The sequence below is a fragment of the Stenella coeruleoalba genome (assembly GCF_951394435.1).
Source record: "Stenella coeruleoalba genome assembly, chromosome: 11".
Lineage (NCBI taxonomy): Eukaryota > Metazoa > Chordata > Mammalia > Artiodactyla > Delphinidae > Stenella > Stenella coeruleoalba.
Window position 1 is genome coordinate 47,030,797 of NC_137157.1, and position 288,358 is coordinate 47,319,154.

Below are 288,358 nucleotides of genomic sequence, written 5' to 3' on the forward strand. Positions count from 1 at the left end.
ATCAAACTCCTAATTTATCTTTATACCCTTTCAATGATTACTACAGTGCTCAATGTATGTAAAGTATAAATACACTACATCAAGATGTTCAAGAATGCATCTCTAGAATAAAATGTGATTGTCCTCTATTAATCACCATAATAAAGGGATTCTTAAAGTTACAGAGAACAGAATGAATAGAAGTAACTTTCTTTTCAGAAGAAATCTTTCTTTAAATAAAATGTTTTTTTCAATCCTAACATATAAAACAGACAAAAATAGAGTCATTGTAGGTGGGGGGGAAGGAAGCTGATCCTGTTCACTTACCCTTCTTGTCTTTTGCAGGCTGCTATGAAGTTTGAAAACTACAATTCAATATATTCAGCTGACCCTATATATCATGTCAGAGCTAGAAGAGAAAGCAAAAATACACTCAATCTAATATTTATTTATTTAGCTTTTTTTTTGCAACTATAAATTACAATCACTAGTACACCTGTAATTCTTTATAGTGTGTTCAACTAAATAAGCAAACACAGCATAGGTCAGTTTAAAAGAAATCATAGTACTTTTCAGTGTAATTTGCAAAAGAGGGAAAAAGTCTTGGACCCACTCCTTGAAAGGAAATAAATATCAAGTAACCATAAAAATATTCAGTCATTTTCCAGGTCTTCAGGGAGGTTCATGCATGGTCCCAGGCAGAGCATCACAGTTCCTCTTTGAAATATCCCAGCTTTGCCAATGACATCTCTTTTCTCAACTGCATAACTTCCCAAAACATTTGATCAACTATACAAACAGAAAAGAGAAACACATAAATCATAAACTATTATCTTAATTATTTTTAATCTGTTTCACTGAAAATTTAAGATTAGCTGAAATGCCAGTTGGGCATCTCCTAATGATGTACCTAATGCTTAGACATGCTATCACTGCTTCACACTAACTTCTCCATGTACTTGTGAGCATCCCAGTTTTATGAATAAATAAGCAGTATTTACCAATTTTGCTACAACGATTTGTTAGATACATCAATGACTGACTACCATTTTAGCCCAAAAGAAGGTAGGCATCTCAATGTCCTGAGTAACTGGCAATGCTGCTGCCTTCTTGAGTAACTACACTCAATGCTCAATTACACAAGAGTTGTTATCTAACTTATGCATCTTCTTGCTATAGTTTGCTGTATCTTGGCCATTTTTCCCTTTTCATTAAAACCAACAGAGTAAACAGGAAAAAAAAGGAAAACAAGAGACAGTCCAGAGAACTTAGTAACATTCTTTGTGAGTAATAATAGGGAAAGATTCTGTGTACGGCTCAATTAGAAATAAAAATAAATGCAGAGGATGAACTGTAAATTTCAATTATCTGTGCTTCTGAAAGTCCCTCTATAAGTGGGAAGAAATTTGCTCTATGTTTTAGATAATAAAAGGTCTCTCTCTGACATATGATCAGATTAGATTGATTTAGATCAGTGGTTCTCAACCTGGGAGAATGTGTCCCCAGGTGTGCATTTGGCAATGTCTGGATATATTTTTCATTACTAGCATCTAGTGAGTAAAGCCCAGGGATGCTATTAAACATCCTACAATGCACAAGACAGCCTCCCACAACAAAGAATTATCCAGTTTAAAATAATAATAGTACCAAGGCTGAGAAACCCTGCTTTATATTTAACTGCCTTAAATCCTTTTTAGCACAAGGCACAGATAATAAACAGATTGTAAAATTAACAATAATTTACTACAAACCCACTCAGTATACAATGTGTAACAAATGCTGTGAAGTGAAAGGGTAAGAGGAACCAGACAAGATATCACTTTTATCACCATCACCACAACCACTCATGATCCCTTCTTCCTGTTTTCACAAAGTAGAGTACCTTTCATTCTTCCCTACAAAAACTTCTTTTTTCTTTTCTTTTTTTTTATTCAAACAGAAAGTCACAAAAATTATAATCATCCTCATCAGTTCACTCAGTCCCATGTAATTTTTTTTTCCATCTTGACCTTTTGTTAGCACTTTGATGAATTCATCAGTTTTCCATTAGAGTTCTGAAAATGCTCATTCATTCAGTTCAGCAGTATAGTCAGTTACCAGAAACCTGTACTTGTCAGAGTCTTTTCCATGAATTCATTGAAGATGAAACCCTTTTATAGGAACATTTTTGCAAAAGCATCAGAGTACACCCAGAACTGTCTGTAAATGACAAAACACTTAAAAATGACCATGGTTAAAGATCTGATGAAAGTTCATAATAATGCAATTGACAAGGAAATTTAGTTGTTTCTGAGACATACATTTTAAAGTAATAACTAGAATTATGACTTATAACATTATAGCAGCACATATAAGATTTTTAGAAATTTCATGTAATGTCTGAAACATTTATATTAACATATTTCCATACAAATAACCCAAAGAAAGTTTAGTATTAGTTGTTTTTTTATACTGCAGGTTCTTATTAGTCATCAATATAATACACATCAGTATATACATGTCAATCCCAATCGCCCAATTCAGCACACCACCATCCCCACCCCACCGCGGTTTTCCCCCCTTGGTGTCCATACATTTGTTCTCTACATCTGTGTCTCAACTTATGCCCTGCAAACCAGTTCATCTGTACCATTCTTCTAGGTTCCACATCCATGTGTTAATATACGATATTTGTTTTTCTCTTTCTGACTTACTTCACTCTGTATGACAGTCTCTAGATCCATCCATGTCTCAACAAATGACTCAATTTTGTTCCTTTTTATGGCTGAGTAATATTCCATTATATATACGTACAACATCTTCTTTAACCATTCGTCTGTCGATGGGCATTTAGGTTGCTTCCATGACTTGGCTATTGTAAATAGTGCTGCAATGAACATTGGGGTGCATGTGTCTTTTTGAATTATGGTTTCCTCTAGGTATATGCCCAATAGTGGGATTGTTGGATCATATGGTAATTCTATTTTTAGTTTTTTAAGGAACCTCCATACTGTTCTCCATAGTGGCTGTACCAATTTACATTCCTACCAACAGTGCAAGAGGGTTCCCTTTTCTCCACACCCTCTCCAGCATCCGTTGTTTGTAGATTTTCTGATGATGCCCATTCTAAGTGGTGTGAGGTGATACCTCATTGTAGTTTTGATTTGCATTTCTCTAATGATTAATGATGTTGAGCATTCTTTCATGTGTTTGTTGGCAATCTGTATATCTTCTTTGGAGAAATGTCTATTTAGGTCTTCTACCCGTTTTTGGATTGGGTTGTTTGTTTCTTTAATATTGGGCTGCATGAGCTGTTTAAATATTTTGGAGATTAATCCTTTGTCTGTTGATTCGTTTGCAAATATTTTCTCCCATTCTGAGGGTTGTCTTTTCGTCTTGTTTATGGTTTCCTTTGCTGTGCAAAAGCTTTGAAGTTTCATTAGGTCCCATTTGTTTATTTTTGTTTTTATTTCCATTACTCTAGGAGGTGGATCATAAAAGATCCTGCTGTGGTTTATGTCGTAGAGTGTTCTTCCTATGTTTCCCTCTAAGAGTTTTATCGTGTCCAGTCTTACATTTAGGTCTCGAATCCATTTTGAGTTTATTTTTGTGTATGGTGTTAGGGAGTGCTCTAATTTCATTCTTTTACATAAAACTTTTTTTAACAAGGAGAAAAAATATGCTTGACAACTTAGCACAAATCATCTGTTCTTCAGCTTAAATCATATTATCTACCAATAGGTATTAAAAAAGATTTAAATTTTATTAAAGTCATAAAAAGTACTGTATAGTTTAAAGACTGCTTTTATGCTCTGTGGCCTTTTGAAATTCAACGTTAATTAGAGACAGGTTTCATCCCTTTTCTTTTATGCATTAAAACCTAATTATATGGGATTATAAATAAATGACTATTTTCAACGTACTAGAGCTTGAAAACGCTAAACTAAGTTTTTATCAACACGAATGATTTTTCCAAAGAATTAAGATTCACTGGTTTACATGACAGAAAGATAGTAGACATCTACTAGTTTTTAAGTATAAGAAAATTTTCAATGTTTAGAAAAATAAAAACAGGAAAATTTCCCACAACTTCAAATACAAAATTGGCATGGACTTGTCCCTAGCCTAGTATCTGCTATTTCTGTTTTAAAACAATGATACATATTTAAAGAAAAAACACAAAACAAAACACTGCTTTTGAGCTGTCAGGCCATATTAGTTTCTATGCCTGGTATTTAAGACATTCGGCTATAAAACCATAAGTAATCATGAAAGACTACATTAAAAATGCCATGAAAGACCACATTAAAAAATATCCAGCAGAGTCCTGGGCTGACTATCCTGGATATATCATCTGCATGTCTCAGCTGATTTAGAACACAGTCATCTTTATTCCACTCAGAATTATGCTCAGGACTGCTTTATTAACTTACACATGAAAGTAGAAAATACAGAAAAAAATTTATTGTTAGTGCCTTGTGGGTTCCAGTAATTAAAATAAATCTGGGGAATTCCCTGGTGGTCCAGTGGTTAGGACTCTGCACTTCCACTGCAGGGGACATGGGTTTGATCCCTGGTCAGGGAACTAAGATCCCACATGCCACGTGGCATGGCCAAAAATAAAAAATCTATTAAAAAATAAATAAAATAAAATAAAATAAATCTGACCATGTCTAGAGCTTGTTCATTTTTATTTCTTAAGGAGTAAATTCAATGGGCTTTATGCTCCTCTCACACTTACCATCTGGTTTATCATATACCCCTTAAAAGTTAAAACTGATCCTGCTTAAAATTAGAGTAAAATGAGGCAAATATAAGGATTAAATACAACATGTTTAAAAGATGCATTTGTTCCCAAATTCTTCACACATTTTATTAGACCTACAAAAGAGATTCAATATAAATGTACCAATGATAAAGCTGACTTGCGCTTACTATTATGTTCCATACTTTTTACTGAATTTCACGCAAATATTTTATAATGAATTAAGAACACTCACCATCCTGCTGTTTCACAAGTCCCTGTTGAATATATCGAATATACGTGAAAAAGTTACATACAGAAGTGATCTATGCCAAAAAGAAAAAAAAATGTTAAACAGTCAAATATCTCACATCAAAGCAAACTTTATTAAAACTTGTGGTTAATGAGGAGCAACTAAGCCCGTGCGCCACAACTACTGAGCCTGCGCTCTAGAGCCCTTGAGCCACAACTACTGAGCCCACGAGCAACAACTACTGCAGCCTGCGTGCCCAGAGCCCATGCTCTGCAACAAGAGAAGCCACCACAACTAGAAGCCCGCGCAGCACAACGAAGAGTAGCCCCCACTCGCCGCAACTAGAGAAAGCCCAGCAACAAAGACCCAATGCAGCCAAAAATAAATTAATTAATTAAACAAAGAAATTTGTGGTTAAATTACTTACCCTGTATCTGCAAAAAGGAGAAATATAATAATAATTGCTTGAGTCCCCTAATTTAATTCTGTGTTTACAGGACTTACTCTGACCTGTGAGAGCACATTTTCTGTAAAACAAGGATAAATTTTAGTTTTTTAAATTAAAAGCATTTTGCCCCTACCTTCTGGACAAGTTGTATATTCATTAAGACAACTAGTATCTGAGAACCGACCATGTACCAGGCACTTTGTGATGCTGGGCTATAATGATGAAAAAGACAAAAGCCCTGCCCTTTGGGGCTTACATTCTAGTATAAGCTTACAGGCATAGCTTTAACCATGGTTCTAGAAATAGAAGCTAAATGTGTTCATATATGTCCTGGGGCAAATTTACAAATGAGTAATCAGCTGCAGGGCAGCTCTCAGCTTTCCATTGTGACTTCAACTTCTCTCTCAGTTGAAAAAAACTTAAAAGTGACTGCTTAGGTCTCAAAACATGTTATTGACAGCTTTGCAGGAGAAGAGCTTCCAGATGGGATACTTTTTGGTGTGTTGGGTTGGTATATATGCATTTAACGTGGCACCTAGGCCTAAGAAGTACAAAGGAATAAGCTACCATACAAATACACTGTATCTTAACAATTACACAAAGGGTACACTACTTTTAGACATACCAACCTTTCTCTTTGCATACTACAACATGTAAAATTTGGTATGAGGGCTTTCTGGCTGCGATTAGGCTGAAAGCCTCTTTTTTTTTTTTTTTTTTTTTGCCACACCACTTGGCATGTGGAATCTCAGTTCCCTGACCAGGGACTGAACCTGCACTCCCTGCACTGGAAGTGCAGGGTCTTAACCACTGGACTGCCAGGGAAGTCCCCCTGAAAGCCTCTTGAGAACAGTAAATGTATTTTATTCATCTTTAAATGCCTGGCACCAAGCATGGCCTGGCACACAGCAGACATTCAATGACTGTTGGTTAACTGGCAGGCCACCCGTCACTCCACTGCTCAACAGGATCAGGCTGGACTCACAGCAGCCCAGGTGTCAACCTCCTAAATTAGAAGCTTGACTGAAGATGGCTATCATTCCTTGTCAATGCAAAATTAGTGTAGCTCTAAGTAAAATAAAGTGGCCAATAGCATTTTATACAACATTATAAATTATATAATAAAGAAAAATATATTAAATGAACGTTAATTTTCAGCTATACTTACCAGAAATATGATACAAATGTGCCTCCATATTAAGCAAACACACGGAGAATGTGCATTTAAAAGGGTAATTCTGGAAGTGGCCATTCAAATCACAAAAGAATTCTTACCTTTTCAAAGAGATTTAGCCTCATTGCTCCTTTATTAGAAAATTCCTTTAATGATCTATAACAATATTTAAAAGCACTAACTACTAGCTTGGGGAGGATAGACAATCAAGAAATTTAAGGCACAAGTGGTAAAAGTCTTTGGAACTATACTATTTTAAGCACAATTTACACAAGAGAAAAAAGTAACCATCAAACTGATAAAAATCACCTTTTGGAAGCAGACATACCTGTTTGTCTACTATTTTTCTAATTTTGAAAGGACTCAGGTAAAGTGGTTTTAAGTATCAACTTTTAAAATAATAAAAAAGTGTTTAAGTTATCTCATTTCTAAAGCCAGTATATTTTTATTTGAGCCAGGATTCAACACTAAGTCTTCTGACCTCTAATTCCAATGTTTTTTTTAACATGCCACACTACCTCAGTATCCCTTAACAGCTCTAGTCCCAAGATTTCAAATCCTTGCTTGCCATTTTCACTTAGGGATGTCAACGTGTCTAAATCTAGACCTATCATCTTGTTTCCAAAACCAGAGCCCTTCCTATTGATTTCCAAAAGCTCACAGTATCCCTCTAATCAGTCACCTCTAATTCCTTTTTTTCACATCTTCCCTCTCCATACACTCACCATCCTCTGAACACACTGTTTTCTTGTTCCTTTATTCAGTCATATGTACTGTTCCTTATCTCCCCAATTCCACCCATGCTTCAAAAGCCCAGATCAAATCAAATCCCAAGAACAGTCCCTGATCACCACCAGTAGAATGATCTTGCCTTCCACAAAATTCCCCGAGCACTGTGCCATTCGTTTAGTGTTTATCTTGATAACCTCATCCACAAGAGCCATACTTCACGCTTCATAAAAGAGGACAACGTCTTCTTTAGTATTCTCCACACAATATGCACCACAAACACCTTGGTTTCTGGCCCCATTCCCACAAGAACAACAATATTCTTAACGATGTAAATTATTCTCTAAACCTAATCTGTATAATTATTTTACTAAAATACTGTAAAAATCTAACTGAGACTCTGATTTGTTATCATTTGATATTTTCACATGTTTAATGTGTGATATATAATGCAAGTATAAATTTAAAATCCTACAGTAAAAACTGCTATATTTAAAATAAGGTATAACATAGAAACTAAAAGTACAAAAAGTATTAATGACCAGGATAAAAATACCCAGGTGTTTGTTGAAGGATAGAATTTAGGAATGCAAATCTCTTCCCCAAAATTCAGAGGCCACCATACTACAGGTGTGGCATGGGGGAGTGTCAAACAGGACATAACTCTAGGTAGACGTGTGGCTCACAGAGCAAATACAGGATTAAGTTACCCAAATACCAACACTGTGTGACGCTGCTGAGAATGTGACGTGCGTAACAGGAAACAAGAACTACACAACTCCTACGACTGGCTTTAACAGACCTAGTAGTTAATCTCAACCAGCTATTTCCTCCTCTGCCTTCAAAATGGCCTGATGGGATTCAATTATTGCCTGCTGTGAGCTCTCTCGGGCTCTTCGGTCCCCTATACCGATTAGTTCTTCACCACCAACTAAGCAGCTTCCTCAAAATCTTTTGAAGTCACTTTTTAAACAGCTGTGGCAAACGTTTTATGTACTGTTGGTTTCAGTCTTTCCTCCTCCCAGGACCAGTTGGAAGACAGCTTGCCCTGCTACGAAGTGTGGGAGTCACCCCTGAAGGTATAAAACTGCCAAATATCTCTCACATATGGGAGACAGAGCTGTTTACTTACCAAAGTGAGAAAGTTTTATAGCGAGAGTAGTAAAGGATAGGACTAACCAAGCCTTCTGGTACCCTGTTTTCATGCTTGGTAAGACTTGGTCTAATTCACTGTCTTCTCAAACTATTTTGATGGCAAGCCTCAAAAAGAAATAATTTACACAAAAGCCCAGAACACACAGCTGTACATATAAGTATAACAAACAAAAATTCTGCTTATGACCCACTAAAGAGATTTCATAATCAACTAATGGATTATACCATGCGGTTTTTAAAGAAGTTTCTAACACCTGATCTACCTGGATCCCACATATACGTTTGTAATTAAAAGGGCTCTCCACTGATGCTGAATTTGAAATCCCCACACTGCCCAGGGATTGGTCTTTGGGCTGCACAGACTTTAAATAGAAAACTGACAAGAGATTTAACATTTAAAACCAGAAAATATTAAATAACTACAACACATAAAATTTTAAAAGCTCAGTATCTTCCCTAAGACATGGTTTTGAAAACATACTTTGGTCCTCCACATTCAACTGCAGACGCTTTCACAAATCGAATAGGTTGTAGTCCCACTGGTTCAATGCTTAGAGTATTGTTTTCCACAGCCTCCAGAACAGCCGAAGCCAACTTCAAAAAAAACAAAGAAGTATTAGATGCTATGCTGGCAGGAAAATATAAAAATTCTATTCTATAATAAACTGGTTTTTAAAAATTATTTCTCCCAAGGTCCACTAGATTTGCCTTAGCTAATGAAAAACAAGGAACCCACATAATCTCGGTTTGCATTCTTTTATAATTCAAACATTGTTATGAAAGGCAATTCAGTTATAGCTAAATAACTTTTCTTATTATCTAGAAGGAGATTAAAGACATTAATTCCACGCCACCCCTTACCCACAATTAACATCCACTGGTTACGTCACTTCAAAATGAACATCCCAAGGCTTTATTTTGCTAACTTTATGCATTATTTTTTCCTATTGGTCATTCACAACACAGCAATATGTGCTCATTATAGCTATATATTTACTGATCATGTATTTATGTGCACAAGAGTCTACAAAAGTATTAACTGAGTTATCAAATATTAAATGCCCAGATGGAGACGGTAGTAACTGATAAACAATTGATGAAATAGACAAATTTCATTCTGGCAAGATTACTCATACTCAACAACAGCCCCAGAGCCACAATGACTGACATATCTACATATCAAAAGCATTTTCCTGTTCATCTTAACTTTTCCTTACAAGCAGTGTTATATAATTAAATCCTCTAAAGACTTAACAAAAGACTCTTAGGATTAACTTTCTTAAACACTGATTAACAGGATATTTGTAGACAAACTTTCCACATGTAAGAACAAATTAAAATTATGACCTTACATTTGTATACTGCCGTGTAGTATTTTTTAAAAAATTTTTCTATCTACTTAATTCACTTCATTTTTTCTTAACAATCCTGTGACACAGGCAAGGAAGGCATTTTTTTCCCGTTTTAAAGATGAAGAAACTAAATAGGACTTCTTTTTAATCACATACAGATAAACCCAACAAACACTTTAGAGTGTACATAACTTCCCTTGCACTGAACCTTGGACTAAAAATTAAGTCCTACCCCCTTACATATTTAATACTTCACTCCAATGCAACACACTGCAGCATAAGTGATCCTCTGCTCAAATAAGGAAAGGGGTTCAGTAAGTGAATGCCAAGAAATTATTACGATCCTAATATGGAATGGAGAAAATGGTAAAATATGACACTTTATAACTTATTTATGTAAGAGATATTAAAATATGTAACATGACTTAGTAAAAGGTATAGGAACAACTCTAATGCATTTCTGTTAAAATGTGTTTTTAATTACCTCACTTTTTGAGAAGGTTAAACATGGAAAAATATCTTCCTGATAGATTTTGTCTAAGAAAGGACATGTTCTGTCCATTATGGGCTCATCCTTCCAAGATCTGAATTCATTATACAGGGATAAGTCAGCCTGACAAAAGAAAACACAAAATCACTTTTTAAAAAGTACAAACATAAAATAACTTTATAAAACTGAAACCTAATTTAAATATTACTGAAAAAGAAATACTCTTTATTTAAAATAATAATTGAACCATTCTTGATTAGTTATAATACACAGTAGTAATTTTTCTTTTTTTTTAACTGAAGTATAGTTGATTTACAATATTGTGTTAATTTCAGGTATATAGCAAAGTGATTCAGTTATACATATATTTTTCAGATTCTTTTCTATTATAGGTTATTACAAGATACTGAATATAGCTATACAGTAAATTCTTGTTTATTTTATATATAGTAATATATATAATATATATATATAGCTATACAGTATAATATATATAGCTATACAGTATAATAATATATAGCTATACAGTAAATTCTTGTTGTTTATTTTATATATAGTAATGTATGTCTGCTAATCCCATACTCCTAGTTTATCCCTCCCCCGTCCTTTCCCCTTTGGTAACCATAAGTTTGTTTTCTACGTCTGTGAGTCTGTTTCTGTTTTGTAAATAAATTCATTTGCATCTTTTTTTTAGATTCCACATATAAGTGATATCATATTTGTCTTTCTCTTTCTAACTTACTTCACTTAGTATGATAATCTCTAGGTCCATCCATGTTGCTACAAATGGCAATAGTTCATTCTTTTTTATGGCTGAGTAATATTCCATTGCAGCAATTTTTCTTTTCTTCTTCTTTTTTTTTTTGCGGTACACGGGCCTCTCACTGTTGTGGCCTCTCCCGTTGCAGAGCACAGGCTCCGGACACGCAGGCTCAGCGGCCATGGCTCACGGGCCCAGCTGCTCCGCGGCATGTGGGATCCTCCCAGACCGGGGCACGAACCCGTGTCCCCTGCATCGGCAGGCGGACTCTCAACCACTGCGCCACCAGGGAAGCCCCGCAATTTTTCTTTTAAAAAAACTATCCAAACTCCCAAATGACTAGCTGGCGCTTTTCAATGTATCCACTATGGTGTCCAAGGACACTACTATTATCCACCTCGCCAAAAAAAAATAATAGTAATGTTGGAGCTCCCCTTAAGATACAAGTGCAGGGCTTCCCTGGTGGCGCAGTGGTTGAGAGTCCGCCTGCCGATGAAGGGGACACGGATTCACGCCCCGGGCCAGGAAGATCCCACATGCCGCGGAGCGACTGGGCCCGTGAGCCTTGGCTGCTGAGCCTGTGCTCCGCAACGGGAGAGGCCACAACAGTGAGAGGCCTGCGTACCGCAAAAAAAAAATTAAAAAAAAAAAAGATACAAGTGCACACTGTTCTGAATATAAAAGATGATAAGTCTTTTGTGAAAATAATCAAAAAGTAATTTGGAGACAAGTTAATTAAATAAAGTGTTTGAGGGGCTTCCCTGGTGGCACAGTGGTTAAGAATCCACCTGCCAATGCAGGGGACATGGGTTCAAGCCCTGGTCCGGGAAGATCCCACGTGCCGCGGAGCAACTAAGCCCGTGCGCCACAACTACTGAGCCTGTGCGCCTAGAGCCCATGCTTCGCAACGAGAAGCCACCGCAATGAGAAGCCTGCGTGCCACAACGAAGAGCAGCCTCCTCTCGCTACAACTCTAGAAAGCCCGCGCAGCAACCAAGACCCAACACACACAAAAATAAATTAATTAAATAATTTAAAAAAAAAAGAATTTAAAAATAACATGTTTGAATAAACAGAGACTGACTAAACCGTGAAACCTCGTTTGGGGTCAAAAGTGACACCAATTCTTCTGCTATTACCTTAAGGCATTTCCAAAAGAATTTCCAAAATATTTACTGTATAAGCTGCAAGACTAAAAGCAGCACACACATAGCCTCCTAAATAGACTATCTTAAAATATAACATTTATTTAGATTGTTTTGGCATTTCAACATCCAGTATCTACCATCTGAATTATCAGTAATAATCCAGGCTGGCACCCACCTTCCTATTCACTCTTCCAGTTGTCCTTTCTCTATCCATCCAATTTAATAAATTTTCCCAAGTATTCTTCTCTACAGATTCCCTCAGCCCAGCTCAACACTACCTGTCAACATACAAAGCTACATCCACCCACAGCCACCCAAACAGAGAGTAGTGTCTCTCACTCGCCTGGCACTCTAAGCCAGAAGCACTGGATACGCTATGAATGAAGCACTGACTGCAGCTATGGCCTCTAGCACAGCTCAATCAGATGTGCAGGGAGTCTACACGAAAGTAACAAAAGGCTGACTGTACCCCAGGTTTCCTACAGACTTTCCTTTAAGGTGTATAATGGCAATCTCAATGTGAATATTTTTCATCCCAATCCATAAATTCCTTGAATCAAAGCTAAAGGTGAAAGGATAAAAATATTAGCAGATAAGTAATACTTACATTTTCAAATTCACTTTCTTTGTAAAGTCTACCCTTTGATGGATATAAAGCTCAAAGTAGGTGAGTAGTGTTCTAAGGAAAGATTCTAGTTTAAAGGCAGTAATTAATTTATTAAGAGCTGACTCTGTCAGGAACTACGGTAAGCACTTCACAAACATTTAATCCTAAAAGCTGAGCAAGATAAATATTATAATCTCCATTTATTGATAAGGAGACTAGGGTTTAGAGAAATAAAATAACTTGACCAAGGTTACAGAGCAAGAAACCAGTAAAAGTTGACATCTGAGTGACGTGATCTCAAAGCCTTGCCTCATTACATGTGTGTGCATGCATGCACGTGTGTTTTAAATGCTTTCAGAAGATACGTTATGACCAAATGCCCCCATCACATTTTCTGCAGAAACATGGATATGTTTCATTTTCCTTCCAATTGTTAGACTGTTTTCTAAGACTTACACAAGTCAAATTTATGTGTTTCCGCTGTCTAATGAAACTATTTGACAAGTTTTTCACATGTATCAGAAAACAGGATGTATGTGGAAAGCAGAAAGTTATATGCTGCCTATTCATATTTTAAGGTATTTTGTAAATTAAAAACAAAACTTTAAAATTTTCCATGAGAAAATATTTAAATTTTCTTAGTGTAGACAATAGGGAAAAAAGGTACATAATTACACACACTGAGAAACCATAGCAAAAATACAAGTTGTACCAAGCAATGAAAAATGCTATCTAGGGCTTCCCTGGTGATGCAGTGGTTAAGAATCCGCCTGCCAATGCAGGGGACACAGGTTCAATCCCTGGTCTGGGAAGATCCCACATGCCGTGGAGCAACTAAGCCCGTGCACCACAACTACTGGGCCTGCGCTCTAGAGCCCACGAGCCACAACTACTGAGCCCACGTGCTACAACTACTGAAGCCCACACGCCTAGAGCCTGTGCTCCACAACAAGAGAAGCCACCACAATGAGAAGGCTGAGCACCACAATGAAAAGCAGCCCCTGCCTGCTGCAACTAGAGAAAGCCTGCGCACAGCAACGAAGACCCAACGCAGCCAAAAAAAAAATACTATCTAAATTGAAAGAAATCAGAATTAAAGTTATGACTAAAAAAGCTTCTTAAATATTTAATAGAAACCAATGTGAATTTCAGATTTTGTCACATTCAGATTTGACCAAGTACTGAACTTCTCTCTCACTAGCATCTTTTTTATTAATAACTAAAAATGCAGTTCAATTAAAATAAGTAACAACCTTGGTTATTCAATTTAATAAACTCCTGGCTTCCATGCAAAACTCTGAACAAGCACACACAGCTTCTTAATGAATAATGATGAAGCTGAATTCACAATGTAAAATATAGTTTTTAAGAAAAAAATGGGAGAAGGCTGCTCATTAATTAGTGATCAATCCCCTTGGAAATGTTTTCTCATCATATGTAAGTAAAAACTATTTTACTCAAAACACCTCAAAAAGGGGCTTCCCTGGTGGCGCAGTGGTTGAGAGTCCGCCTGCCGATGCAGGGGATGCGGGTTCGTGCCCCGGTCCGGGAAGATCCCGCATGCCACGGAGCGGCTGGGACCGTGAGCCATGGCCACTGGGCCTGCGTGTCCGGAGCCTGTGCTCCGCAATGGGAGAGACCACAACAGCCCGCATACCGCAAAAAAAAAAAAAAAAAAAAACCCTCAAAATATTTCCAGTTATTATCTCAGTTATCTTTATAACATACCTTTTAAAATGATACGGCTACCATTAGTTCTATTTTTTGTTGCTTAATTATCTGAACTCTAGGACTACCTTACTGATATAAAATTCTGCTTCTCCCAGAATTTAAGTAAAAGCAATGTGCCATTCTTCAAGAAAACCACCTAAACATTTTCACACATTCTTATATTCATATTTTGCTAGAGCACCCTAGCAATAAATTTTGACTAGTCATAGCATTAAAGCCACCCACTCTCCTTTATACAACACATGACAGTTTGCTCCCTAAATGAAATATCGAGATTAAGAAACTCACCAAGTTTCCAGCAGGTACTCCAAAGTCAGCCAGGTAGAGAAGGGAAATGAAGAATCCCTGAAAGCAGCCAGCTCTAGATAATGCCTCCCCCATCTAAATATTGAATATTTTGTACTAAAAATTTTGCTGGCAAAAATCATAACCAACACCTCAGTGATGAGAATTAATAAGTATCAACAGAGTCAGAGGGGACAGTCCTGGACGAGTTACCTCTTTGCAGTCTTTTACAATTGGCTGTATCACACTGAGGTCCTGATGACTGCCACTCATAGCACTGCTTGTACTTTTATTTCTTGTATGCCCCTTTTTAAAATGTGTCTTTCCACCTGGCAGAGGCTCTTGTGTAGGTGATGTTGGAGAACTGGACAATACAAGTGTCTTCAATGCAGCTACTTCAGCTTGAAGTACATCAATCTTGAAAAGAAATCAACACAGTCACATACACTGAATATGTTTTATGACAGATGCAGCTAAATGTTAGCAATTTGGTTACTTTCAAAGATGAAATATAAGTTTAATCTGTATTTCCTATGGATTAATAAAAGGAAAGTAAAACCAAATGGTTTTTTCTTAAAACCAAGTTTTTTGATGTTTCCATACAGTCTGGATTCAGCTGCTATTCACATCAGATGAAATTTTTTAAATTATCAAAATGTCTAACATTTCACTTATGTGAATTTTCAAAATCTTCAAAATATATTAAAAAATAGCTTATGATTAGTTGCTGTTCGTTCCTAAAATAGTAAAATCTAATAACACTTCAGTTGGCTTTTTTTTAGTGAATTAAGAAAATAAATATTAACTTTAAAATGTGATTATGTGGGCTTCCCCGGTGGCGCAGTGGTTGGGAATCTGCCTGCCAACACAGGGGACACGGGTTCGAGCCCTGGTCTGGGAAGATCCCACATGCCGCGGAGCAACTAAGCCCGTGAGCCACAACTACTGAGCCTGCGCGTCTGGAGCTTGGGCTCCGCAACAAGAGAGGCCGCGACAGTGAGAGGCCCGTGCACCGTGATGAAGAGTGGCCCGTGCTCACCGCAGCTGGAGAAAGCCCTCGCACAGAAACGAAGACCCAACACAGCCAAAATAAATTAATTAATTAAATTAAAAAAATAAAAATAAATGTTAAAAAAAGAAAAAAATGTGATTATGTAATCCTTTTGATAATACATGTGATTCACAAGGCTTTAACTCATTTGCTTCTAATATAAATGGACACCAAACATTCATTATTAATTATATATATGTAGTAGCTATTTTCTTCTTTATAGTTTCCTGTAGTTTTAAAAATCTTCTAAAGTAAGCACTGCTTTTATAATCAGAACAAATCCAATAAATGTTAAGGTATTTTTAAAATAGTAATCACTAATTTCTTTACATTTTATAGTATTAAAAGGAGCAGCAACTTACTTTCCCTTGTGCTTCTTTTAGCTGTTTTTCTGCTGTTGCCTGCTTGACATTTGCTTCTCTCACCATCTTATGAGCTTCCTGAAAAAGTTAACATCTCAAATTTTGGAAACAAAGTATTTAGCATTTGTTTTCAAAAATCTTTCAACATGTGTCTATGATTGAGGCAAAGATACACTAACAAAATTTTGCCTAAAATTAAGTATCCAGTGTAAAGTGCTGAAATAGCAGTTGTCATCAGCCAGACCAACTATTAGGAATAAGGAATAGGTACCTTCTTTTAGTATCTATTACCACTGAGGCAGCCAAGTTGAGTTTGATCATTCTGATCAATCCCTGTGTAAGGACTGCAAATGTGATGAAGGAAAACACATAACCCACATGTCAAATCCAACTTCTTGCAGTTAGGTTTTTATAATTTGGTATATACACACACACAGACACACACACACACACAATTCATTCATATTACTACCCACAGCAAAGGCATACAGAAGGGACAAGTAAAAATATTAACACATCAATAATGTTGCAGTTTATAGGAATAACAGTTCAGAAACCTTAGAGCTTCCAATGAAAGTATTCACAAAATGATATTAAATGACAATTTGGTGCAGAGCAATCTAAAAAGGCAAATCAGAGTTAACCCTTTAATAAGATCGTAACTTTTTAGTACCACAAATATGAAACTCTAGGTATTTAATTCCCCTTTATTCATATATCACTTATTCATCAAACACTTAGTCATGACACCTCTTCATGAGATACTGTTCCAGGTGCTGATAATACACTGGGAAAAGAGACAAGGTCCCTGCTCTTAAGGAGCTTACATTCTGATTACATTCTAATAATCAAATAAAATATGAGTACAAATTCTGGATTTTATTCTAAATCCACTATGAAGCCTTATGGTTTTTTAAGGAAGAGAGTGACATGATCTTACTTGTACTTTAAAAAGCTTACTCTCCTGTATGGAATAATCCCTATAAAGAATAAGAATAGACTGGAACAGTATACAGGGTGCTCAGGATAATCCCCCAGGATTTAAGAACATGTATTTTAGAACTTCAGTTTACAGTTCATGAGAAGGAAGGAAGTGAAGGAAGGAGGAAGGAAGGAAGGAAATCAGCTTCAAAGACATTTAATCGTTTGACAAAAGAACCCTCACTAGGTCTGTTGACTGTTCAGGGGAGAGTAGAAGTTCTCCACACCAGAATTCCACGGTGGCACTCCCATTTGTCCATTTGCTCTTAGAGTACTGTAATGAACTGCAGCTTGTATGTGCCCATGAATGTGAGTTTACAGATTATATTATTTTAAATAAGAGAAGCTTTACTATCAATGCTTTATAATGGGATTAACTGTGAGAATATGCCATGCACAATTATGCTGGTTATCTTGTGTCGAAGTCTGTAAGAGCTATCAAATTTAATAATGAGGTAAGCATTTTTCTTTTAAAAATAACAAATGTTTCAGCTGTGCTAGATTTTTCTGTGATGTCGCTGTCAATAAAACACTACTTGACAGGTAGTTTCAAAATAATAAACATTATCTATCTGACCCACCAAGATAAGTGACACTTAAACTATGAATGCAGAAGTAACTCGTGCTAAGGAGAGAATATTTGTTTAAATGTTTGGAAATGGACTCTGGTTTCATAAATAGCAGACTATGCAACTTGAAACAAACTTCCTACAGAGAACAATTTTTAAAAGTGGGACATTTTTTAAAAATATGTTTGAAGACATTAGAGAGCTAACAAAAGAGTGAAGAATCAGGGGACCAAGAGCCAGAAGAACAGGTAAATCCAGGAAAATGAGCTGGGATTTGGGGTGACTTGTCCCCTAGAGATATAAGGGATACATTGAAAAGGTATAACATACATGTTATTGGAGTCCAAAAAGGAAAGAGGAAAGAGCTAGAATGAGGCAGGAGCAGTATCTAAAATGATAATTCATAGGTTTTAGCAAATTGACAAAAGACATCAAAGGATATATTCAAAAAAGTTTGAAAACTTTTCTATCACTCTCACTCTGAAACTGAAAAATGATATAAGTATCATCTATATGAGAAGTCAGCAAACTTTCTAGAAAGGCCAGATAGTAAGTAGTTTGAGCTTTGTAAGCCATATGGTCTCTATTGTAACTACTCAACTCTGCTGCTGCAGTGTGAAAGCAGCCATAGACAGTAAAACAATGAGTGAGGCCATTCCAATAAAAATTCATGGGCACTGAAATATGAGCTTCATATAGTTTTCATATGTCACCAAATATTCCTCTTTTGATTTTTTTTCCCCACCTCTTACCATCTGGAAATGTAAAAACCAATCTTGTCTCATTAGGCTGTACAAAAGTATATATAGGCCAGTTTTGCCCTGCAGGCTGTAGGCTGCAGACCTCTGATCTATACAAATATTCATGTCTGTATACTTACAAACTTTGAAAACAGAATTTTTTTCCTATCTGGTTAGCAGTGATTCAAATGAAGGGGATTTTCTTCTCTTTTTTAAAAAAAGTGTTTATTCAACATCTTCTGATTAATTTGCAAAAACAATTTGTTGGTATTAGAGAAGACAAAAATTCACTAGAGAATGTTCTGGAAAAGCCTTCACATAACTGGCAATGGGACTGAAAATACAGTATAATGACTTATTACAGGAAAAGAAGTACTTGTTCCTTTTGGATCAGTGTATCTGTGAGTCAGCAGCAGCATTACATCTAAATTTTAAAAATGGAATTTAGACCAGACCTTCATCTGGATCATAAATTTAAAAGAAGATTTCAAAAACAAGGTAACATATTCAATCACACTGCTCTCACTAAATAAATATACACACACACAATATGTTTTAGTGAGAATAAAATATTTTTGTACTATTATAAAAAATTTAAGCATTTTTATTATCTCACTCTTTTTAAAACTTTTGTTTTATACTGTATGTAACATATTATATGTGTGTTAGTGTATGTGCATAATTTGTAAGTAAGTACATATGCTCTTAGAACAGTGTCTAGTACATGGGAAACTCTCAATAAATAGTAGGTATCTTTATCATAATGAAGGTCCATGCTCAAATTTGTCTCTGTGGCTTGAGACAAATGGAAGTTCCATTTATGACTTTCATAGCACTTAAAGCAAGATCAAGGTCATGAATCTGAGTCCCAACTTTGCTCCTTACTCTAATTATGCCTCATTTTCTTCACAGACAAAATAACAATTTATACTATATGTGCCATATGGCATTGTTGAGAGAAAACTAAGCATATCATAGACATTTATTAAAACTGGCTGAAAAAACATAAAAACATCTTAAGACTACATATCTTTTTTTTCCATGTTAAATGTAGACTACTTTGTAAAGCATTCTTTCAACCAACTTCATTTTATATTTTACATTATCTCAAAATCTAAAATACTAGAAGAAAAAAATATATATATACATATATACACACACATACATAAAATTTTAGAGTCCTGTATTTGATACATTTAAGACTCACGTTTGCTAAATACAAAGTATAATTATATTCAAGATTATTCATCATTCATAATAAATTCCTAATTTGAGTTTACAAGTTTACCAAAATTGTACAAATTGAGTTTATTCAGAAAAATCTTTTTTTTTTTTTTTTTTTGCGATACGCGGGCCTCTCACTGTTGTGGCCTCTCCCGTCGCGGAGCACAGGCTCCGGACGCGCAGGCTCAGCGGCCATGGCTCACGGGCCCAGCCGCTCCGCGGCACGCGGGATCTTCCCGGACCGGGGCACGAACCCGCGTCCTCTGCATCAGCAGGCGGACTCTCAACCACTGCGCCACCAGGGAAGCCCCAGAAAAATCTTTAATTCTTAAAAAAACTACAGACACATACACATAAAATGTAGGCAAAAAACATCTTTTCATAAGACAATGGTAAACTGAAATCATGAAGGCACAACTGAGACCACAGAAAAACGTTTTGCCCTTTTTTTCTAAATTCGTATTGGTTTGAATACAACTTTCTTCATTACTGAAATCATCTTTAATCAGTGTAGTTTCTTTCCCAGAAAGTATACACAGTTAAGGCTATTAGCTATTGTTAGGTTGGGGATAAGTTACGGATCCCAAAACTATGTTTTTTAGATAACTTTTTCATTCACTGCATGAACTGCATTTCTGGTACTTCACATCCTACTATAGAGAGGGAAAAGTTTGTTTGTTCTCCTCCTACTTCATCTAACAAAATGCACATGTAAGTGCAGATGGATGGAAATAAGCAGGGTTAAAATTAAGGGCAGGCAGATAGGAAATCAAAATTAACGTAAGTAGCATAATATATTTGTTTGCTTATCTACTATCCATATATTATAAACATTTCTAACCAGACATTGCTGGAAGAAAAGTCTTATGTTTCCGAGTCCTTCTACATATAAAAATGTAACAAGTTACACAGCTCCTGTTCCAGATCTTTAACTTCCCACTATCTCTATGCTTAAATTTATCTTCCTCTCATCTCTGATAACTAGCTAACTAAACAAGAAAATAAGTTAGTTTTTAAACGTCCATGAAAGCAAATGACACCCAAAAAGACAGGGGAGAGGGCAAAGGGTTGTGGAGCAGATGGGGCACGGAAAGCCCACGTTTGAAAATATCTTCTGCAATATTACTTGTAATGATAGAAACTGTGGAATGTACACCTGATAGATTATGATTATCATTACATTCACTATGTAGTAACATGAAAAGATGTTATTTAAAGTACAAAATATATTAGGATTACAACTAGGTAAGCAAATACATACAGCTAAAACTAAAAAAGACTCTGCATATACAAAAATAACAAAAGGTAAAGAAATTTTTCCTCCAAAATCTTTTTTTTTTTTTTCTTTTGCGGTACGCGGACCTCTCACTGTTGTGGCCTCTCTCGTTGCGGAGCACAGGCTCCAGACGCGCAGGCTCAGCGGCCATGGCTCACGGGCCCAGCCGCTCCGCGGCATGTGGGATTTTCCTGGACCGGGGCACGAACCCGTGTCCCCTGCATCGGCAGGCGGCAAAATCTTTTTTTACATTAAAATTTTTAAGAACAAATTTTTAGGGAAAAAAGGAAAATACTGGTAAAGTGATAATGACACTAGTCATTCTAGTAACACATCAATGTTTTTAATAAGGAACTTCTGAAGGCTAAAGGTCTTATAACCTAAAGGTAGTGGTTCTTAAACAAGAATAATACCCTCTCCCCATCCTCCACAAGGATATTTAAAAGCTGTCAAAATGATGAGGGAGTATTACTAGAATTTGGGTTAAGTGTGATGGTTAACTTTGTGTCCAACTTGACTGGGCCACAGGTGTCCACATACTTTAGTCAAACATTCTGGATGTTTCTGTGAAGATGCTTCTGGATGAGACTAACATCTGAATTGGTAAACTGAGTAAAGCAGACTGCCCTCCATAATGTGGGTGAGGCTCATCCAATCAGCTGAAGGCCTGTTAGAACAAAAAGGCTCATCCCCAAAGAGTAAGAGTATTCTTCCTGCCTTCAGACTCAAATTGAAACATTAGCTCTTCTTTGGTCTCAAGTCTGTCAGCCTTTGGACTCAAGACTGGAACTACACCATCATCTCTCCTGGGTCTCCAGCCTACCAACTCATCCTCCAGATTTTGGGACTTACCAACCTCCATAACTGCATGAGTCAATTCCTTACATAAGTCTCTTTCTACATACATGTAAATGTATATATGTATATGCACACATCCTATTGGTTCTGTTTCTTGGAAAACCCTAATACACCAAGGATTCTAAATGTCCAGCAAAGTCAATGGCCCCCCTACTGAGAAACACTGCTTGAACTGGGTAGGAATTTTGATCCTGTGGCAGGCTGGAAATAAAGATGTGTGCCTTCTAACTTTCCTCAAATCATCCCCTATCAGAAGACTACCTCAAGGGTTTGCCATCTTTGTTATGGAATCATATAAAGATACTCTAAAGCAGCCCCTAAATAGTTGGTAAAATCAAAATTAAAATTTACCTCCTTTCTTTCCACATACACATTTTTAAACCACCTGATTCTGGTAACCCACAGTGTTTTTTTCTTTTCATATCATTTTAAGTTGTAGACTTTACATTTCTTAAAGATTTTATCTTTTTAGAGGACTTATAAATATGCATGAAGCTAAGCATATCTTTTTCAAGATTCCCTCATAAAACAAATCTATCAATATATAAAAACCATGACGTTGCTCTTGGCCAAGATGTAAACAGACCAACCTCAAATAGACTAGCTGTGAGTTCCTCCAATTCCTGTCCAAGTTGATCTCGTACTTTAGAAAGCCTCTCACACTCTTCATCTTTTAACTTCAGTTCCTATGAGAAATTGATCATTTTATTTTTTATTTCCAAAGTTCGAAGTTAGATTCAGCAGACTATACAAATTTTACTAATAAAATTACAAAATATTAATACTGCCCCCACCTACAACATTCACACTGAAAGTGTTTATTTAGCACTTGCTATGTGGAAACAATCAGGCAAGTCTAAAATTACAAATAATTCTAACTCACATATTAAATTTTCATGTTTTTTCATAAAATATCCAAAGATTAAGTATAATTATTCATTACATGTGAAAATAAACAATTAAATAACTTCATTCTTTTTTCCTTAACTTTTCTCTGAACATATTTATTTCTATCAACCAAGGAATTTCTTCGATTATGCTGATTCATTTCAATAAATGTTCAGTGAAGTTTTTTCATGTTTACTTTAAAAATTGTTTACCTATAATTCCATGTACCATATTGCAATTAGTCTAAAATTTCCATTAGGAGACTACACCCATTTAACACTGCAACCAGAGGCAAACAATGTATATTACATTTAAAATTAAGAAGAATATTAATGACAAAAATCCTACATTTATACGTGACTCCTCAATAGGTCATAAATAGATGCTAAAAATTCCTTTATTAAGATGTTAAATATGCAATTTTATGTTACCCTAAATTTATCTTTCAAACTTAGAGATTAAAAAAAAATCCAAACTCTCTATATATCAGCCACAAATACAGTTATTCTGTAATTGTGGTGGCAGCATAGTTTTTGAATCCCCTGACAATTCCTGACAACCAAATATTCCAACTGGGATATCAGAAGAACCAAATGACTACATCTTCAACAAAACTAGGTAAAAGAAAATCCCAACATATCTTAGACCATGAGAAAATGTGGCTACACTGCCCAGACCACAGGATCAGTCACTGTGTGGAAGGGAGCAGCAGGAAGTGAAAGGGACTACAGAGATACTGTATAAAGCCTCAGAACCCAAAAATCATTACAAACGCCCCCAAAGCAGAGGACTATACCCTTGGTAAAAACTGGAAGAAAAAAATGTGAGAACAAATGGAGAAAAAGGGAAGGGTTTTCACAGGCTCCAAGTTAGAGATGAGTGTAAAAATCATACGCAGTACAGAGGCAGCTAACAGTACAGTGAAGCTCTAAACACTCAGGAATCTCAAAGCATCCAGCAAAGAGACCTTTCCAGAAGGACAGAGCCCCACCATAAGGGGAGAACTCTTGGAATATAAAACCAAATTGCAGGATGGGAATAATGGAGATAGCAAGAGAGAAGGTTCAGATACTAAAGGAGGAAGGAGTGGCAAGGTTCCAAAGGAAACAGATCACTGGAAGTATTATTAGAAAAAAAAATATCTTAGGATGTAATGCTAAGCACTGAGACACTAGGCTGATGGAGAAAACCTTTCACTTTCATGGGTTTTCTTGTTATTAATTAGTGCCTTTTCTTTTCAGCTTTAAAGAAGTCCTTTTACATTTCTTGTAAGGCTGGTATAATGGTGAACTCCTTTAGCTTTTACTTGTTTGGAAACCTGTTGATCTCTCCTTCAATTGTGAATGATAATCTTGCTGGGTAGAGTATTCTTGGCTGAAAGTTTTTTCCTTTCAGCACTTTGAATGTATCATGCCAGTCCCTCCTGGCCTGCAAAGTTTCTGCCAAAAAATCTGCTGATAAGTCTTTTGGGAGTTCCCTTGTATGTAACAAGCTGGTTTTCACTTGCTGATTTTGATATTCTCTTTAACTTTGGACATTTTGATTATAATATGTCTTGGTGTCTCTTTGAGTTCTTTTTTGGAACTCTCTGTGTTTCCTGGACCTGGATACCTGTTTCCTTCCCCAGGTTGAGGAAGTTTTCAGCCATTATTTCTTCAAAAAGTTCTCTGCCCCCTCCTGTCTCCCTTCTCCTCTGGGACCCCTATAAAGTGAATGTTGTTCCACTTGATAGTGTTCCACAGGCCCCTTAAGCTACCTTCACTTTTTTTCATTCTTTTTTCTTTTTGCTGCTCTATTTGGCTGAGTTCTACTGCCCTGTCTTCCAGATCACTGATGCTTTCTTCTTCTTCATCATCTATCCTCTTGTTGAACCCCTCTAGTGTATTTTTCAGTTCTATTATTAGATTCTTTGGCTCTGTGACCTGTGTTTGGTACTTTCTTATATTTTCTATCTCTCTGTTGAAGTTCCCACTATGTTCATCCATTCTTCTCCCAGGTTTGGTGAGACCATTATTTTGTTTTGTTTTGTTTTGTTTTTTTTTTTTGTGGTACGCGGGCCTCTCACTGTTGTGGCCTCTCCCATTGTGGAGCACAGGCTCCGGACGCGCAGGCTCAGCGGCCATGGCTCACGGGCCCAGTCACTCCGCGGCATGTGGGATCTTCCCAGACCGGGGCACGAACCCATGTCCCCTGCATCAGCAGGCGGACTCGCAACCACCGCGCCACCAGGGAAGCCCCGACCATTATTTTGAACTCTTTAGCAGGTAAATTACTTTTCTGTTTCATTAAGGCTATTTTCTGTGGTTTTACCTTGTTCTTTCATTTGGAATATATTTCTCTGTTTCCTAATTTTGACTCTCTGTGTTTGTTTCCATGTATTATGCAAAATAGCTCCCTTTCCCAGTCTTGGAGGAGTGGCCTCATTTAAAAAATGAACTTGGGCTTCCCTGGTGGCACAGTGGTTGAGAGTCCGCCTGCCGATGCAGGGGACACGGGTTCGTGCCCTGGTCCGGGAGGATCCCACATGCTGCAGAGCGGCTGGGCCCGTGGGCCATGGCTGCTGAGCCTGCGTGTCCAGAGCCTGTGCTCCACAACGGGAGAGGCCGCAACAGTGAGAGGCCTGCATACCGCAAAAATAAATAAATAAATAAAAAATGAACTTTATTGTTCAGGTCCTAGCTCTTGGTTGCCTCTTGAACCTTTGTGACTATCTAGGCAGCCTGATTTATACTTGACAGGTCCCAACTGTGAGGGTTTGCCAAGACCTGTCAGTGTTCCAAAGGGCGGGACCTTAATCAGCATCTAGTTTCAAGTTGATGAGAAGCCAGACCCTTAGGCAGCAGCTTTTAAAGTATGAAAATATATACAGTCCCACAGGACCACAATTGAAAACCTCGCCAGCCTCCAGACCAGGTAATCTTGAGGTGTCCCCTTGGCAACAGTTGCAAAAATCAGGGCTCCAGACAAGTGCTCAAGCTCCTTTCTGGGAGGTACCTGCGAGCTGTAGCAAGGCCAAGGGAGACAGCAAAGATGGCATCCCCTGGCTTACATTCCCTGAGAACATGTCACGCCCTTCAGAACAGGCTGAAGCTCCAGGACAAGTAAATAGGATTTTTCACAGGAAGACTGGGAGTGTGTTTCAGTCAGCTATCTATGCCATACCCTGGGGATGGCAGTCTGCCAAGAACTGTCTCTCCAACTGTTTCAGTCCCGTGGAGCCCCAAAAACACAAGCCCCCCTCTGGCCTCTAGAGCCAGGCATTCAAGGCTCTGTGTGGACTGTGTGCACCCACTGGCTTTAGCAGGGCTGCAGGAGAGCAAGGGGGTAGCGTGTGCCCACTGGCTTTCCTGAGGCTGTGGGAGAGCACAGGGATGGAGAACACAAGCAAGGTAGTGTGAGAGTGCAAAAATGGCACCTGCCAGTGCTTGCAAGATAGAGAATGCAAAAACAGAGCCTGCCAGCACTTCCATCCCCAGAGAGAGTCCCAATAAGCCCCTCCCGCTCTGGCAGATGCTTTAAGATTAGCAGATGAATCTCCTCACTTATGGTCTAGGCACTTTTCAAACTGCTGCTTTTGTGCTGGGTCCCAGGGTAAGAGAGTCTGCATGTGAGCCTTTAAGAGTGAAATCTCAGTTCCCTACAGCCTTTTGGGTCTCCTGGACATAAGCCCCATTGGTTTTCAAAGCCAAACATTTTGGGGGCTCATCTGTCCAGTGCAGGTCCCAAGGTGCCTGATGTGGGGCACAAATCCCTTGCTTCTCAGGGAGAAGCTCTGTGTTTGTGAGATCCCCCCTGACTGTGGGTCAGCCGCACCAGGGGTGGGATTCCTGGTGAGACTGCATGTCTGCCTCTCCTACCTGTCTCTATGTGGCCTTTTTATCCTTTGTGTGGAGAAGCTGTTCAACTAGTTCTTTTTCAGAGGGAATTATTCCATATGTGGCTGTAGATCTGGTGTGTCCATGGAAGGAGGTGGGTTCAGGATCTTCCAACACCATCATCTTGAACCACCTTCTCAAGAAAACCTTGAACAAGGCTTACCTCTGAGAGACAGAAGTGGCTACACAGATACACCACCAACAACAGAAGGGAAAGCCCTGGAACATGAGACTGAGAGAGCTATCCTGGTTTATCCTACTCCTTCACAGGAATCTCTTCCTAATAATCCTGGGAAATCCAATTCATTTAAACATGAAAAACAAACAAACAGAAGATATGTGAAGTTACCATAATAAAAAAGTTAAACATAAAGCCAAGTCAACTATTGATACAAGGGAAAGGAAATCAGATAGGTATCAAATTTCAACAGCATTTTATGCTAGAAAACAATGGAATCACATTTTTAAGATACTCAAGGGAAAAAACTGTGAGTTGAGGATTTTATATCCAGCCAAAGTATCCTTCAAATGTCAGACCAGAGACAGAAAATTATAAAACTGTAAAACTTTAGAAAATATATCCTCCATGAGCCTGGCTGAGTTATCAAGCAGCAAATGAGTTTCATGTAATCAAGAAAAAACTGGAAAAAACAAAACAAAACTGGAGAAGCTTTAACATTAAGAACTGGGCGTGAGAAGCAAATATATTTAACTGTAGAACTACAACTAGAAGACGGGAATACGCAAGAATGAATAGACAAGCCACAGACTGGGAGAAAATATTTGCAGAAGACATCTGATAAAGGACTGTTAACCAAAATATACAAAGAATTCTTAGTTAGAAAACAATCTGACTTAAAAATGTGCAAAAGATCTGAACAGACACCTCACCAAAGATATACAAATGGCAAATAAGCATATGAAAAGACATTCCATATTACGTGTCATCAGGGAAATGCAAACGAGGAGACGACGACGACAACAACAACGAGATACCACCATACACCTATCAGAATGGCCAAAAACCAAAACACTGAGAACAGTATATACTGACAAGGATGGAGAGCAACACGAATTCTCATGCATTGCTGGTGGGAATACAAAATGGTACAGCCACTTTGGAAGACAGCTTGCAATTTTTTACAAAACCAAACATACTCTTACCACACGATCCAGCAATCATACACCTTGGTATTTACCCAAAGGATATGAAAACTTGTATCTACACAAAAGCCTGCACATAGATGTTTACACATTCATAATTGCCAAAACTTGGAAGCAACCAAATATCCTTCAGTAAGTAAATGAATAATTAAACTTTTGTACATCCGAATAACGAACCATTACACAGCATTAAGTGGAAATGAGCTATCAAGCCATGAAAAGACATGGAGGAAAATAAATGCATGACTAAATAAAAGAATTCAATCTGAGAAGGCTACTTACTGTATGACTCCAACTACGTGACATTCTGAAAACGGGCAAACTATGGAGATGGTAAAAACATCAGTGGGCGGCCAGGGACTGAGGGGTAGGGAGGGATGAATAGGTAGAGAACAGAGGATTTTCAGGACAGTGAAACTGTTCCATATGATACTATAATGATAGATACACATTATTATATTTTTGTCAAAATCCACAGAATGTACAACACCAAGAGTGAACCCTAATGTAAACACTAAAGTAAATGGGGGATAATAACATGTCAATATAGGTTCAGCAACAATAACAAATGTACCATTCTGGGGTGAGATGTTGATAGTGGGAGTGGCTATGCACATGTGGGGAAAGGGGATATATAGCAACTCTGTACTTTCCTCTCAATTTCTGCTATGAGCTTAAAATTGCTCTCAAAAAAGTCTGTTTTTTTTTAATGGGGATGAAGTTGAGAAAACAGTTACATAAATGTTATAAGTTTTAGAAACGTAAAAATAACACACACAAAAAACAACAGGGCTTCCCTGGTGGCGCAGTGGTTGGGGGTCCGCCTGCCGATGCAGGGGATGCGGGTTCATGCCCCGGTCTGGGAGGATCCCGCGTGCCGTGGAGTGGCTGGGTCCGTGGGCCATGGCCGCTGAGCCTGCGCGTCCGGAGCCTGTGCTCCACAACGGGAGAGGCCGCAGCAGTGAGGGGCCCGCGTACAGAGAAAAAAAAAAAAAAAAAAAACCCAACAAAATAGGAGAAAGATGAAACTAAATTCACTAACTTCTTAAATATAAACTGGGAATAAAGGGATATAACTTGAGGCTCACAAATCAATTAGTATAAACCTAAACATATTTAACACCATAGAGATTAACATTAAGATAATACCTTTAACTGAAACTAAATGATAGAGGAGAAGGAAAGAAATAGTTACTAATTTTATGGTATTGCTTATAGTAGGGAACAAAGTCAGTACCTAAAGAAAGGCTAAGAGAAATTCTTTGATTAAAGGTAACAACTAGAATGGAAATCAAACCTTCCAAAATACCAAATAGGAAAAAAAGGAAGAGGGCACAAAGAAAACAGAGCACATAGTGAAAAGAATTGTATTCATAGAGTAGACATTTGAAAGCTATGTGACAGAAACAAGCCCCAATGCAGAATACTTATCAATAAATACAAACGTGTGCAACTCACTTATTAAAAGAAAATGATTTTTAGATCGGCTAAAAAAGCAAAATCCATCTCTGTTCTCTATACAAGAGACACACCTAAAACTAAGTGATTCAGACAGATTAAAAATAAAAGGATGGATAGAAGTGCACTAAAAAATATAATACAAATAAAAACAAAACAGAGACCTCAATATTGATATCAGACTAGGCAGGGCAAAAGTCAGTAAAGTAGATAAAGGAAACTTCATAATGCTAAAGACTACAACACAAAATGGAATACTCTCAAATACAAAATACAAAAGTAGACCTAAATAAATAGGAAGAAAGACATATTATGTTCTTGAATAGAAAGTCATCATAAAGATGCCAATTCTCCCTGAGTTAATTTATAACTCTGTAAATGCATACGTTTAATTCCAGATCCTTCTGAACTCTAACATGTCACAATTTTATAATTATATATGAAAAGTCAATTCATTCAACATTTCCTACTATGTAGGTACTACAGTAATCCCTCAGGATACAAAACCAAGTAAGATACTGTCCCCTTGAGAAGCTTCCAATCCTCAGAGCAACACATATGTCATTCACAAAGGCAAATTCTTGAATCATTCCCTACCATTTACCAAAGTAAACCTCACCCTGATACTAAAGACCCTCTACAATATGTGCTCAGTTTCCCTTTTCAGAGTTATTACCCTTGATCCATACTCTAAAACTAGAGTTAAACTGGTCTGATTCATTCCTGTTTCATTCCCCAATTTGATCTCATCCACCTGGACTGGGCATAAATCTCTGACTCTTTATGCTTCTAGGTCTAAATCAATCTACCCATATGAACTCAGATTTGTATTTCATGTGAATACTTTTTAGAATGTCATTTGCACTTTTCATTATCAGTACCTTATACTGTAAAATAGCTATTCGAAATTCACTCCTTCAACAAACATTAATTTCGTGCTAACAATGCATCAGGCATTCATCTAGGTGCTGGAAAAGAGAAAAGGAACGAGGCCCAGGCCATGCTTTTCACAAAGCCATAGCCTACTGAGGGCAGCAAATCTTTAAACAGATTCACAAGGAAAACTGATAAGGGCTATCGTAGTGATGTGCACATATTAGATAAAGTAGGAGCCTGCCAAATGTAAAGACTAAAACAGTGCATTCCACAGTGGCTAAAGACGGGGAGGGGTGGATGCCACAGATAATGTCAGAAAGTTAGGTTTATGGTGAGTCCTGAAAAGCCTTGGCTAAGAAAGTGGAACTTACTTCAAAGAAAAGGGGAAATCATCCCAAAGGCAATGGGAAGTCACTGAAGGATTTTAAACAGGACAGTGACAATTAGACTGCAATTCAAAACAGTACCTTGAACAGTGTGGTTAGGTTAAAAAGAAAAGACTGGAGACAGAGAAGACAGTTGATTACTGAAGTATTTCAGGCAAGAGACACAGACTTAAGAGTAGTAGTACTAGAGAAAAGAAATTTGAGGGATATTTCAAACACAGAAAATCAGGACTCTATGATCAAGTATATTCCATCAAATTGAAGACTCATTAATTTTACCATAAACATTTTATACATCAAGAAAGAAAAATGCTGGCAATGAAACTATGATCTGATGGGTTTTGGGTTTTTTTCACTTAGAATTTTCATTTTGTACTTATAGGAAGAACTCTTTTAAACTGATGGAGACACAAATTTTTATCGTATGTCATTCTCTTTTGTACCTTTCTCTTTGTTTTGATGTCCTATCATAGTGAGATCCTTTTAGGACATTTAACCCAGTAATTCAGCACCCAGCTCATATAATTCAACTGATTTAATAACAACATGTACGGCTACAGGCAAGTTAGCACGCAAGCTGGCAATGACAACTCTTATGACTGTTGCCTAGCTGGGAGCAATTTTAAAACTCATACTGATTTCAGAGATGTTAAAATGAGGGACAACGTACAACTAAGGATCAATGAAACATCACCACGCATACATGTCTTTTCTCCCCAACTAGTAAGCACCTTAAGAGTAGGGTGAAGTCTAATTTATTTTTCCCTCTACAGGGCCTAATACAAGCTGTGAGAACTTTGGTTACTCAAGAAATGTTTGTTCATAAAAGAACACAGTAAATGTTTATAAGCATCCTTGGTCACAGTTAGTAGGGCCATGCTTAACACGGATCTGTATGAGTACGTGTTTTGAATGACTTTCTCTGGCTGCAAGCTATTCCACTGGATTTTATTTTCTAAGTCATTTTCATTATCTTTTAAGGAAGAATAATTAAAAGTTGAAAGTAACACCTTATATCAGTAGGTCTCACACTTTAGTGAATATAAGAATCAATAGGGTGCTGTACACCAGAAACTAACACAACATTGTAAATCAATTATACTTCAATTAAAAAACAAAAAGGAGGGCCTCCCTGGTGGCACAGTGGTTAAGAATCCACCTGCCAATGCAGGGGACACGGGTTTGAGCCCTGGTCTGGGAAGATCCCACATGCCGTGGAGCAACTGAGCCCATGAGCCACAACTACTGAGTCTGCGTTCTAGAGTCTGCGAGCCACCACTACCGAGCCCACATGCCACAACTACTAAAGCCCGTGCACCTAGAGCCCATGCTCTGCAACAAGAGAAGCCACCACAATGGGAGGTTCACACACCGCAACAAAGAGTAGCCCCCACTCACTGCAACTAGAGAAAGCCCGCTAGCAGCAATGAAGACCCAACACAGCCAAAAATAAATAAATAAATTTATACATATTAAAAAAAGAATCAGTAGCGTAGTTTATTGAAAATGCATATCCTCAAGCCTCAATACAATAATTTTGTTTCAAGAGAATCTGGGGTAGATTCCAGGAATCTACATTTTAAAAGTGATGTACTAAAACCCAACTTCTGTCTCAGGATTCCACCAAAAGTTGTTCTTCAGCAATGACCTGCAGAAGGCCAAACAAGTGAAGGACTACATCACCACCTCTGGCATCCCTGCACCTGAAAATCAATAACCACATGGTTGCTCCCCCTACACACAGTATGGATTTGTTGCTGGTAAGTGGTTACTCCACCAAAGACTACATTTCCCAGCCCATCACACATTTAAGTATCAGCATGAAACTGGTTCACACCAATGGAATGTAAGTAAAAGTTATGTGTATCACTTCTAAGTCAAAGCTTTTTAGAACCAGGTGTGCTTTCTCCAAGTTTTCTTTTCCCTTCACTTCACTGGTTAGATATGATAAAACTCTAAAAGATTACAAAGATCCAAGACAGAAGAAACACAGATCCCCGAATTATTTCACAAAGAATTGCCTGTGAACTATGAACATTTGCTTTAAAGTGTTAAATGAATAAAAATGAACTTCTATTAAGTCACTAAAATTTAGGGGTAACTTACAAGAAGCTAGCACATCCCTAACTAATATATTATGCATGTGTGTCTACTTACACAACAGTGTAACTGCATACACATGTGTATATTAATTTAATCAACAGAATGTGTTGAGAAGCCATTATGTACTCAAGATATAATCATGAGCAAAAATACATGTAATCCTTATCTTCATGAAGCTCAAAATTATTGAAGTGTATGTTGAAGTGTAGACTTCTGTGTTGGGGTTAACTGGGATGGGGCAGAGCAAACAATACAAATAAAGAAATAGAACTTTCACTCTCAATCAAGATAGAGTACCAGGGATCATATTTACCACCCTGCCTGACAGAACTAAAAACAAAACCAGAAAAAAACTGTGAAATGATTTTTAAGACATTGGACATCAGGCAAAAAAGACAGTGATCCTCCAGAAACGGGAAACAATAAAGTGAGGCCTATGATCTGTTCCAGCATTTCACCTGAAGAGATAAAAGCAGTATTAGACAAGGATTAACTGTTATTAAACTGTATTTCATATGTTCAAGAAGCTAGAAGACAGACTAAACATGTTAAACAAAACAAATGAAATACTTAAAAGACCCAATTGAACTTTCAGGGATGAAGACTAACATGTCTGTGATAAAAAATACATTGTATAGAATTAACATATTAGATACTACAGGGGGAAAAAAGAAGAGTAGTGACATTGAAGACACAGCAACAGAAATTATACACAATGAAACAGAGAGAAAAAAGATTTTAAAAATAAATGAATAGAGCACCAGTGAGCTATGGGACAACTTTAAGCAGTTTAATGTACACATAATAGGAGTCCTGAAGGAGAGGAGAGATAGGGGAGGTAAGTAAATGTTTTTGAAGAAATAATGGCCCAAATTTCCCAATTTCTATGAAAACCAACAACCCACAAATTCAAGAAGCTCAACAAATTCCAAGTTCAAGAAACCCGAAGAGAACTGCTCAACAAATTCCAAGTTCAGGAAACCCGAAGAGAACTGCACCAAGGCACACCATAATCAAATAGCTTACAGCCAGTGATAAAGAGGAATATCACATCACATGCAGAAAAACAAAAGTAAGGATAACAGCTGACTTCTCGTGAGAGACAGTGCAAGCCAGAAGACACTAGAGCAACATCTTTAAAGTACTAAAAGAAAAAAACTATCAACCTAAAATTCTTTACCCAGTGAAACTATATTTCAAAAGCAAAGGTGAAAAAAAAACCTTTTAAAATACACAACAGCTGAAAATAATTTATCAGTAGCACACACATAACAAATATGTTAAAGGATGTCCTCCAAGCAGAAGGAAAATGGTATCAGATGGAAATCTGGATCCACATGAAGGAATGAAGAGCACTGGAAATAGTAACTATATGGGTAAATATGAGGATTCTTATATTTAAATCCCTTTAAAAAATAACCAGCTGTTTAATGAAAAAGTAATTTAAATGTATTGTGGAATTTAAATAAAACATATAAAGAAGTAAAATTATGGCAATCACAGCAAAAAAACTGAAAGGCGAAAACAAAAGTACAGTTGAGCCCTGAACAACATGTGTTTGAACTGCATGTGTCCAGTTATATGTGGATTTTTAAAAATAAACACATACTACAGTAGCACACAATCTGTGGTTGGCTGAATCCACAGATACAGAACCACATAAAGTCATATGCAGATTTTCAATTGCACAGGGGTCAATGCCCCTAACCCCACTTTGTCCAAGGGTCAACTGCATACTTTTGTAAAGTTCTTATACTGTGTGTGAGATAGTATAATAGTATCAGAACGTAGGGAGTGATAAGTTAAAGTTGTATACTACAAACCCTAAAGCAATCACTAAATTAGCAAAATGAAGATATACAGCCAATAAGCCAAAGGAGGTAAGATGAAATCACAAAAACATATGGAATTAATCCAAAAGAAGGCATAAAAGGAGAAAAAAGGGAAAAAGAAACAGAAGAGACAAACAGAAAACAAATAATAAGATGGCAGATTTAAACCAAACTGTATCACATTAAATGTAAATAGTCTAACATAAACACACCAATTAAAAGGCAGAGATTATCAGAAAGGATAAAAAAGCAAGATCTAATAATATGCTGCCTTCAAGAAAGCCCACTTTAAATAGGGAGACAAAAATAGGTTAAGAGTAAAAGGATGGAAAAATGGTAACTTTCTGGCCACTCTTAAAAGAATAATCAGAATAAACAGAATGATTATTGACATAATTTTGATTCACGAGTTGCCATTAATTCAGGAAGTATTTTCATATTCAACAGTCCTTTTCAAGTCCTGAGCTCTAAGTAAGTATTAATACTACCTTGTACTCTTCATAATAAAATTCACCATATGCATGTGTTCACACATCATTATCATTTCAATTACCTCGACAGTACTTCTAAATACAACAAACTAAAGATTTCAAAAGTAACTCCAAACTTGAGCTAAGAAATTAGCAATATATTCTGATCAATCAGTAACCACAATGTATTCCCAAAGATGGATATATATGTTCAATAGTTTACCTCTATATAAATTGTTATTTCACTTAATACTCTGTATTAAGATGAGAGTCTGAGCCAAATGACAGATGCCAAATATAGCCACATCTCACCACACCCCCTACCTTTGGGAAAAGATTAAAAAGGCTATTGATTTTTCTTTCTGATAAATATACATTCAACCAAAAATGTTTTAGCATATCTTCATGGATGTTTAACCATTAGCCATTCATTGAAGCATTATAAAGAGACATATATGCCAGGCATCGTTCTGTATTATTCTAGGCACTGGGGATACAAAAATCAATGTTATGCTCTTGAGAGAAAAGTCTGGTGGGGAGAAGATGGGAATATATGTTTGTAAAATGTCATAATATGCTGGAAATCATGTCATAGAATGTTTTCCCTATTGCTTCAATTTTCTAAATGTGCACTGGTCCATTTCACCTAAGTTGTGAAATTTATGTACGTAGAGTTGTTCGTATTATTCCTTTATTATACTTTCCATGTCTGCAGGGTCTATAGTGATACCCTCTGTTTCATTCCTGCTATTGATAATGTGTCTTATGTTCTTTTTTATCAGTCTTATTAGAGGTTTGTCAATTTTACTGATCTTTTTAAAGAACCAGCACTTTGTTTCATTCATTTTCTCCATCTTTTCTGTTGTCAATTTCATTGATTTCTGCTCTTTACTATTTCCTTCCTTCTGCTTGCTCCTGGTTTTATTTTGCTGTTCTTCTAGTTTCTTTAAGTGGGAGACTAGATTGTTGATTTGAAACTTTTCCTTTTTTCTAATGTATGAATATTTAGTGCTATATATTTCCCTTTAAAAATTTAATTACAGATGCAGAAAAAGAATGAGATATAGTCACAAATTTGGGAATAAATAGATATTTAAAAGATGACCAAGTGAGAAACAGAACAAATTACTAGGAGAAGAAATTCTCCAAGGTAAGGTACAGAAAATATTCATACCCAGCTGAATCGCAAGGCACCATTACTACAACAGTTCCGCAAAACATAATGACTTGGACTGAATGGCTTCAAGTAAATAATCACAAAGTCAATTACATACAGAGAGGAAAAAACCCACACATGGAACATAACTCACCAAATCTGCATTACGGATAATGCAAGACAGGGAACAGGCAATGTAGGCGGGGGGCACAAAAAGAATTTAAGAATCTTTTTTCTAGTTTGTACTCTTAGATGAGCTTCTTTCCTACTCAATTTCACAGATTCCTAAATGCTGCCCAACAGGAGCTGAGACTGTGCATATTCAAAAGATAAGTGTAGAACTGTAATGATTTCACTTGAGTTGCCCCCCCCATGGATAAATATTAATTTTGAATATAACATATGGAAGAATAAAATATCTTTTTGCTTACCCTCTGAGCTTTTGCAAGTTCTTCTTTTAATCTTTCATAGCCCTTTTCTCTAACTTCCAAAACAGATGGGCTTCGTAAGCGGGACAGACTATCAGTACTCAACCCAAAAATATCATCACTGCCATCACAGGCCTCTGTTATGGTAGCACCCTGTAAAAACTCCCTCTCTGCGTTACAGTTGTCCTTTCTTGTAGTTAATTTAGTTAACCCAGCTGTGACTCCAGAGGTAGAACAAGGTGCTGGGTCTGTAACATGGATGCTGTAAAGGAGAGTTCAAAAAACATCAGCATGTGCTTAAATATAACTGGCATAAACACACGTCTATAACTGCATTATCCAATCTGTTCACCACTATATCTAATTAATAGCTTGTCCTGAGCCAAAGCAACCACATTTCAAGTCCTTCATAGCCACATATGTCTAATGGCTATCATATTAAACAGCACAGAAACAGAACATTTTCATCATCCCAGAAAGTTCTATTGGATAGTGCTACTTTAGAACAGGGGTCTGCAAACTAAATGCAGGATAAATCCAGCCTGCCACCTGTTTTTTAAGGCCTACAAGCCAAGAATGATTTTTACATTTTCAATGGTTGAAAAAAAACAATAATATTTTGTGGCACAAGAAAATTACATAAAATTCAAAATTCAGTGTCTATATATAAAGTCTTATTGGAGCGTATTCATTTACATACTGTCTACGGCTGCTTGCACACTTTAACAGCAGAGTCCAACAGTTGCAACAGAGACTGTGTAGCCCACAAAGCCTAAAATATTTACTATTTGGCCCTTTACATAAAAAGTTTGTGACCCCTGCTCTTGAGCATTAACATGTATTGCTCTTCATGAACAACCTTGTATTATTCAAATTTTCTAAAACAATAAAACTTAAAATAAGTTAACCAAGCAAACTTCGTTTGTTTAATACAATACTCTAAAACAAGCATTTTGATGATCTCCTACCTGACACTAGATATTTCTGCACAATTTAAACGTCTGGGGGATGAATACACAGGTTGTGTAGGAAGGTCGGAAACATCTAAGGCATTAGCCTGGATAGGGGCGGAGCATAAAGCTGAAGGATGTGGCCTGTAGATGACACTTGGTGAGGTAGTCTGCTCTTGAGTTCCTGGTTCATACACACCAAGAAGGTCTGGAGAAGTAGGTGAAGCGAGGTTTACTTCATGGAAGCCTTCCAAGGGGTCATTAGCCATAGCAAATGCCTCATCATAGGATAACCTATGTTAAAAAAGCAGGAAATTATTTTGAGATAGTGACATTTAAAATTAAATTAAGATGTATATTTATAAAATGTGTTTAACAGTCCATTATAAACTATAAACTTACAACTTAAAGAGACAGCAAAGGAAAGAAACTACATTTAAAATTTATTAAGTGATCTCAGACAATAAACACTACAAAAGGCAAACAATCTGATTCAGAATAAACTTGAAAGTGATGGCTAACACTGTTACAGTGAGTAATTAACAAATATTTAACAATGAGGAAGGAATAAAAATTTGCTTGATTTTTTTTTTTTCTTTTGCGATACGCAGGCCTCTCACTGCTGTGGCCTCTCCTGTTGCGGAGCACAGGCTCCGGACGTGCAGGCTCAGCGGCCATGGCTCACGGGCCCAGCCGCTCCGCGGCATGTTGGATCTTCCCAGACCGGGGCATGAACCCGTGTCCCCTGCATCGGCAGGCAGACTCTCAACCACTGCGCCACCAGGGAAGCCCTGCTTGATACTTTTAACTTTGCTATCATATGTGACTTTGGTTAGAATAAGGAGAAGAGGCAGTAAAGATAGAGACACATGTGTGTAGTTCAACTAACTGTTCTGTTCTGCCTCATACTGGCTATGACTTTGGATGAGTCTGTGTTTTTTTTCTTTTATTCTGAAATAATTTCAAATTTACATAAGAGTTGCAGAGCTCCTGTACATATTTCACCCAGATTATGAAACTGTTAACATTTTCAAACCATTTGAGAATAGGTTTTAAGCATGATGCCCATTACCCCTTACTATCTCAGTGTATATATCCTAAGTAAACCATCACCAAAATCAGGATGTTAACACTGATCACTATTACCATCTAAACAACTGACCCCAATCAAAGTTCACTGATTATCCTAATAATGTTCTGGATAGGCCCAAGATCCAATCCAGGATAATGCATTACATTTCTCTAAGCCTTAAATTTCTCCTCTAATGGGATGAGAATGGGAATAATAATATTCCCTCCCTTCTCCAGGTTGCTGTGAGGATTAAGTCAGACACTCCACATAAAGTATTTAGTAGTGTACTATGTAACTGGCACAGAGTACAAATAAACATCTGTTACCAGTCAGCTGTTAGTAATAACATGTATGCTTCAGTTTCTCCATCAGTAAAAAATATTTCATGCAACTTCACAATTATATAAAAAATTTACATGAAAACTAAAAAGTGTACCACTCAAGTTTTTCACTTGAAAAATATACAGAAATCTTATAAACCTTTACTGATTTCCCACTGTCTATAGCATAAATTCCAAACTTGTTATCCGGAAAATCAAGGTCTTCTACGATCTGAATCCAATCTCTCTTCCCAATTTTTTTCTTTCCTACAGTAGTACTTTGATAATCATGACTAATACTTTCCCAGAACTTCAAAAAATTCCCAAACACAAGCACCAATATACCATATAATTTCATCATAAAATACAAAAAAACCCCACCTCATTCATTAAACTGAAAAATTTTACTCTCACACTCAATAAAAAAGGCATTGAAAATAAGAAAAGTAAAAGTAGTAAGCTACTTTTTATCTAAGAAAGGAGAAAATACAAATTTATTTATATATATATAATTATATATATACTTTTTCATATGTACTTATATTTTAGAAATGGAAGGATACACCAAAAACTAATTTAAAAAAAAAACTGTTACTTTTAGGAAAGGGCGAGAACAGGAAGAGGAGACAGGCATAAAAGCTATACTTTTCCAAATGTATCCTGCTTTGTAGATTTGAATTTGAACTTGGAACCACGTAAATGATAAAACAAAATTAGATTTTAAAAAAGAATATCTAAAAATAAAACAAATGAATCTAGCTGTGTACTAACATGGTAGTTTTAACCAACATCAAAAAGAACTATTTCAAATGATTTTAAAACATAGTAATAAAACTGTATATATCCCTAGTGGAATATACTCTAAGGTCAAAGGAAGTTAAAAAAATCATACACTATTTTCAGTAATCATATTAGTAAGTAATGTTGATACTGCTATTCTGAAACTATTATAAAAGATAAAACAAATTACATTAATATCATTCAGAACTAAGATTTTCAACATATGAGAAAAGAGATACAAATACAAAATCAAGGAATTTAAAACTCTGAAGTCCTAAATTTGAATCAGAAATATCAGGAAATTTTTTTTTTGGCGGTACGCGGGCCTCTCACTGTTGTGGCCTCTCCCGTTGCGGAGCACAGGCTCCGGATGTGCAGGCTCAGGGGCCATGGCTCACGGGCCGAGCGGTCCGCGCATGTGGGATCTTCCCGGACCGGGGCACGAACCCGCATCCCCTCATCGGCAGGCGGACTCTCAACCACTGCGCCACCAGGGAAGCCCACGGAATTTTTTTTATTTAAAAAGATGTCTACCTTTATCCACTGAAAAGGTATAACAACAGCAAGCAACTCAGGAGCAATGAGTACCCCCTGTACCCAGAGTAATACCATTTCCTATGAAAAAAGAACAAGGACTCCTCGGAGAAATGGCTGATTCCAAGCCCGCGGCAGTAATGTACAAAAAGTCCTTGCAACATCTTGTTTTACCAGGAAGCAAGAAAGCTATCAAAGACTACTGGAGTGGTATCAAAAGGACTCCCACTAACCAAAAATGGGACAATCTGAACATCAAAAAGGATAATACCTGTAAAGAACAAAAAATAATTCTAAACCCATGAGTTCATGATTATACTAAAAATAAGAAAAAACAAAAAACTCTCACTGGTCCTTTTTTTTTTTTTTTTTTTTTTACAGTACGCGGGCCTCTCACTGCTGTGGCCTCTCCCGTTGCGGAGCACAGGCTCTGGACGTGCAGGCTCAGCGGCCATGGCTCACGGGCCCAGCCGCTCCACGGCATGTGGGATCTGCCCGGACCAGGGCACGAACCCGTGTGCCCTGGATCGGCAGGCGGACTCCCAACCACTGCGCCACCAGGGAAGCCTCTCACTGGTCCCTTTTGATCAGTGCTATGGAACAAATTCACTATTTTGAAAACTGGTAAAATAAAGGAAAGAATTCAGTATTTAGCCTGACTTTCCCATACATTAAAGAACTAAATAGTTTATGAGGAAAAATCCTTCTTTTAAAAGAATCCCATTTAATAAATATAACTTTGCAATCCTAATGAAATAATGAGTCTAGGCAACACTTATCAATAACTATTAAAACTCTAAGGTAAAACCTGGGGTACTTTATAATTAATGGATCAGAATGACAGTACCTGAACTCACTGATGACATTATTATCACAAAAAGGGAGAAAATCAGACATTATGAGAATTATGTGGTAAAACAGGAAATGAACACTACCACCATCCATGAATCATTCTTGCCCCCCTAATAAGAAAAAAAAAAGATCCCAATCCAATCAAGCCTTTAGGTCTTTATCAGTTTATAGGAAAGAGGCTAGAGGAACATACTAAAAATAACATCTTCATCAGTTTATAGGAAATACAGAGCCTAGAGGAACATATTAAAAATAATACCATATGGGGCTTCCCTCGTGGCGCAGTGGTTGAGAGTCCACCTGCCGATGCAGGGGACATAGGTTCGTGTCCCGGTCTGGGAAGATCCCACATGCCGCGGAGCGGCTGGGCCCGTGAGCCATGGCCGCTGAGCCTGCACGTCCGGAGGCTGTGCTCCGCAATGGGAGAGGCCACAGCAGTGAGAGGCCCGTGTACCGAAAAATAAAAATAAAAAAAATAATAATAATACCATATGGACAAAAACAGCAAAATCTAAACCTTGGGAAACTCTTACAGGATAAACCACCTGGTTTTTTCAATAAATAAAAGTGGAAAAAGAGAGGGAATTTATAAAGAAACTTAAGAGACATAATGAAATATAATATATGGACCTTGTTTGAATTCTTATTTGAATTAGCCAACTGTAAAATCATATTATAAGACAATAAAGGGAACTTGAACACTGGATATTACTGATATTATTATGAATTTCTGTCCATTTTTAGAGATAATGGTTACATAAAAAAAAAAAATTCTTACCTTTTAGAGATACACACGAAAGTATTTATAGATGAAATAAAATTACCTGGATTTGCTTCAAAATAATCCAGGGGGAGAAGGAGGGTATGGGGAGCTGGGCCATCAAACTTCCAGTCCCCCCCCAGTCACACAGGATTATAGGGTGGTTTCTCTCATAATAACAGCTAATATTTACTGACCATTTACTAAATATCAGGTATAGTTCCAGCCCATGTACAGTTGAGGAAGCTGCAGCTTAGGGTAGCCAGTATTAAAACCTATGTCTGGGACTTCCCTGACGGTCCAGTGGTTGAGATTTTGCCTTCCAATGCAGGGGGTGCAGGTTCAATCCCTGGTCCAGAAGCTAAGATCCCACATGCCTCACAGCCAAAGAACCAAAACATAAAACAGAAGCAATATTGCAACAAATTCAATAAAAGACTTTAAAAATAAATAAATAAATAAAACCTATGTCTGTTGGACTCCAGAGTCCTAGCTCTTCACCACCACACCACACTACTACTACTAGAATGGCTTTGCCTTTCCACTGTTAGATGGTTCATGTAAATATGTTTCTCCTTAAGCTGAATTAAAATCCATCATCCCTGCAATATCCACCCTATTTTTCCTATAAACACTCAACTATTCTTTCAACAAATATTCATTGAGAGTCTACTATGTGCCAGGCTCTGGGGAAAGAAGATGATAAATCATCTCTGCTCCCAAATAGTATCAATATAGTAGGAGACACTGACGGTGGCAATGATAGTGTGATAAATGCTATAGAATATGCAGAGGCTACTAAGAGACCACACAGGAGGGGCAAATAAATCAGAAGGAAAGGACTCCCAGAAAAGTGAAGCCAAAGAAAAGACCCAAAGAAGAGTAGGAAATAATGAGAAAGATAAACCCCCTGGAAGGACTTTCCAGGTATGTCTAAGGTATGAAAGCAAAGTATTTATGGAAAATACAAATGTTGCATAAACTGGAGCACAGGCTAGGAACATAAGACCCAAACCTCAAAGAGAGGCAGGTCTGAATTCTGCTTCTATCAAGTTACTGGGCCAATGTGTGCCTAGGTTCTCTCATCTAGAAATCTGTAGCTCGGTTTTCTTCCTCACAGGGTGAGAATTAAAAGAGAAATGCAAGTAGTATTTCGTAGAGTAGAGCACCTCTGAGCAGTGCCTCTACCTACAACACATTGTTTAAATTCCAGTCACTCCCGAAAAGGAGATTATTTTAAGATTAAATGTAGTCCCTTTATCAAGCATGTGATATTTCCATAAAATGTTTAGCTTAGCTGGTAATGAGCTGCCAACTAGACTGAAAATCTTTTGCTCTTTCAAATAGTACATGGAAGCTTTAAGATTTATTTTGTATTCAGAGTTCTTATATGAATAACATAAACTATTTTTAAGCAGTAGTACTCTTTGCGTTAAGTAATAAGTAATTTAAACCTTTTTTTTTTTTTTTTGCGGTACGCGGGCCTCTCACTGCTGCGGCCCCTCCCGTTGCGGAGCACAGGCTCCAGACGCGCAGGCTCAGTGGCCATGGCTCACGGGCCCAGCTGCTCCGCGGCACGTGGGATCTTCCCGGACCGGGGCATGAACCCGTGTCCCCTGCATCGGCAGGCGGACTCTCAACCACTGCACCACCAGGGAAGCCCAGTAATAAGTAATTTAAAAAACTAATTTCAAGTGGAGATTATCCCAATTCATAAACTAAACTTGTCAAAGATCACTAAAAATGAGTAAAAAGGACAACAGCATTAAATTCTTATGGGTGAATTACCAACACAGCTTGGATGGCTTTATTATTACTCAGCTTTAGGTAATAAAGCTGATTTCCAATTTAAAAAAAGTTGATCAAAACCAGTTGCTTCTGATTTCTAGTACGCATCTCATGTTATTTCTTCTTTGCAGAAGTCAGCACTATCACAGCAAAAACAGCAGTCAATATTTACTGAAAGTTAACTATGAATCAGTTAACTATGTGTTGTTAAGAACTTCACGTGTATTAACTCATTTAACGAATGCCTAGAAAAAATCTTAATGATTTATATACTTATTAAATATATTTTATACATATATTATTTTAGTATAAAATAAGTGTACTTAATAATTTTTATCAATTATATTTTTTCTAGTTGGAATGAAAGATGTCTGCCAGCTTCAACTCCTCAGGGCACATGCTGGTACTAAGTTCTGAGAACACAGATATGAAAATGGACTAAAAAGAAGGTGCATAGTCTATCATGAGCCACTAAATGATTACCCTGTGGGTTGCGGGGGAGAGGAGGAAGAGAATGTTTCAAGGAGAAAAAAATATAAGTTAGATTTGAAATGCTGAATAAAGAGTCTGTAGGTGGGCTAGGCAAGGAAATACGACAGGACAGTCAAGGAATAAGGGTTTGGCACTGATGAAACTAACCAAAAAAAAAAGAGTGACAGAAAATCAGGCTGGAGAGGCAGATATGCGACAGATAATTAAAAGCTTCATTTAACATGGAAACTGCTGCTTGGAGTTTATCTAAGAGATTCTCAGATCTATGTTTTAGGAAGTATAGACATACTGTGATGTCATGAGAAAAATGACTCCCGAGGACTTTAACTAGAGAGAGGAGACTAGAGGCAATTGATTAAGAGGTTATTGCAACAGGCTAGGCAAGAGATTATGAAGGTCTGATCTAATGCCAAGATCACACATTGCAAATGAGGAGACGGAGGCATATTTATCTATATATATGAAAAACATTCAGAACAATTCATTTATATTTCTACATATACACACACATGCATTACGTTATTACATTCTATATGTGTGACACATACACATATACATTATGTACATTATTCTGTTATTCCTCACAGCATCCCTTTGAAATGATTCTTATGTCTGTTTTACAGGTATAGAAACTGAGGATCAGAGAGATTAAATTAATTTTGTCGAGGTCAAACAGTCAATAAACCACAGAGCTAGGATTCAAGCCCTGGTGCGTCTGACTCCAACACCTGACTCCACTACATCTAAGAATCACTTAAAAGGTAAAACTGATTGGAGGTCAGGGGTAAGACTCAGATAAAGGTTACATCAAGACAGAGGATCTCTAAGGCAGTCTTACCCAACCAACCGTAAGAAGAGAACAATCCAAATAGAAGAATCCTATTTAATCTCTGAACGCTTGTTTAATTTCAGAAAGAAAAAACTAAAGTTTCTCTAATGCACTGCTATTGAAATGAGCATTTGCTATTACTTTGTGTTCTTTCTGGGTTTTTTCCTATATTCTCTTTGCTATCATCATTTCCTTATCTATTCTGCTGCCCTGCTGGGGTTTAAAATAAATACTCACTCAGCCCCTTATAGTTCTTGATGGGGAGGGGAGGAATAGCATATAAATAAAAATCAACAGAAGCCTGATTTTACTATAGTGGCCTTATGTATTCAAAAACAGTGTGGATATTTGATACTAAGGAATTCGTGTTAATTTTTTAAAGTGTGTCATAGTATTGTAGCTAACTGCCCTTATCTTTTAGAGATACATACTGAAATATTTACAGATGAAATTATACAATTCCTGGAATTTGCTCAAAATAGTACATGAGGGGGAATAATACAGGGAAGTATATGGGGCAGGACTGACTGTTGCTGATGGGCTAGATGATGGGAAATTTGAGGTTCATCATACTTTTGCATCTACTTATTGTATTTTAAATTCTCAATAATTAGAAAGTTTTGAGATTTATTCAAATACTATATAAAGGAAGAAAAAACAAAACAAAAAGGTGTATATATAAAAAATAATTTTCTCATTAACTTTCCCTATAATTATAAAGTTGGTTTTCCAAACTAACATTTTGGTTGTAGCAAAAAAAAAAAATTTCACATTTACATTTTAGGAAGCAGTCTATGTTTATAAGTGTGAATTTAATTCATAACCCAAGGGAAATATTAGTCAGGTGGTCTGTCAAGCTCACAATCTTCCCACTCTTATTAAAACAGACCACAAATTAATTTCCATTTACTAATTCCACAGGATTTAAATGTACAACCTAACATACTGAGAGATGTTAGTTATTGCAGATTCTTAAAATTAAAGGTTTTCAGAAAATTCTCAGAACTTACTGGGTTACTAACACTGTATTTAATTACAAATTCTTGGAACAAAAATGTAAAAAATAATTGTTTTCCAGGTTTCTTCTTCTTAAAAGTGTAAGCCTCTTTATCTTATGTATGTAAGAATATATGTCAACTAAATATTCAATAGGCACTGAAGTATATATTGACTGGATAAATAAACAGTAAGACTCTTTAGAGAGGGAATAAATAGCAGAGCAGCAAAGAGTAGAGATAGTGACTCCCAGCCACCTTCAAAAATTAGAGATAAAACAGCAAGTACCCTGTAGCAAGATTGATGAAACTGAATTTTTAAAGTTTGGGGAAACCTGAGCATTTGATCAAACGAGCTTCAGAAAACCTTCTTTCTAGTTCAGATTCTGTTATTAACTGGCTGTGTGAACTTGGGCAAGTCACTTAATTTCTCTGAGCTTCAGTTTCAACATCTATAACAGTGGTGTTATCCCCCCTGCCTACATTTGAGGAAATCAAATGGCTTAACTGTCAATGTAAAAATGCTGTAAAGATTGTAAGGCATAACACAAATGTATAATATCTATAAAGACCTAAAAAGGAATAAATGATGGGGAAAATAACAAGAGCACAGAAAGGAGTCTGTCTTACAAAACAGAAGGGATCCTTGTTTATCCTAGATAAAGGAGAAGGAGGGGGAAAACAAGCCCTTCTGAGGTATAGTGTTCAAATGTAATTCTCTTCCCAACAGGAAATTAATTAATGCACATTTACTTACTCTTTTTCTAACTTACTTTAATTGTTCTTTTATACTTTATCCTGATCTGTCAATCAGATGCCCACAAACAAATACTCAATACTATTATCTGGACACATCAAATGACAATTCACTTATTTAATTGGTTCTAAGCTATCATCAGTATGCTCCTTTACAGGTGTTAACTATAAGCAACAAATCTCTCAAACTTGAACTATTTCAATAATTTCCATTCTTTTCCCTCTGATCTAAGTAATCTTAGCTTATGGTTATAGCTATGGAATTTCGTGTTGTTGATATCCTAAGATAAATCAATATTACTTTTTCACTTTTTTCTATATACAATTGAAGCTTATGAAACTACCTCATTTAGCTTTAAGTTGAAAGAGAAAGCAGAAGGGAAACAGAGCTGGCAAGTTAATGTTACCTGTTGTAAGTAACCCCTCCCCTTCCCTTAGTCCCCTCAATTCCCACTTTGTACACTCATTTCCATTTCTACTACTAGATCAATTTCAATACATCCTAACATTTTTTCTCACTGACCATCCATCACCAAACAGCACAGTATCTACTGGGTTCCAGGCCCAATGCTAAAGCTATAAAATGGGGTAAGATGAATTAAAGCCCTGCCTCCAAAGCATGTGTACACTAGAAAAAGACACCTCATTGTCAACGAACGTTTACAAACAATGTAAATATCAAAATAAATACCAAAATAGAGGCATATACTCCATGCTTTGGAAGCATAAAAGAAAAAAAAAGATACGTACTACACGGCAAAGGTAAGGGCAGTAGTACAGGAAAAAAAAAGAGAAACTAGCTAGAAAGGAGCTTTCAAAACCTCAGATATTTTATTTTAGGACATCAGGTGTATTTAGGTAATTCATTTAGTAACCAATTTACTATGCTTTGTTGAACTACACCTTGACTAGCACTATATAGGGCAAAGGTTTAGTTTGAAAAGGTGCACTCCCCTCAGAATATCCTCAAAGCTTTCCCTCAACACGCAAGTACCTCTACCAACTCATCCTTCCTTCCTCCCCACTCTCCAACTATTCTAGCACTGTGTCTTATCTGGCACTCATTAAAATTACAACAACAACATATGTGAAAGTGCTTTCTAAATTTTGAGGAACTTACAAAAGATATGGGAATGATTACACAGCCCACCTTCCAGATGCCTTAAAGTCTTTCCTTTAACCCCCGCTGTGACTTGCAGAGTAGATACTCAATGAATATTTGATTTAAAAATCTCCAGTGATACATTAAGAATTACTTATTACACCAATATTAAGTATCTCATAAAAGCTAAATTAAAACCAATTCTTCAGTATTACAACCTATGCATGAAGAGGTAGTAGAGTGTAGTGGTTAAGATCATGGACATCAAAGACAAACTACCAGACTCCTAATTTAGTGCCCTCACTTAATTAGCTTTGACCTTAAGCATCCATCACCTTAAGCTCCATAACCACTCAGTGCCTCAACCTTCCCAACTATAAAATGGGATGAAGTATTACCTAATTCCTAGGTCACTGTGAGAATAAATGAGTTGGCATAGTGTTTACACCAGAACCTGATACACCATAAGCTCTAGACTCCGTAGTAGTAGCAGCAGTGCTGGTTATCACCATCATCAGAAAACCTGGATATTTTTTAACCAGAAATACAAATAATAATAACACTTTTCATCTATGTGTCATCTTATAGTCACAAAGTTCTTTTACAGAAGGTGTAGTTCAGGAATGGAAGGAGCAAAACTGGTAGGAGTTCCATTTGGGGCAGTCACTCTCAGTGTTTAATCCTGGCTCTGCCATTAGGCAGCTATAGGACCACCGACAACTAAGTAACCAGAGGCAAGTTATTTCACTTCTCTGATCCTCAATTTCCTGGTTTGTAACATGCAACAACACCATCTATACTCCAGGAATCTGCTGAGGACTAGAGGAGTCAAGGTACTTGAAGTAACAAGCAAGATGCATGGCACACTGTTACGTTAACATCTGTTCCTCTCCTCCACCTCCCACGTGGAGTATCTCATTTAATTCTCATCCCACCATTATGAAGTTCATATTAGGTTGAGCCATATTAAAAACAGCTGAATACTGGCAAATTCATATGGTTCAACCTAACACTACATCCATTTACAAATGGAGAAAATAGGCTCAGAGGTTAAATGCTTTACTCAAGGTCATATGCACGGTAAGTAATGGAGCTAAAACTTTAAAAATAGACAGTTTTTCATTAAAATTGGTTCAGCGAGTCCTGCTCAGAAAGGGAGGGGGAAAAAGGTTAACTACAATAATACATGTGAAACTACTGTAACCTACCAGTTTTTGTTCTGCCATATCAAAAAACAAGATGATGATGTAGATTGTCTTCTAAGACTCTTTCAATTTAAAAAATTATTTGTAGAGTGTCTATGCATGTGTTGCAGAGGTTGAGGGTTTAGTGAAAATTAAAGGAAAATAATATCATCAAAGGAAGCACATGCATAACTACACCAATTCAAAAAGTACAGCTGGATCTAATTAGAAACTCCACGAATTAGCAAATTCACAAAGCAGCTGAACATCAAATATCCATCCTGGTGAAAAGTCAGAGGTATTCCATACCACAGATAGGTGTTCGCCAAACACACAAGGAAGAGTTATACTAAATGTATCCACTTTGGTTCACAAAGGTATGTACCAATATATAATATTACTGAAATGGAAAAAGAAAACAATGAAAAGGCTTTTCTTCTAATAGTAAGACATACACTACTGTAGTAAAACTGTATAACTGCTAAGTCTATTTCTATACATTCCACAAGGGCTTTAGGATTATATCACATAAACCATATTTAGGATACGTGTCTGTCCAAACATGAAGTGTCCTATCAAAATGCACGGCACTAGTAAATAAATAGCAAATGTTAACAGGACAAGGCCCCATAAAACTGGTGGAATATTTACCAGTATCAAATATTTACTATGATTGGTCTACAAATCTATTCTGCCTCTTTTCTCCTTGAAGCGCCATTCACCATTTTTTTTTTCTTTAAAAGGGCAAGAACAACAAAATACGAATGAGGATAATGAACAGAAACCAGGTCTTTCAACAGATTTACAATAGAACGGTTTTGTTTTTAATCCTCTTATCGGCCTCTCCTCCAATTATGTAATCATTCCACGGCAAAAGATTACATGGCTGTTTCCCTACCCTGCAAGGGATAAGTTGGAGGGGGAAACAGAAGAGTAGGAAACAGGTATCCTCGGAATATGCTACATTTCCACGAAACTAAACTGCCTCTTCGGAATTAGTATTAACTGAGCGCTCTTAATTTTCAAGACCTTACCCTTTAGTCATTACAGATTTTTTTTCTTTTTTAAATCCCATAACAACTGACAACTCTTCACGTGCTGCAGATTCCACCTACCACCATCACTTCCAGAGTCCATTAAGCTCTCTTTTCCCCGGGCGGTCGGAGCGAGTTATCCACGCTGGAAGGGCTGTGTAATTACAATTACGTCTGTGCAGCTCGCCTCAACTCCCCGAAACAAAAGTCAGGCTGAACTGAGCTGCCTCCTAAGGCGCGATCCCGGGTGCCGGCTCTTGCCCACCAGGTTTCGCCGAAACCTCCCGAGGGTGACCTCTACGCCTCGACTCGGTGCCCCGCTCGCCGTCTCCGGTCCACGCCTACTGCCTCGCCCCGTCCAGCGCCGGCCTCCAGACTTGTTCGCGAACTCTCCTTACAGCCCCCTCCGCAACCCCGGGGCCCCAGCTCCCGGCCGCGCGCGCCCAGCCGACAGGTAACCGGGCGCCGGGCTCCCAGCCTCAGCGCTCGGAACCGCGCAGTTAATGAGTAACGCGCCGGGGCCCGGAGGACAGGGGACGAGCCGCCGCCGCCGCCCGACGCCCACCAGCGGCCCCAGGGGGCGCCCAGATGCTCCGAAGCGCCGAACCCCCGCCGCCGCCGCCGCCGGGGTCCCGGAGCCCGCGAGCCCAGGCGGGGGAGCGCGCTCCCTGGGCCAGGACAGTCGGCCGGGTCTCCGCGCGCCGCGCCCTCACCTGCACCTGCCGCGGCCGCCCCTCCAGGCCGACTCGCGGGCGGCGGGCGCGCGGGCACCGAGGGGGGCGGTGCTCCGCGCCCCGGGCCTCTCCCTCCCGCGGGTGCACTCACCTGACTAACCCACCGCGGCCGCGGCCGGCGCTCAGGGGCGCGCGCAGAACCGCACACAACGCGCGCCGAAGGAGTCACAGGCGGAGGAGAACGGCGGGCCGACGCCGCTACACTCAGCCGCGGCGGGTGCACTACCGGGGGGCAGCCGCCGAGGGAGCGCGGGACTGCGCCTGCGCCGGCAGCGGAGCTGGGAGCCGGGAGCGGTCCGGCCCCGGGGAGGGAAGGCGGGGATGGGGGCGGGGCGGGCGTGGGGCCGGTGGGGCCGACGCGCTCCCGCGCCCCCTGGCGACAGCCGGGGCTTTCGCAGGTGCCCGGCGCGGGCCCCAGGTGCCTCAGCGGGCGGTTTCCTTGGGAACAGGGCGAGCTGGCGCTAAGCCTTGTTGCCCTGGGCTCGACAGGCGGTCTCGGGTTCACTTCGAGTGTGTTGGGCTTTCCAGGAGTCGGAAAATGAACCTTCGATGTGAGTTGAGGACAGCTAGAACCAACCTGACACACGGCGTGCATATGTACCTTACAACGTGTGTGGGTGTGGGTGTGGGTGCGCTCGTGCGTGTCTGTTGTCTCTGGGGGGATGGATGGGAGGAGGGGGAGTCTGATAGAACCTAGATTCCAGCATTCTAGCAGCTGCTAGAGCATTCGAAAATGTCGTTTCCGCACCTGCCTTCTCTCATCTTTTGTGTCAACTCTTTGATAACTTCCACCCCACTTTAGGTCCTCCAGAGAGGAAACGTGAAAATACAAACCAGGCTTCCGAAAATCTGATCCAAAAGAGGCAGTCACATCATAGTATGTGTCTCTATGTTTAGTAAAAGAGTTACATGCAATTTGTGTGATATATGTATTGAGTAGGACCCCTGCTCTGTATATTGATCACATTTATTAGAGGCAGTAAAGAAGAGTAGGTTATGTGGATGGCTATAGGAATCAGAATTCCTGGGTTTGAGCTTGGCACCTACTAGCTGTGTCAGTGACCTTGGGCTAGTTGATCTCTAATAGCTCCAGTAAATGGGGATAATAAGATTACCTACATAACTAAGTCGTTAAGAAATTAAATGGCTTAATATATGTGAAATACTTAGTGTACTTCATGACACAAAGTGCCTAATGAATATTAGCTATTATTAATAACATCATTATTATCATCCACCTATAATAAAAACAGAAACCTAGAAAGTCATTATTTACTCTTTTATACTCCATCTCCAATATATCAAGTCCTATCCATCCTATTTTGCAAATAATTCTTAAATCTACCCCATCTGTTATTCACTGGGACTAGACATGACCCTACTCATTAATGGACTTCTAACTATTCTCCCTTACACCATGTCGTTCATTCATCAAACATTTTTTATGCTCGATCTACGTGCCTACTGCTAGACATAGGAAGAGAGAAACCATTACACACAATCTCCATCATCCAAGCACTCAAACATAGTGAAGAAAACAAATGTGTCAATAACAACTAAGTGAAATAAATAAACTCATCATACAGCAAACTACTTGGGTTCTCCAGTCTTGCCATACTCCTTCGTACATGCTGTCTTTACATATGCTGCTCCTTTTTCTTGTTATGCCCTGGCCCTCCATCTTTTCCTTACCTAGCTTATTCTTGCTTATCCTTCATTATTCTGCCCAGGCATCAATTCCATTGTGAACCCTTCCCTGTTCCTTGCCACCCAGCCTTATCCCACCCCAGTGTGGGCTAGGTGCCCTTTACTGTACTCTTATAGCACTTTATCTCTTTCTAGCACTTATCACATAGAACGGTAATTGTAGTTTTGTCTATTTCCTTATGAACTTTTTGAGAACAGGAACAAAGCCTGACGTGTAGGAGGACTGGCTCAGAAAATGCAGAATGAGTTAATGATATACATGTAGATACACTGTCTTGGTATATAAATGTTTAGAGGACAGGCCCTATGCTGTGTTCTATATAGGACCTAAGATATCATGCATCTACAGGAAATAGTGAGCAGTAGCCATGGGCCCGAGTCCCATGTTGGCCCACCTGTCATCCACAAGGCTCTTAGGAATGGACTTAGAGGTGTTTCACCTGCTAACACAGTTTGAGAATGAGAAGAGCTATCTGAGTAGTTACCTGTAGTAGGACTTTAGTGTCCTTGCAGCACAGAGACCAAGATGCATTACAGAATGTTATACACTCAGAATCTCAGCCTGCAAAATACATAAAGCGTTGTAAGCATCCTAAGTTAGATTGCTCAGCCATATACTAAAGTAACAGACTCCTCACAAACTTTAAAAACATGATGATGGATTTTATAGTGTGCTCAGGTTTGCCTTCTTTTTCTTTCACTAAAATATAAGTTATATAATTAATGTCAAATAAAGTAATATTTTTTTTTAACCTTCAGACTTTCCCATCCATATCAAGGGCCAGAAAACAAAGGACTGCAAATATCTAAATATTTTAAATTGAACAAATCATTCTAAGGTTGCTATCCTTAGTTACAACTTTTATTGCTCGTTTGCCTCTGTTTTATTTTCAAAGTTCAGAAAGTGTTGTATGTTTACATGGTACTTTCTGGTTTCAAACTGACTTCAGATTAATTATCTCATAAGCCTTTTATAAAAAGCAATTTGATGTAGGTGTAAAGGTAGTTCATCTTTACAGATCGGGAGCTTGGACCACCAGAGTTAGGGCCCTGGTCTTCAGAACTCAGGGTAGAATCTACAAACAAATGAACTTTTTTAAAAACGCTTTTAAAAAACACACTGGGCTTCGTGTCCAGCTGTATGGCAGACGAGAGATTGGCTGATTCTCCCACCAAATGCTAGATTAAATATATAAAACATCTTATGAAACATATCAATAAGCTGACAAGAACATAAGAAGCCCTCAAGGGCAAAAACTAGGTAAAAGCAAGAACCTAGACAGTAAATAATAACAATGCAAAATGAAACAAACAAACAAACAAAAAAGCTGGTTAGGGAAAAAAATGTACCAAAAATAACCTCTCATTTCCTTGTCTAGCAAAATGCTTACTTGTGGACCAGTGCTTGTGTCACATAAAAATTTGCTTTTGCAACTCCTGTACAAAGCAGAGTTGTCTTTAATGTATCTTTCATGAGATCAGTTGTGCACAACTCTGCATTTCACTCCCTTTTTCTGATGTCAGAATAGGCAACTGAAAAAATCAGAGGGCTGAGAGAAAGGGCTGATAGAAGGGCTTAGACTCTAAAATGTATGATCCCCTACAAATGAGTCACTTTAACAAGCTACATATTTATAAGGAAATGTTTTGAGACTTGGCTTTGGATCCAGTTTATTTCACAGACACACAAATTGCCATCCATTAAACAAATATTTATTTACTGCTTCTCTACACCAGGTACATAAATAATCTGCAGTAAGAGGGAAGAGAAGGAGAGATGAGACACAACGAGAAGACCTCCTAGCTTCCCCACAATGTTTCAGTCCCAGGTTCAGGTCTATTCCTGAGTCTTCTTTCATCCCTGCCCATGGGTTCTGAAAACAATCCTATATCCTTAAAATAATTCCCCCATTCTTCTTTGAATGGATTCCTGTTATTGGCCACCAGAAAATTTTCCTAAGTAACATATTTTAATGGAAAGATTGGTTTCTGTTGCAGTTAAAAACTCAAAATAACACTAACTTAAACAAAATAAAGTGTATCCCTCTCATGTATGTGTAGGCAGTGTAGGGTTGATATGGTGGCTCTCTCATCATCATGGACACAGGCTCCTTCTATCTTGTGGCTTCACCATCCTGAAGATGCAGCTTCTACCATCAAGCAGGCTGCTCAAGCTCCAGCCATCACATCCTTATTCCAGGCAGCAGAAAGGTGATGGGGCAGAAGAGAACATCCCTCTATTTAGAAACACTTGCAGAAGTTGTATACATCACTGCACTTACACCACATTGGTCAACACTTAACTATAATTGATGTTGAAACATATAGTCTCTATTGAGTGGCCACGTGTCCAGCTAGAAATCAATGGTTCTAATACTAAAGAAAAAGGGGAGAACAGATATTGGAAACAACCTGCAGTATCTGGCTCATCATCTGATATCACACTTAGGATGGGAGAAATGGTGATAGGGTAGAACGTACAAATAGAGCAAAGGCATTGTAAGGAAAACATGATGGTGAACAGTGCACCTGGGACAAGCATAGGTAGATAGATAAGCCTGGAAATATGTGGGAGCCAGATTGTGGAAGATTTAAATGCCAGACTGAAGAATATGGAATCTAGTACAGTAGTCAGAAGAGAGTTCCTGAAAGATTTTGAGCCAGAGAGTGAAATGATCGAACCAGTGCTTTAGGAAGAATAACATGGTGGCAATGCCTAGAATGTACTTGGGATGGCGGGGGCAGGGGCAGGCGGGGGATGACTCAAGGCAAGGAAATTACTAGGAAGCTACTACGAGATAGTGAGTGTCTATACTGCAAAAAAAAAAAAAACAGGAAAGGGGAAACATTTCAAAGGATGAATTTGTCAAATGCAACAACTGAGTAGATCTCTTCCCCTCTTTCTTTCCCCGCACCCTCCTTCTCTAATGTTCAGCATCATTCTACCTTTTTGAGATCAGCGCAGTGATTTTATTTGGGGAAGTACCCTCCTACCATATTCAGTACATGTGACTCAAGTAGAACTGAATTCCCGCCACTTCAGGGGTGAGCATGTGACCCAGGCTTAACCAGTCAGAGAATCCTCCTGGTCTCTGTGATTAGTTCATGATAAGCAAATGACTCAAGCACGGCTGATAAAAATCAATTCTGGGACTTATGGGAAATTGTTGAGAAAAGTGAATCTCTCTTTCTATGAGGATTGCTGAGAAGATTAAATGTAAGCCTGAGGCTGCTGGCAGTGATCTTGCCACCCAATGAAGAACATGCCTGAGAATGGAACTAACAGGGAGAAGGCAGAACTGAGAGATAAGAAAACCAAGTGTGGGTCCTGAGGACGTTATTTCACTTCCTGGATCAAGCTGTGACTGAAGCTGGAGACGCTGAACTTTTTAGTTATATGAGCCAGTAATTATCTCTTAGCTTAAGCCAATTTGTGTTGCATTTTCTGCCACTTGCAAATGAATATACAGGAAATAAAGGCAAGCATGATAATTCCAAGCCTTAAAAACATTGCCATCTACATTTGTCTTATATAGTATTAAAACACTTGGTTCTGATAAATTTTATCTGTTCCAAAAAATCAAATCTACATTCAAAGAGAGGATGTTTGATATAGTTGGGAATGTTCACAATTATGCTGTGAAATCTCTAAAAGTACTTACAAAGTCATAAAATATTGGAGCTGGAGGAGACCTTTAAGTCATCTCACCTCATCACCTGTTTTCACAAATGAGGAAACTGAGACTCAGAAAGATGAGGTGATTTATTCAAAGTCACAGAGCTAATATGTGCTGGTCTTGAACCCAGGTCTTTGGAATACTAGTCTGTATATTTTCATTGTATCATTCTGACACTTCAGAACAGGACACCTAAAAAATGCTTTCAAATACATGTGAAACACATGTAATACAGCACAAACAACTTCCCATGAAGCAACATTTGAAAGCCTGGGAGTGCCAGCAATATTCACCACATTCTTGTGAGGATAGATGGTCTTTCTGCACAAGGTTGCCGAGACTCATGCCAGTATACAATTAAGAGAAACCAACCATGCTGTGTTGACCATTTATAACTGGACCTGTATAGTTACCTGAGCCAAAAGCAACCCTGTGTGTTTAGAATGGATATGAGGAAAGTCAACCTTCAACAACAGGGATCCACATCTGGGATCCTTCATTCTGTTGAATGAGATAAACCCAGTCAATTCCCTTCTCTTTGAAAATATGAATTTGAAAATAAGTGTACTCAGGGAGAGTGATTATTCAAGCTCAACTGGTAACCCAAAGCAGAATAAACTATCCTTTATGAGGCCTGTTAGTCATCCTCATTATAGGAATACTGGGAAGCCACATGTCCTGTAATATCTAAAAATCCTTATATCTTTGCAGTAATTCTTTTATGCATTCATTCCCTTATTTACTGAGTGTCCCTTACATGCCAAATGCTGATTTAGATGCTGGGAATATGACAGAGAATAAGACAATGTCCTGGCCTTTATGGCTCTTACATTCTAGTGCAGGAGACAGTCAATACAGGAATAGATATATAATAACATGATAGGTAATGAGGCACGCTATGAAGAAAAATAAAGGAGGACTCATTAGTTCATGAGAACTTGGTCACATGGCCAAACATGGCTATAAGGAAGGCTGGGAAATGTAGTCTTTACATTGAAAGTCATCTGCCCAGGAAAAATGGAGAACTAGCAGTCTGCCACAAAGAATACTGTGGGGGGAGGAAGAGGGGTGAAGTTACATGCACTGTATCTAACACGTCCACAAATTAACAGATAATCCACCATATGGTTAAGTTGACCCTAAGGGAGTACTTGCCTGATTGGTCACATAAACTATAGATAACTTGTATTTCTTGGGTCACTTTTGGGGAGTCTGAGACTTTCTACCTATTAAACTACGCCTTATTTTGATGTTGCCATTCATCAATATTTATTGCCTATAATTAGTGTGCTAAATACCACTCAACTGAATGGATCACATAATATTTCTGAGGTAGGAAAAAAAATGTTTCTCCATTCTCTAAAGAAAACATCCCTGCCTCAGTACTTCTCTAGCGCTACATATGTTATCTCAGCCAGTCTTATTTATAAAAACAGTATCTTTTCTACTACATATACCAAGAGTTCTCACGCAAATGCCCTTGTAATTCAGGCAGTTAATACTATTAAGCGGCCGCCTACAAGATGCGGTTGGTGAGCCACCAGCATCAGAATCACCTGAGGTGTGTGTTTAGCCCAGGCCCTATGAATCAGAATCTTTGAGGACTGGGCCTAATTACTGAAATTTTTAACAAACATTGGAAGCAATTCTTATAATGCTAAACTTTAAGAATCAACAGTGAGATAACATAATATATACATAAAACAGTGGCTTTTAAAATGTATTATGGAGAAACATCCAGAATTAAAATGGTGGAGTAAATACAGCATCTTCTACAAGTCCTTCTACTCTCAGAACTTACCCAGTAGCAAAGATAATGACACACAAAAATGCAAAATCCATTTTCACTGAAAACAGGAGACACCTGAAACCCTAAACTACAATATGTGCAGAGGTACAGTGAAGGACAGGAAGACTGATAAAAAATGTCAATGGCTACAGATCTCAGAAAACATCAACAAAATACACTTCAACAACTGACTTAACTTAGGGGCAAAACCAAAAATCCTTCATCTGAAACGAGGGAATCAAGTATGTGTATTGGCAGCAATGCCTCCTCTCAATTTGATTTATTATGAAAGAGGAGGAGGTAAGGCACAGTTGGAAGAGGAATCATTCAGACATGCCATATATGCAGGAAGCATTCTGTTGCTGAGGCAAGATGGACTCTGCAATGTGAGCAGCCCTGCAACCACCAGTTTCTCTTAGAAGTAGAAGCTGAAGGAACTCATCCACATAAACTTTGTGTCATAAGGAGAATTCCTATTGGGCTGGAACATGTTTGGGGAGGCCCCTCCTCAGCATAAACTTTTGGTAAGTTGCATATTTTGAAAAACTTTTCCTTCAAAGATGAGTAGTCAATCAAAAAGGAACCAGCATACAAAGATACCGTAAGAAAAAAAGAAGAGAATAGGAAACAAATGGCAAATTAAAATTCTCATTAAAAAATGTTGCCATTAAGCAAAAGAAAATTTTAACCAAATGTACAGCCACAAATTTTAAAAGTTAAGGGTGCAACTTGGAAGAGGATCTTTGAAATGAATTTCTGCTGTTTATGAGCTACCCATTCTATGGTATTTTGTTATAGCAACCCGAATGGGTTAAGACAGCAGGGTTATTTGTGGTGGCGGGGAGTTGGAAGCACTCTGGTAACTATCACCAGGAGAGTGAATAAGTAAAAAGTAGTAAATGCACATCATGGAGTTTTATGCCACATTAGAAGCAACTGATTAGAGGGCCACAAAGCAACATGGATGGATCTTAAAAACATAATGCTAAGTGAAAAATAAAGATATATGATCATTACCATGTATGTTCATTAAAAAAGTATATACATAAAAACAATACACATATAACAAAAACACATTGAAAGATGCACATTTAACATATGCGAATGATTGCCTATGGGGGTATAGGAATATGAATAAAAAGGAAGAAATAAATAAGGCTGAACTTGCATGAGTCAACTGTTAATGTAGCAAGTACTGACAATTATGATTAACTCAACTTTCCTAACTCTCTTCACTTGAAATTTTTTAAAATAAAGCAAAACCACAAAAGGAATTCAAATATGAATTAAAAGAAGTGGGAGGAAACAAAATTAAACTATCTCAAAAATGAAGGCAGACTTAGAAATAGCACAAAGGAAAATAAACACTTATTAAGGAAAACAACAAAAACAAAATAAAATATTTTTAGAGTCAGGGAATACCATATTGAGAAAAGCAAGTAAAATGAAATGGAAATAAACAGTTTTAAAGGATTAGAAAGAAAATTATGTAAATGTTAGAGAGACAAAAGAAAGTCAGTATATGCATAATTAAGAAAGAAAACCAAGAAAATAATCTAGATATTGAGACAGAAAAAAAAAGCTTACATAAATATTTTGAGTGACTTTCCAGAAATATAAGAGGACCTAAATTTATAGATAGAAGGGGCATATAGTATCCCAAAGAAAAAAAATGGCACAGAATAGTCAAACTAGACATAATCTAGTAAAGTTAACGGATTTCAAAGCTAATGAAAATCTTTTGGATAGCTAGTTAAAAATGATCAAGATCTCTATAAGGGGGGGAAAAATCAAAATCTGAACCAAAGGATTTTATATCCGAGAATTTGATACCAGAGAAACTTGTTCAAGTATAAATGTAATAGACAACATTTTTGAAAATGCAAGCAATATGGTTTTCATGTGCCCTTCTATAGGACATTAGTAGAGGATGAAATTTAGCCAACCATGAATTTAGAAAAAAATTTAAAAAGCTGGCAGTGATCCTCAAATCCACTTATCTGCAGAATTAAGTCTAAAGCAAATGTGAGAATTATGGTCAGAGAACAGAGAGTAAATTTTTTAAAATCCTGACAATATAGCAATGAAACAACCAACAGAAGATGAAAGAGAAAAGAAATAAGGTAAACATTACAAAGAAATGTATAGTTAGTGAATGGGGAGGGGAAGAACAGGAAATATACTGCTCTCTGCTTTGAATAATATCTAAAAATAGTAACAGTTATAAAGTTATTAAGCTATCCACTAGAGCAAAAATACATGCCTTTCAAGTTCAAAAAACATGCATATACAGAGAATATACAGGCCGTATACTGACAAAAAATTAAATGAGTTATATAAAACAAAATCATAACAAAAAATGACAAGTAGACTAAAATAAAACATAATTCTCATTTCAGTAACTATAAAAAGATTAAATTTACCAATTAATTGAAAACTTTTCCCAGATGGAATATCAAACCAAGCCCCAACTATGTGCTATATACGTAAGATAATGAAAACAAAGTGATTTAAAACAAAAATAAAATAGACAAAGGGATACCAAGCAAATGAAGCCAAGATCAAAATTATATCTCAAACAAAGCTTAATTCATGGAAAAAGCAATAAATGAGACGAAGACAAAGATTATTTGTTTATAACAATAAAGTGTGAGCTGAAAAATTAAGATGTCACACGTAGGAACATCCATGCACCAAATAACATAGCATTCAAATTCATAAAGCAAGAATTACAGGAAATTCAAGAAGAAATCCACAGAAACCATGACTAATCACATCATAAAAAATAACAAAATAAGTAAGGATAGAGAAGACTTAAGTAACATAATTAATATGGTAGGTTATATACATACATATATATGTATTTATATACATTTATATAAAGGTATAAATATATATATATGCAAATAATATATCTTCTCTTCATTTACCCAGGGACTAGTCACAAAAATTGACTATGCATCAAAATGGGCTTCAAACAGGCCTAGGGATTTTGTGTCTCAGCCCCCTTTTAGTACAACTGGCTTCTCTTTTATTTCCTTCACATATTGAACTTCCAGATGTATTAAACAAAAAAAAGTTTGAAAACCACTGTCACACACACACACACACACACACACACACACTTAAACAACAATGTAAAAATATTTATTTTATTTTAAATTTAAAATGTACAGTCCACGTGCCAAATGTATGGACTGGAATGCTATAAAGTAGGTGACCTAACTGACCCTGATTAGCTAGAACACAGACCTTTTCAAGGGCTGTCTCTGCCACTAAGGAATTTGAGAAGTCTGGTATAAACATGGATGTCTTTTATAGGTGGGGTACCTATAAATGAAAGAGGGGGTAGGGATGCTTTGATACTAATTCAAGACAAAGGAGAAGTCTGATGCTCCTTGCATCATTCATCAGGCAAATTTGTGACTTGAGCTGTACAAGAAATATTCTTTTCCTGGTGTAAAAAAGGAAGTTACCATGGTTGTCAATATGTTTTGTGCCTGTGTTCTTAACCATCACCAAACTGGACAAAGACAAAGCAGTGTGTACAGTTGGGGTTTATTTTAATGAAATCAGAAGGCTAGGTTATGGGAACTTGTTAAAGAGTTGTTTTGAGGTCAAGGACTTTGGTAAATGAAAGGGCTCTCAGAGGCCCAACTTGCTCAACATGCAGGGACCCAAGAGATTGTGCTTTCTTTCTGGTCTGATGAAACATCTGAATGTACTGAGCTTGAAACCACAGGGGAAAGGAATGGCTTTTGTTTCAGGAAGTGAAGATCTCTGGCTCAAACCAGCCATGTAAGTTGAGCTCATGGCAACTTCTCTGAGCTTAATGGAATTATAGATTTGAGGAGTTGCTGTACTATTTTGGTAGAAATAAAGTCCAAATTTCAGAATATACATATTTTGATGAATATGAACCATACTTTAAGTTTCTGCAGCTGCTTTTGATGTGCAAACCTCAAGATGTGTTTGGATTACCAAGCATCTCTCCTATCTGTGCAGCTTGGTTATAAAAGGAATTTAATTTCACAGACCCAAAAGGAAACTGTGTTATCAAAAAAGGCACAATTAGAATTTGAGAAGTGGCATATGAATCACAAAATTATCCTAAATTTCTGTCCACATAGCTTCCTTTCATGAAACTGCTGAAATTCAGGCTGATAGCAACTATCAGTAACATAAATTTGGAGTAGAAATTCAGGATATACTTATTGAATACAGTCCAGACATCTGAGGAATTGTTCAGCTGCATACATAACAGTATTGTCACTAACATAATCAAAATTAATCAACGAGTTTTTGCTTTAGGTAAATATCTTTCAGGACGAGAAATACTCTGACATCATTCCCATGTGAGATAAATGTTGCCAGACAGGCAGACACTTTTGGCTGCAAGGAATGGGCATCTGTCACCAATTGCTTGAGCCAGCAATGCCAGCTCAAGGCCCAGATGACTCAGATAATTATAGAATCTGACCTTGAGGCAATGATGTGGGAGCAGTGTAAGAAATATCTGAGTATTGCTTACCATAATACTTTATAAAGAGTAAATGAACAATATAAACTCTTAATTAGTCTGTGTCTTGGGGGTCTTGAAATTTCCATCATATTGTGATTATGAGGCTTTGAGTAAGGCCTAGCCAAAAGTTGTGAGTCATCCCTAGTTTTTGTAGGCTACATGTGCATTTTTATTAATAGTGACTAAATAATTTTGAAGGACTCTTTTTATATTATCCTAAAAAATCGGTAATTTTGAATATTACCAGGAGAGAATTCAGGCCACACTCATATGAGTGCCTCATTATCCATAAAATAGGAACATCACTATTCCAAAGAAATAAAGAGGACATCTGGTGAGAACCTACACAGATACACAAAAAACAAAAAGGAAGTTACTCAAGCATATTGCAAAAGAAAATCATCAATTCACAAGGGGAGAAACAAAAGGAAGAAATAACAGAGAAGAACTACAAAAACAACCAGAAAACAAGTAATAAAATGGCAATTAGTACATAACTATCAATAATTACTTTAAATGTTAATGGACTAATTGGTCCAATCAAAAGACATAGGATGGCTGATTGGATAAAAAAGACCCATCTGTATGCTGCCTCCAAGATACTCACTTCAGACTTAAAGACACACACAGACTGAAAGTGAAAGGATGGGAAAAGATATTTCACACAAATGGAAAAAACAAGAAAGCGGAAGTAGCAATACTCATATCAGACAAAATAGACTTTAAAACAAAGACTATACCAAAAGACAAAGAAGGGCATTACATAATGATAAAGCCATCAATAAAAGAAGAGGATATTACACTCATTAACATATATGCACCAAATACAGGAGCATCTAAATATATAAAGCAAATATTAACAGACATAAAGGGAGAAGCTGACAATAATAGGAGAGGACTTTAACACCCCACTTACAACAATGGATATATCCAGGCAGAAATTCAATAAGGCAACAGTGGTATTATATTAAATGACACAATAGACCAGTTAAACTTAGTAGATATCTACAGGACATTACATCCAAAACCAGCAGAATACACATTCCTTTCAGGTACACCTGGAACATTCTCCATGATGCATCACATACTAGGTCACAAAACAAGTCACAACGAATTTGAAAGGATAGAAATTATATAAGGCATTTTTTCACAACAGTATAAAACTAAATCAATTGCAGAAAGAAAAACGGGAAAAGCACAAACGTGGAAACTAAACAACATGCGAATAAAACCCAGTGGGTCAATGAAAAAGCAAAGAGGAAATCAAAAAATACCTTGAGACGAATGAAAATGGAAACACAACTTTCCAAAATCTGTGGAATGCAGTAAAAGCAGTTCTAAGAGGGAAGTTTATGGCAATACAGGCCTTCCTCAAGAAACATCTCAAATAAATAACTTAAACTACCACCTAAAGGAATTAGCAAAAGAAGAATTAACAAAGCCCAAAGTCTGCAGATGGAAGGAAATCATAAACATTAGAGAGGAAATAAATAAAATAGAGACGAAAATACAATAGAAAAGATACATGAAACCAAGAGCTGTTTTTTTAAAAAGATAAACAAAATTGATAAACCTTTAGCCAGGCTTACCAAGAAGAAAAGAGAGATGACCTGCATAAACAGAACAAGAAATGAAAGAGAAGTAACAACCAATAACACAGAGATACAAAAAATCATAAGAGAGCGGAGGTGCTACTATGGCTTCCAGTGGGGTTGGCCTGACCGCTGCAAGGCTCGGCAAATGAAGCTCCCAAAATTCCAGACAATGTGGGAGATCGGCTTCAGGGCGTCTACCACTTCGCTACCAATAGGAATGACTTTCGGAGGAACTTGATCCTCAATTTGGGACTCTTTGCTGCCAGAGTTTGGCTGGCCAGGAATTTGAGTGACATTGACCTCAGCCTGGGGTGTAGCCATAAAGACACATGGAACTCTTGTGCTGTACTCAAACCTTCCAAAAAACGAAGCCTCCAATCTGTGACCATCACAAGACTTGCCCTGATGGCAGCTGAAATTTGATTCAGATGGGCACCTTACCTTCCCTGCCTGATTTCCTTTTCTTTGCTGAGTCCACTCAGAACACCCTTCTCTGGTCAGCAGACAGGCTTCAGCTAAAGTGTTGTCCTCTGTCCTGTAAAATTCTGTACATAATTCCTAAGTTTCTGCAGAAGGTGGTCTTTGCTCTTGTCCTGAGGCATAATGTAATGGTATTTTAACAAATAAGGTCTGTACACAAAGAAAAAAATCACAAGAGAATACTATGTACAGTTAACAAATTGGGCAACTTAGAAGAAATGGACAAATTTCTAGAAACATACAAAGTGCCATGACTGAATCAAGAAGAAACAGACAATTTGAACAGACCGATCACTAGTAGTGAAATTGAATTTGTAATTTGAAAAAAAAAAAAAAAAACTCCTAGCAAACAAAATTTCAGGACTGGACAGTTTCACAGGGGAATTCTACCAAGCATATAAAAAAGAGCTAATACATATCTTTCTCAAACTATCCCAAAAAATTGAAGAGGATGGAACTCCAAAATTCATTCTACAAGAGTACTATTACCCTGATACCAAAGCCAGACAAAGACACTACAATAAAAGAAAATTACAGACCAATATCTTCTATGAATATAGATGCAAAAATCCTCAACAAAATATTGGCAAATCAAATCCAACAATATATAAAAAGGATCATACACCATGAATTATTCCAGGGATGCCAGGGTGGTTCAATATTCGCAAATCAATCAATGTGATACACCACATTAACTAAAGGAAGTATAAAAATCACATGATCATCTCAATAGATACAGAAGAAGCATTTGACAAAATTCAACACCGATTAATTATAAAAACTCTCATCAGAATTGGTATAGAGGGAACATATCTCAACATAACAAAGGCCACTTACAACAAACCCACAGCTTACCTCATAGTCAGCAGTGAAAAGTTGACAGTCTTCCTCTAAATTCAGGAAGAAGACAAGGATGCCCAATCTCACCACTTCTATTTAACATAGCATTGGAAGTCCTAGCCATAGCAATCTGACAAGAGAAAGAAATAAAAGGTATCCAAATTGGAAGGGAAGAAGTAAAACTGTCACTATTTGCAGATAACATGATACTACACATAGAAAACCCTAAAGTCTCCACCAAATAACTATTAGAAGTAATAAATTAATTCATTAAAGTTGCAGGATACAATATTAGTATACAGAAATCTATTGTTTTTGTATACACAAGAAATTATCAGAAAGAGAAAGCAAAAAAATTCCCATTTAAAATCACATCAAAAAGAATAAAATACCTAGGAATAAACTTAACCAAGGAGGTGTAAGACCTATACTCTGAAAACTATAAAACCTGATGTACAAAATTGAAGAGGATACAAAGAAATGGAAAGACACCCCACGCTCTTGGATTTGAAGAATTAATATTAAAATGGCCATACTACCCAAAGAAATTTATAGATTTAATGCAATCCCTATCAAAATACCCATGATATTGTTCACAGAACTAGAACAAATAATCCTAAAGTTTATATAGAACCACAAAGAGCCTGAATTGCCACAGAAATCTTGAGAAAAAAAGAACAAAGCTGGAGGTATCACCCTTCCTGACTTCAGACTATACTACAAAGCCACAGTAATCCTGACAGCATAGTGCTGGCACAAAAACAGACACATAGATCAATGGAACAAAATAGAGGGCCCAGAAATAAACCCATTCACTAAGGTCAATTAATATAACAAAGAGGGCAAGAATATACAATGGAGAAAAGACAGTCTCTTCAATAGATGGTGCTGGACAACTACGTGTAAAAGAATGAGATTAGAACATTTTGTCACACAATATACAAAAATAAACTAGAAATGTATTAAAGACCTAAATGTAAGACCCAAATGTAAGACCGCAAACCATAAAACTCCTAGAAGAACACTCTTTGACATAAATGATAGCCATATTTTTTTGGATCTGTTACCTAAGGCAAAAAAAAAATAAAAGTAAAAATAAAAGCAAAAATAAACAAATAGGACCTAATTAAACTTAAAAGCTTTTGTGCAGCAAAGGAAACCATCAACAAGATGAAAAGACAACCTACTGAATGGGAGAAATATTTGCAAATTCTATGACCAACAAGGGGTTAATATCCAAAATATATAAACAGCTCATACAACTCAATATAAAAAAACCAACCCTATCAGAAATTGGGCAAAAGACTTGAATAGACATATTCCAAAGGAGACATACAGAGGCTAACAGACACGTGGAAAGATGCTCAACATTACTAATTGTTAGAGAAATACAAATTAAAACAACAATGAGATATAACCTCACACCTGTAAGAATGGCTATCATCAAAAAGTCTACAAATAACAAATGTTGGCAAGGATGTGGAGAAAAGGGAACCCTTGTACACTGTTGGTAGGAATGTAAATTGGTGCAGCCACTCTGGAAAACAGGATGGAGGTTCCTCAAAAAACCAAAAATAGAACTACCATATGATCCAGCAACTCTACTCCTAAGTATATATCTGTAAAAAAATAAAAACACTAATTTGAAAAGATACAAGCACTCGTGTGTTCATAGAAGTGCTATTTACAATAGCCAAGATATGGAAGCAACTCAAGTATCCATCAACGGATGAATGGATAAAGATGTGTTACATATATACAATGGAATATTACTCAGCCATAAAAAAGAATGAAATTCTGCCATCTGCAGCAATGTGGATGGACCTAGAGAATATTATGTTTAGTGAAATAAGTCAGACAGAGAAAGTGATATCACTTATACATGTAATCTAAAAAATAATACAAACGAATGTATATAGCAAAACAGAAGCAGACTCACAGATATAGAAAACAAAACTAGTGGTTACCTGTGGGGAGAGGGAAGGGGAGGAGGAGCATGTAGGAGTACGGGATTAAGAGAAACAAACTACTATGTATAAAATAGATAAGCAACAAGGATATATTGTACTTCACAGGGAATTATAGCCATTATTTTGTAATAACCTTTAAAGCAGTATAATCTGTAAAAATACTGTATCAGTGTGCTGTATATCAGAAACGAATATAATATTCTATTATATTAAATCAACTATACATCAATAAAAAGATAATAAATAAATATTTAAAAATAATAATAATTTTGTCTTTCCTACTTTGTCTGATCAGTATTTTACATAGTTTCAGGCATATTTTGATTTTTATTTTACAGCAGGTCTATGTTATTAAGCTTCTCCGAGAAAGAAATCAAAAGTGCCCAAGAATAAAGAATATTTCATATTCTATAACACAATAAAATCTACTGTTTAAAGGTGTTAGCTGACTCTTAAAGTGATGTGCTTATTAAGGTCAAGAAAATTGAAGATTTCAGAAATGCCATAGTTAACCATTTAAGGGAAAGTGGGGGAAGGGTACCAGAGAGATCAGAAGCTATAGCAGTGCACTGGACAGTGAAGAGGATGAGCTGTCCTAGAAAAGAGGAGAAGCAGATGGAGTCCCTGTTGCTTCCCATAAGGGGTCATTACCTTCAAAACTGTCAAGATGTCAAAGCATTTACAAGATTAAAAATATACATATAAGGTAAAACAGTTTTCCTCTAAAACATACCTAAAACCCAAGGTGTTTTCTGATGTAGGAGACATGTAAAATTTCCCACGAGGTGGTGTTTTTCGTATCAATGAACACTTCAAGCCCAATGTTAGGGAATGCACAGTATCCTCCTCATGTTCTCACCCCTAGGCTATTGCCTGACTAGTTATATCTGCCTAAATAATAGAGGTAGGGAAACCCAGGCTGGGCAAAGTCAGAATGCATGGAATTTCATTTCTGTATTTATTCAAGACATTTATTCACTGACAAGATAACTCAGATGGAAAGGCTTTGTGCATATGCAAAAATGGAAAGTAATCTCCGCTCAGGGCTAGGAGTCACCTGTAGAGTAGCATGCCTTATCAGTGTTGTAGACCTCCATTTGAAAACCCAGCAGATCCCAGTCAGGGGCATAAGCCCAGAACTGCCAGACCCTGTGCAAAACGCAATGGGACATAATTAATGCAGCCGCAAGGATCAGATCAGTAAAGCTCCAGACAAGTGTGGAGACTGATTTCAAATAAGATCTTTCGTTTCAAATTACTTTTAACACTTTAGATTTGTCCTGCAGAAAGACTGTACATGCTCCTTAAAGATAATTACTATCATGTGGGAAACTGGGGACAGCTTGAATGTCCCTCATAAGGAAATGGCAAAATAAATTATGGCATATCCATTCTCTGGAATCTTAGGCATTTGTTTAAAAGAATGAGTTTCGTCTCAAAATCCTGGCAGGGAAAAATGGCTACTTTTTTTTAACAAAACAAATATCAGAACAATGTGTATACGATTCCATTTTTATAGATTTTCCATTTTTGCAACATTTCCATTTTGCAAAGCAAGTTACTGGATGCAATCTTTGTGCACCTTCTCAGATTTCCTCTACTGCCTCTTTTTTTCTGAAGGGAACCTCAACACCCTTATTACACCCTGACCACAATCATTGCCTTTGCTGAGCTCCCTGAGATGGCTGGAGTTCAAGTTGGAACTTTGGGCCTGCGTAGCCCTTGCTTCCCACACACTGAGTCCTATCAACATCAAGTCATCACTTGAAATGCCACACTGTGAAGCATAGGAATTGGCTTCCTGGGTGGCTGTCAAGGGCTGAAAATATGGAGAGTTACTCTGCTATGAGGTGAAACTTGGCTAATCGGAAGTGAAAGGCAGGAGGCATTTGAGCAGAAAAATTCCCTCCCCTCCCTCTCTGCAGTGGACCACTCTGAAGTGTGATTTCTTCTTGCAGCCCTTCCAGACACACCTTCTGCTCACCTGCTATGTCTTTACCAGGCCTATTGTGAAATGTGGCCAGAGCAGTGACACATCACATCACACTGCTTTGCATCTTTCTTACCTCACTTCCACTGTTTCCTCACCCTCACCATCTTCAGCTTGCATTTCCCAAGTAAAGAGGCCACATGTTAATCCTTGCCTCTGCTTCTCCAGTCTAGAGGACCCAAGCCAAAACCACGAGCAAACTAGATATTGAGGCTCTATATACATTTGTAGTGAATGTATTACACATGCGTAGACCTAACTCTTTGCTTGTAAATGCATAGAAATATGAGAAGGATACACCTCAGACCTTAAACAGTAGTTCGCCTTTGCTTACGTTTTTTAATAAATACGTATTACCTTTATGTATTTATCTAAACAGTAAGTTAATACCATAAGACCATGCCATATTAACAAGCCTAGCATATGCTCCCCTGCTTTACTCCTTTGCAGGCAATAAATCATTGTATTTCTCAGGCAAAATTAGTCTATAATATTCTTAAAATTTTTAATCTGTGTGACAGTTAATCACACACTTCCCCCACTCACACACAGCCACCCCCGACACACACAAATACACACACTTCCTCCCTGCTGGCAGACTACAGTTCTATTTGTATTCACCCTTCCAGTTGTTCCCCTTGTCACCTTGGGAGCATGAGGGACAAGCCAAAAAAAGTGCAGAAAAGCAGATCAGAGCCATGATATCATGAAGGTCGTGTATTAAGCAACAGTGAAGACTCCCACCCCCAAAATTCTTGGTTTGTGAGATAAAAAATGTGCTCAGGGCTTCCCTGGTGGCGCAGTGGTTGAGAATCTGCCTGCTAATGCAGGGGACACGGGTTCGAGCCCTGGTGTGGGAAGATCCCACATGCCGCAGAGCAACTGAGCCCGTGAGCCACAGCTACTGAGCCTGCGCGTCTGGAGCCTGTGCTCCGTGGCAAGAGAGGCCACGATAGTAAGAGGCCCATGCACTGCGATGAAGAGTGGCTCCCGCTCGCCACAACTAGAGAAAGCCCTCACACAGAAACGAAGACCCAACACAGCATAAATAAATAAATAAAAAAATTTATTAAAAAAAAAAAATGTGCTCAGTGTTTAAGACACTTTAAATTGTATATTCTGTTAGTTGCCTTCAAACCATCCTGGGGTGACTCTTTATATGTATATGTATGTGCGTGTGTGTATGTCTGACTTTATATACATAATAATATGTAATGTACTATATATATTACCATCAGATACAGGGTATCATGAGAAGTTATATTTGTCTTATTTACCTTCATGTTCTCAGCTCCTAACATGGCACCTACACATTGTAGGAGGTCAACAAACATTTCTTGAATTGAACTGACAAACTCCATTCACCTCAATCTGTAATTTACATATTATACATCCAGTGGGAGGTTATAAAATAACAGAGAAGGTAAGGTACACACAAGAAAATCCAAATCACTTCTCATCCAAAAAGCTTAAGGCTCTCAGTAAAGTTAACAATAATCACCAAGCTGCATTATTTAAATCATATTATATTGCACTGTCTACAGGGTAGCAGCAAACTGCAGTGAAAATTAAAAGATCAGACTCCTGTTTCCATATTTTTCTAGATATAACCAATTAAAAACAACTTTTAAAAGAATTCTGGTTTTGGTACAGTAATCATAGTAAATACTTGAAAAGAAGAGTATAAATAAGATATTAAGACAACGGAAATAGATGAGTCACAAACAAAGAGTTCAGGTGGGTGATGGAAGCAGCAGTTACCCCAAGTGAGAGCTATCATTTCGTGACCTAGATCAAGGCCCTTGTCCTAAACCCGGTCTGACAACCCTCCCCTTTAGTAGCTCCAGAACTGCAATAACAAAACTTAGTCAACTTTAACTTACAGACACAAGCGGGAAAAACGGTCGATACAGGCAAATGATATTCATATATGCAATTTTTATTATCCTGGTACAATGTGGCAGGAAATATTCTAAGTGCTTGAGATTCAGCAGTGAAGCAAAGGGACAAAAATCCCCACCCACATGGCGTTTATATTCTAGAACTGGGGGGGAGTGGGTTGGAAGGACAGTAACCAAAAATTTCAGAAATTCATTTTAGCCCTTAGTTTCTTAGCAAGGCTAGCTCTGAAAAAAACTTGTTAGCAGCAGAGTTCTGTTGTTTTCTCCCCCCATCACTCTCTAGCCCCGTCTGGCCCCTTTTGCACCATGCTTCGCAGCTTCCCCGCCCCAAAAGCCCAACTACTTACTTGGGGCTGTGTGTCTGGTCAGCTGAATCTCAAGGTCTTGTGATGGAGTCCGCTAATCTGTTGCTGTTTTGTTTTGTTTTGTTTCTAAAAAGCTCTCCAGATGGCTCAGATGATCAGCCAGCCTGCTCCAGTTCTCTCTCTCCTCCTTGTAACCACCCATCAGAATTTACCCAATTTGTGTCTTTTTCCCCAAAATATGCTTACTGCATTCCAAGGTGGTGCTATTAGCTCAAACTAATGTGTTACCTCATTTACTAAGTTCATAATACTAAGGGTCTCTGACATTTGCAGAGTGCTTTTGTCTTAACAGAGCATTTTCACATACAGTGACCATTTTGTTCACCCTACTACCTCCAGAGATAGGGCAGGGCAGGTTTTGTCTCCCTCTTTTTAGACTAAACCTCAGAAAAGTGAATTGTTTGCCCAGGGTCGTGCAGCTGGGAAGAGCAGATGGTATGGGAATCCTTCCAGCCCCTGAACCATGCTGCGTCCCTCTCCTTTGTGCTGTTCTCTCCAGATGAAAATTTGAATTATTTTGATAACATTTCATTACAACTCTAATGGTAGAAATGTCAGGCACCAGAGTGGGCTGATGGAAAAAGATTCTAAGGCACGTGTCTTTGCTATCTTAAATCAACTAGATAGATTTTCTGTTCCACCTTCAGGTAGAACCAATGCTGTCAGAATCAGTATCGAGTAATAGATATACGACTAATCAGACTAAGTAATACGGCCCGTGGGCCAGTGTTCATTGGCAACGGGCTACTTTCTGTCCCTTCGAGTACGGTTTCTGGCTCCTCCTGTGTGCTGGCTGTCGAGAGCCAGCTGTCCCTCTCCCACACACCCCTCCACTCCAAGAGTCAGCATCCAGACAGTACCACTCTTCCCTCCCCCCCATATCTGATATTACTAGGGTGACCATATAACTTATTGTCTAAACCAGAGCAATTTGGAGAGAAAAAGAGGGCACTGTGTATTAATAATTATGCCAGGACAACAGGTATAAACCAGGACCCTACTTATCACCCCCCAATAAAAGGTGAAAACTTTTTTTAAAAAAACAACTGACTGAATTAACGTTTGTTGTTCTTTCTTAGTCTGCATCTGATAAAGGTGCCAGTATCTACAAATGTATCCTATGTCACAGGAAAAGAAAATATTCCTGAGAAGTTGCATGCTATAGGATGCATAGGAAAGCTAGCGAGTTAGGGAAATTTGTGAATGCTTTGGAAATGTAAATAAAAACCCTTTCATGATGCACCTTCCCATCTCTTACGTAAAAGTGTAAAATTTAAATTTTCTAAAACAGTTTCTTACTAGATAGTAATCTACACCGGCCAGTTACATGTAGTAGAATATTTAAATCCCACACAAACCCCGTGGTGCAGCGTAATATAGATCACATCAGACAGGACTCTGCCTTGTCAGGCATCATCCTGGATTAGACACTGCTGCCCACCCTAGCAACGAAATTCTTACTCATATTTTAATATTGTAAAATAACATATACTCGTTGTGAAAAAAAGTGAAAATATAGAAAAGTTAGAAGCCGGAAAACAAATCACCCACAATCACCACCTCTCAAGTAGCTATGATTAGCATTCTGGTATATTTATTTCCAAATATTTATATCTATATGACTTTTTTTTACTTAGTTGTGATCATACTATTATACATATAAAACGTATCCTGATTTTCACTTAAATTATATTCCATGTATTTCCCGTGTCATTAAAAATTACTTATAAGCATAACTTTAAGCAACTGTACATTAATCTATTATGTGGAGAACATCTTGTTTCCTTAACTATTCCCAGCTTGTAGGGCATTTAGGTTGTTTCCAACTTCTTCTTATAAACAATGCCACAATGAACACTTTGTACTAAAAGATTTTTCTGTACTTCATGTTATTTCTTGAAGCTAGATTCCAGAAACTGAAATTATCTTAAAATATATGAACATATTTAAGATTCTTGTCACATATTTCAAAATGCTGTCCAACAGGTTTTTATCCAGCTTATAAATATTTATCCATATTCAAAAATGAATATGACCCTCAGCAGCACAGAATATTTTCATATGTAAAACATGATATATGTTTTGTGTTTTGCATTTCTTTGATTTCTAGAGAGGCTTAGCTGTTTCTCTTATCCTGGATAACTAATTGTATATTCTATTCCATGAATTGTTTGTTCACATCATTTGCTCACCAGAATTTTTACTAAAATCACAAATCAGAAATATGTATAGCATACCTTTAAAAACTTCTTTATGTTCAGACTTAATAAAAATAACAAAAAGATACACTAAGAATTATTTCATGGGTTATGGAATGAGAATAATATACAATTTTCTATATAGAAAATTTTAAACATAAGTATTTAAGCAACAAAATTGTGAAATTCAGTGAGATCTTGATATTAATTTCCAACCACATTGAGAATTGATAAAATTCTGACCCAGGGAGGCAGCTAAGGCACTGCTCTCAGCCCTGGTCAGTGTGTCATACTCTGTATTCACAGTCTTAGTTCCCTGATTGTTCTGTGTTTGAATATTTAATCCTTTCTGCCTGCTGCAATAGAAACTGAAGCAGACGTTATTGCCATCCTTGCAGATAAGAAAACAGGGGTTCAGACAGACAGGTAACTTGCTCAGGACCACACGACTGGTAAGGAGTCCAACCCTTTCTGATTCAGAACCTCATGTTCTTTCCATTAACGTGCCTTTAACCTGAAGTCACATGTTTAAAAGCATTCAGGAAAACAAGGAAGCCAAGGACCTAAAACATTTACTGAAATAGCATCTATCAAGTATTAGAGATGTCTTAGCCAGACTACACTGAACATCAGTAACAAAAATATTCACACGCTCTTCATTATCGTTTTCAATTTTTATAAAAATTCCTACCTATCTTCAGCCTAGTTCTTTTAGGTACTATTTTATCTGAAAGTTAGTATAGCACAGTGAATAAGAGTGCAGCCTCTGAAATCCATCTGCCTGCGTTTTACTCCCAGCTTTGCCATTTGCCACCTTGTAGCCTGGGAACATTACTCAAATACTCAGTGCTCTCAGTTTCCTCATGTGTTAAAAATAAAAGCAAAAAAACAGGGCTGTGATGACAATAGTACTTACCACCCAGAGTTGTGGGGAAGAGTAAATGAGGTAAGTGGTGCCTGGTACATGGAAGATATTTGAGTAATGGGAGTTGTTGCTGTCATTATATGTATTAATTTCATTTAAACTCATTAGAACCCTGTGACCTGTGACAACCCTACTGTGATCCCCCTTTTACTGATGAGAAAACAGAGACTTTATACAAATTACGAAAGCATAACATAAGATGCTGTTCAAACCTTAAAAGGATCCCTGGCTCTAGGTGTGAACCAGATTTGAAAAACACAATACAAAGTGTTTTCACATCAGTGAAATACAGAAAGTTAAGGGAAGTAAGTTATATTTTGCACCAAAAACAAAATTGAGTAACATTAGACACTAACATATAAAGATTTTTATGAACATTGAATGGGCAAGAAACATTGCAGAAATTTTTAAATAGTTTTCTTTTTACCATGAAATCTTGGAAAAGAGACGGTCACTAACCTACAGGATCGACAGAGATACTGACAGATGTTGCAGTCATCCTCCTTTGTGCTATTTAATTACCACTTAGCCCTATTCTCAATAGGCTTAATGCTTGATTCAGATGCCTGTGACTCCTATTTGTAAATAATAAATGTATGAAACACATATTTTGTGCATCAACATACACTTTCATTTTGAAAGAAAAGTGCACATGCACACAAACACTTTTTTTTAACAAATCAATCTTTATCCTGAGAACAACCATACATCAAAACCCTAGGCAAGGTCACTATAACTTCAATATTTTTATAAGCACTGTCCTTAATAAATATGACATTAAGGGAAACAATTACACTCATCTTCTTCCTCCTATTTCCCAAATGTAGGGGAAGACCTTAGCGGAGGGATGGTCTCCTGCCGGCTCCTAGGAATCCCGGCCTGACTCAGGGAGACAAGTAAGCAGGGACTGGAGATGGCTGCAAATGTGGAGATCTAGAAGAATTGCCAGTGAGTGGCAATCCACGTGTGAGAAGCCTAGAGAAAGAGGAGATGGTGGTCAGCGAGGAAAGAGGAAAAATACAGACATGGGGGGAAATGAGAGGAAGGGATATAGATAGAGGACTAAAATGGCATGAAAGCCAGCAGATAGGTAAGTTCACCTCAAAAGGAAATCAAGCTGCTAAGAGATCCCTGGGCTGTAGAGGAGACAAATGAAATAGTTTATTTCTAAGGGTACTGAACTGTTAAGTCTGAACTGAGAGGTATAAAGTATGGCTAAAAACACAAAAATAAGCTTCTTAGGTAGCCTGTTCCTTTGTGTTTACAATAAGTACACACTCCATTGGACAGCAAGCAATCGACTTATCTATATATGTAAACTTGACCTGTGGTTTCTCCAACTTTTCATCTGCTGGAGGGATTTAATTGCTAGGACATCTATATTTGCAAATTTGCTGAAGTGAATGTTATCATCAAACAGCCTGGATGTAACGTGAGTATTTCTTGTACCATTTGGCTTCCTAGATTCATTTCAGCCATCCTAGAGCTCACTGAGTTTCAAGTTAGTATTGAGTCTCCCTGAGAAGTAAAATAAATATTGTGTAGAGAAAAGGGAAGAAGATTCAGATGGGTGGGGCTGGAGAATGGGCCATGGGAAGGGATCAGGTTTGCTAATATACATCAGAGAGGACGGATCATTTCTCCTGACCGAGACCCTCTGAAAACTGACCCCCAAAGTTCCCTGGGTCTGTGCTATTTCACACTTTTGTATATATAGAATGTAATCTCTCCCTACCTGACAATGGCTTTTCTATATGTCTGTCTCCCCATCTAGACAGTGAATCCCTTAAAGGCAGAGATGGAGTCTTATTCATATTTGTATCCCTAGCTCCTAGCACCAAGCTCGGTGCATGGCTGCTACTCAATATCTACTTCTTGAATGAAGGAATCAAATACTCAGATACATTTTTTTCCCTTTTTTAACCTGTGAAACGTTTTTATTTATGAAACTTCCTTAAAGCCTATAAAATAAGGTGGAATGTGTTGTTTTGTGCTCAAAAGCCCTTTAGCCCCTATGGCAGTCAATGGAAATTTATGTGATCTGATTATTTATAATGTCACCAAACCTCCAGAGTTGGACATAGACTGGAGGGTGGACCCAATTAAAACAGACAGAGGGACACACAAGTACTTTGCACAGCAAGTGATACATTAATATAAATAAATTTAAAGGCTATTAAAAATTCACATCTTGGGATTAACCCTAAAGTAGGTATTCTTAACTTGGGGTCCATGGAGCCTTAGCAAGGCCAAGGATGGACTTCAGGGGGCTTATCTATGAACCACAAAAAAAAATCAAAGTCAAAATGAGGTATATGAATATGTGCATTTTGCGAGGGAGGTGACGCATAGCTCTCATTAGATTCTCAAAGGTCTTATGATCCAAAAATAATGCAAAGAACAATTTATAGAAACATGAAAAGAAATATGCACAAGGATGTTCATCACAGCACTGTTTGAAAGTAAAAAACTAGAAACGATCTAAATGGACTTCAGTAAGGGAGTGTCGACACATACATAAAACGTGTGATAGGCAACATACATGTCACAGCATATTGTTCAGTTAAAGAGCTGATTACCACACAGCACCATATAAGATCGTCTCACTTATGGAAAATAATATGCATGTGTGTTGAGACATGGAATGGCTCTGGAAAGACCAAATGTTAATGGTTATTGTTGATTGGTGGCATTTGGGATATTCTTGTCCTTCCTTTTTACACACTCTGAATTGTTTGAATTGTTATAGCAAGCATGCTGTCATCTTAACAAAACCATAATAGTATTTTCAGGAATTGGAGGAGTTATTTAGAGAAATGTAAGGAAGGCAGAATCACAATTGGCAACTAATAGAAATTTGGAAATTATTAACCGTAAAGTTGGCATCAAAGAGATCACTGATGCTCTCCAAGCAGACAACAGGATAAGATAAATCATAAGGCTGACCAAGCGTGGCAATTCCTGTGTCCAAGTTTAGGCGGATTCAAAGCAAGTGACAAGTGGTCTTGGAAGTTCCTGGTTCCATCTAGCTCACCATGAACTGGTTTTTCTGTGAAGACACAGAGCGCCATACAAGAATAAGACGATGGGGACTTCCCTGGTGGCACAATGATTAAGAACCGCCTGCCAATGCAGGGGACATGGGTTCGAGCTCCGGTCCCGGAAGACCCCACATGCCGCGGAGCAACTAAGCCCATGCGACACAACTACTGAGCCCGAGTGCCTCGACTACTGAAGCCCACGCGCCTAGAGCCCATGCTCTGCAACAAGAGAAGCCACCGCAATGAGAAGCCCGCGCACCACAATAAAGAGTAGCCCCCGCTCGCCGCAACTAGAGAAAGCCCGTGTGCAGCAACAAAGACCCAACGCAGCCAAAATAAATAAAATAAAATAAGAATGAGACGATGTGTGTAAGAGGTAGAGGTAATTGCATATTATCATCTGTGGTTGAACCAGTCAGCCTGGTATGTGGCACGACCAGTTCCTGGAAGAGCTCAAACTGCTCATCATTTGAGTAGGATTAGAATCTTCTTTCCTCCTTCAGGGACAAAGACCCACTTTCAACCTTATGTTTAAAATGTGAAACTTCATTTATGAGATTCAAACCCTTCTCAGAAAGACTATGTATGAATGCACATTTGCCAACAGTAAGGGCTGCCCCTTCGGTATTACTTCACTGAACCTCTCTGGTTTGCTGTCACAGGAATCTGCCTCAAAAGCTATGCATTTTCAAAATGTTGCTATGTTTGGTGACCCTGGATTTTCACATCCTGGAGTAGCGCACCACAGTAATATTTGAGATGGGTGAGAGGAAGACTTTTCTTTTGTCAAGCGAGAGGACTATTATGAAAGGGAAAGCAGGTAATTTTAGGAGAGAATATACATTAGGAAGTTGTGAGTCTGGAAAATGATTCACTTAAAACTATCCATGTCCCTTTACCCCCTGGAAACTCTCATGTGTGCTCAGGGATGTGTGTAGCCCAGTTTGAAGGCCAGTGCTTTAGTCCACCTCCTTTATTCATAGATATGTAAACTGCAGCCCAGTGCAGTGGCCAAATCAAGACTAGAACCTAGATCTTCCAAAATGCAGACTAATGGGGTTTCAGCTCTATCACATTGCCCTTTATAGTGATCTCGGATAAATCTTTTCCCTTGTCAAGGCTTATTTTAATCACCTACAAAATGAGAGGGCTAGACTAGCCGATCTCAGTGTTAGATACCTTTTCTTTTTTCCTCCCATTCTCTAAACTTCTCCACTCTGCTCTGGACCCCCGAGGTGGATATGTTTAAACTGCATCACTGGGCTCCCTTGACCTCTAGCTTCTGGTTGGGTGCAGCCAATGGGAGGCCCTGCCATGAGCTTGGAAGGCAGAATGGGAGTAAGATTGGACCATTTGTTAACCTGATTCCCCTGCTTGGTTACCATGGGTTGTTTGTATCTTGCCCCTGAAGGCCATAAATCGTAATATCAGGAGTTCCTTCAAATTGGTTCCTGTATCATTTTCATATACCCCATAATTTTTTAGTACTTCCTGACCTTCTGACACCATAAAATGTTCAGGGTCATCTTATATTTTCCTTGGAATCAATCATTTTGGCAAGAAGCCTATTACCTATTTGCTCAATCCTAGTACACACATCAAGTAGTTTCAGAATTCCTGACCCATATCACTGCAGGAAAATTTTTACTAACTAGAGTCTAATATTTGTGCACAGTTCTGTCTTTAGTCTTACAATGTAAGGTCAAAATACTGTTTTCCAAACTTAGTTGGATTTTCCGCAACTTCTTTAGTATGGTCATGATGTCCGTTGGTAATACAATTGTATCCATTTGTTACTCTTTGTATTCTAATTTGGGCTCCGCCCCCCATTCTGGTTGATTTTAATTATTTATTTGGGGGGTATTTCGGTTCTAAGAGTGAGAGCCATACAAAAAAAGAATATCAGGTAAATGTCACTCCCCCACCCCTACTACCCCATTCCCACTTCCTTACTCTTTCCACTGCACTCCCGTCCCATCCCTCAGTAAATAGTCTCATTAGGTTTAATCCTGCTTAGTTTCTTTTGCACAGATGAACAGATACATATATATTTTGTTACCTCTCCTTGTGTCTTTCATAAAAGGGGGCACGTTATAGCAACTCTTCTTTTGATGTTGTTATTGAAGTACAATTCTCATAATATGAAATAAATCATTTTAAAGTGTTAAATTCACTGGTATTTAGTATATTCACATGTTGTAAAACCACCATCTCTATTTTGTTCCACAACATTTCCATCACCCCAAAAGGAATCCCCATACCATTGAAAAGTTACTCCTCATTTCCCCCACCCCACGGTCCCCAGAAATGACTAATCTGCTTTCTGTCTCTAGGGATTTACCTATTCTGAATGCTTAACATAAATGCAATCATACAATATGTGTGACATTTTGTATCTGGCTTCTTTCACTTAGCATAATGTTTTTGAGGTTCATCCACATTGTAGCATGTATCAGTACTTCATTTCTTTTTATGGCTGAATAATATTCCATTATGTGGATATACCACATTTTCTTTATCTATCCATCAGTTGAGAACATTTCAGTTGTTTCCACCTTTTGGCTATTGTGAATAGTGCTACTGTGAATATTCATGGACAAGTATTTGAATATCTATTTTAATATGTTGGAATAGACACCTAGGAGTAGAATTGCTGGATTGTATGGTATTTTTAATTTTTTGAGGAACCACCAAACTATTTTCCACAGTAGCTGCATCACTTTACTTTCCCACCAGCAGTGGATGAGGGTTCCAAGCTCTCCACATGCCTACCAGCGTTTGTTATTGTATGTATTTGTTTGTTTTTTAAATTACAGCCATCCTAGTGGGTGTAATGTGGTATCTCATTGTGGTTTTGATTTACATTTTCCTAATGACTAATGATGTTGATCATCTTTCCATATGCTTAATTTGCCATAAATATGCTTTTGTATTTTGGTTTTTTTACCCAATACATGCTGGAAATCACTCCATATCAATTCACAAAGATTGTTATTTCTTTTGCACCTGCATAGTAGGTGAATTTTGTGGATCACCATGGTTTATTCAACCACTTGCTTAAGTATGGGCATTTAGGTTTTTTCCAACATTTTGCAATTTAAAATAATTCTGCATTTAATAACTTGGTACATATGTATTTTCATATTACTAGAGGCATTCTTCAGGGTGGATTCCTCATACTTCAGGTGGAAATGGGATTCCATGAGGTCTAGTAGAAGCTGAGTCCTGGGTGTGCTTTTATGCAACCCATTTTTGTGTTTTTTATTGTTTTTTTTTGGGGGGGGGATATGTGGGCCTCTCACTGTTGTGGCCTCTCCCATTGTGTAGCACAGGCTCCGGACGCGCCGGCCCAGCGGCCATGGCTCACAGGCCCAGCCGCTCCATGGCATGTGGGATCTTCCAGGACCAGGGCACGAACCTGTGTCCCCTGCATCGGCAGATGGACTCTCAACCACTGCGCCACCAGGGAAGCCCTTGTGTTTTTAATTTAATCTAATTTTGACTCTGTGTGAAAAACAGGATAAGAATCATGAGTCATCCCAAAACTATGAGGGTATGTAGGGGGTGGTAAGGAGTGAATAGAGAAGATACACTTAATTCTCAATTTACTTCCGTTTTTATGTCACAGAAATATTGAAATATATCAGAATGTTCCCTGAGATATCACTTTAACAGTGGATCTGAATATCCACATATCTCATGTACTACTGCTCTACCATTGGGATTTAGTCATGAAAATTCCACTAAAGGGCTTTTATAATTTAATCTTCACCAGGAATCATATCTCCTAGTCCAGAAGGATCTTCAAGGTCAAGAACCCCAAGGCACCTTATGAGCCACAAGAATGATATCACCACCAGCTAGATCATCATCAAAGAACATTTACTGTAGTCATCCTTTCATTTCACTGTTATCTTAAGGGGTGTTTAATGTATTTGTCACTAGCTAAGTTAGCATTCAGTCCATGCCTGGACCAGATGATGCTATGAAGTGGTCAACAGGAAGTAGAAGGAATCAAGTTATTGCTGCCTCTACCCTTATTGCTTTTTAGTGTGCAGTGGTATCCTCAACTGAATCTCCTTGAGGTCAGTTAAAAAAAAAAGAAGGTGAGAGGCACTGTTCCAAATGGGTCACATAGAAGATATCATTCTCATCCCTACTCTAAGTTCTGAGTAGTTAGCTAAGGATACAGAAACTCAGAAGACAGGTGACCACACAGAATGCAGAGAGGTAGCATTCCACAGTATAAAGAGAATGCAAAGTCAGTACTCAGGGGTCCCTAAATGAAATCTGTCTTTAGCATTCTGGAATACTGTAAAACCTATACCTCCGCAGGAAAAATATTGTCTTTTTTTAATTCTATAAAAACCATGTATATGAAAAATATGGGCTAAACATCTGAATAAAAATATATGTTCACTTATTCACTCCACAAATATTTATTAAGTGCCTACTAGATGCCAGACACTTTTCTGGACATTGGATATAAAGCAATTAACAAAAGAGTCATGGCAACCCACAGACTGGAGAAAATATTTGCAAATGATGTGACCAACAAGGGCTTAGTTTCCACAATATACCAACAGCTTGTACAACTCAATAACAAACAAAACAAAAACAAACAACCCAATCAAAAAATGGGCAGAACAACTGAATAGACATTTCTCCAAAGAAGACATACAGATGGCCAACAGGAACATGAAAAGATGCTCAACATCACAAATTGTTAGAGAAATGCAAATCAAAACTACAGTGAGGATCACCTCACACGGGTCAGAATGGCCATCATTAAAAAGTCTACAAATAACAAATGCTGGAGAGGGTGTGGAGAAAAGGGAACCCTCTTGCACTGTTGGTGGGAAAGTAAATTGGTGCAGCCACTATGGAAAACAGTATGGAGGTTCCTTAAAAAACTAAAAATAGGGTTGTCATATGATCCAGCAATCCCACTCCTGGACATATATCCAGAGAAAACTCTAATTCGAAAAGATACATGCTCCACAATGTTCAAAGCAGTGTCATTTACAATAGCCAAGACACGGAAGCAACCTAGATGTCCATTGACAAATGAATGGATAAAGAAGGTGTGGTATATATACACAATGGAATATTAGCCATAAAAAAGGATGAAATAGGAGAAACCTTCAAGATGGTGGAGGAGCAAGACGTGGAGATCACCTTCCTCCCCACAAATACATCAAAAATACATCTACATGTAGAACAACTCCTACAGATCACCTACTGAATGCTGGCAGAAGACCTCAGACTTCCCAAAAGGCAAGAAACTCCCCACATACCTGGGTAGGGCAAAAGGAAAAACAGAGACAAAAGAATAGGGACAGGACCTGCACCTCTGGGAGGGAACTGTGAGGGAGGAAAAGTTTCCATGCACTAGGAAGCCCCTTCGCAGGTAGAGACGGGGGGGTGGCTGCGGTGGAAGCTTCGGAGCCATGGAGAAGAGCGCAGCAACAGGGGTGCAGAGGGCAAAGCGGAGAGATTCCCACACAGAGGATTGGTGCCAACCAGCACTCACCAGCCCGAGAGGCTTGTCTGCTCACCTGGGCTCCGGCCTCAGAGGTCAGATCCCAGGGAGAGGACTGGGGTTGGCTCCGTGAACACAGCCTGAAGGGGGCTAGTGCACCACAGCTAGCCGGGAGGGAGTCCGGGAAAAACTCTGGACCTGCCTAAGAGGGAAGAGACTATTGTTTCGGGGTGAGCAAGGAGAGGGGATTCAGAGCACCACCTAAATGAGCTCCAGAGACAGGCGCAAGCCATAGCTATCACCTCGGACACCAGAGACAGGCATGAAACACTAACGCTGCTGCTGCAGCCACCAACAGTCCTGTGTGCGAGCACAGGTCACTATCCACACGTGACCCCTACCCCCCACCCCGGGAGCCTGTGCAGCCTGCCACTGCCACGGTCCTGTGATCCAGGGACAACTTCCCTGGGAGAATGCATGGCGTGCCGCAGGCTGTTGCAAGGTCAGGCTGGCCTCTGCCGCCACAGGCTCACCCCACATTCCATACCCCTCCCTCCCCACAGCCTGAGTGAGCGAGAGCCCCCTAATCAGCTGATGCTTTAACCCCATCCTGTCTGGGTGGGAACAGAAGCCTGAGGGCAACCTACAGGCCAGAGGTGGGGCAAAAACCAAAGCTGAACCCCAAGAGCTCTGTGAACAAAGAAGAGAAAGGAAAATTTCTCCATGCAGCCTCAGGAGTAGTGGATTAAATCCCCACAGGCAACTTGAGGTACCCTGCATCTGTGGAATACCTGAATAGACAACGAATCAACCCAAAATTGAGGCAGTGGATTTTGGGAGCAACTGTAGACGTGGGGTTTGCTGTCTGAGACTGACTTGTTTCTGATTTTTATGTTTATCTTAGTATAGATTTTAGCGCTTGTTATCATTGGTGGATTTGTTTATTGGTTGGGTTGCTCTCTTCTTTTTTTTAATTACTTTTTCATTTTATTTTATTTTAATAATTTTTAAAATTTTAATTATTTTATTTTATTTGTATTTATTTTCTTTCTTTTTTTTCTCCCTTTTCTTCTGAGCCATGTGGCTGACAGGGTCTTGGTGCTCCGGCCTGATGTCAGGCCTGAGCCCCTGAGGTGGGAGAGCAGAGTTCAGGACATTGGACCACCAGAGAACTCCCAGCCTGATCTATAACAATTGATGAGAGCTCTCCCAGAGATCTGCATCTCATTGCTAAGACCCAGCTCCACCCAATGGCCAGCAAGCTCCACTGCTGGACACCCCATGCCAAACAATTAGCAAGACAGGAACACAACCCCACCCATTAGGAGAGAGGCTGCTTAAAATCATACTAAGTTCACAGACCCCCCAAAACACACCACTGGATGCAGCCCTGCCCACCAAAGACAAGATCCAGCCCCACCCACCAGAACACAGGCACCAGTCCCCTCCACCAGGAAGCCTACACAAGCGGCTGAGCCAACCTTACCCACTGGGGGCAGACACCAAAAAAAATGGGAACTATGAACCTGCAGCCTGCGAAAAGGAGACCCCAAACACAGTAAGTTATGCAAAATGGGAAGACAGAGAAATATGCAGCAGATGAAGCAGCAAGGTTAAAACCCACGAGACCAAACAAATGAAGAGGAAATAGGCAGTCTACCTGAAAAAGAATTCAGAGTAATGATAGTAAAGATGATCCAAAATCTTGGAAATAGAATGGAGAAAATGCAAGAAACGTTTAACAAGGACCTAGAAGAACTAAAGAGCAAACATACAATGATGAACAACACAATAAATGAAATTAAAAATTCTCTGGAATGAATCAATAGCAGAATAACTGAGGTAGAAGAACGGATAAGTGACCTGGAAGATAAAATAGTGGAAATAACTACCACAGAGCAGAATAAAGAAAAAAGAATGAAAAGAATTGAGGACAGTCTCAGAGATGTCTGAGACAACATTAAACGCACCGACATTCGAATTATAGGGGTCCCAGAAGAAGAGGAAAAGAAAGGGTCTGAGAAAATATTTGAAGAGATTATAGTTGAAACCTTCCTTAACATGGGAAAGGAAATAGTCAATCAAGTCCGAGAAGCACAGAGAGTCCCATACAGGATAAATTCCAGGAGAAACATGCCAAGACACAGATTAATCAAACTATCAAAAATTAAATACAAAGAAAAAATATTAAAAGCAGCAAGGGAAAAGCAACAAATAACATACAACAGAATCCCCATAACGTTAACAGCTGATCTTTCAGCAGAAACTCTGCAAACCAGGAGGGAGTGGCAGGACATATTTAAAGTGATGAAAGGGAAAAACCTACAACCAAGATTACTCTACCCAGTAAGGAAGGATCTCATTCAGATTTGACAGAGAAATTAAAACCTTTACAGACAATCAAAAGTTAAGAGAATTCAGCACCACCAAACCAGCTTTACAACCAATGCTAAAGGAACTTCTCTAGGCAGGAAACACAAGAGAAGGAAAAGACCTACAAAAACAAACCCAAAACAATTAAGAAAATGGTAACAGGAACATGTGTATCAATAATTACCTTAAATGTAAATGGATTAAATGCACCAACCAAAAGACGTAGAATGGCTGAATGGATACAAAAACAAGACCCATATATATGCTGTCTACAAGAGACTTCAGACCTAGGGACACATACAGACTGAAAGTGAGGGGATGGAAAAAGATATTCCATGCAAATGGAAATCAAAAGAAAGCTGGAGTAGCAATTATTATATCAGACAAAATAGACTTTAAAATAAAGACTATTACAAGACACAAAGAAGGACACTACATAATGATCAAGGGATCAATCCAAGAAGGAGATATAACAATTATAAATATTTATGCACCCAACATAGGAGCACCTCAATACATAAGGCAAATGCTAACAGCCATAAAAGGGGAAATCGACAGTAATACAATCATAGTAGGGGGCTTTAACACCCCACTTTCACCAATGGACAGATCATCTAAAATGAAAATAAATAAGGAAACACAAGCTTTAAATGACACATTAAACAAGATGGACTTAATTAATATTTATAGGTCATTCCATACAAAAACAACAGAATACACATACTTCTCAAGTGCTCATGGAACATTCTCCAGGATAGATCATATCTTGGGTCACAAATCAAGCCTTGGTATATTTAAGAAAATTGAAATCGTATCAAGTATCTTTTCCGACCACAGCTCTATGAGACTAGATATCAATTACAGGAAAAAATCTGTGAAAAATACAAACACATGGAGGCTAAACAATACACTACTAAATAACCAAGAGATCACTGAAGAAATCAAAGAGGAAATCAAAAAATACCTAGAAACAAATGACAATGAAAACACGATGACCCAAAACCTATGGGATGCAGCAAAAGTAGTTCTAAGAGGGAAGTATATAGCAATATAATCCTACCTTGAGAAACAAGAAATCTCTCAAATAAACAACCTAACCTTAAACCTAAAGCAATTAGAGAAAGAAGAACAAAAAAAACCCAAAGTTAGCAGAAGGAAAGAAATCATAAAGATCAGATCAGAAATAAATGAAAAAGAAATGAAGGAAACGATAGCAAATATCAATAAAACTAAAAGCTGGTTTTTGAGAAGATAAACAAAATTGATAAACTATTAGCCAGAATCATGAAGAAAAAAGGGGAGAAGACTTAAATCAACAGAATTAGAAATGAAAAAGGAGAAGTAACAACTGACACTGCAGAAATACAAAGGATCATGAGAAATTACTACAAGCAAGTATATGCCAATAAAATGGACAACCTGGAAGAAATGGACAAATTCTTAGAAAAGCACAACCTTCTGAGACTGAACCAGGGAGAAATAGAAAATATAAACAGACCAGTCACAAGCACTGAAATTGAAACTGTGATTAAAAATCTTCCAAAAAAACAAAAGCCCAGGACCAGATGGCTTCACAGGCAAATTCTATCAAACATTTAGAGAAGAGATAACACCTATCCTTCTCAAACTCTTCCAAAATATAGTAGAGGGAGGAACACTCCCAAACTCATTCTATGAGGCCACCATCACCCTGATACCAAAACCAGACAAAGATGTCACAAAAAAGAAAACTACAGGCCAATATCACTGATGAACACAGATGAAAAAATCCTCAACAAAATACTAGCAAACAGAATCCAACAGCACAATAAAAGGATCATACACCATGATCAACTGGGGTTTATCCAAGAAATGCAAGGATTCTTCAATATACACAAATCAATCAATGTGATACACCATATTAACAAACTGAAGGATAAAAACCATATGATCATCTCAATAGATGCAGAAAAAGCTTTGGACAAAATTCAACACCCATTTATGATAAAAATCCTCCAGAAAGGAGGCACAGAGGAAACTTACCTCAACTTAATAAAGACCATATATGACAAACCCACAGCCAACATTGTTCACAATGGTGAAAAACTGAAACCATTTCCATTAAGATCAGGAACAAGACAAGGTTGCCCACTCTCACCCCTATTATTCAACATAGTTTTGGAAGCTTTAGCCACAGCAGTCAGAGAAGTAAAAGAAATAAAAGGAATCCAAATTGGAAAAGAAGTAAAGCTGCCACTGTTTGCAGATGACATGATACTATACATAGAGATTCCTAAAGATGCTACTAGAAAATTACTAGAGCTAATCAATGAATTTGGTAAAATAGCAGGATACAAAATTAATGCAGAGAAATCTCTTGCATTCCTATACACTAATGATGAAAAATCTGAAAGAGAAATTAAGGAAACACTCCCATTTACCATTGCAACAAAAAGAATAAAATACCTAGGAATAAACCTACCTAAGGAGGCAAAAGACCTGTATGCAGAAAACTATAAGACACTGATGAAAGAAATTAAAGATGATACAAACAGATGGAGAGATGTATCATGTTCTTGGATGGGAAGAATCAACATTATGAAAATGACTATAATACCCAAAGCAATCTACAGATTCAATGGAATCCCTATCAAACTATCAATGGCATTTTTCACAGAATTAGAACAAAAAATTTCACAATTTGTATGGAAACACAAAAGACGCCGAATAGCCAAAGCAATCTTGAGAAAGAAAAACAGAGCTGGAGGAATCAGGCTCCCTGACTTCAGACTATACTACAAAGCCACAGTAATCAAGACAGTATGATACTGGCACAAAAACAGAAATATAGATCAATGGAACAGAAGGGAAAACCCAGAGATAAACCCATGCACATATGGTCAACTTATCTTTGATAAAAGAGACAAGAATATACAATGGAGAAAAGACAGCCTCTTCAACAAGTGGTGCTGGGAAAACTGGACAGCTACATGTAAAAGAATGAAATTAGAACACTTCCTAATACCATACACAAAAATAAACTCAAAATGGATTAAAGACATAAATGTAAGGCCAGACAATATAAAACTCTTAGAGGAAAACATAGGAAGAACACTCTAAGACATAAATCACAGCAAGAACCTTTTTGACCCACCTCCTAGAGAAATGGAAATAAAAACAAAAATAAACAAATGGGACCTAATGAAACTTAAAAGCTTTTGCACAGCAAAGGAAACCATAAACAAGACGAAAAGACAACCCTCAGGATAGGAGAAAATATTTGCAAATGAAGCAACCGACAAAGGATTAATCTCCAAAATATATAAGCAGCACATGCAGCTCAATATCAAAGAAACAAACAACCTAATAAAAAAAATGGGCAGAAGACCTAAATAGACATTTCTCCAAAGAAGATATACAAATTGCCAGCAAACAAACAAAAGGATGCTCAACATCACTAATCAGTAGAGAAATGCAAATCAAAACTACAATGAGATATCACCTCACACCGGTCAGAACAGCCATCATCAAAAAGTCTACAGACAATAAATGCTGGAGAGGGTGTGGAGAAAAGGGAACCCTCTTGCACTGTTGGTGGGAATGTAAATTGATACAGCCACTGTGGAGAACAGTATGGAGGGTCCTTAAAAAACTAAAAATAGAACTACCATACGACCCAGCAATCCCACTACTGGGCATATACCCTGAGAAAACCATAATTCAAAAAGAGTCATGTACCACAATGTTCATTGCAGCTCTATTTACAATAGCCAGGACATGGAAACAGCCTAAGTGTCCATCAACAGATGAATGGATAAAGAAGATGTGGCACATATATACAATGGAATATTACTCAGCCATAGATAGAAATGAAATTGAGTTATTTGTAGTGAGGTGGATGGACCTTAAGTCAGTCATACAGAGTGAAGTAAGTCAGAAAGAGAAAAACAAATACCATATGCTAACACATATATATGGAATCTAAAAAAAAAAAAAGGAAAAATGGTTTGATGAACCTGGGGTAGGACAGAAATAAAGATGCAGATGTAGAGAATGGACTTGAGCACACAGGGAGGGGCAAGGGTAAGCTGGGACGAACTGAGAGAGTAGCATTGAAATATATACAGTACAAAATGTAAAACAGACAGCTAGTGGGAAGCGGCTGCATTCCACAGGGAGATCAGCTCGGTACTTTGTGACCTAGAGGGGTGGGATAACGGAGGGTGGGAGGGATACACAAGATGGAGGAGATATGGGGATATATGTATACATATTGCTGATTCACTTTGTTATACAGCAGAAACTAACACAACATTATAAAGCAATTATACTCCAATAAAGATGTTAAAAAAAATGAAATAATGCCATCTGCAGCAACATGGATGGACCTAGAGATTATCATATTAAGTGAAGTAAGTCAGAAAGAGAAAGACAAATATCATATGATATCACTTATATGTATAATCTAAAATATGATACAAATGAGCTTATTTACAAAACAGAAACAGATTCACAGACATAGAAAACAAACTTATGGTTAACAAAGGGGGAAAGGGATAAATTAGGAGTTTGCAATTAGCAGATACAAACTACTATATATAAAATAGATAAACAATAAGGTCCTACCCTATAGCACAGGGAACTATATCCAATAATAAACCATACTGGAGAATTATATATATATATATATATATATATATATATATATAACTGACACAACATTGTAAATTAACTATACGTCAATTAAAAAAAATTTTTTTAAATAGTCATGGAATCTGTCCTCATGACATTTACAATTGCGAGAAAAAGTGGAATACTGTCTAGCCTCTTTTTAAATTTATTCATTCAATAAATATTAATTGAACTAGGACTACTGGTGGCACTTTATTATCATCAGTAAATAATACAGCTTCATGCCCTCATGAAACCTTCGGTTTAGTAGGGATAGATAGACAATAAACACAATAAACGTGTGAATTATATGGTATAGTCAAGGGAGGTAAGTGGTGTGGATAAAAAGCAATAGTTGAGCAGGGTAAGAAGGGGGATCAGGAGGGAGGGAGGTGTGCAGGGCCAGGATGCAGCTTTTAGTAGAGAGATCAGCACCCTGAGACGATGTTTGACCAAAGACTTGGAAGAGGTGCGGGAGCCATTCCCTCAGATACCTGGAGGAAGACCAGCCGTGACTAAGGCTTTCAGGTGGGACCATGCCTGGTGTGTTCAAGGAAGGAGAGGAGGCAAGTGTGGCTGGAGAGGGTCCATAGGAGAGGTGAGAGTAATAGGAAACGAGATCAGAAAGCAAATGGGAGCAAGTCGTGACAGACCTTGGACTGCTTAAGAACTTGGGCTTTAAGCTGAGAGAAGGAGGGAGCCAGGGAGGGGTTTTAGCAGAGGTGTGACATGATTCACCTGACTTGCCTTTCACTCCACCTTTTTGTCAGAAGAGACTGAAGGGGGCAAATAGAGAGGCGAGGAGACCTCCTGCTAGAATAAGATGGGAGAAGGATCTGCTGCCCTGATGAGGTGAGAGGAGTGGAGACAGGGATGTGAGAGGAGAGAGTGAGGTGACAGATGCTGAGTAGTTTTGGAAGGTGCAGCCAACAGGACTTACTGACAGAGTGGACTATGGTATGAAGAAAGGGAGGAGCTGAGGACGACTCCAAGGCTTTTGACCTTTTGGAAGGAAGGAATTTTCACCAGCTGAGATAAAAGGTGGCAGGAGGAGCGTGTTTTAGGGAAAAAATGAGGAGGTCAGCTTTGGGCATGTTGGGCTTAAGATGTTTAGGAGAGTATCAAGAATAGGTCTGGAGCTGGGTGAAAATCTGGGCTGGAGGTATAAATTTGGAAGTGGCATCACATAAGATTTTTTATTGCATATGATTAAATATGAAAACATGGATGTTGTTCTAACAAGACAAAATTATGTGGAGCAAAAGCTGAGTTTCTCCTTCACTCTCTTACTCCAAATCTACGACCTTTTCTAGCAGTAACATTATTAAGGAGCTAGTATGTGTTAAGAAACGAAAAATGTCTTCAGAACGTACAATCTGCCATATCGGAGAACCAGAACCAACAGTTGTTTTTCAGTTTCACATGCATTTTATCACACAAGCAAAGGTGCTTTATAATTGTTCAAGCATTTATGCATAGTTTTTTCCCCATATCTCTACATCTTCCCTTTACTTACACAGTAATATAATTTCCAGAATGGCCATCTTCCACCATTATGGTGGCGAAGTAACAGAATTTCACAGCTGTTTGGAATAAACAATATACTTGGATTTGCATGCCTTTTCTTATGAAATTAAACTGATTTTTAATTGGTCTTATCTTGCAATTTTTTCTTTATCCATCTGGAATGTGCCTGAGCTAAGCGGTACCATCCATTTGAGAAATATCATTGATTATAAAGTACAGGATACACTTTGAGCACTGTAGTAACAATTCTCTAGACTCTAGGCTTTCATCCCTAAAATAGAACAGTTTCTGTACCTTCCATTAGGAAAAGATAACCTTCAGAATGTGAACTAATGCATTTCTGTTTTGTTGAGTTGGCAATTACTCTGTGTAAGGAAAGTAATGATGACTCCTAAAATAACCAGTGTATGAGTTTAGATCTTCATCTGTAATAAAACTCAATAGTCTTTCTAGTCTTAGGAGTTCACTGTTTCTTCCCTGAAATCAAAGAGAAAAAAATTAATTGAAAAAGAAAAACAAATCAAACCCACTTCAGTTTGATTTTTTGGCAGAGTTCTGTCTCCAAGAACATGTATCAGAAACCTCCGCACCTAGATTGACACATGGTTTATCCCAAGCAGCTGCCTGTTATGCAGCTATTGCATCCATCATGGTATCCAGTAAACAGGAAAAAAATAAGAAAGAGTAAGGCACGAGTTCTCAAGAAGCTCACAGTTCCACTAAGCCAATAAAAATTTAGTTTTAGGGAAAAAAATATCACTGTGAATGATTCTCAAGCCAACTGAACCAAGGTATTCTGCTGTTGAAAAAAACTGATGAATGAATGTTCTCAATTGAAAGCTTGCTCTATGAATTTTTCTTGAATCTTTAGCACTAACCACTGTCTTTTTCTAGACAGATCCAGCACATAGCAAAGTGAATAAGTACCAGAAGCAATAGCAGAAAAACTGAGGCTCAGCCAATCACATTCAATTCAACTTGATTTTTATAGACACATGAGCTCCTACTTGTGATTTTAGTTTCCATCCATTTTTGCTGATAAAAATGTTCTTATTTGCAAGATCAAACAAAACACATCAAAATTACATGGTGCCCTGCAAAGAACCATGTCACCTGAACAAATCTGAAATCATATTCTGTAGGTTTTGCTCTTCATGTACAAATGGGCTCAAAGGACAAAGCAAGAGTCATATCAGACTTCTCTTTCCTCCTCCTCCTCTCCCTCCCCCATCTCCCTCCTTTCCTTCTCCTCCAGTGGTAGTTTGCCTCTGGGTTCTCTCATACCATCCTTCCTCTGCATTCCACTTGCCAACCACCCCAGTTCATACCAGAACAACCATAATAACCTTCAAACTGATTCCCTTCCTATAATCCCCGCCCACTCAAATCCAGCACATTCCCATCTCATAGACTCACCTTTCTGCAACACAGATTTTTGTCAAGCCCTTTGCCTGTTCAAAAATGTTTACTGATTTCTTATTCCCCATTTAGTAATGTCCAAAAGTCTTAGAGTCAGAATCAAAGCCTCCAAAATAAAACAATTTCTAGCATTTGCTTACTATTTGAATGCAAAGTTTCACATACACAAGACTATCTTCAACCAAGTGCTCAAGAGAAATTTGGCAAAAGATTTTTCACATCAATGGAAATGAATAGCTGGCTCTCCTTTAGGAAGTGGTGTTGCCTACCTAAACTTGCTTTTTGTTTCCTTAAGGAACAAAGGGTGATTTATCTTGACATCTATGGATGAATATCAGCATTTCCATCACTTAGAAATGATCAGTTACTCTTTTTTGTGAATTGTCCTGTCACTGGAGGTTTACTGGAATCAAAGACAAATGTGTTTATCAGGGCTGTTGAAAATCATAGTGGCCAGGACTGGAAAACTTGATACTTGCTTTCAAAAGAAAATATGGCTGGTATAGTTATTTCATAGAGCCCTGACATTGCGTGTCTCTTATATTGTTTGATATTAATTATAGGATTTAAAATATCTTCTACAAAAGCCTAAAAAGATGAACTTTATGCTAAATGAGTATCACCTCTCTAGGGTGGCATGATAGAGTACCACTCTGTTCTTTATATGTTGTTTTACATTTTATTTTTTAATACACATTACCTTTAGAATCTGGGGAGAAAAAGATGTCTATTTTAAACAAGAAACTAAAGTTTTCTTCAAAAATTCATATGAACAGTTAACTTTGAAATTTGGTATTTGTCGGATACTTGAAATTGGCTGTACTGGCTTGTCCCCTCTAATGAATTAATTTCTGAATGGCATCTCAGTACCTATTAGAAATAGCCAACAGACTCAGAGCCCAGCAATGGGAGTTTGTTCATTCAATCCAATCATTATCGACTAATTTGCATTTTAGAATGCTAATTCAACTATTACTTAGTCATTCCTCAAAACTGTCCAATAGGAAAGATGAATGTAATTAACCCTGCTTAAAAGTGGGACCAGCCAACGGAGCCCCATAGAGGAAGCCGATTCCCCCAGGTATGCAGTCATAACTGCTGGGAATCATGCCACGTTTCAGGGCCACCACACATCCAGTAAGACACCCAAGAGCAAGATTGTTTTTAAATAGCTCCAACATTTCTATTTCATAAGCACTTGGGTTTAGATTTGCTCAAACTCTACAGCATTGATCAGCCTTGCAAACCTTTCTAAATGTAACATTGGGTCTATCCAGCCACTTCTCATGGCAACCCAAATATAAAACGTGCAGCAGTGTAGATACGCTTTTAAAATGTTCACAAACTCCCCCAAAGGTACTAACAGAAGTATCATAGTGACAAGGTGATAATCAGATGAGAAATAGATATTCAATATCCAGTATGCACAGGGCTCTGTGCTGGAGCTATGTACAGGGATAGGGGCAAGAAATCAGACACCGACAACTCTATTTTTGCTCTAAGGTACTTATAGTTTGATAAAGAAACCAGTCAAGTACATATAAAACTTAAGATACTACAGAAAAAATTTCAAATGTATTTACTTTCAATTTTAGAATAAGCATCTTTTTTCTTATTTTTAATAGTCACTTTATTTAAGCTTAAGGCACAGCACTTAGCGCACACGTTACTTTAGAAGGTTGGAAATCTTCTGGGAATTGACCCCGAAATTATTTACTGCATTATTTAAAGAATGCTGATGAACTCTCTCTTTCAAGAAGGAAAGCATGGAAACACAATAAAACTAAGAGAAAACGTTTTGAATAACTAAGCATGTTTCTAGCTGACTGTGGAAGGATGACACATGTAACGAATCAGTGTGTTATCAGTTTCCACTACTGTATGCCATCACATGTAGTAATTGTCTACGCTCTTCTTCACATACACACAAGCACGCACACACACACACCGCAATCAAACATACATGCTTTCTGCTGTTTTTTAACGTATTTATTGGAGTATAATTGCTTTACAATGGTGTGTTAGTTTCTGCTGTATCACAAAGTGAATCAGCTATACATATATGTATATCCCCATATCCCCTCCCTCTTGCATCTCCCTCCCACCAGCCCTATCCCATGCCTCTAGGTGCTTCCCACTAGCTATCTATTTTACATTTGGTAGTGTATATATGTCCTTACCACTCTCTCACTCCATCCCAGCTTACCCTTCCCCGTCCCCGTGTCCCCAAGTCCATTCTCTACGTCTGCATCTTTATTCCTGTCCAGTCCCTATGTTCTTCAGAACATTTTTTTTTGATTCCTTATATATGTGTTAGCATATGGTATTTGTTTTCCTCTTTCTGACTTACTTCACTCTGTATGACTGACTCGAGGTCCATCCACCTCACCACAAATAAATCAATTTCATTTCTCTATATGGCTGAGTAATATTCCATTGTATATATGTGCCACATCTTCTTTATCCATTCATCTGTCAAAGGACACTTAGGCTGCTTCCATCTCCTGGCTATTGTGAATACTGCTGCAAAGAACATTGTGATACATGACTCTTTTTGAATTATGGTTTTCTCAGGGTATATGCCTAGTAGTGAGATTGCTGGCTCATATGGTAGTTCTATTTTTAGTTTTTTAAGGAACTCCATACTGTTCTCCATAGTGGCTCTATCTATTTACATTCCCACCAACAGTGCAAGAGGGTTCCCTTATCTCCACACCCTCTCCAGCATTTATTGTCTGTAGACTTTTTGATGATGGCCATTCTGACCGGTGTGAGGTGATATCTCATTGTAGTTTTGATTTGCATTTCTCTACTGATTAGTGATGTCGAGCATCCTTTCATGTGTTTTTGGCAATCTGTATATCTTCTTTGGAGAAATGTCTATTTAGGTCTTCTGCCCATTTTTTTTATTAGGTTGTTTGTTTCTTTGATATTGAGCTGCATGTGCTGCTTATATATTTTGGAGATTAATCCTTTATCAGTTGCTTCATTTGCAAATATTTTTCCCATCTTGAGGGTTGTCTTTTCGTCTTGTTTATGGTTTCCTTTGCTGTGCAAAAGATTTTAAGTTTCATTAGGTCCCATTTGTTTATTTTTGTTTTTATTTCCATTTCCCTAGGAGGTGGGTCAAAAAGGATCTTGCTGTAATTTATGTCGTAGAGTGTTCTGCCTATGTTTTCCTCTAAGAGTTTTATATTGTGTGGCCTTACATTTATGTCTTTAATCCATTTTGAGTTTATTTTTATATATGGTATTAGGAAGTGTTCTAATTTCATTCTTTTACATGTAGCTGTCCAGTTTTCCCAGCACCACTTGTTGAAGAGGCTTTTGACTCTTCAACAAGTCCAGCACCACTTGTTGAAGAGTCTTTTCTCCATTGTATATTCTTGTCTCCTTTATCAAAGATAAGTTGACCATATGTGCATGGGTTTATCTCTGGGCTTTCTCTTCTGTTCCATTGATCTGTATTTCTGTTTTTGTGCCAGTACCATACTGTCTTGATTACTGTAGCTTTGTAGTATAGTCTGAAGTCAGAGAGCCTGATTCCTCCAGCTCTGTTTTTCTTTCTCAAGATTGCTTTGGCTATTCAGCGTCTTTTGTGTTTCCATACAAATTGTGAAATTTTTTGTTCTAATTCTGTGAAAAATGCCATTGGTAGTTTGATAGGGATTCCATTGAATCTGTAGACTGCTGCAGTCATTTTCACAGTGTTCATTCTTCCCATCCAAGAACATGGTATATCTCTCCATCTGTTTATATCATCTTTAATTTCTTTCATCAGTGTCTTATAGTTTTCTGCATACAGGTCTTTTGTCTCTTTAGGTAGGTTTATTCCTAGGTATTTTATTCTTTTTGTTGCAATGGTAAATGGGAGTGTTTCTTTAATTTCTCTTTCAGATTCTTCATCATTAGTGTATAGAAATGCAAGAGATTTCTGTGCATTAATTTTGTATCCTGCTACTTTACCAAATTCATTGATTAGCTCTAGTAGTTTTCTGGTAGCATCTCTAGGATTCTCTATGTATAATATCATGACATCTGCAAAGAGTGACAGTTTTACTTCTTCTTTTCCAATTTGGATTCCTTTTATTTCTTTTTCTTCTCTGACTGCTGTGGCTAAAGCTTCCAAAACTATGTTGAATAATAGGGGTGAGACTGGGCAACCTTGTCTTGTTCCTGATCTTAGTGGAAATGGTTTCAGTTTTTCACAACTGAGAACAATGTTGGCTGTGGGTTTGTCATATACGGCCTTTATTACGTTGAGGTAAGTTCCCTCTATGCCTCCTTTCTGGAGGATTTTTATCATAAATGGGTGTTGAATTTTGTCAAAAGTTTTTCCTGCATCTATTCAGAGGATCATATGGTTTTTATCCTTCAATTTGTTAATATGGTGTATCACACTGACTGATTTGCATATACTGAAGAATCCTTGCGTTCCTGGGATAAACCCTACTTGATCATGGTGTATGATCCTTTTATTGTGCTATTGGATTCTGTTTGCTAGTATTGTGTTGAGGATTTTTTCATCTGTGTTCATCAGTGATATTGGCTTGTAGTTTTCTTTTTTTGTGACACCTTTGTCTGGTTTTGGTATCAGGGTGATGGTGGCCTCATAGAATGAGTTTGGGAGTGTTCCTCCCTCTGTTATATTTTGGAAGACCTGGACTTGATTGACTATTTCCTGTTCCATATTAGGGAAGTTTTCAACTATAATCTCTTCAAATATTTTCTCAGTCCCTTTCTTTTACTCTTCTTCTTCTGAGACCCCTATAGTTTGAATGTTAGTGCATTTAATGTTGTCCCAGAGGTCTCTGAGACTGTCCTCAATTCTTTTCATTCTTTTTTCTTTATTCTGCTCTGTGGTAGTTATCTCCACTATTTTATCTTACAGGTCACTTATCCTTTCTTCTGCCTCAGTTATTCTGCTATTGATTCCTTCTAGAGAATTTTTAAATTTCATTTACTGTGTTGTTCATCACTGTTTGTTTGCTCTTTAGTTTTTCTAGGTCCTTGTTAAACATTTCTTGTATTTTCTCCATTCTATTTCCAAGATTTTGGATCATCTTTACTATCATTACTCTGAATTCTTTTTCAGGTAGACTGCCTATTTCCTCTTCATTTGTTTGGTCTGGTGGGTTTTAACCTTGCTGCTTCATCTGCTGCATATTTCTCTGTCTTCTCATTTTGCTTAACTTACTGTGTTTGGGGTTTCCTTTTCACAGGCTGCAGGTTTGTACTTCCCATTTTTTTTGGTGTCTGCCCCCAGTGGGTAAGGTTGGTTCAGTGGGTTGTGTAGGCTTCCTGTTGGAGGGGACTGGTGCCTGTTTTCTGATGGATGAGGCTGTATCTTGTCTTTCTGGTGGACAGGACCACGTCTAGTGGTGTGTTTTGGGGTGTCTGTGAACTTAGTATGATTTTAGGCACCCTCTCTGCTAATGAGTGGGGTTGTGTTCCTGTCTTGCTAGTTGTTTGGTATGGGGTGTCCAGCACTGGGGCTTGATGGCTGTTGAGTGGATCTGGGTCTTAGTGTTGAGATGGAGATCTCTGGGAGACCTCTTGCCATTTGATATTACATGGAGCCGGGAGGTCTCTGGTGGACCAGTGTCCTGAACTCGGCTCTCCCACCTCAGAGGCTCAGGCCTGACACCTGGCCAGAGCACCAAGACGCTGTCAGCCACTCGGACAGGTACATGGGGAGTTTCTTGCCTTTTGGGAAGTCTGAGGTCTTCTGCCAGCATTCAGTAGGAGTGTAGATGTATTTTTGATGTATTTGTGGGGAGGAAAGTGATCTCCATGTCTTACTCCTCTGTCATCTTCAGATGGATGAATCTCATTCAAAGATTCAATGCTTACAACTTTACGTCCTCCAAATCCAGCAAAAATCACTTTCAATGGAAACCCACTGCACAGTCGCTTAGGATTATTTTCTGTTGTCTGAAACTCTTCTTGTGCAAGTCTTCTGGGACTGCTGCACGAGCCTACTTCCATCTCAGCAGAAAGCCCATTCTAGACTCTCTTGTGACTCACATTGCAGGCCTCTAACTTCTCAGCCATCCTGGTTAATAAGGAGCCAATGAGGCAGAAACTGAGAAATGGTGAGTCCCTAGTGGTCAGCACTATGATGGCACTCTCCTGGCCTTAAGACTCTTCAGTGATCCTTTCTCTGGGTCCTTTCCAGTTGGGCCTGGGTTTTTTCTCACGCTTATTGTTTTTAATGGTAGAGCATTCTCAGTACCTCTCAAATGAATGAAAATCCTGTTTATGTTCTTGTCTGCCCCAGTTTAAGGCTTCACAAGAATTTATTCTTGTTTTAAGCACACACAGACTGTCTCAATTCCGTGTTTTTGGCTGGCGGAGCCTCTTCAGAGCACTTTAGGGGCAAATGGCTCTTTCTCCCTTGATCCCAGGGGAGAGTCAAAATGAAAATAACAGACTTAGGTGACCCAAGCTCCTTCACATTACCTCCGACTTCTCATTCAAAGTGGTGCTTTGGGCAACAGGTGGAGTTATAATTATAGATGAGAAAAAAACCACATCAGCAGCTGTTGCTCCTGTTTGTTCCCGGCTATCACCGTCACCAGTGGACAAATTGGCATAAACAGTTCTCCAGACTCCGCATGAGCGAAGGGTGAGCCGAGAGTACAACACCGACCCGAAGGCACCTCTGCAGGGGGAGCCTGGAGATTGTCTTTCCTGTCGGAGACTCCAAACCAAACAAATAGGTTAGTGCACAGAGTATACCTATGCGTTTTACCTCTGACCTCTACTCGATGTGATCTTGGTTTTTCTGACAGAGCTGTACCAGAAGGGTGAACTGTTAAAGGAAAGAGAGTTATTTAAGGACTGTTATTCAAAAGTCCAGTGCCCGTGAGAACAAATTATGAAATGGGTTTAATTTATTATGCTCCTCTCCCAGTTTTGGCTGTATTCACATTAGACAAAGAGACAAAGAGACAAAGTGAAAATGGAAAAATGAAACTGCTTTTGTGGCCTGAGTCCCAACCTTTCGTAATGATACCTACTTTTGCCAAAAATATCTCTGGTTTCTTTGTTAAAATCAGTAGTTGAAGCCTTAGGCTGGTGATTAGAAAAAAAAAATACCGCTCCAGAATATAGTTCCAAAGTTTCACTTTTTTTTCTTTTCTTTTTTTTTTTTTTTTTAGGGAAACTAGGCAAATGAGAATTGGGTTTTTCCTCTACCTCTAAATAAAGACAGAAAATGTCCTTGTTTATGATAAAATGTGTGCTGTAGGCTACTTTGTATAAGAAATCTGCTATAGGATTTATTACTTATGTTTAGTACAGTTCTACCTAAAAACTCGATCATTTCAGTCGAAGTAGCTCTATAAGACTCCTCATAGATCCTTTTGAAAGCAAAAGGTTTCAAAGAAATTTCATGTTCACTGTGTATGCTTTGTGTTAGAAAGCTGTGGAGCAGGATTTTCAAACAAAGATTAGCTTTGGGGCATCTTCTCAAAACCTGAATGTTTAGTGTCTTGGTGAAGAGCAATGGAATTCCAGAGAATCCACTAAAAACTAGGCTTTGGGGCCCAGTTCTCAACCCACCCACATCCACGGAACAGTCCAGGTGGAAAGAGTCCTAAATAATGGCCTCATTTTTTCAGCTCCAAACAGAAGGTGCCCCATCCCTAAGCATTTTATGTGGGACTTTTCAATGGGAAAATGCACCTTACTTAGTATCACTGTGGCCCGACGTTTTGTCTACCTTGTGAAGTGCACAGATTGCTAACTATGCACTCAGAGCTCCACTAGAGAGACAATTAAATTAAAACAACCAAAAGTAACCCATCAATTAAATTCCCACAAGGGGCTGGCTTCTCCTGATTTCTAAGAGAGCCATAACTTTCTTTTAGGAAATTTAAGGGTGAAGTAAATACCTCTTTACACATTTTAGCAAATAAAGCCCCAAACAATAAGTTTGACCACTGCTTTTGAAAAGGTCAATTAATATAGCATATCAATACCTTAGATCTTCCCATGGATTCAGAAAATATATGACAGATCATAATACACCATCTCTCATATATCTCGTTTAGTCATTCAAATATTTATTGAGTAATGGCTATATAATCTCAAAATATTTAGAAATGAAGGCAAGCTTAAGATTTCTAATATTTCTTTTTCCAGACACTCCTTTCTTCCCTTTTTCTACTAAAAGATTTAGCACTGAGTTGGTGGTTATCTCCAAATTCCAAATTGTTCAAGCTGAGAAAGGCAAAAAGTAGAGATGGTTGACTGGCTGCTGGTTAGGGTTTCTTTTGAGATACAGATTTATGCGCTGTCTTAAACATTGCTTTTTACTTGTGTGTTGTCTTCTTGCTCTTCTAGAAAAAAAAAGAAAAACTATCCAAGATGACTGTCACTTACTCCAGTAAAGTAGCAAATGCGACTTTTTTTGGATTTCATAGGTTACTCCTCAAGTGGAGAGGCAGCATCTACAAACTACTATACAGGGAATTTATTGTTTTTGCTGTACTTTACACAACAATAAGTTTTATGTACAGGTACTTTCCTTTGCATGTGTCCTTAAATGGCCATTAGATAGCATATATGAATACAGTCTCAAAAATCCAAGCCCTTTGGCTGCCGCTGACTTTTGCATTATGTAACCTCCTCCTTTGCATGATCCTCTGTTGCCTACTTCTCCCCAGGACTGGGTATTTTAATCCACACCTAACCATTTTTAGGGTGTTAAATAGACTCTAACCGTCATGTTCAGGTGGCTCTCATTCCAGCCCCACTTTAATTGGTCATGATGAGGTATTAGTTGTGCTTCAAGAATTTTGCCATAGGCATAAAATGAAAGATTTATACCTAGAACCTCACTAAGTGATGATTTTGAATGGCAAAGTCCACAGACAAATAATTATTTGTGCTTCTCTGAACTATGTTATTCATAGTTGGAGTTTCTGATTTGACAGCTTGCAGCGACTACTACCTACATAGTTAACATGTTCATGAATAGTGTGTATCAGGCAACTTTCCTTCCTCTTTCCTGGAATGACGAAATCTTATCCAAGTTGGTGCCCCCAACTTTACCAATATCTCAATTAAAGAAAAGGCCTGAAAACTAATTTATTTTCTTTATATCTTCTGAGTTCAGGGCACATTATATTCATAAAAGACGTTTATTCTTTATAACCTCACAAACTTTGCCTGTCAGATTGACAGGAAATATGAGTAACATCATGTCCAAGAAATACTTTTATAACTAAAAATTATAGTTTTAATAAAATTTTATCAGTATTATAAAAGGGAAGCTTTATTAGTTTTTAAAATTAATATTGATTGCATACATTTCTTCTCTGGGGAAAGTTAAAACTTAAAATAGAAAAGCTAAAGGTTTTTGAGGCTGTATTTCCACCTTTACTGTGTTCATCAGTTTGTTCTTTTTCTTCTGCATACAATGGATAAATTTGTGTATCATTGTTTTCACCTACATTCTTCCTTGCAGCAACAGGACACCATGTGAAGAAGAGGGACCTTAATTTGGCTATAGCTGATAATGACCAAAAGTAGAATAGGAAAAGTTACTTTGCTCCATATCAAAACTACAGTTCCAAACAAATGTATATATTGGTATACATTTTGGCAAAATATCTTTACAAGGAAAGTTTTATTAAAAACCTCTAATAATTTTTCAGATTTGTCTTCTAAATACGGTATTATTTTGATGATTTATTTATGTGTCACCTACTCCTTCAGAATATGAAATGGTGGAAGACACATGACGTTTCAGGATAATTAGTTTATTTTTACTAATGTGAATTTATTGCTGCTACTGCCTCTTAGAATAGAATAGCTCTTAGAACAGTTGCATTGCAGCCAGAAATGCTCCATGGGGCCTTAACTTTGACTCCAATATCTTATTTATACCCCACAAAATTGTATGCACATATGTTTTCTAGAGACCAAAGAGGGCTTACATTTATAACAATAATCATTAGTTCAAGCCATTTTTCATTTTTTAAAGTTCAAATGTAAAAGTTTTTTAAAATAGACCCTTATATGTTGATCAAAGCTCTACCAAGAACTACAGGTTGAATCTGTCGAGAAAGTCAGACATATCTGTAGACAAATACAGACATAGTTTCATTCTCATGTCTACTAATGATGCTAAGTTTTTTAATCCTGTTATAAGCAAATATTATACCTAGCAAAAAAATCATAAGACAGAACCAGAATTCACTAGTTTGATTATACCTCTTTTTTTTTTTTTTTTTTTTTTTTTTTGCGTTATGCGGGCCTCCCACTGCTGTGGCCTCCCCCACTGCGGAGCACAGGCTCCGGACGCGCAGGCCCAGCGGCCATGGCCCACGGGCCCAGCCGCTCCACATGTGGGATCCTCCCGGACCGGGGCATGAACCCGCGTCCCCCGCATCGGCAGGCGGACTCCCAACCACTGCGCCACCAGGGAAGCCCTATACCTCTTTTTATTTGGGGATGGATTTGACAAAATACTCGCTGTGGTACTTGCTAGCTAGTAAAATTTCTATGTGTCTATCAGCTAAATATTTTTTCCTTTGGCCAACTATTAATAGTAACAACCACTTTATTATTGATTAAGGGTGACAACATATGCTAAGTGGTTTTATATATCATATATTCTTTAATCCTCATAACATTCCTGATACATATCAATAGGTATTAATTATCCCCATTTACAAATGAGAAAACTGAGACTCAGAGAGATTTAAAAATATGCTCCAAATCCAAATCTGTTAAGTGGCAGATCTGGGTTTCAAACCTGGCTCTGTTAAACCCTACGGTCTGTGCTCTCCACGTTTAAATTCTCTCTGATCATTTTTATTTGAGTACCAGAAACCATTCTAGCTGTAACTTGTCATCAGCATGACCTTGATAGGCCTGTACACCAGGTGATGCCTCTCTTGTCAGCTTTTCTTGATTTCAGAATTTCTGACACCTCTTCCAAGCTGAGGCAGGAACTCCAAGCCCACCCTGCACCCACACACCTTCTTGGTCAGCACCAGCTCCCAGGTCTTCATCTGCAGTCTGGTCGGTGGCTCACTGTCACCTCATTATCTCTCTGTGTCCTTCTTCAAAGTTCTACTGACCCAAATAGGCCTCTGACACATGCTATGATGAGTGTTTTCAAGGGATTCCTTCCTTCCTTGGAAAAGCTGCATTCATTCATTTATTCAAATTGATCTGTGTTTTCTTTCTGGATTTTGATCATTATTATTAACCTGCCTTGAGATAGTTCTTCTGATTCTGAATCTCCTCCTTGCAACATAAATACCAATAATAGCTTCATTAAATGGATTTATGTTTAACAATACCAGAAAATGGGTTTGTGTCAGATCCATAATATAAATTTTTATATTTATATTATAGAAATAAAAACCCACCAAACATAATTATAAAAATTTCACTACTAATTGTTAAATCTGTGTTGTTTTATATTTTAAATGTATATTTTTAATTTTTTTATTTTGAAAATGTTTTCTAAGATTTTTTTTTTTGATGTGGACCATTTTTAAAGTCTTTATTGAATCTGTTACAATATTGCTTCTGTTTTATGTTTTGATGTTTTGGCCCCAAGGCATGTGGGATCTTAGCTCCCTGACCAGGGATCGACCCCATATCCCATGCATTACAAGGCAAAATCTCAACCACTTGACCACCAGGGAAGTCCCTTAAATAACTGTAGGCTTTAAAATAAACAGTTATAGGGCTTCCCTGGTGGCGCAGTGGTTGAGAGTCCGCCTGCCGATGCAGGGGACACGGGTTCATGCCCTGGTCCGGGAAGATCCCACATGCCGTGGAGCGGCTGGGCCCGTGAGCCATGGCCGCTGAGCCTGCTTGTCCAGAGCCTCTGCTCCACAACGGGAGGGGCCACAGCAGTGAGAGGCCCGCGTACCGCAAAAAAAACAAAAAAAAAAACAAAAAAAAAAAACAAAAAAAACAGTTATAACATCCCTTGAAGTACAACATGTATAATTAAGAATGTACTAAGTAGCATATTCATGAAAAAGTAAGATCAGGATGTCGAATCCAGGGTTATTATTCAATAATTACTTAATAAGTGTCATCCACTTAAGGCACTCTTTTTTTAAGTACATATGATGAATAATTGGAAAATGGACTCTTTTATGAAGTATTTTGCTCTAAATCCAATGCATTAATCATACAAAAAATTTTTAAATATGAAGTATTTAAAAATAAAATGGTTATTATGTCCCACTGTGTAATGACCAACAACATTTATGTACTAAAAACGTTAGTACTTAAAACATTCAGCAGTTAAAAAGGTTTTGAGATACATCAGCTTAGGTAGAAAAGAAAAAGTTATTGCTCCTTAAAAAAAAAAATTGAGGTTATTTTCGCTTAATTGTTTGCACTGAATGTCACTTGCAAAGCAGGTGCGGAAGTATAATATCATAAAGGGCTGTGCATTTTATTTTTGCTCCAGATTGTTACTTACAGGAGCCCAAAAACGTTACTTTGAAAAATTATCAATTTACTGTGACAGATATGCTGAACAAATTCCAGTAACCTTTGTGCTTGGTAAGTATAGGTCACATGCAGAATGCAGCCACACAGCTGTCTCAGTTAGGATGACACCAATGACTCTGCATGGGAGTGTTTCCAAGCTGAGAGGCATGCCTGAAAAGTCACTGCTTGCAATAGAACCAGAATCATCCATAAGGTTTACCTTCAAGGCTGCTTTCGCTAAATTAACCACCAACAAGTTTGAGGTAATAATCTGCTCTTGGACAATTCGGCTTTCTTTTCACTAACTCTCCATTTTTGCTGTCAATATTTGAGTTCTAATACCCACTTACTGGGTGCTGCAGCATTGCGAGGCACAAATTACATTTTTTTTCTGGAGGGCAAAATCATCAGATATGGATAACAACATATTTTTTACACCCCGATCCCTAAAAAAACTAAAATTCTGCTGAAAGCATCAGTGTCAACAATATGTCTACAGTAAGAAATTGCTTTACAATTTCCTGTTATTCTACAGGGTTTTATGTTACTCTGGTGGTGAACCGATGGTGGAACCAGTTTGTGAATCTGCCCTGGCCAGACAGGCTGATGTTCCTCATCTCCAGCAGTGTTCACGGAAGTGACGAGCATGGGCGCCTGCTCAGGAGGACACTGATGCGCTACGTCAACCTCACATCCCTGCTCATCTTCCGCTCGGTGAGCACGGCTGTGTACAAAAGGTTTCCGACGATGGACCATGTGGTTGAAGCAGGTATTGTAAATGACTTTTCCTTCCATACGTCTCCTCTTGACCTCGATCAGAACTTTCAAAGTTCCTTGGAAAATGCCTTTTATTTATTCATTCATTCAAGAAACATTTACTGATTACCTATCATGTGCCAGAAACAGTCTTAAGAGGTAAAAATGAATGTCATGGTTCCTGCCCTCAAGAAGTTTACTTGGGGGGCAGAGCAAAGGAAACAGCAGACAGTCAACCTCAAATTAAGTTGTAAACAGTCACATGGTCCATAATATAATAATTATCATATTTATTCAAACCTTCTGTAATATCACCTTACATTTTCTGGCACTTTACAGTTTATGCACTTGCATAAATATTATTTCATATGGACCTCAAAAAAACCATGAGAGATTCAGAGAGGTTATGACCTGTCCTGGATCACATAGCTCATTAGTGGGAGAGCCAAAATTTCAATTCAGGCTCAGAACTCCTAACTTAATCCTTCCCCCCGCACCTACCAAACACAGAAGATTCTGGTAGCAACCAGAAATGCGGCTTTTCATCTAGGCAGAGCCTGAGAGGTGGCAGTAAAAGGCTGCTTTAGTGGGGGTCTGTTGTCTCTCCTATTCCTCAGAGTAGATGCAGTTTTGTACCTGGGCTTCTGGACACAGGATGCTGAGAACAAATCACGTTTGAAGAATGGTGCTCTTTGGTGTGTTAATACTTAGCAAAGAAGCTGTTAAACCAGCCTTCAAGGGGATGAGGATTAAATGAGATCATGGTTGGCACGTACAGAATAAAAATGGGGTTTTGTGCTGGGTTGTCTTTGATCCATCTGAGAGTATGCTGGAATGTATAAATGAATATATAGTAGATATAGGAACCACGAGATGATTCTGCCTTTATATTGAGTAGTCTCGAATTAGGTTGCTTTATCCAGTCTCCTTTTCTGAAATGTCCTTGAAAATATATATATATATATTTAAGAGTAGCATGTTTTGTTTGTTTTGGGAGGTTTGGGGGCTTTTGTTTGATTTGGTTTTGTCTTCTCAGATGGCGACATAGAGAGTGACTCAGAACACAGAGTAAGAGTTCAAATCCTTCTCTATTGCGTACCGGCTACATGACCTTGTCTGAGTTACTTTACCTTTCTAATGCTTCAGTTCCCTCATTCATAGAGTGAGTTTAGAGTGATTTATAATACCTTTTACCTCATATACCTCATAGGCTTGTTGTGATGATTAAATAAGTTAATACTTGCAGTGTCTAGAGCAGTACCCGGCACATGGTGTGACATGAGTTCTTGCTATTAATAATGAAATCATCTAGTACAACAGCATAACATAGTCCTTTGGTCACTTTAGAAGACTCATTTGATATGACATCCTAGGTCTTCTTGATCCCCTATGACCAGGAGACTGTGAAAGGTAAGGTGGAAATAAGGAAGGAGGAGTGTAGAGGCCGTTGTTAGGGCTACAGAGCAAGATGTGAGAAAGTAATGGGGAGCAAGGAGTCGGTTACAGATTCAGATGAAGGGTACAAAAGGCTTGGCAAATGTACAGGTATATTATGATGTAAAACCAGTCGGAACTTAAGATAAAATTAACTGCCACCCTTCCTCCAAATTTAAAAGTGGAATACTGCATCAGAATGACCAAGTTTAAAATGCCACTTGATAACTTATTTTGCTTACCCTAATGTCTAAAGGATCAAATGTGATAAGCATTTCGACCTATGAAAAAAGTCATAAAAACAAACGAGAAACGTTTGGCCCATTCCAAATGGATGAGTGACAGCTAAAGTTTACTTGGATGAAGGAAGGTGACATTTCTGTAGTCCTGACACATTCTTGGAAAGAAGAAAGCGCATTCTGACAGCAATCAGACTCCAGGCCCAATTCTCAGAGCGAATCTATCCTCTCAGCATCACCATCATATTAAAAGCAGAGGGGGTGGCTGGTGACAGAGAGGCCTTTAGGGCCTCTGGTTAGACGTGAGCTCAGCAAGGCCTGAGTTGTGCTCAGGTCTGAGGGGCAAGTAGAAACGGCGAGATGAATGGGGGAATGATCTGAGTTCATTTCCTTTAGGTGCACTTTTCATAATACCGACACTCACTCCCTATCAAACTTACACAAACACCGGTCAGTACTTGCATCGACACTTCCCCCTTTCCAAGGCATTTGGAACACTCAAGTACTCCTCTCTCCCGTACCACCAGTACCCCCAACCACTCCAAGGGCGTAGGAGAATCATTTGCTCCTTGAGGTGCATTTACTTGAGTATGTATCAAGGTGTGATCCACAAACCCACGCGCCCTTTACATCTTGAATAACTTGAGTTGTTTATTTAAAATGCATACTCCTGGGACTTCCCTGGTGGCGCAGTGGTTAAGAATCTGCCTGTCAATGCAGGGGACATGGGTTCGAGCCCTGGTCCGGGAAGATCCCACATGCTGTGGAGCAACTAAGCCCATGCGCCACAACTACTGAGCCTGCACTCTGGAGCCCGCAAGCCACAACTACTGAAGCCCAAGTGCCTAGAGCCTAAGCCACCACAATGAGAAGCCAACGCACTGCAACAAAGAGTACCTCCGCTCACCACAACTAGAGAAAGCCCGTGCACAGCAGTGAACACCCAATGAAGCCAAAAATAAATAAATAAAATTTATTAATAAATAAATAAAATAAAATAAAATGCATACTCCTGAGCCCCACGTCAGACCTACTGAATCAGAACCATTGTATGTAAGGCCTGGAAAACCTGCATTTAAACATGCTCTTATGTTGCTCTTTTTATATACTGCAGTTTGAGAAGTAAGGAGTCTTTTCTGGGATGCTTATTTTTTTAACGCTTTTTCTCACCCCCGTGGTAAAAGGTTTTGGCATTCGTCAAATAATTCATTACTAATAACAAAACTGCAACAGTTAAGAAAAGGGTGAATTCAAGGTTTCGACCATGCTGGAGGCTCCAGAATTGCTCTGGATGGTAGCCTCTGAGCAGTCTGCTCAGAGACTACCATCTAGGGGACTTGAATTAGACCTGCCTGGACACAACGAGCATTGCTCTCACTTCAAGTTTGTGGTCAGTTTTTGTGCCGTGTCTGAAGGAGGAAGAGTACTGAGGGCGACAGGAGGGGGCTGAAGCCTTGGCAGGTGCCCTCTGGGGCCATCACTGATGACTGCAGTGTAAATGTCTCTACTACTCTCTTTCACCCCTAAGTGTTTTCTCGAAAGGCAGAAGAAGGGGTAGTGGACCAGCATGTGCCCAACAGGAACACAAGATTTGCATGCTAGGTGGTGGGACAAAGGTTCTGAGCCACTGCCTTCCAAGCTGGGGGCCATGATTCACAGGCAGGGTCCTTCCTGGTCTGCCTCATGGCCACCCACATGGATGAGCACAGACTCTCTGTCGGCTGGCCGCACAGACTTACCAGACTTCCCGCTCCCCAGCAGAGAAGGCTGATTCATTCTGCACGTGGGGTCAGTTTCCAAGCTCTCCCAACTGGGTACGTGTCTCCACCTCTCTCTGTCTGTCCTTGGCCTGTGCCAACGTTTCTGGGAAGAACAGGAAGTTCAGGGATGGCGGAAAATATTTGGCAGGTGCCCTGAGCCCAGAGCCAGGGCACCTGCTCTGCCTGAGGGCAGAGAGGGCTGGTGGTAAAGCACAGGGGCCCCAAAACTGTAGGGGCAAAGGCAGGAGGCAATGCTGAGGGCGCAAAAAAAACCTCTTGTCAGGTGACTCCCTACATAAACCCACCTGTCTGGGAAAGTACATGTTCTCAAACTTCAGTGCACTTTAGATAGTGTTAAAAACTCAATACTGCTAGGGGCTTCCCTGGTGGCGCAGTGGTTGAGAGTCCGCCTGCCGATGCAGGGGACACAGGTTCACGCCCCGGTCCGGGAAGATCCCACATGCCGCGGAGCGCCTGGGCCCGTGAGCCATGGCCGCTGAGCCTGCGCGTCCGGAGCCTGTGCTCCACAACGGGAGAGGCCACAACAGTGAGAGGCCCGCGTACCGCAAAAAAAAAAAAAAAAAAAATCAATACTGCTAAAAACGCAGATCCGAAGACACCACCCCCAGAGATTCTGATTCAGTAGGTCTAGGCTGGGGTCCAGGAATGAGTGTGTTTAACAAGCCCCTGGAGACTTTGAGGAAGGGGGTCCCTGGATCACACTCTGAGAAACAGGGGGCTTTAAGGCAATGGGAGTTGCCCTCCAAGCTCTTTGTATTGCTTCAGGGAGGGTCCCTGTCACAAAGATTCAGGACTAGCAGGACAAAAACAGTGAGAGGATGGAGAGAATGAAGGTCAGCACCTACTTCTGAAGCATCTGGCCATTGCTTGACTACAGCTGGTGAGCTAGGTCAGTTACCCGCCGGTCCCTGACATTCCTTGCTGTTAAGCTGGACACTCAAGTTACATTATTCTGGGAAATACATATGCTTTGATGTTACAGGTTACATTTCTCAAATTAAAATTTCTTTATTTATGCTCCCATGAAAATAGAAATGTAACAGCTAAATGCAAAATAATGTGTATTCTGCTGGAAATTCCCTGAACTGGTCTGTTATCAAACAGTTACTTCGCAGAGGAGCTGTAACCCAGGAGTCTCTGTTATTTTCCCTCTTGGCTACAAGCCTGCCCTGGAGAATGCCAGTCGTTTCAATCACCTGCCTTGGAAGATGTCACTCATTCTAAGTCAAGTCATGTGCACAATTCCAGATCTTTGCCAATTTAAGTGATGGCCTTAATTGGGTGCTTACGTTATGGTATGAGACTGAATCAAAACATTTTATCTGGGGTTTCACAGTGATCAGGAGAGAAAACATTTTCCTTCAAAATCCTTCACCAGAAGCACAAAAAAAGGAAATGGGAAATTATATGCATTCCTCTAAAAGAAACGTTACTAAATCTGTTACTAAATCTGTCATGCTTTTGCTCATTTAACAAAGATTTACTGAGTGTATACGGTACGCTAGGCATTGTGCTGAGCACTGGAGCACAGCTGAAAGCGAGGTCCCTGTCCTCGAGGATCAGTAAAGATTACTACAAGTGTTTCCTTCTATGAATCACTTTCAGAGACAAGCATAAATATATTTACAGCTGAACTTCACATCACTCCATTGCATTTCTATTTCTCTAAAATAGTTTCCTTCTGTGCCTGGTAGCCTGTAAGAGTGGTTAAAAGACAGTAAATTTTAAGGAAAGGACACTGTTTTGTTTTCTTAAAGGCCTGGAATCTTAACATGAAGTTCCTTGAGCTTCTGCCCTGACGAGAGAGAGCCTGTGGAGACCCCATCAGGATTCTTAGTGACATACAGTTAACAGGCATAAATACAACCGAACGAGCTCCCAATTGTCAAGTGACTGTTGAGATAAAAGTTCTAACTTTAGATGCACTGTCTGGAAGGCTAGCCCCACACTTAGATCATTTAATCTCTAATCTTCTCTCGCTAAGTAAAATCGAATGGATTTTGTATAATATTGACTTTCTGCCCTGTGATCTGCTGTTCACGTTTTTCCTGATGCATTCTGTGCTACTGGGGTTCCCTGGTCTCTGAAATCTCTCACTGCTCTGTGTTACAGGAGAGATGATCAAGGGGATGGTGGTATTCATGGCTGTGCCAGTTTTTCCTCTGTTGGCTGAACTTTTACAGGCTGAGTCAGTTACCCCTATAGTCTCACGTGATGAGCCCAGAACAGACTGAATGTCGTCTTGTGAGTGCAACTTGACTCACCTATGCGCGCTGGCTCTTCATGGGAGAGAAAGTACACACCTCCTTGCATTAGTGCCATGGATGGGCAGTCTCTGCCCACTGTTTGAAGGTTCACCACAGCTCTGTTTTAGGAGTTAAATCATGGCTTGCCAATCAACGCTTCTCAAAGGATGATCGTAGACCACCACATTCATTGAATTATCAGGGTGTTTATTTAAATTGCAGGTTCCCAGACAGCCTATGAAATCTGAATCTCTGGGGCGTGGGACCCAGAAATCCACTTCTACACAAGCTCCCCAGAAGCACTATGTTTGAGCCAGAACAAGGATGCTAAAATGGCCAGCTTGCTGTGTGACTCTGTACTAGGTGCAGTTGTTCCCAAACTTTGTTACAAGATGGAGTCGCTAGGGATCTTTTAAAAATACTGATGGTGGCTCCCACCCCCAGACATTAGGATTCAATAGGTGTACGGTGCAACCTGGGCATCAGGAGTTTTTAAGCTCCTCAGACCATCCTAATGTGCAGCAAAGTCTAGGAACCACTGCACCACAGTGCATCTATTAACTCCTCCAACTTTATCTGCAAATTGCCTCAGATCTATTTACCCAAAGCAAATGGAATTCTGGGCCACCTGGACAGGCCAGGAGTTAAGAGCACTGATTTTGTGAATGATATTTCCTGTGCGTCATGTGTAGAAGGCAGTGAACTACCAAACAGGATACTAATTTAGAGACAGGAATACGGCTGACTAGAGATGTTTCACTCGTGTTTGACTCATTAGGAAAATAGAGGAGTTTCTCTGTCTCCGTTCAGCATTGCTAACCCAGAAACTGATTTTAATCAACCATATCCTATTTCAAGCTTTTCAAACTGTGGGTTGTAACTTATTATTGGGCTCTTAAATCATTTTAATGGCTTTGAGCCAGCATTTTTTATGGAATGGAATGGAACAGAACAGAAAATATCAGAGAGCACCTCACACAGAAGAGCCAATAATTGTTTTGGGAACCACAAATATATCTTACTATAGTTCATGGTTAAAAAAAAATATATATATCTCAATACTGCCCTCCACAATGCCTTCACAGTGTGATTCCATCTCTCTCTGAATCCCATTTTGCCTCACTTTGATTTTCCCGGTTGACAGGGATTTCTAAATGTCTACCACTGAATTTAAAGAGTGGCTGCAGTTGAATCTGGTGGCTTCATTCCATTCATTTGGAAAGTACAGAGAGGAAAATGAGCCAGGCTTGTTGCAATGTGCCTGAAAAAGTCATCTCTGAGAAGGGCTCAGATGCTGAATGCACAACTTTCTCTTTCAGAAAGAACTGGCAATAAACCCATCCTGCCTAAAAGTTTTGAGAAGCAGAGCTTTTAGCTCTTCTCCTAACAGAGCCTCATGTACGCACTCTGCTTTAAAGGCAAAAGACATCTGCCTCAGTTTCAACTGAATCTGCGATTACCGGAATATTGTTTATTAATGGACTTAATTGGTCCTTCGGTTTGAAGGCAATAAAATTTTGCCTTAAAGTAGCAGATCCTACTCCATCAAGCCACAATTCAAGACACAAGTAAATACAAACATATATGTGTGTGTGTGTGTTTGTGTGTGTGTATATGTGTGTGTGTATATATATATATATATTTTTTTTTTTTAACTCTGATTTGAAATATTAGAAAGGGTTCTTCGGGATATGCAATATGAAAATTGCTGAGCAGAGCTGAACTAGCCAGAAAACCAGAAGGAAAAAAGATAGCAAGAGAAATTCAAGGCAAATGTAATGGCAAGATATTGAATAAAATAGCAACGTCAGGGTGTGGATAGGGTCTGAGGGAGCGTGGCATGAAGACAGACATGTGAAGGAGACAGGGTAGTGTGAGGACCAGCCAACTGATGGTGCAGCCAAACTGTAGCAAATCAATACCTGTGGTTAACATAGCCTTAGAGATGAGGATAATGACCACATTCTGAATATATCATCAGTCTCTGGTTAAAATGGCCTGAGGCGCTGATGAGGATAACATTCCATGTAATAACAAATGCTCTTTGAATTGATTTGATTAACAATCTAGACTTTTCTTTCAATGGACCAACAACTCAATTTCCAAAGATGGGGTTACTTTGGATAAGATGTGTAACCCTGCAGGAAATAACAAAAATTATTCTGCCTGTACACTCTTGGAGGATACAATAATGTCTAGTTCATCTTTCACAGCACCTAGTAAAGTACGCAATAAATTTGGGCTGAACATTTAAACCCCCCCCCCACCTGCTTTCCTAGCTCTACATGTCCCTTTCCAATCAGTGGGTGTGCTACACGGCAGGGACTGGGGGGAGGTTACCTAACTCTCGCTTTAGGGTTCGCATTAAATTAACCCTCACTCTGCATATTTGCTTTTTGCTAAGAAGCCAAGAAAGGACTTGCCAGCATAAGTTGATCCATATTCCTGAATAAAAAATAACCAGAGGTAAAGTTATTCTTTGGTCAAATGACAGAGATTGCAGCCAGTATATAAATGCAGGCATTTTTGGAAACTGCACTATGAATCCCAAGACTATAACCGTTAGACAATTGATATGAAATGTCTGAGAATAGTCTTCCAGGGAAAAGGTGAAGGGTTGCAAGTCTTCAAGCACAGAGCCAAGACAGGTCAAGTTCATCTATTAACTTCTTATCATCAGATTTAATCATACTCTGCAAGTCTTAAAAAAAAAACCAAACAGATTATCTAGATCATGCAACAACTTTGAAATGCACTGAGAAACAAGACAAGAATTCTCAGACTCATTCTTTGACCACCAGAGAGAGTCCAATTCCCCAGGCATGGGCAGACCCCTTCAAAGCTAGTATAAATAACCTGAGTTTTATCTAAAACTAGCCTCTTGTTGGTAAATATTGGCTCTGTAGTTGTTACTCTGTTTATTTCAAATACTGAATAAACAGAATCTTCATTCAGTGGGGCAGTGATTTTTGAACATTGCTGTAGGTCAGAATTTCCTGCAGAGCTTGGTAAACATGTAAATGCCTGGACCCAATTTCATTAAATTACCCAGGAAGGTTAAAAGGATGCTTACACCTGGACCTCACTCTAGACCAACTGAATCAGAATCTCAAGGGATAAGGTGAAGGCACTGGTATTTTCTAAAAGGCACTCAGGATAAGGCAAAGGTGCAACACTGGGTCAAGAATTCCTGCCCTATTGAGTCTGGTTTAGCAGGTGATGGTAGAGCCTAGCCCTCTCCATATATAATAGGTGTCACAAGTGATTCAGACACCCACGACCTGTGGACCATGTTCTCAAAGCACTGGCCTGGATCACATCAAGGATCTAGGTAACTCCAAAGCTCTATGGGTCAGTGACTTTCAAAATGGCATATCTCACTTCTCCTTTGAGTTCTTTTCTGTTATAGCAACACCTCTTAAATAAAACTCAGTCTGCATGGTAAGGAGGGAGGATTACTTTAAGCAGGAAAAACAGATTCATAAACCGATTACAGATGGTTAAGGATACAAACTGTGTCACATTAGGGCAAAAGTTGATTTTCATCTGAATGTGTTAGAATTTCATAAGCAAATGATTGCATTTCTCAATCAAAAGTAACTCAAAATTCATATCTAACAAAAATCAGTTTTAGAAACAAGCTTTAATTCAGAAAACATTTATACTAAATCATACTGAACATTTAAAAGTCCACTTAAAAAGTCAAGGTGGGGGGACTTCCCTGGTGGTCCAGTGGTTAAGAATCTGCCTTCCAATGCAGGGGATATGGGTCCGATTCCTGGTCAGGGAACTAAGATCTCACATGCCGTGGGGCAACTAAGCCCTCGCGCCGCAACTACAGAGCCTGTGTGCCACAATGAAAGATCCCGCGTGCCACAACTGACCCGATGAAGCCAATAAATAAATAAATAAAAGAAAATGATTCCTCATGCCCCTATATAATCCTTAAAAAAAAAAAAGTCAAGGTGGTAAGTACAAGGATAGTCACTGCAGCATTATTTTTAGTAGCAAGAAAATTAAAACAACTTAAAACTCTATTCAAAAGAGAACTACTTATATAAAATACTGTACACAGTTAACTAGAATGCAGCCATTAGAAAGAATGGGACTTGCCTGGTGGCCCAGTGGTTAAGAATCCGCCTGCCAATGCAAGAAACATGGGTTCGAGTCCTGGTCCAGGAAGATCCCACGTGCCACAGAGCAACTAAGCCCATGTGCCACAGCTACTGAGCCTGTGCTCTAGATCCTGCGAGCCACAACTACTGAAGCCCATGTGCCACAACTACTGAAGCTGGCGTGCATAGAGCCCGTGCTCCACAGCAAAAGAAGCCACCGCAATGAGAAGCCCGCGCACTGCAATGAAGAGTAGTCCCCGCTCACTGCAACTAGAGAAAGCCCGCGCACAGCAACAAAGACCCAATGCAGCCAAAAATAAAATAAATAATAAAATTTGTAAAAAGTATATGCGAAATGCTGTGGGGACTACGAAGATAATATGCTCTTTGCCCTTCCAAAGGGTCTTAGCAGGGGAAACATTTGTGTCTAACATTATCATAATACAAGGCAAGAGAAAGTGGTGGAGCTTTGAAGGGGAGAAATCCCTGGGGAAGGAGAAGGAAGGAATCAAGGAAGGCTTCAAAGAAGAGGTCCTGGTTAATTAGGAGTTTGAAAGGAGGGGCCAGGATGAAATGTTATGCGATTCACATGTTCGGCACTGTACTAAGTGCTTTGTATACATTATCACGTTTTATTCTTTTAATCCAAACAATTCTAAGTATTCTTGTTCCCAATTTTAGATGAATAAACCAAAACCTAAAGAAGAGACCTTCCCCAGATGTCCTAGTCCACATTTAATGTCACCTCACTTCCTACTGGCCGCCTCTGTTAGGGATTGCTCACATGCATTGCCTCCTATACCGATATATAACTTGTGTGTGTGTGTGCATGTGTGCACGCACGCTCGTGAGTACATATTCCTTATCTCTGATACAAGTAAAAACTACTTGAGACAGGAACCTTTATTTTATATTTCTTGAATATCCCCCATTATTTGCTCACATAGTAGACACTGAAATATATAGGGTAATATATTAGCGCTAAACCAAGTCTGTATAATCTAGCTATTTTTATTTTGTGTAAAGGTTTTATGACAGCAGATGAAAGAAAATTATTTGAACACCTCAAATCTCCTCATCTGAAATACTGGGTTCCATTCATCTGGTTTGGAAATCTTGCAGCTAAAGCCCGGAAGGAAGGTAGAATCAGAGACAGTGTTGATCTGCAATCATTGATGACTGTAAGTACATAGTAAACTGTCAGTAAAAGATGCTAATCAGAGACCAACAGGGACCTGGATGCAACAGGTTGGACCTGGACAAGTCCAATTTGTTCAATCCTGGTTCCAAAAGAACCAGAAAGACTGGGCTAGTATCAGAACCCTCAAATGCAGGAGGAGAATAGTACCCAGTTTAACTCAGATTGATTGCAGGTGGTTGCTTAGAGGCTCTGTTTTAAACAGAAGTAGGCTTTGTAATAGGCTCTGTAAGAAAATGTTCTTTGATTGATCAGCAATGTCTGCCAGGGCTCGGAAGGATCTGGCACCCTCAAGGCATATTTGCCATCCCTAGCTCCAGGATCCCAGACCAAATCTGGAGTAGAAATAACCCCCCCTAGTCAGTTCCCCAAAATAGGAATATCCCAAGGTTAACCCAGCTTTCCAGATGCTCCAGGAAACAAAACCACGTTTTCATTTAATGAAATAATCCTGAATTCATTTGAGAAACGAATTTATAGAAGGGCTAGAGAGATTTGTGTCATGACAGTCTCCTGCCTCGATTAGGCTAAAAGGAGTGAATGATTTAAAAATAGCTCCTGGGCTTCCCTGGTGGCGCAGTGGTTGAGAGTTCGCCTGCCGATGCAGGGGACACGGGTTCGTGTCCCGGTCTGGGAGGATCCCACATGCCATGGAGTGGCTGGGCCCGTGAGCCATGGCCGCTGAGCCTGCGCGTCCGGAACCTGTGCTCTGCAACGGGAGAGGCCACAACAGTGAGAGGCCCGCGTACCACAAAAAAAAAAAAAAAAAAAAGCTCCCAATTTAACGTATACTCTTTCTCCCAGTCTTAAATAATAACTTGTGTTCAATAGAGAAAAAAGAAATCAATGGATCCCAGTCCTTCCTGCTTTAAACAGGGATAGATTTTCTGTCAATAGAAGCATTCTAAAGTCTTCATTTGTTGGGGGAACGGTTTAGGATGTATTTAGTTCTTTTTTCTAAGATCTACAGTAAGCATGTTTTCAAAAGCAATCGAGGAAACAAAAAATAATCTGCTCTCCACATAAGTTAGAAATGATTTATTTAAAATATTAACCACTGCCTTCCTACCACCACTTGGGGCCAATATATATGTTGGAAATTATGAATTCAACAGAGTAGGGGATATTTCTATATAGTCCTGATTTATCTTAATCTTTTTTTAAATGTCCAACTATACTTAATCCCTTTTGCACATTGTTGAATTATGTTGATAGCTTGTCATTTTCAAAATTTTCCTTTTGGAGTGGATTTCAGAACCAGTTTCTAGCCTTTCAAAGTCTCTCTCATCATTTTACAGGTGTATTCCTAAAAGTCATGGCCATATTCTGAATCCCAGTAAATATTTATTACCACACCCATCACCTTAGTAAATCGTGTTTAATTTGTTTCTGGCTTAGGAAATGAACCGGTTTCGCTCCTGGTGCAGCCTCTTATTTGGTTATGACTGGGTTGGGATTCCGCTGGTCTACACTCAGGTATCAAATCCTTGGCATGTGATTTTTCTTTCTACTTGCCCACTTTGGCATGCTGTCTCTCTCGGGCAGCCAGCGCTGTGCTCTCACTTGGGTTTCTCTCTGTTTCAGGTTGTCACGCTAGCTGTCTATACCTTCTTCTTTGCGTGCCTGATTGGACGCCAGTTTTTGGATCCCACCAAAGGCTACTCAGGGCATGACTTAGATCTTTACATTCCGATCTTTACCCTCCTACAATTCTTCTTCTATGCAGGATGGCTCAAGGTAGCCAACAGTCTTAGTGCCTGAGACCTGCTCTGTAATCTCTGTCATGTTCCAGACTCTGCACACTGATCCCTTACTGAATCACTCATTCATGAGTGAGTCAAAGGTAGATTTAACACTTAATAGCTCGGAGATGTTATTACTTTTCAACCGGGCATTAAAGTGGCAGGGATGTGGTGAGTACTGTACTATAGGGGTCTGAAGCAGCTCATTTATGCAGACGCTACTCTTTTATGGCCACTGATTGTTTTAAGTCTTTGTGTGCTCGCATTAGGATTACAATAATTTAATTAAAGTAATAAGTGTACCTGCATTGATACTTTATACCACAACAAGCAACTAAGCAGAGTAAAAGAGAGTAAATAAGAAGCCTTGTATCTCAGACTTAAGCATTAATATTATATTATTATCTTGGTTCTGCTCAGCTCTGTAGATAGTTGCTTCTATCCCCTGAAATCCTACTAGCTGTGCCACGACATTAAATGCATTCCATTTTCAAAACCAGAACTGAGATTCAAAGGAATTCATCGGAATCAAAACCAGAAACCCCAGGATTAATGACAATATTTGGTTTGCCAGGAAATTAAAAACAGGTCAGAGCAGTGAAAACAACTAGTCCAATCATCAGTGTAGAATTTTATTTGTTCCCACTACCATCTTCCCCCAACCCCAGATGTATGTAAAAGTGTCAGAGGCCTGATTCTTCCATCTCTTTTGTATGTGACAGAAAAAGATCAAAGACAATGGCTTCATTAAGTTAACTGAAATCTAAAGACAGTTTGAAGATAATTTTAATAAAATAGAATTTCAAATGTTTGACCTTCCAAACTGCCACAGTGCATCGTCGAGGCCTTCCAGGTTGTGGAAGCATTTTCTCTGCAGATGCCTTTACTTTCATTGGTTTGAATTTTAACCAGGAAAAATAAATATGTTAGCACTTCAAGTTATCCTCCAAAGAGTAAAGGCATTTCCTTTACAAATGGCAAAAACAGTTTTAACCAGATGACAGTGACTCAATTATTTTTACCCATTTAAGACAGAGAAAGAGTAATAGAAACTAATAGCTCTCATTTCCCATTAGAGAAAAAAGTAGACTCTACTTCTATAAACACAAACTCACCACAATTGGCCCAAACACTCAATCACTCTGGTCTTCTATTGTCCTTTCCCCTGAGTTGTGCTGAGCTTTTTATTTTTCACTTTGTGTCCACATGAGATGTTTAGCCAGCCTGGAAGGAAGAGCCAGCAGTTCCTGCCTTCTGAAGTGCTCTCTAAAATATTAACAGTCTTTTCCTTTATAAAATATTTTGAAGGCAAAATATGAAAAGACAATCTTAGCCCTATTAAGAGACAGGTAACCCTAAGAGAAGGGAGTTTTCCCACCCAGTGGACTGGATCTCAGTTTCTGAACAGTTTTGTCTTGACAATTCTAATATTTATAAATCTTTTCAAAGTGTGAAAACCCATCTTAATCTTATGAATGGTGTATTACTCAGTTGTTTGCTGGAAATGGAGCCTCCAAGTGAGTAAAGGATACTTTTGTGACACAGTCAATTCAGAAACATGGATATCATTTTTGTAGTTAAATGTAGACTCTAATACTATATGCAGGATGGATCCCATAAAAGTGAAATTCTGGATGTAACAAAAATATTTTCAGGACCCATCCAGTGGCCCATTTAATTTAAGGAAAACCCCCGACAAGAAAGGTAGACAGCCCCTTGGAACTTGCAATGAAGGACTCTGACAATGGATATTGCTGTGACTGATCCAGGAGCATGGGCCCTGCCACAGGCTGTCCCTTAGAACAAAGGGATGTCCTTCTCTAAGTCAGTGGTTGTCAACAATGGCCACACATCAAAAACTCCTGGGAGCTCTACTCAATAATGATGCCTGGGCTCAACCTCACACCCATTAAATCAGAATCTCGGAGAGGGGTGGGGTGCGGACCCAGGCATCAATTTTCTTTAAAAGCTCTCCAGGTGATTTTGATGTAGTGGTTAGACTTAAATCCTAAAAAAAAGTAGGTAGATTTTCTACCAAATAGTCTCAGAATCTAGGAACTCAACTAATCAATGGCGCCTTTGTTTTATACACTTGTAAGTTTTTTACATCTAGGCCCAATGTAAAACCACACACACACACACACACACACACACACACACACACACACACACACACACACACACACACACACACGTCCAGGTAATAAAAATCAAAGGGAATTAATGAAAATAGAGACTAACAGGTGAGACATATTTGGCATATAAATCTCTCATCAAGAAAGGTATTCAGTTCAGGAACATGGTAAGAACATCTAATACTTACCAACTGTTAGAAGATATATGATAAGAAGTTACTTAACTTCAAAGTAACTTACTAGATAGCCATAAAGCCTTTAAGGTAAAACTAAGTAAGAAAAATTCCAGCTTTATGACTTACTAGCTCTGTGACTCATTCATTTAGCAGTTATGTCCAATAATTATGAAATCTCCTTGTATTATTTTGTGAAGTCTTTCTTTGCTCTTTAACCTTGCCCACATTTACATTTTATCTCATCACCTGGCCCTTTGTAAATTCTTTCAGAGCACAGGCTACGTACCCCTCAAAGTGCCTAGCATAGTGCCTATCACAATGCTTTTTTGATATTTGCTGGCTGATTTGTACCTGAGAATCAGTCATTTGGCTCCTAAACAGCCCATGGCTTCTCCTAGTTGGGGCCTGCATTGTTACCAGCTGAATAGACAGAGTCTTTGGAGAGCAGACTCTGCAGGTGCATGACTCACGGTCTGAGTCCATTCTCACTGGCTGATAAATATCTGCATCTGCAGAACAACCCACTCCGCTCTAGGCTTCCTATTATGAAAGGTGAACCATGAAAGCAGAGAGTGAAACAGGAATCCTCTTCAACCTTCACTCTTAGTCTTCACAGCATCACAGTGGACTTATTCTATGTTCTCAATTGCAGGTAGCCGAGCAACTTATCAATCCTTTTGGAGAAGATGATGATGACTTTGAAACTAACTGGTGCATTGACAGAAATCTGCAGGTTAGAGGAGTTTTTCTTTCCTTTACAAACATTAATAATCTAAACAGACTCTGAATGCCGGCCCCTGAACTTGAGTGCTTTAGCCACAAACAAAAGAGGTTTGGCTATTCAGTATGTTGTTTCGAGGTCACGGGTCCTGGATCTCAGTTCCAGTAAAATTTAGTCCTTTTTTTTTTTTTTTTTTTGCGGTACGTGGGCCTCTCACTGTTGTGGCCTCTCCCATTGCGGAGCACAGGCTCCGGACGCGCAGGCTCAGCGGTCATGGCTCATGGGCCTAGCCGCTCCGTGGCATGTGGGATCTTCCCGTACCGGGGCACGAACCCGTGTCCCCTGCATCGGCAGGCGGACTCTCACCAACTGCGCCACCAGGGAAGCCCAATTTAGTCCCTTTTAAATACAATTTCAAGCCAGTTTTCTTTGTAGGTTTCTTTACTAACTTTACATAGCCACTTCCATCTCAGTACAGACCAATATTTTAATTCATTCTTTAATCTATTTCCTATTGCCACCTAAAAAAATTAACAATGACATAAAGTGGCAGCCACACAGTTTTATGGCTCCACTTATCCCCATTGCCAAGTGCTCTTATGCAGTGAACGACACGTATAACTCTCTGTAGCAGCACTGGTTGAAGCAAATATGAACTAGAGACATTTGTATATTCACTCATTCACACTGTGTTCTATCCCATTCCAAACCCCAGTACCCACTAAACTTATTCTTTCTTTATAAATACAATTCACATCTGAATTATTCTAACACTATAATGATGATTTTTAGGTCTCCCTTTTAGCCGTGGATGAAATGCACATGAGCTTACCCAAAATGAAGAAGGACATTTACTGGGACGATTCTGCTGCTCGACCACCGTATACACTGGCAGCTGCTGACTACTGCATACCCTCATTTCTGGGGTCAACAGTTGAAATGGGGTAAGCGTATTTTTAAAAATCATCGATATTTAGAAGAGAAGTCACTGTTCTGATCTTTTTGTGATGTGGTCCTGAAGTTACTTTCATAAGAACTCTCAATTATTAATATCTTACAATGGTAGCCTTTTCAAATTTTCAGACATAATTAATATGTCCAAGAGAGTGAGAAATTAAAGAGACTGTAGTTTCTGATTTAAATATGGTGTGTGTGTATGTGTGTTTTGAGGTAATTTGCATTGTACCTTGCTTTTATACCACAGCAAATTTTCCAGTAGTTGTGAAACTATCCTCTGTCTTTCCTTCCAACTTGAAGAGTAGTTTACTATTTTAATTATACAGTTGTTTATTATTTAGTTATGACTATCATAATGAAATGCATCTTAACAAGTATTTGTTGAGTATATACCATGTGTAGGCACTGTGTTAGACTATTCTGAGACAAGCAAGCCTTAAGATAAATTTTATCAAAAGTGTTCTCTAAGATTATATTTTGATCAAACTGACTTGTTTAGTATACAAGCCAGTGTCTGTTCAGTTGTTTTAACATAACAATCTGTCCCTATGTACTATGAGCTTTAAATAAAGGGGCTGAGGCCTGCAGTAAATCATGCACAGTTCTTGAATAATTTTATTAAATCTGATAATGTATCTGATTTTGGAGAAATGTGTGAATGTGGGGGAAGTTCAAGTATATTTGCTGAAGGCAGATGCTACAGTTTCCAAGTAACTTAAAGAGAAGAGTATGGACAAATTTAGAAAAGTAAAAAGAGCCCCTCCAAAAATTTACAGAAAAAAGAAAAACTTCTACGGAGTTTTTCTTATAACTTTTCGGCAAAACTATGGTTCGTTCTTCCCTGAGGTCAGTTCTAAGCAGATTTGTGAAGTGAGATCGTGTCTAAAGTTGCCACCTGTGACCTTCTTTCTCTTCCCCCAATACAGTTCAGCCCTCCTCTTTCTCTACTGTTAAAAATCAAAATTCAACTGAGTAAATTTTAAAGATCTTACTGCTTTATTCAACAATTCATGAATTGGGCAGCATCCAATCTAGCAAAGAGAAAGGAGCTTCAAGGGGCCATACAAGCGAAAGACTTGTGTAGGCAGAAGGGGGCAGGAAAAAGGCTGTTATACCAGGCAAAAAAGTGGGTTGGTTATTACAAGGTCACTTTCCTATAGGAGATGGCAGGGGTCTAGAAGGCAAACTACCTAAGCAGTGCTGATCAGGCAAATCCTGATTGATTGGTTTAAGATTCCATTTCTGGAAGAACCGAAACCATGTCTCCATTTGGTGACATGGGGCTTAGCATAAGTGACTCTATTTTGGGCCTGTTGTCTTGTTTTTAATACTAGTATGAGAATATCTAGCTTCAAACTTATCCCTATAAGGCTTTATTTTTAGCTCAATGTCTCCTAATCCTCAAAAATAATGGTTTGGGGTGCTCCTCCAAAATAACCTCTGAGGCTGAAACCTCTTCAAGACCCAAAGAAAAAGATGACTGAAAGTGGAATCTCAGGAATTGTGGCAAATAATGAGATGATGCAGGAGCCGGGACACTCACCTTGCTGCCCTCAAAGCACAGCTTGGTGAAGGTTGCCTACTCCTTGCTTCGGCTTCTAGATGTCTGCTAAGCCTGGGCCCTCCCGTCCAGGACCTCCTCCAGACCAAGGTACTCATCCCTACCCCAGCAGACTGCTCAGTCTCCATAAACAGTAATTTCCTGCTGTGCACTTCTCAGCCTTTTGTAATATTGGGTTGGCAAAAACGTTCTCAGCCTTTTGTAATATTGGGTTGGCAAAAACGTTCGTTCGGTTTTTTCCGTAAGATGGCTCTAGTAGCGCTTAGTTGTCTTTAGTCCTCATTCAAAACAATTTTGTTAGGTTGTATTGTGACAGCTGTCATATCAGTGTGCATTTAAAAAATACCGAAATTGGTGAAATTTTGTGTAGCCATTTTAATATTGAAGATGGAAGGAAAAAAGCAGCATTTTCGGCATATTATGCTTTATTATTTCAAGAAAGGCAAAAACGTAACTGAAACGCAAAAAAAGATTTGTGCAGTGTATGGAGAAGGTGCTGTGACTGATCAAACGTGTCAAAAGTGGTTTGCGAAGTTTCGTGCTGGAGATTTCTCGCTGGACGATGCTCCACAGTCGGGTAAACCAGTTGAAGTTGATAGCGATCAAATCGAGACACTAACTGAGAGCAATCGATGTTATACCACGCGGGAGATAGCCCACATACTCAAAATATCCAAATCAAGCGTTGAAAATCATTTGCACCAGCTTGGTTGTTAATCGCTTTGATGTTTGGGTCCCACATAAGTTAAGCGAAAAAAACCTCTTGACCGTATTTCCGTGTGTGATTCTCTACTTAAATGTAACGAAAATGTTCCATTTTTAAAACAAATTGTGACGGGCGATGAAAAATGGATACTGTACAATAATGTGGAACAGAAGACATCGTGGGGCAGGTGAAATGAACCACCAACAACCACACCAAAGGCCGGTCTTCATCCCAAGAAGGTGACGCTGTGTATATGGTGGGATTGGGGAGGGAGCCCTCTATTATAAGCTCCTTCCGGAAAACCAAATGATTAATTCCAACAAGTACTGCTCCCAATTAGACCAATTGAAAGTGGCACTCGACAAAAAGCATCAGGAATTAGTCAACAGAAAACGCATAATCTTCCATCAGGATAATGCAAGACCGCATGTTTCTTTGATGACCAGGCAAAAACTGTTACAGCTGGGCTGGGAAGTTCTGATTCGTCCACCGTATTCACCAGACATTGCACCTTCGGATTTCCATTTATTTTGGTCTTTACAAAATTCTCTTAATGGAAAAAATTTCAATACCCTGGAAGACTGTAAAAGGCACCCGGAACAGTTCTATGCTCAAAAAGATAAAAAGTTTGGGGAAGATGGAATTATGAAGTTACGTGAAAAATGGCAGAAGGTAGCGGAATAAAAGGGTAAATACGTTGTCCAATAAAGATCTTGGTGAAAATGAAAAATGTGTCTTTTATTTTTACTTAAAAACCAAAGGAACTTTTTGACCAACCCAATATATTCTGCAGTGGCAGTTTCATGGATATCTGGCAACCCTCTCAATTTTGAAAATTAATAGGAGAGGTTTTTCTGTGAGTTTGGTTTTAGATCACTGAGTAAGCTTTAAACTTCCCCTCCACTCATGTCATTAATTAATGCAAAGTATCTGAAGATCTGCCTTGTAAAAGAAAAGAGACCAGCACCATTGATAGGGCCGGGGAATCATCATAATGACTCTATTTGGACTGCAAGTACCACTTGTTCTCCATTTCTAATGTCCATGGAATTGTTTTTGCATGATGGTTAAAATGATAATTTATTTTGGTCCTCAAGATTTTTATCTTGATCTACATATTCATCCTAATCATCATAATTTTACATTCCTTTGCAAGTGTCCATGTTCTTTAGAAAGAATTAAAATACATATTTCTCCTATTTCTAAATACAGAAACATGCATTAGGAATTTACAAGACCTTGGAGAAAATATATAACCCAAATGATTACTGGGAAGATTAAACTAGATGGTAAGCATAAAAACACTCTAGATATAAATGTAGAACATTATTATCAACTAGTACAGATTTCTTATTTGTGGATGTCAAACTGAGGCACAGAAAGATTAAACAAATCTAAGCTATTTTTCATATTAAACTAACCTTGGAAATTTGGGAAAGAAAATAAAATGCTTGAGAGGAAACCAGGAGGTAGGGTGTTTAAGAATGGAGCAAAAGGGACTTCCCTGGTGGGCCAGTGGTTGAGACTCCACGTTTCCAATGCAGGGGGCACGGGTTTGATCCCCGGTCAGGGAACCAGGATCCCACATGCGCACGGCACGGCCTAAAAAATAAAAATTATTTAAAAAGAAAGAAGGGACTTCCCTGGTGGCACAGTGGTTAAGAATCCTCCTGCTAATGTAGGGGACACAGGTTCTAGCCCTGGTCCGGAAAGATCCCACATGTTGCGGAGCAACTAAGCCCGCGTGCCACAACTACTGAGCCTGAGCTCTAGAGCCCACGAGCCACAACTCCTGAGCCTGCGTGCCACAACTACTGAAGCCTGCACGCCTAGAGCCTGTACTCTGCAACAAGAGAAGCCACTGCAATGAAAAGCCCGCGCACTGCAACGAAGACCCAACGCAGCCAAAATAAATAAATAAATAAATTTTTAAAAAAGAAGTAAATGTTCTAGTTCTAGAGTCACAAAATGTTAGTGAAAATAAACAGGTCTATGATTTTTAAAAATAAATAAAGACTCATCACCTACTTTAAAAAAAAAAAAGAATGGAGCAAAAAGTTACCAGTTGTCAGAGAGAATCCTGTAGTTAAGATGGCCTATTTACTAGCAGGACGGACCAGGCACAGGCAAAGGCCAGGGTCTATTAGGCGAGGCTTTTCTGAGACGTTTAACTGGACTCTGCTAGAACCAATTGATCAAAGAAACAACTAGGCAAAAGCTCACTTGATCTTGACTTTCTGCATGAATGAGGACCCTAAAGGGGAGCCTCACAGTCCAGGAAAGGTCACTGCAGGAATTCAGGCTTTTGGAAGCCAGCATTCACAGGAATGCCCTCTGATCCATCAGTGTCGATTCTTTCAATGATTGTGCTATTAGACAAGATGTTTCTGGTTGCCTATGACAGAAAACCAACTCAAGCTAACTTAAGCAACAAGGGGTTTCTTGAGTCACATTCAGAAAGTAGTCTAGCTTTGGGTGTGACTGGATCCAGAGGCTCAGATATGTCACCAAGACCCGCATTGCCCTCCCTGTCCCTCAGTTCTACTTTTCTCTCCACTGGCTCAGGTTTCAGGAGGCTCTCCCCTCCTGACAGCAGAAAGGCAAGATGGCAGCCAGCAGCTCCAGATGTCCAACCTATCTTCTCAGCAAATCCTATGGAAAGAGCACACCTCCTTTCTAACTCTTAAAACTAAAGTACTGGATTTATTATGATTGGCTGGGCTTGGCTAACATGCCCATTCCTGAACTAATAACTATCAACAGGAAGACACAATATTTTGATTAGCTAAGGTTGGTTTGTGCATCCATCTTTGGACCAAGGAGTGTGGTCAGCCCCAACCAGCCATACGGAGTAAATGATACCTTAAGAAATATGACGGTGCTTTTACCAGGAGAAGGGTGAATGGTTTTCTGGGCTGGCAGAAACAATAGATGTCCTCTAAAATCTTAAAAGCTAATTCCCTAAGCATTGAATTGTTCACTCAAATACGACATCAATACCAAGTAAACAATCTGAAAGAGGCTCAGGGAAAAGGGAAGGTAGAAGTAAGGATTACTGTAGCACAGGTGGTTGACGATGACTGAGCCAATGAGTTCTTTGCATTAGGATGAAGACTAGGTGTCAACATGGTATGGATGCAAACATTTCAGTGTTTGCTGCTTGATGCACATGAAAAATCCTTTCCTGGATGAGTTTTTTTATTTTCTTATTCTATTTAGAACATATGTTCCCAGCATATTTAATTCAGAAATCAGATTTGCCTCATCTTTTCATATCAATGTTTCAGGTTTGTAATCACAATTCCCATGACCCAGAAATTCCAAAACCGAGGCAATGCCCTTCAATAACTGAGCAAAAGTACTATCCAAGGGCAACCTGAGAAATTACGCTGCCTCCTACATTCTTTCACATTCAGCACACTACTCATTTCCATATAAAAAGGGAATTCCTTGGAGACAATTCTTTTGTTCTCTATATTCAGGAACATGGCCAAAATATTGCCCTATTTTCTATACATTTACCAAATATACATTACTGAAATAAAGTAATTCCCCCCTCTCATTTTTATCTCAAGTGCAAATTTAAATTATCACGTTTTTCCTTGTATCTTCACATGTGGAACGTACTCATTCATTTATTCAGGCAATATTTTCTTTTAGGGCCTAGTATATGGTAGGTTCTATGCCAGATGCTACAGACAGGCAAAAACAAACAAACAAAAAAACACGCCTTTTAAGCTCACAGACATAATGAGGAGACAAGTCACAATACAATGTGGTAAACGCAGCAATAGAGAAACGCTGAGAGTCTTATGGGAACACAGTGAAGGTACACTTCACAGGGTCTGGTGAATCAAAGAAGGCCCTTAGAGTTGGGGAGTCTAATGTGCATCTTTAAGAATGAATTTAGGGGCTTCCCTGGTGGCGCAGTGGTTGAGAGTCCACCTGTCGATGCAGGGGACACGGGTTCCTGCCCCGGTCCAGGAAGATACTGCATGCCGCGGAGCGGCTGGGCCTGTGAGCCACGGCCGCTGAGCCTGCACGTCCGGAGCCTGTGCTCCGCGACGGGAGAGGCCACAGCAGTGAGAGGTCCGCGTACCGCAAAAAAAAAGAATGAATTTAGAGCTAGCACACAAGAGTGAGGGGATTCAGCAGAAGGTACATTCCAGGCCATATGAGCAAAGACAGAAAGGAATGATAGTGTATTCAAAGTGACAATTTTTAAAATTTTCAGCTTTTTTGAGGTATAGTTGACATATAAAATTATAAGATAATTAAAGTACACATTGTGGTGATTTGATATATGTATACATTGTGAAAGGATTCCCCCATCTAGTTAATTAACACATCCATCACCTTACATATTTATCTTTTTTTTTTTTTTGGTGAGAACATTTAAGTTCTCTTTTAGCAAATTCCAATTATGCAATAGTGTTATCAACTACAATCACCATGTTTTAATTAGTTTCTCAAACCCTATTCATCTTATAGCTGAAAGTTTGTACCTTTTTACCTATTTTCTCCCTATTTCCCCCAACCTCCTAGCCCCTGGCAACTGTCTTTCTACTCTGTGCTTCTATTAGAGTAACAATTTGATATGCAAGCAGAAAAGCCAAGAAATGAATCTGGAGGGGGAGGTAAGGGGGGATTATGGGGGACTTTATAGCCTGAGTAAAGAGTTTCAGCCTTTTTCCAAAACTATTAAATGACATGGTCACATTTGTGTTTTAGGCAGGTTGTCCTAGCAGCTGGCTAAAAGATGGATGCCTGGGGATAAGACCAGAGCCAGAGAGCCAGTGAGCAGGCCCCTAGTATAGTTTAGACGGGAGAGGATAAGGGCCAGACTAGGGTGGCGCTTCCAGGGATGCGGACAGTGGAGATGGCAGAAGGGACAGATTCGAGAAAGGAGAAGGAGTGAAGTATGATGGGGTGGTTGGTAATGAACCAAGGATGATAGGGAGTAGCAAGGAGGAGCTGCTGAAAGGGAAAGATGATGAGCTTCCTTTTGCGTGGGTTGCCTTTGAGCCATCTGTGGGCAATTCACATGGAGGTGGCCAGCGGGCAGGGTGCACAGAGACAAAGTCTAGGCAGGGGGATGCATTTGACTGCTATCAGTAAATGGGTGTGTTACAACCTAAAGAGTGGGTGCGGGCTTCCCTGGTGGCGCAGTGGTTGAGAGTCCGCCTGCCGATGCAGGGGACATGGGTTCGTGCCCCGGTCTGGGAGGATCCCACATGCCGCGGAGCGGCTGGGCCCATGAGCCATGGCCGCTGAGCCTGCGCGTCTGGAGCCTGTGCTCCACAACGGGAGAGGCCACGACAGTGAGAGGCCCGCGTACCGCAAAAAAAAGAGTGGGTGGGAGCACCCAGGAACTGTGTCAAGTGAGTAGGACAAAATACAAAGGGTAGAACACTGTCACTTAAAGGGTGGTAGAGGAAAAGGAGTCCTTGAGAGAGAGCAGGAATGATCACTACAGGTGCAGGAGAATAACCCAGAGAATGCCCTGTCATAGAGACCGAGGGTGGAAGTTTCAACATAAAGTCTGTAAAACACCATAGGAGTTTGCATTTTAAGGTCATTGTAGACTTAAGTGAGAGTGCTGAGCAGAAGCTAAATTGGGAGGCAAGGAGATCAAGATTGCCAACAAAAACTGTTTTCAAAATAATTTTATAATGGAAAAATTCAAACATATACAGAAGTAGAGGACAAACTATAATGAATCTCACGTAGCCATCACCCACTTTCAACTATCAAGTCATGGCCAACCTGGTGTCACCCATCTTCCCACCCACCTTTACAGTACCCACCACTGAACCATTGTGAAGCAAATATAAGCACAATACCATTTTCATGCCTAAAAAAAAAAAAAAAGACCAAAAAGTCACAATAATTCCTTAACTCATTAACTATCCATGTACTATTTTTTTGAGAAGTCTGGACTGGGGGGAAGAGATAGACCAGACAGTATCCAATGAGACACAGTCGAGGGTAATGTCATATTTTTTATTTGTTTTATAACCTTTTAGGATGGGAACACCTTAAGCATGTTTAGAGGGAAAGAGGAACCTGCCCTCCCCACCCTACCACCAATCCTTGGAATTACTTTAACCATCTCTACTGAATTTCACTTTACCGTTATGCCCCGGTCTTGTCTGGACAGACCCATTAAGACTCCCTGTGGTATTTACTGTAGTTCTGTCCACTGTATGACTTAGCATCCCTTTTATCAGAGGTCCTACGGGGGAAAATTTATCTCAGACATCTGTGGGAAAAAAGAAAGTTTTGCCTCTTCTGGGTAACTCTTACACTATTTCTCTTACAGACTGTGAATTTTATAATTGAGGAGGGTCTTTTCATTTTGGCTGCTGAAAGCTGAAAACCCAAGTTGTAGACCACCTTTAGTCAGTCTGTGAGATTTTTTAGCATGTTTCTTTTGGTCTCATCTTGTTAGTGTTCCTTATTCTAGCTCTATCATCTTAGCCTAACTTTATATATTATTGCATTGTGTTTATTTGTATAAGCTACCTCAAATCCTTTATAAGATGAAGCAAGATGTAATAAAGAAATAAATTGATAACTCTTGTTGCTCTGAGAAAGGAACAAAAAAGGACAGGCAGAGTGAAAGGAGCTTCCTGGAGGAGAGGGAAGACACAGGAGCCAGAGGAATTGACAGAGAAGGGCCTAAAGAAGACATGGGGCGGGGGTGGCAGGGAGAGAGGAGGCCTCAGAGCCTGAGCTGGAGGGAGGGAGCTGAAGATGGATGTTGTAAAGGGCGATGGGGAGATGGTGCCTGTTCAGCTAGTGAAGCAGGAACCAATGTTCTCACCACACCCAAGCATCATCATGTCTTAATCCGAAGGAAGTTATAACTAACAAAGCCCATCTTTCTCTGTTGAATCTAAGACCAAAAGCTTCTGTTTTAAAACAGCATTTTATCATTTCTAACACCAAACCAATGCTGAAGTTCCATCTCCCAATCTTTGTATGTGGCATGTTAAAAATCAACTTCAGGGAATTCCCTGGCGGTCCAGTGGTTAGGACTTCGTCCTTCCACTTCAGCTGGCATGGGTTCAATCCCTGATGGGGGAACTAAGATCCCACGTGCCACATGGTGTGGCCAAAGTAAATAAATAAAAAGCACTCAATTAGACAAAATCAGCTTCAGAATGACCACTTTGAATGAAAAAAGGCCAGTTGAAAATCTGAACTGAGCACCCAGAATAGAAATGCTTTCATAGATATACTCGTCTTAAGCATTTAATAAACCATGTTAATTATTGTAATAAACTACTAATCTCCATTTAATAACCATCCTATGAATTAACTGAACAATGAAAAGGAATCTTTCCTATTTGAACTCTGTTCCCATTACCACACCTGAGATAATTTCAGTTGAAGCTCTTTAGTTTGTTCTTTGTCATAATATAGAATGCTTTCTGATCTGCTATTTTAATTAAGGAATCTTTTCATTAGCTTAACCATGGAGACACTAGTAACCAAGATTAAGAAAACACTCATAAGCAGCCAGAAGAAGAGTTGTCCAGAAGTTGCCTATCAGGAAAACATGCACAAGCCCTAAAATGAAAAAGGTCTTCTTTGGGAAACGGTGGACACTTATGCTTGATAAACCTCACTTAACCAAAACAAACCTAGAATGCTCAAATGCAAGCCAACATTGCTGAAAATAAATTTTTTTTAAATGAGGTCCCGGCCCAGCCTACCACAGCTAGCTTGAGGTAGAATGCTTGTCTTCACATTATAATATCATGAGTTCTCTCCAAAATTCTTATTATTTTTTAAATACTTGGGATTATCCATTAGCACAGATTTTTAAGGCTCTGAGGAATGGAACACATGGAAATTAAAGACCTGAAGTCTCATAACTCCCTTTAAATCCTGTCTTGGAAATCCAAACAGCAATAATTCCTTAAAGGCATAGGAAAAACCCTAACGAAATATCCATCCATAACAGCTAAAGGATTCGAAATTCTGGAGGAGAGAGTCTGCAGCTGCTTATGAAATAGATCACTTGAGTGTGTCATGAGGGGTGTCTTCGTGGGACTGTGCTCACTCTGCCCTGCTAATCTAAAGGCAGGCTCTCAGCCTGGCAACCTAAACTGCTGACTGCAGTCCAGTTCATAAAACACTGTTGTATTATTGGCCTTTCTGCCATGGTTCAAATATGTCAAAATTTCCTCACGTTGGTAGTGATCTTAAGGAATGGGTATGTGAATTAAGGATCCACTTAACAAAGAGGAGTAATATTCAAATTTTTGTAAGAGTTCCTCCTGGTTAGGGGTTGAGGAAGTTAAGATTTATTTGGTTCTGTGAAACTACAACCACATACCCAGAAATAATGACTTTTACGTATCTATCTTCATTCCCACGGTCCTAAGAATATGTAGAAATAGTACAGTACTTTTTTTGCAGTGAAACGTACATGTATTTAATGTGCACAAAGCATTTAGGAGTTTACAGTACAGTCAGAAGTATTCTTAGTGATATAATACTTCAAATATATCAAAATACATTTTCAAGCAAGCAAAGAATTTATTAAAGTGTGGTTAAATATATTTCTAGATGGATGTTTTATTCAGTAATCCCTTCTTAGCCAACTATATTCAAATATTTTAACTTTACAAGAAAAAACATAGTCTGATTATATATACACACACACACAAACACACACACACACACACACACACACACACTATTGCATGCTTGTGCCATAAACAGCCAAAAATATCTCAAATTCTGAATCACTAACTTCTACAAAAACGTATTCTTGGAACATTGATTTTCACTTAATGTACCAGAAGGGAAAGGAGAGATGGAAACTCCCAAGGAGATGAATGTGCATTAAGTTCATAATTTTAGAACTTGCTCAGGGATTCTTTCATTTACCGGCATGGGGTCACCACTGGTGCTTAGTTTTCACCTTCTAAGTGGTATGAGAGGTATAGATGGCTTACTTTACTTTTCTAACAAAACTCTCATAGGATACAAGAGTACGGAAAGGTGGGGACTTTAACTTTGGGCCACAATTTCTTTTTGTGACAGCCAATGGAGGCCAGGTGAGATTAATGGTAATGTGAGGCTAGATATGCTTGTTCTTTAACCAGATTTGCCATAATCCTTGGTCCAAACTATCAGAAAGGCAACAGAGAGGCAGCGGGTAGGTGGTGTCCAGCTCTCTGGCCTCAACAACCTCCACTGATGCTCCACAGCTTGAAACTCTTTCCTAGCCGGTGGGGCAGGGCGCTGGGGGAAGGGGCTCGGCGGGGAGTGTTGCTGGGTGGATACAACGTTCTGTCCACTGGAGTTTTCTCACAACACTCAGCCCGCCCCTCCCAGCTTAGCATGAGGGTAATTTACTCATTTTATAAATCCCTGGCTACAGCTTTGACGGTGATTCTGTAGTGCAGAAGGTTAAAAATTACAGTGTGTGCCTCTAATGGGTTTGAAGAGTACATTTTGCTTTGTCCATGAATAAAGGCTCCTGCACGTGTGCCTCTGCCCCGACGGATTTTCTGGCAATTACTGGCTTCCTCCAAGGCAGCCGCCTGACTTTGAGTACACAAACAATTTGAAAACAATAAATCTGATGTGAGAAGTAGAATTCATCGTATTAAGTATCATTTTCCTAAATTCCTCATTTCAGTTCTGTTAAAATGACCTATCATTGGAATTTAAATTGTCAAAATTCCACTTTAAAAGTGGCCACAGAGAAGGAAAGACAAGGATCATCTAGTTTTATTCTTCAGTCTTTGAAGCTCTATAGTTACTTGATCACACTAATGAGAAGGGGTTTCCTTTGCAAAAAGCTTGCTTTGAAAAAAATACATTACAGCCATCTTCCACAGTCCTGTGTCCTGCCTCTTTGTTATGGTAACAGGAGGTGACAAGTATTCTTCTGCACCCCTGAGCATCCAAGCATCTTTTCAAGAGGCCTTAATTAAATCACAGCTGCTGGAGCCCTCAGACATTAGTCATTGGCAAGGGAGACTGAGGGGCTGACGGTTTGTAGGTGCTCAATAGGCATCTTGAAAATTGGGGGTCTTTTTTTAACACTTGAGATTGAAATCAGAACACATCCCAATCCTGACATCGATTTGACCTGTAGAAATAATGCATGCTCTGCCTCCTTCCAGACTCAACTAGAACCAACTAGCCCGCCGAGCTTAACGTGATCTATTCTCTCTCCCGCCACGTACACTTCTCCTCCCTTTCACAAATAGCCCAATACGTGCCACAACCTTTCTCATTCTCACTTTTTCTGCATTGATGATGTATATTGTGCCACCACCTGACTGGTCTTATCTTCTTTCTCTCAAAAAACCCAGCTTCCTCCCATCCTATATTTCCCCTCCACCTACTCAGTACCCTAGTCTCATCAATAAACAACTGTTGGAGTCATCCCTTCCAACATGTTAATTGTTAGGTGGCAGCTTCGAGGTGTAGCAGCATTTTTAAAGGACACGCTTGAAGGAGAAAAGGGAGAGACTTTTGGACAGACACTATTATTTCCTCTAACCGTGCGTAGTCGATGATGATTTGGAAACCATCTCTGAAAGTGTGCCAGTCATTGACAGAGTCCTTTTTATATCGTCTACTTTTCAAAGCGTTTCCATGTATATTATTCCTTTTGAACTTCCAAACACCCTTGCAAAGCAGGTAAAGTAAGTATTGTTGTACTCAAGTATGATGCTAAGCCACAGGGAGGTTAAGTGACTCTCCGAAGGTCATACAGCTGGGGTCAGCCTAGGCAGCAGTAAACCTGGCTCTGCAAGCCCCCGAAATAAATCATTCTCCTCACCACAGAGGCAATTCTCAAATTCCACCTGCTGGACACTAATGGCTGCATGGCACTTTCCATGCACATCCTCCGGTCTCTAATTACCTGCCTATCTCAGTCTGAGTGAATTCCAGAACATCAGACCTAGGTTTTTCAGCTGATCTTCTCTAAAATATAGCAATATAATGAGGGTGCTTACATTCTATCATACAATGTTTCTGCTATAATTGTTTTGGGGCATTTTAAGTGGTGTTATATTTGGACCTCAGGATTGTACTAATTCTATACTAAAGGTCTTTAAAAATCAAATAAGGGGCTTCCCTGGTGGCACAGTGGTTAAGAACCCACCTGCCAATGCAGAGGACACGGGTTCAATCCCTGGCCCGGGAAGATCCCACATGCCACAGAGCAACTAAGCCCGTGCACAACTACTGAGCCCTCGTGTCACAACTACTAAAGCCCGCGCGCCTAGAGCCCGTGCTCCGCAACAAGAGAAGCCACTGCAATGAGAAGCCCGCACACCACAACCAAGAGTGGCCCCTGCTTGCTGCAACTAGAGAAGCCCATGTGCAGCAATGAAGACCCAACGCAGCCAAAAATAAATAAATAAAAATAATAAAGTTCCCTTTAAAATATAATAAAATAAAATAGAAATCAAATAAGGAGGAGCAGAAAGTCTCAAAGGACCTAAAAGGTACATCCTTTCAACTGGGGAAAAAATAATCTTTAATGTATTCTATTCTGCATGTTTTCAGCCTTAAACCATTTTGTCCTCAAACCTCAGTTTCTGCTGTCATATTGGGAACCAGAGAAAGGAGATGGGTCTTGTGTGTTGGCAGTGAAACCTCCATCACAGAAACATTTGGAAGAAAGGTCATTAGGTCTGTCACGCTGGGGAGTTTCACTTCTGCACTTTGATAGCGTGAAGAGCTGGAGGACTTCCTTCATCACTCCAGCATGAGATTCAGAAAACTGCCCCCCCAGATCACAGACCATCAAGTGTTCTTCCAAAGACCCACTAATGGGTCTTTCTGACTAATGGTGTGGAAAGTTCCCAAGTCATTGAGATTACCTCCCCTTTTTCCCCTTTAAAAACTTTCATGGCCAAGCAGAATCTCCAGAGCTGGTTCTGGGACTCACGTTCGCCTTCTCCCAGGTTGCTAGCCCCCTGATTTTTGTTTTGTTTTGTTTTTTTGCCGTGCCACACGTCATGTGGGATGTGGGATGCGGGATCCCGACCAAGGATTGAGCCCATGCCCCCTGCAGTGGAACAGCGGAGTCTTGGCCACTGGACCGCCAGGGAAGTCCTTCTCTCCTCTCATTTTCCTCTTTGCTTCATTCCTATCAATATTCATTTTATTTGCCTTATTTCTTAATAACCCTTTAAAAATGTTCACCCTGCCAAGACCTGTCTCTTGTCTCTTAATTCTCTCCTTTGCCTTTCCCAGTTTTCTTGTTTTTTTTTTAAATAAATAAATTTATTTATTTATTTATTTAAAAAAAAGAAAGAAAGAAAGTTCCCAAGTCATGTTTCTTATCCAAAGCATTTCTGGATGAGAACATTCAACAGTGTTGCTTTCCATGTAGCTTTTCCCACTTGGACACGACTACCAAATGACACAATTCTAGTTATGCCCTCCACTCGCAAAGACAACCCACAGCTGCCCACTGCCTCTGGGGGAAAGCCCTAATCCCTCTACCTGGTATATAAGACTCTTCATGACGCAGTCCAAGGCTACCAGTTTTATGCCTGACACTATTCTGTACACTAATCCAAGTATTTCCCATTCCTCACAAACACCTGAAGTTCCCTGCTGTCTAATTTTCTCAAGTCACTTCTTCCACCTGCAATATTCTGTCCCTTCTCTGCTTATCTGTTTCCTTTGCAGTGTCAAAGACCAGCTCAACAACTTACTTTGCCCCCAATTTAGCTATTTATATACATGCCTTCTTCCTCCTTCTAAACTATGTTATACAGAACTTAATGCAACAAATGTGTTCATGGCAGATGCTCAATGCATTTAGCTGGCTATGTGGATAAATCTCACGCGTCCACACCACAGTCTCAGAGGCAGGAAGGTGCAATAGGACCTCATGGGCAGTCCTGCCCGACGTCGGTGGGTGAATCAGTAGAACATCAGCAAGAGCACTGGCCTGTTTGCTCTCTGCAACTGGTTTGTTTTTCTCCAGTGTGTGACCCAAGGCCTTAATCCTTTGCCTCAGTTGAGTGTACATATCCACTACATCAGTGCATAGTTAGAAAGTTTTTTCCTTAGGGTTCACAAAGTTTTGAAGTAACCGTAATACAAACATTTTTTTCCTAGAAGATTTTGTCATTCTGACAAGGTTGTGTGGCTTAAAGAGTAATTAAGGAAGGCAAATCCCAAATAAAAAGTGAAGATCCCAAATGGAGGACAGAGGCCTGTCCTATAAAGAGACACTGCCAGCTCCACCTCGGATTCCCAGAGCACATCCGGCACAGCAATCTTAGTGACCAACTGCTCTGGTGTCCTCCGTAACGAAATGGGTTCCTGAAGTGTGACTGGAGATCTGACCTAATGAAATGCAACAAGCAGCGTCACCAAGGCTGCTGAAGCATGAGTCTGCGTTTCTCAAGTCAATGTAACAGAATCCGAGCCGTGAACAGTGGAAGGTGGGCCAGAAGGCTATCTGGTAGCCAAGGGCACTGCCGAGGCTTTAGAATAACAGCACAAGGTTGTAACCGAATGCTATCCCGGGACATTTAGCCAGTTAATCATCTCAATCATCCATCTTTTATTCATACACATGGAGGAACAACGTTTTCTTTGGCTGCTCACTTTGCCCTTTCAGGTTACACCAATATTATGCTGTTCCAAGTTTTCCCTTTATGTCCCATAAAATGCACCTGGTTAAAGCATCTTGTCACCATGGATGTCAGTGCGAACACTGGACTAGGCTGGCCTGATCACGGGCAGGGCTTTAAGCATTTTCTCTTGGAACTTCGTTAAGACTGTATATCCACAGAGATGTGAGACAAATAACCACAGAATCTGAGGCAGGAGCCTGCCTTACTAACCAACATCCCTTACTGTTTTCTCAGTTATCCTTTTATCTCAGCCTTGAATGAGAAGATTAAAAATGGGAGGATTGGGGCTTCCCTGGTGGCGCAGTGGTTGAGAGTCTGCCTGCTGATGTGGGGGACACGGGTTCGTGCCCCGGTCCAGGAGGATCCCACATGCCGCGGAGCGGCTGGACCCGTGAGCCATGGCCGCTGGGCCTGCGCGTCCGGAGCCTGTGCTCCGCAGCGGGGGAGGCCACAGCAGTGAGAGGCCCGCGTACCGCAAAAAAAAAAAAAAAAAGGGAGGATTATTTGTTTTATGTCTGAAATGTTAAAAATTCAGCAGGATATTCTTAGCAATAACAAATCCATCAGACTTAATCACCAGCGGAGCCCAAGTGCATTGCGAGTCCACACCACCTTCATGGATGTACTCTTTCCCACAAGTACAGAAGTGCAAAGCATGGACCAGGAATGTCAGCAAATGACCTCTGGGCAAGGACTGTATTTTACACATTATTTTGCCCCCGGGCTCTACCTCATCTCTTGACACCTACGTAGCAGACTTTATATAGAAGAGATTAAGAACAAAGGCTCTGGAATCAGACTTCTGGGTTTAGCCCTCACTAGCTATATGGCCTTAATGAATCTCTCAGGGCCTCAGTTTCCTCACCTGCAGAATGTGAATAATAATGATACTAACATACACGATTACTGTGATAATTGAATGAATTAATACATGGAAGGTGCATAGTCGGTAAATGTTAGCTGTTGTTTGGACTGTCTTGAATTTAGCTGTGATCCATTGTTTTGGGGGGTTATATGGGTCCTGGGAAAACATGACTTTAGTTCACCTGTAACAAGGGAGAAAGAACACATACTATATCTTTTTTTTTTTTTTAACGTCTAAGTCTCTAGATCAGTGATTCTCAAAATATGGGCTGGGGACCTCTGGAAATCCCCAAGAACCAAGACCCCAAGACCCAAGTCCTTCAGGTCAAAACGATTTTCATAATAACATGAAACTTATCTGCCTTTTTCACTCTTGTCCTTTCGTGAGGGTACGGTAGAATTTTCCAGAGGCTATGTAGTGATGTCATCACTTAGTTAATGGAATGAGTGCTTGCACATTCTTGCGCTTTTTCATATTCCTCAGTCATCATTTCTCACACAGTAAATAGCAATAGCTATAACCACATAAACAAATCTCGCCAGGGTACTCAGTAATTTTTTAGAAGTTTAAAAGGGTCCAGTGACCCAAAAGTTTGAGAACCTCTGCTAGATTATCTCCAGTTAAAGTCCCCCTCCCTCCTCCCTTTCAAAATCTGTAATGTGAAAATACCGAACTCAGTCCTTACCTTTGAGCCTCTGGCCCCAACACAAAGTTAGGCCCCTGAAGCTCCTCTGCCTGCATTTTGTCCTTGTGTGTTTCAGGCTGTCGGGGTCCGACCTGCCTGGCGAGGACTGGCTGTGGGATTACGAGAAGCATGGCCATCGCCGCTCCATGATTGGAAGAGTCAAGAGGTTCCTGAGCACCCACGAACGCGCCTCCAGCCCCAGGAGGAGAAGCTACAGGAGACAGGCCAGCGACAGCTCCACGTTCTTACCCCCGGGCGACCTCAGCCCAGCCAGGGACCTGCTGCACGTGCCCTCGAGAAGTCCCCACCATGCCTCAGCCACCTGGAAGCACCCCTGCACCCCAGAGGGGAGCCCCAAGCTGCACGCCAGCCTGGGAGAGCTGCCCACCCTCCGACAGGCCAGCCTGACTCCACCGTCCAGTGTGAGGGGCTACCCCACCAAAACGCCGCGGGTCCCTGAGGTACTGGTCACAGCAGCCGAAGCGGCAGTGTCCAGGGCAGAGGACGACCACCACGACTCCACGGCCTCTATCCAGAGCTCTGACTTCACTGGGGTTCAGCCGAGCAGGACTGGGCAGCAGGAGGACCCTGTGGGGTCAGTCCTGCTCCCCTCAGAGAAAGGGGCACCTTCTAGGGACCCCAGTTCCCAGACTGTTCCAGCCAAAGCTGAGAGAAACCTCCTCCAGTTTGCCTCTGAGGAGGACCCTCATGAGAGTGACAAGTCCCCAGAAAGGTGGAGCCTCCCGAGGTTGGTGGAGTCCAGCCGCACCTCCCTGGCAGGCCTAAGTCCGGATCCCGTGAGCCCTGAGCCAGTTCCTTTACTTGACACAGAAACATCCTCAGAGACCGGTGGAATCAACATTGTGGCTGGTTCTCGAGTCTCTCCTGATGTGCTGTATTTAATGGAAAACCTGGACACCAAGGAAACGGATATCATAGAGTTTAACCACGAGCAAACGGAGGAGTCACCCAAAGGAAGGCCAGAAAGTTCTAGGACGTGGCTCTAGCCTAGATTCTTACTTTCTCAAAAGTTCAAGTATTAGTTCCAGAACAACCCTGGGGGCTGGTCAATTTTTTTTTTAAATGATCATACCATATAAGCTACTTAAAACTTTGAAGGGCATTATGATCCTGACTTTTTGAGACCTGAGAAAATCAAACACATTCACGCCACCCACTACAAAGTGACTTTCGTGGAAGTTACGCAGACCACAGTGAGGTATCTTAACCAAATAAGGAACCTTAAATATATAAATATATATGCCTTATAAATTCATAGATTGTTAGCTTTGCAAAGGGCTTTATAGATCATGGTCCAATCTCCTAGTTTTGCCAATAGAGAAACAAAGGATTCTCTCTTCCCTTTTTTTCCCCTTTCTTCTTTTCTTCAGTTATAAAGACAGGCAGATGGATCATACGATGCCTCAAAAGCCCCTTCCTAATGCTGACTCCTTGTTTGAGGCTTTCTAACCATCTCACTCTGCTTTCTATAACTCTTATCTTTCCTAATTCTTAAGCCTCATCAGCATCAGGAAGCTCCATCTCCCTTCAATTTCCTTTCCGACCTCCGACCTCCCGGACTTCATTTTTCTCTCTTCCCCCTTTATTCCCTCATCCTATTGTTCTTCTCGTCTCCCTAGTCTTGCTCCTTCTCCGGTGATTCTCATCCGTCCCACCTTTCAGGCTGTAACATTTTCTCCTGCCAACTCTGTTGCTTACTTCTTGCCACAGTTTTAAAAGCACAAGGCATTGGCAAAGCCTCCTACAGAGCGATCAAAGTGTCAGTAAATGCAGCCGGGCTCCTCCCAGCCTCGAGGGAAGGGGCATGGGACCTGTTGTGTCCCCCATGCCCTCTCAGCCATGGCCGTCTCTCTCTGCCTCCACTCTTAGGTCTTGAACACCGGAGAAGCCACGAGGGCATGAGACCTGCATAACCAAATGCTATGGAACCAAATAACAAGGTTTCCAACTGTTTCACTCAGACTCTTAAAGAAAAATCCCCATCGTGTCATGACATGGGACCAGTTACTGTGTCTGCCAGGTTGTTTGGGATGAAGTAGGGTATTGGAGCTGGGAGGATAAGGGGGTCCAGGACTGTATGATGGGGATGGGACATTGACTAACTTCCTCCAAGGAGTTCCTGGGTGGCTGTTTGTTGGCAGCTCCCAACTTTAACTGGACGGCCATGCTAATGAGTGCTGCTCTCACTATTTCTGTCATATGATGAAGCTTGACTACGAGCTCAAAAACAAAATAGCCCTAATTGCTACCACTTATTGAGTGTTCACAGTAGCGTGTAAAAACAGATAATCCCACGAATCCTCGCAGGAACCCTATGAATTGATATACTATTATCTCTATTTTACTTTATTATTTTTTAAAAGAGTCTTTCATTTCTCAATGTTAGTTGTTATTCTTTTATCCAACTAATATACCTTAGCAGACCAATGCTTTCTTTATTATTATTATTTTTCTTTTTGGCCGCGCAGCAGGTGGGATCTTAGTTCCCCGACTGGGATCAAACCCACACCCCCCTGCAGTGGAAGCGCAGAGTCTTAACCACTGGACCACCGGGGAAGTCCCTATCTCCATTTTAAAGATGAAGAAAACAGAGGCTTTAGAGACGTAATTTGACTAAAATCACATAGCTAGGAAGTGGCAGGGCTTGGGTTCAAGCCCAGGTTTATCTGACTCAAGAGCCCACACTCTTGTCCAGTGCACTTCAACAATGCTGTGCTCTCTGTAGGGCCCTGAATCTACCAGCAATTTGCCCAGAATTCCGGAGGATGCCCCACGGGAGCCAGGCCTAAGTCTCTCCAGCCTTGGAGGCCTTTCTGGGTCCTCCCTGCTTAAGTCCACCTGGACCGTATATGCATGTGTACAGGAGGGCAGTGCTCCAACTTGAAGCCTAGCCATGGTCCTCTTCATTTTTCTGACAGATGAAAGTTAGCAGAACCCTCTCCTTTCTTCCCCAGCTCCTCTCATTATGCAATGTTATCATGTGCTATAACATTAGCACATTTTTACAAGACATTGCATCCAACTGGGCCATCCCAGCTACATGACAGCAATGACATTTTCTTGAACTAATTTTTCTCAAAGGACTAGAAGGTAATAATGTTGGAAGAAATGCTCTACGTTGACGGTTCTCTGTGTTGGTCAATAGTGTTAGCACCTGGGAAAGGCACCCATGTTCCTGGAGCATTATATATGGACTATGCAATCAGGCCCCAATGCAACGCTGCTAAAACGCAGGAACTCTAACCTTCTCCCAGCCTCCTAACGCTATTTTCTTGGATGTTTCAACTTAAATCTTCTATTCTCTTCTCTTTGGCTTTATCTATTGCTCAAATTCAAATAAGTTTCTACTTAGCTGCTTTTGAAATATAATCAATTTGTGTTCCTAAATCCAAAGTGATATATTATACACAAATAGAATCATACATTTTGTGGAGGACCAGGAGAGTTCATTTATCTCTGCTTCCCTCCATCCCTTATGCATCTTTGTCCAAAGAATTATTTAATTTCCTCAATATTTCATCAAAATTTGAGGTGGCCTCTATTTCCTCCTTGCATTGAAAACTGAATAATGGCTCATTCAATGAGCCCAGGTGGTTGAATTCAGCTATAAATTCAAGCCAGCAGTTGCCCAGATCAGATGAAGAAATTCTCTCTTCACTCTTACATGAGTTTTTACCCAATGCAGACTGAAGCTGCAAAAGCAAAATGATTTCTTCTCCTGTGACTGATTGTATTGCCTGCCTAGCCCATCTTCTCCTGAGCTCTGGAAACTTCCACCCGCTGGATGAATGGTCACAACGTCCAGCGGCTTAGTCGTTTGGGCTCATCCATTCCAAGAACAGGCTCATCTCTGCTCTGCATTAAACGTAATCCACAAGCCAGAGGTGCAATGAGGCCAAGCCCTACTTACTGCATTCTCTCTCTGTTCTCCAGAGATGATGACTCTGCCCTGATGCCAGGATCCCCAGGTCAGCAAAGATAAAAGCCCAGGAGCTTTTTCTCTGTCATCCAAGAATTTAGGGATGACTGCCCCTCCAGAACAAAGAAGGTTACTCTCTCCCCTCTTTAACGGTACCGTCTATTTCTTGGGGCATCGCCTCCACAGCTCCAGGCATCCATTGCAGCCCAGTTCAGCTAAGCTTTGGAAAACATATTTTCAATAGAATGGAGAAATATATAATTTACCATTAGTTTAAAGAAAAGACCCACTTAACTATACACCCCTCTTATTTAGTGTTTCCTCTCTAGCTTCCTCCTTCTCCAGAGAAATTGATTCAATCCTCAATCATTGTTCTAAGACCTTCTTATCATAATAAAGTCTGCTGAGCCCAGGCAGCCATGTGGTGTGATGGAATGAGGATGAGAAACCCGGTATGTGACTTCCCTCTGAGTGGCTTTGTGAACTTGAACAAGGCCCCCTCCTCTCTCTCTCCTATCCTTATCTGTGAAATGGGCTCTTCTCTGCCCCACCTCACTGGCCGCGTGAGGAGCTGAGGGAGTTTGTGTGAAAAGGCGGGGAGCCCCAGGCAGCACTGTGTGGGTGAGTGGCCCGACTGGGAATTGATGCCCCCGTGGATTCACCACGAACTGCAGAGAAAAGGCATCCTTTTCTCCCTTTCCACTTGAGTAATTTGCTTATCGGGATCCCCTGTTCTCCAGGCTGCTGAGCTCTTTTATTCAGAAAGCTTGCCATTTCTCTTTGGGCTTCTATTTTTGTTTTGTTTCATATGCTTCCCAATGTCTACCACATCTTCCTTTTCTCCAGCGTTTTTCTCAAACCTTCACTCCGCACAAAAGCCGGCCTCATCATCATGGTGATAAATTCTGCTCCTTACCCATTTTACATATCAATCTCCTCAATCAAAATATGGAACTAGAAAAACAATCAATTGCCTTTGTTCTTTCCACTATAATTCTAGAGGACTTAGCACCTCTGGTTTGCAGTTGGAGGACCCTCTTAGGGCATCTAATCTCCCTAAACCTGGTCCTGTATCAGTTAAGGGGGAATAATAACTACAACTGTAAAAAATTCCTAAGCAAGAGCCAGTTTAGAATCTAATTCCTTTTCCTCTTCACAATCATCATCTATATGATCAACATCAGTCATTTTCTGAAGTGCTGTGGTATCAATAGGAATAAGCAAGGATCTTCCTCATTTTGTCTTATGGAATACTCTCAGGTAGATCTTCAATCCTTTCACATGCTTGCTTTCCTTTTTTCATAAATTTATTTATTTCTTTATTTTTGGTTGTGTTGTGTCTTCGTTGCTGCTCGCGGGCTTTCTCTAGTTGCAGCAAGCGGGGGCTACTCTTCGTTGCAGTGTGTGGGCTTCTCATGTGGTGGCTTCTCTTGTTGCGGAGCACAGGCTCTAGGAGCCCAGGTTTCAGTACTTGTGGCACGCGGGCTCAGTAGTTGTGGCTCGTGGGCTCAGTAGTTGTGGCTCACAGGCTCTAGAGCACAGGCTCAGTAGTTGTGGTGTACGGGCTTAGTTGCTCTGCGGCATGTGGGATCTTCCCGGACCAGAGTTTGAACCCATGTCCCCTGCATTGGCAGGTGGATTCTTAACCGCTGTGTCACCAGGGAAGTCCCCTCGCATGCTTTCTGTGTTTCTTAGTTCTGTGAACCCTAATTTTTAAGACAGTACTTATGGCAGTGGCTATTGAGTCAAAGGAACCAATTCAAGAATACCAGAATTGTTCTCCTATTGCAAATCGTAGAGAACCCTAGATGTGGCAAAAAGAAAACGGAAGCAATTACCCTGGAAAACAGAGGCACAAAAAACACATTTGCCCTAAGTACCCTGTTAACTCTGTGTGGAGAGTCAGTTTTTGTGTTTTGTTTCTGAATTAGTTCAGAAAATGGGCCCAACTCTTCCTTTCACCACAAGTAGATTTGGCCAGATGGTTCCCTGGAACCATCTTTTCTGAACTTCTAGTTTTAGATATTTACATAACAGAAGCAGCAAAAGGAATGCTGTATCTTGTCTCCTGAAAGAGGATAAGAACATTTCTAAAATACCTTTTGTACAGAAATGCTGATGTGTTCCAAGTTCTTTGTCTAGTTAATGGTTATTAACCTGAGGCACTTTTGTACCCAGGAAACATTTGGCAATGTCTGGAGACATTCTGGGTTGTCACACTGGGGAGCGTTACTGGCATCTAGTGGAAAGAGGCCAGGGATGTTGCTAAACATCCTGCAATGCACAGGACAGACAGGCACAACTGTGGAGCCCAAAAATAATCAGATTGGGAAATCTGACTTAGGCCAACAGGAAGGTGTAAATGAGACAACCACCAAGGAGATTAATGAAGAGAGATAATCCAGAGAAAGAAATAGAACTAAAAGAGAACAGATGAACCCAGCAACTGGTGAAATTCTTACTCTGTGTACAAGCTATGAACTAATCACCATTCCTCCCTCGATGCTAAAGGATCTGATATGTCAAATCCCGAAAAACTGGATGGAAACCCTGAGTTTCACCCTTAGAGAATTCCTTGGATGGCTCTTACCAGTAAGATTAATTGAACACCATTGCTAGCATGACTATAATTTTCTGAGAATGTAGCTTATATAAAGGGTGACAATAGATTTTGCCAAATATTATGCAAGGGTTTGTGCCAATAAACTGCTAGACCATGGATAGACACCTGATCCAGCTTTGGCCTTTATATATGTCTTACTTAGGACCAAAGAAATAAACCGTATCTTCTAGACGGATAATCTGGTACTTTATTTTTCAGTAGAAAATAGTTAAAATGGGTAGGATCAGTATACCTGCTCCCCATGGGCCAAGCAAACTCACGGATTCCTCCACCTCATGCATTCTCCAGCACTTCCAGGAGGCTAACATCAGAGGACTAGTGCAGTTCTGGATGATGTCACCAGTTGGACTTTTATTCATAATCATTCATGAAACATTAGCAACTACAGTTTCAGCTAAAACTGGGTGGGTGGGCGATCCGTCCCTCTCACCCTCCTCACCCATCTGTCACTCTCTTCTGCAGGTCTAGGTAAATATCAAAATGCCCTCTGAAGTTCAGCTGGTTTGCTTGTTTGTATGTCTGTTTGCTTCCTTTCATCCCCAATCTTGTTCCCCCTCCCAACCATTTTAGTTTGTTTAATGTAAAGCTCTTTATTTGCAGTCTTACAAAAGGTGTGTTACTGTTTTGTGTGCAAGTGTTCTTAACTTCTGTAAATGTTTATACTGTAGGCTTCATCTGTTTCTTTGTTGGTTTGTTTTTCACTCCATACCATGTTTTAAGATCCTCCCAAGTTCCCTGTGTACGTCTCATCCATTGCTTCTAAGTCCTGCACGTTCTAAGATGTCTGCGAGCTGACTTATCCACTCCCCAGGTTGCCTCCACCCCCCACCCTCCACAGTAAGCACCTCAGAGGCATTCCTTTATGGCCCCGTAGGAGTTTCTTTGGGGTGTAAACCCATGAGCAGAGTCACTGGGTCACAGGGTGGGAATATATTTAACCTGACCGCTATTGCCAGATGGCGCTCCAGAATAACGGCACCGAGTGGCAGCCCCCCACCAACTGCACATCGTATCTCCACTGCCCCTTCCCCACCACATGCCTGGCATCACCTAGGTTTCTAATTTTTCCAGTCTAACAAGTGTAAAGTGGCACCTACTTGCTGTTTAACTGACATTTACCTGCCAATTATACATTACTGGTTACTGCATGACAGTTATTTGATTTATTAATGACATCAAGTATCTCTTCATATACCTGTTCATTCTTTGGGGACTCCTCTTCTGAAAACTGACTTTTCAAATTCCTTGCCCTTTTATCTAACGGGGATTCTATATCTTTCTTGTTTGTTTTTGGGAGTCCCTTTTATATTCCAGAACGACAGCAGACCCTTGTTAATTTTGGACGTTGCAATAGTCTTTTCCAGTTTTTTGTGTGTCTGTTAAAAGCGTCCATGGTATCGTTTGCTGTGAAATCCTTAACTTTGATATAATCAAGTTCATCCTTTTTTTTGTTTTACGTTTTTGAAAGTTGTTTGAAATCTTTCTCCACATCATGTCACAATATTCTCCCACTCTTTTTTCTGTTATCTCTTTTTTTTTTTGCGGTAAGCGGGCCTCTCACTGCTGTGGCCTCTCCTGTTGCGGAGCACAGGCTGCAGACACGCAGGCTCCGCGGCCATGGCTCACGGGCCCAGCCGCTCCGCGGCATGTGGGATGTGCCCGGCCCGGGGCATGAACTCGTGTCCCCTGCATCGACAGGCGGACTCTCAACCACTACGCCACCAGGGAAGCCCTCTGTTATCTTTATAATGTTAGGTAGGGATCTGGTTTATTTTTCTCCATAGAGTGAGCCAATTTCCCCCCAATACTCCCTACTAAACAATCACATCTAATAAGTTCTACATATTTTCTGTAAATCAGAGGCACTGGTTTGAAACAAAATAGCAATGGAGAGAACTGAAAGATAGCGTGGTATCAATGGGAAAAAAGAAAGCCGACCCTTAACCTCATAAAACTCATGCTCCTCCCCACTAAATAAAGTTTTCTCCTAAATGCATCCCCCTCTTGTTATCTTTCAACTGGTGATTTTTCCCCTTTGGTGCCTGGAGTGTGTAAACTCTTCCGACACATCTCTGCACAAAAGCCCACTAAAAATAAGCCATCTCTTTGATCAGGCTGAGATTAAACTGCAAGAGTAAAGCTTGATACATAAGGTGCTCTTGTTAAAGAAGAAAAGGTGATGGTGTCACAGGGATAGTCTGGAACCCTTCCACACTCAGAAGGAGGCAGGATCGAATCCACAGTGGTGGAGTCCACGACCAAACTATATTTAGGGCCCGGGATCGGAGAGGAGGAGGGCCTATGCTAGGAGGCCAGCGTCACTTGTCTCACTGGCTGAGACTGCCCTGGGCCTTTGGGACTTTCCCACAGTCTGTCTTTACTCTCCTGTAACAGGCTGTGCTCAAAGATGGTGGATGTCAGGTATTTACTGCTACCCAGGCCCTGTCCTTAGGAATCAGCTGCCATGCTTGAGACAGTTGCAGATGGTTTCAGAAAAGAACTAATCTCACCTTCTCATTATTCCTCAAGAAGCAAAGCTTTCCAAAATGGGCAGCATCCTTGACACTAATGATAAGCTTGTTATTCATACACATGGTCAGGGGACCCTACAAACTCCAAAGGGAAAAGCACTTTTCAAGATTAGAAAACACCTTCGAACAAAGGATCAGTCATATTTTTTGCCAGTAAAAGTGGATTCTGATTACTTTCATCATGAAAGAATGTGAGAACACAGGCCAGTTCCTAAATGACACATTCACCTGCCTTCAACATAAGTTTGCCTCCCCTGGTCCCCGTTCAGAGGCTATATACCAAGGAAGAAGGTTCGGGTTTAGCTGTGAGAGGTCAGTCTCGTAGGCAGAGTGGAAACGGGGCGTATGCTGACCTGTCCTAGGAGGCAGCCATGCCCTGCCCACTGGGATGTAAGCTCCATTCACTGTCTTATTCAACCAGTGTATCCCCGTGCTTACAACAGTGTCTGAAATGACTCAAACAAAACAAAACAAAACAAAAAAAGCTTAGCTGAATGAATGCTTGAAATAAAGAAAAAAAATGAATGAATGAATAAACCAAATTAGACCTGGATCTAAAGTTAGGAAAACTGAAAAGCTCAGTCAAATGCGACCACAACCTTAGCTTTGTGGACTCAATCAAGTTACTCAGACCTTGGGACTTCACCTTGTTCAGCTCTGAAATGAGTGGTTGGACTAAGTGATTTAAGGTCCCTCTCAAAGGCTGGTTCCAATAACATTTCTGAAGATTCTATACACAGGGAGGAAGGAAGAGACGTTCACGATGAAAATTAAGAAAATGGACCCAAGTGGCAGAAAGAAACAAAAAGGGGAGTGGGGTGAGCGAGAGGAGAATTAACACCTGTTGGGTACTTGGGGTGCGCCTCGTGTTTCACATACATCATTTCAATCAACCCTCACAAGGTACTACTACCCATTGTGTAGGAAGAAATAGAGAAGTTAAATAACTTGCCAAGGGTTTCACAACAGTTAAAATTTCAATCTGGGATTTCAACCCAGGTCTCTAAGGTGCATTGCTGATTCTACTACCCTATTCTGCATCCAAAAAACAATGAACTAGGGGAGGACAGAAATTTCTGTATGTAGTTGAGCAGTCAATTGCCATAACCACTCGAGCAGCCCCACTGACAGCCTTCAGAGACTAGTGGGGAACCTTGGGAGCCAGCTTTTATTGAACACCTATTATGCGCCAAATGCTACAGTTTAAATGCTGTAGGTACATTATCATATCTAGTTCTCTTAACAAACTGTGAGGTGTCACTATGCTCGTTTTACAGATAAGGTAACTGAGGTCCAGGGAAGTGAAATAGTGTACTCGTGTCACAGAGCTGTTAATGGGCAGAGGAAGGATGCAAAATCAGGTCTGTACATAAACTATGAGGCAAATACATTGTTTCCCTAAAGAATAGCCCAACCCCAGAGCCTATTTCTCTGTAAACACCTTCCCTGCAATCAAACCTGCCTGCATGATCCCTGCCTTCACTGAAACAAGCTTAAACTCTTGTCTACAATCTAGGATTGTATTTTGCCACTAGTCAAAGCCTGAAACAAGTGTATGGATACAGTGCAAGACTGCCAATTCCTTCTTCTCTGCGCACATGTGAGGTGTACACGTGTATCCTTCCGAATGCTGAAATCATATTGAATGTGTGTGACCCATATGAATTCAACTAAGTGAGCTTGGCAAAGGAAAGAGAAGCACTGTGTACACACATAAAGGAAAGACCCCCCTTACTTTCACCCTCTCCCCAGGGAACACAGCCCTCAGAGCGAGTGGGAAATGCAAGATGTAAAGCCCACTCGATCAGCCCCAATTCCAATGTGCTGAGAGTGACTCCGGTGCTTAAAGGCACAGCACTAGGATTTCCCAAACAACTTGGCTCCTAAACACAAGCCAACCCTTTCATCTGCTGTTCAGCAGAAAGACTTCCAACAACGTTTAGCATCCAGGCATGTGGACTTCCTGAAAAAGTACTAATAAAGTGCCTGCCTCGTAACCTCCTTAAGAGATTTTCAACGGTAATTTTCACTCTGCCAGTGTTCTCCTTGTTTGCTGACTTTAGGGCCTAAACTCTGTGTAAGGTCACGTGACATGTTCATTACCCAGGTGTTTATACTGGGGCATCCTGGAAGTACCAGTTTCCATGAAGAGAAAGTGCACCAGTAGAAACAAAGTAATTTTATTGAATCTGGTTTTTTGTCTTTTTTTTTTTTTTTTTTTTACATTAAGTGGAATAATGTTTACTAATAGCTCCTTTACTTAGCAGTCTGAGACAAAATTAGACTCACAGCTTTGGTCTGTGGTGGGAAAGTGGTGGTTGGTGGTCTGAGTCTGACTTTCGGATAGCTCTTGCTTGGCCAGGATTCTCCAATTTACCACAGTCTCCACCACTCCCCATTGCCCTATGCTAGGCCCACTTCAATCAGTTGCGTTGCCTATTTGGCCCTGGTGGGTAAGTTGAGAGTGCAACTCTTTTACTAAAGCATCACCAGCTCCATGGAGACCTCAACCACTGTGAGTTCCCTAAACTGTGCAAAGAGGGAAAGAATAAGAAGATGCAAAGCCAATAATCTCAGAGCATCTTTCTACGGATTGCTATAGACCCCAGCAGCCCCACACTGCCAATCAGACATGTTAAACCTGCATTCATTTCTTTTCTGACCTGTGTCTCCGGGAGAACTGTACAGTCTCAGTATTCTCCCTGGCTCAACAACAGTGCAGATCATTCGAGATACAGGGACTCATGACACTAACCAACCTTGCTTGACAGCCCCACTGGCAGCAGGCCTTGTAGGGCTGTCACATCCCAGATGACCCAAGAACAGCATGTCATTTCTGTGTCATTCCCACTGGAGAAACCTGAGCCTCTCCACTGGGGTTTGCGTAGCTGCAGCTGCTGGTCATAGTCACCAGCAGGCTGGTTGTCACTGTCTATGGGCAGAGGCAGCCTGGAGCCCTCCTGCTATTTCCAGCCATCGACCTCAGGACCCATCAGTCACTCTGAGGTCAGCTCCAGAGCAAGTGGCACAGAGCACTGAATAACAGGGGCTGCTCCACAGGGAGGGGAGGGGAGAGGATGTGTAATTTTTAAAAGCCGACTTCACTCTCCTAGGGAAAAGGGCAAGTCAGTAAGTGGGAGAAGAAGAAACAGCTAAGCCATAGTTGGTAAAGCCTGCTGGAGTAGGGGCAAGTGATGGCGGGGAAGCAGATCAAACCCACTCACTGCCTGGGAAATAAAACCTCTAAAAGCCATAAAGGAAACATAAAAGACCGGATGTCCGGAGAAGCACCAAATACAAGAGAGAAGAACACTCCCCTGTTCGTAGTGCTTTCCCAGAAGGGCATTGGCTTGTGTTTTAGCCAACACCAAGTCCAGGGTCGCTTTCCTCAGAATATACTCTAAGGGATACTCAGAGAGTCTGCGGGAGGAGCCCTGAGGAGTTTGAGAACAAAGAGTAGAAAGCCCAGCGTCAGATTAGAAGTGACCCTCTCCCTCTGTCCCATCAGCCTCTATGGGGGTCAGCCCCACATTCACCAGGGCGGTTCTGGAAGCTTCCTCACCCACTACCCAAGGCCAAGGGGGTCGATGCCACCCCCATGCACAGCTCTTGCAAACCCCACCCTGTTGGTACCCCATCAAACATGTAGTACAATTCTGATATAAACACAGCTCCTAAGATCCAGAGCCATCCAGAGTTGGTGGTGACATCTAGAACGTGAAAGCTGTGGATACACACAATCCCATCCCTCAGGGCCTCCTGGAATCAAAAAGAGCAGACGTGGGTCATGTGGGCATCACAGCCACCCTGCATCCACAACACGAGGCTGGCTGGGTACCACGCTCACACCTTTCTGATGTGGTGTTCAGTAGACAGGGTGCACTTCTGTTGGTCAGTGGTAAAGGTTAAGTAAGTTATTCGTCTTCTGTGGTCCACACTATACCAAGGGTGCAGAAAACAGAGTGAGCTCTTGTTTTTACTTTATGTTCCACTGATAAAACTAAACTTCAAATGCGGCCTAATCAACCTGTGTTAAGAAGAGAACATAGAGAGTAAGAATGTGAGCTTCTGGACTCAGATTACATGGGTTCAAATCCCAGATCCACCACTATCTGTGAAGTTACCTAACCTTGTTGTGACTTGGGTTCCTCACAGATAAAATGGAGATAATAGTAATCCCTATTATTGTGAGTATTAAATGAGTTAGTACATACAAAACTCATAGTACATTGCCTATCATATAGTAAGCACTTGATGAATGTTTGCTCTCATTATTATATCATCATGTTATTAAATAGCATGGTGATTAAGAACTGGGGTAGCGGGTTCTAGTCAGGCTCAGACACTTACTAACTGTGCAACCTGGTCAAGCTACTCAATGTGCCTTAGCCCTAATTTCATCAATTGTAAAATGACATTCATGCCAGTACCTTCCTCATCGGGTTGTTTTTACAATTAAATAAAATACTTTATTTAAAGCAATTAATTCAGGGTCTGGTGCAAAGTTATGGCCCAATAATTGTTAACTATCTTTATTGTTATTTAAAGAAATGGGCTTGACTTTAGAACAAAAGTAAGATTTGAGAATGTTTAAGGTTTCTTCCCCGAAGCACAAAAATGACTCTTGCTGAGTCAAAGATCTAGGTACATAATTTCTTAAATTTTCTGCCTTAAGCCCATCTGATAAAACAGCATATAGCAAACTCCACTTGCAAAGGCAAAGGCCACAGAGAGGGATGAAAGCAGGGGCATTCCCTAGCAGCCCAAAATGGGGAAAGGGTGTCCCATACAACCTCCCAGGCCCACCTGGTACCCCCAGGGCTGTGGGTGGCCTGGACCCTCCTTACACTGAACAGCAGGCCCACACAGCCTCAGTAATCCCAGGGGCGTCACCAGACTGGGGCTGAGGACAGCCCGTCTCACACACTTATTTCTTAAAATCTCTGTTAACATTTAAAATCTCTTCCAAATAGGTTGGTTTTTTTGTTATTTATTTATTTATTGGCTGCGTTTGGTCTTCATTGCTGCGTGCGGGCTTTCTCTACTTGCGGCAAGCGGGGGCTACTCTTTGTTGCAGTGCATGAGCTTCTCATTGCAGTCGCTTCTCTTGTTGCAGAGCACGGGCGATAGGCGCGTGGGCTTCAGTAGTTGTGGTGTGCGGGCTCAGTAGTTGTGGCTCGTGGGCTCTAGAGCGCAGGCGTCAGTAGTTGTGGCATGCGGGCTCAGTAGTTGTGGCTCGAGGGCTCTAGAGTGCAGGCTCACCAGTTGTGGCACACGGGCTTAGTTGCTCAGCAGCATGTGGGATCTTCCCAGACCAGAGCTCGAATCCGTGTCCCCTGCATTGGCAGGTGGACTCTCAACCACTGCTCCACCAGGGAAGCCCCAAATAGGTTGTTTACCAAAGAGAACAACCAAGAAATCGGCAGCTAAGAGGCTTATCAGGAGGGAAAATGCAATAAAGATGAGTGTGTTATCTGAGATCAAGGAGGTGACTGAACAAGCTCCTTCCCGTCCCTGGTGAGCCGGTGCCTGGGGATGTTAGCCAGGTGAGGGAGGTAGATCAGGATGGGGACAGAGAAGGCAAGTCTGCAGCAAAAGAAGCCTAATGCCCCAGTCTGAGCCGAGCTGGGGGCTTCAGCCTCATCATATCTTGGGGCCCCTCAGATCTAGCTGCTCCTCTCTTTTTGAATCAATGGGACATTATTGAATAGAGAGTCTCTTCATCTGCAGGACACCAAGGAACAGACCTCAGAGGCTGCTGATAGCCCGCTGGCACCAGGCTGGTGACAGTGAATGCATTCATGTTGGGTCTCTATGCCATTGATCTGCCAGTTCCCAGAACCTTGGGGTGGAAAGGAAATCTTGGCATCACCTAGTTCGGTGCCCCACTGTGTGATAGAATTCTCCCTATAATATCCCTGCCAAGATTCATCTAGCCGAATCCCTCAAGGGAAAGACAATTCACCTCCGCAAAGCGAGCCACTGTACGCTGGAACGTCACACTCGGGAAATGGCCTTCTCCACCCTGGAAGGAAAGCTGCAACCAGATCCCACTGGTTCTCAGTCTGCCTCTGAGTCCATACCTAAGTAGTCCATCCTTCTCCACACTCGGGACTAGCCTCAGACATTTGAAGAACGCCATTATGGTGCATCTATACAAGCTCCCAGAGCGCGCGCGCACACACACACACACACACACACACACACACACACACACAGTGTTTTCTTGAGACCAAATCTTGCCAAACCAAGACCCAAATTGTTCTTTGCATCTCATGATCTTGAGTCCCTTCACATCCTGATCTCTCTCTGCTGGATGTGTCATAATTTCACAATGGCTCTACTCAAATGTGTGCCCAGAAGCGAGCGCAACACTCCTCATATTTTTGTGTGCTTTGCTCTTCACCAGTGCACAGCAGAGCAGCATAGTCAGCTTCCTTGCCATAGACACTCGCCTTCTCTTCATGTAGCCCGGTGATGGGGGGGTTGCGTCTGTTGTGTTCACTGCTCTACCTGCCCACCCCCCCCCCACAGAGATGAGTCCACTGTCTGGCACTGGGTGGACACTCAAGGAGTACTTGTTTAGTAAATGAATGACATTTTGAGAATACAGGCTCACTCTTTGTTTTGTTTTTGTTGCAGTAGTAGTTGGTACTTGCTGTTAATAGTCAGGAGGAACAGTTTTATTTCATGTATATTAAACCCCATCCAAGAAGACAATCAAATAGACAACTGGGTAGATAGACAAGTCTGGAGCTTAGAAGAGAGCTCAGGGCTGGAGAGAGGTCGTGGAGTCACCAACTCACAGAGAATGAAGCCACGTTATTGCATGAAATTGCCTAGGAATTTAACTAATCCAGGATTCTACCCTCTTTCCATGTGGCCTCCCAGAGCCAGCAACCAGTAAAACAGAGAATATGGGCCTCTCCTCTGTCCACCACACCTAACTTCCATCTGTCAGGCCCGCTCACCTTCCCGCCATCCACCCTCACCATCCCCAGGAGGTCCCTGTCAGGTACTGAAGGGAAAACGTCTGCCCTCCTTGTCTGTGGGAACTCCAGAGGAAAGATCTGAATGCCATGTGCATTTCTGGGAGTGATGACATAGTCAGTTTCCACCACTGCTAGAGAAGGTCAGCCCTTCCAACTCTAAAGCTGATTTCTTTCTCAGCACATGGCCGGAAACTTAGAGATCAACAAGGGAGGAAGGGGCATCTGTGCGCTTTCTTCTCACATCTACCTACCTAGGACAGGCACACAACACTGGAATCCTGGTGTCCCATGAAACACCGTATCCCCAGGCAGACTCCCAGAGCCAGGAGTGCCCTCTGGTGGTCATAATAACACCGACGATTATGAGAATAACTAACACCATGAGCTAGTTAGCCAGTGATCAGAATAACTGACACTTACCAGGAGCATTTACCATGAGCCAGACCTAATAAAATTACCCAGATTAACCCATTCCCTGCTCATCCTAATCTTATGAAGTCCTACTATTCTACTGTTTTCCCCGTTTTACAAAGGAGAAATTGATCAAAGCAATCAGGTGATTTACTAAAAGTCACCAAGGGCGGAGGAGGTTGGCTGGTCTCCTCCTGGGCATCTATCCCTTTCTAACTCCTAAAGAAAGACATAAGCCATCCTAGAACTTAAGGGGGAATTTAAATATCTATGTTTTTCATTTAAAAGTAAACACATTACATATTTTGGAAAAATTGGAAAGAAAAATAAATTGCCTATTATAAAAACCATATCAGCACTTTAAAAATGCTTTCAATCTTTTTTTTTCTCCTTTTCATCTTTTTTTCCCTTAATTATGAGCAAGGTATAATATAAATTCTTCATTGAAGAATATTCTTTTTTTTAACATTTATTTATTTATTTTTTGGCTGCATTGGGTCTTCGTTGCTGCATGCAGGATTTCTCTCTAGTCGTGGTGAGCAGGGGCTACTCTTCGTTGCAGTGCGCAGGCTTCTCACTGCGGTGGTTTCTCTTGTTGCGGAGCATGGGCTCTAGGTATGCAGGCTTCAGTAGTTGCAGCACACAGCCTCAGTAGTTGCGGCACACAGGCTCAGTAGTTGCGGCTCACAGGCTCAGTAGTTGTGGCTCGCAGGCTCTAGAGCACAGGCTCAGTAATTGTGGTGCACGGGCTTAGTTGCTCCGCAGCATGTGGGATCTTCCTGGACCAGGGATCAAACCCGTGTCCCCTGCATGGGCAGGCAGATTCTTAACCACTGTGCCACCAGGGAAGTCCCAAAAGGTTTGAATTTTTGTTTTTGTTTTTTGGCTGTGCTGCAGAGCTTGCAGGACCTTAGCTCCCCAACAAGGCATGGAACCTGGGCCCCTGCAGTGAAAGTGCTGAGTCGTAACCACTGGACTCCAGGGAATTCCCTAAAGAATATTCTTCAAGATTTTTTTTCCTTCAAGAATTTTCTCTTCTTAGATGTGAGTTTCACATTTTTTACTCAAAGCAACAGGTATTTACTTGGACATCCAGCAAGAGTCTGACCTAGAGCTCCCAGCCAGGAGCTCTGCAATATCCTAGCCTGCCCTGGGGCACTACCCAGAGAGCCAGGGTTGCTATGGAGACTGAGCGTAGCGTGAAACCTCAGGACAGGTCACAGGTTCAGTCTTCTGAACGCACTGCCCTCAGGGGAGGTGTCCCAGAGGGAACTCTGGGGACTGGAGCTGACTCACTTCTGTCAGCACAGAGGCTCAGACCATGGAGAGCCCCAGGGCAGCCATCCACAGGACCTAGGATTCTTGGGAAGTTTTCCTCTGGCCACCATAGTGACATGGCTCTGTGGCAGCCTTCTCATGAACCTGTTCCATTTTTCTGCACTGTTTCTTGAAAAGCGCCTTCCCCTCACCAGAAGCCTCTGTGCCTCTACCTTAGAACTAAGATACTCCCTACGAATGCAGTCCCTGCGGGGCCTCCAGAGTCAGACTCCCAACTTTGCCACTTACTAGCTCCGTGACCTGGGTGCCAACTTAACCTCTCAGACCTGTTTCCTCATCTGGAAAATGAGGATAATAATTGTGCATACTCACAGAGTTGTCAGGAAAAGTAAATAGCCATTTAGTTGAGTACTGAGCACACAGAAAGACCTCAGTGTATGGTGGCTGTTGTTCTCGAAACCTTCTACAGAGAGCTAGTGAAGGAGGGTGTAGAGCAGCTGTCTGTGCAGTGGGTAGCTGGACACCACATGTAAACAGCTAGTCATTCACCTGGCATGTCCAAATTCCTGCATCCTCTTAGCTCTGTGCAAGTGCCGGGGAGCAGAGACACTGCCTGAGTCCTCTCTTGCTCCCGTCACCTCTCTCCCCTCCTTCCTGTGCCATTTCCCAAGAATACAGACGGACCATACCAGGGGTAATACTCAAATTATGTAAAGACTCAGACTGAAGCAATATGGTGCCAGCCATGGAGCTGAAACAGGGTCTTGGGAGCTTCCTGTTGTACCAGGTGTTACCACCTTGTTTCCTGGATTGTGGGGAGGTGAGGGGTCCTAGGACAGGGGCAGGGAAACTGGAGCAATGGAAAGAATACTTAGCAGCCTCTGGGAAAGGGTTCTTTACCAGCTGATATGGAAATATCAGTTTACCTTTTAACAACCAATATGGCCAAACCATCAAGTACCAACTGATTTACCCCGAGGTGAGACCCTGGGAAAGTCATTGTGGGACACCCCTGAAGAACATAGAGACCAGAGACTGTGTTAAGCCCATCTGGGGCCCATGCCTTGTTGCAGAGTAAGTGAGTTGGGGAAAAGGACTTCATTGCCCAAGAGTCTACTCAAGTGCTACACCTCCCCTATCCATGTCATTCCTTACTGCATGCCTTGCTGAAGCAATAGGACGAAGGGACCCAGAAGCTGGATGATCCTAAGTCAAACACCATTGTGAATTTCTGCAGTCGGGTGTCAGGGCTGACAACCCCAGAGACTGGGCCTGTAAGAATACACCAAACTCATACTGCAGCCCAACACCAGCCCCTTGCATTCATTCAGTCTTTCATTCCACTAATACTCATTAAGTCCACGTCATGTGGGCTGGGCATACGTCAGTGAGCAAGACCCATAGGGTATCTGCACTCGTGGAGCCAGACATAAAACTATAATACAGGGTGACAAGAGCTACAATAGGGAAAAGAGAGGGTGCTAAGGCAGCAAAGGAGTGTACCTAACCCAGAAGTCTCACTGTAGGAAGTAACGTCTAAGACAAGACCTGAGGGGAGAGTGGAAGCTAGCCAGATGAAGAGGTGGGGGAAGCACGGAGCAGCATGTGCAAAGACCAGAGACTGGCTGAGCCCTCAGCAGAACAAAACAGTTGACCTGGACTTCAATATGATCATGTTAATGTGTCAAGTTTGGGGTGCAATTAATTCTAACACGTGGGCCTGGCTTAATGCTTAACTAGAGAATGGTTTGGGAAGACTGTAACCCTGTAAATCTAAATTTCCAAACCAAAGGTGCAAGGTGGCAGGGACGCCAGGTTAGGGACAGTGTCGCAAGGGGCTAAGTGCTGGATTTTGGTACTGCATAAACTCAGGTTCAAGTCCCAACTCTACTTCTGAGCTGGATGACCTTAGCTAAGTTAATTCAACCTCTCTAGGTGGTAATTTCCACATCTGAAAATGGAGAGCACTGCTGGTATCTACTCTGTAATATTCAAATGAGATGGTATATGAAGTCCTCAGCATGGTGAATGGCATGCGGTTGACTCTTATTATTAAAATAGCTTTGTGGAATCCACCCCTAACCTAAACATCATTTTGTGCCCAAGAATCTCAAGTGCTTTTTAGAACAGAAATCCAACCTAATCCAAACAACACAGCTAATGGTTATTGAGAATTTACATAGGCCAGCCCAGTCCTACATGCCTTACATGGGTTACTTTAATTAATCCTCATGAAAACCCAATAATGGAGGTGCTACTGTTTTCCAGGTTTCACAAATTAGGAAACCAAGGCAGAGAGGTTTAGTAACTTGCCTCAGATCATCTAAGCCTTCAAAAATCCACAACACTGACAATACCAAATGCTGGCAAGGATGTGGAGAAACAGGAACTCTCATTCATTGCTAGTGAGAATGCAAAATGTTATTGCTACTTTAGAAGACAGTTTGGTAGTTTTTGACAAAACTAAGCATTTTCTTCCCATGTAGTCCAGCAATCATGTTCCCTGATGTTTACTCAAACCTATACACACACAAAAACCTGCACACAGATATTTATAAATAACTGCCCAAACTTGGAAGTAACCAAGATGTCCTTCAGTAGGTGAATGGGTAAATTGTGGTACGTCCAGACAATAGAGTATTAGTCGGCGCTAAAGAGAAATGAGCTATCAAGCCATGACAAGGCATGGAAGAAACTTAACAGCATATTATTAAGTGAAAGAAGACAATCTGAAAAGGCTACATACTGCATGATTCCAACTATATGACATAAAAGGCAAAACTACAGAGACAATAAAAAGATCAGTGGTTGCCTATTATACGAGAAGGAGAAATGAATCGGCAGAACTCAGAGGATTTTAGGGCAGTGCAACTATTCTGTATGATGCTACAGCAGGAGATACATGTCGTTATACATTGTCCAAGCCCAAAGAATGTACAACACCAAGAGTGAACCCCACTTGGACTATGGACTTTGGGTGAGAATGATGTGTGAATGTGAGTCCATTGATTGTAACAAATATACACTGTGGTGTAGGATGTCCATAATGGGGGAGGTTGCGGGCGGCAGGGTAGATAAGAACTCTCTGTACTTTCTGCTCAATTTTTCTGTGAACCTAAAACGGCTCTTAAAAATACAGTGTATTAATTAGAAAACCAAATAAAACACAGGCTTCAAATCCAGGAGTTTGGTTCCAGAGCGCACCCCTTTAACCACCGCATTATACCATCTCCCAACTTCTAATGGAAGGGCAACCCAACTTTTGATTGAAGTTAAAAAGAAAAAAATATGTACATATAAAGTAAAACAGAGAGGTTGCTGGGTTTTGGAATGTGCCTGCTGTTCAGGTTGCCAACCCTCCCTCATCCCTTCTAGAGGGCGGGCAAGGCTCCATAGCTGATGAAGCCGACGGCTGCCTCCCGGGTAGTGTGTGATGAAGAGCACCTGACGTGTGGCGTGAGGCCAGCATCCCCAGCGCCCTTTGGTCTAGAAAACAGCTGTGAGTAATCTGGGGCACCCGGAGCAGAAAGCTTTATCAGCTGGCCTGTCCCAAAGCCGCTAGGAAGACTATCTGCTGGTGCAGCTATGCCTCCAACTGTCCTATTTTTAGAGAAAGGCATTCTTTTCAGGGCTGTTCTTCTGACAAAGGAGCAAGCCAGCTCTGTCCCAAGGTATAGCCGCTGAACAACAAGCCACTTCCACTGGTTTGCCTTAGGGCTCATTTTCTGCAGGTTTGTAGACCACCATCGAAAACTTTTAATCAAAGGACTTGTAAAACGCCAGCTCATTCCCCAGCTGAGAGAAGCCGATGTGATATTGCTTTCTGCCCCAGGAAGGGAGGCATAAGACATTGTACATAAGGAGGACATAAGACTATTCAAACAATAGCATCTTGCCAACATTTCAAAGAATACCATTTAAGGCCGATAAAGGGATTTTTTTTTTTTTTTTTTTTTTTTTTTTTTGCTGTAAGGAAGCAAATATCTGCTTGAGAGACCGTAGGATTAATTTATGTTTTAATCATCATGGTGGGACGAGTTGGGAGAGTAGATAGTGAACCAAAAGGATGTAGAGTTGGCCCGGTCAGTTTTAGGTCTTCCCAACACCAAACCAGGAAGCCAGGTAGGGCCCAGGAATTGAGAGAAACAGCCCCAGAGCTGGCTCAGGGCTCAGCTCACTTGGGCATCTATTAGAACTCCTCAGAATAAACATAACCCAACAGCTAATAATAACATTAATAATAAGAGGATAATAATATTAACCCTTTTCAAGCATCTCCTGTGTGCAAAATACTTTAAACACATTATTGTATTGACTTGGGGACAATCCCATGCTGTAGGTGTTATTATTCCAATTTTGCAGGTAAGTGAACTAAGGCTCAGAGAATTTGTTTACCTTCTGCCCACTGAATGGTAGACCTGATATGCAAACTCAAATTTTTCTGACTCCAAACCCTATATATCTTCTTTTCATTTGTCATGCTGGCCCCCCTAACTGTCTCGGAGGGGGTTACACAAAAGGAGACTGGGTCAAGCTCTTTGCCATTTTAACTTAGTGTCCAGAATTTAAACTGAAGCAAAAACAACGATGTTTTTCTAAGCACAGTCCCCACTCCATTTACCCCACACTTCCCTGCATTTGCAGCTGAGTGATACATGTCTGATGACTCCAAAGTGATGCAGTGGGAAGTCCCTGTTGCCAAGCTTGATGGGGACCTTACGGACCACCTGGTCCAACCCTCTTGTCTCCAGATGAGGGAAAGAAGAGCAAGAAGTTCAACAACTTGCCCAAGGCCATAGAGTAATGCAAACACAGATCTGCAGAGTCCAAGTCTGGAGCCCCTCCCGCAGTATCAACCCCATCCCATCAATACGATCCTAACTGACCAGGACTCAGACTAAGCCCTCCCGTCTCAAAGACACCTGAGATGGAGCAATATTGAGCCCATGCCACTGTTCCTTCCAAAAGTAAATGGGAGAGGGAAGTCCCTGGTGGTCCAGTGGTTAGGACTCCGCACTTTCCCCACTGAGGGCCTGGGTTCGATCCCTCGTCGGGCCAAAAAAACACCTTTTTTTAATTAAAGAAAGAAACTCTCCAACAAGAGAAAAACACAGCCTCTGGGGAGTCCAGGTTGGTTTGTGGCCTTTCAGAGCCAGATGTCTCCAGATCCCCAATCTACTCACATAATATAGTCTTGTAATCACATAACTGCTCTTCTGTCATTCTCTCCTATAAATAGACTTCCTGAGGGAAGCATCACAGATGTCTACAAGCAAAAACTTACGGTTGGTGGCCTTCCATGAACTCCTCCAAGGTCCCTGCTTCTCCAAGATGATGTCTGCTGGACTTAATTTGGATCAAAGAAATCCTGAAAAGATAGAGAAGGATGAGTGAGCTCGTGGTGTCAGTCCCACCCTGTTTCAGTTCATCTCTTTCAACATCAACTCAGCAGTGTGTGGAGGATGGTAGGTGTCAGTCATGGAGAGACGATGTCACAGCCTCCAGCTGCGCCAAGCTTCCCTTAGCTCTCCATGCCATGATGACCTTAAAGACACCAGAGCCACCAGGACCAGTTTCATTGTCCTTGTTCAGTGGTTGCTTGCAACGCACCAGGCTTTTTGATAGCTCACTGGTTCCCAAAGTTATGAGCTTGTTCCATCAATCCTAGAAGGTTCTACATTGGCAGTAGTTTTAACCATGTGGCTAGAGCTGACCACAAACTTGGGCAAATACTGACATGCCTTAAAGATGTGAGGTGGTATCAACCAAGTATTGATAAGAAAGTTTGCAGTCGGAGGGGGAAAAGTTGACATGTATTAAGCTTCTGTGTTCCAGGTATTTACTGTCATTTAATCTCCACCATGATATTAATATCATCTCCAGTTGATAAATGTAGAAAGACTTTCAAAGAGGTTCAGCAAGTTCCCCAAGGCCAGAAAGACAGGAAACAGTCGAACTAAAATTCCAAACCTAACTGCCAACCCACACACACCAGACGTCCCCATGGCAGGCAATGCTGGTTTCCTACCTAACCTCTCCTTTCTTTCTTGTTGACAGAATGCTGGTTGCATTGAGGCAGCAGTGTGCCCAGCTCCAGGTGGCCCCAGAGTTTAGTAGCATCTACCATCCTCTGAAATCACCTCTAGCTACTGGACGGACGCTTGAGCTGCAGCTCAGAATCCGTTTCCTCAGAAACCATCTTACACACAATAGTCAGTAAGACTGCCATCACTGCATCACCAGCACACTTCTGTTCTGTGGGTTAAGACAACCCTTAGAGATTAACCTGGGATATCACCATTTATAGCATAATTTCTACTGGAAAATGCATTAAAAGATCTATACACCTGCTACTCTCCTACCCCCCATTCCCCGAGAAAACAAAACACAGCTTCCAAGAGACTTCGTGATTCCTTTATAAGGTTTAAGTTAATTCAAATTTCACAGGTCCAAACCCAAAGCTGCTTTCCTATTACCAGCCCTTTACTTATCAGGAAGATCTAGGAGCATCAAAAATGCCAAAGGACATTCCTGAAAATATACTTAAATATGGGGTATTTCTAGTCAATCTTACCTCTCTTTATTAAATTGAAAGAAAATCTTCCCTACAACTGAAAAAAAAATGTATTCTAGTCAAGAAGATGAAATACTAGCTGTTGTACCCATTTTCCAGTTACAGTGATGCATTTCCCTGCAAGAAAACTTCCGGCTTTAGGATAACCCAGGGTAACCTTGGCACTATTGACATTTTGGGCCAGATAACTCTTTGCTGTGGGTGCTGTCCTGTGCATTGGAGAATGTTTAGCAGGGTCCTTGGCCTCTACCTGTCAGATGCCAGGAGCACTCTCTCAGCTGTGACAACCAGAACTGTCTTCAGACATCGCCAGCTGTCTCCTGAAGGGCAAGCCCACCACTAGTTAAAAACCACTGGCAAAGGCTGATAAACTAGAAGGACCTATTTACTCAAAGGGCTGCACTAAACCTTATAGAGCCAGGAAACATGCCAATGAAGTAAGAAGGACTGAGCCATGTTCTGATAGCAAATCCTACTCCGTAAAGCAGGGGGCAGATGGTCACTGAAATGGCCTTAGGCTGTAATCACGAGTAAGGCCCGTTCGTTATCCAGGGCCGTCAAGAAACACAGCTTCAGAGAGCGTATCCCTCATTGCTGGTTCGTAGGGATTGAGTCCCCTCAAGGTCCATCTTCCTGGCTTTGGTTCCTTTCACTCACACACAGGCTATAAAAAGGCTGCCTTTCCTACTTCTGTTCATTTCCCCCTGGCTCTCCACCCGTGAGTTGTGAATCGAGTTGATGGAACTCCTTCAGGGTTCGTGTTTCACTTCACTGCTCACTTCTGAAGCCCCCTTTCTCAGAATAATTGTCTTAGCTCAGCAATGCTACTGAACAGGTTCCAGCAGTTCCACATTGAGTGAGAATCTAATCAACTTCACAGAGTACTTTGGGAGACTTCTCTGGAATCCAGCTGTGGGCAAGTCCACAGAGCAGGCACATTTCATAGTGGTAGGCTGAACTCTCAGGGGAAATCTTCGTCTTCATCCCAGCATTGTGCTCTAGGAAAGCACAAAATTGGAGTTTATCCTACAGGTTGCCAAGCAAATATGAACTCCTTTCCAGGTTTTTCCAACCCTGTGTATATCTTGTTAACTATTCTCAATAAATTCTGAGTCTTTCTCAGAGCCACTCTCTTTTACCTCAGTGATCATCGCTGGTAGGGAAAGAAATCTATGGATTCATAAATATATTAAGTCATTGGCTACCAGCAATTTGAGTTTACATTATCAAACTGAGAGTAATACATTACTTATTCTTTCATTCAAATGCTCCAGGAAGGCAGGGAATTCTGTCCTTACTTGTTGAGTAAATTAATGCCCACTTCGTTTGAGGTGCTGTCGTTAGTGCTAAGCATTCAACAGTGAATAGGATTGGCACAAGCCCTGCCTTCAGGCAGGTCTCCTGCAGCAAGAGAACTAAGAAGTAGGGCTTCCCTGGTGGCGCCGTGGTTGAGAGTCCGCCTGCCGATGCAGGGTACACGGGTTCGTGCTCCGGTCCGGGAGGATCCCACATGCCGCGGAGCAGCTAGGCCCGTGAGCCATGGCTGCTGAGCCTGCGCGTCCGGAGCCTGTGCTCCGCAACGGGAGAGGCCACAACAGTGAGAGGCCCGCGTACCACAAAAAAAAAAAAAAAAAAGAGAACTAAGAAGTAAATAAAACAATCACAAATTGTGGTAAGAGCTAAGTGGAGAGAAACTGGGGAGTGGAAGCAGCCAGCTCAAATAAGGTGGTCAGGGAGATCCTCTTTGAGGAAATACCCATTAAGCTGAGACCTGAAGAACAGGAGCTGGCCTGAAAAGATTTTCAAGGGAACACACACACATACACACACACACATACTACATACATGCAAACCACATATATACATACACATATACATACACATACACACTTGGCAGGGATGCACACATACACACACCTATATATACATGTGCAATACATTCATATATACATACCCACATAAATACACACACATACAGATATGCACACATACACACACACAAACATACACCCTTTGGTTCAAGGGAACCTGCAGCCCTCACCCCAAATGTTATCTTTAAAAACCCTTCCCTGAAAGTCATCGGGGAGTTCGGGTCTTTTGAGCATGAACTGCCCATTCTCCTTGCTTGGTCCTGCAGTAAGCACTTACGTGTCTTCACCACAACTTGGTGTCAGTAGGTTGGCTTTGCTGCAGGGAGGGCAAGCGGACCGAAGTTCAGTTCGGTAACAAGGGCAGGACAAACCCAGACAGCAGAAAAAATCCACTAGAAAGGGTTAAATGATTTCAACTCCCACAGGCGGAGCCTCAGTGGGAAGGGGTCTCCGGGACTGCCCTTCTGCTCTGTCAGTAAGAAGGATGGGATCCTTTCTGCCTTGGAAACCGGCTTTCTGGGGAATCCTGGTGTTGAAATCCAGTGGAAGGAGAGGGGAGGGAGAACAGGGCTCCTGGAAAGGGGAACCATCTGCAGAGCAACAAGAACCACACAAGCAATGGGATATTCAGATCTGCCTGGTATTTTCGGTCTGGGCTGCCCCCCAGGAAGTGCCCAAATGAGGTTTCCCATCTGCTTTGGGTCTTTACTGTGCAAATTGAGAAAATGCAATCTGGAGACAGCCCTCAAAGGGCTGCTGACAGCTGTTTGGGGGAGAAAAAGAATGGCTACAAAGAGAGCGAGGAGAAAGTGAGACAGGACAGCCTGCCAGGGAGTGGGAATAGGAAAACGGCGGGGAGCTGGGGCAGGGTGGCCGCACCATCTCCCGTAGCCCCTGGAACAGTATGGAGGCAGTGCTCAGGGAGAGCGCCTCGGTGGGAGATGGAGGAGGGAAAGGCAGGCAGAGGGAGTCTTAAGAAGAAATGCTGGGCATCGTGAAAGTGATCTGTCCTCTGTCGGTTTCCCAAGTGACTATGATAAAGATTTAAATTGGGTTTCATTATTTTGGGATGCTGTATGACTTTTTTTTTTTGATGCAACACCATGTAAAAACAGGGTCCCAGGTTACCTTGGCTTTATTGTGTAAGCATACAATTGCCTCTCATCAGATACTTAGTCTATCCATTCCGGTAATTCACATACACTTACCAAGTGCCAACTGTGTGTCTGTCCTGTTCAAGATGCTGGGCAAACATTCCCAGAAGTCTTCCAAAACCCCAGCTCTACTTCAGCTGACAGGGGGTCGCTAAGCCACGCACTCGCTCAGGTTGTAGGCAGCTTGTAGGCAGAGGACACATTTGCAGCTCACTCACGCTTCAATGAGCCCAGCACAGTGTCTTAAGAAAGCACAGCAATAATACCTGCTCATGGTTAGTAAGTCAGATGCTGTGCTAATTACTTTAAGTACATTATCTTATTTAATCCTCGCAGTAACTCAATGAGGTGGAGCCCAAGGTGATTCCCATTTCTCCTCATGGGAATTCTCCTCATTCCCAAGATGAGGAGACCAAGGCACAGAAACTTTGCCCAAAGCCCCCAAACTAATAAATACCAGAGTCCAGGTTCAAACTGTACAAGGTCTCTTTAATGCCAAAACCTTTTTGCTTTTAATACTAAACTGTACTGCCATCTCATAAACCATAATAAGATAGTAAAAGTCAGAATTAATCATAAATCTAAATTATAGATTATAGTAATATGAAATCTTTTCTTTTTTCCTTTTAAGTACATAACAGAACCAGGCTAACAAAATGCTACCTAGTAGGAGTCCTGTTTTGATAGATTGCTTTCATTTCATTTCAATAAACGTTTACTAGTAACTGATGGAAATAGTTCTTACCCATTAATGTTTAATTGACATACCATTTTCCCCAAGTAGTATTGTCATCTGCTGATACAGCTGTCATACTGAATGTTCCTGGATTCTTTTGAAGGCCTTAAGATTATAATGCTTCCATTCAGTCTTTTAACATTACACAATTGTTTAGGAAACTAGCCATGTTCCAGCTCTGGGAAATCCACATATATTCCATATTAAGTAAGTCTGCTTTAATAAACTGCTCCAATAGTCCTGTAGATATAGGAAGAAAAATTAACTGTGCAAGGTCAGACAGCCACGGGAGGGTCAGAGTTAAAACTACAGGCTAGTTGTGATGGGTATCTGTGATTCTTTTCGGCTGTCAGTATACAACTCACCTTCCTGTGTTTGGGGAATTTCTCACCTTAGGAATCTTGGTGGTGGAAAAAGGCCACCCCCCATCACAAAATCCAAAACCTCAACCTTAGCCTCCCTTACGTTAGGGTGTGCATGTGGCCAGTGAGATCTCTCCATCAGATTCAACTGCCAGTGATGCAAAGAAGCAGGGCCTATGAAAAATCCCTTCGGGGGGTCAGGGGGAACGTGGCTACATTCAGGTTTAGGGGCAGCGTTCAGCACCAGGGAGTCAAAGGGAGAAGCAGAGGGGCTGAGCCCAGGGGTGCCAGTTCTGCACTGAGTTAGGACATCCAAGCCAGGTTCCTCAGGGCACCCAGGGAGTCTGTGAGCATCCTAACACCTTGTCATAAATTCCTGTTCACTGAATCATCCAAAGATGTTTTTTTTTATTGCATTGCAATTAAGAACCCTAATACTAGAACTGAACCTGGAAGCATCCGAAGACCCGACATCACTTAGTTCTAGACAAAATTTTTGTGCAGACACCCCAGTGGAGGAGTCTGGAGTCAAAACCAACAGGTGCCCATGGTCAGGCAGGAGTCTAGGCTTGGTTTCAGGCTTGAGGAGGATAAGCTTGCTTCTGGATCACTCTTCTTGAAGGCCCAGGACTCTGGCAGTGGACACCCTTCTCAGCATCCGGCACCATGGTCCCCATGAATTTTAACAAAGGAAAAGCCAGCTGTACCTCAAAGCTAATTACTGGAACACAATTCACTTTATGTTTTCTGTTTTCAAGAGTTTTCTGGATGTCTCTTGCAACATGGATTGTCTTTTCATTGGGATGTGTATATCTGTGCACGAGAGTGTGTTCTCCTTTTGATATAGGCTGTTCTTCTAGGGGCCACTTTGCTAATTTTATACCAGCTTATCATGGGTGCTGAATCCAGTAGAGTGTAGTGAAGATCAGCCATATTCTTCCTATCTCACACACACTCCTTGCGTATTCCTACCCCAAGCCCTGGAGAGCAGCTTGGGCAGATCCTACAGCTTTCTTGACACTTTCAGATAGTTAAAAGTTTAGTCAAGTCTACCTCAACATTTTAACATCTCATCCAATTTCAAACTTATTTCTGCCCAGCTGAGGCCTGGCCTGTGGCTTGAGGACCGACAAAGAGAAAGGAGTTGGCACTGGAGGTAGGATACACAGTCTTTTCTTTTACTCCCTAGGCTCCCCCTCCCCTCCCCTCCCCCTAGATCCCCTGGGGGTTGGGTCCAGCAGGAGAGAGAGGTGATTTCCTTCACTCCAGATGCACAGTTTTAGTTCTCCTTTGGTGGAAACTGGCCTTCTGTCATGGCAGATATTCAAATGCTGGCTGGTTCCTGGAGGTTCTTTTGGGACCCTCCACCCTCCCCTGGCACAGCAATGCACCCTCCTGCCAGCGGCTCACAGAACTCCGGGAAACACTTAGGTTTACCAGTTTGTTAAAGAATATGATAAAGGATATAGATGAAAAATCAGATGAAAAGAAACATTGAGCGAGGTCTGGAAGGGTCCTGAACACAGGATCCTCTGTTCCCGTGGCATTGGGGTGTGTTATCCTCCCAGTGTGGATGTGTTCACCCACTTGGAAGTTCCCGGAGTCCCCTAGTACTGGGATTTTATGAGACTTCCCTCACGTAGGCATGAACCATCATTAACTCTATTTCCAGCCCCTCTGCCTTCTCTGGAGGATGGCGGAGCGGGAATGAACATTCCAAGCTTCTAATCATGACTTGGTCTTTCCAGTGACCAGCCCCTATCCAGTAGTCACCCGGGAGCCCACCCCGAGTTGCTCATTAGAACAAATATGATCCTAGTGTTCTTATCACTTAGGAATTTACAAGGGTTTTAGGAGAGCTGTGTCTGGATGGGTTCAAAGACCAAATATTAGAACAAGGGATGTTCCTAGTGGTCTTATCACACAGGAAATCACAAGGGTTTTACGAGCTCTGTACCAGGAAACAGGGGTAGAAACCAATATATATATTTTCTATTATCTCACAAGTGCCTACATTTTAGGGTTGTAAGAATTAAGTGAGCTAATAATACTGTAAGCAGCACACAAGTGTTAGAGTTAACTCTCTGAAGATACTGTAGTAAAATTAGTTAAGAATTTCCTCTGCTCTGTCCATCGTTTTTGTTTGATTTCTTTTACTCTGCTTATTTCAATCTCCACCTCTCACGGAGGCAGCTTGTCTCATGTGTGGTTATCCTTAGCCACCTGCTCATATTTAGGGGTTGGCATTAAAGTGCTGAGTGGAAGTGTGTGTGAGGGTAGTTTGTCAACTGGTGTGACCTAACTCCACTCTGATAGAACTGTATACTCTGTGAGATCAGGATCCTATCTATCTTGTTAGCCACCAGATTCCCTGCATCTAGAACACAACAGGTGCTCAATAGATATTTGATGTTATTCTTACACCTCTCTAAGCCTCAGTTTTCTCATCTGAAAATTTAGGATAAAAAATATTTACCTGGCAGGAGTTTTGAGAAAAGACAGTGTATGTAAAGCACAAGTTCAGTGCTTAGCACTTAGTTATAAATAATAATGGGTAGCAATCATTATTATTGTTATCATTTTTAGGGACATCAGGGCAGCAGCTTCATGACCATTTGTGGTCACCACTGACCATGCTAAATATAGAGCCAAAGCACAGTACCTGTTGAGAGGCTAGTTATTACAGGACAAATCAGCAAAGCAAAGAGAGGGCTTAAGATAAGCCCTTGACGTTTAATGTTTAGAAAGTCCAAGGACACTGGCTTTAGTCATGACTGAGAAGAAAGAAGGTGGGTAGTGATGCCGCACTGCCAAATAGCTCTGTAGAATGGTCATTCACATGGAATGCTCCTGTATTGCTCTGTTCAGTCTATTATAAGCAATTTAGCAGTAAAGGCACTGGAGGAGGCTAAATGGTGCATGAAGCCTTCCCCTCAAACCTGGCACTCTATCCAGACAGCAGGCAGGCTGCTAGAAATGGAAACCCATTTCTTCTGGAAATGGAAACAATCCGTTTCTTTTGGAATAGAGTTTTTGAAAGTAATATATGTATATAGTTAAAAAAAAAATCAAACAATACAAGAGGGTGTAAATGGAAGAGTCAGCATTCCTATCACCCCCAAACCTTCAGGCAGATTTCCCAGAGATAATCACTGTTTTGTCTTACAGATACTTTTAGGCATATGCAAGAATATGTGTATTTTTCCCCAGATGGAATGGTAAAAAGAGTTCTGAAACTTGTTTTTTTGCCCTTTATTTATCCTTAATATCTTTGCACATCAGTATATAAGGATTTATCTCCTTATTTTTAACAACTACTCTATTCATTAAGATAAGTTAAGAGATAAGCCCCCAGATCTCCACGCTTAACACAATTGAAGTTTCTCATTTACCTCAATCCAACTGGTGGTAGTGTGTGTGGGAGGGGAGGTGTTCTGACCCTAGCACTTATTCAGAGATCCAGGATACCCAGGACTTCAACATATGACTTCCACGTACTTGGTGGCTTCTAAGGTCACCCTGGGTATTAGATGGGGAAAGTGTGTGGAGGAAGGTGAGGTTTGTTCTAAATGAACCAGGCCTAGAAATGTTTTATACCACTTCTGCTCACTTTCCTTTGGCCAGAACTAGCCTGACTGCCCTAGACTAGTACTAGGAAATGTCCCAGATGGACAGCTTCTTCCCACAGTAACTCAGCTCCATGGAAGGAAGCTCAAACCTTTGAGGCAGTGAGCCACATCCCAGACAGACACATTGTAGGAATACACCCTCATTTACTTAAGCTTTAGAAGGCTGATTTTCCTCTTCTCTTTCTTGTTTTTCTACTTGTCTTTTGTCAAAGGCAAATTTTTTTAAGTGTAGAAAACTACTAACTGGTAAGAATGAAGAAATAAGAAAACGGACACTTGTGGAGCGTATACACTCGTTCAGATCTGGTGGGGTTAGGGGGGAGACACTACCAATGAAAAGCCTTTAAAGAATGCATATCTTTGACCCAGTAACACTTCTAAGGACATTTCCTAAAGAAATTAGTGGATAACTGCTCACGCTGTATGTACAAGGATATTTATAATAGCGACACATTGTAAGCAACCTAGATGCCCAACAACAGACCTGTTTAAATTACAGTGTATCCATATAATGGAATGCTTTGCAGGTGTTTAAAATAATTGCATGGATACCTGCAAACATAAAAATATGTCCATATGTTCTGATAAAAAACAAGACTCCTAAACAGTGTATGTTTTTTTTAAACAAATTGATTATGTGTAGCAAAAGGCTGGAGGACATCTGTTAAATAAAACGTTTACAGTGTTTATCCCTGGTGGGTGTAACTATGGTTGTTCTCACTTTCTTCTTTTCCACCTTTATGTAATGTCTCAACGTTTTATCATTAGAAAAAACAGTGAAGCTATTTTTCGTTTGAAACAAACAAACAAAAAAATGTAGATAAAGAGGACTGGGGCTTAGGTGACTGAAAGCAAGTATGTGAGACCCCGCCTCCAGGACCCTGCCTGTCACCCAACACTCAAGTTGCTATCAGGAGCACTTCTCTCTGTTGCAGTGACTGGCTTCTGTCACGCAATCCCCAGGTTATAAAGAGAGGGGAGGACAGGCCTCAGGGCAGAGGCAGCAGCCCCAGGGTCAGCGGGCTGCGGCTTGCCATGGGGAACACCATCAGGGCCCTCGCGGCCTTCGTCCCGGCTGACCGCTGCCAGAACTACATGGTCAGAGACCTCCAGGAGATGCCGCTGGACAAGACAGTGGATCTGAGCGGGAACATGCTCCGTCGCTTCCCCGTGCACGTGTGCTCCTTCCAGCAGCTGGCCAAGCTCTACCTGAGTGACAATCGCCTCAACAGCCTGCCTCCGGAGCTGGGGCAGCTGCAAAATCTGCAGATCCTGGCCCTGGATTTCAACAACTTCAAGGCTCTGCCCCAGGTAGTATGTACCTTGAAACAGCTCTGCATCCTCTACCTGGGCAACAACAAACTCTGCGACCTCCCCGGTGAGCTGAGCCTGCTCCAGAATCTCCAGACCCTGTGGGTCGAGGCCAATTACCTCACCCAGCTGCCAGATGTGGTGTGTGAGCTGAGTCTCCTTAAGACTCTGCATGCTGGCTCCAACGCCCTGCGTCTGCTGCCAGGCCGGCTCCGGCGCCTCCGGGAGCTGAGGACCATCTGGCTCTCAGGCAACCTGCTGACAGACTTCCCCCCTGTGCTGCTTCACATGCCTTCCCTGGAGGTGATCGATGTGGACTGGAACAGCATCCGCTACTTCCCCAGCCTGGCCCACCTGTCAAGCCTGAAGCTGGTCATCTATGACCACAATCCTTGCAGGAATGCGCCCAAGGTGGCCAAAGGGGTGCGTCGCGTGGGAAGATGGGCGGAGGAGACCCCAGAGCCTGACCCCAGAAAAGCCAGGCGCTACGCACTGGCCAGGCAGGAAAGCCAGGAGGCACAAGTGCCTGCCCTGCCTCCTCTACTTCCGCCTAGCAACTCCTGAGAAGCTTCAGGTGTAGTTCAATGCCAAGGACCCAACTCCAGCATCTTCTGGAGACCTCTCCATTAGAATGCAAAGGACTGCTGCAGGACAGGTGGGGCAGCTCTGCCAGTGGAAAATGGAATAGTCAAATGAAATGCCTACCTCACACCAAGAAGAAAATACTCAAGGCCAACATCTCTCCCAGAAGAAATTGTGTGCTATAGGTGGCATGACAACTTCTTTGCAAGAAAATCACCCTCTGAGCAGGTATTTTGAAACACTTAAGAGCAAGAAAGGCTGGGACCCTTTGGCCTCCTCCAGTCTCCAGGAGTGGCTGGTCATGAGGCCAATGAGCCCCTCAAACAAGGTATTTGTTACAGAGCTCATCTAAAAGTTCAGGGGGCCTGTCTCCACCCCTTTGCAGGATGTATTTTCTTACTATGAATGACCATAATGGTAAGAAGACATTACCGATTCAGGCCACTTAAAAATGACATGTCTACCTAGTCAGTCCGATTCAGACTCTTCGTTGTTGCAAAGGCTCAAGATGAAGCTTTTCCCCTGAAATTTAGTGGCTGCTGAGAAGACACCCCGGCTGGGAATGCCCCCTGGTGGAATCCAGCTGCCACTTTAAAACTTGACAGTGGTTCATGCTGATTTCGCTCATTTTCCTTGACCCACCTGTAGACTGTCACGGGCAATGCTGAAAGTCATCTAGAAAACAGAATCTCTCCTTGGCAGTGAGGTCACATCAAAATCAAGCCTCGTTGTGAATGGCTGCCTCTGTGGAGCAGAGCCCTCCTGTTTACTCACATAATGAACCAGAATTGAATTGAATCTCTTGCCATGCAGGGCATTTCCAGAATCATATTAGGTTAAAAGTTGTAGGTGAGAAATCTGTTCGCTTGCAACAACCATTTGGAAATTGGAATTGCAGGTTGTGGTATATATAGGAAGTGTCTGCCTCTTCAGCCTCAGTATCTCTGCCCTTGCTCTGGTTTGATTTTTGTAGATAAAATCTTTTGATGGTCGGTGTATAAACCTAGGTAGTCAGGCCGCTATTTCTCTGAAGGATGTTAATCATGACCTTTTCTTCTCCCCATGAATACATCAATTTTAAACAAACTGCTGTCAGTGGGTAGTTTAATAACACAATCCTTTATGTTCTTGAACCCTTTCAGTAGTCAAGGACACAAAAGTGTCATCTTAACTAAAACATACTGAATTTAGCTTTTAAAAAGTACTTTTGCCATAAAAGCATCTTAACCCAGCAAAGTTTGGTTCTAAAATGACATTATACAGCAGACTATTTTCATGTTTTCCTACCACAATTATTTCTTGCTAAACCTGAGGAAGAAAAAGTTTCATGGTTTCACATAATCTCTTCCTGTCACCACCTCGCAGTCTGTAGAGTATCTACAACCCATTGATCAGACTGCTAAAGGGTCCTTTTAATCACTAAATTGTCAAATACTTAACTCCTTTAATAATGAGTCCAGATTTCTATTAGACAGCTAGGATTCAGTCTATTTACTCACTCCTAATGACTGCAATTACACTATACTCAGTTGATACTAGAAACTTTCTGCCAACAAGACTGCCTCCTGAGCTGAATCACAGCTCATCCTTCACAATGGCTATGATTTTCTTTTGACCCTCTCTTCCCCCTCCTAAGATTACGGGGCCCACCTTTTCCAAGGAAGCCATAAGCTGTAGCTATTGACCTACAGAATTTTCATCTAATGAGCTAACTAGTCTGAAACAGATATCAAATTATAAACATTCTGACACAAAATTAAACTGTTTTGTTCTAAAATAATCAATACACAACAAATAAACACTTCTTAAACAACATGGTTAAGTGTTCACCATGAATTTTGCTGTCCAAGTTTTCACTATAGGATTTCAATCAATTTTATAAATTGACTACGTAAGTGCATATTTACATTTCCATAACCCTCTGATGTTTTCTTGAAATTCTAACATAATTATAAACTTAAAAAGGGAAAAATGCTGAAGCACCAAAAGTTAACTTCTTTTATTTGGTGCACCACACGACCTGCGAAAATCTTAGTTCCCCAACCAGGGATTGAACGCGGGCCATGGCAGTGATAGTGCCGAGTCTTAACCACTGGACCACCAGGGAATCCCCAACATTTTTACTTTTAAAAGTTCTGAAACCCAAAGTGCATCAGAGGAAAATCTCTTCCAGAAGTTTATGTAGGATTTTAGCTTCCACAAATATGAATGATGCCGGGGCTTCCCTGGTGGCCCAGTGGTTGAGAATCTTCCTGCCAATGCAGGGGACACTGGTTCGAGCCCTGGTCTGGGAGGATCCCACATGCTGCGGAGCAACTAGACCCGTGAGCCACAGCTACTGAGCGTGCGCGTCTGGAGCCTGTGGTCCGCAACGGGGAACTGCGACAGTGAGAGGCCTGCGCACCGCAATGAAGAGTGGACCCTGCTTGCCGCAACTAGAGAAAGCCCTCGCACAGAAACGAAGACCCAACACAGCCAAAAATAATAAAAAAAGTGCTCCAATAATCTAAAGGAGTTTTATATATATATATATAAAAAAAAATGAATGATGCCAACTAAAATCTTTAACGTGGATTCTAAGGACATTCCCAAGGTTTTTGTCCTAAAACAATACTAAGTTTGCAATTTCACACTTGAAAAGTCAGCTTGTACTCTAAAAATCAACTACTCAACTTTAACTAAAAGCCCATATCTTACACACAGTAACCTGGAGGCAGTGTACTACGATGGTTAAGAGCATGACGCTTCAAACTACCTGAGATCACATTCTACCTTTGTATATTTACTGGTCAGTTACCTACCTGTGTGCCTCAGTTTTCTCATCAGTAAGGTGGTAACAGTTTCTGTCTCTCAGGGCCCCGTTAGGTTTAAACAAATTACTGTGTATGAAGTGCATGGAACAGTGATTGGCAGGTGATGGCTAATGTTTACTTAACATGTTCTTTTACTAAGTGTTATACCATGGCAGTACAATACTTATATTTACCGTACAATCAGTATAACTCCTTGTTTGAAGGAAAAAAATGTAAGTAGCAATTAAACAAAAAAAGCTTTTTCTCAGTAGAATTTTCAATATTATCTCCAGTCTTGAATATAAGAAATATAACTGCAAAGTGGTCAAACACTTCTGGTTTACATATACAGGAAAACACAGATAAGATTACCAAGGATTCATTTTTTTAAACATCTAAACGAATATACTTTGCCCTCTGCCTGTTATGCTAGAATTTGCAAAATCACCAAAGTACATGAAAATGTGAGACTATTCCTTGGCACTAAACCCATTCGTGTCATGAGGGCAAGAGACATGAGACTGAAGACACGGGTGTGTGTCTGCTAGATAATTTACTGCCTTTGCCACTGTAACAAAAAAGATACACCTTGTACTCTTAGAAAGAATATTAATGCCATTAAAAAACAAGTTTACATGCTTTTCCCCCTTTCTGGACTGTCCACTTCTGAGAACACGAAACAGGTGATATTTATCTTTGAATCCCCAGTGGCTGGTATAATTCGACCACATTACTTGAATTTTGGAGATTTTTTTTTTTTTTTGCGATACGGGGGCCTCTCACTGTTGTGGCCTCTCCCGTTGAGGAGCACAGGCTCCAGACGCGCAGGCCCAGCGGCCACGGCTCACGGGCCCAGCCGCTCCGCGGCATGTGGAATCACCCCAGACCGGGGCATGAACCCGCGTCCCCCGCATTGGCAGGCGGACCCCCAACCACTGCGCCACCAGGGAAGCCCTGAATTTTGGAGATTTTATCCTGCACCAAGGCCACAGGACAGGGGGACACACTGACACTTACGGAGCACTACTGTAGGTCAGGCACTATCCTCAGGGTCTTGTGTAGATTTATTCATATAGTCTTTTCAATACCTCTTTGAAAGAGGTGTTATGTACCACTCAGAATTTTAAAATCTTTACTCTTTATTCATATTGGGAATCAACAACGTTCTACAATAATACTGTGATTAAAAAAAAGGTTAAGTCCTCTTTACATTTCTGCTCTAGTAATACTCTAAAACACCAGAGTAGGTACAAGACAAGGCAGACTTCGGAAAAGAATTTCATACAAAGTATCCTATTGACTTCTATGAGTCACGGTCCTGACAAGAAAATGCATTCACCTCAAACGATTTACAAAGAGACTTTTCACAAAGGAACTGTTACTAAACAGAATTACGGGGAGAAAGATCAGAGTAATACAAGTGATTGTATTTGGCATGAGTCACAGCAGCCGCCAGCCCCACCCATAAGGCTGAGTGAAAGTGGGAACAGAAATGTTACCAAAATGCAGTAAGAGCTGAGTCATGAAAAGAGGGCTTGCCCAGAGAGCTATACTGGTAGGTCTCACAGGGATGCAGCCAATTCCAGAGACAAAGAGCAAAACCAGGAAGAAAATACCAATTCCCTCTCCCCAAATCCTACCAGTGCCTCCTGAATTAAACCACAGGAAACCAGTCCACAGGGAGCTGTGAGGCAGTTAGCAGGGATAAGTCCCATGGCCTCCAAGCAGGCAAAGAATGGATTCTGACTTGAGGAGAGTAAAAGAAAAACCAGCACACATATTATCCTTCTTCAAAGAAAAACAGAAGGCTACTGAAATGGATTTTAAAATTCTAAGCACTTAGACAATTTCTACACAGTTAACTGTTAATGTACATTACAAAAATCTCCATTTCTATGTCACAAAATAATAACTTACTGCAAAAATAAAAACTTACTGCTTACATAACTGTTTCTGAGTTTAAAAAAACTCCATCTTAAAACTCTTACAGGAATTAGAGGGCCCTAGGTTGGTACTTTATCTCTGAAATGGAAAAAACTTTGTAATTTGTGAACTTGGGATATTCTAGGCCTATGATGTAAAGATCTATAAAGGCTTCAAAGGATATGAATTCAGAGGAAAAGCAGCATGGGTGTATTCTTGGATATACAATTAAGCTCCCACATTTCTACCTCTTTTTAGATTAACTTTAATACTTACTGGTGTATCCTTTTTAAGACCTTTGTAGAAAATGAGCCCAAATACACTTTAGATTAAAATCCTACTCCAAGCTACCTGGTCCCTCAGGATAAATGTTTAAACCCACTTACCTCTCCCACTGAAACCTCTGCACATTTTCTAGATCATGATACACTCAACTGTTCCACCTACCTGAGTTGTGGGCTGAACACTGATGTTATGATGTATGATAAAGTACTTTAAAAAATTACATAGCAAACATACTGCTATGTTTCTAAAAGTGAAAAAAGTAAAAATCTGTATAATTCTCTGATGATCTCAGAAGTTTCTCCTTTATGTGAACGCTGGAGGATATAAGCTATTATCACAACAAAAAACAAATTTTTCCAGTTTTCATAGCTTATACAAAGTAGTATTAAAATGCTGAGACACACTTTTGGACAAAAACAGAACAGGCTGGTTTATCAGTGTTTCTTTGAAAACACTTTCACTCCTCTGTGCAAATAAAATCTCTCTCCATGATGCTAGCAGAGATACTCAGTAAAAACTACTGCTGGGTTTTTGTTTAATTTCTTGTGCATTCTGCTGTATACTGACAAATCAATAACCTCCAAATCTAAATTCACATTTAAACCATCAAACTCGGCACATACTTACACTCTATCTAGGATCCATTTGCCAAAAACAAAAACAAGAAACCCTAACAAAACAACAAACAACAATGCTTACATCTAACTATATCCATACCCTATAAAAAGAGGTGCCTGAAGCAGCTTGTAGCTACCAACATTTAAAATATCTTTCACCTTGAAGTAACAGAAGCCACCATAAATTTTTTCCTATGTAAGAGACAGTACTTAGACTATAGAAAAGTAGAAGGGTACTAAAGTATATGGTACTTTCACAAAACAAAATGGTTAATAAATGTTATGTATGATTGAGAATCAAAAGATTAATGTGGGCTTCCCTGGTGGCGCAGTGGTTGAGAGTCCGCCCGCCGATGCAGGGGATACGGGTTCGTGCCCCAGCCTGGGAAGATCCCACATGCTGCGGAGTGGCTGGGCCCGTCAGCCATGGCCGCTGAGCCTGCGCGTCCGGAGCCTGTGCTCCGCGGCGGGAGAGGCCATGACAGTGAGAGGCCCACGTACCGCAAAAAAAAAAAAAAAGATTAATGTAAGTTTATCACATCTCACTTGGACTTACATTAATCAGGATAATTTTTTTCAAAAATGTGTAACATCAATCATTAGTTAAGCTGGAAACTCTACACTGAAACTATAATCATTCACTCCCATTAAGCAGAGTTAAAACGGGATACAAATCACTAAAGTCAGGTAAGAACTAGGTAACTGTTCAAATTTTTATTTTGATGCACAGTATGAGAAATGAACTCTTAAATCAACTGAATCTTATGGAAAATGAAATAGCAAATAAATTAGACCCATGTTAAAATAGAAGGTCAGTTAAATGTCCAAATCTTAAGGATATAACAGCCACAGGTAAACTTCAATTCTATAGTCTTCTTTCAGGAGGTCAAGGTCTTTCAAACACAACTTTACTATGAACTGCTCCAGAGCTCAAGAGCATATGGGAATGCTTAACAGGGGAGGTGATCAGGGACACGTTTCCTGCAAGAATCATAAAACGTACAGTTAAGAAAACAAAGGCAACCGTGACAATGAAAAGCATGATTGTAACCAAAGGTCTATATTAAATACAAACACAGCTATAATCCTACTTTTACTAAAACCAATTTTAAATGTATAAACAGAATGTTTCTACCTCACAATTAACATCCCTTAATTATTGTATTAGTAAGAGGACAGGAAAAATCTGTGGAATGTGAAGGCCTGTAGGTATTCAGCAGTTCTCAGCTTCTTATCCAAACAACCTACTTAACAAATATGTATTCTCCAGAAAATGGTTAATTCATGTTTTTAACCAATACGTTAGTGAATTTTACTAAATTAGTCAAAGATGGTTCTCTCAATCAGAAGTTGTAAAATGACAAGGTTTTGGGGTTTCTACATTAAAACCTCTGGATCACTATTCTAAATGAACAAAAACAAATGCCAATAGATAAGCTGGTGATGGGGTTAGGTAATTCACTAAAGTATGCCAACAGTACCTCTCACATCTGTGATGTTAGAACTTTTATTTTCTGGTGACCATACATAGTGAATCAGGAAGGGGACGTGGTAGGGATACTAGCGAAATTTTTTACTTAATGACTGTGGAAACACTGCTTCCAGAGGCAAGCACAACACTTGAGAAGAAGAAAAGGCATAAAAACAGATCCAGAGAGTACAGCATACTGGGATCATACAGTATAAACCTTCCAACCTCGGTAGCTTATAGGAGTATGACCCAAGAATGTCAATATAGAAGAAGTTATCAAGCAGCTGTCACAAAGCACTGATCTGAAAAATTAATTCCCTGGAGGTTAATAATGAGTTTGAAAAGAAGTGCATAGCCCAGTACATTTGGGAAGGCTGAGTTAAACAAAATTACTCATGTCTCTTTACTGCAAATTACGCAAATTTCTAATATATTTAAAAGAGACACTTAAACTTTGAAAACAGTGATATCAGATCAAACGAGGTACTATAGTTTATATTTCAAATGTGGTTGAAGGTACTAAGGTATAACAAAGATTTCTGAGGGCGGATGCAGCTACGTGACCTTGCTCCCAAGTCAGAAAATTTTACTTATAGAACTCAGTTTCCTTTTGCTATCATTCTGCTAGAAGACATCAGACACTGTAACTTTTTTAACCACCTTTGGCGGCACTGCTTCCAGGAAAACTGTGTCAATTTTTCCTTCTCTCACTATTTTTCCATTTCAAAGTATGAGTGCTCCTTATTACCCTATCCTCCCAATACCAGGAGCAGAGAATCTAGATTTTTCAGCCCAGTCCTTTCCACTCATGACAGTAGATTTGAATAGCGTTTCAGCCTTTCTCTCCACATCCAAATCATTATTTTCTACTCTTTCCTTCCTTTAATAGTAAGAGGATAGTTGCCATTCATAGAAGAGAGCCAGTGAAAGGAGTGCTGCAGGATTCTGCACAAAGAACTTAGTCCACTTAGGGCATACTTTCCTAATAACATTCCTACTTCCCTCCTGTCCTCCTCTGTTCTCCAGATCCAGCAGCTGCTGGTGGACTGCACGCCTCTTCTGCATCGATCATTCCTATCTATGAAACTGCTCCCACTTACACACACTGAATTGTCACAGTAATGACCCATACCTCCTCTAGCTACTATCCCACTTCTCGACTCCCATTCACAATACACTCCCCGAAGAAGCAGTCTACGTACATTTCCTCCAACTCCTCTTTTCCCAGCCTCTATCGAATTTACTTCAGACTTCTGCCCCCTCTATTCCACTAAAACTGCTCGTTAAGACTACCACCGACCTCTGTTGCTAAATCGAATTTTTAGGATCAATTTTCAGTCCTTATCTTACTCGACCTATTTGCATCATCTTGGCAGTTGACCACTCCTCCTCCCCAAATACTTCCTTAATTTGGCTTCTGGGACACACATTCCCTTGGTTTTCCTCCTATCTCAGTGGCACCCCGCTCCCTTAGCATTTTGTATTATGGGAAATTTCAAAAGTATGTATAAAAGTAGAGGCTGTATAATGAATCCTCATGTATCCATCATCCAGTTTAATAATTACCTATACTTCACAATCCTTCTTAGTGACCCTTGATGGTTGCTCTGAATCTTCCCAAACCTATTACTGGAATTCTCAAGCACTCAGTCCTAAAAAAAACCCTTTCCCTTCTTTAGCTACGTTCACTCTCTTGGGGACTCAATCAGTCTCATGGCCTTATATAACACGTACAGGCTGACAACTCCTAAATTTATAACTACAGCTCAAACTTCTCCCCTGAACTACAGACTCAACTATCCAACTAACCGCTTTCTCAACAGACATCTCAAATGTCCAAAAACGGAAAACCCCCATCTTCCCTCCCAAAGCCTTCCTCCACCTAAGAGAAACTCTTATTTTTCTCAACAAAAACCTTGAATTACGGGCCCCAGTACTCTTTTTTCTTTTTTTTTGTTTGTAACTGTTGTTTTGTTTGCTGGGAATTTCCATGTTTTATTCCTGAACTAAAAATGTTTAATACTGTCATGGTAAAACACAATTCAGGGCTTCCCTGGTGGCGCAGTGGTTGAGAGTCCACCTGCCGATGCAGGGGACACAGGTTCGTGCCCCGGTCCGGGAAGATCCCACATGCCGTGGAGTGGCTGGGCCCGTGAGCCATGGCCGCTGAGCCTACGCGTCCGGAGCCTGTGCTCCGCAACGGGAGAGGCCACGACGGTGAGAGGCCCGCGTACCGCAAAAAAAAAAACCACAATTCAGATTTTTCTGATGAAATTTATTTAGAATTGTTCTTTTTTTCTTTCTACCCTTGAAGAAATGGAAGTGTGTTTAACGTATTGGAGAAATGTGGCAATTATTAAGGCGCTCTGAATAAAAACCTTATAAGACACTCCCCCCGCCCCAAACACCCTTGAATTATCCAATCCCTTTCATCACAGACCTTATATCCAACCCATCATCAAATTCTGCCGGCTCTACCTTCAAAAATACATCTATTATCAATCCCTTCTCACCACCTTCACCTCTATCTACTGGTCCAAGCCACCATCCCCTTCCCTCTCCCTGAACTTCCACTAACAGGTAAAATAAATGGTTTTCGTAACTACTAATTAGCAATTAGTAGTTAATTTAATTAATTAAAATTATTAACTGAATCTTCAAATGTTAAGATTTCTCTGGCCAATCATTTTTGTGTGAATGAGTTTTTAAAAGAATTTTCATCTCAGAAAAGCTGCTGGAGGGACTTCCCTGGCGGTCCAGCGGTTAAGACTCCATGCTTCCACTGCAGAGGGCAAAGCCTCAAGGAACTAAGATCCCGCATGCCACACGGCACGGCCAAAAGAAAAAAGAAAAAAAAATGCTGCTGGAATAGGAACATGTAGGGAACTCTGCATATTATGTGCTTAAGAATGTATATATGAAAAAGTGTACCCAGGACAGAAAATGACTGAACCCAACTCATCCTGGTAAACAGACATCAGTTCTTACTACTACACGCCCACCCCCAAGTTCTCTGGTTTTTGACCTTCCCAAGCCTGGCTCTTTATGTGCCCTTTCAATCTTGAGGGCTACCCTGTGTTACCCACACCCTTCTCCCCACCTAAGCTTTTCTGGCTTAAATCTAAGAGTTGTGTGATTACATATTTTAAATACCTTGCAAAATACTGTTATCTAAACAAAATGGCTCCACTTCCCATCAACTACAATTATCAAAAATATACCTATTTTTTGTTTCCATGTTAATTTTTCCTAAGAAATGTTCTTTAAAGTGTTACGATACCTTGGTGCTGCCTTGATGATGTTGTCCACACGTAGAATCACCTCTGCTGCTTCAGCTGCACTTAAAAGAACTTGTCGCTTCACTTGGAAACTTTCTGTTATACCCAGCATTGCCATATCTCCAATGGTACCTTCCTTCATATCTGGAAAGTATTTACTAAATAAACAACTAATCTTAACATATCTAATGATGTTACAAAACATATCTAATGATGTCACAAAATTAATCCTGACTTATAAAAAATAAGATTACAACTAACTACTCAATTTAGTTAGAGCATTCGCATCAGACTATCACTCAAGGAAAGCCTTTTAGAAAACTGGAAGGTCAACTACTGATCATCTGTATCAATGGAGAGTAACTATGTCAAATAATGAAAAATTTATACACAACACTGTATCACCCATCTTTCTCTATCTACAAATAAAACTGCAGAAAATTTGCTCATCACTGAACACACCATGGATTCCTAAGAACTGGAAGAGAATTTAGAAGTCATCTACTTTTCTTATTAGAATGCCCCTTCATTTTCTGACAGATTATTATTCCTTAACCTCTCTCTTGTCCAGTGGCAAGACTATCTACCCTCTAAAATTGTTCCTTTTATATGTCCTAGACATTTTGCTGGGAAATTTTCCAATCTGAATTAAGTCCTCTTTTTGGCCATTTTTATGTTATGTAACAGAGATCTACTCTCAAGAATGTCTCAGAATAGGGCTTCCCTGGTGGCACAGTGCTTGAGAGTCCACCTGCTGATGCCGGGGACACGGGTTCTTGCCCTGGTCCAGGAGGATCCCACATGCCGTGGAGCGGCTGGGCCTGTGAGTCATGGCCGCTGAGCCTGCGCGTCTGGAGCCTGTGCTCCGCAACGGGAGAGGCCACAGCAGTGAGAGGCCCGCGTACCGCAATAAAAAAAAAAGAATGTCTCAGAATAAGTCTACTGTGAGATTAGGAGTTAATACTGATTATAAGAGATACAGTAACGTTTACACTCATTTGAGAACGTAAGTACTGTTTTTATATACTTAAATCCTACGGTCATTACATAACAAACAAGTTAAAAATCTTCTAACTAATGTTACACCCCCCCCCTTAGAGAATAATAAAATTTTGACAGTGTAGAGATTATGAAGTTAAACATTTTTCTAGAATGTATAATGGCTATAAAAGCAAAGGTCACAGGAATCTTTTATATGGTTATGAGAATTCATCATTTTTAAAAAGTAAAAAAAAAAGAACCTGGTCAAGAGTTACTCTGAACAACTACCACAGGAGCTTCCCTGGTGGCGCAGTGGTGAAGAATCCACCTGCCAACGCAGCGGACACGGGTTTGAGCCCTGGTCCAGGAAGATCCCACATGTCACAGAGCAACTAAGCCTGTGTGCCATAACTACTGAGCCCATGTGCCTAAGCCTGTGCTCTGCAACAAGAGAAGCCTGTGCACATCAACAAAAGGTAGCCCTCACTTTCTGCAACTAGAGTAAGCCCACGCACAGCAACATAGACCCAACGCAGCCAAAAAAAAAAAAAAAAAAAACCACATGGTCCCAATTAATTTCTTACCCAGTCCAGCAGTTGTATTGCCTTCACTATGGGCTGCTCGAAGCTGTGCCACCAGATCTGCACTGTCATAGCCTGCATTGTCAGCTATGATAGTTGGCAACTATGAAGTGAAGAAGACATGGTAACTATTCTACTAAAAGAAAATTAATTTACTAACTATAAGAAAAGCTTTCTAAAATTATACATTTAGAGACAACGTAAAACCTGCTTCCTTTTAATTACTGCTCATAAAGAGGATAAACTCCAAAATCAAATTTAAGCAGTGTGAACCAATTCTTAAAGCCAAGAAAGTTGAGTATTTTCTGCCCAAGAGAGAAGAATGGATTCATTTAAAAACCATCAATGCCTACAAAATTTAAATTCAAGGCTCTCTTTTTCACTAACTTACCATTCTCAGTGCTTTAGCATAAGACTCCATTGCAACGGCTTCTTTGCCTGGTGTTCTACTTGCAAGCTGTGTCACAGCATGAGCCATCAGCATCTCAGAACAGCCTACAGATTAAAAATCCAAGAACATATCATTATGCTTAGCTGTCTCCCAGACACTAAATTAGACTTCCCTTAAGATATATTAAGCATTAACTATTAAGTGCGAAAACAATATGAAGTTCCTATAAGAAACATTAAAGCCAAAGCCACTACTACACTTCAAGAAATAAAATATGTTCAATATTTTTCAAATGCTTACCTCCTCCATAAACTGTTCTAGAATCTTTCACAGTTTGGGCAAGAACACAAAGAGCATCATGCAGAGATCTTTCTGCTTCATCTAAAATTTGTTGAGTGGCACCACGCAGAACAATGGTGCAAGCCTCACCTAAAGTTAAAAAAATAATAATATTCTTATGTCATAGTGAACACTTAGTTATAACACATAAAAGTTTGCCTTCTATTACTTATATAGGTTATACTCGGTTTTGAAAGCTGACATGTCTTCCATTGCTACCTTCTCTTTGCTAACAATCCACATTCCTAACAGTTCTAAGCTATCTAAAACAACTATATTGAATATGTACTGTTCACAAAGTTAACATGAGGCTGCCCTCAAGAGATTGAAATTAGAATTTCTCAGGAACTAAGACATACATTCTAGTAACTATAGTAACGAGTAATTGTTTCTTTCACTTCAAAAGAGCCTACTAAAGATTTAGGAACCTAAACCAGGATCTACATAATCCCTCACCAAGGGCTACCCCAGAAAAGTGAATCAGTTTGTCTTCTCCAATCATGACTTCCTCAATAAGTTTGCAACTTCCAAGCTTCACTAGTTCTGGGTGGTCAAAGGTAGATGCAATTTCACCACCTATGAACAAAAATATACATTAATTAAATGCATAACAGGTTTAAAATTTGTTTTCTAACAAGCAGTAATGAACAGAAAACACAATATTTAAGTTGACTGCTTACTATACACCAAGCACTCTGAAGCAATTCATACAAACTAATTATTTATCTTCACAACAACCCTAATAAGACAGGCTTCATTTATCATCACCCCATTTAGAAGTGGTAAAACTGAGGCAAAGAAATGTTTAGTTTCTTATCCAAGGTTACATAGTTTGAACAAATATGAAGCTGAAATTCAAATACAAGCAATCTGGCTTCAGACCTATATGGACAGACACACTGTGTAATAATACCACCTCAATTGAGATTCTGACATTTACCTTTAAGCCTGAATTTAAATTCAGATTCTCTTCTGAATTCAATATAGGAGACCAGTACTCTTATGATCCAATATCCCGAAACAAAACATGAAAATATTTAACTAATCTTATTATATCAACAGATGTACTGACGCTAGGAACTGCTTAAAATAGTGAGCACTTGGGCCTAGAAAAAAGGGGAAATGTATACTGAGGATTTCCCAGAGCAAACTTAAGGAGAAGTCAAAAAACTAAATTCGGGCTTCCCTGGTGGCGCAGTGGTTGAGAGTCTGCCTGCCGATGCAGGGGACATGGGTTCGTGCCCTGGTCCGGGAAGATCCCACATGCCGCGGAGCGGCTAGGCCCGTGAGCCATGGCCGCTGGGCCTGCGCGTCCAGAGCCTGTGCTCCGCAAAGGGAGAGGCCACAACAGTGAGAGGCCCGCGTACCGCAAAAAAAAGAAAAAAAAAAAAAAACTAAATTCATTTTATTCCTTAGGTATTATTTTTATTCCTATTTTCCCTCCATCTTCCATGCTATAAACACTTCCTTTCCTGGTTCTTAATTAAGCAAAACTTAGGTTTCAATTTTAAAATCCTTTTCTCAGACTTCCCTGGCAGTCCAGTGGTTAAGACTCTGCAATTCCACTGCAGGGGGTATGGGTTCAATCCCTGATTGGGTAACTTATGCCACGCGGCTTGGCCAAAAAATATATAAATAAAATTAAATCCTTTTCTCTAGTTCATTACTCTCTCTTTTAATAGATTCCCTCAATCATCAACGAACCCCTTTCCCTACACCCTACTGATAAATCTCCTGAATAACTGATGCTTTATTTCTATTTTACAATTAATTTATAAAAGGGACGCTGGTCTTCCCAACTCCACTAATTTATACTCATAATCTGTATAGCTGAAGCTCTTCTTACTTGTGGTTGGCAAATTCCTGAGACTGCTTTGTATCTAGATGTGAGACACAATAGATGTTCGGGAAATCATATCCCCCAAATGAGACCAATTTGGCTTATGAGAATTTTCACTTATCTTATACTCATTCATGTGCATCTGCTTACAAAATATTTCTAGACATTTGCAAGAAGCAATTTCACACATCTTGACAATAGATGTTACTAAGGATGGGAGCCACCATGGAGTCTACTTCACAGCCATACAGTTTGGTGTGCTTGGTGCAGTTAATTTTCTCCTGAGTGTATGTGGCAATTTCATGTTATCAAGTCCTTATGTTATCAACTTATCCCATGAATGTGCTGTATCATTCACAGTTCTTATGTCATGTCTTTAATTCTGTTGCATTAAGGGAAGAATTAAGTAAACATGAGCATCATAAGTTTTATTACCTTAAGCATCAAGTATGTAATAACTTTTAAATCAGGTAAACCCATTTCCAAATAATTAATGAAAGTAAAATGTCTCTTTTTAGGTCAGAACACTATACTTCTCAAATTATTAAAAATGGCTTAAGAAGTTATTTTGAAATGAGACCAATCCTACCATCTACTTAGTATAATTTAATTTCTTCTAATACACAGAGCAGTTCTGAACTGAATCTGATGTTCCTAGTGGCTTTACGTCTAAAACCCCACTCTCCTTAATTCTCACTGCCAGATAGCAAGCCAACTTTCCAGCCTATTCATTCATTTTCAAGCGCCTGAAAGTTAGAGGATAAAGACTGTTATACTTAGTTTTCAAGGGCTGTTTATAGAGGTTACTTTAAAAACCATTACTAGAACAAATTTAAGTGAACAGCTGCACTCTATGTCTCTTTGATGTACACATACCTGTAGACACACTTCCTAGTCTATACTGGGATTATAAAACTCATATACCTCTACTGAAGGATACTGGAGTAAACTACTTTTCATCATACGTTGCTGGAATGTTTCACACTTATTCAACGTTTATTACTTTCATAAATTTTTAAAAATTAACAGAAGTAATGCTTAAGTATTTGACCCACTGTCTGGCATATAGTTAAATGTTCAATAAAGGTTACTATTCCAACTGCACTATCACACAGGGCACAAAGCATTCAACTACTCACTTAGCACTAAAATTAAATGAATAAACTAGGTAAGACTTAAGACTCCTTTTTTTGGGACTTCCCTGATGGTTCAGTGGTTAAGAATCCGCCTTTCAACACAGGGGACGTGGGCTCGTTCCGTGGTCGGGGAACTAAGATCCCACATGCTGCGGATCAACTAAACTGCACTCCATTAATGAAGAGAAGCCCGCGTGCCGCAACAAAGATCCAGCACACCGCAACTAAGACCCGACACAGCCAAAAGAAACAAAAAACAAAAAAAAGACTCCTTTTTTTAAGCTTCAGTTTATTTAGACTATGTTTAGAACAGTGGTCCTGTGGGTTTGTGAGAAAAGACAGTATCTTTAAAACAACACAGGGGCTACCCTGGTGGCACAGTGGTTGAGAGTCCGCCTGCCATTGCAGGGGACGCGGGTTCATGCCCCGGTCCGGGAAGATTCCACATGTCGCAGAGTGGCTGGGCCCGTGAGCCATGGCTGCTGGGCCCGAGCGTCTGGAGACTGTGCTCCGCAACGGGAGAGGCCACAACAGTCAGAGGCCCGCGGACCGCAAAAAAAAAAAAAAAAAAAAAAAAAAAAACGGCAAAAATAAACCTACACCTATGGCGAAGCTGGCATTTAACTTGGTATATTAAAAATAATGTAGGGCTTCCCTGGTGGCACAGTGGTTGAGAGTCCGCCTGCCGATGCAGGGGACACGGGTTCGTGCCCCGGTCCGGGAAGATCCCACATGCTGCGGAGCGGCTGGGCCCGTGAGCCATGGCCACTGAGCCTGCGCGTCCGGAGCCTGTGCTCCGCAACGGGAGAGGCCACAGCAGTGAGAGGCGCGCGTACCGCAAAAAAATAAATAAATAAATAAAAATAATGTAAAGATATCAAAAAGTATGTCAGATTTCAGAATAACTTTAGATTCTAGGATCCTTGAATCTCTTTGTCCTCTTAGCAATGAGTTAAATACACTAACACTCAGTAAATCCAAGAGTAATTATTATGTTAGAAATTAATGCCTTTTTCCCATACCTGTGACAAGAGCGAGGCGTTCCACACCTGCAAAATCTGCATGCTCAATAGCCATAACACCAGCAGCACCAAAGAGCTGTTCAGGATAATTATAAATTAATTGCCTATAAATAAAATATAAAAAAATATTGTTCAAAGTGGTTACTTCACAAGATAAAATACATTAGACTAAAAGACATGAAAATATTTTTATCTCACCAGTAATCAAAGAAATGCAAATTAGAACAAGATAACATTTCTTACTTATTATTGTATAATACTTTATAAATTATACTAGTGCATCCATGTTAGTACTGAAAATGGGTATTGTTTTATATATTGCCATTGACAGTATAAAATGAACCAATAATTCTGAAAAGCAATTTAGCAGTAGTGCATCAAAACCCGTATCTATGGGCTCCCCTGGTGGCTCAGTGGTTAAGAATCCGCCTGCCAATGCAGGGGACACGGGTTCAAGCCCTGGTCCAGGACGATCCGACATGCCGCAGAACAACTAAGCCCATGTGCCACAACTGGTGAGCCTGTGCTCTAGAGCCCACAAGCCACAACTACTGAAGCCCGCACGCCTAGAGCCTGTGCTCCACAAGAGAAGCCACCACAATGAGAAGCCCGCGCACCGCAACGAAGAGTAGCCCCTGCTCGCCGCAACTACATAAAGCCCGCGCGCAGCAACAAGACCCAACGCAGCCAAAAATAAATAAATTAAAAAAATAAATTTAGTAAAAAACCAAAAACCAAAACAAAACTCTTATCTATGTTTATATGCTTTGATTCTACTCCTGAGAATCTACAGCAAGAAAATTCAGATATTAATTAAATGAAGATATATGTAAGAATTTTTATGTAGAAAACACTCCAATGTCTGTGAAGAGAGTATTTGTGTAAATCTCAACTTACCAATTATGAAAAATTTGTAATTTTAAGTAAAATATATATACTGTTAGGTTAAAAAAGCATGTTATAAAAGTTTATACCATATGATCACAACTAAATGAAGAATTGAAACAACATACACACACACCACGAATCAATTTAATAAAAGAATTTCTGGGAGAATTCTGTTCCTTCTTTATACTTTCAAACGTCCCAAAATGAGCAAATGTTACTCATACAACAGGAGTAAAAAGGACATCTGTTTAAAAGTTTGTAACTTAAAAAAAGCCAAAGAAAAAAATTTCATAACTAGTATAAAGCACTGCTAAGCAAAATGTGCCTTATCAGAATCATAGATCTCACAGAAGTTTAGAAACTAGCTTTTTTTCTTTTTTAATTTATTTATTTAATTTATTTTTGGCTGCGTTGGGTCTTGTTGCTGCACGCAGGCTTTCTCTAGTTGCGGCAAGCAGCAGCTACTCTTCATTGCGGTGCACAGGCTTCTCACTGTGGTGCCTTCTTTTGTTGCGGAGCATGGGCTCTAGGCGCGTGGGCTCAGTAGTTGTGGGTCGTGGGCTCTAGAGCGCAGGCTCAGTAGTTGTGCCACACGGGCTTAGCTGCTCCACCGCATGTGGGAGCTTCCCAGACCAGGGCTCAAACCCCTGTTCCCTGCATTGGCAGGCGGATTCCCAACCACTGTACCACCAGGGAAGTCCCTAGTAACTAACTTCTAAAAGCCCACATACATTTGGCTTAAAACAATTATTTTCCATCAAATGGTAAATCTCTCTCAAAATTAACTACTGCCTTTTCACTGAAATGCCCTGTTTCTCTTGGTATTTTTCTCCATTCAAAATAATCCATAAAAAAAAAATAATAATCCATAAAAACCTTAGATACTGAATATTAAGAATACATGGGGAAGGTTTACACATATTTTCTTCACACAAATTAAAGATAAGCCCTAAAACCCTTAATACCTTTCACCTCTTCATCCTTGTTTTATTCCTATGCTACCACTAGCTTTTTCCTACTTCAAACCCCCATCATTTAATGTGGAATTAAATCTCTCTTCCAAATACAGGTATACTACAGCCCAAACTAATAATGTAACTGCCAAAACAGAAAACTGTTATTGTTGACACAAAAAGGTTTAATAAAGTATATTAACATACATTTTCACTAAAATCATTGTAAGGCAAATGCCTTGCTGTACAATTTTATTTACATTTGGAAAAAAACACTTCCTAAATAACTAAATTCAATATAAAAGAATTTTCCTAAATCTTCGCAGAAAACAATCCTTTCTTGGATTATTATAAATATTGTCAGCACAAGCATACACAGACCTGTTAATAAAGCAATTTATCCCATGCTTAAGAATACGTTCAACTTTCTCCTTCATTTTTTCCTTTTCTGCATGTTCTATTTCGGCAACTTTTGCTGTAGAATCAACTCTTACCCGGGAACCAAATATCTAAGACAAAGGAAATCATAAAAAATAGCATCACTTTCCTTACTCGCAAGTTTCATAGCATATTTAAACTTTTTAATGTAAATACACCAAAAACTATGTGTGCATGTGTGTATGCATGTGTACAATATAAACATATATTTATATATATAAAATCAGAAACTAAGAAACTATATAAGAATAAATATACATTCAAATGTATATAAACCCTATAAGGGTTTTTATTAGTGCAACTGATTACCAGCCCAAGTTTACAGCAGCTAGCAATTAGAATTCCAAGAAATGTAGTTTAACGTACCTTAATTTTGTCTGTATCCATACCAGTATTTGCAATAAGAATTTTAGCATTTTCAATTCGCTTTGGTTGATTTACTCCAATTTTTTTATCCAACAGAAAGCCTACAATATAAGGATAGTATTGTATTAAATATTTCAAGGCTGTGTTAATAAATCTTTTAAGGTAATCTGCTTTATCAAATTAGTCTTTTAGAAATGCTATACAGCCCTTACATATAAATTCAATCAAGAATATTTTCAGAATTGTTACTCCTGTGAAACAGAGACAAACAACATGCATTTTTGCAACAAAACCCAGACTCCAAATCACGAACTGGTAGAGCAGAAACTGTAAAGCACAATTTACCCCATTTTTTCCTTCTCTGTAGAATAGAATGCCTACACTTTCTACCGTTTGTTTTGTGAATACACTGTGAAGACGCTTTGAAAAATCCACACTCTAAGAACAAAACATACTATTATTAAGGAAATTGCAGCTGCTAACTCATTTATCACTCTTCAAGAACACCAGAAACTATATTCTCAACACCTGCCAACTAATTGGTATGACCTACCCAAACCCTTCCTAGAAAATACATGTAATCCTGGAAAAAGTGCCATTTGACAATAGCTGACTTCCAGTAAAAAAAAAAAACAAACAAACTACTCGGAGCTTCCCTGGTGGCGCAGTGGTTGAGAGTCCGCCTGCCGATGCAGGGAACACGGGTTCGTGCCCCGGTCCGGGAAGATCCCACATGCCGTGGAGCGGCTGGGCCCGTGAGCCATGGCCACTGAGCCTGGATCCGGAGCCTGTGCTCCGCAACGGGAGAGGCCACAACAGTGAGAGGCCCGTGTGCCGCAAAAACAAAACAAAACAAAACAGAACAAAAAAACAAAAACAAAACCAACTACTTCTCTTTATTAGAGACTAACTTACTTCATGGTATAAAGTAAAACCTAGAGATTATCAAAAGAAATGCTGGGATAGTTTGAGAAGATCAAGCACACTGTCAATATAACAAATGAATTAAGATGACAAAAATGGTTGCAATATGATTTGTGTCCTTAAAGATAAGTTTTCTGGCTTTGCAAAGTGTCACTAGTCCGGACTAACTAAAAGTGGATTCACTCAGTACTTAGCTTTCAACAACTGGTCAAGGCTTCCTTTCCCGTATTCAATATGTACATACCTTCATCTAAATAGGAATCTACCATACTTCCTCCTAGCTTCTTGATGACATGAATTGCCTCCAGATTACCAGAGCCTTTCAGTCTGAGAACGGCTTCCACAGCTAACTTAGTAAAGTGGTCTTTGTGATGAGTAAGAAGTTTTGAGGATAATGTTGTTCCTGCAATGTTCATTAAATCTTGACGGAATTTAACTTCGTCAGAACTAAAAAAGCAAAACAAAACAAAAAAAAAACAAAAAAACTCAGGCCGGTTCTTAAAATGCTTCTCTGAAGTTATCAACCCTGTTTTACTTTTCAAAATCTATCCAGATACTTTTTTGTCAATAGACTTTCACCTCAACCAGTCAGGGCTCTAAGTCCCAGGAAAAAAATTAAACCTTATCAGTAATCAAGAAATACAAATTAAAGGATACTATTTTCCCCACCAAGCTGGCAAACTACCAAAAGAGAAACACAAGCAAACAAAAATTTCAAGAACATGGGAAACGAGGCATTGTTATACAGCTAGTGGGACTGTAAATTAATGAATTTTTTCTAGAGCACTACTTGTAAGGTAAATAAAATTGCCTTTAAATACATACATATCTTTGGACACAGCAATTATACTTACTTTTTAAAATAACAAGTCTGTCACAACACTATAAAGCTAAAAACTGTCGAAACACAAATCTCCAATTATAGATAGATGAATTACAGCAGTCACAAAATCAAATGCATACCTCTACTAAAACTAATATTACAGAGAACAATGACACCTCGAAACTTTTCTAGTTATTCAACTAGGTTAAAGAGGCTAAAAAACCCTCTATACAATGATACTATTTATTGTGATTATACGTGCAAAAAAACCCCTGGAAACCCAAACTTTAACTTTAGTTACTACCTCTGGGGGGTAAGGTGGGGTTTTTCTAGGTTTTATTGAGGCAGGATGAGCCAATAGAATCATGTTTGTGTATGCTTTTCACTGCTCTCTAGACTTCCTGCATTGACTGTATTTCGAAAAGAACATTTAAACATTAAATGTTTGAAACAGTAGTGTTTTGGTATACCGACCCATGATCGACTGCAGAATTCAACAGAGCCTGTCTTGCCGCCTTTGTGGCTTCTCTCCAACCCGCAATAATGGTCTGTGGATGAATCTTTTTTGCAATTAAAGATTCTGCTTCCTATTAATAAACAGTGGAAGACAAGCATGAATACTAAATCTGTAGTAAGAAGTTGATTACTTCTGATACTCAAAACCACAGTAGCAAAAAACCCCCAATAAGACGAAGTTGAAGTTGCTCAGATATTCTTACCCTTAGTAATTCTGCTGCTAAAACAGTAACAGAGGTAGTGCCATCACCAACTTCATCGTCTTGAACCCTTGACATATCTTGGGGGGAAAAAAAGCTAGTTATTAACTCACTTACATTTGATTCTGCTTTTTAAATTACTTCTTGGTAGCTTACCTAATTCTCCAAATATATCCACTACCAATCTAAACCTCACTTATCTAGGTTTCCTCACCTGACAAATTCTTTGAACTTTTCAGCCCGAAATACAGTAGTTTTACCATCAGTAAGTACATGGCACTCCAGAAGACTGTATTTAAAAAAAAATTTTACTGAAGTATAACTGACTTACAATGCTGTGCTAATTTTTGCTGTACAGCAAAGTGGTTCAGTTGTACACATATATATATTCTTTTTCATATTCTTTTCCATTATGGTTTAACACAGAATACTGAATATAATTCTCTATGCTACACAGTAGGACCTTGTTGTTTATCCATTCTATATATAATAGTTTGCATCTGCTAATCCCAAACTCCCAATCCATCCCTCCCCCTCCACCCTTGGCAACCACAAGTCTGTTCTGTATGTGAGTCTGTTCCTGTTTCATAGACAGGTTCATTTGTGTCATATTTGATTCCACATATAAGTGATAGTATGTGGTATTTGTCTTTCTCTGACTTACTTTACTTTGTACGATAATCTCTAGGTCCATCCATGTTGCTGAAAATGGCATTATTTCATTCTTTTTTATGGCTGAGAAATATTCCATTGTGTATATATACCACATCGAGAAGCTTGCATTTTAATAACGATAATAATCAATTAAAAAGTAAATAATCAGTGAATAGAAAGGACAGTCAACACAGCCTATTTAAAATTGTTTCCAAATGTTAACAAAATGTCATCCTCAGACTCACCAACTAAAACTTTAGCAGCTGGATTGTCCACACCAATGTTTTTTAAAATAGTTGCACCATCATTGGTTACCATAAGAGAAGCATCTCGTCCACTGCTTAACAGAATTTTGTCCTAAAAGGAACATATTTGGTTCAAGTTAAGATATAAGTACATCTGGAAGAACGCAGATTCATCAGTACTCTCATATATTGCTAATGTGTAAATACTCTGGATGGTTATTTGGCAGAATACATTTAAATTTTTTCATTGCATACACTCCCCCCAAAAGCAAACCTTGGTGTCCTAACCTTTGTCTACCCCTAAAGACAGCAGAAGAACAGAGAGACATGAACAAGGCTGTTCCGATACTGTAATAGCAAAAGCAATGAACGCAAACCAAGGGTTCCTCACAATACAGTAATAAATACAAACTATAAAAGAAGCAAGATACAGAATACTATTTGACAGTGAGAGGAGGCAGTATATCTATTTATACTGAAAGGAATTAAAAAAGCCAAGCTACAGCAAAAGTACATACAAATAATATCTATCATGTAACAAAACAATGTTATCTATTACAGGGAGAATACATAAAATAATATCTTATAATACATAAAATACCTGTACATCTACATAAAAATAAAGACATTGGTTAGATTTATATCCAAATGGTAACAGTGTTTGTCACTGGGGAGGTGAGTGGCACTGGGGATAGTGATCGAAGGGGACTTTAGCCATATGGGTTCTGTTCTGATTTCCAGTAAGGAGTATATATCCATATCTTAACTTTTACAATTAACAGTTAAGTTTTAAAGACAACAAAGCATCCAAAAGAAGTTTTTATATCTCTAACGGCTCTAAAACAACATTAAAAAATTTAAATTGCCTGTTTTTCTTACCATGCCCTTGGGTCCCAACGTGCTCTTTACCAAGTCTCCAATAGCAATGGCACCAACAAAAGAAGACTGGAATAAACATCAGAGATGGTCAAAATCAACTTCACAGTCTTAAAATTTTTAAAAAACCCAAAAAACTACTGTAACTTTATAAGAATGAGATAAAGTCTTACCAGACGAGCTGTCTCTGCTCTCTCTTCATCAGCTCCAGCCTTGAAGATATTAACAGGTGCAAGGGAAAGGGACGCCTAAAAAAGAAAACCAAGACTCAGTTTGAATACCAGTATTCTTTAACACATATACTTAGATGCCTTCCACTAGACTTACAAGTAGATACCTAAGAGAAAATTAATTTACAGCACAGGGTACTTTTTTAAACAAATGAAGCTCTCCATCATCGGAGCAGTCATTTATTTAAAGCGGAAGGAGGGACTCAGGTGACATTGCATTTTGGATCTCTAAGCGCTTCAGGAATAAAAATTCTACCCCAAAGAGATCGACCGTAAGTATGGCAAGACCAAAGATGGCAAAGATGATTTTAAACTAAGGATAAGGCAGGCAGGGGTGGTAGGCCACTCGCGCGACAACGACCGCCAGGAGGACGAGGGGACGCTGCGGCCTCGCTGCCATCTTCGCCCTCTGGCCGCTCCAGGCCCCGCCCCGAGAGGGAGGGGGAAGCCCGTCTCGCCGACCCGCCCGGTGCACTAGAAATTTCTTCGCTTGGGGTGAGCTCCGAGCCTCGAGGTTCTGGGGCTGTGGAGAGGCCGAGTCACAACAAGGTGCTGGCCTTCAGGCCCATGCCTCCCCTGTGGGCCCGGCGCAGGCCACACGCCGCGGCCTGCGCCACGTGCGGCGGGCCCGGGGACAGACACAGGGAGCCCGCGGCGCTGGGATACAGATAAGGCAGCAGACGGCGGGGGACGGCCGAGTACGGCCGAGGACGGCGGGCCCTGGGCAAGGGCCTACAGGGCCAGACTCACCATGGTTCCGAGGAGTTCAGCACACACGACAACTCCTCACCAGCTCGCGCCCCAGGCCGAAGGAAAGAGAGGCCGGAAGTAAGAGAGACCGGAAGTGACGCCACACGCTCTGCCGCAGGGGGCGGAGCCCCGGCCGGCGCGCCGCTCGCCCTGGCACCGCCCTTGGGGGAAGGGAGGGCACAGCGTTTGAGGGGAGCCCAGCGGTTCGGGAAAGCTGCGCGTCCCGCTGGAGGGGCGGGGCCTCGGCTGGAGCTCCGCTCCCTTTGGAGGCACCCGCTGGGGACCAGGAAGGGAAGGGTTGGAGATTTTGCGTGAGGCCCGGAGGTTTGGAGTAGAACTCACCAAGGTGGGAGGGACGCTGCGCTGTGGGTGTTGCCATAGCAACGGAGTTCTTTCTCGCACGTTTAATTTTTTTCTTATATTTAACCTTTAAAAAAGGTTGCTTTAAAGTACTACATGTACAGAGTTTAAAGTGTTGTATACTAATGTAATAGAGGTGGGGCAGGCACGTGGCTGTTAGAGAGCCACTGGTAGCAGTCCCGCTCAGCCATTGGTTGACGTCGCAGGGGACCCACCCCCCCCCACGCCCACCCCTTTCAAGGTCCGCTAGCTTTGCGATTAAAGTCATTATTTCCTGCCCCAACAACTCTCCCCCAGATTTATTGGCCTGTTGTGCAGCAAGCAGCGCGAGCTTGGGCTCAATAACACTAATAATGGAAAACATAATTCACCAACCACATTAATTCCTCTCCTCAGAAGCAACCACTCTCAACTTTTTGAGCTTTTTAAACATTTACCATTATATTCCTAAATAATATTTTATTGCTATTTTAATTTTAAACATTATTTATTAAGATGGAGGAAGACATATTTCTTTTACTGGATTGTAAAACGCTGTTCTCAATTGGGCTGTCCAGGACAAGGTCTTTGTGAGCTCTGATGGAGACTTTTACTTTGTCCGGCTTGCTCACTTTCAGGAGGTTTTGCATTTCACTCATTCTCCCCTCCCCCCAACACACAGTTGTAGAGATGACTAATATCCTCTTACATAATGTCTTTGTAAAGAGCAAAATCAATCCCAAATATTTCCGTTTGTTAAGAACAGTTTCTACTTTCTCTAAGTTGACCCCTAGAACATTTAAAGCAAAATTTTTGTACTTAAAAAAAATGTTTAGCTTTGCATCTGATACCTTTTTCTCCCTTTGAGTAACTGATCTCTTAGCAAGCTCTTGGATTGTGGCAATTGTTAACATTGGTGGGTGTTTTCAATTTAAAAAAAATATATTTATTTGTCTGCGCCTGGTCTTAGTTGCAGCATGCGGGATCTTCGTTGCCACATGTGGGATCTTTAGTTGGAGCATGCGAACTCTTAGTTGCGGCATGTGGGATCTAGTTCCCTGACCAGGGATCAAACCTGGGCCCCCTGCATTGGGAGGGCAGAGTCCTAGCCACTGGACCACCAGGGAAGTCCTGATATTTTCAATTTTTAATTGTTCTACCCTTCAGATATATGCTAAGAGGGTTAGTTTATACCAGGGATTGACAAACCATGAGGCGCCAAATCCAACCTGCCACCTGATTTTGTATGGCCGGAGAGTTAAGAGTGATTTTTATATTTTTAAGTGATTGAAAACATAAAAACTTTTGTGATACATTAAAATTATATGAAATTTATATTTTGACATCCATGAAGCTTGGTTGTAACACAAGCAAACTCGTTTTTATACTGGGCAATACAATACAGAGTTATACAATGGAAGAGTTGAGTAGTTGTGACAGACTCTATAGCCCATAAAGCCTAAAATATTTACTATCTGATCCTTTACGGACAAAGTTTGCTGACCCCAGTTTACACTATTTGCAGGGTCTATCATGAAAAGGGGTGTTCAGATTGGACAAATTATTATAAATCTACCAAGAGTTTTGTGTTCTTTGTGGGAAAACTTGCTCTTTTTTCAGGAAATGCACCTCAACCGGCAGATCTCAAATCGCAGTGTAATGAGAAGTCACAATAACAAGGCGCTAAGATACCTGCACAATATTGAAAACATATGTTTTTATTGTAGGCAAAATCACATGTGGAAATATGTCCTCTGGCAGGCAAGTCTGAGACTATGGGTGATGGAGAAGCCAGCGCCCCCTCCCTGCTGGTCTTTGGAGTGGCGGTGGGGAGAAGCATAGCCAGGGGCTCTTGGATGGGAACTGGGAGGCAGGCTCTGCCACCTGTGGAGCAGAGGCCAGAGACAGCCAGGAGGAGCCCCCTATGAGGGAGCTCCCAGCAATCTGTCCTTTCTCTATTGCATGTGTTTTGGACTTTTCCTCCTTTCCTGTGTCATTTGGTGTCACTCTTGTATGCCAGAGGCTAAACAGCTTCAGGAACCAGACTGCGCGGGTTTGGATTTCAACTCTTCCATATATTAGTTTTGTAATTTGGGGTGGGTTCCATAAGCCTGCCTACTGTGATCTATAGCAATGTGAGAAATAACAAAATGATTTGTTTTAAGACACCAAGTTTTTAGGTGGCTTGTTGCACAGCAACAGATAACCTAAACACTCCTTTAACAATGCCTTTGAAAAAGCATTTATCCAGTTTTGCTTCCATTTTAGTCTCCCTGCCTTATTAAAATGCCATGTCCTCTATTTTATCCTCCATATTGATTTCAGTCATCTTTATAAAATGTTATTTCTCCAATGTTTAAACCCTTCAAATTGTCTCACCTCATTTTGAGTAAAACAGAAACTCCTTCGCATTCTATACCTATGTGATGTCTCTCATTTCTCCCTTCTCTATCCCCCCAGACTGCCTTTGCATCCTATGCTTCAGGCATATGGAACCTTGGCCACCACTGAACATCGTGATCTTTCTACACCTCTGTGCCTTTGCACATGGTATTTCTTCTCCCTAAGATATCCTCTCCCCTCCTGCCCTCATCAAACACCTCAGGGATTACCTCCTGTAAGCCCTTCTCGAAAATCTCCATTCTCAGGCTGAGTTAGATGCCCTTCCTTTGTATGTGCCTTTATCACATCACATATTCAGCATTGGAATAATTTTTTTCAATTCTCCTAAGTATATAGCTACTACTATTCTAGAGGTATCACAGAGATGGTAATTCCTTATACCTAATTTATATCTTAGGGCTTAGTCCTCTGGGGGGAGGAAGGGCACTGCCCTCAGTTAGAAGGGCTGTTCTAAACTACAAATTCTTTTGAGAACAAGAATTACTATCTTTATTACTAGCACAGGACCTAGTTTGTGCTCATTCATTAAATAAGAATATGTGAACAGTTACTGTCTTCAACGGAGCTCAAAGGAAAAATACAGAAATAATCCAAAAAAAGGTTTTAATTTCTGAGAATACACACCTAAGTTTTGCAAGATGTGGTCTCTGTCACATCTTAACCAATTTCTGTGTTCCATGGTGTCTGGTACACAGTAAGCACCCAATCATTTGTGGACTTGTCTATTCCCTTTACTGTTTAAATAATCTCCATCTTGAGCTATACCGAAATAGGCTTTGCAGTGCCACTCAGTGACAAAAAACAGGTCTGGAGTCCCAGCCCTGAGTACTACTAGTTTAAATGACCAAGAAGATAAAAACTGTGAGAGTCTGTCAAATACGTAAAATTTCATTTCACTTTGAACTTTGAAAATGGAGGCAGTGATATGAGACTAAGGAATAAAACCTCTTATAAAGTTTCAAGAAATGTGTGAGGTATAAATACAGTGAAACTTTAAATAGGCATCCAACCAAACTTTTATTGGGGTTTTATTGCAATCTACTTTAGGCAATAAGGGGGGAAGTAACCATAAGAACTCCGATCAGATTTTATTCAACAAAGCAGTTTTTCGCTAATGCTTAAGGTTAGTGTATAGTCAGCTCAGCTTCCAGTATCAACTTGAGTACCTCGTCATGGAGATTTATGCCAGAATGACAACAGTAAGTCATTGCAAGAAGCTAAATCATCTAAAATTAAACCATATTTTATATATAATTTTTAGGATGGTATATTAATACTCTACAATAAATAAGGATTTTTAAAAAGTGTTGCTTAGCCGTTGTTGAACTAAATTCAATTATTAGCTTATTCTTTAAGTACTCCAGTTAATAAAGGATTGATTGTACTTCAAGAACTCTGACTTTTCCAAAAATAAAAAATTAGTTCTTATTTGTTAGGACAAAAATTAAGCTTAAAAGCACATTCACACTTGTCCTTAAAAGTACATTCACATCATATACGAGATAACTTCCTCATGCCTGGAAACATGGCTTATATGGCAAAAAGTCATATGCAAAGAACAACTAGAGGGTAATCCTCCCATGTCCACATCCTCCAAAAAGCCACACTTGGCCTCAGTGTAAAAGTTATATTTTATTGCCATGCTACAAAATGTATGAAGTTGGCACTGACAGGGAGAAATAGAGAACAAGGGTGGGGAGGGCTAGAGGGCAAAAGATGTTGTTACATATACAACAAGGTTTAATCAACAGTGGTAAATTTTGCCAATATTAAAAATGCAAACCAAAATTTAAAATGCTGATATGAAACAGCATTAAAATACAATTTATGCATAGTACTGTATCACTTATGTCTTTTATTAGAGAAATATGGAATGCTTATAAACGAAATTAACTATAGGGGGTAAAATTCATATTTCATTTACAATTTGGCAATGTTAGACAATTTTTTAGTCCCACTGTTAGACAATTTTTTATAAAAGACAAAATTAAAAATCTAATAAGCTACCTTTATACAAAGTTGCTATATTTATGCCTTTACGTAGGAAAAAAACATTTATAATGCAAATTAGGACATACATAATCTTACAATATTATACAATGTAATGAAAATAAAAACATAACACAAAATTTGTCCTTTATAAAATGTGTATTTTGCATTTACCAATGCAAATGTGGCACACTGGTGACTACTGTACTATTAATGCCAGTCCGTTTCCATGCTGCTATTGTCCAATTGTCATAGAACTGCAATTGTAATGATGCTACAAAAGAATTGTGTTACACCAAAAAAGAAAAAAAAGAGGATGTAGGGATGGGGAAAAGGGACGTAAAGAACAGGAAAAATAGGGTGCTGGTTTGGGCAGAGTATATTGTGGTATGTCATAAAATATTTGTTAATTTTTCAAGCCAAAAACATTTCCTATACATTCTGTGATTTTGTACCAATGCCTTTATTCAAATTTGGCAAACATCAGGGAAAAGGTAATTTAGTACCATATACCTCACATATCAGAGATTAGAAAGAGATGCCAATACATCAGTTACTTCTGAATGTTGTCTCTGATGGTATGTCTATTTCAAGGATATATATATATAGATAGATATATATATATGTATATACAAATATACATATATATATTTATACACACACACTACACATTGCACAAAACACTTGGACATTATGGGTTAGGAACAGCACAAGGGGAAATGGGATGTATTTTTTAGCTTGTTAAGACCTTTACCTTGAGGCAAAAATATGGTGGCACATTATTGGGAAATTATGAAAACATAAGGCCCCTGTCCCATTTTTAATAGAACATTATTGAGGTACATTTTTATACTTTGCGCCACGGATTTTTTTTGGTGGGGGAGGGATACACAAACACTAGCTTGACTCACAACACTGAACTGTGGGGTCAACATTAATATCTGTAAAAACAAAGACTGCTTGGCAAATTTTCTGAAGTCCAAAATGTGATCTATTCTGGATATACTGAGAAGTGAAAAGCTTTTTGCTGAGTCTTCAAAAGTAAAGTGCATATCTCATCACTCCACAGCAGCAGTAAATAAAAGGAACTATTTGCCAATCTTCCTGGAGGGAGGGAAGGCACCATATTTTCATTTTGAAAGGAAGATGAACCTGGGAAATAAAACACACTAAGAAAAAACACATGTAATACCCATATCAGTTTCCAGCCCTGGTCTGGGATAAAAGCTGTTACGATCTATATGGATAAAACAGGATTCTATTAGGGGAAAAGCATATGATCAATGACTATATTTCCAAAACCAAAAAGTGGGATCACATGATCTATCAACAGAACAGAATATCTAAAATTAGGTCTGTCTCAGAAAATCTGAAACATATGGCCACAATTATATCCCAATAAAATATCTCATTCTAAAATGCACCCAGTAATTGGTACAATTCTTCCAGGACAGAGCTTAATGCCCATTACTAGACTACTGCAGAGGACAAATAGTGTTCTATGTTATTTTTAATTAAATAGGAACACAGGTGATTTCCAGAGACATTTAGAAATTAATACCAGTTGTATACATCTTCCCTAATACTCGTAGTACCTAAAACTCAAATTCTTAGCAGACAAATTGGTCCCATTTTCATTTTTAAAGCACACAGTATTGAAAGAATAAATTGCAATGGTTATATTATAGTTGCTTAAAAAAATATAAAAACTAATCAGAATCTGGAAGGAAAAATGAAAAGGCTGAGGAAAAGTAAGAAAAGAAAGTATCCAACCTCCAAAATGAGTAAATAGGTCAGCCCTTTTGTTTGGAGGTTAACGTTCTGTCTTGACTGCTTGTTTCGGAGAAAACCATGTGCACTGGTTCCATCATAACTCTTATTCCACATTACAAAAATCATCACATAAATTTGGCACAATTAGCAATCTACTCAGAATAAAGCATAAATGGAACAATACATTAAAATGGAAACTGCATACCTATACCACTGCTCTCTTTTTAGAGAACAGTGAACACTTTGGTAAGCACCAAATTCACAGAAAAGAAAGAAGATTCTGCTATGCACATAAACCAGTGGCACTAAAAATGATAAAGACATCTTTAATAATTTATTTTCTTTATAATGGTCCCACCCTATTATTTTGCTAATCCATTCACTGTCCTATAATTAGGTCATTTATGGAACAGATTGGATGCTATATGACTGAAATTTTTCATGCTAAATTAACCTTAGTTACATCTGGTAGATCCAGACCAAAATCTCAAATTTCCTCATATTTAGAGGAGACAGCGACGTATTTTGCAAGGATATCTAACCTTCTTTCCACTCTACCTGCTCTTATCTTCTCTAGGATTTGGGAAACTGGAAACTTCTTGATTTTCCAAGAGCTAGACATATGGACTCTCATCAGTTTATATAAACTTCAATTCATTTTCAATCCTAAATTATGACACAATGTCATTGCTATAAGACTTCCACTGTACCTGCTATGCTGGCAACAATTTTAACATTCTATTAAAATCAAGGGATAACCCAAGATCCAGCTATGAGTGAAAGGACAGCAGAGCTGAGGAGCACGACAGTGGGCAAAGTACAGCTGCAGCCGTGTGACTGAGGGGATCACTGCTAAAGTGCTGGGAGAGTGCCCACAGAGAAAACACAGTACCTTTAGGGAAATTTGCATGTTAAAAGTAGCTTCCTTTTTTTTTTCTTCTCAGCTGCTTAAGAGATCACCTATGAACACAAGTGAAATTTAAAATTGTGAGAATGCTTTTATCAACTTGAAAAGTAAACGGCATATAAATAAATACTGGACAAGGGCAACCCTGTTATAGAATAACAGTAAGTTCCAAATGAACCTTCAAAACCACAATTTGACAAAAATGCAAACTAAACAAAAATGAACACATAATCCAATTTCAAAACTATATACAAACTCAGACATCCTAAATTGAAAAAGACATGAAGCAACAAAATTAGACATCCCAAACACCAAAGGAAAAACTTGAAGGTAAATGGCAATCTAATGGCACAAATGCCTCCAGAAAACAATGTTACTGTTAATAATCTGTAGGAGAGAAACTTTCAAGAGATCATGGTTCAGATTTTCAAATGTTTTTGGATAAAGTGACCTGAGACTGATTCTTGAGCCTATGTGTAATTCTGACTAAGATATCTGGGCATGCCTTTCAAATGACACCATGAGATGAGTAAAGAGAAAACCTCGTCTCTTTCCTGCCTTTCAACACACCAACAGCAAACCATGTTCACAAACGTAGGGCTCTTTCTAGAAACGCTGAAGGCTAAGGAACTGACTGGTACATAGGAGGTGTGGTACTTCTATTTCCATACATATGTCCTGGCTCAAGTCAAAAAGCCTACAATTAATGAAATAAAGGATTCCTCATGTTACATGCTGGAGGTCACATACCATGAATAGTAAATCTACAAATAGTACTTTCAAAGCCTAGAGTTATCTGTTAGCAATGCACATTATCAAGAGGCTTTATAATATGCTTTAAATGCCAACCATGACTTAGACGTGAATGATATGCATGAGTCCAGAATCTTAATAAAAATTGACCAGCATGTCACTCACTTCAATTCTCATTTTAAATAGGCACTGTGAAAATGGGAATGCTGCTGTACAGTAATGAGTAGTATAGAATGAAATTAGTGTTCTTTTATGAGTACCTGCTCTACATTTTAATTTCCCTTTAAAGAAGCACATGAAATAGTCAGAAAAAAATTTTTTATCAGTCTATAAAAGGAGTTAGTGTTTAGAAATAAAAATGAAGCACTTGCATCTTCATTTTTTAAAACTTCACAAAGGTGCAAACAATGTAATGGTTTCTGGGCTCACATGGGCAGATCAGTACTATTGTGTCTAGTTTTCCTAGATGTACCATCGTCTCGTGGCAGTGCTTTCTGCAGATTTGACATAGCAGCAGTTCTCTCGATGTCTATCACAGCATACAGCTCTGTGCGTCTGGTAGGGGTCTGTGGAAGGGGAGTGGTAGGCGTTTTTGGAGTCTGAGGGTTGTCAGAGTCACTGCCACCTTCCAAGTCAACCTGTATGTAATTGAGCTGCCTGTGTTCTAAACTTGGGCGTCTGATATCAAAGTTAAAGACTGTCGGTGTACAGTCCCGACGCCTTGAATATTCTATTTTGTGAGCACTTGCCGGCACTGTTACATTCTCTGTATTTACATAGTTATGCATTGGATCAAGATTATTATGGTAGCCATTTAGAGATGGGGTCTTTGGTCCTAAATTGTCATCTTCATCCCTACTTAGCTTGCGGGCTTCCCAAACAGGAGGCAAAGATGGTAGATTTTCGTAGTTTAACAATGCAGTTCTTCTCTGAGCTGAGTTGTTGATATTCTGGGTATCTGAGGTACTGGTGGACGGCAGACGACCTCTCCTGAGCCCTGACGCACTGGGGAGAGATAGCCCATTTAGATTTTCATACACCAGTTTGTTAACAGAGGGCGCGTCTCTTCGTTCATCACTGTCATAGCCAGTGTCCCATTCCGTGTTATTCGCACCACTTCCACTGACTTGATCTCTTCCAAGTTGTTCCAGTTTCTCTTTTTCCATTAATTGCTTTTGAACTGGGGTTGGTCCTAAGACAAACTTGACTCCTTCAGGTTCAAGAAGAATCTGAGGGTCCCTGTCCTCAATATTACTTGGTTCTTCTTTTGGTGTGTTGCTTTCAGCATTAGAAACCCTCGCCTCCAATGGGACATGCACACTTGCACGGTTTTTCCGTTCTTCTTGTACACCTGTAGTGTTGACATAGGTATGTACCTAAAACAAAAGAAGAAAGTGAATCAGTAAACTTGCTTTAAAAAGAAAAAAAATTTGCCTGACTATATCTATTAATTTTATTAACTTTCTAAGTATATTCTTACTTCAAAGCTTTTGTACCTGTTTTTTTAACCAACAAAAAGGTTGGGAGGAGGTGGGAGAAATGTAGAAATGTCTTCCTAGCTTGATAAAAGAATAACTGCTTTAAAATACATGTGATGGGGCTTCCCTGGTGGCACAGTGGTTGAGAGTCCGCCTGCCGATGCAGGGGACAGGGGTTCGTGCCCCGGTCCGGGAAGATCCCACATGCTGCGGAGCGGCTGGGCCCATGAGCCATGGCCGCTGAGCCTGCATGTCCGGAGCCTGTGCTCCACAACGGGAGAGACCACAACAGTGAGAGGCCCGTGTACCACAAAAACAAAACAAAACAAAACAAAATACATGTGATGGTGAAACATGATAAGCATTCTGTAGAAAAAATAAAAACTCAGGAACAAATGGGGATTATTACTTTGATGTTGTTTTAAAATTCTCATCAATGCATTAAAACCTGATTTAGAAATAGGAAATAACAAGTATTAAAAAGGAAGAGAGAAATTTATCATAATTTATAGATGATCTGACTATACAAAGAAACAGACCCTACTAGATTCAATAAGAGTTCTGTAAAATGCATAGATATAAAATAGATACCAGGAAATTAATGCTACTTAGAAAAGTTTGTGGTATTTTGCGGGGGGGACAATATAAAAAAAGTTCAGAAGTCTATACATAACATTTGAAAACCTCAAAAATAAAATTCAAAACTAAGGGAAATTTAATTATAGTAAATAAGAACTCATTTAACAAGTAAAGAACACAACCAAATGGATTTCAAAACAGTAAAAATTTCTTCATGATAAACAACCATATTGTTGACAAAAGATAAGTATAACTAAGTAATACATAGACAATGTTAACCAGCTAACTTCATTCCTAAAATGAAAATATAATAGTCAGGAATATTAAATTGCTCTGTTAAAACACAACAAAATCTGCCTTATTGCTAGTAGTCCACTAACTATAAAAACTGTAACATAAAAAGCTTTCATTGGAGGTTACTGTAACTGAATTGGCCATTGGTTATGTCCGTCTTTATCTATAGATGCACCTCTCCTGTGAACCCACAAACTTACTGTAATGCTAAGTTTCCCTCAACACCTATATATATTTGGGTATATGACAGAAAATACATGCTATTTCCTCTGAGTCTTCACTACAAGTCATAAACAAATAGCGACAGCTAAAATTCAAACTAAAACCTTCAAGTGTTGGCACAATAACACTCTAACCCCACACAATATGTTAGACAGTAGGACATGCTTACTTGTTCCTCAGCCACAAGCAAGGGATGTGTAGACTCTTCACCTACTGAAGGCAGGCGTGCACTTCCCACAGAAGGATGTCTGCTTGAAGGATGGGATGAAGCGTCTCCAAATGAGGGGTATCGGGGATATCCATTAGGTAAGTTCTGAGCAGCAAACCCTGGAGCTGAGTTTTTGTTTGTTTATTGGTTTAAGAAAGGATACAGGGGTAGGGCACAGAGAATAAAAATGAATGAGAATACAATCAGCACTGAGAGGTTTAAGGAAGGTGTTTCTGGCAAGACATATGAGAAACCAGAGCAAAACAGCATACCACCTCCACTCTAACTTTCCACTCACATTTTAAATAATATGAAACATTTAATGTTTTCATATTTAAAATATTTAAAATGTTTATAATTATAGCTAAGTTTTTTAAAACTCACAACCACTATACTTACGTTAGCCAATGGTAATTCCTAACAATTTATAGATTAAAAAACCATAATCTATAGTTTATAATAGAAGAAGGAAAATGGACACTTACTTGTAGGTGTTCGAGGTGTTCTGGGGACTTCCAATTCTGTCTGATGATTATTCCTTTCAACAACTGGCTCCTCCACTACATTTATACTATTATTCTGCATAATCTCTTGCAACATATTAAATAATTCTTCTGCACGAGCACACTTAAAGGCAAAGATTCCTACAAATACAAACCAGAAGAAAAAAATGGTCACTGCATCTTTAAAAAAGACACAAGAACACGAAGAACAAACTTGTAAAGTAAGCATTCCATGCACCAATAGCAAGAAAAGGCTTTAATATAAATGTCTGATAAATTAATTATATTCCCTGTTTCAAAACATAAACCCAAAAGTTCACAGAATAATTTTCATTTGTCCATGGGTGATGGCTCAAAATAAGGAAGACAAAAACAAGATTTGCAAACTTACTCTAGTCTGCTTTTTAACAGCAGGGGGAGCCCAACTTACCATTACCAAGGGAATTCCTTATCACTTGACAGGCCCTTGCTCTGTGGTTTACAATCATTACCTTGTTTAATTATTGGATTACCGTTGCCCTCTGATACAGAAGAAATTTGATGCGTCAGAGGTCATGCAACTTGCCCAAGGACTTTCAAGAAGTAGGTAGCAAAAAATAAAAGTACGTTCTGTTTGCCTCCAAAGTTTAGGTTCTTTTCCCAGAGTTACAACAGTAAAGACATAGAGGCAATTTACTGGGACTAATCATTTACTTACTGCAAATCTTAAATTTAATATAAGCCAAAATTCTGGACATAGAAAACAGGCTTAATAAATGCTTGATAAATGAATACATAGTGTACTATGTCTCTTTTTTTTTCTTTTTTTTTTTTTTTTTTTGCAGTACGCGGGCCTCTCACTGCTGTGGCCTCTCCTGTTGCGGAGCACAGGCTCCGGACGCACAGGCTCAGCGGCCATGGCTCATGGGCCCAGCCGCTCCGCGGCATGTGGGATCTTCCCGGACTGGGGCACGAACCTGTGTCCCCTATATCGGCAGGCGGACTCTCAACCATTGTGCCAGCAGGGAAGCCCGATGTCTGTTTTTTAAATAATCCACTTATTTGAGAATTTTTTTATTCTGGATAAAAGTAAAATATTAAACATTACATATAGAATAACTGAATTATAGAATGCTATTTCAAATATGATAATGTTTGGAGAAAAAAAAAAAATAAAGGCTCTACCTACCTTGTCCAGTTTGACACCTTCGACCACTTTCAAAAGAAAAGAGATTCGAATCATAGCCATAGCGTCGGAGGCAGAGGTAGTGCCATTTTACCGAGTCACGTTTGCGAGTGTATAAAATCAGTTCCGTGTCTGTAAGTTCCATTATGCCAGAACCTAACTCATTCCCATCATCATCCACATTAATGACCTAAAAAATAAAGTTTAATTAGTGCTAACTTAATGCTCCCACTTGACAGTTATGCACATATTTCACTAATTTGTCAGGAAAATGTACTATTGCTTATTGGTTCAGTTATTGGTTCCTTTGTTAGTTCATTCAACAACCAATTGTGTGTTTAGGGCATGGATTATGTAGCAGTGTAATACCCAGTTCATATCCACAAAGAACTCACATTCCCACTGAGGAGATAAGATACACAAACACGAAAAACACCACAAAACTGTAAATGCTTAACTAACAAATGAGTGCAACAGAGGCTGCGAAATGCAGGAACTGTGGCGGAGGGTTGTTGGAGAAGCCTTCACATAAAAAGAGGAGGGACTTTAGCTGGGCCTTGGGTATAATTAAATTTAGACAGGAAATAAAGTTAAGAGGGAGAACTGGTGGGTCAGGAGTTAGGGGGCACATCCTGAAGATGCAGTGCTACAGCAGAGACAAAGAAGGTATGTTTCAGAGAGATCAGGACAGGACTGGCATTGAGTTCATGTAAGGGAAGGCTTTGCACTGCTCAGTTTCAGAAAATGGCCAGAGACTATAAAGAACAGATAACACTTAGGGAGAATTCACTATACCCCTGGGTTGGGCAAAGTGCTTTACTTGTGTTTTTGTCATTTAATACTGATCCTAAACTGCAGGTAACAGTATTTTCTCCACTGCACACAAATCAACAAAGACTTAGTGATAATGTAACCTGCCAAAGGTAACAAAGCTATGAAGCAAGAGGGCTGTGACTTATACCTAGGTTTGTGTGATCCAGTGGCTATGATTTACAGCAGAATGAGGTCACAATATGAGAGATTAATGACTGTGGATGAGTAAGGAATAGAGCACTTAGCATCTAAGTAACAGAATACCACTGAAGTTTTAGAATGATGAAGGAGGAAGATTAATTTGATGTCAACTGCAGGATGCATCACAGAGGTGACTGAAGATAGAGTTCAGTTATGAAATTGTCCAAGCATTAAACAATGACTGGGAGCTGGTGACAGGACTGAAGAGGCACCTACAAAGTGGCATTTTAAAGACAGTATTATCAGTAGGTCATTTCAAAGAGGGCTGATGGGACCAAATCCAGGGGCTCTTATCACTGTGACCAAAGATTGAGTTCTTCAGAGGATATAACAGTCACTCATTAGTGCTATGTTTTCCTGATGGAGATACAAGATTTAGGCACTCATATCCATGATTGGTGATGTCGAAAGGTAAAAATAAACGTAAATGTCTTCCAAGTTAAAAAAAAAAAAGACAGTATTATCAGAATTGTGTGGCTCTAACTGGATATGGAAGACCAAAGGAAAAGGAAAAGAGGATTTCACACTGTCAGTAAGAAATGTTGTCATCATTTGTTAAAACAAGAAAAGGCAGAATGGACAAAAAAGGAAAATAAAAGGATCTGAATACAAAAGTGAGGAAATAATAAGACATGTTAATTAAGTGAAGTAAAAGAAGAGCATCCAGGTAGGCAGTGAGAGCTACATCTCAACCAGTTTTTACTGACCTTAAACTTGTTCCGATGGTTATCTGGGACAGTGTCTTTATCTGGACAGCTACAACAGCTACCCATGGCTTCTTCAGAAGACCATGTGAGCACTACATGAAAGATAATTTGCAAAAAATTATTAGATGTAAGATACAAAAGTCAAAAAACAGAAAAAGACTCTAGAAATCATCAAACATAAGCCCTGTGTTATTTTGATGAGGAAAACTAAGCCTAAGGAAATAAATGGCTAGAGCTAGATTTCACACAACTAGCTGGAGAATTTTACTCAGCAACAAGAAGAAGAATTCTGTGAGGGAGACTTCACAGAAATCTCAAATTTAATTTGCAAAGGTCTGCCTATTTTAAAATTATCTAAAAGAAACCAATTTAAGTTCTCACACATAACACTATTAAAATAAAGTCATTCATGGAATTAACCGTTTATGGCTTATTAGGAATTTCAGTCCCTCTTTATTAATAAATTTCCAAAAGGATGCTAGACTTCTGGCTTGGCAAGTATTTTGATTCATACCATGCATTGTAGTATTCTTTACGTATCCCAACAGACAAAATTGGTTAATAAGACACAAAAACAAATCTGGAATAGTTCATTAAGAGAGAAAGACAACTCAAAATTCAAGCTGTAACTTAACACAGAGAATACTGGCAAAACTGAAAGAGTGTGTCTATCTAATCCCTTCCCACAGAAGGTTAGAGATAAGTGGTTACAGTGACATTAAGTGTTGAAGAATACTGCAAGTGAACAAAGGAAAAATTCAAAACTTCACTTACAAACAAGAGAAAGAATGAGAATGGATGTGACAGTATTTGAAAAAAGGGGGAAAGAAGGAAGCATAAGAAGCTATTAAACATTAAAAACATAAATCTGATTAAAATTTGCCTAAAATTCTTCAGCAGATCTTCACTACCTTCAGGAAAAAATGCAAAGCTCATCAGTATGACACATGGTCCTTCACAATTTGGTCTCTGTCTACAAAGACAGTCTAACCTCTTCCCTCCTCTCTGCTTTGAGTCCTACCCAGCCATACTAAACAGTTTCCCCAGAGCATCTTGTTCTCTCACACCCTTCCATGCTGCTCCTTTCTCAAGATTCAACTTCAGAGTACAGTGCCTTCAGGAAGCCTTCTCTGACTCCCACCAACTGGGCAAGTTATATTCCTTGTGTACCCCCAAAGCACCCTGAGCTTCCCAGTATCACAGCATCTTTCACACTGTTTACTCAGTAAAAACTGTGATAGACTGTTTACCTATCTATCTACTTCCCTCCACTTTGAGCTCCTTCCCAGCAGGGATGGACTTTATTCATTCGTGCATTCCCTGTGCCTAACACAATACCTAGCACACAGGAGGTGCTCTAAGTCTCTTGTGAGCTGAACGAACTGCACTAAAGGAAGATAAAGAATGCTGGCAGGTGTAAGGATCAAGCCGATAAAAAAGGATACTAGTGTATAAACCAAAAGAAGTGATAAGTAAAATAGTAAAGTTAAATTAAGACTCATATTTGGTGGTGTCCTTGCACTGGTGAGAATGGCCATCATTAAAAAGCCTACAAATAATAAATGCTGAAGAGGGTGTGGAGAAAAGGGGACCCTATTACACTGTTGGGAACATAACTTGGCGCAGCCGCTATGGAAAACAGTATGGAAGTTCCTTAAAAAACTAAAAAGAGAATTGCCATAAGATCCAGCAATCCCACTCCTGGGCATATATCCAGAGAAAACTCTAATTTGAAAAGATACATGTACCCCAATGTTCACAGCAGCTCTATTTACAACAGCCAAGACATGGAAGCAACCTAAATGTCCACTGACAGATGAATGGATAAAGAAGATGTGGTATATATACATATACAATGGAATACTACTCAGCCATAAAAAAGAATGAAATAATGGCATTTGCAGCAACATGGATGGACCTAGAGATTATCACACTAAATGAGGTAAGTCAGACAAAGAAAGATAAATACCACATGGTATCACTTATATGTGGAAAGTAAAATATGATATAAATGAACTTATTTACAAAACAGAAACAGACTCACAGACATAGCATCAAACTTATGGTTACCAAAGGGGAAAAGGGGTAGGGGAGGGATAAATTAGGAGTTTGGGATTAGCAAATACACACTACTATAAATAGCATAGATAAACAACAAGGTTCTGCTGTTTAGCACAGGGAACTATATTCAATATCTTGTAATAAAACATAATGGAAAAGAATATGAAAAATTATATATATATACATATATAACTGAATCACTTTGCTGTACACCACAAACTAACACAACATTGTAAATCAACTATACTTCAATTAAAAACGTAAACAAATAAATTTATATAGGGAAAATGTGTGATGACATAAGGATAAATAAAATCTTGTTACATAAAAGAAAAACAAGATTCATATTTGGTGTCTTAATATGCCAGTTAAGTATCATGGTATAAAGATGACTAAGTCACAGGATGTACCTCTGAAGAGCCATGAATCTAAAGGGAAAGACAGAGATGTCAACAGATAATGCATTATGATAAACCTCATATCAGAATATAAGAAGAGTTCCGTGGGCACAGAGAAAGAAGCAACTAACTTTCTGGGTTAGGAAGGGCAGGAAGCACCATTTGAGCTGGTACTTTAAAAGGTGAGCAGAAACAGTGTGCTAGGCAAAAGACAGAAATAGGCACTTGAGACAAGATAAAAAATTAGGTGCAACGATAAAAGTCATGAAAGGTGGCAATGTATTCAGGAGAAAGTGAGGCATCTAGTACGACTAGAGTGCAGGGTAGGCTGTAACACAAGCATGAGACAAACCATAAAGTATCCTGAACAACAACCTAGGGATCTGGGACTCCAACTAACTTGAAGCTAGCCTGCTTCCAATGTCCCTGTAGTCAAATGGACATGACTCTATCATGGCACTTATCACATTCTACTGTAATGTTGACCTGTCTCACCACCCACTTCACTGTGATCTCCAAGAAGATAGGAACTGTGTCTTCTGAATTTTCTAAGGCAATAAGCATACTGTTTGACATAGCAGATATTCAATAAATGTTTAATTTTTAAAAATTAGTAAATGTTTAATAAATTAGAAGATGAGGAGGCCAAAAGAATATTTCAAAAAAAATTTTAAAGCAGACAGATAATTGATAGAAACAAAAAGTCTTCTTGAAATTACTTATCCAGCCTCACCACTGAATACAAAGAGCTAAATGGTTACTACAGTGTGGCTTTTGCCTGAAAAAATAATGCCTCAAGTAAATATTTTTCAACTATTTCTCAAAAGAAGTAGAAAAAGCATTCTTCCACTTGACACCTTCACAGGCGACCTGTTAAGGCAGCACCTCCGATTTTGTCAGGGATATATGAATGGTGGTACAACCTACCTGGGGGCTCTATTCACATTGAATGCTTCAGTTCAGTACAAAAATAGTTAATGAAAAGCCTACCATGTGACACAAAATCCTTGTATGCCACTCCAAAGAGAATGAATTTCATCCTACACAAGGTGAAAAGCCAATGAAGTATTTTAAGCAGGAAAGTGAGGTGGTCAGGAATTCATTTTAGATACCTCCATCTGCAGGGTAATTTTAAGTGGAAGTTTAGCTCAGAGGAAGGGAAGCCAGTGAGAGACTACTGAAAAATGGAATATGCCAAAGACTTAAAACCAGAGCAGCAATAGTAGGAATAAAGATGAAAATAATGAATTTTAAAAATACTTAGGAAGACAAGTCTGCAGCACTGAGTGTCTGGCTAGGTATACAGGAAGTAAGAGGCAGTTTTCAGGGCGGCAGATGAAGGGTGCTGGTTCCATTACTTGAAATAGGAAAAACTTTCTCAGGTCTTCGAGAGGAAGTGATGGTGGTTAGTTCAGTTTTAGACATGTTAAATTGAGATTCCAGAGAACTACCAAAGGAAGACTTGCAATAGAGAGGTAAGTACATCAGAATGGGTTTGAGGAAAGAGGTAAAATATTGGGACACACGGTATTTGAAACTGTAAAACAGAAGACCCTGATCAAGGACAGTATAAAGAGCAGTCTGCAGTTAAAATTCTGGGGAACACAAATGCGCAAATACTGGAGTAGAGAAAAACAAGTGAAGGAGAAGAGAAACAATCAGAATAGTACAAACTAAGAAAAGAAAGTGTCAAGAAGGAAGGTTCTATCCATAGTGGAGTGTTAGGTAGAGGCAGAAGCCATTCAGCAGTGAGCAAATGGAAGATAAGGAAGTAGTCCTCCAAAGAATAGAAAAGGCTCTTTCAAGAACACAGTTGGAAAGGAAAGCCTAGTGATAGGGTATGGTTGGACATGGTTTCAAAAGAAAATATGTTGCTTGAGTTACTTATTGTTTTAAGGTGACATAGATTTATGCAGGTTAGTAATCAGTATGTCAGTAAAGGTTAAAGAATATAGGAAAAAAACAAAGGACATAGACGGCTACAGGATGGATCAAGACGGAGCGGGGAGGCTAGAGAAGATGAGTTCCGGGGCCCAGATTAAGAAGTCTGCCCACAGAAGGAGTGCCTTGTCCTCTGACGAGAGAGAGCAGAAAATAAGGATGGGTGGAACACAGTAGAGAAGCAGAAATAGGTAACACCTATCATCCTAAATTTCTTTGGTAAAATAGAAGCCAAGTTTGCACAATGAAGGACTTGAGGATTATTCTCTGAGAAGCTACCCAAGAAAGGTAGCAGGATTATTAAGTAGGCTATGCTGAGACTTAGCAGAAGCTGGAGAGTAAGATTATGCTATTTTTCTAGCTGTACTCAGCAGTCCAGAGGGTAGACAGTTCAACTGACCCAGGGTCAGAAGGTAAAAAGACAAGGAAATTAAAGGATATTGGCAATATAGGGGTTTGAAGTAATGGGCCATCAGGTCTGGTCAGGAAAGAAGCAAGAAAGAAGAGGGCTGATGAAATGGGAGAAACGGAGGGAGGCAAAAAGGAACAGGAGGCCTCAGTAAGGCTGAAGAATAGGCTTAGTAGGAGTAAGACTGTGAAACAGCTGGGACTACAGGCAGTTGTAGTCAATCTTCCAGCACAGAAGGAGATTTTTAATGTGAAGTTTTCACCCACATCTCTGACTCCTCCTCCTGAAGCATGAATTCCCAGGCAGGGGGAAAGGCAAGACACTAGATAGTCTGCATTTATGACAATCAGATTAATACCTGGAGAGTGTCTGAGTTATGTAACACCCAATAATATGTACAAATACCTGTAAACACTTGATGAGAAACCACGTGATCTCATCATCTTACCCAGTCAAGTTTATAACTCAGCAAAAACACAAAAAGACGTACTATACTCCCTCAAGAAAGCCACATAGGAAAGTAATAAGGGTACATTCAAGAACAAAAGGTAGCTTCTGTTTGGGAAGATCAATATTGCAACAAGTGTGTTGGGTATTTTAAATTAGTAAACACTGTCATGTTTAATTAAAGCCAATTGTCCTAATTTTTGGGAAGTGGGAGGTGACAACATATAAGGAGGCAAAAAAAAACTGCATTCAAGAAAACACTATTAAAATCTCTAGTTTAAAAAATGTAATTGGTGCACTTAATGACTTTTTTAAAAGTAAACTTCAACTTACCTAGATCTGGCCATTAATAGTCTTAGCCTCTGCTGCAGCATCAGGAGTTTAATCATACTTCAAAACACCATGTTTTCTTTGTTTGCTGACTTAACCTACAATTAGCAAGAAAAAGTCAAGAATTTGTTATTTCTTTAAAAACAGTTTTCCTTATGAGACTTCTGGCAGCACTGTTAGTTCAGTTAATCTATTTAAACAAACTAAAAAGACTGAATTTTTGATTAAAATATATATAATTTATAAGATCTATTCTAGAAATTAATATAATGTGTACATGGTACCATCAATACAGCCTTTTCAAAAGAAAAGTAAAAATGCAGTAGCTTACGTTTCATGATGTCTGGATATCAGGACCTTTAGAAGCCATTGATTTTAGCTTCTCCACTGCAGCTATGACATTAGACAACACACTACTCTATATTTATCTCCACAGCCATAAAATGAAAGGTTAGACTAAACTACCTCCAAGGTTCCTTTCCAGCTCTAAAACCCCATTTTACCCAAGGGCAGGCTAATTCTCCATATCCAGTCACATCTCTTAAACCTCACTGTCCCTCTGGACTGTCTTTAGAATCCACCCTCTGTATCTTCTAATCCACAAGACACCCCCAGAATCAAATCAGAAGAGTCAGTCATGAGAAAACAGTATGAACTAGCATGCCATAGTCACAGAATAATGATATAAATTACAGCAATAAATTACAATCTAGAGTTTTAAGAGATTTCAATATACTTCTGAAAATTTTCTGGTTAATTTATTCACTTTCTACAACACAGAAAAAAAATCAAATTCACTCAAGCACGAGCACTAGCATTTACTAAATAGCTATACTACAGTAGGCGTTATGTTAGGGGTTTTACAGAGTCTCATTTTATTTTATTTTTTAATGAAATGAATTTCTTTTATTGAGAAAAAAAGAGACAGTAATAAAAGCTGTATGAGTGGTGCCAACCAAAAAACTTAAGGAGTGCTCAGAAAGTCAGAGCAGTTTATTTATTTTAGTTTAAAATTTTTTTTTTAATTCTTGAATTTTATTTTATTTTCTTGTACAGCAGGTTCTTATTAGTCATCAATTTTATACACATCAGGGGACACATGTCACTCCCAATCGCCCAATACATCCCACCACCACCCCCATCCCACCGCCACTTTCCCCCCTTGGTGTCCATACGTTTCTCTACATCTGTGTCTCTTTTTCTGCCCTGCAAACTGGTTCATCTGTACCATTTTTCTAGGTTCCACATATATGAATTAATATACGATATTTTTCTCTTTCTGACTTACTTCACTCTGTATGACAGTCTTGAGATACATCCACGTCTCAACAAATGACCCAATTTCATTCCATTTTATGGCTCAGTAACATTCCATTGTATATATGTACAAAATCTTCTTTATCCATTCATCTGTTGATGGGCATTTACGTTGCTTCCATGAGCTGGCTATTGTAAATAGTGCTGCAATGAACATTGGGGTGCATGTGTCTTTTTTTTTTTTTTTTTGTGCGGTACGCGGGCCTCTCACTGTCGTGGCCTCTCCCGTTGTGGAGCACAGGCTCCAGACGTGCAGGCACTGCGGCCATGGCTCACCGGCCTAGCTGCTCCACAGCATGTGGGATCTTCCAGGACCGGAGCATGAACCCATGTCCCCTGCATCGGCAAGTGGACGCTCAACCACTGCGCCACCAGGGAAGCCCACATGTGTTGTTTTGAATTACGGTTTCCTCTGGGTATATGCCAAGTAGTGGGATTGCTGGGTCGTATGGTAGTTCTATTTTTAGTTTTTTAAGGAACCTCCACACTGTTCTCCATAGTGGCTGTATCAATTTACATTCCCACCAACAGTGCTAGAGGGTTCTCTTTTCTCCACACCCTCTCCAGCATTTGTTGTTTGTAGACTTTCTGATGTTGCCCATTCTAACTGGTGTGAGGTGATACCTCATTGTAGTTTTGATTTGCATTTCTCTAATAATTAGTGATGTTGAGCAGCTTTTCATGTGCTTCTTGGCCATCTGTATGTGTTCTTTGGAGAAATGTCTATTTAGGTCTTGTGCCCATTTTTGGATTCGGTTGTTTGTTTTTTTAATATTGAGCTGCATGAACTGTTAATATATTTTGGAGATTAATACTTTGTTGATTCGTTTGCAAATATTTTCTCCCATTCTGAGGGTTGTCTTTTCATCTTGTTTATGGTTTCCTTTGCTGTGCAAAACCTTTTAAGTTTCATTAGGTCCCATTTGTTTATTTTTGTTTTTATTTCCATTACTCTAGGAGGTGGATCAAATAAGATCTTGCTGTGATTTATGTCAAAGAGTGTTTTTCCTATGCTTTCCTGTAAGAGTTTTAGAGTGTCTGGTCTTACATTTAGGTCTCTAAAGCATTTTGAGTTTTTTTTGTGTGTGTATGGTGTTAGGGAGTGTTCTAATTTCATTCTTTTACATGTAGCTCTCCAGTTTTCCCAGCACCACTTATTGAAGAGACTGTCTTTTCTCCACTGTATATCCTTGCCTCCTTTGTCATAGATTAGTTGACCATAGGTGCGTTGGTTTATTTCTGGGCTTTCTATCTTGTTCCATTCATCTATGTTTCTGTTTTTGTGCCAGTACCATATTGTCTTGATTACTGTAGCTTTATAGTATAGTCTGAAGTCAGGTAGTCTGATTCCTCCAGCTCCGTTTCTTCCCCTCCGTTTCTTCCCCCTCCGTTTCTTCCCCTCCAGCTCCGTTTCTTCCCCTCAAGTTTCTTCTTTCTGCTTTGGCTATTTGGGGTCTTTTGCGTCTCCATACAAATTTTAAGATTTTTTGTTCTAGTTCCATAAAACATGCCATTGGTAATTTGATAGGGATTGCATTCAATCTGTAGACTGCTTGGGTAGTAGAGTCATTTTCCCAATATTGATTCTTCCAATCCAAGAACATGGTATATCTCTCCATCTGTTGGTATCATCTTTAATTACTTTCATCAGTGTCTTATAATTTTCTGCATACAGACCTTTGGTCTCCCTAGGTAGGTTTATTCCTAGGTAGTATTCTTTTTGTTGCAATGGTAAATGGGAGTGTTTCCTTAATTTCTCTTTCAGATTCTTCATCATTCGTGTACAGGAATGCAAGAGATTTCTGTGCATTAATTTTGTATCCTGCAACTTTACCAAATTCATTGATTAGCTCTAGTAGTTTTCTGGTGGCATTTTTCGGATTCTCTATGTATAGTATCATGTCATCTGCAAACAGTGACAGTTTTACTTCTTCTTTTGCAATTTGTATTTCTTTTACTTCTTTTTCCTCTCTGATTGCCATGGCTAGGACTTCCAAAACTGTGTTGAATAACAGTGGCGAGATTGGACATCCTTGTCTTGTTCCTGATCTTAGAGGAAATGCTTTGTTTTTCACCATTGAGAATGATGTTTGCTGTGGGTTTGTCATATATGGCCTTCATTATGTTGAGGTAGGTTCCCTCTATGCCCACTTTCTGGAGAGTTTTTATCATAAATGGGTGTTGAATTTTGTCAAAAGCGTTTTCTGCATCTATTGAGATGATCATATGGTTTTTATTCTTCAATTTGTTAACATGCTGTATCACATTGATTGATTTGCATATATTGAAGAATCCTTGCATCCCTGGGATAAATCCCACTTGATCATGGTGTATGATCCTTTAAATGTTTTGTTGGATTCTGTTTGCTAGTATTTTGTTGAGGATTTTTGCATCTATATTCATCAGTGATATTGGTCTGCAATTTTCTTTTTTTGTAGTATCTTTGTCTGGTTTTGGTATCAGGGTGATGGTGGCCTCATAGAATGAGTTTGGGAGTGTTCCTTCCTCTGCAATTTTTTGGAAGAGTTTGAGAAGGATGGGTGTTAGCTCTTCTCTAAACGTTTGATAGAATTCACCTGTGATGCTATCTGGTCCTGGACTTTTGTTTGTTGGAAGATTTTTAATCACAGTTTCAATTTCATTACTTGTGATTGGTCTGTTCATGTTTTCTATTTCTTCCTGGTTCAGTCTTGGAAGGTTACACCTTTCTAAGAATATGTCCATTTCTTCCAGGTTGTCCATTTTATTGGCATAGAGTTGCTTGTAGTAGTCTCTTAGGATGCTTTGTATTTCTGTGGTGTCTGTTGTAACTTCTTTTTCATTTCTGATTGTATTGATTTGAGTCCTCTACCTCTTTTTCTTGATGAGTCAGGCTAATAGTTTATCAATTTTGTTTATTTTCTCAAAGAACCAGCTTTTAGTTTTATTGATCTTTGCTACTGTTTTCTTTGCTTTTATGTCATTTATTTCTGCTCTCATCTTTATGATTTCTTTCCTCCTACTGACTTTGGGTTTTCTTTGTTCTTCTTTCTCTAGTTCCTGTAGGTGTAAGGTTACATTGTTTATTTGAGATTTTTCTTGTTCCTTGAGCTACGCTTGTATAGCTATAAACTTCCCTCTTAGAACTGCTTTTGCTGCATCCCATAGGTTTTGGATCATCGTGTTTTCATTGTCATTTGTCTCTGGGTATTTTTTGATTTCCTCTTTGATTTCTCCAGTGATCTACTGGTTATTTAGCAATGTATTGTTCGGCCTCCATGTGTTTGTGTTTTCTATGTTTTTTTCCCTGTAATTCATTTCTAAGCTCATAGCGTTGGCCAGAAAAGATGCTTGATATGATTTCAATTTTCTTAAATTTACTGAGGCTTGATTTGTGACCCAAGATGTGATCTATCCTGGAGAATGTTCCGTGCGCACTTGAGAAGAAAGTGTAATCTGCTGTTTTTGGATGGAATGTCCTATAAATATCAATTAAATCTGTCTAGTCTATTGTGTCATTTAAAGCTTGTGTTTCCTTATTTATTTTCTGTTTGGATTATCTGTCCATTGGTGTAAGTGAGGTGTTAAAGTCTCCCACTATTACTGTGTTACTGTCGATTTCCTCTTTTACAGCTGTTAGCAGTTGCCTTATGTATTCAGGTGCTCCTATGTTGGGTGCATATATATTTATAATTGTTATATCTTCTTCTTGGATTGATCCCTTGATCATTATGTAGTGTCCATCCTTGTCTCTTGTAACATTCTTTATTTTAAGGTCTATTTTATCTGATATGACTATTGCTACTCCAGCTTTGATTTCCATTTGCATGGAATATGTTTTTCCATCCCCTCACTTTCAGTCTGAATGTGTCACTAGGTCTGAAGTGGGTCTCTTGTAGACAGCATATATATGGGTCATGTTTTTGTATCCATTCAGCAAGCCTGTGGCTTTTGGTTGGAGCATTTGATCCATTCACGTTTAAGGTAATTATCGATATGTATGTTCCTATGACCATTTTCTTAATTGTTTTGGGTTTGTTTTTGTAGGTCCTTTTCTTCTCTTGTGTTTCCCACTTAGAGAAGTTCCTTTAGCATTTGTTGTAGAGCTGGTTTGGTGGTGCTGAATTCTCTTAGCTTTTGCTTGTCTGTAAAGCTTTTGATTTCTCCATCGAATCTGAATGAGATCCTTGCTGGGTAGAGTACTCTTGGTTGTAGGTTCTTCCCTTTCATCATGCCACTCCCTTCGGCCTTGTAGAGTTTCTGCTGAGAAATCAGCTGTTAACCTTAAGGGAGTTCCCTTGTATGTTATTTGTCATTTTTCCCTTGCTGCTTTCAATAATTTTTCTTTGTCTTTAATTTTTGCCAATTTGATTACTATGTTTCTAGGCGTGTTTATCCTTGGGTTTATCCTGTATGGGACTCTCTGCGCTTCCTGCACTTGGGTGGCTATTTCCTTTCCCATGTTAGGGAAGTTTTTGACTGTAATCTCTTCAAATATTTTCTTGGGTCCTTTCTCTCTCTCTTCTCCTTCTGGGACCCCTATAATGTGAATGTTGTTGCGTTTAATGTTGTCCCAGAGGTCTCTTAGGCTGTCTTCATTTCTTTTCATTCTTTTTTCTTTATTCTGTTCCACAGCAGTGAATTCCACTATTCTGTCTTCCAGGTCACTTATCCGTTCTTCTGCCTCAGTTATTCTCCTATTGATTCCTTCTAGTGTAGTTTTCATTTCAGTTATTGTATTCTTCATCTGTTTGTTTGTTCTTTAATTCTTCTAGGTCTTTGGTAAACATTTCTTGCATCTTCTCGATCTTAGCCTCCATTGTTTTTCTGAGGTCCTGGATCATCTTCACTATCATTGTTCTGAATTCTTTTTCTGGAAGGTTGCCTATCTCCACTTCATTTAGTTGTTTTTCTGGGGTTTTATCTTGTTCCTTCATCTGGTACATAGCCCTCTGCCTTCATCTGGTACATAGTCCTCTGCCTTTTCATCTTGTCTCTCTTTCTGTGAATATGGTTCTTGTTCCACAGGCTGCAGGATTGTAGTTCTTCTTGCTTCTGCTGTCTGACCTCCAAATAGTCTCATTTTAATCTATATATTAACTTGAGTTAACAAATATGACTGATACCCAAAATGAACATTTCCAAAACCATGAACCCACACACAAACAAAATTTTTCGTTCTGGACTTATAACCTGTATATAAAATCAGCGGTTCAGCCAGGTGTTTGCTTACACCCCTTGTGAGCTGCTGCTACACCCCATATTAGGGTGGGCAGCAACCCACTGCCTTTTCCTTAGCACAGCTTTTTTTTTTCTCCAGAAGCATACATCATGCTTTGTCTCTGGCTTATAAAACTGTCCAGGTAATTCTACCATAAATCATTTCTCTTATGTGATGTTCGTCTAGCTCTCTCAAGAGATTTTAGCCAATTGACTAAGAAAAATCTCTCTTCCTCTTTTTATTTGTTCCTCTTGTAAGCATCCCACAACCCCTATCCTGAAATGAGTTTATTCATAGTAAATGTGATTAAGAGAAGTGAGAGTAATCCATCTATAATCCTATATCAAGGAAAAGCTTTGAAATGAAGTTAAACATACAAAAGAATCAGTGTGCCAACCTATAAAGCTCTTGAAAATATTAAAAATCCTGTTAGAAACTCTTTCTCACCTTCAGATCTTTTTTTTCTTTTTTCTAATTTTTAAAATTGTGGTAAAATACATATAAAATTTACCATCTTATCCTTTTTTTTTTTTTTTTTTTTGCGGTATGCAGGCCTCTCACTGTTGTGGCCTCTCCAGTTGCAGAGCACAGGCTCTGGATGCGCAGGCTCAGTGGCCATGGCTCACGGGCCCAGCCGCTCCGCGGCATGTGGGATCTTCCCGGACTGGGGCACGAACCCATGTCCCCTGCATCGGCAGGCAGACTCTCAACCACTGCACCACCAGGGAAGCCCAATCTTACCCATTTTTAAGCATACAGTTTAGTAGTGTTAAATATATTCAATATTGTGCAACCAATCTCAAGGACTTTTTCATTTTGCAGAAATGAAACTGTATACCCATTAAATAACAACTCATTTCCCCTCTGCCCAAATTCTGGCAACCACCATTCTACTTTCTGTTTTCATGAGTTTGACTATTCTAAATACCTCATATAACTGAGATTGTACACTATTTATCAGTTTGTGCCTGTCTTAACTCACTTAGCATAATGTCTTCACAGTTCATCCATGCTGTAACATGTGTCAGAATTCCTTTCCTTTTTAAGACTGAAAAATATTCCACTGAATATATACCAACACTTGCTAATCCATCCGTCTGTCAATGGACATTTATCTATGTTCTGGCTATTGGAATAATGCTGCTATGAACATGGATGAACAAATATCTCTCCGAGACCCTGCTTTCAATTATTTTGGATACATACCCAGAAGTGGTACTGCTGAATCATATGGTGGTTCTACTTTATTAATTTTTTGAGAAACTTCCATACTGTTTTCCACAGTGTATCTTTTTTAGAGAAATGTCTATTCAAGTCCTTTGCCCATTTTTGAATCAGGCTGTCCTTTTGCTGTTGACTTTTAGCATAAGTTCTCTATATATTCTGGATATTAATCCGTTATCAAATATATGATTTGCAAATATTTTCTCCCATTCTGTGGTTGCCTCTTTCACTCTGTTGATAGTATCTTTTGAAGTAAAAAAATTTTTTTTCATTAAGTCCAATTTGTCTACTTTTGCTCTGATGCCTGTGCTTTTGGTGTCACATCCAAGAAAGCACTGCCAAATCCATGTTGTGAAGCTTTTGCCCTATGTTTTCTTCTAAGAATCTCACTGTTTTTTGTCTTATATTTAGGTCTTTGATCCAGTTTGAGTTAATGTTTGTATATGGTGTTAGGTAAAGGTCCAAGTTAATCTTTTGCATGCAGATACTGAGTTGTCCCAGAAGCATTTGTTGAAGACTTGTTTCCCCACTGAATGGTCTTCGTACCCTTTTCAAAACTTATTTTACCACATATGTGAGGGTTTATTTCTGGGTTCTCTGTTCTATTCCACTGGTCTATATGTCTGTATTTATGCCAGTACCACACTGTTTTGATTATGTGGCTTTGTTGTAAGTTTTGAAATCAAGAATTGTGAGTAATCCAGTTTTAAGACTGTTTTGCCTATCCAGGGTCCTGAGATTCCATATGAATTTCAGGATAGGTTTTCCTGTTTTTGAAAAAAACATCATTGGGATTTTGACAGGTATTGCAATGAATCTGTAAACCTCTTTGGATAGCACTGATATTTTAATAATATTGTATCTTCTAATCCATGAATATCAGATGTGTTTATTTATGTCTTCAATTTCTTCAGCAGTATTTTGCAGTTTTAATTGTATACGTTTTTTAATTCCTAAGTATTCTATTCCTTTTGATGCCACTGTAAAAGGAACTGTTTTTGTAATTTCCTTTTCAGATTGTTCATTGTGATGTACAGAAATGCAACTAACTTTTACATTTTGAGTTTGTATCCTGCTACTTAGTTGAATCCATTTATTAGTTCTGAAAGTATTTTTTCTGTGGAATCATTAGGGTTTCCCACATATAAGATCATCTTACCTGCAAACAGATTATTTTACTTCTTTCTTCTCAATTTGGATAACTTTTATTTCTTTTTCTTACCTAAGTGCTCTGGCTAGAACTTCCACTACCATGTTAAATAAAAGTCATGAAAGTGGGCATCCTTGCCTTTTTCCTGATCTTAGGGGAAAAGCTTTCAGTCTTTTACTATTGAGAATGATGTCTGCTGTGGGTTTTTCATATATAGCTTTCATTATATTGAGGTGGTTTCCATCTATGCCTAGTTTTTTTTAATGCTTTTATCTTGAAAAGGTGTTGAACTTTGTCAAATGCTTTTTCTGCATCAATTGAGATGATTGTGTTTTTTTCCTTCATTCTGTTAATGTGGTGTATTACACTGATCAATTTTCATGTTGTACCATCCTTGCATTCCAAAAAGAAATCCCACTTTACCATGGTATATAATCCCCTTATTATGTGGATGAATTCAGTTTGCTAGCATTTTGTTGAAGATTTTGGAATCAATGTTTACAAGAGATATTGGTCTGTAGTTTTCTTTTCTTGTAATGTCTTTGTCTGACTTTGTTATCAGGGTAATGCTGGCCTCATAGAATGAATTAGGAAGTGTTCTCTCCTCTTCAATATTTTGGAAAAGTTTGACAGGGACTGATAGTAGTTCTTTAACTAGCAGAATTCACTGGTGAAGCCAGGTCTTTTCTTTTCCTTCTTTCTTCCTTTTTTTAAAAAATATTTATTTATTTATTTGGCTGTACTGCGTCTTAGCTGCAGCACATGGGATCTTTTAGTTATGGCATGTGGGATCTTTTTTAGTTGCGGCATGTGAACTCTTAGTTGTGACATGGAGACTCTTAGTTGCGGCATGTGGGATCCAGTTCCCTGACAAGGGATTGAACCCGGGCCCCCTGCATTGGGAGCGTGGAGTCTTAGCCACTGGACCACCAGTGAGGTCCCAAGCCAGGGCTTTTCTACTCAAGAGATTTTTTTATTACTGATTCAATCTCCTTACCTTATAGGTCTATTGTGATTTAGTCTTGGTAGGTTTTGTATTTCTAGGAATTTGTCCATTTCATCTAGGTTCTTCAATTTGTTGGCATACAATTGTTCATAGTACTCTCTTATAATCCTTTTTATTTCAGTAGACTTGATAGTGATGTCACCACTTTCACTTCTGATTTTAGTAATTTGAGTCTTTCCTCCTATTTTCTTAGTCTACCTAGCCAAAAATTTGTCAATTTTGTTGATGTTTTCAAAGAACAAACTTTTGGTTCACTGACTTTGTTTTTCTATTCTCTATTTCCTTTCTCTCTCCTTTAACCTTTATTATTTCCTTCCGCTAGCTTTGGTTTTAGTTTGTTTTTTTCTAGTTCCTTAAGTTATAAAGCTAGAGATCTTTCTTATTTTTTTAACATAAGCATTTATAACTACAAAAATCCCCTTAGAACTGCTTTCATTGTGTCCTGTAAGTTTTGGCGTGCTGTGTTTTCATTTTCTTTGGTCTCTAAGTATTTTCTAATTTCCCTTGTGATTTCTTCTTTGATTGGTTGTTTAAAAGTATGTTGTTTACAGACTTACTAGAGAATGGACTTAAGGATATGGGGAGGGGGAAGGGTAAGCTGTGACAAAGTGAGAGAGTGGCATGGACATATATACACTACAAAATGTAAAACAGATAGCTAGTGGGAAGCAGCCGCATAGCATAGGGAGATCGGCTCGGTGCTTTGTGACCACCTAGAGGGGTGGGATAGGGAGGGTGGGAGGGAGGGAGACACAAGAGGGAAGAGATACGGGAACATATGTATAACTGATTCACTTTGTTATAAAGCAGAAACTAACACACCATTGTAAACCAATTATATACTCCAATAAAGATGTTAAAAAAAAAAGTATGTTGTTTAATTCCCACAGTTTTGTGAATTTTCCAGTTTTCCTTCTGTTGTTGATTTCTAACTTCATCTTCTTGTAGCTGGAGATGATACTTTGTATGCTATCTATCTTTTAAAATCTTTTGAGACTTAATTTGTGGCCTAACATATGTTCTATCCCAGAAAATGTTACAACAACATGAGCTTTTATACTAATAATTTTTTTTCCTTTAAATGTATTAATCTTTTAAGTCATGTAGAAAATAAAAAATTATAAATCTTTGTTACAATAGTACTAGCTTTTATAATTCCCGCTGTATTTACCTTTATTGAGATCTTTATTTCTCCACACAACTTCTAGTTACTGTCTAGAGTCCTTTCGTTTCACCTTGCAGAACTCTCTTGCGCATTTCTTGCAGGGCAGGTCTAGTGGTAATGAACTCCCTCAGCTTTTGTTTACCTGGGGATGTCTTAATTTCTCACTTACTTTTGAAGGACAGTTTTGCCAGATAACAGGATTCTTGATGGACAGACTTTTCTTCTTTTAGCACTTTGAATATAGCAGCCCACTGCCACCTGGCCTCTGAAGTTTCTGATGAGCAATATGCTAATAATCTTACTGAGAATCCCGTGTATGTGATGATTAGCTTTCTTCTTGCTGCTTTCAAGATTCCTGGTCTTTGTCTTTTGGAAGGTTGATTATAATGTGTCTTGCTCTATGTCTCTTTGACTTAATCTTACTTGGAGTGCAATGAGCTCCTTGGATGTTTACGTTCATGTCTTTCATCAAATTTGGGAAGTTTTAAACCATTATTTCTTCAAAAGTTCTCTCTGCTCCTTTCTCTCTCTCTCTTCTCTTTCTAGGACTCCCACAATATACAGCTTTCAATATGTTGAGGTGGTTCCATATTTTAGATTCCACATATAAGTGGTATCATATGGGATTTATCTTTCTCTTTTTGATTTACTTCACTTAGTATGATAATCTCTAGGTTCATCCACGATGCTGCAAATGGCATTATGTCATTCTTTTTTATGGCTCAGTAGTATGCCATTGTTTATATATACCACACCTTCTTTATCTATTCATCTGTCGATGGACATTTAGGTTGCTTACACATCTTGGTTATTGTAAATAGTGCTGCTCTGAACATTGGGGTTCATGTATCTTTTTGAATTAGAGTTTTCTCTGGATATACAGCCAGGAGTGAGATTGCTGGATCATATAAGGGTGCCCGTCTTTTAAATTTCCTGTAAGTCACTTTAGCAGGTGGGGGAGGGGCTTGCAACAATAGGGTATGTGCAACAACAATAGCTGCCCACCTCTTTGTCTGCACCTCTCTGACCAGAAGCAGCATCTCTGATCCAGGTACAGATCCTTGATATTTGGAGAAGAGGGTACTTTCTGCCTCCACTGGCTCCAAAAGCTGTGTGAGAGCTGCACAAAGGTGGCAGCAGAGAATGGCTGCAATTTTACATCTGAGCCTTTTCCTGACAGTTGCAAGTCTTCAACAGCTCCATAGTTCCAAAATAGTTACATCAGATTCTGCCACTGTATTTGTTATCTAGGTGGGGAGGCAGACTCCTGATGCCTCCTACTCCATCTTCCCAGAATCCTCTCCAGGCCTGTTTTTGGGGATCAGTATATATTCAGTTTCATTGTTTTAAATTACTTTATTAGCAGTGCCAGAGTGCTGTCACGTTTTTGCTTGCTTTTTACTGCTTTCAGTGCAAATATACACATATCAGTTATATCAGGAATTACAAGAATTTATGTGCCTTATTTAAAAGGATACTTTCTCTAAGAAAATACATTCTGAGTTCCAAACAACTGATATACCACAGCACTCCTGGAACGAACACAACCCAATGGACTGAGGATATCTTGTCTTGACTTTGGAACATGAAAGCCTCAGGTATCCACTTTGGTTTCTTCTGACTAGTGGAAGGCTTAGAACTGAAAGGTGATTGGGAGGTAGTGAGAGGGAAGAGGTAGTTATAGCCACTATATAGAGCTATAATCTTGTTCTAACATGGATGTTTTTCTATAAAACAGGTATATATATATATATATATATATATAATCAACTATGAGTTTACACTCAAGAGCAATACAATTTTACCAGGAAAATTACCAAAAGCTAAAAATTACAGTAAATACAGTCTACTAACACTCTATTTATTATAGCAAACTGATTTTAAAGCCCCTACTTTATACCAGACATAGATTCACTTGGATTATCTAAATCCATACAACCACCCTATGAGGCAGGTACTATCATTATTTCTTTGTAGCAAATGAGGAAACCAAGGCTTGAAGAGGTTAGGTAAATTTTCCAAGGTTAAGAAGAGGAAATATCACTTAGTATGATTATCTCTAGGTTCATCCACGATGCTGCAAATGGCAGTGATGGCACGATGCCAGAATTAAATCCAGATCCGACTACAAAGCCCAAGTTCTTATTAATTAATATATGTAAAAAGCTTAAAACAGAGCTCAGCATATAGTAAATGCAAGCTATTGAAATGGTAACAATACTTTATTATAAAACAATACTGTATGCCTTTGGTACTCAGTCAAAATTTCTATGCCTAAAATTTCTCATTTATAAGATTAGGACACCTATTTCACAGAGTTATTGTGAAAAATAAATTCTGGCTATAAAGGCATTTAGAAAAATATACAGTGTTTAGAAAGACAGGCATTATCACCACTACATGTAAAATCCTGTCTCTTATATCACAAAGAAGGCTTTTGCACTGCAAGTACAAAAGCCTACAATTTAAACACCATCTTCATAACAAGAGTTACATTAATAAATTTAGTAAAGCTGTCCTAAATTATTCCAATATGATTCTTGCAGAATGACAAGCAAAGAGAACACTGAACTCTATTCACTAGCATGACTATAAATCTGTTGCTCAGGAAGGTATATTTGCTCTTTCAGTTCACTAGCACGGAGGGTGAATTTGGCTTATACTACAGTAGTTCTGTTCAAATACAGCCAGGACAGAATATCTATAGTTAGAAGCATAGCAATATAACTCTATATTTTGGGCACACTGCTGTATTTAATTTCATTAAGACAATCAAGAGGATAGCATTCAAAAACCTTGTTCTTTGTGTAAGTGGTCTGGTTGATTGTTTTTAAACTATGTGGGTAGGTCTTTTTTTTAATTGATATACCTTAGTTTTCTGTTTATTTTTAACACTGCTAAGGATTTTTTATTATTTATATTACTCTAAGAAAGAGAAGTTAAAAAAAAAGGCTAAGGAGGGAGATTCTAGTATATTCTGCTAGTCACTAAACGAGAGCCATTCTGTAAAAAGTAAGGATACATGCAACATAGTTTCCTTGGTTAGCTGAAATTTAAAAATATATATGTACACAGTAAACCAAAAAAGTACCCAAGTATTTTTAAGCATCTATCCATGAATATGGTTGTATCTGCATACCTCTAAATAGATTTTCTTCCTTTAAGTTTTTTATTCTACTAAAGGCAATGTTGGTGAACCACTTTGCAATTCACAACCCTCTATGAACTCCCCCTTTTTTTAACTCTCAAAAAAATCAATTACATTACTTACAAATCACTTCAATATCTGGTACTTTATTTTCTGGAAACTCTTTATGTCTAATCTAAATTCCTTGTACTGCAATTTAAACCAGATTCCTCTCATTTTTGTTTTTTCTGTAAGAGACAAGTTAAACCAGGATAATCAAGAAAGATTAAGCACATGCTTATGTATATTTAAACTGCCATCAATTCATTTTCCTATGGATAAATCTAAAATATTAATAAAGAAACATTATTTTAGACACAGTTTTTGAATTAAGCTAACAAAAGCTTACTTAGTAAATAAAAATGATTGTAAACAGCTATCAATATTAAGGAGAGAATAAAAAATGAGTTCATTCATTTCTCCATATATACATTAAAGCATGCAACAACTATTTTCTGAGTATCAACTCTCTTTGCCAGGCACTGAGTTAAATGTTAAAGAAATAAAGAGGACATACACATTCTCTGATTCTACGGAGCTTACTGTTTAGTGAGGGAGGCAGACAAGCAAAGGAATACATGGCAGAGTTACAGATCCATGTATCCATGTGCCAGTGCCATCAGAACATGTAACTCAGAGCAGAAGGAAAGGGAAGTGATCAAGGAGCCTTCCTAGGAAAGGTGACCACTAAGTCAAGTCCTGAAAGACAGATGGGAGTTTTCTAGGGCAAGGGCAATCCAAACGAAAAAGAGTGCATACTAAAGCACAGAAACCTAAAAAAACATGGCAGCCTCCAGAACCAAATAGTTCCTTTTAGTTGGAATGTATGGTATGCATGGGAAAATAATAGAAGATAGGCAGGAAGGTAGGTTCATGCCATTTCATGAAGCGCCAGTTTGCACTGCTGAGGACAGTTCACATTTTCCCTTACAATCTTAAAGACACCACTAATGCCCTACCAAAATACTTTCCTATAGAAGCATGAAGTCTAGAATATATACATGGAGAACATCTAATTCCTAAGAATAAAATTAATGGTGTTTTACTATGATGCCTAAAGTCTAACCTATAAGTCACAGCATCTGTCTATAAACATAAACATTCTCCCAACAGTATCCAGACCTGCAGTGAGTGTCACTGTAAAATGATGACCTGAACCTCGGATTCCCTTCTTTCATTTCTGGAAAATGTTACCCACTTTAACCTCATATTTCACACTGAATCTGACAAAGTCACTTTCAATCATGCATTTGGGTTTTTAGAACAGAAATCCAAGAATCTGTATGTATATCTTTATCTACCATCTATATTTCTATCAATCAAGAAGTGTGTGTGTGTGCGTGTGTGTGTGTGTTTAGCAAATACTGAGAAAATGGTACTAAAATGGCTTATGATACAAAACACAACTTTTACCTTTAATAACACCAGTCATAATTCAGTCCTGGAATCACCTATAATCTTGGAACATACTCATACCCAGAAACACTGGTGATGAAATTTACACAGTTAAATCTGGGTGCCCATAATCTCTGCCCTAAGATATAAAAACAGACATACAGATGTGCTAACCCAGCAGATGAGTTACATTCTGCCTTAGCTAATTGAATAATGTAATCAGTACCAATGGCAACAATCCCAGCACCTTAAATTACAGGAAAAAATATCATCAGCCTTGGGAACTCCCAAAGAAAGTCTTAGTTTAAGTGCTCTATGTTGCAATATAAAAATATGTACAAGAAAATCAAGTACTGTCCTCCAGCAACATCAAAGGGTGAACAATCTATATGACAGATCATGTAGCTCTCTCTACTAAAAATTCACAGATTGCACCACAAAAAGACGACACATGATTGTAAGGTAGCAGTAATAAAGTATATGCATTCTCCAGAAAGCATTTATCATTAACTCTGAAAACTGGAATACATATATTTGATCTTATGGAGACAGTGCATTCAGTTTTCTCTAAGTATTATACATCAGAATTCCAGGTTTGTATTTTTCAACTCGGTTATTATTTCTACATATTATTCTTACAACTGTGTCAAATTAAACCAATGATTGCTTAACCCTCATAATAAACCTCTAGTTTATAAATTTACTAATAGACACTAGTCCCCTAGCAGGCACTGAACCCTAGCATAATAACTATTTAACTTATGAGGTTTTACTAACCTGACTAACAATAAAAGGTAAAATCCAAATATGAATTTTACAATGTTTTTCTTAGTATGATACACCTAATAGTTCTTAAAAAGAATTTGGCTTTATGGCTTTATTCTTTAAAACAACAAAACACTGGGCTTCCCTGGTGGCAGAGTGGTTGAGAGTCTGCCTCCCGATGCGGGGGACATGGGTTCGTGCCCCGGTCCAGGAAGATCCCACATGCCGTGGAGCGTCTGGGCCCGTGAGCCACGGCCGCTAAGCCTGCGTGTCCGGAGCCTGTGCTCCGCAACTGGAGAGGCCACAACAGTGAGAGGCCCACGTACCGCAAAAAAAACAAAACAACAAAACACTAAATGCAAACCATTTGAACTTCAATTTCATGTTAAATGAATATACAAATTATTCAATATCAATCCAACTATAAACATCAATAAAACACTACACGACATACAAGAAAATCTCCAGGCAACTTCACTTTTTATATAATACGCTTAGCCTAGAGCTAAATAAATATTAATGAAGAATAACAGAAAAGTAAATAAAAAGATTAATTTTCAAAACTGAATATACCGGTGTATGAGAAGAATATACCATAAATCTGCATTTTCAAACTCAGGTGGTTATCATGCTAGTTACTAGACTCTTATTAACAGTCTAAATATTGACTGTGTATATATAAAATGTACATACACATTCAATTTGCTCAAAATACACTAAGCCAAATGCCAAGCAACTCTAAAAAAAATCCTCAAAACAAACTGCTTCATGAATAGGTCACTCATGACTTTCTGCACTTGTCTCAATCTAAAATGCTCTTAAATTCTCTAAGGAATATAAGCTTGATAATTTATTTTCTACTTTTAGAGCAATGCGTTCAAAATTACTGCTACAATCTAGCATTAAACTCAGCTAACTCAAGTACCCCACTAATAAAAATGTTTGATGTGTGTGTTTTCTAACATTCCCCACCCTCACAAAATACAAGAAAAAAAGAGTTAAGCAGAAATATTTACATCAGAGTAAATATTTGATGAACTGTTTGGGGCCATTAATAAGCACTGCTTAAAGAATATTTAATGACAAAGAAAAATGTTCATGGTATAAAAAGTTAAGCAGAAAAAAAAGACAAAACTGTTGTTTTAAAATGCAATATGGTATTCAGGATTGGATCCTGGAACAGAAAAGGACATTAGTGGAAAAACTGGAAAAATCCAAATAAAGTCTGTAGTTATTTAATAAAATTATACCAGTGTTAATTTCTTAGTTTTGACAAGTATACTCTAGTTATATAAGATTAATATTAGGGAAAGCTGAATAATGGATATATGAGAATCTCTGTACTACCTTTGCAACTTTACTGTGATTCTAAAATTGTTCTGAAAAAAAATTTTATTTTAAAAATTACTTTGCATGCCCAGTAGCAAGTTTGAGAAGATTCTCATTTTAAAAAATAACACACTTACTTTTCTCTCTCCCACTCCTAAACAAAATACATAAGCCTAGAAAAAGACTAGATGAAAACACATTAAAATGTTAACAGTGGTTCACTCGGTAGTAGGATGAAAAGCACTTTTCTCTTCATATTTTCTATAGTGTGAATTGCTTTTATAATCAACAATAAATCGTTAACTAAAGAATATACAAATCAATACTTTGTTAAAGCCTTCTTCAGAAAGAAAAGCTATAAATGTCTAAGCAGAGCCCAAAGGCAGACAACATATAAAACAGGTTAGGGCAGAGTGTGAAGAACACAGTGGCCAAGAGAAACTGCCAGGAGAACCTAAGTAGGCAAAACCTAATTAGTAAATGCTGGAAACCTGATGATACACGAACATCTACTCTTAGGCTAAAGGTGCTCACAGTCAGCAATGTTATGCTCAGAATTCATGACTTAGGGGAATGTCCCAAAAGTCCCCCTAACACTAGCAATTTATGGGATACGTACCCTGGGTTTATTCCAAACAAAAATAATGCAGCTAGACATGCACAACTGCCCAATGAGAGCTTCTAGAAATACATCAGGATGACAGTGTGTTCTCTAAATTTTTCTACTTTTTTCTTCTCTAACACCTCCCTACAACCTATGCCCATGCCCAGTCTTTAGCCCAAAGACCAAAAATGGTACTCTGATGTCATTTAGCAACAGGAGTAGAGACCATTAGAACAAGAGAATCAAATACTATTTCAGACGTCTGACAGGTGAGTATCACAAAAGTTTTTCAATACTTTCAGGGCAAAATATGCTGACAACCTCATTCAACCATAAGAGGGGAAAATTTAATCAACAACAAATGTTTCCACAATCAAAATAAAAAAATAAAATACATTTGGCCCTTAAAGATAGCGCCAGTGGAATCAGACAGAATGAATTTTGATAAAGAACCTCTTCGAAGGGACTTCCCTGGCAGTCCAGTAGTTAAGACTTCGCCTTCCAACGCAGGGGATGTGGGTTCGATCCCTGGTTGGGGAGCTAAGATCCCACATACCTTGCAGCCAGAAAAACAAAACAAAACGAAACATAAAACAGAAGTAATATTGTAACAAATTCAATAAAGACTTTAAAAATGGTCCACATCAAAAAAAAAAATCTTAAAAAAAAAAGAACCTCTTCCAAGCTGTAATCAGGGTGATTTGTGTGTGTCGGGCTGTCTAACCCTCCTGAAACAGTGCTATGTGGCCTGTTCTGGGGTTTGTGTTGTTTTTTAAAGATAGATTTGAATTTTTACTTTATTTATGGTCACCCTCATTCTCAGTTGATAGCAGGTCCTAGAGTTGTCACTTAATAAATATGTACGTGCTTTTTTTTTTTTTAGTTTATTCTTTTGAATCCTGGACTCTGTAATCAGATACCCATGCCTATTAAGAACAGGTGCAAAATGAGGCCCTCTACTGAGATCACAGAATATTTTACGTTCAAGAACATGGTCTTTATTTCATGAGCTTCTTAACAGCAACTGTAAACATCAGAAGCCTCTTCTGCTTACTTTCCAGTTCTTGGTCATGTTTAAGAAAGTAGAGGCTACCAAAATAGTGATTCTCAGGAATGGAGACTATAATATTATCACTGTTATTACTTCTAATACCAATGAAGATATAAACTGTTTTCATCAAAACCGAGACACAACTCATTTTAAGACTTGATATTTTATATCCCACCAAGAAACAGAAGTGGTTAATTAAACTACGAGATGCCACTGACTGTAAGATACACCCAAATTTCAGTGAATAAAATTGGAAAATCAATGAAATATAGTCAACGAAGACTATCAACTTATTACAAATAACAGTAATGAAAGGATGTTTAAAATATCTTTTCTTTGCTCCTTCCTATACACTAGAAGACAGTTACAATCAAGTAACAGGATTTGAGTGTCCAAGACCCAATATTCTTTTGAACCATGATAAATATTTGTCTAGAGAACAATCGTATTGCAGACTGCTGGGAACTATTTTCTCCATCTTCGAATGGGGAAATTAAGGAAAAAAATTAATCAAGATTTTACTGGAAGCCAAATTTAGAATTCTTGGTGTCCCTATATACAACTTTAACAAAGATAATATGCACTCTATCCCTAAAGGTTTCATGGTTTGTTTTCCTTCAGATTTACCTTGATCTTAAACTCAGGATATCAAACATCCATGGTAAAGGAAATTCTGAAGAGCTATATTCAAAAGTACAGCTAAGGTCACTGGGGCTATTCCCTCTAAGCAAAACGTATGATGAAATAGAATTTGAAAGCAATGATGAGAATATCTCCTTTCATTTTTTAAGACACATGTGGAGAAAACAAATCTCTACAGAAAACAGCCAGAATTTCTAAGATGTTTTACTCTGTACCACTTTCAAATGTTTCTTCATCAGCATGAAAGCTGGTTGAAAAGCTATCAACCTTAAACTCTCTTTAAAAAACAAGCAGGGACTTCCCTGGTGGCACAGTGGTTAAGACTCGTGCTCCCAATGCAGGGGGCCCAGGTTCGATCCCTGGTCAGGGAACTAGATCCCACTCGCATGCCACAACCAAGAGCTTGCATACCACAACTAAAGAGCCGGCAAGCTGCAACTAAGACCTGACACAACCAAATAAATAAATAAAAAATAAAACACAAACAAACCAAACTCCCACCCGCCCCCCAAAGAAAACAATGAACTTAATTCAGCAGTTAGCTACAAAGAATATTAGTCTCATATTCTTGTTAAAGCCTTAAAATTTTTAATTTTGCATATGCAAATTCCAAATTTGAATTCTCTCTAACTATTAACCCTGCTAAATAGAAGGTAGAATGTGACTAAGACAAGATTTTCATCTTCATGTAATGGATAGATGGCCTACAACAGCTCTGCTATCTAAATGCATTTTAAAATACCACATTAGAATCTAAAATAATGCTTCATTTTAATCACTCTAAATTCCTCCAGTAGAAGGCAGTATCAATCTCTGATAATGCCAGCAAGGCAGCATGATACAGTAAAAATATCATGAGCTTTAGAACCAGACAGAGCTGAGTCCTTAACATCTCTGAATCTATGTTTCCCCATAGGCAAGTTAAAAACACCACCACCTACCTCATATTACTGTTACAGGTTTGGAGGCGGTTGAAGAAATCTGGGGTCCGAATTAGAGTAGTGAGCAATGAAGATGGAGAAAGAAAGATGGATTAGAGCAATACTCAGAAGTAAGCATCAGTAACACCTGATAACTGATTAGACTGGGAAGAAAAGCAGAAGTCAAGGAGCATACCTACATTTTCCATTTAGGTAACAGTCCATTCACAGAGCTAGAAAACATAAGAAGGACACAAGGTTTAGAGAAGCACATAAGCTCAATTTTGAACGTACTGTGATGCCTGTCAGATATCCAAGTAGAAATGCTCAAAAGACAAACAGAAATACAAGTATGGAAGTGGAAGAAAGATCTGAATTGGAGATAAGGATCTAGGAGTCATCAGCTTATGGATGCAAGGCACAGGACAAGATGAGATTGCCCAGTGAGAAGAAAAGACCTAGAGAAACTCAGAAACACCAACATTTAAGGAAACTGAAAAGGAAGAGAAGCCCACAAAGGAGACTGGAGAGGTACTGTCCAAGAAACAGGAAGAAAATCACCAAGAGTGTGGTATCACAGGGGCCTAGAGAAGACAATGATTCAAGGTGAGATGGGATACAAAGAACAGTCTAATATCAATAAGGTAAGACTGCAGAAACCATGGTAAGTTAGTTTGGAGAAGATAATATTTGGCAGTAAGGAAGAGTAAGTCAGCTGTCTTAAATTTTCTCTTTTATGGAATAATGGACTTGAGCTGGACCGAACCACAGACATCTACGAGAATAAAATAGATTTCCATCTAACAAAGAATTGATTTCCCTTTAAATGCTGAGTTCTCAATCACTGCCCATGTTCAACTGGATGAGAAGCTGGATGAGATGACTTGAGTTTCTTTCAATTGAAGTAAATTTCAAGAACTAAACTAAATCTGAAATACTTTGCATTAAGAAGAACAAAGGGAAAGACATAAGAAAAAAAGCTTTTAAATACTTAGAAATATAAAGTAATGGTTCTATGAAATTTTAAAAACCATATTCAAATAATTCTAAGTAAAATACATAGACAAGATAAAGGAAGGAAAATGAGACAGAGATGAACCCAATGAATGAGCAAGACAGGAAGCCCACTCATCATTTTTTGCCCATTTCAAAGTCGTTTATAATTTTTCCTTACAAAATCTTGCATGGCTCCCCCTATTCCCCTGAAAGTAAAAATTAAAGACTTTTTAATGGCTGGCCTACAAGGTCCTAAATACTTTGTTATTGTTTTCTACCCTTCTGGCTCCAGTGGTGATCACAGGTACTTCACACTTGGCTCCAGCCACACTGGCCCCCTGGCTGTTTCTGCATACACTAAACCTCAAGGCCTTTGCAATCGTTGTTCTATCTGGAAAACTCTTCTGCCAAATACCCACACAGCTTGCTCCCTCATTTGTTTCAAGTCTTTGCTCACAAATCAATTTTTAGAGGACTTCCCTGAGCACTCTACAGAAAACACATAAACTTTTACCCCACAATGGTAACCCCTTTTCCTCTACACTGCCATGTTATTTTCCAAATGACTTATTATCAGCTGGCATGCTATATATTAAGTTATTGATTCCCTGTCTCTACGCCAAAGCCAGAACAAACTATAAACTCTATGTTGTCTTCACTGCTGTATCCCCAATGTCTAGAGAGTGCCTATGTTAAATGCTCAAATAGTTTTAGTTGAATGAATAAATACCATATTACTGGATGATGTTTCAAATTAGCACATACATACTGATACATTTTGCCCCTGAATTCCTACAATATTAAAACATATCACTAAAACTACAAACAAATAATCTCATACTTCCACTAGTTACTACATTACTTAATAGATTTTTTTGTCTTTTTTCTACCAGTTTTATTGAGATATAAACCGCAGCATGTATAAGTTTAAAATGTATGGCATAACGATTTGATTTGTATCATGAAATGATTACCACAATAAATTTAGAGAACATCCACCTTCTCACATAGATACAAATAGAAGAAAAAAGATTTTTTTTCTCCTTGAAATAAGAACTCTTAGGATTTACTCTCTTTAACTTTCACGAATGACATGCAGCAGTGTTAATTACATTTATCACATTGTACATTACATCCCTAGTACTTATCTTCTAACTGAAAGTTTGTACATTTTGGCTACCTTCATTCTTTAAAATAGAGCTTAAAATTATCACTTAGATTTGCGTAAACACTGACAGCTATTTCAGGAAAAACGCTTTGAATTTTAGCATATAATACCAGAAGATTTCTCTGAGAAGCAATGCTATCATGTGGCTGTCAAAGTGGGCAAGTATACTCACAAGATTTACGTGGCATCAGATATCTTCCTTTTCATCCTACACAGGTTCAAAGACTGCCATCTAGATTGTAGTTATTATAGATGTGATGCCTAAAGAGTCTATCTGGGCAAGCCAATTGCCTAAAAGTCACCATCCAAGCTGTATTCCCCCAAGCTAGGTCACTACTTGAAGTTCCTGCAGTCTTGGTATGGGCCTACTTGAAGGAGAATACTCGAGGACCAAGACTACTGTTTATATTGAGTTTCTGATCCTAAACCGCTCCCTAAGCTATTAATTTTTAACCTTAAAAGGTTCCTAATATTAACTACTATTATCTTTGACTATCACTTGAACTACCTGCTGTGTGAAATTCCAAAACCAACATCTTTGGTCTAATTATTTGACATTTCTATGATTTAGTTACTTGGGAGTTATTTCAGCTAAAAGAGGAATGTGGTTACATAAGTGGAAAACACAAGTTTGGAAAATCACAGGCTACCGAAATAATGGTTTAGCTATTAACAACATATTAGTTTCTCCAAATATTTTCTTTCTTTACACTAGTTCATCCAAAAATCTGTCTAAAAATTCAAAGAATAAAGAGCTCATTTTTTTCCCTTCGTCTATAAATAAGCCAAAAATAAAGCTAAAAAAGTAAGGCTTTAAATTCCTCCTATTGATAAGGCTGAAATTGTTTAAGCTTGGGTTTGCTACCATACACATTTTTCACTTTAATTAAACTGCTACAAAATAATATGTTTATTTGTCACAACTAAGTATGACTGTTAGTAACGGAAAGTATTCATAACATATTACCCCTCCTTGTTGCCAGCCAATAAAATATCTGGATTGGAGGCAATAAATGCTGTTTTCCTAACATATGGCCCCGGTGACACTTGCTTTAGTAATAAAAAAAATAACCAAATAATCATTCAAGTATCCAAGGCAAAATTTTTCTGAAAATAGAAAAAAAATATTATTTGAAATCAACATCTCTATTTAAATTACTAAAAATGTGTTAAGAAAGATGGCGGGGGCGTCCCTGGTGGCGCAGTGGTTGAGAGTCCGCCTGCCGACGCAGGGGACACGGGTTCATGCCCTGGTCCAGGAAGATCCCACATGCCGCGGAGCGGCTGGGCCCATGAGCCATCGCCGCTGAGCCTGTGCGTCCGGAGCCTGTGCTCCACAACGGGAGAGGCCACAACAGTGAGAGGCCCGCGTACAGCAAAAAAAAAAGAAAGATGGCGGTGTGGGAAGATGCGGAGTTAGCGTCTCCCCACAACTAGGGCGCGTGCAGGCCGCTGGTGGGGGACTCTAACCCCCAAGCAGATGGGAGGAACCCCAGAGTAAACTGGTAGGATGCTGGGGGACTGACAGTGGAGGAGAAGTGGAGGCCAGGCAAGATCGGCATCCCTGAGGTGGGGGAGATCAGGAGAGGCAGTGGGGAGGGACTCTGGGAAGAGCGGAAGAGGAGCGGAGGGTGATCGCCTGGCCCACTGGGGATGGGGAGCCTGCTGAGCTCCCAAGCTGGTTCCCCCCACTCCAAAGCCCTATCCAGGCTGCATGGGTCCTGGGGGCACAGGAGGGAGGCCAGTGAGATCAGGAGTGGCAGACGGGACAGGCCATCCAGGAGGAGTGGGAGAGGAATGGAGGGTGCTTGCCCTGCCCACTTGGGCTCAGGAAGCCTGCTGAGCTCCCAGGCCGGTTCCCTGCCCTCCAAAGCCCCCTCCAGGTCAGATGGGTCCTTCGGGGCATAGGAAGGAGGCCAAGGGGAGAATAGGAGAGGGGCCCTCTGGGAGAAGCAGGAGAGGAGCAGAGGTTGACTGCCCCACCCATTCGGACACAGGGAGCCTGCTGAGCTCGCAGGCTGGTTCCCTGCCCTCCAAGGACCCTCTGACCCCTGCATTGGTCCTGGGGGCACAGGAGGGAGGCCGGGAGATCAGGACAGGCAGGTGGGAGGGGTGCTCCCAGACTGTAAACCGGAGGAACAGGAGAGGAGAGGAGGGTGTTTGCCCCACCCACTCAAACCCAGGAAGCCTGTTGGGCTCCCAAGTGAGGAGGTCCCCTGCCCTCTGATACCAGGGGTGGGGGGCATGCCAGGGCCCCTTCTGTTCCTTGAGCCTAAGCCTAAACCTCACCCTTGCTTAGGTCCCGCTCTCCAAAGACAAGGTCTTTCCCCCACTCCTTTTTTCTTCCTTGTTTTTTTCTTTTGTCTCCTCCTCTTTTTACTATTGTGGTACTGACTTACCTTCTGGTTGTTGAGTCATCTATATTTTTATTTTTAAGTCCTTTCTAACATATCTGTTAGTTTCCTAGTCTAATTTTATTTTTAGCTTTGTTATTGTTTTTTTTTACCACCCCACATGGCTTGTGGGATCTTAATTTGCAAGCACAGGGTCGGGCAGAAGCTCCTGCGGTGGGAGCTCCGAATCTGAACCACTGGACTAACACAGAACCTCAGACCTCAGGGAATATTCATCAGAGTAAAGTCTCACAGAGTTCCTCATCTCAGCACCAAAACCCAGCTCTACCCAACAGCCTACAAACTCCAGTGTTGGAAGCCTCAGGCCAAACAACAAGTAAAACAGGAACACAATCCAAATCATCATCAAAAAAAAAGGGATGGAAAACAATATGTCACAGATGAAGGAGCAAGGTAAAAACCAACACCACCAAATAAATGAAGAGGAAATAGGCAATCTACCTGAAAAAGAATTCAGAGTAATGATAGTAAAGATGATCCAGAATCTTGGAAATAGAATGGAAGCACGGATTGAGAAACTGCAAGGAATGTTTAACAACGATCTAGAAGAACTAAAGAACAAACAAACAGACATGAACAACACATTAACTGAAATGAAAAACACACTAGAAGGAATCAATAACAGAATAATGGAGGCAAAAGAATGAATAAGTGAGCTGGAAGGCAAAATCGTGGAAGTAACTGCCAAGGAGCAGAATAAAAAAAAAAGAATGAAAAGAGTTGAAGACAATCTCAGAGACCTCTGGGACAACACTAACCACACCAACATTCGAATTATATGGGTCCCAGAAGAAGAAGAGAAAAAGAAAGGGTCTGAGAAAATATTTGAAGAAATTACAGTGGAAAACTTCCCTAACATGGGAAAGGAAATAGTCACCCAAGTCCAGGAAGCACAGAAAGTCCCAGGATAAACCCTAGGAAAAAGATACCAAGACACATATTAATCAAAAAAACAAAAATTAAATTCAAACAAAAAGTATTAAAAGCAGCAAGGGAAAAATAACATACAAAGGAATCTCCATAAGGTTATCAGCTGATTTTTCAGTGGAAACTCTGCAGGCCAGAATGAAGTGGTAGGATATGCTTAAAGTGATGAAAGAGAAAAACCTACAACCAAGATTACTTTACCCAGCAAGGATCTCATTCAGATTCTATGGAGAAGTCAAGTCTTTCAGACAAACAAAAGCTAAGAGAATTCAGCATCACCAAACCAGCTTTACACCAAATGCTAAAGAAACTTCTTTAAGCGGGAAACACAAGAGAAGAAAGAGCCACAAAAACAAACGCAAAACAATTAAGAAAATGGTAATGGGAACATACATATCGATACTAACCTTGAATGTAAAAGGAACAAATGCCCCAACCAAAAGACACAGACTGGCTGAATGGATACAAAAACAAGACCCACATATATGTTGTCTACAGGAGACCCACTTCTGACATAGGGACACATAAAGACTGAAAGTGAAGGGATGGAAAAAGATATTCCATACAAATGGAAATCAAAAGAAAGCTGGAGTAGCAATACTCATATCAGATAAAATAGACTTTCAAATAAAGACTGTTACAAGAGATAAGGAGGGACACTACATAATGATCAAAGCATCAATCCAAGAAGAAGATATAACAATTATAAATGTTTATGCACCCAACATAGGAGCACCTCAATACATAAGGCAAATGCTAACAACCATGAAAGGAGAAATCAACAGTAACACAATAATAGTAGGGGACTTTAACATCCCACTTACACCAATGGACAGATAATCCAAACAGAAAATAAATAAGGAAACACAAGCTTTAAATGACACAACAGACCAGACAGATCTAATTGATATTTATAGAACATTCCACCCAAAAGTGGCAGAATACACTTTCTTCTCAAGTGCACATGGAACATTCTCCATGACAGATCACAACTTGGGTCACAAGTCAAGCCTTGGAAAATTTAGAAAATTGAAATCATACCAAGCATCTTTTCTGACCACAACGGTATGAGACTGAAAATCAATTACAAGATAAAAACTGTAAAAAACACAAATAGATGGAGGCTAAACAGTGCGCTAGTAAGCAACCAAGAGATCACTGAAGAAATCAAAGAAGAAATTAAAAAATACATAGAAACAAATGACAATGAAAACATGATGACCCGAAACCTACGGGATGCAGCAAAAGCAGTTCTAAGAGGGAAGTTTATAGCAATTCAATCTCACCTCAAGAAACAAGAAAAATCTCAAATAAACAATTTAACCCTACACTTAAAACAACTAGAGAAAGAAGAACAAATAAAACCCAAAGTCAGCAGGAGGAAAGAAATCATAAAGATCAGAACAGAAATAAATGAACCAGAAATAAAGAAAACAATAGCAAAGATCAATAGAACTAAAAGTTGCTTCTTTGAGAAGATAAACAAAATTGATAAACCCTTAGCCACACTCATCAAAAAAAAAAAGGGAGATGATGCAAATCAATAAAATGAAAAAGGAGAAATCACAACTGACACTGCAGAAATACAAAGGATTATAAGAGACTACTACAAACAACTATATGCCAATAAAATGGACAACCACGAAGAAATGGACAAATTCTTGGAAAGCTACAATTTTCCAAGACTGAACCAGGAAGAATTAGAAAATATAAATAGACATATCAGAAGTAATGAAATTGAAACCATAATTTTAAATCTTCCTAACAAACTAAAGTCCATGACCAGATGGCTTCACAGGCAAATTCTATCAAACATTTAGAGAAAAGCTAACGCCAATCCTTCTCAAACTCTTACAAAAAGTTGCAGAGGGAGAAACACTCCCAAATTCATTCTACAAAGCCATCATTACCCTGATACCAGAGCCAGAAAAAGATATCACAAAAAAAGAAAATTATAGACCAATATCACTGATGAACATAGATGCAAAAATCCTGAACAAAATACTAGCAAACAGAATCCAACAGCACATTAAAAGGATCATACACCGTTTATCCCAGGGATGCAAGGATTCTTCAATATACGCAAATCAATCAATATGATACACCACAATAACAAATTAAGGAATAAAAACCATATGATAATCTCAATAGATGCAGAAAAACCTTTTGACAAAATTCAACACTCATTTATGATAAAAACTCTCCAGAAAATGGGCATAGAGGGAAACTACCTCAACATAATAAAGGCCATATATGACAAACCCACATATTCAATGGTGAAAAACTGAAAGCATTTCCAGTAGGATCAGGAACAAGACAAGGATGTCCACTCTCGCCACTCTTATTCAACAGTTTTGGAAGTCCTAGCCACAGCAATTAGAGAAGAAAAAGAAATAAAAGGAATACAAATTGGAAAAGAAGAATTAAAACTTTCACTATTTGCTGATGACATGATACTGTACATAGAAAATCCTAAAGATGCCACCAGAAAACAACGAGAACTAATCAATAAATTTGGTAAGGTTGTGCAGGATACAAAATTAATGCACAGAAATCTCTGGCATTCCTATACACCAACAACGAAAAATCAGAAAGAGAAATTAAGGAAACACTCCCATTTACCACTGCAACAAAAAGAATAAAATACCTAGGAATAAACCTGCCTAAGGAGGCGAAAGACTTGTACTCAGAAAACTATAAAACACTGTTGAAAGAAATCAAACATGACATAAACAGATGGAGAAATATACCATGTTCTTGGATTGGAAGAATCAGTATTGTGAAAATGACTATACTACCCAAAGCAATCTACAGATTCAATGAAATCCCCATCAAACTACCAATGGCATTCTTCACAGAATTAGAACAAAAAATCTTACAATTTGTATGGAAACACTAAAGACCACGAATAGCCAAAGCAATCCTGAGAAAGAAAAACTGAGTTGGAGGAATCAGGCTCACTGACTTCAAACTATATCGCAAAGCTACAGTAATCAAGACAGCATGGTACTGGCACAAAAACAGAAACATAGATCAATGGTACAGGGCACAATGCCCAGAGATAAACCCATGCACATATGGGCACCTAATTTACGACAAAGGGGGCAAAAACATACAGTCGAGAAAAGTCAGCCTCTTCAATAAGTGGTGCTGGGAAAACTGGACAGCTACATGTAAAAGAATGAAATTAGAACACTACCTAACACCATACACAAAAATAAACTTCAAATGGATTACAGACTTAAATGTAAGACCAGACACTATAAAACTTTTAGAGGAAAACATAGGAAAAATACTCTTTGACATAAACCACAGCAAGATCTTTTCTGACCCACCTCCTAGAGTAACAGAAATAAAAACAAAAATAAACAAATGAGACCTAATGAAACTTAAAAGCTTTTGCACAGCAAAGAAACCATAAACAAGATGAAAAGACAACCCTCAGAATGGGAGAAAATATTTGCAAATGAAGCAACTGACAAAGGATTAATCTCCAAAATATACAAGCAGCTCATGCAGCTCAATATCAAAAAAACAAACAACCTAATCCAAAATGGGCAGAAGACCTAAAGAGACATTTCTCCAAAGAAGATACGCAGACTGCCAACAAAACACATGAAAAGATGCTCAACATCAGTAATCATTAGAGAAATGCAAATCAAAACTACAATGAGGTATCACCTCACACAGGTCAGAATGGCCCTCATCAAAAAACCTACAAGCAATAAATGCTGGAGAGGGTGTGGAGAAAAGGGAACCCTCTAGCACTGTTGGTGGGAATGTAAATTGATACAGCCACTAAGGAGAACAGTATGGAGGTTCCTTAAAAAACTAAATATAGAACTACCATATGACCCAGCAATCCCACTACTGGGCCTATACCCTGAGAAAACCATTAATTCAAAAACAGTCATGTATCACAATGTTCATTGCAGCACTATTTACAATAGCCAGGACATGGAAGCAACCTAAGTGTCTATTGACAGATGAATGGATAAAGAAGATGTGGCACATATATACAATGGAATATTACTCAGCCATAAATGAAACGAAATTGAGTTATTTGTAGTGAGGTGGATGGACCCAGAGTCTGTCATACAGAGTGGAGTAAGTCGGAAAGAGAAAAATAAGTACCGTATGCTAACGCATATATATGGAATCTAAAAAAAAAAAAAAAGGTTCTGAAGAACCTAGGGGCAGGACAGGAATAAAGACGCAGACGTAGAGAATGGACTTGAGGACATGGGGAGGGAGATGGGTAAGCTGGGACGAAGTGAGAGAGTGGCACTGACATATGTACACTACCAAATGTAAAATAGATAGCTACTGGGAAGCAGCCGCATAGCACAGGGAGATCAGTTCGGTGCTTTGCGACCACCTAGAGGGGTGGGATAGGGAGTGTGGGAGGGAGATGCAAAAGGGTGGGGATATGGGGATATAGGTATATGCATAGCTGTTTCACTTTATTCTACAGCAGAAACTAACATACCACTGTAAAGCAGTTATACTCCAATAAAGATGTTTAAAAATAAACTTTTTTAGAACAATTTCAGAGAAAAACTGAGAAGACAGTAGGGTTCCCATATACCCCACACCCAGTGTTACCTATTAACATTTTACATTAGTATGAAACCTCTGTTACAAGTAATAAACTAATATAAACATAGTATTATTAACTAAAGTCCATATTTTATTTAAATTTTCTTAGTTTTTACATAATGTCTTTTCGTTTCAGGATCCTATCCAAGATATCACATTATATTTAATTGTCATATCCTTTGTAGGCCCCTCTTGGCTATACAGTTTCTCAGGTTTTCCTTGTTTTTGATGACCCCAACAGTCTTGGGGAATCCCGGTCAAGTATTTTGTTGAATGGCCCTCCAATAGGGTTTGTCTGTTTTTCCTTTTTTAAAAATTCAATTTATTTAAACTAAAAAGAACAAAAACAGTTCGTCCATTTCTCCCCACCCCCACCCCCTTCCTCTAGCAACCACTACTCTGTTCTACCTATGAGCTGGGGGGCGGGGGGTGATTGGTTTGTTTTTAGATTCCACATATAAGAAAGATCTTTTACTGATGTGTCTGTTTCTGCCTCATTTTACTTAGCATAATGCCCTCAGGTCAATCCATGTTACAAATGTCAAGATTTCCTTCTTTTTTGTGGCTGAATAATATGCCATTGTATATAAATACCACTTATTCTTTAACCACTCATCCATGGACACTTACATTGTTTCCATATCTTGGCTATTACAAATAATGCTGCAATGAACACGGGGGGTGGGGGGGAGTATACCTTTTTGAGCTCGTGTTTTTATTTTCTTCAGATAAATATCCCGAAGTGAAACTGCTGGATCATATGGTAGTTCTAGTTGTAATTTGAGGACCCTCCATACTGTTTTTCATAGTGGCTACAACAATTTACAATCCCACCAACACTGCACAAGGGTCCCCTTTCCTCCACATCCTCACCAACATTATTTATTTCTAGTCTTATTCATAAGAGTCATTCTAACAGGTGTGAGGTGATATCTCACTGTGGTTTTAATTTGCATTTCCCTGATGATTAATGATGTAGAGAATCTTTTCATGTACCTGTTGGACACCTGTATGTCTTCCTTGGGAAAATGTCTATTCAGATTTTCTGCCAATTTTTTAATCAGATTGGTTTTTTGCTATGGAATTACATGAGTTCTTCATATATTTTGGATATTAACCCCTTATCAGATACATGATTTGCAAATATTTTCTCCCACGCAGTAGGTTGCCTTTTCTTTTTGTTGATGGCTTCCTTTGTTATGCAGAAGTTTTTAGTTTGATGTAATCCCACTTATTTATTTTTGTTTTTGTTGCTTTTGCTTTCAGTGTCAGATTCAAAAAATCATCACCAAGACCTATGTCGGGGAGATTCCCATCTATGTTTTCTTCTAGGAGTTTTAATGCTTCCAGGTCTTATGTTCAAGTCTTTAATCCATTTTTAGTTACTTCTCAAGTATGGCATAAGATAGCAATCCAGTTTCCTTCTTTTGCATGTGGCTGTCCAATTTTCCCAACACCATTTATTAAAGAGACTGTCCTTTTCCCATTGTATATTCTTGGCTCCTTTGTTGTAAAATAATTGACCATATATGTGTGGGTTTATTTCTGGGCTCTGTATTCCATTCCATTCATTGATCTATGTGTCTGTTTTTATGCCAATATCACACTGTCTTAATTACTATAGCTTTATAATGTAGTTTTAGACAAGGGCACATGATGCCTCCCTCTTTGTTCTTCTTTCTCAAAATTGCTTTGGCTATTTGGGGTTTTTTATGGTTCCACAGAAATCTTAGAATTGTTTGTTCTATTACTGTGAAAAAATGCCGTTAGAATTTTGATAGGAATTGAACTGAACATGTATATTGGATAATATGAACATTTTAACAATATTAATTCTTCCAATCTATGAGCACTAAATATCCCATTTATTTGTGTCGTCTTCAGTTTCTTTTATTAATCTCTTGTAATTTTCAGTATAAAGATATTTTATCTCCATGGTTAAATTTATTCCTAGGTATTTTATTTTTTTATGCAATTGTAAATAGGACTGTTTTATCTCTTTTCGACAGTTCATTACTAGTGTACAGAAACACAATGATTTTTGTGTATTGATTCCATATTCTGCAACTTCACTGAATTCTATTTTTGTTTTTTTACTAACAGTCTGATGGAGTCTTATGGGTTTTCTACATATAATATCATGTCATCTGCAAATAGTGTCAGTTTTACTTCTTCCTTTCCAATTACGATGCTTTTATTTCTTTTTCTTCCATAACTGCTCTGGCAAGGACTTCTAATACTATATTCAATAAAAGTAGTAAGAATGGACATCCTCATCTCATTCCTGATCTCAGAGGAAAAGCTTTCAACTTTCCATGGTTGACTATGATGTTAGCTGTGGGCTTGTCATATATGGCATTTATTATGTTGAGGTATGTTCCCACTATACCTGCTTTGGTAGGTTTTTTTTGCTGTTGTTTTTTGTTTTTGTTTTTGTTTTTTGCCGTACGCGGGCCTCTCACTGTCGCAGCCTCTCCCGTTGCGGAGCACAGGCACCGGAAGTGCAGGCCCAGCGGCCATGGCTCACGGGCCCAGCAGCTCTGCGGCATGTGGGATCCTCCCAGACCAGGACACGAACCCGCGTCCCCTGCACCTGCAGGTGGACTCCCAACCACTGCGCCACCAGGGAAGCCCCTTTGATAGGTTTTATCCTAAATGGATGTTAAATGCTTTTCATTTGCTTTTCATAATTGTCAAATGCTTTTCCTGCATCTATTGAGATGATCATATGATTTTTTTTTTTTTTTTTGCGGTACGCGGGCCTCTCACTGTTGTGGCCTCTCCCGTTGCAGAGCACAGGCTCCGGACGCACAGGCCCAGTGGCCATGGCTCATAGGCCCAGCCACTGCGCGGCATGTGGGATCTTCCCAGACTGGGGCACGAACCCATGTCCCCTGCATCAGCAGGCGGACTCTCAACCACTGCGCCACCAGGGAAGCCCCGATCATATGATTTTTATCCTTCATTTTGTTAATGTGACGTATCACACTGACTGATTTGCAGATGTTGAGCCATCCTTGAATCCCTGAAATAAATCTCACTTGATCATGGTCTGTATGTTGTTGAATTTGTTTTGCTAATATTTTGTTCAGGATTTTTACATCTATTTTCATCAGAAATACTAGCCTGTAATTTTCTTTTCTTAAGGCATCCTTGTCTGGTTTTGGTATCAAGCTAATGTTAGCCTCATAAAATAAGTATGGAAGAGTTTGAGAGGAATTAGTATTAATTCTTCTTTGACTGTTTGGTAGAATTCACTAGTGAAGCTGTCTGGTCCTAAACTTCTGTCTGTTGGGAAGTTTTTGATTACTGATTTAATCTCCTTACTTGTAATCAGTGTGTTTAGATTTTCTATGTCATCATGATTCAGTCTTGGCAAACTGTATGTTTCTAAGGATTTATCCATTTCTTTTAAGTTGTCCAGTTTGTTAGTGACAATTATTCAAAGTGGTCTCTTATGATCCTTTGTATTACTGTAGTTATCAGTTGTAACATCTCCTCTTTCATTTCTGATTTTATTTTTTTGAGTCCTCTTTTTTTTCTTGGTGAGTCTAACTACAGGTTTGTGAATTTTATCTTTTCAAAGAACGAGCTGTTGGTTTCATGGAACTTTTCTATTGTCTTTTTAGTCTCTAATTTATCTCTGCTCTAACCTTTGTTATTTCCTCCCTTTTAACTTTAGGCTTCATTTGTTCTCCTTTTCCTAGTTCCTTGAGGTGTAAAGTTAGGTTGTTTGAGACTTTTCTCACTTCTTGAAGTAGGCATTTATCACTACAAACTTCCCTCTTAGAACTGCTTTTGCTACATCCCGTAAATGTTGGTATGTTCCATTTTCATTTGTCTCAAAGTATTTTTGACTTTTCTTTTGATTTCTTCTTTCACCCATTGGTTGTTCAGTAGCATGTTGCTTAATCCCCACATATTTGTGATATTTCCAGTTTTCTTAGTATAATTAATTTCCAGTTTCATACCACTGGGGTCAGAAAAGATGCTTAGTATTTCAATCCTCTTAAATTTATTAAGACTAGTTTGTGACCTAACATATGATCTATCTTGAAAAAATATTCCATATGCATTTGAGAAGAATGTGTACTTTATAGCTTCTGGATAGAGTGTTCTATAAATAATATTTAAGTTCATCTGGTCTAATATGTATTTTAAGGATGATGTTTCCTTACTGATTATCTGTTTGGATGATGTATCCATTGGTTTCAGTGGGATATTAAAAGTTCCATCTATCATTGTATTGCTGTCTATTTCTCCCTTTAGGTTTGTTAATATTAGCTTTATATATTTAGGTGCTCCTATGTTGGGTGCATAAATATTTACAAATGTTACTATTCTTGTTGGATTGACCCCTTTATGATTATGTAACGTCCTTTTCCCTTTTTGTCTCTTACTAGTCTTCTGTTTTAAAGTCTATTTGTCTGATATAAGTAGAGCTACTACAGCTTTCTTTTGGTTTCCATTTGCATGGAATGTCTTTTTCCATCCTTTCACTTTCAGCCTGTGTACGTTCTTACACCTAAACTGAATCTCTTGTAGGCAGCTTATAGAGAGAGGGGTCTTGTTCCAGCCACTGTGTGTCTTTTGATTGGAGAATTTAGTCCATTTACATTTTAAAGTAATTCTTGATAAATGATTTAATGCCATTTTGTTAATTGTTTTCCAGCTGTTTTTGTTGTTCCTCTCTATTCCTTTCTTCTATTGCTCTGTTCCTTTGTGGTTGGGTGACTTTCTTTAGTGGTATACTTATTTCTCTTTTTCTTGAATATTTACCATAGATTTTTGGTTTGTGGTTAACATGAGGCTTACATATAACAACTTATATCTAATAACAATCAACTTTAAGATGGTTAAATTTGATCCCATTGTAAAGCTCAGTATTATTACCCCCACCCCATTTTATGCTTTTGATGTCACATTTAACAACTTTTTTTTTTTTTTTTGCAGTATGTGGGCCTCTCACTGTTGTGGCCTCTCCCGTTGCGGAGCACAGGCTCCGGACGCGCAGGCTCAGCAGCCATGGCTCACGGGCCCAGCCGCTCCATGGCATGTGGGATCCTCCCGGACCGGGGCACGAACCCGTGTCCCCTGCATCGGCAGGCGGACTCTCAACCACTGCATCACCAGGGAAGTCCCAACATTTAACATCTTTTTATCTTATATATCCCTTAATTATTGTAATCAGTTATTGTTACTTTTGTTTTTTAAACTTTCCACTACCTTTGTGAATGATTAATCTATTACCTCTACTATATGTTTACCTTTCTTTCATTCTTTCTTTTTTTGCTACTAATTGGTGCCCCTTTTCAGCTTAAAGAAGTCCTTTAACATTTCTTGTAAGGCTGGTTTAATGGTGATGAACTCCTTTAGCTTTTGCTTATCTGGAAAACTCTCTATCTCTCCTTTAGTTCTGAATGATAACTGGGTAGAATATTCTTGGTTGGCATATTTTTTTTTCTTTCAGCACTTTGAATATATGCCACTCCCTTCTGTCCTGCAAAGTTTATGCTGAAAAATCTGTTGGTAGTCTTATTAGGGTTTCCCTGCATACAAGTTGTTTTTCTCCTCCTGTTTTTAAGAGTCCCTCTTTTTTTTTTTTTTTTTTTTGGTCACGGCTTGCAGCATAGGGGATCTTAGTATCCCGAACAGGGATCAAACGCCATTCCCCCTGCAGTGGAAGTGTGGAGTCCTAACCACTGGACTGCCAGGGAATTCCCTCTCTTTAACTTTTTGACATCTTAATTATAATGTGTCTTAGGGTCTGTCTCCTTAGGATCTTTTTTTTTTTTTTAATAATTCTTTGAGCATCTTAGATCTGGATGTCTGTTTCCCTCTCCAGGTTAGGGACGTTTACAGCCATTGTTTCTTAAGACTTCTGCCCCTTTCTCTCTCTTCTCCTTCTGTGAGCCCTGTGATGTGAATATTAGTCCATTTGATGTTGTCTCATCAATCCCTTAAGTCATCCTCATTTTTTCATTCTTTTTTTCTTTTTGCTGCTCTGACTAGGTGAGTTCTATTGCCTTGTTTTTGAGTTAGTTGATCCTTTCTTTTACTTCATCTAGTCTGCTGTTGAATCCCTCTAGTGTATTTTTCAGTTTGATTATTGTATTCTTCAGCTCTGTGACTTCTATTTGGTACTTTCTTATATTTTCCATCTCTTTAACATTCTGTGTTCATCCATTCTTCTCCCCAGGTCAGTAAGCATCTTTATAATCATTACTTTGAATAATTTATCAGGTAAATTACTTATCTTCATTTCATTAAGGTTTTTTCCTGAGGTTTTATCTTATTTTCCCATTTAGAACAAATTCCTCTGTTTCTTCATTTTGCTTGACTCTCTGTGTTGGTTTCTATACAGCAGATGAAATAACCACTTCTCCCAGTCTTGAAGGAATGGTCCTGTGTAGGAGATGAAACTTGTTGTTCAACTGTGCCTCGGCTCTTGGTTGTCCCTCAAACCTCTGTGCTTCTCTAAGAAGCCTATCGTATTTTTAATAGCTCCCAGTAGTAGAAGATGTACCAAGACCTGCCAGCATCCCAAAGGGGGGGATTTCAGCACCTAGACTCAGGCTGACTTGAAGTCAGAAACTTGGGCATCAGCTTTTAAAAGTATGAATACCTATGCAATCCTGTGGGACTACAAGCATAACACCTGCTGGCCACCAGAACCAGGCAATCTGGAGGTGTCTGCTGGGTTACAGTTGCAGAAATTCAAGCTCCAGGACAGGGTAGATGCTCTTTACTCAGTGATACTAGTGAGCTGGAGCAAGGCAGAGAAAGAGCACAAAGATGGCAACTACAGCATACGTTCCTTGAGAGTACAGGCCACAGGCCACTCCACAGGCCACTAAATGTGTACCAAATCTGAAGCCTGCCCCTCAGGCCAAAGCTCCAGGACAAGAGGCTTCCTTCACAGGAAGCCAGGGTCAGGGAGATGGGTGTGTATGTGTCTCAATCCACTGTTTCTGCAGTGCTCTGGGAGTGGCTGGCAGCCTGCCAAAAACCATCTTTCCTAATACCACAGTCCTGTGGGACCCAGGAATGAAAGCCTCCCCATCCCATCCCCCAGCTACCAGAGCCAGGTGATCAAAAGGTGTCCTCTGGGCAGCAGCTCCGAAAACCAGGGCACCAGACATGTGTAAAGCTCTCCTCCAAGAGACACTGGTGCTCTGGAATATGGCAGAGGATGAGCTCAAAGGTAGTATCCACCCTCCGAGGTGTCTGGAAAGGATTACAGCCAGTCCCAAGATGTGTGTTTAATTAGAGACCCACCCTTCAGGCCACAGTCATGATGACTAGCTAATAGGTCTCCTTCACAGAAAGACTGATGAGCTCCTGGGTCTGCTGCCTCTTGCTATGCTCTGAATTCTTGCTGTGCCCTGGAACTGTTTAAGAACTCTTTCTCCGTTGCTTACAGTCCTGTGAGACTCATGAACATAAGCCCCACTGGCCACCAGTGCCACATAATGTAGAGGTGTCCCCTGGCAGCAGCTACAAAAGTTTGAGTAACAGGGGTTTCTGGGAGACACATTATTACAGTCTCATGGGACCAGGGACACAAGCTCCCCTGTCCTCTAGAGCCAGGCGATCAAGAGGAATCCCCAAGGCAGTGGCCACAAAAATCGAGGCACCAGCATGTGAATGCTCCTTTCTGGGAAATACTGGTGCTCTAGAGCACAACAAAGGGAGAGCATGAAGATGGCACCTGCCAGCCTCTGTCCTCAGAGAACATTCCAGCAGGCTCCTAGGTGTGTGCATTAAATTAGATGCCTGCCTCTCAGGCCAGCGCTTTAATATTAGCAAGTCTGGGCACAAGTCAGCTGCCTCTGAGCTGGCTCCTGAAGTAGGTGAGTCCGAGTGCACAAGCTCTTTAACAGCAGTTTCTCAGACTGCTACAGTCTTGTGGGTCTCTGGACATGAGCCCTCTTGGTTTTCAAAGTTAGATGTTTTCGGGTCTCATCTCTCAAATGTATCTCTTAAAAGCTGGGATGCCTGATGTTGGATTTGAAACCTTCACTCCTCAGGGCGAGGCTCTGGTTTTTGAGTTCCCTCCCACTTGTAGAATGTCACACTGAGGGTAGGGTTTATGGCAAGACCTTGACAGTTTTGGGGAATACTGGTCAAGTATTTTGTAGAAAGGCCCTCTCCTGGGATTTGTCTAATGTTTTTCTCATGATTAGATGAAGAGTTATGGGGTTTAGGGGAGAAGAACACAGAGATAAAGTACCATTTTCATCATATCATATTCCTGGAAGTATCCTATCACTATGACTTATCACTATTGATATTGATCCTGATCACCTGGCTGAGGTAGTGTTTGCCGTTTCTCCACTGTAAAATTACTTCTCCCAAGATCCTTTCATTAGTGTACTCTTTGAAAGTCATTAGCCCACACTTAAGGAGTGGGGAGTTATTTTCTACCCTGTTGAAGATAAACGATCAACCTAAATTATTTAGAGGTCTTCTGCACAGATTTTCTCTTCTCCACTTCTTTATTCAATCATTTATTTATATTAGTATGGAACCAAGGATACTTACTTTATACTTTAGGTTATAATCCAATACTACTTTATACTTATTTTCTTGCTCAAATTATTCCAACTTTGGCCACTGAGAGCTCTTTCAGCCCTCTGTCATGTTCCCATTACCGTGGGTTTGTTTGTTGAAGCACCTTCTTACTTTCTGACACTACAAGATGCTCCAAGTTGACTTTTTTTTCTTTTTTTGGCCAAGCAGCATGTGGGATCTTAGTTCCCCAACTAGTGATTGAACTCACGACCCCCAAATTGGAAGCACAGAGTCTTAACCATTGGACTGCCAGGGAAGTCCCCAGCCTGGTCTTATGTATTTCTTGCCCCAGTCGTAGAAGCAGACATTTCTCCAAGAAACCCTGGTTCCCTTCACTGGAGAACTGTATTAGAAACCAAAATCTGGGCATCAGGTGTGCTGCTTATTGGGCTGTCATTGTTTCTAAGACGGCCTTAGATTTTTTATTAATTAATTTATTTATTTTTGTCTGCATTGGGTCTTCATTGCTGCGTGTGGCCTTTCTCTAGTTGTGGCGACAGGGGGGCTGCTCTTCGTTGCGGTGCGCGGGCTTCTCATTGCGGTGGCTTCTCTTGTTGCGGAGCACAGGCTCAGGGCGTGTGGGCTTCAGTAGTGTGGCACATGGGCTCAGCAGTTGTGGCTCGCAAACTCTAGAGCACAGGCTCAGTAGTTGTGGCGCACAGGCTTAGTTGCTCTGCGGCATGTGGGATGTTCCCGGACCAGGGTTTGAACCCGTGTTCCCTGCACTGGAAGGTGGGTTCTTAACCACTGTGCCACCAGCGAAGTCCCAAGAGGGCCTTAGTTTTTAAAAGAAATTTATATGTTATTTTGTAGGGATTTGCATAACAAAATATAGAAATAAATTCATGCAGAGACTAGAGTAGGCCTATGACATTTTAAAATTAATCAACACGATGGTAGATGTATTTATCATCACTTTTTACAGATGTTTTGAAAAACAATCTGAAAAATGTAAGGGAGACAGTTTTTTTTAAATACACAATTGGGACATGCCATCTTCTTTTGTTCCCTTTTTATTTTAAGGAAAGAGAGACAAATGTAAAATATCAGAAATAAAAAAGAAACATCATTACGTATTCTGTATACAGGTCATCAAGCAGTTCACCAGCTTTTTGGTCTGTGGACCCTTTACAGTTTTAAAAATTATTTGAGGATTTTTCAAAAACAGGTTTTGTTTAGCTGTGTTGTATCTATTAATATTTACCAAATTAGAAATTAAATATGAAAATGTTTAAAATATTAGTTTATCTAAAAGAATAAGCCTATTACACATTAACAAAAATATTTTATTAAAAAATAACTTTAAAAAACCTATTTTCCAAGAAATTTAGTAGGGCAAGTGACATTATTTTATACTTTTGCAAATATTTTTAATGTCTGCCTTTAGAGAAGACAGGTGGATTCTTATGACTGATTCTGTGATATGCTGTTTTAGTTAAGGTATATAAGCATATAAAGAAAATCTAGCCTCACACAGATATATAATCAGAAAAAAGAATATTTAATAACTTTTAAAAAATCACGTAACTGTTGATATTTTTGATATTATACCTAAACTCAACAAATAACCTTCTTAAAGGTTAATTACAATGTGGTTGCTAAAACTATATAAATGAACTTTTCGCACTCTGTTACATTAAAATCCACTGGTTTATCTTGCACTTTTAATGGATCTTTTACGCATATGTGACTTTGTATCATCATACATTGGTCATTTGGAAAATAACTGGTTTTCAGATTTTTGACACAAGTCAGAATACAACATCAAGGTGGGAAAAAAAAAAATCACACTCTTTAATATCATTATCCATCTCACCAGAAGGTCTTTAAGTATCGGGAAGCTGTCAAGCTCATGGTGTTAGATACAAGTTTTCCATACTTGCAAATTCCATTTGAAAGTTTGATTGTTTTTTTAACCATTGGCTACAAATACAGCTATTTTTCTTGAAATGTTAGGCTCACTTAAGTTCGTTTTTGAGAAAAACAAATGTCAAATACATAAGTTCGAATAACCAAAGTTTTCCTATTCTGTTCTTTCAAGAACAAAAGGGGTGTTACAGAAAAAAGTAGGTAGTTAAGTTCAAAACTCAACTGAACAGGAACTTCTTCTGAAGACGACTATCTTGCTTCAGTATGGAGAAGTGCTTTATGAATTCTTCCCGTTTCATCACACATAATATTAAAAAGATGTGTACTCAAAGGCAAAATGAAATGAAATTAATATTTTTACTGCTTCATCAAAGACATTCTTAAATGAAACTGGATTAAAAAAAACAACAACAAACTACGAATACATGGCAATGAAGAATATAATTGTTCACTTTGGTATCACTGCCTTAACATTGCTAAGGTGTTAGCAGTTTTATCCACCACTGCTTTTGCAGCATCACTGCAAATGTCAACAAAGTGAAAAAATACAAAAAAATCTGTATTATGAAAATAGTTTTGACCTCCCAGACTACCCAGTCGCAGGGACCCACAAAGGTCTACAGAACATACTTTGAAAACTGCTCCAAATTAGATTCCAAAGATAAGAAAATATTACAAGCAAAACTGTAACAAAACATGTTAAATTAGAAAAAAATAACTTACCAAATATGATTCAAGAAGAAATAAAAATATGAATAGTATTATAATCTTAAAAAAAAAACTATCAGGAATCAAAAAATCCTCCAGTAAAGAAATTCTAGGCCTGGATGGCTTAAACAGATGAATTCTGTCAAATGTTCAAGAAAAATAATTTTCCATGATGTATTCCAAAGAACAGTTAAAGAAGATACCCTCTCTGACTCATTCTTTTTTTTTTTTTTTTTAACATCTTTATTGGGGTATAATTGCTTTACAATGGTGTGTTAGTTTCTGCTTTACAACAAAGTGAATCAGTTATACATATACATATGTTCCCATATCTCTTCCCTCTTGCGTCTCCCTCCCTCCCACCCTCCCTATCCCACCCCTCCAGGCTGTCACAAAGCACCGAGCCAATATCCCTGTGCCATGCGGCTGCTTCCCACTAGCTATCTACCTTACTACGTTTGTTAGTGTGTATATGTCCATGACTCTCTCTCACCCCGTCACAGCTCACCCTTCCCCCTCCCCATAACCTCAAGTCCGTTCTCTAGGAGGTCTGCGTCTTTATTCCTGCCTTACCCCTAGGTTCTTCATGCCATTTTTTTTTCTTAAATTCCATATATATGTGTTAGCATACGGTATTTGTCTTTTTCTTTCTGACTTACTTCACTGTGTATGACAGACTCTCTGACTCATTCTGATACTAGTATAACCTAAAATCCAAAAAAGAGCAGAGGCTATATTAAAAAAAAAATTATAGGCTGATATCCTTCATGAATTTTAGCGCGAAATTCTTAAAATATTAGCAAACTGAGTCCGGTAACATAAGGTATCAAAGGTTGGTCTAATGTTAGGAAAAATGAAGTAATTCTCCATATTAATAAACAAAAGAAGAAAAAAATCATATCGTTGTTAACAGATTCAGAGAAGAGGAATCTTTTCAGAGGTTTTTCTCAACAGAAAAGGAAAGCTATAAGGCTGTTTTGGGAGACTCAGCTCCGTGGATTCAAGGACAAAGCAAGCTGCAATACTCAAGGAAAGCAGAAGCCTCTGTAAGACAAAGGTGCTACCAGTATCACCTTTCCCAAAAGAAAAAACTTAAGGTGAAGAATCCTAACCAAGTTTTTATGTTTCATATCAAATGCAGTCATGGTTGATGTGTCCTCATACAGCTGTTCTGACAGTCCACTAACAAACTTCTTGTAAAATCAATCTGTAAGACAAAGGTGGCCTATAATGTTGCCCTGCCCACCCTCCAACGCCCCCCCCTCCCCCTCCCCACCACTTAATCATTTGCATTAAAAAGGAGATGAATGGAAAAACTATTCTTTTATCATAATTCAGAATACCTGGGTATAATTACCTTTTCCCCTACCTCACTACTACCTGAGCAGGGCTCCCAACCTAAAATAAGTACTACTGTTTCCACTGGCACAGTTATTAAGCAAGCCTAGCAGAAACCATCTTATCTAAATCAAAACAGACCTGAGGTTAGCTGTAGTTGGTTAAATCAGGAAATCAAATATACACATTATTTTATATTTTAACATTATATAATATAAATATATTATATAATATGGTGAGGTGGAGGGACATAGAGTCTGTCAAATAGAGTAAAGTAAGTCAGAAAGAGAAAAATACTGTATGCTATCACATATATATGGAATCTAAAAAAACAAAACAAAACCTAGAAGAACTTAGGGGCAGGACAGGAATAAAGATGCAGACATAGAGAATGGACTTGAGGACACGGGGAGGCGGAAGGGTAAGCTGGGACAAAGTGAAAGAGTGGCAGCATGGACATATATACACTACCAAATGTAAAATAGATAGCTAGTGGGAAGCAGCCGCATAGCACAGGGAGATCAGCTCAGTGCTTTGTGACCACCCTAGAGGGGTGGGATAGGGAGGGTGGGAGGGAGAAGCAAGAGGGAGGAGATATGGGGATATATGTATATGTATAGCTGATTCACTTCGTTATAAAGCAGAAACTAACATACCACTGTAAAGCAATTATACTCCAATAAAAATGTTAAAAATAAATATGTTAAGTATCATATATATGACTATTACTTACACATACACACACACACACACACACACACACACAAACACACACCCCTTTAACATGTTATTTTAGCTTGAGCAAGTAAAAGGGGATGAATTATCCAAACTTAGTGCCAAGGATTTTTTTTTAATGGAGGCTTGATGATTGGAGTGCCATATTTCTTACATAAACCTTATCTAAAATGTATATTTATTTCAAATGGATCAAGGATTTCCATTTCGGGCAACATGGTAGATTAGGTGCCTGGACTGTCTGAATCTAAAATGCTGTATAGGGCTTCCCTGGTGGTGCAGTGGTTAAGAATCCGCCTGTCAATGCAGGGGACATGGGTTCGAGCCCTGGTCTGGGAAGATCCCACATGCCGCAGAGCAACTAAGCCCGTGAGGCACAACTACTGAGCCTGTGCATCTAGAGCCTGTGCTCCGCAATAAGAGAAGCCATGACAATAAGAAGCCCGTGCACCGCGATGAAGAGTAGCCCCCGCTCGCCGCAACTAGAGAAAGCCTGCACACAGAAACAAAAATCCAACACAGCCATAAATAAATAAATAAATAAATACATTTATTTAAAAAAAAATGCTGTTTAAATTTTTTTTTTAATATTTTTAAACTTCTTAATTTGGCACAAACATACAGACACTATGGAAGGTGGCTCTTGACTTTAATGTTACCTCACAGCAACGCTTTGAAAACTACAGAGTGCTGGAGACAGGATACATATTCTGAGACTCCGAATACGGAGATGTAATCAAAGAACCTTGCATTTAGCTGAAAATCCAAAAGGCATACAACTGAATGAGCAGTAAACCTATCTGGCAGAAGGTGATGGCAAGCAAACTTGCCTTCTTTAATCTTAGTGCTGGTAAAAGGAAGAAGAAAAATCTCCTGTGAGAATTTATAACTACAAGCCAGTTCTTATATGAGTTTGTGGAGAAGGAAAAAGATGAAAAGGGGTGAGAAACATGGAAAACAAATTAAAGGTCTAATGTATGTCTAACTGGAATTATAAACTCCTCATCTCCAATGACCAAGGAAAGAAGGAACAATGGTCATGCCAAAAAGGGCTGCTGCCTCTTGCAGCATATTCACTGTACTAACTGCACCAGATATGTACCCAAGGACAAGGCCATTAAGAAGCTGATCACTGGAAATATAGAAGAGGCATGAGAGGGGCTTCCCTGGTGACACAGTGGTTAAGAATCACCTGCCAGGGCTTCCCTGGTGGCGCAGTGATTGAGAGTCCGCCTGCCGATGCAGGGGACACGGGTTCGTGCCCTGGTCCGGGAGGATCCCACATGCCGCGGAGCGGCTGGGCCCATGAGCCATGGCCGCTGAGCCTGCGCGTCCGGAGCCTGTGCTCCGCAACGGGAGAGGCCACAACAGTTAGAGGCCCGCGTACCGCAAAAACAAAATAAAACAAAAAAAAAAACAAAAGAAAGAATCACCTGCCAATGCAGGGGACACAGGTTCGAGCCCTGGTCCAGGAAGACCTCACATGCTGCGGAGCAACTAAGCTCATGCGCCACAACTACTGAGCCTGCACTTTGGAGCCACAACTACTGAGCCCACGCGTCACAACTACTGAAGTCCATGCCTACAGCTCGTGCTCCGCAACAAGAGAGGCCAACTGCAATAAGAAACCCACGCACCACAACAAAGAATAGCTCCCGCTCACCATAACTAGAGAAAGCCCGCACGCAGCAACAAAGACCCAATGCAGCCAAAAATAAATAAATGAATAAATAAAATTTTTAAATAAATAAATAAAATGAAACATTAAAAAAAGAAAAAAAAAGAAGAGGCATGAGAGACATTTATGAAGTGAGAGTCTATAATACCTACATGGTTTCCAAACTGTATGTGAAACTACACTGCTGTGTGAGTTGTATAACTGACAACAGGGAAGTCAAGAGTCATTCTAACAAAGCCCAGAAAAACCATAAACCCCATCCTGATTTAGACTTACAGATGCTGCCTCATGACCTCTGCCAAAACCCATGTAAGGAGCTGAATCCTTAAGGACTGAAGAAAACCTGTCCTTTGGGGGAAAAAAAGAGAAAATTATACCTTTTAAAACAGTTGTAGAAGGCAAAAATAAAGAAAATAGTAGGCATTACTCAAAGAGATAAAGGTCAAGAATTTAACATAATTATTCAAAGATATCCTCAGATCCAGGAAGCCCAAAGAATCCCATGTAGGATTATAAATAATAAAATAAAATAATGAAGTAGAAGAAAAGAACATCTCAATACATTATATAAAACTGCAGAACACCAAAGGGGGGCAAAAAGGCTTGAAAACAGTCAAATAAAAGATATATACAGGGACTTCCCTGTATATATCCCAGGGTTCAAGCCCTGGTCTGGGAAGATCCCACATGCTGTGGAGCAACTAAGCCCGTGCACCACAACTACTGAGCCTGCGCTCTAGAGCCCGCGAGCCTCAACTATTGAGCCCACGTGCCATAACTACTGAAGCCCACGTGCCTAGAGCCCGTGCTCCACAACAAGAGAAGCCGCCGCAATGAGAAGCCCATGCACCTCAAAGAAGGGTAACCCCCGCTTGCTGCAACTGGAGGAAGCCTGCATGCAGCAACGAAGAGCCAATGCAATCAAAAATAAATAAATAAATAAAAATAAATAAAAGAGATATGCAAAGAAAGGGCAATTATACTTCTCAACAGTGACACTGACAGTCAAAAGACATGAATAACGACCTCAATGTAATGAGAAAACTTAGAATTCTACACACAGAGACATCAGAGAAATTATCTTTCAAGAACGGGGATATTTCGATATAAAGACATCTTCAGATAACAAACAAAAAAGTGTCCTTTTCACTAAAAGGCTTTCACTAAAGAAAATTCTAAAGGATGTACTTCAGGTAGAAAAAAATTACCTCATAGGGAAGGTCTCAAATACAAAAAGGGATAATGAACCAAGAAAAGAGTAAATAAATTTAAACAAAGATTGACTACCTAAAACAATAATTTGTCTATAAATATTTATGTATGCAGGAGAGAAATATTCCAAAACTATAACAATAGAGGATGGTGTTCCAGGTTGGGAGGACAATCAGCATTTTAAAATTATGTTATTCAGGAACAGGTTAAAGATACTGATTTAGACTTTTCCTTAAAAAAAAGGATACATGTTAAAATATACAGATAAAAACACTAAAAGAATAAAGAATATATTAACTTATAAATAAGCATGCATGTGTGCAAGATGCTGTGGGGTGGGATGGAATGAGAAGAAAGCATGCTCAATGAAGGCATTACACACATAGCTCAACACAAAAAACCGGAAGAATGGGAGAAAGGGGGAGTAGGACAAACATAAGAACTACAGGCAAAGACAGAAATAAATCCAAATCTAAGAGCAATCACAAAAGACTGAAATTCTCCAGTAAAAAAATGAAGATTATCAATCAGAACCAAAACACAAGTCAACCATACCCTATTTACAAAATACAAACCAAAACTCAGAACCAATGAAAAACTAACGAATGGAAAATACTAACAATCAAAAGGAAGCTAGAATAGCTATATTAATCCAAGCAAATAGCCAACAACAGTAATAAAGCCATAAGGCTAAAAATGTCTTTACGCAGAAAGCCTTTTCATAATGATAAAAAAGTTCAATTCAACAAAAAGAACAATTCTAAATCTGTAAGTACTTAATAACATAGCCTCAAAATAAAGAAAATAAAAATTAACATATCTACAACAAAGAGAAACTGACAAACCTACTACTATGTGAGAGACATTAACATGTCTTTCTCAGTAGAGAAACTGATAGAAAAGTTCCAAAATAAAACCAAACCAAAATCCAAAACAAAATATAAACAGACAAACATTAAAGATGTGAATTGAACAATTAATAAGCTCATGGACATATTACATAGTATTGTAATAAAAAACTGGAGAATTCACATTCTTTCCAAATGCACATGGAACATTTATGAAAACTAGCTATATACTAGGTCTTAAAATTAGTCTCTCAAATTTTATTATGGTCTCTGACCATAATGAAATCAACTTAGAACTGTATAATAAAAGTTTTCATTTTAAAAGTTATATATTTTGAAATTAAGTATACACTTCTAAATAATTCATGGAGCAAATAAGAATTTTTTTAAATGAACAAAACCAAGAATATTATATATCAAAACATGTGGGGAAGCAGGTAAGAAGGCAAATTTACTTAAAGGCAAATTTACAGACTAAAAATGCAAATTTAAAAGTCTTTTTTAAAAGGTCAGCAAAAAACAACCCTAAAAATTCAGAGAAAGTAGAAAGAAATAATAAACAGCAGGACTTAGAAGTATGAAAACATTTACAAAAAAGATGATCAACAGAGTCAAAAGCTCATTCTTTAAAACAATGATTAATATGATAATCCTCTGAAAAAACTATTTGAGTTAAAAAAAAAAACAAACTAAAAAAAAAAGGGGAACATCATTACAGATGCTAGAGATTCAACTGATAAGAGGATATTATGGACAATTTTACAGCAATAAATTTGAATTAGGAATATTTTGAAAAAATATAGAAAATACAATCTGTTAAAAATGATTCAAAAAGAAATGACTCATACTTTCTGATTTCAAAACTTACAAGGGCTTCCCTGGTGGCGCAGTGGTTGGGAGTCCGCCTGCCGATGCAGGGGACACGGGTTCGTGCCCCGGTCGGGGAAGATCCCACATGCCGCGGAGTGGCTGGGCCCGTGAGCCATGGCCGCTAGGCCTGCGCGTCCGGAGCCTGTGCTCCGCAACAGGAGAGGCCACAGCAGTGAGAGGCCAGCGTACCGCAAAAAAAAAAACAAAAAAACTTACTACTACAAAGCTACCATCATCAAGCATCAAATAAGCAAGTGTGGTACTGACATAGAGATCAAATGGAACAGAATTGAGAATCTAGAAATAAACCCATACATTTTTAGTCAACTGATTTTCAACAAGAAACAGCTCAATGAGTTGCCTAGACAACTCAATGTGGAAAGCATAGTCTCTTCAACAACTGGTGCTGGGACAACTGAATTTCCAACTATAAAATAATGAGGTGGGACCTCTGCCTCACTATACACAAAAATTAACTCAAAATGGATAAAGGACCTATATTTAAGAGTTAGGAATCATAAAACTCTTAGCAGAGAACATAAATCTTCATGACTTTAAATTAGGCAAAAGTTTCTTTCACATGATACCAAAATCACAAGCAGGGCTTCCACAGTGGCGCAGTGGTTAAGAATCCACCTGCCAATGCAGGGGACATGGGTTTGAGCCCTGGTCCGGGAAGATACCACATGCGGCAGAGCAACTAAGCCTGTGCACCACAACTACTGAGCCTGCGCTCTAGATTTCGTGAGCCACAACTACTGAGCCCGAGTGCCACAACTACTGAAGCCCGTGCACCTCGAGCCCATGCTCTGCAACAAAAGAAGCCACCCAATGAGAAGCCCGCGCACGGCAACAAAGAGTAGCCCCCGCACAGCAACAAAGACCCAATGCAGCCAAAAATAAAAATATAAATTAAAAAAAAAAAATCACAAGGGCTTCCCTGGTGGCTCAGTGGTTGAGAGTCCGCCTGCCGATGCAGGGGACACGAGTTCATGCCCCGGTCCGGGAAGATCCCACATGCCGCGGAGCAGCTGGGCCCGTGAGCCATGGCCGCTGAGCCTGCGCGTCCGGAGCCTGTGCTCCGCAACGGGAGAGGCCACAACAGCGAGAGGTCCGCGTACCGCAAAAAAAAAAAGAAAAAAAAGAAAAAAATCACAAGCAACAAGAGAAAAAACAGACAAGCTGCACTTCATCAAAATAAAAAGCTTTTGTGCTTCAAAGGACATTATCAAAAAAGTGGAAGGACAATCCAAAGAATGGGAAAAAATATTTGAAAATCATATATCTGCAAAGAGTCTAACATCCAGAATATATAATGAAATCTTACAGCTCAACAATAAAAAAAATCCAGGGCCTTCCCTGGTGGTGCAGTGGTTAAGAATCAGCCTGCCAATGCAGGGGTCATGGGTTCGAGCCCTAGTCCGGGAATATCCCACATGCCGCGGAACAACTAAGCCCATGTGGCACAACTACCGAGCCTGCACTCTAGAGCCCATGAGCCACAACTACTGAAGCCCATGCACCTAGAGCCCATGCTCGGCAACAAGAGAAGCCACCATAATGAAAAGCCCACACACCGCAATGAAGAGTGGCCCCTGCTCGCCGCAACTAGAGAAAGCCTGCACGCAGCAATGAAGACCCAACGCCGCCAAAAATTAAAAAAATATATATATATACAATTTTAAAATGGACAAAATATTTGAATAGACATTTCTCCAAAGAAGATAAACAAATGGCCAAAAGAACTGAAAAGATGCTCAACATCATTAGTCATTAGGAAAATGCAAATCAAAACCACAATAAGATTCCACTTCACACCCTTTAAGATGGCTATAATCAAAAACACAGACAACAGTAAACATTGGCAAGGATGTGGAGAAACACCCTCATAAACTGCTTGTGGGACTATAAAATGATGTAACTGAGTTGGAAAACAGGTAGGTAGATCCTAAAAAGGTTAAACATAATAGCACTACCATATGACCCAGGAGGCCCACTCCTATGTATACACCCCCAAAATTTGAAAACATATGTGCACACAGAACTTGTACATGGAGGTTCACAACATCATTATTCATAACAGCCAAAAAATGGAAACCATACAAATATGCATCAACTGATTAATGTATAAACAAAATGTGGTATATCCACACAATGGAACTGTATTCCATCATAAAAAGGAATGAAGTGCTAACACTAGTGACAACATGTATGAACTTTGAAAACATCACACTAAGTGAAAGATACCAGGCAAAAAAGGCCATATATGACTCCATTTATAGGAAATGCCCAGAACAGAAAACTCTATAGAGACAGAAAGCAGATTACTGGTTGTCAGAGGATGAGGGAAGGGAGAATGGGGAGTGACTGCTAATGGGTATGGGGTTTCTTTTTGGGATGACGGAAATGTTCTGGAAATAGTGGTGACAGTTATAAAACTTTGTGATTATTCTTTAGGAAAAAAACTCTGAATTTTACACTTTAAAGGGGTGAATTTTACGGTATATGAATTATATATCAATTTTTAAAAGACAAATCAACTGACCATTTAAAAGAGAGAACCTGGGCTTCCCTGGTGGCGCAGTGGTTGGGAATCAGCCTGCCAATGCAGGGGACACAGGTTCTTGCCCTGGTCCAGTAGGATCCCACACGCCGCAGAGCAACTAAGCCTGTGCGCCACAACTGTTGAGCTTGCGCTCTGGAGCCTGCAAGGCACAACTACTGAACCTGCGTGCTGCAACTGCTGAAGCCTGTGCACCTAGAGCCCATGCTCCACAAGAGAAGCCACCGCAATAAGAAGCCCGCACTCTGCAACGAAGAGTGGCCCCCGCTCGCCACAGCTAGAGAAAGCCCACACGCAGCAGCGAGGACCCAACACAGCCAAATAAATAAATTAAATTAAAGAAAGAAAGAAATAGAAAAATAAATAAATAAATAAAAGAAAAGAGAGAACCTGAATAGATGAATAATCATTAAAAAAATTAAGCAGCTGGGCTTCCCTGGTGGCGCAGTGGTTGAGAGTCCGCCTGCCGATGCAGGGGACACGGGTTTGTGCCCCGGTCCAGGAAGATCCCACATGCCGCGCAGCCTGCGCGTCCAGAGCCTGTGCTCCGCAACGGGAGAGGCCACAACAGTGAGAGGCCCGCGTACCGCAAAAAAAAAAAAAAAAAAAAAAAAAATTAAGCAGCCATAGTTTAAAATCTTTCCACTAAAAAAGTATCAAGCCCAGATTTTCTTATGGGTAAGTTCTACCAAATAGTCAAGGAACAACAAATAATTACAACCTTAAACAAATTCTTCTAGAGAACAGTAAAAAAGGATAACACTTTCTAAATCATATCAAAATCCAAACAGGACAAAGGGTGCCAAGACCATTCAGTGGGGGAAGAAACAGTCTTTTCAACAAATGGTGCTGGGGAAACTGTATATCCACACACAAAAGAATAAACTTGGACCCTTACCTTACACCGTATATAGAAATTAACTCAAAATGGATTAAAGACCTAAACATAAGACCTAAAAACTATAAAATTTTTTGAAGAAAACAGAAAAAAAGCTTCATGACATTGCATTTGGCAAGGATTTCCTGGACATAACATCAAAGCCACAGACAACAAAAGTAAAAACAGATAAACTGGACTACATCAAAATTAAAACCTTCTGTGCATCAAAGGAAACAACAGAATGAAAAGGTAGCCTATGGAATGGGAGAAGATCCTTGCAAATCGTATCTCTGATAAGGGGTTAATATCCAGACTACATAAAGAACTCCTACAACTCAGCGTAACAACAACAAAAACAAATAACCCAATTTAAAAATGGGCAAGGGACTTGATTAGACATCTCTCCAAAGAAAATGTATAAATGGCCAACAAGAACATGAAAAGATATTCGACATCACTAGTCCCTAGGGAAATGCAAATCAAAACTACAATGAGCTATTACTTCTCACCCTTAGGATGGCTACTATCAAAAAAACAGGAAATTGGGGGGAAAAAAAACACAAAGTGTTGGCAAGGATGTGGAGAAACTGGAACCCTTGTGCATTGCTGGTATAAGGTAAATGGTACAGCTGCTGTGAAAAACAGGAAGATGGTTCCTCAAAAAATTAAAAATAAAATTACCATTTGATCCAGCAATACTGCTTCTGGTTATATATCCAGAAGAACTGAAGCAGAGTCTCAAAGAGATATATGCACGTCCCGTCCAAGTTCGTAGCAGCATTATTCAGAATAGTCAAAAGGTGAAAGCAACATAACTTTCCATTGACAGAAGAATGGATAACAAAATGTTTTATACATACAGTGGTATATTATTCAGCCTTAAAAAGGAAATTTTGGACACATGCTACAACATGAATGAACTTGGATGAACTAAGTGAAATAAGCCAGGCACAAAAAGATAATAAAAATACTGTATGGTTTCATTTATAAGAGGTAACTAGAGCAGCCAGACACATAAAAGAAAAGTAGACTGGTGTTTGTCAGGGTACATGGGGAGGGGGAAATGTGGAAGAGTTTTTTATTGGGCACAGAGTTTCAGTTTTGCAAAAAGTTCTGCAGACTGGCTGAACAATGTAAATATACTTAACACTAACTACTTTAAAATGATTAAGAATGTAAATTTTATGTAAGGTGTATTTTACTACAATTTTAAAAAAATTATAATCATTAAAAAAGAGATTTTTAAAAAAATCCAACCAGGACAATATGAAAAAAGAAAATTACAGGCTAGACTCATGTACACTGATGTAAAAAACAATCCTATACAAAGCATAAGCAAATCAATCCAGTAATTTATAAAAAAGATAATCCAGTGTGACTAAATTGGGTTTATCCCAGGAATGCTTAGTTAGCCTAATCTGAAAATCAAGGTAACTGACCACATTAACAGGTTAAGGGGAAAAACATTTGATCATTCTGAGTTACAGAAAAGCCTATCAATACAGCTTAACATCTATTCATGATTTAAAACAATCAAAATACAATCCTTAACAAGCTAAGAATACAATGAAACCTCCTTAACTTGATAAAGGAGGGTTTTTTCTCTTAAAAAAAAAAAAACTACAAGTGTAATTTGATTTTAATTTTATTGAAATATAGTCGACTTATAACGTTGTGTTAATTTCTGCTATACAGCAAAGTGACTGAGTTATAATCTTTTTTATATTTTCTTCCATTATGCTTTATCCCAGGATATTGAATATAGTTCCCTGTGCGATATATACAGTAGGACCTTGCTGTTTATCCATCCTATATATAATAGTTTGCATCTGCTAATCCCAAACTCCCACTCCTTCCCTCTCCCACCTGCTCTCCCTACTGGCAACCACAAGTCTGTCCTCTGTATCTGAGTCTGTTTCAGTTTCGTAGATGAGTTCATCTATGTAATATTTTAGATTCCACATATAAGTGATATCCTGCAGTATTTGTCTTTCTTTTTTTGACTTATTCCACTTAGTATGATAATCATTAGTTCCATCCTTGCTGCTGCAAATGGCATTATTTCCTTCTTTTGTATGGCTGAGTAGTATTCCATTGTGTATATATATATACATCACTTCTCATCCATTCATCTGTTGGACATTTAGGTTGTTTCCATGTCTTGGCTACCGTAAACAGTGCTGCTATGAACACAGAGGTTCATGTATCTTTTCGAATTATAGCTTTGTCTGGGTATATGCCCAGGAGTGGGATTGCTGGATCATCTGGCAACTCTATTTTTCATTTTTTGAGGAACCTCCATACTGTTTTCTACAGTGGCTATACCAATTTACATTCCCACCAACAGTGTAAGAGGGTTCCCTTTTCTCCACATCCTCTCCAGCATTTGTTATTTGTAGACTTTTTAATGATGGCCATTCTGACTGGTGTGAGGTGGTACCTCATTGTAGTTTTGATTTGCATTTTTCTAATAATTAGCAATGCTGAGCATCTCTTCATGTGCCTACTGGCCGTGTGCATGTCTTCTTTGGAAAAATGTCTATTTAGGTCTTTTGCCCATTTTTCGATTGGGTTGTTTTTTTTGTTATTGAATCTACAATTGTAATTTTAAATGGTAACATTTGAAAGCATTTCCTTTGAGATCAGAAACAAGACAGGAAACAAAACCATGAGTATCTGAAGATATCTAAGAAACTACAGTAATAATTCAGAGGTAGACAAACAGACCAAAGATACAGAAGAAAGAGTACAGAAAGGAAACCACCCATATATGAAAACTTGATTTATGAAACAGAGAATTTTGCATATCAGGAAGGAAATGAAGAACTATTTCAATAAACAGTGCTGGAATAACCAATTTTCCATACAGAAAGAATCAATTCATAATCCATACCTCTCACAAAAATCAATTATTGAGAGATTAAAGAATTAAATGTAGGGCTTCCTTGGTGGCGCAGTGGTTGAGAGTCCGCCTCCCGATGCAGGGGACGCGGGTTCGTGTCCTGGTCCGGGAAGGTCCCACATGCCGTGGAGCGGCTGGGCCCGTAAGCCATGGCCGCTGAGCCTGCGCGTCCGGAGCCTGTGCTCCGCAACGGGAGAGGCCACAGCAGTGAGAGGCCCGCGTACCACAAAAAAAAAAGAATTAAATGTAAAAAGTATAACCATAAAGCTTTTAGTTGATAGAGAAGAATATCTTTATGACCTCTGAATAGGAAAAGATTAAGATAAACTATAAAGAAAAAAACCATATATTTAACTATATTAAAGTTAAGGAAAGATTAAGATAAACTATAAAGAAAAAAACATATATTTAACTATATTAAAGTTAAGGACTATTATGAGGTATATATGTAAACCAATTATATTCTACTGTGTTTGGGAGGAAAGGATACAGCTTATAGAGAAAGCTGTCATCAAAAGTTATCAAGATATACATGAAATATGTCAACTAACCAACTGAATCCAAAGATCAAATGTTTTAATCTTTTAATTTCCCTCCATATTTTAAAAATAATTCAATTGAGCAATCATGTCAAAGCCAGTAGACTATATGAACAAAATAATATAATGCTAATGTAACACAGAGCTGTCAATGTTCCAACTACTTCACATCTTAAATATTATATTTATAGTGTCACTTAAGATCAACACGTTATTGTAGGGACTTGGAAACAAGAATTTTAAAAAACACACTCTCATGGTTCAGTAAGTGTCTGCATCAACATTTGTGTCTGTATCTCATTGCAAATATTAGCAATGATGCCCGTGGTAAAATCTAAATAGTGTTTCAGGTAAGTGGGATGTTTCTTTGACCTTTCCCACTGCTCCTTCAATCATATTTTTTACCAAAATCCAGAACCTATCTTTGGATGCTTTAGGGAAGAAACAGTTAATATATTAAGATAATATATCCCTTGGAGAAATAGTAAGGACTTTTAAAAAAGAAGAAGAAATGGAGCAAATAGACAACATATTCTTAGGACTTCCAAATAATTCTGAAATTAAAAATGGAAAAGAAATAAACGCAATTACAAGGAACACCTCATGCACTTGGGAAACTATTAACACTGTATATATGACTGAAAGGAATGAGTTGGAAAGAACATTTATCCCAAGATAAATTTTTTTAACAATATGAAGGTATATGTCCATCAAGGAAAATAAATCCATTCCCATTTCATCCACCATCAAAAACATCCTTCCCTTTACCCAAAACACACACATATATATACAAGATAAATGTTTTCAACCTAAACTGTAAGTCTCTGGCTCACATGAAAACAAAACGATTTTAACCACACACAAGCTCCAGCACTCAGACTTGTAGTTTCTACATGCTGCCCACACAGCACTTTGTGAGCATGTGATTACGAGGAATGATGCACAATCACACCACATTCCTTCCCTCAGCTCACACATCAAGAACTTGCCCTCTCAGCTGCATTCTTCTCCAAACAGCCATGGTCACCTTAGCAACCCTATGCTCCTAATATGGACAGCTGCTCCATTTAAAGTCAGCCCTTCTTGGCAGGGAATATGCTTGTTCTTCAAATTGGGGGAGAGAGGAGAGGTTTTCCTTTCAATACACATTGCAGGGGTTGATTTAACTTGATCAGCACTTTTGTTCTGTGGCAGCAATTTGTGTCGAGTTTCAACCTATTTTGAGGTTTTCTTTCTTTTATTTTTTTTTTTAATCTAAAAGCAAATGGCTAAAAAATAAAATCAAGGAAGCTCATACGGAATTCTAAGGAAGAATGGAACATGAAACAAAAATGTATCTGAAATAACTGTATTCTTTTATAAAATGATGAAGCTATCCACATTTTTGAAAGTTAAAATTTACTTAAATTGAACTGTAACATCTGAAGCCTTAATATATAATAAGAAATCAGTCAGAAGACCTGTCATAGCCTATTTCTGAACAACAAAAACATTGCTAAGCTTCGAAGTGCTATGACTCCAATCTATTTAATAGATTATGAGTTGATCTGTATCCCTTTATCCCACCATCTACATGTGAAATCTTTCCACAGGCTCTAAAGTAAACTAGGTATTGAGACCAAATGATTAGTATATCTGAGGACCCTCCAGACTTAGAATGACCTAGGATAGCACTGGATTACTCAAAACCAATCTTGATCTGTGCTTGTACCACTAAAGCTGGGTCTGAACCAAAGTAAGTCTCTCAGGATAAAAGATACAGGTTTATAATACAGTTTGCCTGATTTTCATACTGCAAACAAATTATTTGGGAGGGAGGGATTACCGTATTCTGAAATAATGTGAGATCAAACTGCTTGTTCCATACCCACAAAAGGATTCTAATCCCCACTTGTTAAAATTAAACACCTAATTTTTAAGTATAGTTAACAGGCATGTTCAAAACTAAAAAAATTTAAATTTATGGTATTTGTTATAAGTTGGAAAGTTTATGAAATAATTTTCTATATAACTGATGGACAAAATCCATATTAATTTATTAAGTGCTGTTTCAGTGAATGTTAAGGTTAAGTGAATACCATCTACATTACTTATTGGTTTTATTTTTGTTTGTATATGTGTGTTTTTTAAACTTCTCAGGCTATGAGGTTCTTTTTGGTTAGAAACATTTCTTTCATGTTAAAACTATCCTTGTAATTACACCTTCTATATGGAGCAAAATATCCATTGATAGGGTGGCAGTGTAGATTAGTAAAAAGAATCTAAAGCTAATTCTGCTACTGGTTTCCTCATTTGTAAAATGATAATACTATCTGTCCTACTTACGGCATGTGTTAACATAACAAAGTAAAAATCATGAAATTATTATGCCATACAAAATACTCAAAAATTTAAGAAATCAGAGAAAGGGACTATGTTACCTGAATTGTTATTTTTAAAAAGAGTGGGGAGTATTCAACAATGTATGGGATACCAAATCAATATCAAGAGGGTCCAGTCTTCCCAGCAAAGATTTTACAAATACTTAAGTGTTGACATGTAAATAACTACTTCTTTCAAAAAGCCTCAACACTGGCTTTTAGCAAATGTGAATTCCCTTACCCTTTTCCATTCCACTACTACTGAATCAGTTCCACATTTCTGCCTGGCCTCCAGAACTAAGTGCCCCTAAGATCCCCCTTCCACAAAAAGAAAGTGCTCCCAGAAGGTACCTTGTTAGCTTTTTCGACCTGATAGAAGCCCATCCCTGATCTGATCAGTGCTGTCATTATCCTCCTTAATGTAATGTCAGGGCCCACTTTATCCTCTCCTAGGAGTTTTCCCCTCTCCCCTCTTCTCGACTACAAGGCATATCATCACCACAGACTTGGACATTCTAAACTTCCCACTTTCTGACAATTTCTAGTTAGGGGATCCGAGAGAAGTTACTTCTGCTGATACTGTGCTTACCATAGATGAAACTGTCTTTCTGCATCCCAAATTTAGAATCTTGCATTTGTACTGTTCTTACTCTGTGTTAGATTCAGTGATGGAAATTCACAGAACATGATTCTGCTTCAGTGAAGTAATAGAAAGAAATAAGATGAACGTTCATATATAATTTAATGGAGAAAATAACAAGCAACAGATAATGGGGAGGTTCTATTAACATTACTGGTATTATCTTTCAACCATGAGGCTTTTTACCAGCTAACACTGAGACCTAAGCATTTTAATATATTGTTTCTAGACAAAAAATATGTTTTTGTTAGGCCCTACAGTTCTTTTCTTTGACTGTTCTAACAGACTCCTAGATAGACAGCCTTCTAAACAGATGTTTATATTTCCTCTAATCTTCCACAGGATCTAATTCGCATTCCTCAACTTCAATTCTAATATTAAGAAATAAGCACAAATTGACCTTTTCGTAAATGCTCATTTTATGTGCCTTACACATTTAAGAAATTTTACATTTAATAGCTTCGTTTTAATAAACAACCTGGAATACAGTGTACCAGATGGACAAAACAAATTAGAAGAACACTCAGCAACATGGTCAGATCTTAGAAAACAATAAGACGGAGGAGGGTGGAGGGGACTATAAGAATTAGATTAAGACCTAATGTATAATTAAAACACAGGCACATAAAATAATAAAACCTTTTATAAGATATAAACAAAACAATACACACCAAACACATTTAAAGGTCATTTGTATAGGGACTAGTTATAAAAGAAAATGGAAGAACAGTCCTTTAACGAACCAGTGATAAATGGGTATGACACAAACTGAGGAATATCATTAACTCAATATTCCTGTACTTGAGGTTAAAAACTGGTACTTCAATATTGGAGAAGATAATCATGTGACTGTTTAGATACCTGGCCTTTCTCCCGTCTATGGAATTCTTACTGCTTTATTTAAATCCATGGTTGTCTGTGGGACCTTATCATCACCCTGACACTTCAGGCCATGTTCCCATTTGAGTATAGTAGTATTTTGTAAGGATTACTTTTTCTTCAACTCTCAGCTTGATATTTTTCTTTTTAAATGGCACTCCAAAACAAGGTACAATAGCTAGTATAAAAAGATGCAAATTTTTGTGCATTTTAAATTCTGCATGCATCTAAATTACATTGTGTCTCATAAGCAGCAACATGTTTTGAGATACAATTTTGGACTAGTTAACATGAAATTCTCTGCATTTCTTTACTCCTTTGTCTTTGAACTGTCAATAGTGGATACCAGAAGTTAAACCTGTATTACACAACTATGGTAGGGTTAAGGGGGAATTCCCCCAGCTTAGCAACAGTGGAGAGCTAGAGCTGTTACCACCTCACAGTCCAAAGGGTAAAGGGAAGTGTGGCTACTGGGACCTAGAAGAATAGTGGCAGGAGAGGGCCTCTTGACAGAGGCAAAAACAACAACAAACTGGTACTTCAGACAAAGCCATCCTCTTTCATAACAAACAAAGCTGCCCCAAATTCTAAACAGTAATTTTTAAAATTGTGATAAAATATACATAACATAAAATTTACCATTTCAGCCATTTTTAAGTGTAGGGTTAACAATAATTTAAGTTGTCACTGTCCCTTTAATACCTTTAACTGTGTAGCAGGGTAATACTATATAAACGTGAATAATCTTTTTTAGATTATTTTCTACTCTAAAAAAGTTATGAAAGCACCTGGTATGTACAAAAATATATATTTATTGAACAGGTACAGGGGAACCCTAAGGGTACAGACAATATAATTCATCATCATTGTATCATAACATACATTGTACTGATGTCTGAGATTTACATTTTATTTGCCAAAAGAACAGTGACAAAGATGTAACAGATCAAGTTCACTAAGATTAAATTTTTTGAAGTTTTTGTTTTTACTTTAAGCATTGTGGTCCAGGAAAAGAAGGATCTGGATTTCTCCTGAAGTAATGCCTTTGAGTAGTGCCCTGGAAGATCAGATAGTGCTATACACAGGTTCTAGGATCCCCTCCCTTAACCCCCTGTTAAGTAGAAGAAAAAAATAGGGCAAAAGAGTTTCACAAGAAACTTGTAAATGAAAACTTGGAAATTTGCTCTCCCTTCCTCCTTATCAGCTAGTGGGTCCCCTTTATTTTAACGCTTTATTTTCAGTTATCAGGATAAAAACTGACTTGATTAACTAAATCTGTGGCAGTTTCAAAAGCAGGTGGAAAAATTGTGTTTGAGGGTGAATGTTACCCTCAAGACATAGGATACTGAAAAAGGAGAAAAAATGAGAAAGTTATTGATCTGAATAATTCACTTTATAAGCATTTCCAGTTGACAGATTGAATTACTCTGCAAGGACCACTACTACCTATGCCAAAAGTTCCTGAGAAAACTTAACCAAAGTAAGCTCTTAATGCTGCCAAGCAATTGATTTTAAGTATCTGGCATAGGGTAGGCACACTGATAAGGAAATTTTACTATCTACTCACTTGAACATTTCATCCTTCAGAAGTCTAAAGAGAATAATAATGTACATCAATGATGATTTAAAATCCATTGTCAAGGTGATCATTCAGGATTTTTTTCTTTAATACTACCTGTTACTCAATCTCTTATTATCTAGCTGGTAGGAAGCATTCCACTTTTTAAACTAAATATAGGAGCTACACAATTTCCATAGGTGGAAGCATTGCAAAATAATCTCCTTTAACTTAAAGCCTCTAAGAGAGCTTCTATGAACCCACTACTCCCTAATGTCACTTAGATAGTACTATCCATTGAAGTAAAAGGTAAATGGGCCCCAATGAAAGAAAAGAACTTTTTTCTCAAAATGGACAAACCCACTCCTAAGGATGCTAGGAATAAGCTGTGACTATGAAAAGCAGTATTTGAGTTTCAAGGTGACTACTTTAATCATACCCTTTTAATCCTAACTTCAAATAAGATGACTTGTGTCTTGCTAGCAAATTCTGAGGTAGTAAAGGAATAGCTAACAAATTGTGAGAATCTTGTAATAATCCAGAAAAGATATGAAATAAGTAAGGGAAAAGGATAAAAAGAAAAAAAAAGCCAGAGCAATTAAGCCTATATTCAACCATATTTGTTTTATTACTATATTAACAATGTCTTACCTTGTGGAATTCTCTTCTGAGAAAAATAGATACAATTTTGTCCCTAAAAAAATTTCAGGTAGAAAAGTTGAAATGTTAGTTTCAAATAGAAAGCCTTTTGAAAATGAAAAGTTACAAAATGCTAGCATAGTACATTAGATTATTATGACATTTGGTATTAACAAAGCTTAAGAAATATTAAGTCTCAAATAATAAAAGTATGTTATTATCTTCATTAAAATATTTATTATAAAATGTATTACTGTATTATAAAAATACTCTACTATCAAATCATTTTTGCTAAGTACATAATAATGAGTGGCACATTTTCATATTCTAAGACATTAGTACTTAATTGGGTTTTACTCTTGCCAAGATTTGATATTCTGAAGGGTACCTTTTTTTTTAGCTATTCTACATGTCATAAAAGTCATCCCTTTAAAGTGTAAAATTCAGTTACACAACCATCACCACCACCTAATTCTAGAACATTTTCATCACTCCAATAACACTATTCTGAAGGGTATTTTTATTCCCAGGAAGAAACATCTTAACAAATTTAATTTTAAAAGATATACAAGAAGCATACTCTTTACAACACTATGACCATAATTTGTTTTTTTTTAAAATGTGTAGAACAAAGACCAGAAGGGAAAACAAATATCCAAAAACTGTAAGAGTGGCTGTATTTGGAGAGCATTATTATAGTGACTCTTTTTCATATATTTCCTCAAAACTAAAATTTTATAATATTAACTTTATAGTTCTTAAAAAAGTAAAGCAAAAACATACATTTTCTAGAGATACATGCTAGAATTTGTTCTACAACCCAAAGGAAAAACAGAAATACAAGTTGACACTTTTTTAAAAGTCCACTATATTTTTTATTAAATGTTTTTCAAAGTAGATAAAGTAAGTATAAAGTTAAAAAAAAAATTTGGCCACACTTACTAATCTGGTTGAAAAGCCACAGCTGCATCTTACTTTATGACAAATTGACTGTTTCATTACTTTGGCATCTGGGCATCTACTTCTTAATGGTCATTTCTGAAATAAAGATGTAATTAAGAACATATTATAACAAAAATATAAAATCTTTAAGGACAATTATCTAAATATTAGTGACTAGAGGGAACTATCAAAACAGTTCTTAAGCAACCTTCTAATAAAAAACATTAACTGGGCTGAGAATGAGGTGGGAGGGACCACAATTATACAGTTATGCTACACATTCTCAGTATAAAAATCTACAACCGCTTCAGTCCTCAATCCCTTTCACCCATCACACTCTTGCAATTCCTAAGGATGCCACTTACAGACCGGAAAAAGAGGAAAGGAAGACATAGAAAAGGAACCCTAAAATTGCACATTTGGCTTTTTGTTTTTGTTTTTTGTTTTTCTGGCTGCACCGTGCAGCTTTCGGGATCTTAGTTCCCCAACCAGGGACGGAACCCAGGCCCAGGTAGTGAAAGCGCCGAGTCCTAACCACTGGACTGACAGGGAATTCCCTAAAATTGCACATTTGAAAACAGTAAGTTAATTGCTTATTTATTATGCTTGTCTGCTTCTCCCTCACATCTATAAGAAACCTAAGCTCCAAAGGAGATTTTTTTCTGTCTTATTTGCTGGTATCTCTCGAGCACCTAAGACAATGACTGCCATGCCCTAAGTGTTCAGTAAATATTCATTGAAAGAATGAATAACTTTATGAATGATTTAATGTTAATTGATGAAATATTTAACCTGACAGTATGTCAAAATGGCAGTCTCAAAATGCCATTTCTTCCACACATACACCATTAATGTTAATGCCAACTACATCATCAGTATTGTTTCTTTTTGCCAACAAACAAAGCCCATAATTAAAAGACAATCAAGGGCTTCCCTGGTGGCGCAGTGGTTGAGAGTCCGCCTGCCGATGCAGGGGACACGGTTCGTGCCCCGGTCCGGGAAGATCCCACATGCCGCGGAGCAGCTGGGCCCGTGAGCCATGGCCGCTGGGCCTGTGCGTCTGGAGCCTGTGCTCCGCAACGGGAGAGGCCACAACAGTGGGAGGCCTGCGTACCACAAAAAAAAAAATAAATAAATAAAAGACAATCAAGACATGGTCCCCGAACTTCAAGGAACAGAATAAAGGCATCTATTACTTTGTAATTTTATTAGTGCAACCTCTGGGAAAGGCTCCTAGAAGGGGAATTGCTGGACGTGTGATCTTCCTAAATATTGCCAAATAGTGTGGGTGAGGGTCTTTTTCTTTTGCAAACGTGTATGTTCTTTGAGGAGACAGCTAGGAATATAAGAATAAATCTATTATAAGGAGTGAAAAGTTGATCTCAACAATAACCCTCAAGCAACCCAGTAGTACCCCCTACTTCCCATCCTGTAGCTGAATTAATATTCCACAAAATGCTGCTCTTTTAGTAAAAAAAATTGGGGGGAGGAATACAAATATTATTACAGAACTGCTTTTCTTCCTTTCAACAAGCGGTGGAAGAATAAACGAAAATCATTTTTAAACGGTTGTCTACAGAGAAAAGAGAAAGCAAGTTGGAAAGGACAGGCATGCAAGTTAGACTCCTCAGAATATATCTTGTTTCATAGTTTCTACTTTGAAGACACGTTTTAAAGTCAAATGAACATCAAACGATAATGACATTTTGAACATCAAAATGATAATGACTACCACTGACTGAAACATTAATGTATTTTTTAAAAAATCCATCATCTTTGGTTGTCACTAGAGCAAGAACTAATTATCCTGAAAATTGATAATAGAAAAGAATCAAGTATTTATCCAGCCTTTCTTATATGAAAGGTACCCCCAGAGTAACCAGGCAGTCAGTAAGTGAAAGCCCTCTTTTATAGGATTCCAAAAAATAAATGTAGAAGGAATGACAGAATTAGAGAATACCCATTTTGTAATAGTTAATGAAATAATAAATCTAAAAATTGATCAATGGTTGCTAAAACCATTAGATAAAAGGTTGATGGGAAACTTTATAATGGATAATCAGGCTACAAAACCTGAACCCAGTGATTAACCTTAACATCATTAAAAAAGGATCAACCAGAGTTCATGCGCAGAACTATTCATCACTATTCATTAGGTATTTATCCTGGGAGCTCCAATTTCAAAAGATATCCATAATATGACCACTTTTACCACCTCCACTCGTATGATGGTCCAAGCCACCTTATTTCTCATCTGCATTACTGTAATAGTTCTCCATCTGATCTCCTAGCTTCTTCCCTTGCTCACCTCAACAAATCAGTCAGAATAGTCCTTTTCAAAAGAAAATCAGATCATGTCATTCTTCTGCTCAGACCCTCTAACTGAGTACATCTCACCAGTTTCAAAGCCAAAATCCTTACAAAGACCATAAGGACCACGATCTGATTTTACCTTCCTCAACTCTAACCTTATCTCCTACCACTCTCCCTCTTGTTCACTCCATTTTAGGCACATTGACCTCTTTCCTTAAACACATCAAGCATGTTCTCACTTCAGTGCCTCAGGACTTGTACTAATTCCTCCTTCACTTCCTTTAGGACTTGGTTTTTAAAAGTTATCTAATTAAAGAGATACACCCTGGTACTCCAGGCAAGCCCAAAATATCTGCCTCGGATTTCCTCATCTGGCAGAGAATATGTAAGGATAAGTCAGTCATAAATTTTGGAGATGATAATCATTTGAAACACAAATGTAATCAATTTTCGTATCTTTGTATCTAAATATCTATGAAGTTACACTGTCTCTTTTAAAAGATTCTTATGGTCCAAACTTCAAAGAATTAATGAAGATATAGCTACCATAGTGTGCGTGGCTTTTTTTTTTTCAGTTTTTCTTTTGTTTTTAAATCATCTGTATCATAACCCTAGAAAGAAGTGGTGAAAGATTTGAATTATATGAGTCCCATTAAAAAACAACTAGCAAAATAAATGGCATTCCCTTTCCTCCCACTCCTTTAGGGATTTGTTTGAGATTACATTATAAAATTCCAAGTAATCTCAGAAAAAGTTTAACTACTTCCACATTTATCTGTTACCTTTTAGGCACCATGACCACCAGAGAGAATCAAAAGAACTCACTAAACTGTAACATGACTAGACTAGCTATGACATGGTAGGGATGTTTGAACTTAATTATTTTTCTTTAAATAAACAAACTCCTCCTGGGCTAAGGCCTACGCTGCCTTTTAAACATCCTGCGTGTGGTGGCCAAGCTTCAGGGTCTTAAGAGAAATAGCCAGGGGACAGAGAAAACAGCAAGTATGACTCAGTGATCATATTTAATAGTCTCTGAAGACCAAAACAAAGATACCAGTTCTGGCAAGAGTTCTCTAGAATTGCCCCAAAACTGACTTATCCACATACCTTTCATCTGAACAATCTATTTTCACTTAGTTTAAGGCTCACAAAGCATTTGTTATGTGCCTATCAGACCTTACGTAAAAAAATAAACCAGAAGTATTATGAAAACAATCAGCTGGGGTTCTAAGAGTTAGATGATGAATCTAATGTTAAATCTGCTTTTTGGGGGAGGGACGTGAAGAGAACTCTTGAATATTGTTGTGCAGAAATGACCCCATTCATCTGGAAATCAGACTTTCAGCAAGTTTAACCACTTGAAAAAAGGCTAGTGATATTAAAGCAACCTTTTACTGAGCAACTTCTGTATGCCAGAAATTTACATTAGCTTGCTTAATTCTCAGAGCTTCCCTATGGGAAAGGTATTGACAAAACAGAGTGGTTAAATAACTTGTCCAAACCAGAAAAAGACAGCTCCAAAATGCAAAATCTCAGTCTTTCTTTTTCACTGTTATAATCTGCAGTAAACTGGAATAAAACTATTAGTCACAAATACCGCATTTGCCCCATAGGAGTAACATGTAAATCCAGGCTGCTCATTTGAGAAATTTGTTCCATTCTTCCACAGCTGTTTTAAATAAGAGGACAAAAGAGGAAGGTTCACTGTTGTACATTAATGAGAAACATGTAGCATTAGGGATGAATCAGAAGAATATGCTACATTTAGCTCTAAGGGAACTGAGTAAGAGTAAGTGAGGCACAGCATAGCTCACTAATTAGTATTCATTCATAATGATTAACCTGACTCAACTCTAAGTGACTGATGGCTATTCCATATGCGCTGAGAAGTCAGGGAAGAAATGTTAAGACTTAATACAGTGGGTAACAGATATTTACCAAAATAGTTTCTGTAGTTTTCTGGATGTCTGAAATACTTCTCTTTCTCTCCTGATGTATAGATATATACATACACATACATACATTAAAGTTTTTCATTAACTTCTTAAAATTTACAATAAAATTATTAGTTATAATTCCTAATTTTCCTTTTCCGGAAAATTCTCATGTGGAACATGAGAGAACATAGTTCCTGACACTATGAGATAACACATATTGGCTTCAGTTCTTTATACTCAACAGAATCTGATTTTTTAACATGTCATTAATCAGAAAATATTTTGTAGGAATATTTTCTTTCTAAACTGTACATTTAATTTGTTACTAGATGCACCCACTGCTTATCGTACAATGAAAGTAACATACCTATTCCAAAATAAAAAATCAAGGTGATTACCTAACTGTCAAGACGCATTACCCTGGGACTTCCCTGGTGGTCCAGTGGGTAAGACTCCATGCTCCCAATGCAGGGGGCCCAGGTTCAATCCCCGGTCGGGGAACTGGATCCCGCATGCATGCCACAACTAAGTGTCCATATGCTGCAACTAAAGATCCCACATGCCACAACTAAAGATCCCCCATGCCGCAATGAAGATCCCACGTGCCACAACTAAGACCCGGCACAGCCTAAATAAATTTTTTTTTTTTAAAAAGACACATTACCCAGGAACTGTGGCCTTACTATACTAATGTCTTCAGTTATTTGGAGAAAGTGAAGACTGCTTGGAACAAATTATCCCTATTGACTAAAAGACACGCCATTTAAATAATTTACTGCTTTACACAGAGCAGAGACTCAACAGATTCATGATTAAAAGTTCCCCAAAGACCTAAATACATTATGCTAGTCTTCTAAATACTTGATTGTGTCCTGGGAATTTTCAGCATAAATTAACACACAAAAAAAACCTCCCTCACAATCTCAAATCATTGCACTAATGGTTAAGAATGATGAAGGAAAGGGGAGGGAAGGTAAGGACACACTCTTCCAGGATACCAATTATAAATAATGCAACCTTCACCTATGGTGTTTGCTGTTTTGTTTTGCATTTTAACAAAATGGAAGTACACAGCATATGGAGTATGTATTGTTTCTTGAAACTTTATCATACACACCTCCTCTCCCTATAGTTAGTGTTTGTCTCTTTCTCTCTCTCCTTCCCTTCCTTCCTCTTGCACACAATATGAATAACTGTTACTTTTTTAAACTTTGTTTTATATATAAACATGCTACTCACATTCTGGCTATGACAATAAAATATACTTCTTAGTTAAAAAAAAAAAAAAGCCTCTTAACATATGAGTCTATGTAGAACATTAAGGTAAATATCTCCTGGGTTAGTTTTCTTCTATGTGTTCAACATTATACGTAATGAAGAGATATATACAAATAAATAACACAGAACCTGTGGCTTTACTGTTTTTCATGAATTTTAATACCACACACAATAAAATATTCACTATGGAGAGGAACTTGGTATTAAAGCAGATTTACTTTGACTCTATTCCAGGGGGTTGAGTTACTTGAATACCAAGACTTCAGTACTTGATAGTCTCTTCTTGAAGATGCTGTAATATGTATGTGCCCCACAAACTGTTACCCAACTGCATTAACTTCCTCAAAAGTGGAAACAACTTTTATAAAGCTCACTTCAGCCCTTTCATTTTCTAGGGGATAACCAATAACTTCAAAAATAGAAGTCAACTTAGAAGAGTTACATTTTTTTCCCTAAATTCCTCCTTTATCTGCTAGGAGGAAAATACTATCTTCATTCTTTAGTAGTTCTGATAGACTCTAAATATTTTTCAGCAATGTAACAGATACAATTTTTCGCCACACTCAAACTCTAATTTCTCATGGTAAGCACTGCACAAAGAACAATGAAAGAAAGAATGACCAATGCCTTCAAACTGGAAATTAGTTTCCAGCAAAATTAAAAGTAGAATTCATGTCTCATGAAAGAATTTTCAATAAATCCGTATCACAAAGCAATCAATATAAGCTACACCTGTTTTCTCTGAACTACAACTATGAAATATTGTTTCTCCTAAAATCCACATCAGATAATTCAAAGGAATTCAGTGGCCCTCTATAACTTGGTCCTCCTTCATTATACATAAAGAACTTGCCTAATATTCTATATTTAAATTGCACGTAGAAAGAAAAAATGGTAAGAAGGAGGGTGAAAAATCTCATAATTTGGCCATATTAGAAATAACAGATTTTGAGACTGGGGAAAAAAAACTGAAATCATTTTATATTTTATAGGTGAAGAA

General features: G+C 39.3%; 5 protein-coding genes across 13 annotated transcripts; 2 read left to right on the forward strand and 3 right to left on the reverse strand.

Annotated features, from left to right (window-relative positions):
* Window positions 1-403: 403 nt before the first annotated feature.
* Window positions 404-168,926, reverse strand: RAB3IP (RAB3A interacting protein). 8 transcript variants are annotated; one of them, XM_079938294.1, is made up of 13 exons: window positions 168,744-168,926; window positions 168,030-168,217; window positions 163,661-163,744; window positions 37,500-37,775; window positions 36,535-36,793; window positions 22,486-22,581; window positions 16,248-16,325; window positions 15,048-15,251; window positions 10,298-10,426; window positions 8,943-9,055; window positions 5,383-5,482; window positions 4,959-5,028; window positions 404-768 (listed from the first exon to the last, which is right to left on the reverse strand). In XM_079938294.1, exons 2-13 carry the CDS (start codon window positions 168,074-168,076, stop codon window positions 686-688), a joined length of 1,539 nt encoding a protein of 512 aa, XP_079794420.1. In that variant the 5' UTR covers window positions 168,077-168,217; window positions 168,744-168,926; the 3' UTR covers window positions 404-685. The 8 variants fall into 8 exon arrangements, with proteins under 8 accessions (XP_079794420.1, XP_079794425.1, XP_079794422.1 ...); XM_079938299.1 differs by lacking the exons at window positions 163,661-163,744; window positions 168,030-168,217; window positions 168,744-168,926 and adding exons at window positions 64,445-64,596; window positions 65,339-65,430; XM_079938296.1 differs by lacking the exons at window positions 163,661-163,744; window positions 168,030-168,217; window positions 168,744-168,926 and adding an exon at window positions 65,339-65,435.
* On the forward strand, window positions 101,166-153,928 carry BEST3 (bestrophin 3). The gene is given in 11 exon segments (XM_079936523.1): window positions 101,166-101,689; window positions 105,619-105,713; window positions 106,177-106,410; window positions 117,239-117,393; window positions 118,809-118,886; window positions 118,995-119,147; window positions 122,116-122,196; window positions 122,977-123,128; window positions 140,678-141,598; window positions 151,448-151,489; window positions 151,491-153,928. Coding segments are annotated over 11 exon segments (2,115 nt in total). The 5' UTR covers window positions 101,166-101,537; the 3' UTR covers window positions 151,543-153,928.
* A 3,080-nt stretch (window positions 168,927-172,006) lies between the features above and the next one.
* Window positions 172,007-174,814, forward strand: LRRC10 (leucine rich repeat containing 10). Its single transcript, XM_079938303.1, has one exon. The coding sequence runs from the start codon at window positions 173,738-173,740 to the stop codon at window positions 174,575-174,577; it is 840 nt and encodes a 279-aa protein (XP_079794429.1). The 5' UTR covers window positions 172,007-173,737; the 3' UTR covers window positions 174,578-174,814.
* Window positions 174,815-180,786: 5,972 nt separating this feature from the next.
* CCT2 (chaperonin containing TCP1 subunit 2) lies at window positions 180,787-199,251 on the reverse strand. Its single transcript, XM_079938293.1, has 16 exons — window positions 199,115-199,251; window positions 198,308-198,382; window positions 198,138-198,203; window positions 197,259-197,370; window positions 196,363-196,439; window positions 196,118-196,230; window positions 195,065-195,267; window positions 193,897-193,997; window positions 193,474-193,601; window positions 191,252-191,355; window positions 187,710-187,829; window positions 187,215-187,343; window positions 186,915-187,018; window positions 186,527-186,626; window positions 184,964-185,105; window positions 180,787-181,193 (listed from the first exon to the last, which is right to left on the reverse strand). The coding sequence occupies exons 1-16, from the start codon at window positions 199,115-199,117 to the stop codon at window positions 181,163-181,165; spliced, it is 1,608 nt and encodes a 535-aa protein (XP_079794419.1). The 5' UTR covers window positions 199,118-199,251; the 3' UTR covers window positions 180,787-181,162.
* A 4,131-nt stretch (window positions 199,252-203,382) lies between these two features.
* Window positions 203,383-280,940, reverse strand: FRS2 (fibroblast growth factor receptor substrate 2). Of its 2 annotated transcripts, XM_079936617.1 has the most exons (7): window positions 280,898-280,940; window positions 219,038-219,132; window positions 213,449-213,540; window positions 211,731-211,917; window positions 210,545-210,703; window positions 210,021-210,184; window positions 203,383-208,654 (listed from the first exon to the last, which is right to left on the reverse strand). In XM_079936617.1, the coding sequence occupies exons 3-7, from the start codon at window positions 213,512-213,514 to the stop codon at window positions 207,704-207,706; spliced, it is 1,527 nt and encodes a 508-aa protein (XP_079792743.1). In that variant the 5' UTR covers window positions 213,515-213,540; window positions 219,038-219,132; window positions 280,898-280,940; the 3' UTR covers window positions 203,383-207,703. The 2 variants fall into 2 exon arrangements, with proteins under 2 accessions (XP_079792743.1, XP_079792742.1); XM_079936616.1 differs by lacking the exons at window positions 219,038-219,132; window positions 280,898-280,940 and having other exon boundaries at window positions 213,449-213,559.
* Window positions 280,941-288,358: the final 7,418 nt, after the last annotated feature.

Coding starts and splice junctions, on each gene's coding strand:
- RAB3IP (XM_079938294.1), bottom strand. CDS start 168,076: ATGTTTGCCCAGCATCTTGAACAGGACAGACACACAGTTGGCACTTG. Junction 163,745..168,029: donor AGACACACAGTTGGCACTTG/GTAAGTGTATGT, acceptor CTATCTTTTCAG/GATTTCTTTGATCCAAATTA. Junction 9,056..10,297: donor TAACCTTCTCAAAAAGTGAG/GTAATTAAAAAC, acceptor TTTTTTTTGAAG/TTGGCTTCGGCTGTTCTGGA.
- FRS2 (XM_079936617.1), bottom strand. CDS start 213,514: ATGGGTAGCTGTTGTAGCTGTCCAGATAAAGACACTGTCCCAGATAAC. Junction 211,918..213,448: donor ACCATCGGAACAAGTTTAAG/GTCAGTAAAAAC, acceptor TTTATTTTTTAG/GTCATTAATGTGGATGATGA. Junction 208,655..210,020: donor TGCTTGTGGCTGAGGAACAA/GTAAGCATGTCC, acceptor CTTTTGTTTTAG/GTACATACCTATGTCAACAC.
- CCT2 (XM_079938293.1), bottom strand. Junction 187,830..191,251: donor ACGCCTCGCTCTTGTCACAG/GTATGGGAAAAA, acceptor TTTTGTTCATAG/GTGGTGAAATTGCATCTACC. Junction 186,627..186,914: donor ATGCTAAAGCACTGAGAATG/GTAAGTTAGTGA, acceptor TTCACTTCATAG/TTGCCAACTATCATAGCTGA.
- LRRC10 (XM_079938303.1), top strand. CDS start 173,738: ATGGGGAACACCATCAGGGCCCTCGCGGCCTTCGTCCCGGCTGACCGC.